Below are 267,860 nucleotides of genomic sequence, written 5' to 3'. Positions count from 1 at the left end.
TCCAGGCAGACAGCAGTTTAGGCCACGCAGCCACTTTGTGGCAAGGTCCCTACTGAGAGCCTGTTTGTGGCTCTCCCAGTTCTTAACAGACTCTCCCTGAGATCTAGATTCCAGGAGAATGACAAGGTCTGTTTTCAGTTCCACAAAGAGGATTATAGAACTCAGCATGGCAGCAGACTCAAGGACATGAGTGGCAACACCACCCCCACACCCCAGCCTATAATCACTGCACCTCAGCTGGATGCACTCCTCCTCCTTACTTCCTCCTTGTCTGCAGGCTCAAACATTTCTCTGGCCTTCTTCTCACATTCATCTTGGCATTTGTCTCTTCGAACTCAGTGTCCAACTATTGCTCCTGTTCTTCCGCTGAGCCTTCTGCAGAGTTCCGTCATCAAGAGAATTCGTTATTGCTGTCTTTCCTCTGAATGTCTCTTGTTAATTGTCTGGGAGCTGGGAATGGCAATGGATGAATACAACCTGCAATCTTATGGCTCTCTCAAAGGGTGTTTTTGATCTTCTCCTTCCCTAGGCTACACTCCTCAGGCTACCCATACCCAAGGCTCTTCAGTGCTTAGAACAAGGCATGTCCTCTTGGTTCTTCCCTGATACCTTGAGTACTGAGGTACCACTTCATCCTCTGCTCTCCATCCTTTCAGAGCCTCCTATTGTCAAGCCAAATGTGATGCTGGGTTTCTGCCAACCCAGCACTCAGGAGTGAAGGTAGGAGAAGCAGGGGTCCAGGATTATTCTGGGCTAAGTTTGAGGCTAGCTGGGGCTATGTGAGACCCTAACCCAAAACAAACAAACAAAGACTTGTTGTCTCAAAATCCAGGCCATTAGTCCAGGTTACTACTCAATGTCCTCTCATCTCTTTCAACGCTGTGAAAGTCTTGCTCCACTTCCCCTCAAATGTATCTGAACAGATGGACCAAGATTTCCTCTCTGTCTTCTGTTCCCTCAACATTCTTGGAGACATGAACCTTCAGCCTGGCTTCCTACAAGGGTTATCACATTCAAATTGTAGCCTTTCTCATGACCTCAGGCTCCCAAATCAGTCCTAGTCTTGATCCTACTCAGACATCTATGGTAACTTGGACACAACAGTGGCAACCTCAGACACTTATTAACACTCACAAATGCTTAGCACAAGTAGCTGGTAAACAAAGCTGGCTTGTTACATGGATAAAAGAAAGCAAGCAATGGTGCCGATTAACCTGCTGGAATTCTTAGTGCTTGTTGAGGCAGGACAGAAAGACATGGGGAACCATGGGAACACGGGAAGGAAAAGAGGCCCTCAGCCTTGAGTCTGGTTAAAGTCTGTCCCCAGCTGAGCAGCAAGAACCTGCTCATCACCATTTGCTTTTTGGCTGGCTAAATGGTAGCATTTAAGGCTGCCAGTAAGGGGACACTATCCCATCTCTGTAGAGACATTTTATGTCACGAGAAAGGCCTCATTTTTCCCCCCAAGATATTCTCTGTGCATCTCAAACAAGACTATTATAAACTGTTTGCCATGAAGATACCTTCCTGCATCCCTTAGTGCTAGAGAGTTGTCTGTTCAACTGAAGTCGTGTCAGCTGTCCCTCAGACCTGTGATCTCACCCCACTTCCTTACCAACTCCACCGAAATGGAATATATGGCTATCTTAAAGACAATGAGCTGCAATGATCTCTTAAAAAAATACAAACCCATTGCCTCTGCCGTGTCTTATTGTAGTAGAAATTAATGGACTGGCCTGACACTGCTTGTATTCTAATGCTAACTTGGGGTCCTCGGGCTGGTTGCCCCAGAGATGACAGAGGCCAACTAGACACTAGCTAAGTGATCCTGCCCCTAGTAATTGTGATTAGAAAGATGCCAACAGCCAATAGCTGGGCAGAAGAGAAATAGATGTGGTTGAGGTTTTATGGGCTTGGGTTAGAGAGGACCACAAAAAAAGAAGAGGCAGGAGAGGAGAAAGAAAAAGCAGTCACGGGTTAAGAGAGAGACAAGTGTGGCCCCGGGGGCTGCCCAATTGAAGCTAAGAGAAGCCCAGATAGAACAGTAAGTAATAGCTCAGGGTTATCGATAGATAGGAAAATAGATTCTAACGACATGGAGGGTAGGCAGCTGCCCAGCTCTTGTGCTGCTTATGGCTTGTTGTAATTACAAAGGCCGTGGGTGTGTTTTTCATCCGGGAACTCAATAACCAAGTCAAGGTGGAAACCCAGGTCAGGATTTAAATAATTTTTACTATATCTTATTTTCTTCCCAAACATCTTCTTTCCCTTAACTCTTATGCTTAAAATCTAATTTTTAAAAAGCCTTTCTTTTTTGCATGTGTGTGTATGTGCATGTAGAGGCAAGGAGTCAGAGTAGGGTCCTTTCCCTCTCCAGTCACTCCCCATCTTATCTGAGTCAGGGTCTCTCACTAGAGTTGGAACTTGCTGATTCAGCTAGACAGGCTAGATAGCAAGTTTCAGGGATGCTCCTGCCTCCCTATCCTCAACACCGGGATACAGGCATACCACCACACCCAGGTTTCTATGTGGGTGCCGGGGATCTGAACTCTAATGACTTTACCAACTTAGCCATCTCCCCCACCTCTTCCTCAGTTGTCTTTTGATAAACCCCAATTCTACTTCCTACTTACGTGCCCTGAAATTCTTTCTTGTGTCGAAGCTGAAGGTTGGCCAAGTCTAGGTAGGTCACTAAAAAAAATTAAAGGAACTCTAGGTTACTGAAGGCAACAGACAGTCTGTCTTTATTGCAGGAACACTTCTGAGATGCCTCACTTACTACATGCCCAGGAAAGAGAGTTTCAGGATAGAGTTTGTGTACATAGGCTGGTTGATGGTTGAAACTTCAGCGATGTTTGAACATGTTTCAACATGCAGTTGAATGTTGCCGTTCCAGAGTTGATGTGTCTATCATAAGAAGCTTTTTTATTAAAAGCATTTTAAAGTGCCACATCCTGCAGATCTCTGAACTATTGGAGGACCACCCATCTATCTAAAATATATCTGAGCAGACAAACTGCTTCTTTCTAGTTACTTACTTTGAAAATATACATAGGAGACTTAATAAGGCTTGTTCCTATGATTAATTGTATCAGTTCTTCTAGATAAATATTATTATGAACCTGAGTAGCTCTTAGGAGTTTATAAATCTTGATTAAAGACAAAGAATCTAGATAAATATACCTTATTTATCAAACATGCATTATTAGTTAGTTATCTAAATTTTCTGGTAGCTTGGTGTTGAGCAATTAGCAAAGACCTGAGTTGTTAGACATACATATTAAATTTGCTTTTGTTAATCTGAGTAGATCTTCATAACAATTTATCCTAGGTGGTCTCTAGCACCCTAATAAGCCAGTCCTTGCCCCTCTGTGTTAGACTTAATATCTGCTACTAGCAGACCTAAATTCTGACAGATAAAAAGCTTTTGGAATGTACTAACTCAACAAAACCCTAGTTCTCCACCAATAAAAGGGCCAAGAGTGTTGAAGACTCATTCCCCAACTTCCTGTAACTTGTCTCTCTGAGGTTCTGTCAATGTATTTCAAAACTACCTTAATTTTCAACTTTCTTAGTTCTGTTACCATAAAACTCCATGAAACTGCTTCCATGTTGGGCCCTGCATTTGAGGAGACCTAAACATATGTTCTCAGCTCATGTCCACTCAAATTTTGTCCAGAATAAAACATGTCTGTTATTCCTTTGATGTGAGAGCTGTTTCTTTTGACAACACAAAAACCCAATCTATTAGACTGGTGTTTATGGTTTTTTTTTTTTTTTTTCAAATCTACACATTATATGTTTGCAATCCTCTCTCTCTCTCTCTCTCTCTCTCTCTCTCTCTCTCTCTCTCTCTCTGTGTGTGTGTGTGTGTGTGTGTGTGTGTATGTGTGTGTGTGTGTGTGTGTGTGTGTGTGTGTGTGTGTGTGTGTGTGTGTGTAAAAGCCCAAGGTTCCTTACTCGGCTCCATCCATCTTAGTAACACCAAGCATATGTGAGCACTGCCAGGATGAGTCCAAATGTAGAGATCAGAGACTGAGAAGCAGCCAGAGCATAGACATGGAGCTGTCTGGTTTGGTAGTGCCATGACAGGGAAGGAGAACAGCCTTGCTATTTGTCCTGCAGCTCTGAGACACTGAGGGCTCAGGACTTGCCATTGGGTTTGTTGATAAGGATATCACTGGTGACCTTGATAGAGATTTCAGTGGAGCTCTGGGGACAAAGGACTAAAAAGGCTGTAACAGGCAATGGTTTGCTACAGAGGAGGACGTAGATCAGGTGGCAAACTCAGTGAAACAGAGGTTCGCGAAGATGGGGTTAGTCGTACAGGAACAGGAAGCTAAGACAACACAGTAGAAATGGGAAGCTGGACACCAGGGGGAGGGCCTTGCTGTAGAACAGCCTGTGCAGAAAGAGGCAACACAAGCTACTCTGGCTGTGAGCCCAAAGCAGGCACCATTCCTCTCTAAACACAAGAGGGTGGGGCACGGGCAGAGCAGGGAGGGGAGCAGCCCTATTTGGGTAGTTATTGAATTCTTGGTAAACAAGCATCAAAGTGTTCAGCTGAGAATGAGGATTTGCTCTCTCTCTCTCTCTCTCTCTCTTTCTTCTCTCTCTCTCCCTCTCTCTCTCTCTCTCTCTCTCTCTCTCTCTCTCTCTCTCTCTCTCTCTCTCTCTCTCGGCCACAGAGGCCTGTGCAGCTCAGCTCTACCTCCTGCAAATAAAACAGGAATTTGTAAACCAATATTCTTCCTTATTTCTGCCCCTTCAACAAACAACTCCCATGCTTACTCAGAATTAGGTTTGAGTTGTGGCCAAGCTCCGTCCCTCTCCCTCCCTCTCTTCTTCCTCTCTCTGCCCCCTCCTTCCCTCCTTCCTCCAGGTTCCTCTACCCTGCTGTCCAACTATCCCTTTGACTTTAAGCAACCTCTTTTATGCTTATACACTAAGCCAGTTCTCTTAAAGGAAAGTGTCTCACTCTCCTTAAGGTCCCATCATGTTGTCTCTGATATAATGTTCTTTCTCTCTTAACCATGCCCTTGGTCCTGTGACTGTCTCCCTGACTAAACCTTATCCTGAGTGGTAGTCTGCCACTCTCTCCTTCCATACCTGAGATGCACGTCTGAAAATCTAAAGCCAAACATCCAGCCCAGCTGCAAAAATAAAGTGGACAGCTGGGTGGTGGGAGCTCATGCCAGCAGAGGCAAGTGGATCTCTGAGTTCAAGGCCAGAAGCTTTGTCTACAAAGCGAGTTCCAGGACAGGCAGGTTTACACAGAGAAACCCTGTCTCTGAAACAAACAAAACCAAACAGAATACAGTGGATTGAAAGCTGGGTTCAGCCACAGTCAAAAGTTCAGTATGTCTGAGCAAATGAATAGCAAAGTGTATATAAGGAGTTAGATGCTTATGGGGATGCAGGGGGTTGGTGATCTGAGCTGAGCAGGGAGAGGTGAGATGTGATAAGTAGAAAGATAGTCAATGGTGATCCCAGCAGAGATGGAGGTGGTGCTTTCAAAGTGAGCCTGAAAAGCTGACATCCTTACAGACAGGAGAGCTAGACTCGCTGGGTAGAGGGGAGCTGTCTGTATCTATGCTCAAGATTCTGAAGGTCATCTTTTATTTTATTTTATTTTATTTTTACAAGACTTCTAAATTACTACTCATATGCCCATAGATTAATGCTGGTCAGAGAAGCTTCTTTTTGCATTGGTCAGGAACTGCAGAGACCTGTAACTGCCCTAGGGGCTAAGGATAAGTGATTGTTGAATCTCAACCACAATGGGACATCTGTATTACTCCCTCCATGGCAAGGAGAACATGGAGGTGCAGATAGACTGTAAAATAAAGGGAAAAAAAAGTCCTGATTCCAGACATAACTTGATCTTTGCACTCTTGAACTCACACAAGGGGGGATTATTTATACAAGGTTTATATGGAAGGGGGTGTGTGGGCCCTACTCCTCCATGCAGTTAATGATTGGTGGGGAAGGGAGATACGGTTTCTTTAGTGGGATAGTTTCTTCTTTGAAAGAAGAAACCCATTGGATCATGAGGGCTGAGGGGGTAGGTAACTAGCTAGTAATAAGAGAGGGACAAGACAGTATCAGGGGGTAAATATGACCAAAATACATCATATTTGTGTAAAAGATGAGACCCACTTTGCATAATTAAAATATATTAACAGAAAATAAAAGACCAAAGTAAAAAGATTCCATAAGTCCAAACAACTGAACTTTGTGGTTATAGAGAGTTAAAATGCTGTAGATCAAATTATCTCAAGCTTCTGGACAGTGGTGGTGCACATCGTTATTCTAGTACTTGGGAGGCAGAGGCAGGCACATCTCTGAGTTCAAGGTCAGCCTGGTCTACAAAATGAGTTCCAGGACAGACAGGGCTGCACAGAGAAACCCTGTCTCGGGAAAGAAAAAACAAAAAAAACAAAACAAAACAAAACAAAAATTATCTCAGGCTATGTTTTGTTTCTTTGAAAACCGTTTGTTGCCCAGCTCTATATCTGTTCTAATATCCACAGGGCCATCAAAAACTTTAAAATATATTCTTATACACACTAGCTTCCACCAGTGTGAACGATAAGAATGGGGCTGGGGAGAACACTCCGTGGATTAAGTTCTTGCTACACAGTCTGACCATCTGAGCTCAGATCCCAGAACCTAAATGAAAGCTGATGCACTTGTGCGGGTGTCTGTGATCCCAGGAAAGGAGAGAGGGAGGGAGGGAGGGAGGGAGGGAGGGAGGGAGGGAGGGAGGGAGGGAAGGAGGGAGGGAGGGAGAGACAGAGACAGAGAAAGGAGAGTAAGAAATATCAGCAAATAGCATCTGAGGCCTATACCAGAGAATCCCTCGCTCTGTGGTAACCAGCTTATCTAATGTTTCTACCGATGTACTTTAAAAAGTGCCTCAATGTTTCATTTAATTTAGTTTGTTTCTATAGAAAAATTTTGTTCTTTCTTCTATCTTCTTCTCCTCCCCTCTTCCCCTCTTTCCCTCCTATCTTTCCTCCTCCCCTCCTCTCTACCTTCCCTCTTCTCCTCCTTTCTTCTTTCATTTCTTGATTCTGGAGAGGTGCTCAGTGGTTAAAAGCACTATTGCTCTTGCAGAGGACCCAAGTTCAGTTTCCAGCACCTACATGGTGGCTCATGGCCATCCATAATTCCAGTTCCAGGTCTGACATCCTCTTCTGACCTCTGTGGACACAAGGCTCGCATCCGGCGCACACACATACATGCAGGCACAAAACTTTTACACAAAATAAAAAAAAAAATAGAACATTGAAAAAACTGTTAGCACATTGGAACACAGTTTTTGAGACGACCTAAATCTGGGCCCTAGTTACTCATAATTGACTCTATAATAAAGGTGAAAGTGGATGTTTCATTTTTTTCTGCATTGGCAAATAAAAAAACTGTTTACGTTTTGGAGGTATACGGATATAGTTCCTATGATGAGGTTGAATGCAGGAATCTGGCTCTGTACACAATAGACATGTTTGTAACTATTTCCCCATAACTAAAACATTTCCTCCTGGAAGAAGGTTTGGGAGGGTTGAAGACGCAGGAAGCTCATAAAACTCACAAGGCTCAGAATGTTCAGAAATTTACCCATAAAGGTCCCCAGGCTTTAAGAGCGAAGAGACCTACTGTGAAGAGAAAATGCCTTCTCTCTACAAAAGAGCAGATGTCAGGAGCACTGTGAGTCTCTTAGATTTACAGACAAGATGGTTCCAGAGCAGTCTCAAATGGAAGCTCAAGGGTTATGCAAGGTAGTTTTATGTCAACTTGACATATCTAGAATCATTTTGCATAAGGGATTCTCAATTGAGAAAATGCTTCCAGTATACTCATGTTGTAAAAGCTCACTGCCGCTGGTGCCACCCCTGGGCAGCTGGCCCAGACTGTTATAAGAAAGCAGACTAAGTAAGCCACAAGGGGCAAGCAAAAACAGTATTCCTCCATGGCTTCTACTCTGATCCATGCTTCCAGGGTCCTCCCTAAGTTCCTGCCATGACTTCCCTCAATGACTGTAGTCTTCAAGAAATGAACCTCTCCTCCACAAGTTCCTTTTGCTCTTGTTTTAGCACAGCAATAGAAACTCTAACACAAGGTCAATTAGAGTTTAAATGAAAAACACACCAGGGTAGGCAAGCTGTAAATCTCAGCAGCCCAGAGAAGGAGAATGAGGAAAGGAAGGGGAGGGGCATGCGGATTGAGGTAATGGCACATGGAGGTCACCCACAGGGTTTCAAGCAGGTGCTAAAGAAATAGGAAAGCCTGGAGTGTTAGGGAAAGCATGCTTAGAAAAGAGATAGGAAGAGAAAGAGAAGGGTTGTTTTTCTGAGCAACCCAGAAAAGAAGATAACATTACAAAACGCTATGGCTGTACTCTGTAAGCAAATGAGCGACAGGCTAGGAATTCTGGAAAGGAAGAATACATCATTTCATTAAAGGAGCAATTATTCTACCAATCTCTTTGACATAGTTTTAGGTGGGCCCACTTTCCTAGGGGTGGTCCCTTCCTGAGCAGTGGTTCCTTGGCCAAGATTGACGAACCCAACTGAAATGGTAGGTCTCCAACCAGCTCAGAGAATCTGTTCTCTTGACCAAAGCATTTTCCCTTAATGGGCCGTGATCGCTTCTCAAACGTTGGGAAGTAGCTTTGGTTATTGTCACCCATACTGGAGTGGGCCTTTTGGTGATGTAGCGCCTTTGAATTACTCTTGTGCCTGTAGATAATGTCAATAAACTCATTGGTTCCTCAAGCTAGACTTGAGTGGAATTTCATTTGTCAATAGTGTCCTGTCTGGGGTGACCACACTTCCTCAGAACAAATCATTTGAGACGTACCCATCAATTTCATGTGATCCCACCTATGAGATTGGTCCTGTGGAAATTATTAAAATGTACAGAAGTGTATTAAGTAAAAATGGGGGGGGGAGTAGCACAGCAAGACCCCATCAGGTGGTAATTTGCTACACTGAAAGGAACCTTGTTGAGTCAAGTAATTATACTCAAGTACTTACTATTCAGTAACGGGTTTGCCAATTGCCCAAATTGTTAAAGGGACCGGATCACAATCATGTCCTAAAAAGACTCCATTTCCCAATACTTAAACGAACCCACTTTTTTGGTGTATGAGAGTGTGTGTAATGTGCACGTGTGGTATGCGTGTGATATATATGCATGTGCGTGCAGGTGTGTATACCTGTGAGTATACGTGTGGAAGCCAGAGGAAGATGCCCAGTGTCCTAATCTAACAGTGCCCACTTCATTCCCTTGAGTCAGGATCTCTCACTGAATCTGGAAGTAAGCTGGCAGCCAGCAAGCTCCAGCATCCTGCTAGCTTTGCTCCCCAACAGCAGTGGGGTTATAGGTGTGCTTTTTTACAAAGGTGCTGGAGATTTGAACTCAGGCCTTCATGTATATATAGCAAGAGTTCTTACTGCAGAGCCATCTCCTCAGTCCTAAACCCACATCTCATACTTACTTTTATTACAATATTAACTCTCGTTAATTATTCAAAGCAGCAGGTTTTCCTGGGTATTCCCAGAAGCATATAATCTCAGCCCTCCTCCATTCTCCCTGTCCCAAAACCTCTCCCCAACTCCCTTTGTACTGTCTCTTCTACTTTTACATCTTTTTAAAGAGACTCTTACTACATCTTAAAGAAGACCAGACATTTTCACTTTCCTTTGGGATTTGGATCCTCCAGTCCTACAAAGTGTGCCAGGATATAAGACCCATGAAGGAAATCTGATACGGGTTAGACAAACATTAAAAGAAATTGATTGTCAAAGATGAAGTCTTGCACACAGTGTTTGTGTTTTAGGCAATCCTGCTCCCAGGGTTGGTTCAGGAGCAAGGTTATAAGTAAAAATCTCGGGTTTCTGGATGAGCCCTTTTAGCTCACGTAAGGCCAGGGTTTCTTCTTTATCAGGCAGTCATAATCCTTCCAACACAGACCATGACTAGTGAATGAAAGCAATGTCCTCCCATGTAGGTGATACTTTCCACGGGACCAAAGGCAAAGGCTTTTGGAATTATAGGAACCAGGAAAAGGGCCTGGAGGTAGAACAGTATTCCTATGGCAAGCCTAGACCTTAGGGGTCTTTATACTTTTAAGTATGCATGAGGATGACACCGAACTCTGTGTCATCCTCATGCATGTTCATGGGCTGTCACTTCAGATGCCAGCCATCCTACAAACAGTTCAGAGGCTGATTTGGATTCTTAGCCCCACTTGGGAGACGCTGACATTGAGACTTGACAGATGAAGTGGCCTAGCTTGTGGGCATGGGACCAGGGGGCTGTGGCTGGGTGTGGTTACGGGCTTGTGAAGGCTTTCCATTCCCCTGGCATGGCTCCTGCTGCTGGAGGCGGGCAGTGTTTCTGATTCTGTTGTTTCTTCCTACCTGTGGTGTGCCAGACCTTGTCTTTTGTGGTTGCCAGGAATGAAAGGCAGACCTTTGATTCCCAAGCCTCCGGAGCTTGGTGACGGAAGGCTGTGCGGAGTGTGTTCAGATTCCTATCTTAGTAGGTCAGAGTTCCAAAGGAAAGTAGGGGAAAGGGCAGAGTCTGAGAAAGCTTCCAGAAGAAAAACAATCTGCTCTTAGTGTTTTTGGAGTGTGTTTCCACTTTTGGATGCCTCCTCTCACCTGTGGTCTGCAACCTCAGAAGGACAGAAGGAACAGGTGCTAAGAAGTCACATGTGGGAAGGACTCAATATTTCTACTGTGGGAGAGGGGAGACCTGAATAGAAGAGACACAGTTGCCCAGGATTCTCATGAAACAAACTGGGTGCTATGTACCAGCCTTTCTCTGGCATCTATTGTCAAGCCTCCATCTTTGCAATCCTTTAAATGGGTTGAAAAGGAAAATAAAAACATCTGTTCTTACAGTCACTTTATGTTACTAGCAAGCAAAGCGTCACAACACATTCATCTGCATGTTGCTTTCTTGCTTCTCTGGCTTTGCATTCTTGGAAATCTATTGATAGATAATGATCACAGTATTTGTCCTACTTGTTATAATAACTTATATTTGCACTGTATCTGATCATGTCAAAACTTTTCTGCATGGCTATACAAAAAACTGTCATAGGCTGTTGGATGCTTCCTCTCACATTAACCTGGAAAGTACTACAGAAAAGGGAAAAGTGTGAATTTTAACAGTATGTATTTGAAAAATCCAACAGAAATCCTTGAGGGGTCTGAAGGGTACAGAGAGGGCTGGGCACATCAGTGGAGGTGGGGCTGGAGTTTAGGGGGAGATCAGCTGGGGGCAACAAGAGAAGTCTTGTCAAAATTGTCAAAACTCAGCTGGTAAGAAGAATTCCAGACAGACCAACCGTAGCTTGACAAGGGCCTCCATCTCTATTCCCCAAGGCTGGCCTAACAGTATTCTCTCCTAGTGCTGTGTTGCCCAGGAGCATTGTGGGAACCCCCAGTCAGAGGTGGATCCTAAATTCAGCAGGCAGAGATTGCAGATGGGCTTGTACAGGGTCTACTGCTCTCTATGGTGTGCTCAGCCTTGACTCTCACCTTAAATATGCCCTAAAGGGCATTGACCACGCTGGCCATTAAAGCTTCCAACACAGAGCACCAGACAGAGCAGGCAGTACCCCTGGAAAGCCAAGCTCACCCATTAAAATAGCAACATGCCCAACATGTACGAGGCAGATGATGCAAGCAAGAATTTAGACTGGTCACTATATGTGCATGTAAGACAAAAAGAACTTTCACTGAAAAGAAATCCTAAACATACAGACATAACATTGATATAAATACACTATATGAGGAATATTAGAACATGAACACAATCAAAATAATTATAAGGAATATTTGAGTGGGGAATTTTGAAAGTAAGACTAATAGGCAGGGTGTGGTGGCACAAGCCTGTTATCCCAGTATGTGGGAGATGGAGACAGAGGATCACGAATTATGGGCAGCATCAGCTATACTCTGACTTAACTGCATCCCTCTCCAACCACAAAATCCAGTAGGAAAAGGTAAAAAAGGGAAAACACTTTTTTATAATGTTGAAAATACATTTCCAAGATGCTAGAAAAATAAATGTATAAATATCAATAATATCTGAATAATGGGTAGCCTCATAAGAGTAATGTTGAAATAATTAATGAAATTTTATTTTTGAGGAAATCAGTCCTTCAATAATAATTCCAGTTACTCAAAGCAAGGGAAACTAGGAGAGGGATCCAATATCAACTCAAAGAAACTGAGGAAGTCTTTATATTTATAGACATTAGAGGTTAGGGGGTCTCTGAGCTTTTAGCAGTTTATTGAAGGACCTAGGTAAGCTATAGGGTATGGCTTATCCCCTCTATGGGGCAGCCTCTGTGAGTTACTTCACAGAACATGAGTTAGAAGGAGGTGAGGTCCAAGGGATGTATGGGTATCAACTTCCACTCTGTCGGGAGAGGACTTTTAGCAGAAAGCGGCTATCATCTTTGCAGCCATCTGGAGCCATATACCCTGATAAGAGACTTGTTTTTCAACAGCCTACAACAGCTGAAGCACACTCTGATAACATCTTGTTTATCCCACATAGCTTGTTTTGCTGTTTAGTGACCCCAGCTGCATGGTGCATGTGGTAAAATGTCTTTACCTGTGTTCTCCTGCTTGTGCTTATAAATACCCAGGATTTTCTTGCAAGGAAGACAATGGGAGAGAGTAAACAAGACTTGATTACACACCCTGTTTTGTCTGTATTCTTTGCGTCTCTTTCCCTTCTTCCCCCCACTCTCTCTCTTGCTAGACCCTGACCCTCAGACCGGAGCAGCAGAGCAGTCCGGGACATTTTGGCCCCCAAGCTTGGGGCAGCTCCGGCTGGGACACCGCTCTGGCTACTTCCTGCTGAAATTGGAGTATCTTGGGGGCTAATGTCAAGTGTCTCCCCCTCTTCATCCTGTGTTAATTGGCCAGTTGGTGATCCTTGAGTCAGAGGCTGGTATCTGTCTGTATATCTTTATGTACCAAGAAGATGTTATTCATGTTAGTCTGTTGGCATGCTGGATGGGTCTAGATGAATCAAGCTACAGTTCAACTAGAAAGGGGTTATTTTTAAATAGGAATTTGAGCATCTACCTGTAAGTAGCATCAGCTGAAGGGTAATGCACCAAGAGGTGTCCTCTGGAATGGGACCAAGAGTCAAACTAATGTCTGGTTTAATTAAGTGTAGGTGTCTGCTTGCAGTCCAGTAGATGGGTTTAGCCTAGAAAGATGAACAGAGATAAGTTAGTGGAAGTGGAGGTGATAAAGAGGTCCAGGTGGAGTCCTTACCACAGAGGTGGAAGGAATTTAAGATTTTTAAATAAACTGAGTCCTGGGTGGATGGACCAAAATAAAAGTAAAGGAAATCAAGATGAAATCAGAAACTCCTCTAAACAATGTGTCACCTGTATCTCATTTAATTCTTATTTGGCTTGAAAGATGCTGCCTGGACTTCTTTCACTATCTCTTAGCTTCCAGATTCTTGTTTTTCCAAGACGCTGATCGGGTAGGAGCCTGGGAAGGGGGAGACAAAACCCTAGGAGCAGTAGGAAGAGTCCAATAAAAAAGAGGTGTTAGCAGAATCTAAACAATAGGGTAACAGTCTTAGGGGCAACCAGAGCCCATCAGTAGACAAAGCCAGAGAGATCACCAAAACCCAGTAATAGAGCACAGCCCAAGGACCACCGGACCCCTGGCAGTAGGACAAAGGCCAAGTCAGGAATTGGTAGGGTGCAAAATGGCTAGAAAGAGCCCCTGAGGCGGTCTAGATAAGACTGACCCCCATGGGCACATATGTTTGAATGTTTGGCTCTTAGTTGGTAGGCTGAGTTTAGGAAGAATATGAAAATACAGCCTTATTGGAGGAGGTGTGTCAATGGGAATGCGTTTTGATGTTTCAAAAGCCCACTCTAGGCCCAGCCCAATTCTCTGCCTCCATCTTGCCAGTAAGACATACACCCTCAACTCCTGCTCTGGTGCTTCCTGTCTGCCTGAGACCTCACTCCCCACCATTGACCATCCCTCTGAAACTATAAGCAAGTTCCCACCCCCTATCCCCAGTACATGCTTTCTTCTATGAGCTGCTTTGGTCATGGTGTCTCTTCACAGCAATAGAATAGTAACTAAGACAAAAGTAACTTCTCAAAAGAAAAAAAAAACCAAGTCAGTTTTCACACCCAAATTCACACCGAATATTTTATATAAGGAAAGTTCTTTCCAGGTTTGGCAGAGAGATACACTGAAACCCATTTCAGGTTATCAGCCCTTTAATAACACTAGACTCTTACAATGGCTGGGGGATGGGACTGGGGAAGGAAATACAGAGCAACCAAAGTACAATGTTTGTCTGCTAAAGATAATTCATCTAGAGGTTGGCAAGATGGCTCAGGAGGTGAAGGTGTTTGAGGTCAAGTCTATGAGTTCAATTCTAGGAAAGAGAGACCCTTCTCCCTCAGGTTGTCATCTGACTTTCACCCTAGAGTTATGGAATGCAAGTATACATACACACACATAAACACATACACCACACAACACACAGCACACCACATGCACACCACACATTCACACACACACACCACCACCACAAACCACACACACATCACACCACACACACACACCATACACACACATATTCACACACAAACACACACACACACCACCACACATATTCACACACCACACCATATACACACCACCACTACTACACACAGATACACACACACACCACACCACATGCACACACACACACAGAGTATACCATACACATGATAGCCGCCCCCCACCACCACCACAGTAACAAACTAAATAAACGGTTTTTTTTTTTTAACTTTAATTCGATGCATTAGTGTGAAAAAAAATCAGACACAAAATTCAGGGGAACTGTATCACATCATGGTAATACTGGGATCAACCAGACATTGAAATAATAAGGCTGGGGCAGGAGAGTGGGAAGTTCCAAGCTTTTCTGCACTACATAGAAAGTTCAAAGCCAGCCTGGGCAACTCGCTGAGACCCTCTCTCAGAGAGAAGAGGCAAGGCTGAGAAAATAGCTCCTTGGTTGAGTATTTGCTTAACACACATAGGCTTCCCAGCTCAGCTCCAGAACCCTCCCCCAAACACACAAACAACAAATACACTCAGGTTCTCAAAGGTCTGTGAAGGAAACAGAATTGGAAAGAAACTAAAAGAAACCAAGAGCACGCAGTGTGAGGCACAGGAAACACACAGGTGATCAAATACTTCAGAAAATGTTTTGTTGATTGAGCAAAGTTTCCAGAGACAGCTCAATTTCTAAAACTCAACAGTATTTTTCTACATTAGCACTAGCCCATGAGAAAATCTAAACAACAGCAAGAAAATAGTAACTGCAAGTAAGTTGAATGAGGCAACATAAGACTTGTGTAGAAAATGTTTGTAAATTTGAACGTAGCTTTTTCCCCTCTCTCTGAAATCAGGCTGTGTTTGGTTACAGCGACACAGATCTAGAGGAAAAGTCAACATGGAAGCCTTTGGACAGACTGCACAGGCCTTGTTCACATGTACACTCTAGCCAGTGCTGGTCCAGGACTTTGGACTCCCACTCCTGTGAAAATTCTAGTATCTGCAAACTATTAGTAAATACCTGGCTTAATAAGGACTCTGGCCAGCAAATGTAAATTCCTGCCCAAAGAATTTCTTAATGGTTCTTCTTTTAAGGATGAAACTCATCTCAGAAAAATAGAAATAAAGAGTCTATGATATAGGGCTTAGTCAGTAAAGGTGCCTGCCACCAAGCCTCAAGACCTGAGTTCTAGGCCATGCTCCACTTGGTGGAAGAAGGGAACGGCCTCCCACAAGCTGTCCTTTGGCCACCAAACATGTGCTTTTGTGCAAACACACACACACACACACATATACACACACATACACTGGGGGTAAGAGAAGGAGATGGAGAGAAACAGGAAGACATCTTGGGAGCTGACTCTAAGCAGAAAGCGGCTATCAACTTTGCAGCCATCTGGAACCATATACCCTGATAGAGACTTGTTTTTCAACAGCCTACAACAGCTGAGCACACTCTGACAAATATCTTGTTTATCCCACATAGCTTGTTTTGCTGTTTAGTGACCCCAGCTGCATGGTGCACGTGGTAAAATGTTTTCACCTGTGTTCTCCTGCTTGTGCTTATAAATACCCAGGATTTTCTTGTAATAGAGTGAATGGGGAAATAAAGGAGTAACCAGACTTGACCATACACCTGGTCTTGTCTCCATTCTTCGAGTCTCTTGCCCCTCCATCCCCACTCTCTCTCTCTTGACCAGAGCACTTAGCCCCAAAGCATGGGACAGTGTGGACAGCAACATAGTAGCCCCAAAGCTCGGGGCAGTGCGGTCCTCAACAAAGACAAAGAGAATGCAAATTTTTTTTTTAAAAAACTGTGCAAATAAGCAAATAGAAGACATCATTACTCAGTCACAGTCATGATCAATTCATTTATATAAATAGTTTCTTAATAGAGCTCCAGTGTTGAAAAGACATACCAGCAAAGCCTGATGCTCAAGGCACCTGGAGCAGGTAGAAAATGTGTGACTTCGGGGCATCCATTTCTCTTAGGGAGGGGTTTTCCTATCCTACCTAAAAGACACTTTTTCCTCACTTGTTTGCGCACTACCAAGTTAGTTACTCACTGTGTGTCTGTGTGCTTTCCCTTATCTAAGCAAGGCCACCCATGCCACACAGCTCTCCTCACCCTTCCGGAGTATTCATCCCAGCCCCCGCTTCCTGGGACATCTAGAACAGATCAACTCAAGGCGGAACCACCTTCCCCACTGGCCTGTAGTCCAACTCCATGTTTTCCCACATTTACATAGTAGCTCTTCAAACAGAGCAGCTCCACCCACCACCCGTCCTGCTGCAGAGCTAGGGTGAGGCTTGTTAGGGACACTCCTACCTCCTCCTCTCCCACACTGTCAACAGATACAATCCCAACGCCTGTTGTACAGATGTCAGCATGAAGAGCTACTTCTGTCTGCAAAAACCATCTGCCAGTTTGTTCAGGCAGTGGCCTTAGATGGGAGAAAGGAAAAATAGAGAATGGAAAAGAAGAAACAGAGAAAGAAAAGGAAGAAGAGATAGAGGGAAGGACTGGAGAAATTACCTATGTGTGCATATTCCCTATGTCATCTCAGCCAATTTCTTTCACTTCCCTAATCCATAATATTAGAAGGTTAAATGAGATACACTTCTGTTTGCTTGTTTGAGGACAAAGTATGTAGTCTCTGCTGGTTTCAAACTCATACTCCTCCTGTCTCAGCTTTCCAAGTGCTGAGATTATTGGGTGTGGGACACCATTTTGGACACTTTCAGAAAATTCATCAGCCCTCCCATTTCTCTCTCCTTTGACTTCTAGAAGTGATCACTATAGTTGGAACCATCTGCTCCAATGGCTGCCAGCACAACTGGCTTAGATGTGATCATTTAAACTTAATAACTACTTGAGAAGTATCCAATCAATGTTAGTAGTTACAATGACTAATTTTCGGAATAAGCTTGGTGGAGCTACTGAACACCCAGATATTTGGTAAGATGTTCTGGATATTTCTGTGAGAGTATTTCCAGCTAAATTTAACACTTAAATCAATAGACTAAATAATGCTAAAGAGGGTGGACCTCATCTAATCAGTTAAAAGTCCAAATAAACAGAAACAAGGAGCCTCCCACAAGTAAGAAAGATGGGAGGCCTCCTGCCTGGGGAACCATTGGAGCATCAGCCTCTATTCTGGCCTCATACTGAACAGTCAGCAACTCCTGGGTGTCCAGCCTGCCAGCCTTTGGACTGGAATCATGTCATTAGTCTCCTGGTTCTCAGGAGTTTGGACTAGAGCTTTACCCTGGCTCCCTTGAATCTTATGCTTCCCACTCACAGATCTGAGTACTTATTAGTGTCCATAATCATGTAAACTAATGTGAGAGATCACATACATGTGCAGACATGCCTACACACGTGCCCAACTCTGTTTTTCTAAAAAGCCTTGACTAATGAGGTTATTTATAATTTAATTGTAATTTGTATTCCTTTTCAAAATGATATTCTCCAAAATAATAATATTCAAGATACCTTTACTCTTTTTGTTTAATCCTGTCCTGTGGAACATTGTTTTGTTTGCAAAACAAGAAACTGATATGAAATTTGAGAAGTGTTGAGAGGCCATGAGTTCTGGAGCTTTCTTTACTTCAAGAGGCAGCTATAGACAAGTAACTTCTCCCCACCCCCCACCCCCCACTCCCACCCCTTAAGGTCAAGGTTTTACACCAGTTTATACGTTTTTATTATTATTGCTTTCCTATTCAATAAGTTAAACAGTGACCAGAAAGGTAGGGGAACATTGGAGGTATATAGAACAGGGCAAAAGTTCAATAGGTTGAAAGAAGAAGCCTGTGGGACCCCAGTAACTAGCGGCTAAGTGAAGCACTTTCCATAAAAGTTAGCGGAAGACCTTTCCTCTAACAGGAAGAGACCTCAGCCATGGCCAAGGACATCTCTGGATCTCTTTACTGCTCCACAAAAGTGTTTACTATGGTTTGCATACACAGCCCGAGGAACCAGGTCGAGTCTTATACACCATCTAGTCAGCAGCTTCTTGAGAGGCAGTAGTGACAGTTTTTGAATTCCTGATCCCCATATAAAAATGGTTCAAGGATAGTCAAAAGCTCATGAGTACTGGCAATAAAATGAAGTCGTGGCTTTTGCCTTTGATCTCCCAAATCCAAGAGGGCGAGATCACGCAGCAGATAGAACATACACGTTGGCCTCTGAGAGTAAGGAAGCAGAGGACAGGAGGGTTGGGAGGAGGCTCTGAGCATAGAAAACCCCTAAACCATCTGCCAGAACCTTGGGAGGGCTGGCAGGCCGACCCAGGAGCAATAGCTAACCCTGAAAGCTGTGTTAACCACCAGTGCTAGTAAGTGTGAGCTCCACGCCCTGGGGCTGGAACAGCACAATCACTCAGGTACTTTTTATACTTTAACAACCTGATTGGTAGCATTCACTGGTTTTGTGGTATAAACACCCTCATCAGAGTCAGCTGCAGGTATCAACATGAGCATATAACTGGGAAGAGCTCTATATGACTCTTGCAAGTGGGAGCTGGAGTGGGAAGAGCCATGGCCACTTTCCAGGCCTGGCTGAACACTGAGTCCCAAGTGCTGAGAGAAGAACCTAAACAGAGCTGAATAAGGACAAAGCAGATACAGGGAAGGCCAAATAAATAAATAAATAAATAAAAATTTAAAAATTCTTCCTTTCCTGGGGAATAGAACAGAACCAGGGAATTCCGGACAACACTGGTGAGTTTCTGAACACTGAGGAAACAAGAGGAAGGTACTGTGCAAAACTAGCATGGCTACTTCAAACCAAATCACCTTCTGATAACCAGGAAAGCCAAGGAAGCTTTTGAAAGAGTTAAAAAGTTTTAAACCGTCCACAGATGGAGCCAAGAGTGCAGATCAGCTTGTTCTGCGCTCTGGGTCTCGGGAAATTAGCTAGCCACAAGACAAATTAGATAAGATTTGGAGCCAGGAGTCCAGAGCTAGGAGTTCAGGTCAGCGTGTTCGTACACTCTGGATTCAAGGAACTGGACTGACCACAAAATAAATTGAATAGAGTTTGATTCTTAAAAGAAGAAAGGCTTGTATATTTCCCCATGACCATTTCTTGAACCTGTCACGGAAGCTGAACACTGGACAGGTGCTTTCTATTGATACTTAATCATGATTTCCACCTCATCTCCCCTGGGTTGTGGTTTTGCCTTTTAAAAACTCTACTCTTTTCTGATTCGGGGTCATACTTCATTGCTTGCCTCTGCGTAGGACAGGCTAGAAGTGCAACCTCAACGTGTTGATCGAAATATACCTCTTGCTGTTGCATCGAGTTCGGTGTCTTGTGAGTTACTGCGGTGGCTGTAATTCCCGAGGGTTGAGAGGGAGGGAGTTCCTCCCCTTCTGGTGGAACTTACACTTTCACTGAAATAAGTGACAAAAAATATTGTGGTAAAATCCTGTAAAATGTTACTGTAAGAAGTCATGCTGGTAAGAATTACTAGAAACAGAAACAAAGCCAAGAAGACATGCATACCTTGGGCCATCTATTCTGGTACACTCCCGACTACCTACAGTGAGTTAAAACAGTCTAATGCTAACTATGATGCTCACCATGCCTTCCTCCTTCCACCCAGTCAAGAACTCCTGCTCCTTCCTCACTTCCTCCCAGTTGCTACATGGGGCAAGTGGCCTGTGCTAGCAGACAGAAGAACTGATAAGGTTGAGCAGGCCCAAACTTCAGGGAGTCTCAGAACTGAAGACGGCAGGCATGGAGCCAGCTCCCTGCCAAACTACCTGCTCTAGCACATGCGCCCCACTGAGAGGACCATGACAATTGATCACATAGCATAATAACATGGAGTTCTCCGTGCTCAGAGGTATAGAGATGGACCCTGAGTGTTTAGCCAATGAGCTTTCCTTCTTGGGCATTCCTTCCTGCAAAAGGTACATCCGCCATCAAATAGTTTGGACAAGAAGGACCATCTCCTTCATCAAGGGCTACAGACCACCGAAAGGGAAGGCCTTTGTCATAAAGAACAGCACCTAAGACTCTTCCAGCTCTTCCTCGATCTCAGCACTGGGAACCAAACCCAGATTCCAAAGCTCCCCCTCCCAGGCTCTGCCTTCCCCTTCCTGCCTAGCATGTAAACACCCTGAGGGGAAGCACCAATCTACAGACACCGTCCCCCCCTTCCCCCCACCCTCTCCCAACTCCCAGTAGTACCCAGTGACTCCAGGGTTCCAAGGAAACTGGGAACCACAGCATCCGTCCCAGCCCCTGTTGTTTCACACCTAGGAAACACAGGCTTGGGACCCCTATCACCGACTGTGTGCTGCCTCATAACGCTCAATTATCTAGTCTCTTTATGGCTCACATGAGAGCTGATAAATCATTAACAAATGATGTTTCTGTGATGAATTTTAGCTTCTGTGATGAATTTTAGCTTCACAGTTTCTTTTCCCAGTGCTTTTTTTTTTTCCTAAATATTATTGTATTTATTTTATATGAGTACATTGTAGCTCTCTTGAGCCACAGCAGAAGAGGGCACTCAATCCTCCTACAGATGGTTATGAGCCACCATGTGGTTGCTGGGAATTGAACTCAGGACCTCTGGAAGAGCAGTCAGTGCTCTTAACCGCTGAGCCATCTCGCCAGCCCTCCTGATGCTTTTCTCCAGCACATGTTTCATCCTCTTCCATTTCTAGATTCTTTTTAACAAAAACGAATATACGGTTTTAAAATACTTGGGCAGGATATGGGGAGGAGATTGTTGACTGAAGAAGCTTTAGCAGCCTGTTCCTTTGGTAGTAAATTGAATTCTATACAGACTAGAAAGACAGGGTGTGCATGGTTTAGGATGTGTAGGAAGCAGAGACCCTTTGGGAAGTGAGATGGTGGCAGGTTGTTGCTTTGCCATTTGTCCAAGAATAAAGTGGGCAGACACTGAAGTGAGAACAGTGGGTCCAACTTTCTAAAAAATATTTTTATAAAATAATATATATTATTTTATAAAATAATGTCTCATTTGCTGTTGGGAGCCGAGTTTAGCAGAAAGCAGCTAGATCAACTTTGCAACCATCTGGAACCATATACCCTGATAGAGACTTGTTTTTCAAAAGCCTACAACAGCTAAAGCACACTCTGATAAATATATTGTTTATCCCACATAGCTTGTTTTGCTGTTTAGTGACCCCAGCTGCATGGTGCACGTGGTAAAGTGTTTTCACCTGTGTTCCCCTGCTTGTGCTTATAAATACCCCAGACTTCCTTTCAATAAACAAGACGGGACGAGACTTAAGACCTGACCATACACCCTGTCTTGTCTCCATTCTTCGAGTCTCTTGCCCCTCCATCCCCACTCTCTCTCTTGACCAGAGCACTTAGCCCCAAAGCGTGGGGCAGTGTGGACAGCAACATAGTAGCCCCAAAGTGTGGGGCAGTGCAGTTCTCAACAATTTGCTTTCTCTTAAATTCATGACCTCTGTTTGTGCTTTTTAACTTTTATTTTACATGTGAGTGTTTTGCCTGGATGTGTATATGTATCACGTGAATCCTGCTTCTTGAGGTGCTCAGAAGGGGGAGTCAGATCCCTTGGAACTAAAATTATGGATGGTTGTGAGCTACCATGTGGGTGCTGGGGATTGAACCTGGGTCCTCTGCAAGAGCAACAAGTGCTCTTAACTGCTGAGCCATCTCTGCATCCTGCACCTTGACATCTATTTTTTTAATTGTTGATATAAGCCCGGCAGTGGTGGCACACGCCTTTAATCCCAGCACTTGGGAGGCAGAGGCAAGCAGATTTCTGAGTTTGAGGCCAGCCTGGTCTACAGGGTGAGTTCCAGGACAGCCAGGGCTACACAGAGAAACCCTGTCTCAAAAAACCAAAAAATAAAAAATAAAAAAATATATATATATCAACAATTTTTTATATCAATAATTTTTATATCATATATATCAATATATATATGTTGATATATATTCCTAAATTATTCATAAATATTATTCATAAATAGAGCCTGCTCAGTCTATATAGTAGTATTTGTATGTATGTGATTTCAGGGCTGACCACTTTGTATTAGATAACCATTGGGGGGGGGTGCTCTTCCCAAAATCAAAGTCTATTTCTCCATTTCCTAGCTTTTGTGAATAGAGCAGCTGTAGTATCAATATTTTAATAAATCCTGGTACAGGGTTGCTTCCTGACTCAATGGTTTATGTTCCTGAATGAAAGATACACACGCACACAGCCTTTATACTGAATATGCCTTGTGCAGCACCATAGCTGGGCAACTGCTTAGCCTCCATGTTGTTAAAATCTACCTCCCACCGATCATTCCAAGTAACTACTTACTAATTTCTATGTTCCATCTTGGCTGCTCCTGACCCAATTGAGTAGCCCTCTGGGCTGAGCTCTCCTGGCCCCTTTACATGGTACCTCTGCCTCTCTGTCCTGCACTCTTCTCCAGCATGGCTTCTCTCCTTCCCTCCTCTCTCCTTCTCTCCTCTTTTCGTTTCTTTCCTTCTCTCCTTCCCTCTCCCCCTTCCTTCCTCCCTCTCCCCCTCTCTTCTCTTCTCTCTCTCTCTCCCTCCCTCCCTCCCTCTCCCTCTCCCTTCCTCTCCCTCTCCCCACTCCTCTCTCTCTCTCTCTCTCTCTCTCTCTCCCCCTCCCTCCCTCCCTCCCTCCCTCTCCCTCTCTCTCCCTTCCTCTCCCTCTCCCCACTCCTCTCTCTCTCTCTCTCTCTCTCTCTTTCTCTTTCTCTCTCCCACTCCCTCCCTCCCTCCCTCCCTCTCCCTCTCTCTCCCTTCCTCTCCCTCTCCCCACTCCTCTCTCTCTCTCTCTCTCTCTCTCTCTCTCTCTCTCTCTCTCTCTCTCTCCCTAGCCCAGGAAACCTAAAATCTTGCCCTTTTTTTCTTCTCCTCATCTATTGGCTGCTGGCATCTTTATTTACCAATCAGAACTAACTGGGGACAGGTTTCCAGGAGCTATGTGCAACAGACCCTCTCATGCAAACAGTTTTGGGGGACCTGATTAGCATTAGAATACAAGCAGCTACACATAGCAATGAACTTGTACGAGGAGGTATCTGTGGGGTGGAATGTCCAGTCCTCTGGGTAAATGCCTAGGAGTGATATAGGAGAGTCACAAGGTAGATTTACTTTGAGCCCTTTAAGGGAGCTCCACACTGATTTCCAGATTGGCTGTCCCAGTTTGCAGTCCCAACAGTTGGTGAGGAGTCCTTTCCCCCACACTGCCTCCAGAGTTTGTTGTCAGTTGCTTGCTGGTCTTTGCCATTCTTCTCAGGCAACGTGAAATCTCAAAGTTATTTTGATTTGCATTTCCCTATTTGCCAGGGACAATAAACATTTTTTGAGATATTTTCTTAGACATTTTTATTTCTTCTGAGAACTCTCTGTTTAGATTTTAAGCCCAATTTTCAAATGGATCGTTTGCTTTTTGACTTTATTTCTGAGGTTGTTTTTTGTTTGTTTGTTTTTGCATATTCTAGACATCAATCCTCCATCAGAGGCACAGCTGGCACGTTTCCATTCAGCAGCCTTCCTCGTCACTAACTGACTATATCTTTAGCTGTGCAGCAGATTTTTAGTCTTCTGAAGTCCCATTGTCAGTTGTTGAGAAGGCCCAAACTCTTGGTGTCAGCCAGATGCCACCCAAGAGATGTCATTATGAATGTCCTAGCACTAGATCCTTAATGGGCCTCGGGGATGCCAATCAAAGACAGTCTTCTGAATGTGAGGATATTTTCCCTCCCCTATCAAAGGTTAAGGGCCAATATGCCACCTCCCCTATCTAATAAATCTTTTATGGAAATCTTTTAATCTTCCTCACCTGGTGAAACTTGTTTACACAAAGGCCCTGTTGCATTCTCAGAACTTGATGGCCTGGAGTGGCTGGCCTCCTCCCCTTCCCTTTCCAGTGATTCTTTTAAAACTAGCTGATCTTGAAAGACTGCCCTCAGACACAAGCCAAGAGGGAAAAGACACAGCAGCTATCTGTGTTAGAACAAAAACTAACTGAACCCCCCTGCCCCGCTGTGCCTGCTAGCTCACATTGGGTCATGGTGCATTCTTTTTACAAAAAGAAACTGTTCTGCCAAGTTACTCTCACTTTGCTCATATGTTTCTTTGTGCAATACCAAGAATATCTGTTCCTAACATGGAGAACAGACTGGGACAGCAGACTGCCAACCACCTGTCTTAGAGAACAGGGACAAGTAGCTTTGCCCTGAGGCAGGAAGGAGTCCTCTGATGGGAACCGTGGGCCTCTGGCAGCTCTTGGACACAGGAATGGTGGTTGTTCCCAAGACAGAAATGAATTTTCTGCCTTAAGTGGGAGCAGCACGTCTAAGAAATGGAGGCAGGGCCCACTGCCTCTCTCTGGGGCTGGACCTCTTGCAGGTCCTAAGGATAGAAGAAGTCTTCCCTGTCCGAGAAAAGCCAAATAGGCTTTTATCCAACAAGATGGAGAGGATGTGCACAGGTTTATACTATAAAGTGGTTCTCAACCTTTCTAATGCTGTGACCCTTTAATACGGTTCTTCATGGTATGGTGACCCCAGCCATAGAATTGTTTTTGTTGCTAGTTCATAACTGTAATTTTGCTACTGTTATGAATCATAATGTAAATCTCTGTGTTTTCTGATGGTCTTAGGCAACTCCTGTGAAAAGATCATTCAAACCCCCAAAAGAGTCATACCCACAAGGTTGAGAAATGCTGGTTTATAAAGACCTACGCAGGCCCTGCTTGACTGGGTGTATGCAAATAAGGTAAAGATAAAGACCAATCAGGAGACAGCCTGTCAGCATGGGAAGGAAAGCAAAAGCTCACCAGAACCAGAGCAAGTTCTCAATCAGGGCCACTTCTTTGGCCCCTTTTCCTCCTTCCTCAGCCTTGAGGAGGAAGAGAGGACCAGAAAAAGTAAGAGTGAAGACCCCCATACTCGGGAGACCCTTCCTCAAGTCTCAGGAAATCACAAGGGATTCCACATCCTCTCCGGCACCTAGATGAACCTCCAAACGTCTCTGGGGGTGTGGCAGCTAGTGACTCTCCAGCACATCTGCTGATCACTCATTTATCTCCTCTCGAGACAGAAATGGTTTACTGCCCCTCACGAGACAGAAACAGCTGCCAGTCCAAACCAAAAGTGCACTTTTCAGAAACCAAATAATTCAGACAGACAGGCACAAACAACTTAGAAACCAAATAACTTAAACAAACCTAGACAAAACAGCACACAAGAAATTAGACAATTAGACGATTTAGACAACCCAGCACATGAAAAACCAGAAACCAGGCAATTTAGACAAAAGGTCACACAACAACCGGACAGAAAACTGTGGTGTCCCTTCACCTCCCAGTGTGGTTTTTGGATTAGGGTGGTCACAAATCCTAGACGAGCCCCCAAATGAAGACCCCCATACTCAGGAGACCCTTCCTCAAGTCTCAGGAAATCACGACCACAAGAAACCATACCTGGATGCAATCCGCAGAGGCTTTATTAGGGAAGTTGGCCCGTGGTCAAACCACAAGCTCTCTCTCTCAAGAGCAAGGTTTGGCCTTGAGTGACCGGTTAAGGGGTCTTTTAAAGAGGAAAACTGCAAACCAGGGGAGTGAGGAGGGGGTGAGGATACATAACATAAGAATAGCGAAACATTCCAGAGAAACCCACCCTGAAAGGTTACAAAATATTTCTCACTTCCTCCAGTCACAGCCCCGCCTAGATGGCTTGTATTTTTTATGGTCAGGAATGTGTCTTCCTGCTTCGCCCCCCCCCCCAGGTGGGCCTGCTGCCTGAGGCTTGAGGAATGTAATCTAGCAAGTGCCCTCTGATTCAGGGGCAATGTCCTTCACCCGGAATGTGCCCTAGGGTAGTGAAGGCCTGAAATCTTATTTTCAGTTCCGCGTTCTGGAATCTGCACTTTTCCTGCTCAGGTCTAAGGCAAAAAATCTACACATATTTCATAAAATGGCCTTTATAATTTTTCACTCTACAAGAGCACAGTCCCATCCTCCACTCCCCCTCCCACCTCCACCCCCACAGACTCCTACAAGCATCTAAGTCCCTATTGTTCTCTCAGGTTCAGCCATCCCACAGGTGCCCCTTTACACTTCCTCCTGCATGCTCTCAGCCTTTGAGGTACCAGACATTGAGTCCTGAGATAAGAACGACTTTCATTCCTCAAGACACATATGCAGTGTTTGTATCTTGTAGCATAAAAAGCATTGAGCTGTTTCCTAACTGTGTTCCTATGTGCCTTAGTCTTACAACACAAACAGGCTCTCCTCATGAGCTCCCCAAAGGGAAGGTCCTGACATCTTACTCTTTCCATTATGCCATACCATCCTAATTCCTTCAATGTAAGCTCTAGTATATGGCAGAGGGGGGGTCAAGCCAGTCTAACATAATAGAATCTGCTTCAATTGGGGCCTACCAGGTCTTGCCATTCATCCTGTAAGTCACATACCCCAGGGGATCAATCATGGACAGTATTCTATACTTATTAACTGAACTCTTGCCTTAACTGCCAAGGCCTCAGACTCAGGGTCTGGGCCAGCTGTTTCCCTGGATTGTGAACCATCATCCCTAGGACAGGGGTAAGTGCCTGTGAGTTCCTGGAACCACATCTCAGTTGATAAAATCTTTAATGTCTCTATTCTTTGATGCAAACAAAGGTGCAGACTTGGTGTGAAGATATTGCTCCAAGATTTGGATATATGTGTGGCTTCATTTGTAGCCTACACACCTCATTAAAAAGTTAAAGAGATTTTATTAGACTCAATGCCCTTTCCAGATTCCCTCCACAGGCAATTACCCTCTTGTCTCTCTTTATATATGGGGCAGGGGGACACACATATTTCCCCTGCATGTATGTCTGTGTACCATGTGCTTGCAGTGTCCCCCAACCCTGGCCAGAAAAGGGTATGAGATCCCTTAGACCTGGAGTTAGCACTGTGAACCACCATGTGCAGACTGGGAATTGAACCCAGGTCCTCTGGCAGAGCAACCAGTGCTTTTAACTGCTGAGCTGTCTCTCCAGCTCCAGAACTCCTTAGTTTTCATGTCTGCTGTTAGTGTACAAAGCCCTCAGCTCCTTACTTCTCATGTGGTACTGTGAGGGTCCTGTATTGTGGATATTACAAAAGTTTTGAGGGGCTTAAACTCAAATTGCCCACAGTTTGTAACTAATACTATTTTTTTGCAGCCACTCCCCAATCTCATTTCCCTCTTCCTGCCACTCTGCAAGTGTTTTTCACACCAATGTAGTCCTCTAACTTTCCTAGAACCCTGCACTCAGGCCGTGTGCACACACACCACACACATAGTGAAGTGTTTTAAAGTATGGAGGACACTTTAAGGGTAATCCCCAGTGACTCATGCCCTTCAAGTAGTCCCGGTGAGGATGGAACTTGGGGCTTAGTTCTATCCAGAAGATGCAGCTGAAGTAATGAGTAGTCAGTCCTATGGTTTGTGCCTGCAGACAACAGGGAGTGTTTGTGCCTGCAGACTACAGGGAGTTTCTCCTGTTGGTTGGGAAGAAGCAGATTGTCCCATTTGAGGCGCCTGTGAAAGGCACACAGCAGGTGGCCTCCAGGAACCAGGATAGGACTCTAGAAACAGGGACCTCAATCCTGCAACCATAAGGAAATGAATTCTGGCAATTGATGCTGAGAACTCAGACCTGCTGACACTGCCTTTGTAACCTATGGGCCTCCAGCTAAGCTATGTGCCTCTTGGCCCACAGAAACTAAGATAACAAACCTCTGGTGCTTGTAGCACACAGGTTTGGGATATTTTAATGTAGCAATAGAGACTAACTACACCCTTCATGGAACCTTTTCATTTGGGGTTCATGTTCGTGCATGTTCACATGTATGATGGAGTGGAGGCCAGAGAACAATCTCAGGTGTCATTCTTCAGGTGATTCACTCCCCCTTTAAAAAAAACCAAGTCACCACCCACTCTTAGAACCATGCCAAAGCAGGCTAAGCTGGATGTCCAGTAAAACCCAGGGAACTACTTGTCTCCATTTGCCCAGAGCTGGGATTACAAATAGGCCATTACACCCAGCTTTTAAAAATGTGGATTCTGATAATCAAATTCAAGTCCTGGGCAAGCACTTTACACAGCTCCTCTGTGGGATGGTTCTGGGTTTTGGTTTTGTTAATTTTTTTTAGATTAATATTTTATTGCCTTACATATGTATGTCTGTGCACCATGTACATTCAGTGCCTACGGGAACCAGAAGAGAACAAGTAGGATAGGCTCCCAGGTGTTCAGTGAGCATAGGTGCCACCATTATTAACATCTCTCTACAAATGGTTTCTGGGAAGCTTGATTTAGCAGAACCAGGCTTCTCCAGTGTCAGGACTAGGTCGAGGTTCTTTGCATGCTGTTCTGGGCTCACTTCAAATGTCTGTCGGGCTATAACTTAGCATGTAAAGTTTCTTCTTCTCAAACACATCACTGTCCCTACCCCCTCCCTCTCCCCCTCCTCCACTGTGAGACTATAGTTGCAGCACTCAGCACTTTCCTGGGCTTGTTTCCTGGGCTTCCTACAGCTGCAGACAGTCCGGAAGAGAACCCCACCAGCCTGGTGTTCTGATATTTGCTTTATCTAACAGTTCAGCCCTCAGTCCAATCAGAGTTCACGGGTTTATTCCCAAGAGGAATGGTGGGGACAGTTCTTCATGCTGGTGGCACCTTAAGCTGAATGGAGCTTTCCCTGACACCCAGCTGTCAACAGGCATGCTTTGACAACCCAGGCTGGTACTCAGGACCCACAATGAGGATTTGTCTTTGAAGACATTCAGATGAAGTTTGGATCATAATAACTGCCTCTATTGTCTTTCCTCTCCCACCTCCTCTTCTTTCTCTTCTTCTTTGAGACAAGGTGTCAGTGTGTAAACCTCGGCCTGCTTGGAATGCCTATTCAGACCAAGTTGGCCTCAAACGCACTGAGATCCACTTGCTTTTGCCTTCCAAGTGCTAGGATCAAAGTGTTAGACACCACCATGGCCAGGCCAAAAAACAAAACAAAACAAAATTTAGATTTTATTATTTAATATTTGGTGACAAGGAAGGACTGAATGCAGGTAATGGATACCTGAGTCTTGAAAACAGATACAAAGATGATTTTCCCCCTAGTTTTAGCTTTGTTATGGATTTGTCTCTCTCTGTGTGTGCATGTGCGTTGGACAAGTACATAAAAATATATTTGGTTTTAAAAATATAAAATCCAATGTCAAGCTCCAGTTTCAGAATGGCTTTTCTAACTGTATAGAGGTTAGTTGAGTCTTTGGGTCTAGTTAATTTTGATGTTTGATGCTTTTTATGTACAAGTTTTATATATATATATATATATATATATATATATATATATAGTAAGTTTTAATAAATAAATGTATTCTTTGACAATTTCATATATATGAATATATTTATATTCATATATATATATATTTGTTTTCCCATACACGCACCCCATTCTCTCTTTTATCCAACTCTCACAAGTCCTACTTTCATGGCGAACTAAGTTTAGTTAGGATTGCTTGTGTGAACAGAGGTGTGAGGTTGCCTACCGCAGAACAGACAACAGACATCTTAGCAGCGAGAAGAAAACCAGCTCCCCTTTCCCAGCAGCCGCTTAACTCCGCTGCCCCTCAGCTAGGAGTGCCCCATAAGCCCTTCCTCAATAAACTCTATTTTCTTGCTCCATCTCACAGTGAAAGTCCGAAAACTCCCGGTAAAGTTCCATTGCCCTGCGCTGAATAATCTTGCAAACCACTTTGATTCTGCCCCTCTTAAGACCAACAACCCTTCCAGAACAACCCTTTTCAGTTTAGTCTCATCACAGACAACAGCGGCTTGCTCAGGATGCCTATGTCCGCCTCCACAAAAAAGAATGTCAGGTCAAGGTTGCGGTGAAGCTCTTCGATCCCACAGACCCCTCAGACCCCTCCCATGCTCAAAGGTTCCCGGAAGCACAGCCATGCTGCTGCAGCTTCCCTGGGCTTTGCAGCATCAACCACGAGTTGATTTAATACCTGGCCACAATCTCATCAAATGTATTCAACGGTATTTTAACACACTCCTCTTTTTTCTATTTGTTTGTTTATGTCTATTTTGCTCGCCTCATGTTTTCTAGTGGGTAGCCAGTGTCACTGCTCTGTAGCTTCAGATACGACTGACCTACCTGTGTCCTGTGACAGCTTTGGTAACACAGACCCTCAGGAATTTTAATCAAGCTGCAAAGCTTTCTGTTAAATCCGGGATAATACTCAGTGACAATATAATTACAGCAGCCATTGCAGTCTGTTCTTGGTTGAGCAGACATGGCTCTAGCTCTAGTTATCTAGGGACACATGTCGCTGTGCTCCCAGCTTAAATACCTGCCCACAATGCCATTACATTAATTCAATGATTTTAAGACAGTCTTTTGTTTGTTTGTTTCTATTTTGCAAATGGGAAAACAGCCTCAGAGAGATCGGGCAAGCTGTTCAAAGCCACACCACGATTAGGCAGCAGGTCTGGGATTGGAAATATGTTTGACAGCAAGATTCATGCACTTTTTTTTTCTTGTCTATCTGTATCGTTCAAAACAAAAAAGGATGTTCTCAGTGTTGCACAAAGGAGCATGCAAGCAAAGAGAAAGTAGCTGGGCAAGGCCGGAAGCGAGCAAGCACATGGAGCAGGGGGTTCTCTTAGTTTTAATTGTAAGGCAGGCGGCTTTGTCGTTCTGCCCTGGCTCTGACATCACGGTCATTGCAGATAGATTAGTTTTAAAAGGATTGGTGCAAAGGAAATGAAGACGGGGGAAGGGGCAGGCTCCAGAGTCTCAAGATCGGCAACTGGGCCTTTGTGTAAACAAAAGTTTTACCAGGTGAGGGAGATTAAAGTCGGGGGAGATTTATGGAATGTTTGTCTTGCCTGACTAATTACCTTTGATAGGGGGCGGAAAAATCTCACAATGTGAAAGTAAACATACAGACTGCTTTACCAGCCTAATCACACCTCCACTACTGGGCTGGACTTTTGTGGCAGTGCCTAGAGCTGGACAACTGGATGCAGAAAGGGAGGTGATTCTGCTCATGTTTTCAGAGGTTTCTGTCCATCAAGGCAGGAAGGGTGTGGCAGAGAACAGTCAGGAGTTAGCTCAAGAAGGCCGGTGCTGGCCAGCTCTCTCCTTCTTCCTCTGTATTTCCATTAGGGTCCCCAGCCTGTGGGATTATGCCACCCACCTGCAAGGCCTATCTTCCCCTGACTTCTCTCTGGACTCACCCTCACAGACTTAGCCAGAGGTGTGCTCAGCTAAACCTTCTGTGCCTCACTCTATCCAATCAAGTTGAGAAACACCCATCCATCCCTGTTGCTTCTCAAGTAATGCCTTGAGATTTTCTAAGCTTTGTTCTGAGTCTGTGACAAAATTCAGTGGTATATTTGCTTCAGTGGTATATACCAGTTATGAGTAAGAGGGAGCCAGTGCAGGCCTGCTTCATAGGTGTTCTGGTCCTGAGTAGAGCCCAGTGCAGCTGCAGGGCTCTCAGAGGATGAAGGCCCCATGATGGGTTGGATGAAGTAGAGTTAGCTGGCACTTGAGCCAGAGTCCCTGTTGAACTCCCAAAGAATCTGGACAACTGCCAGACATTCTAGGCCCCTTCTGCAAGCCTGCTTTAGCTTTGGCAAACCTACATATTCTGTTAAGTCAAAATTATGTGAGTTTGATGACTTTTTAGAACTGAGTTTATTTCTATTTATTACATCATTTTTCCTGGTGTACACATAAAGGATGTAATCCTGATTTGGTATGATTTGCCTGAACTCAAATAGTATGTAAATGCAAAGAGTGTTTTATTCTGCAGTCTCCCATTACCAGAATAGAGAGACACCCAAGTGAGCTTGCAGGCCTGAATTAAAGCACATTAGAGAGAGTTTTACAGAGACAAGTTGAAGAAACAGAGGTGAAGGCAAAATGAGCCAGAAAATTAAAGCACATTTCCAGAGTTAGTTTGAAGCCAAGCAGAGCAATACACGAGAGGCCTAAAGAGAAGCCAGGTTGAATCAGTCAGCTTGGAGAGGAGTTTGAGCCAGAACAGCTGAGTTGAATCGGTCAGCCAGGGTTCAGAAGGAATAGGAATGGATGAGCTTATTCAACAGCAAGTCTCAGAGGCTGAAAACATTCTAGGTCTAGATAAGATTGTACAGGGGCCAGAAGCTTCTAGGAGTAGGCCTAGGTTAGCAGATTGAGGCAGTGAGTCTCCAGACAGCAATTACAACAGGAGAATAAAAGTTAATTTTATGTTCTTTGTTTGGGTAGTGGAGCACAGAGTGGACACAATGCATTTGACTGAGTGAGGAGTAATTTTTCTAATTTTCCCTTCTTGTTTGCTTAAGAAATTCCTCTTGGGATGTTTACTTGCTATTTAGTTATTTAATCATTGCTTTGTTGTGCTTTTGCTTTTTGAGACAGGGTCTCACACTGTGGCTCTGGCTTACCTGGAACCTGCAATGTAGATCAGACAGGTATCAAATTCATAGAGATCCTCTTTCTTCTGCCTCCTTTGATGCTGGGATCAAAAGCATGCACCACTACACGCAGCTGTCATATATGTGTTAATACCTTTTACTGTTGTTACGCCTACTCATAAGTGTGTGAGGATTCCATTTTAATTACTAATGTACACCCCAGTGAAAATGTATGTTACATCTATATCACACCTTTCTGGATTACCCAATTCTAGACCAATTAGACATTGTTAAATTCTAAACTCAGGGTAGTGTGTGTGTGAGCACACGATGAAACCAAGAAACCAGACCACTCCATGAGTGGGAAGAAGATTTATTGTAAATATGAAGCATCTGCAGGGCTATCTCCCTGTGGTAGAGAATAGCCAGAGGCACTGGGGGGTGGGGGGGAGTCCAAGGCAGCTATGGCTGCCACTCAGGGACATGGAGGGTAACAAAAAGGCAGAGGAGAACCCTGGCAGTTATAAAGAGAACAGGAAGTTACAGGGAGGGACATGCGTAAGCCAGAATGGCTTGGGCACTAGCATGGCTTGGGCACTAGCATGGGGTTTTGAGTATGTGCTAATAGGGAGTCAGAGGTAGGGAAGATGAGGGAAGTGACTCTTCCTGGCAGCAGAAATCGGTTCCACAGGTTCCTGAGGGATGCTGATATATCACATCCTTCTGTTTCAGTGGTGCTTAGCGATTTGGAGTTTGGGATGGAAGAGATAGGGAGATGGTTGAATTGACAGAGTGCTTGCTACTCGAACATTAGAACCTGAGTTCAGATCCCAGGCATGGCCATGAGTGCAGTCGTCCCAGCACTGAGGAGGCAGAAGCAGGAGACTTGCTAAAGCATATCGGCTATCCCCTCTAGCCAAATCCACCAGCTCTAGGCTCAGTGGAGACCCTGCATCAGAAAATGAGGTGGTGAGTGATTGAAGACGGTCTCTGACATTGGCCTCTGGCCTCCACACGTGCATACACATGGATACACTTACAAAACAAATAAATAAATGTAACAGTTAAAAATATCGACATGGCCAGGTGGTGGTGGCACACGCCTTTAATCCCAGCACTTGGGAGGCAGAGGCAGGCGGATTTCTGAGTTCGAGGCTAGCCTGGTCTACAGAGTGAGTTCCAGGACAGCCAGGGCTACACAGAGAAACCCTGTCTCGAAAAACCAAATATATATATATATATCGACATGGAGCAATCAGTCAGCAGGCTATTAACTATATTAGCTATTCTGTAATGATGTATTCCAGAACCTAAAGAGACTCTAATTCTAATCCACTCACAAATTTAGCTTCTGCCTACAATTCCCTTTTGTCAGAACTTTGTCCCTAAATCTACCTTTCCAGCAGCCTGCATGGGGCCCTCAGGCTGGACGACAGGATATTGATCTTGGTCATAAATTCTACTTTTGAGGCCTGTTTACACACCTATATTTGTCTGTCCCCTGACTGCAGACAGCCTGGTCTGCTTTCCACCAGGACACATGACCCATCACTACTGTGCACATCCTTCTGTTTTTACTCTCTCTCTCTCTCTCTCTCTCTCTCTCTTTCTCTCTCTCTCTCTCTCTCTCTCTCTCTCAGATGTCCTAATGACCTCAGAGGCTGACCCTTACTTAGGGAACTACATGATCCAGATACAAGTTGAACAAAAGAGTGAGTTGTTCATTCTAGGGTTACCAGCTTGTCCCCATGGACAAAGGGCAGCACACCTACTTTGTTTGGCTCATACTTAGTTGAAAGAAATGAATTTGAATGCTGAAGTCCTAATTTCCCTGCCTCGGATCACTTCACTTACCCACATTGAACTAGGCTTGAATCGTTAGTTGAAAGGTCTCATCATGTAAAGTCTGGAAGACAAGCATACATTGAGATAACGAACAGTTAAAATGGCAATGAGACTTGAGCAGAGGCCTTGTGCTCTAGAAGCTCAGAGCAAGTGGTACAGGAAAGGCTCCTGGGGAAGGGAGTCACCTCACCGGAAACGGTCAACAACTAATGAGAGAGTTCTATGCTTGAGATGGTGGTTGAGGAGATGGCTTGGTAATTGAGAGAGCATACTGCTCTTGCAGAGGACTCAAGGCTGCTTTCAACACCCAAGTCAGGCTGCTTACAACTGCCTTTTACTCTTGCTCCAGAGATCTGACACCCTCTTCTGGATTTTGCAAGCACCTGCAGCTACATGTGCACAGAAACATACATACACAGATCATTTTTTAAAAAGAAAAATAGACCTAGAGATCTTCCTGCCTCTGTGCCATGCAGTTTAGGTAGGCAGGGGACACACAGAGTCTTGCCTGTCACCATGCTACACTGTGCAGGTGAGTACAGAACACCTAGGGGCCTGCCAGCTGCATGGACTACCCACACGGAAGCCACTACAATGTGTAAGTATGTGGTGAACAGATGGGAGAGAAAGAGAAGCAGAACAGTTTGAGCATTGTGAAGAGGTGGAACTGGAGATGCGAGCTGTAGGGAGAAATAACCTGTTGTGAGTAGCCTGCCCTGCCACCTGAAGCCATGGTGAATTCCCAGTCTGTGCTGCTGCTGCAGATCATGTCAGGGTCCATGCCATGCAACAGCAGAGGTCTGTGTTGGTGTCTGTGGCTCCTATTACCACTAAAGATCATGCAGACTTCCAGGAACCCACCTGGAACCACATAGACGTCCAAGAGCTGTGCAGAGCTGGCCCCACCCCTCACTGGCTGCCAAACTCTAGAAAGCAGGTCCTGCACCTTGCCTGAGCAGCACAGTAGAGCTGGCCCTGGTTTGCCTGTGTTGAGGGTGGGGGGTAAGCCTATCCAAGGTCGTGAGTGTGAGAGAGCTGGCCCCACCACTCCTCTGAGGTGAGGCGGTATGGGTTCAAGGGGGATGCTCTTCCCCTGTCTCGTCTCTTGCCACCTGCAACAGAGAGAGCTGACCCTGGGGTCATAGGGGCCTGAGAGTGAAAGACCCCCAAGAGGGGAGACCCTCACTCAAGTCTTGGGATGTCACGGCCACCCAATAATTCACAAGACACCGATCTAGATGCAACCAGCAAGAGGTATATTTCGGGATCAACCGGCTGATGGTCAATCCATAACTCACCCAGGAGCAGAGGAATTGACCCAGCGGCCCGGGAGAGGGGGACTTTTAAAGGGTAAAACCACAAACCAAGGGAACATCAAAAATGCAATCTCCTTCAACCATTCATCTTGTGGTCAGCTAGTTCCTGGAACCACCCAGATGACTTGTATCTTTCCTTGCATCATTCACCTTGTGGAATGTGTCTCCATGCTTTGAGCCTTCCCCACCCGCAGGTGGGTTCTCTTCCCTGAGGTCTGAGGAATGTTAGTCAGCCTCTCCCTTCCTCTCCTAAATGTTAATCCACCAAGTGTCCTCTGACTCAGGAATAATGTACTCCTCCCGGAATGCAGAATGTATCCCGGGGCAGTGAATTCCAAGACCTAAAAATCTCACATTTAGTTCTGCTTTCTTTGTGGAACTAGTGAACTAGCTGGCCTATATTTTTGGCTGAGGTTTAGGGGTCATAAAAACTTTTCATAAGTTTTCTATATCTTTCAAGAGCTGGCCCAGCCCCTCATCAACTGCAGCAGTTGGGAGAGTGGGCCCTGCACCTCAACTGAGCAGCAGAGTAGAGCTGGCTTTACTGGTGTGGGTGCAGATGAGCTGCCCCAAAAGTGTAAGAAGAGGAGAGATGATCCTGCTCCCTGCCAGCTACAGCATTGAGTGGAGCTAGCCTGAGCAGTGCTGAGAGTATCCTGGGTGTGCACGTGTGGAAAAGCTGGTGGGCTATCCAGCTCCACTACCACCCAGGCCCAGATCCAGAACTTTGAGTTGGTTTACCCCAAAATCTACCTCATATAGGAATTGCTAGAGCATGTGAAGGGCCTGGAGCTGCAGGATCTCCATGACACAGGGCAACAAGAGGACATCTGAGAGGAGACCTGGTGAGGATCCAGTGTTGATAGTGCAGCAGAAGCCAGAGGCCTTGGACCAGACCAATGACTCATTACAGCGAATGTTTGCAAGTAAAGAAGTGTGGACAAAAGGGTGTGCTGTGGGACACACTGTGACACACTATAGCTTCCATGAGGAGGTATTTTCTATGCTTTGCTTTGTTATTGTTTTTAACTTTTGTTCTTTATTTTCTTTTTGCAGGGAAGTTGCAAGGACCGAGGGTAGCTATGAAGGGATTGGAGAGGTGTGGTTGTCTGGATCTTTGATTCTGAGCTGTAGTAAGTGGTAGATCTCCGTCATGGTGGAAAGTGATAGAGAAGCAGATTGCCCATTTCATGGTGGCCAGAAGCAGAGGGTGGGGATGAGGGACAAGACTTACAAAGGCATTCCATCAGGGACCTACTTCCAGTTACCTCTCACTATCCCATATTGCTGTCAAGTATCAAGGGATTTACCCTTCATGACCTGATTATCTCTCAGATGTTAAATCTACCAGCTGAGAACCAGACCGTTTAACACATGAGCCTTTGATGAGATATTTCCTATCAAAACCATAGAACAGAACATCTGGGTCTCACACTTTGTTATGAAAAGCAAGCTCTTTCCAGCGAGCATGAGTTAAGAGTTTGCTTTGCCACATGCTCTTGACATGATGTTCTGCCTTGTGACAGGCCCAGCAACTGGACCAAGTGACCACAGACCAAAGCCAGGAACCAAATCAAATCTGTCTGCATTTCAAGTTGGTTTTCTTGGGTATTTTTGTCACATCAACAGAATGCTAGCACACAGCATTTTCTTCATCATTTTGTGTCTGGACCATCTCTTAGGAGCTAGGCTCACGCACAGAAGACCACTCTCTGAAGACCAAGACTTCTCCTGCTTCTGTCTTTCCACACTCTTTAGAGGCCGTTAGATTATAATTTGCCACAGTATTTGAACAGTTATGACAGCTCATGGGACTTCCATAGAATTAACCAGATCCCATTCCTCACTTTTCGCATATCTGAACTTGATCCTCGAATCCCTGAGAAAAGATGACAGCTAGCCTGGAGAAGAGCATTGGTTCTTGGTACTCAGCATGTATTTCTAGAATTTGTGGAACGGCATGCCTACATGAGTTCCTAAGAATTACTGAAATTTTGTATGCATAAGAGCAGGTCAGCCCAGTTCTAGAGTCAACTGTGGACCAGTCTCCCTTCTAACCAATTTGTTCATGCGGAAGGATGCCCATCATATGTGCCCAAGGGCATGCCGGTTCCTGGTATTGCAGCAATTTCAGGGAGGGTGCTTTGCTGTCATTTCACAAACACTGTCCCAAAATGGCGGTGACTCCCCTCACAGAACTAATTCAAACCCATTTTAAGAGCTTTTCACATATTTATAGAATATAGTTTTACCAGTTACTGTCTGAATTTTTGTTTTGTTCCTCTCTCATTTGCTATCATGGGGAAATAAATGAATTAGGAGGGAAAGTGGGCCCGGGTTCTTCTCTAGAAACAATAAGGCCTTCTCTTATGTCTGTGACTTCTTAACAGTCTAGGTCTCAGTGCAGCGATGCAGGCTCTGCTGCTTAGGTTCTGTGTGACTCCCGTCAGCCGGCATTCTCAACTTAGCTACCATCTCTACCCAGGAACCTCATGTTTTTACTTCCCGGGCAGTGATCTGTCCAGATCCCTCTTTAGACTGGGTGGTTGGCATTTCAGTGAAAATGACCTTCTGTATCTGCCTGGCACCTGCTCTGCTGTCTCACTATTGCAGTTTATTTAGCGGTGGACGGGTCTCAGCAGAGCAATACATTATTGCTGATGCTTTCCTCTTGGAGAACAAAAAGGAGGGTTCCATTCGTTACCCCTTTCCTCACTAAGCCTTCCTTTAATTTCCCTTCAGCCAGCCCCCAGATGGCTCTGGGTATAAAGGAGCATCCTCGGAACAGGGCAGCAAACTGTGTTCACTGCTTGGCCATGTCACAAGGATAAAGCAAGTGACCATCCACCTAATCTGACTGCATGGCCATGCCCCAAAGATTTACTTGGTAGGCACTCTCCCTTCTGATAGGTATAGTCAGGATCACACCAAAGTAGTCCTTCTTAACAGCCAGCAAGTCCTATTTACTTCTCCTAATGCCATGCAGACTCCTGATCTGGGGGATGGGGATGCATATGTTTTATGCTGTGATTACCTCCTTATTATTGGAGCAAGCATGCTATAAGGAATCCCAAACTCTGAGCACAGAGAACTGAGCAAGGTCACTGAGCTTGTTGGTGGCAGAGAAGAGGCAACCAGGTCAGTCCGCTGTACCATTTGTGACTGTCAACTCCCACCATAGGTACAGAAGAACTCATAATTAAGTGTCATCCACTCACTCGACCTTGCTCTGGGCCTGGTAGGCACACCATCGTCTCTTCTGCTCAACCCAAGTGCTGCCGAGGACACAGGAGGCGGGGATCCATCCATTTCAGACAAGCAGGGACTGACTGGTGGACGGAGGAACAACAAGAAGTAAGGGGATGTATGTGGACGACAGAGGGAGGTCAGAGGTTATGGAGGCTAAAGGAGACAGAAGTTCACTCATGGCTGTTTCTTGGCTCCAAAACTTTACTGGTTTGACAGAGATGCAGTGGTCAAGAAAGCATTTTTAGCATTCTTTAAGACAATGAGAGGGAAGAAAAGTACCAGAAAGGACTGTAGAGTGAACACTGAGACCAGAAGCCATTGTCCCACCATACTAAGCTCTGAGACAGAAAGCTACTGTCCCACCATGCTAATCTCTGAGATCAGAAGCTACTGCCTCACCATGCTACTCTCTGAAACCGGGAGTCACTGTCCCACCATGCTAAACTCTGAGACCGAAGCCACTGTCCCACTATGCTAATTAAGGCTGGATAGTCAGTGGACTGGAGGCTTCATCAATGTTTGCTGCTGTGTTTACTCTCTGCAATAATGATTAGATCAGCCACCAGGTGCGAGGGAAGCGGAGAGTCCGTGCAAGGCTGGTAGATGCTTGTGCGAGGCTGGTAGATGCTTGTGCAAGGCTGGGAGATGCTTGATTCTCTCTATGGCCTGTACTTGCACAGGAAGTGTTGGCGTTCAACACATCCATTTTTGTTCCAAGTTAAAAATTCTGTAAGAAAATAAACAGACATTTAAACCAAGCTAGTTCAGTACTGAGCTTATCAGAATTATCTGTATGTGGGTTTTATTTGTTTGTTTGAGTCCTGGGCAAGGGCTAACGGTAATTATTTCATGTTTCAACATGGGTAGGATATGATATTGTTTAGTCCAGATGTCCAGCAATTGCTAGCTGCCTACCTGTCTAGATGCTGCTCTGAAGGTATTTTTTAGATATTGTTGACACTCAAATCAACAGACATTGAGTAAAGCAGAGTGTTCTACATTGTGTGGGTGGGTCTCAACTAATATGTCAAAGGCCTTAAGAGAAAGGGTCTCCTAAGCCAGAAAATGCTGCCTCTGATTGCTTTGGACTCAATCTTTCCACATCAACTCTTGCAGTCATCTCCAGCAGCACCCCTGCCCATCTCTCTCCGTCCCTCATTTCTTGTTCTCCTGGGATCCCTGACTAACACAAACAAGTATTTTTTCACATAATTGCAGACTGTAGAAGCTCCACTCTGATACCCCTCAGAAGGAAGCAGCAAAGGCTACCCTGTGTGTGTGGTGTTTAATTTATAAGTGTTTTTTAAGACTTGTTTCTTATTTTTATTTATGTGTATGTGTGTACGCATGCATGCGTGTGTGTGTGTGTGTGTGTGTTGTGTGTGTGTGCATATGTGTGGGTGCCTCTGTGTGTGTGTGTCAGTATGCACACGTGTGGGTGCCTATGTAGGCCAGAAGAGGGCATCACGTGCCTGGAGCTGGAGTTACAGGAGGTTGTGAACTGCCTCTTGTGGGTGCTGGATAATTACTATACTGACTAGTTTTATGTCACCTAAACAAGTGGCAGCAGTTGTCAACCTGTGAGACTCGAATGACCCTTTCACAGGAGTCACCTAAGACAGTCAGAAAATACAGTCATTCACATTACGATTCATAACAGTAGCAAAATTAGTTATGAAGTGACAACAAAGTAATTTTATGGTTGGAGAGTCACCACAAGATGAGGAACCACAGTGAAGGATCACAGCATGAGGAAGGCTGAGAGTCACTGTGCTAGAGTCATCAGAGGGGAAGGGACCTCAGTTGAAAAAATGTCTCCATAAGATTGGTCTGGAACTCAGGCTGACCTGACTTGACATGCTGCTGTGTAGGGTCCTTTGGTACATCTACTGAATCCAAAAAAGATATGGAAGGACAGCTTCAAGTGACCAGGAGCAGCTTACCCATGGGTGAGTATCCATTCTAATCTCTTACTGCTTGCCTTCCTCCCACAGCACCAGAGGGGGAATGTGCTGGGAATGGAGGCTGAGGGCACAGCAAACCCAGGCAGTGAGCTCAGCCTATACACAAAGGCACTGGGAGAATATTAAGAGGGTAGAGATTCTGTTCTCTCCCTGAGGCACAGAGAAAGAAGAAGTGTGTGCCAGGTCAGATAGCTCTGTAAGATGAAGATGCTGTATTTCTACAAGGTCATTCAGGACGGAGCTCCTGCCCTAGACCCCCAAGCCAGCCTGAACATAACTTTTCTTCTTTCTTTCATTCTTTTTTTCTTGCAGCACTGAAGGTTGAGCCCAGGCCCCCACCTATACTAGCCAAGTGCTCAATTGCCGAGCTATAGTCCCAGCTCTTGTCTTACTTTTTATTACAAAACAGGGTCTCATTACATTGTCCAGACTAGCCTTAAAGTCACTCAGTAGTTCAGGCTGGTCTTGAACTTGATGTACCTCCTGCCTTTGCCTTCTAAGCATTGTGATTACAGTTCTATTCTAATAAAAAAATCCCAAAGAGAAATAGTGGGTCACAAAACAGATTGTGGTGTAGAGTGAAGGAATGACAAAGGGACACAAGGAGCAAAATACTGGGAAGTTCTTCCTAAAAAGAAAGCAAACAGGAATGGGTCATACAACAGAGAATGAGTTCATGTCTGGCTGTGCATAGGTAAAATCCATCTACAGATATAAAATAGCACCAGTGGGGCTTGTGAAGATTTTCCCTTTAAACTTACCCATCACTAGCTTGTCACTAGCCTTGTTCCTTCCTCTGGGGTTTTTACTTAATTACCTAATTTTATGTTCTCCTCCTGCCCCCAACCCCATGTGTGTGGCTGACCTTCCAGCACCTCCACCTCCCATCTTCCTGTAGAAGTTCTGGGATTACACACACACACACACACACACACACACACACACACACACACTACCTTGTCCAGCTTTATGTAGGTTCTGGGATTCAAACTCAGCTCTTCATGCCTGCACATCAAGCACATTACCATGTGCATTCTCCCCAGCCCCCATCTTTGGGTTTCTTAGTGTCTGCAGCCTGTGTTCTGGCTGCTGTGAGCTGAAGTGAAACAAGAGAGAAGGCATGAACTAAAAAGATTCAGGCTCCCAGTTCTCACAGACTGGCTACAGGCTCCTACAGGGCGGGATTCTGCTGACAGGAAAGGACTGAAGAGCCTTCGTCCACTGAGAAGCCCTGAACCATGAGGATAAGATGAACATAGGGAAACATCTGGTCAACCTCCTTCTTGAAGCTAGATGGGCTAAAAGGCAGATGTGGAATGTCCCATACTAAAAGTCTTAGAGTTCCTGGAATGTGTTCTTTTGGAATGTTCTTCAGTTGATCTTTGGAGCTTTGAGTCTCTCTTCTAACCCAGTTTCTACTACACTGAAAAACCTAGTGCCCACATTTCCTTTGGTGATAGGCTTCTCATTGCTTCCTAGAGTAACTTATTGTGGGTTTGGATAGTGCTAACTAGTCACAGTTTCCCTTTAACTTGAGTTGGCAGCCTTGTTTTAGTAGCTTGTACCTATCTATGGATTTACCTGTGTTCTGGCTAACTTGCTTTACATAGCAGCAGTGTGGGATTTGCTGGCCTAAGAGATTCCCTTCTTCAGATGTTTGCCTCTGATGGCCTTTGTCATAGTGTGTCCCCTCATGCTTCTCTCCATTGTTGTTGAAAAGTTTCCTCACTGGTATATTGATTCAGCAGAGACTGTGGAGCAGGTACAGAGGAATGAGGGTTGACAGACTGTGTTGAGGTCACTGTCCTGTAGGGCAGTGTTGTTGGGTGAAAGGGGGTTGGGAAGGAGGACAGGGTCAGCCCATTTGTTCCTAATAGGTTAAAGTATAGAGTTGAAGCTTGGACAAAGGGAAGGTGTTCAGGGAACTTACTATCCTTGGGGTTCATCTCAGTGCAGTGCCCAGCTTCACTCTTTGTCCTGGGACTCCAGGGTCTGTACAGGTTTGCAGACCCATCAATCCACTGCCATAACTGCTTCTGCAACAACAGGAAATGGGGAAATGTGCAGCTCAGCCAGCTCACTGCCCACAGCCATGCTGCTCCCTCAGCCCAGTGAAATGGGGTATCACGGGGGCAAAGTATAGAAACGTATGAAGAACCAAAATCAGGAAAGTCACTCCCCCATTCAGTGATGGAGGAAATCACTAATATTTTAGTATATTTACTTCTGATGGAAATATGGTTATCAATGCACTAAAAATACTGTTCTGCTGGGCATTGGTGGTGCACGCCTTTAATCCCAGCACTTGGAAGGCAGAGGCAGGCAGATTTCTGAGTTCGAGGCCAGCCTGGTCTACAGAGTGAGTTTCAGGACAGCCAGGGCTACACAGAGAAACCCTGTCTTGAAAAAACAGAAAAAAAAATACTGTGTTCTTTAAGATATATAGTCATCTTTCATGTTGTTTTCTAAGGTCTCCTTACCATAGAACGTACCACAGTCTACCTTAACAATCTCCTATCTTACCATAGGATGTACCACAATCTACCTTAACAATCTCCTATTGGCTACCAAATATTCTTTCTCATTTCCAATTACTATGTAAAAACACTGTTAGGACTAATTTTCTTGAGAATAACTCTGTGTTCTCAAAATTATTTCCTTATAATATATTCCAGAAGCGGAGTGAACGGGTCAAAGGACATCACTGTTTCGCAGTTACCAATGCCCTCTGACAAAGTACATTCCAAGCACTGTCCACTTGTACAAACTTACATCCTCACTGGCTGGGTGCAAGGACAATTTCTCCATAACATCAAGATATTATTCATTGTATAAATGAGATTGTTGACAACCTAAGTCAAATTATATCGTTTTAGTTTTCATGTCTTTGATTATTAGAGATAGGGTACACATTTATAACATTCGTTTGTCATTTATGTCTCACGTGTCTACACATGTAAAAAGAAGATCAAACAAAAATATCTCACAAAAATAGATGTAAATATATAGCTTGTCTCTGAATGAAGGGGTTTGATTGACAACAAAGTAAATAAATAAAAAATGAAAAAAAATTGTCCAGGTGTGGTGGCACATGCCATTAATTCTAGCACCAGGGAGGCAGGAGCAAGAAAATCTCTGTGAGTCTGAGGCCAGCCTGTTCTGTATGGGGAGTTCCAGGTCAGCCAAAGCTACGTAATGAGACTCTGTCTCAAAACGTGGAGGATTTGGAGGATCTGGAGAAACAACTCAGCTGTTAGAAGTTCTTGCTGCTTTTACTGAGAACCCGGGCTTGGTTCCCAGCACCCACATGGCAGCTCTCAACTGTGTTACCCAAGTTCCAGGGTACCTGATGGCTTCTTCTGGCTTCCCCAGGTACCAGGCACATACATAATTGCAGACACACACACATACATAGAAAATAAAAATGTAAAAATATTTTTGAAATAAAAATCGTGAAAGTCAAATAAACACTATTTAAAGCAAATAAATGAATAACAGTATATATATATATACACACACATAGTGTGTGTGTGTGTGTGTGTGTGTGTGTGTGTGTGTGTGTGTATCATGAGATGAGCTGATGGAGAGGACAAAACAAGGATCTAGAGGCAAGAATTAAGAACGATGAAAAAAGTGGCAGAGTCTAAGGAAAAGGTCAGCTGAAAGTGTTTCCCTTTAATCAAGACCTAATGGCAGTAAATTAATCTGAACCTTCTAGAATATTGGCTTGCATGCTTTCTCTCTTGTCTCTGTCTTTCTCTTTTTTGAGAGAACTTTAGAAAATGATAATTTTGTGTCTGAATGATCCAGGATGACCAGAGCTAAATAGTTCCATAAAATGGAGCTATTTAATTATGTCTTCCACTGAGGGCAAGAATGGGGTCCCTGGCCTTCAGCTTGGCTTTTATCATTGGAGGTGCTTGGCTGAGGGGCCTTGTGTCCTGTTTGTAGGCCAGGAGGCTATTTCTCATGAATAGGTTATCATCCTAGGCTTCCCAAGAGGCTCTGTGAGCCAAACCTGGGGTTACCTTCTGTGGGTCATGCAGGCCAATCCACACAGGCAGGTTTCTCTGATAGCCAGTTATGTACTTTGATATGATGCTGGCTTCCTTTTGATTCAAGACAGTTGCCAGGTGGGATCCATTTCCATATGACTGACACTCCAGCTGCAAGGAGAGGTCCCATTAATGATGCCATGAGCATACAGCTCTCTCCTTGGATCCCTGGTATGCCAAGCAGGATGGATCTATCCCCCAACTCCAGAAACTGGGATCTAAAACCCACAGGTGATTCTGTCACTATAGAAGACAGGAGGCCACAATGTTGGCTCTCAGAAGAAGAGGCAGCTCATAGAAGATTTAGGGCCAAAGGGTCCCAGTGGCCTTCACAAGTCACTTCATCTCTCTGAAGCACACTTTCCTCATAATTACAGAATCCAGTGTTTCTCCATCTCCCTCTTGTCTTCCTGCTCTCTCCTCTCACTCTCTTTCCTCCTTCCCCCAGTTATTCAGGACCCCACTCAATGAGACATTTTGTTCTTTGGATTATCTCTGCTACGTCTCTTGACCTACTCAAAGGGAAATCATTTTTGCTTAAACTGCGATGACATTTTCTGCTTTGATGTCACAGCCACACATCCTCTCACACTTCTCTTGATTGTTGAGGGAAAGCATCCCTATGTAGACAAGGCTGACCCCAAAGGACTCATGACCACCCTGCCTCAGCTCCCAAGAGCTAGGATTGTAGGCATGCTCCCTGCCCTGGGCCCTGTCCTCTCACAGTTCTGGAGGTCATAGAACACAGCTGAATAACTCATTAGCTGTCACCTAGTGGGTTCTTCATCCTTGTTTTGAGTCACAGACAGGAATCTTGAGACTGCTAGGGGCCTGGACCATGCCACATTGTATCTATATGCATCAATCAGTCACAAGCTAGAGAGACAGCAGCATCGATCTTTTACTTACTTGGACTGGATATTTGGATATATCTTAGCATAGCTGGAAGGAATAAAATTCAGGCGTGTGTGGGTTGGGTCAAGTGAGGCCACCTCTTTTTTCTATTTCTTTGCATTTCACCTGGTACCCTGGAGACCTGTTTCAGATGTTTGCACATCACTCTGGCAAGTATCACAGGGGAATTCAGTTATTCTTTGCATAAGAACTTCACCTCTTCCTGCTCTTTTGATCTGCTTATTTATAGCTTTCTGGAAGTCATGGCTACTCCCTATTCACTCTATGTTCATGCAGCCTACTGAAGGTCTGAACACAGTACCTACATCGTCAATGATCACAAAACCAAAGGGGCTGAGCGTATCCCTCTTCTCTTCAACCATGAGGCTTCTCCTGAATGTCCAGGAAAAACTCTTAAATTTAAGTTAAATAATCCGGGGCTCTAGGTGGCCCCTTTCTCTAAAAGAAACCAATAGCCCAACCTTCTTACCTCCGCATGAGACCAGTTTCTTAGCTTCCGGAAGTACCCATAACAGTGGGACCTATAGTAAAACCATCCAGAAGCACAGCTGGGTCTCAAGATATCTGTACAGAAACAAGAGGCAGTAACAGACTGTGATGCCAAAACATGTCAGTGGCCTGATGAGACAGTTTTTAGATCTAGAACACCTTGAGTAAAGGGAAGAGTCTCTCTCGGAAGGACCCTGCCGAGCTGCTTAAATGAGTGCTGTGTAGAGCTAAGGACCTGGGTAAGTTGATGGAAGAGTGCCTGCCATGCATGCAGAAAGCCCTGGTTTGACTACTAACACTGTTCATGTCTGAGAGCCTAACTCAGATGAAGAAGAAGAAGAAGAAGAAGAAGAAGAAGAAGAAGAAGAAGAAGAAGAAGAAGAAGAAGAAGAAGAAGAAGAAGAAGAAGAATCAGTAATTGAAAGCCATCCTTGGCTACATTGTGAGTTTGAGGACAGCCTGGGCTACATGAGATTCTGTCTCAAAACATACACACACAAAGGGGTGGGCAGAGACAGAGAGAAACAGAAAGACAGAGATAGATACAGGAGAGAGATAAAGACATGGAAAGAGAGAGACAGACAAACAGACAGACAGATAGAGACAGATAATACAAAATAAAACCAAAACCTTTATTATTATTCTTCTCCCAGTCTTCATCAAAGGACCTTTTGCCAGGACGGCTATTTACTGGGAAAGGGGGCCTCAAGCTTTCTGGGACTGCTAAACTCTCTGAACCAAAAGGAATTTTAAGAAACCCAAATATCACTGTAGCCTAGCTGTCAAAGAAGGAATTAAGGATGTCTTATAGCCATTGGAGTTTGGGCTCTGTGTGCCCTGAGGCCTAAATGCTCACCAATGGCTTCCATTTCACTAGATCAGGGTGTGTAACTTCAGTGGACACACTCAAGCAGCTGGTAGAACAACACGGCCGGGCTTTGTTGAGTAGACAGAGACATAAGCAGGGAGTTGGAAGCATTATTAGGAGAAAGAGCCATTTTGGAAGGGGAAGGGACAAACTGCAACTTAGCAGAATGTAACCATGGGTGGGTTGTGCATCAATAGTGAGGAGAGGGACTTTTTATATTTTTATATTTTAGAGAAAAGAAGTGAACTAGGCAGAGGCATGGGGGCAGGAATGTGTCAGGTGTGTGCAGAAATAGCAAGCCCTTAAGTTTGCATTGAGTATAAAGGATCTGTAAGACAAGCATGGCCAACAGGAACAAGAAAGGCTTTGTGGCAAAAGAGGCTGTGACTCAGAAAGGCTGCAATTTCTTACCGGTCAGCTGGCAAATACCTCTGCCACTGGAGTTGGAAATTGATAAAGAAGAGGCAAGGAGAAGTGAAGAGGAGTTGACGGCCAAGGAGTGACCAGGCTGGCAGTCTGAGCCTTGTGACAACGTGGCTGCACACCTACACTCTAGACCAGTGCAAAGGTCTTCCACAGTGACGTGCACAGACTAGCACCTTTTAAGTGTGTTGATCTTTTCCCAGTCAGATGACTGTACAGCACTCTTTACTGCAGAACACCCTTGGTTCTGTTTCATCTGCTCCCTATAAATCCCCAGGACCTTCACACTGATTTCAGATAGACTCCCTGTTACTTAGTGTTCTCTCTCCTATCTATCTATCTATCTATCTATCTATCTATCTATCATCTATCTATCTTATATTTTTTCCCTTCTCTCTCTTTCTCCCTTCTTCCCCCTCAGTTTCCCCCTCTCTCCATCTCTCTCTGCCCCCCCCTTCCTTTTTTCCCCCTTTGAGACAAGAACTCATGCAGCCCAGACTGGCCTTGAATTTACAAAGTAGCTGAGGATGACTTTGAACTTCTGACTCTCCTGCCTGCACCTTCCTAGAGATGATATTACAGGCATTGCTGTCATTCTCGGTTTTACAAACTAGTGGGAGGTCAAAGCCAGGGTTTCATGCATGCTAAGCACACCATCTACCAACTAAGTCTTGCTGCCAGCTCCTTAGCACTGAGGCACTTTCTCAGCTTGGTCTCCTTGCCCTCTCTAGCTGCATCCTCTCAGGCACCAGCCTTAGCTGATTTGGAACACTTTGCTTCTTACGAGTTCCAAAGCATGTAATTTCTGATTTGGAATTACGATGCAATTTAGATCCATTGCCTGTGTGATTGGATCTTTGAGTGAAGGATAATCACTAACTGAGCTAAGAAATGAAAGGAGAGTATATTGATTATCTTTTTCTCATAGCTGTGACCAGATACCTGACAAATGCAACTGGAGGAGAAAGGGGTTTATTTGGTTTGTAGCTTGAGGGGATTGGATCCTTTAAAGCAGGAAGGGTCAGGCAGCAGGAACATGAGGTAGCGTTGGTTATATGGTCTGTCTCCAGTCAGCAACCACAATCAGATAGATATTGACACTCAACTCATTTTTTCTTTTTATTCGACCCAAGATCCCAGCCCATGGGACGTTGCTCTGCCTTTTCAATTCGCCTATCTCTTCTGCTTTTCTCCGTGCCTTTGTGCGCCACTTTTGCCACTCCTCCTCAGTTTTTTCCTCCCCTCTGATTTTCTCTATTGTTCTTTCTCACCTCAACCTTGCATTATTGCAGCTATCGACATGCGCCCCCTGGTGGGAACAGTTAGAAATTCTTCCAACTGAGGCCATGCGCTGTGATGCTTCACATTTACCCAGCATTCCTTGGTACCAGGTCCTGCTCTGGACAGTTTACTAATACTCTAGAGCCCACCCTCACCCCCATTAAGTAGTCCCTGATATTACCACCACGTCCCAGATGAGGGAACGAGGCAGAAAGAAGTTGTTGTGCCTCACACTCTCACGGCAAATAAGAAAAAGATCTGACCTAGGCAATGTGGCTCTGAGTTGGGGCTCCAGCCGGCTTAGTCATACTCAGGCTATGTTTAAAAAACAAAAACCAAAACCTGCAAGCCACTCATATTTATTCAGGCTGTCCTACTTAATAGCCAGACTGTCTCAGACAGATAGGAATGGGTACCCGTGGTATAGACAAGGACCCGTGGTATAGACAAAGACCTACTGAGGCCACGAGACAGGAGTGGAGTGGGACCTGTGAGGAATCACTGCGTTCTCAGAAGCCTAGGATCTTTCACATCTCTACCAAAGGTGTCAAGGCTTCTCGTTGCTGCACATGGGGTGACAAGAAGGGACAGGTCCTAGCACCCAAGCTCTCCACCTCTGTGGTCTTTCTACTCTCCTAACCTCATATAACTCTGGCTTCTTGTCTACTACTTGTAAACTAATGCACATTTTCCCCCCACAGGGTTGCTTGGAGGGCTAGTGGGATAATGCATGCCTAATGCAAACACGTGGTCAGCACACCGACCAACACATAGTAGTTGTTGACTAAATGACAGCTGGTTAGAACTATAACTTTCTTGTGTGATACTGGGGAGTGGCCTGGTGTATGGTGGAAAAGTCCTGCCACAGAGCGGTAGATCTACAGGCTATCCCTGTGCTTTTTTTTTCTTTTTAAAACCCGAGATGGAGCCTGTTTAAGCTTCCAAGATTGGCCTTGAACTCCGTGTAGCCCAGGCAGGTCTGGACTCTAAGGTCATGATGCACTGTTCTGAGTAGCCAGGATTCCAGGCACGCAGCCCCAGACACAGTTAGAATCATAGCTATGAGAAACCAGCATCATTATCACAATAACAAGGTGGAGTAATTCCTAAAATATTAGCCAAAGCAGTTTCCATTGTCTCTAGATGTTTCTCTGTTTCTCTCCATTGAGCCCCAGGCAGCCACAGACCAGGGCAAGGAGCCAATGTGCAGACAACAGAGCTATGATCTTGGCCATCAGCCTCCATTGAAAGAAAACAAAAAAGCAGTTTCTGAGCTCTCCACATCTACTTTAAATGTAAAATTAGATTTTTCTTCCATAAGCTTTTGTGAAAAGAATATATGGGATCTGTCTTAAGCATAGTTCTCAGGAATGCAGCAATAAACAAGAAGGGTTCCTACAGCTGAGAGGAAGACCCGCCTGGGAAGAGCGTGGAAGGGCCCCTGCTGTATGTTTTGGCTCTATTCTCCTCCTGGGGAGAGGCCCAAAGAGATTAGTGAAGTCCTGGGAAGGGGTTGGAGAGTCTTATCTCATTCTCCAGAATATAGCCAGGGTCAGTGTCAGGCCCTTAAGGGAAGTTAGAGGTCAGGGCAGCCCCAAGCAGCATACAGACAGGGCTGTGAGGCAGCAGAGACTGGGGGCAGCTTCCAGTGTTCTCTACACTCTTGCAGGGTGCAGAGACAGTGGTTGAATTCCCTGGATCCCGGAGAGAGAACTGGTGGCTGAGGTAGGTGTGGGGTTAGGGACAGAGTATCATACAAGGCCATGTGGAGGGTAGGCTATGGCAAGGACCACAGCCTTCAACCAATGCCCCCAAAGCTCCATCTCTCTCCATGCTTCCTTACGGTAATTCACCCCCTTGGCAAAGCCCATTTGAGAACTTTTAGGCCTCAGGGGATCTTTTAGTGACCTCTTCTCTCAACAGAACTAATGCTCAAACAAGCAACGCTTGTTGCTTGGAGGTCCTGCCACCTCCAACTCCCAGTGAGGCTACGTGGTACTGTGGGAGATGACCAAGCCTGGGAGCTGGACTTCAGTGTGACTTTTGGCAAGACTGTCATTCTCTGCCCTTGCTTTACTTAGATTCAGCAGAGCATTTACATCAGAGGGCCCCACATTTCATCTCTTCTCATTCCAGATAGTCCGTGGTGATTTTTCTCAGCACACTCAAACTTTCCTCGTCCTGCTTTCTCTGCTGCAGATTCCATGGTGTCACTGGCATGCTCCCTGCTCTTCTGCTTGGCCTATGAGGGTACAATAGCCATCTCTGCAACTAGCTTTGCAGGTCCCTGGTAAACAGGACTTTGTAATATGCTCAAATAAGAGAATAGTGCATAAATGTTTGGACATTTTGATTAAAGCTACGAGCTACAGACAGCCTGTCCGGTTCTTCAAAGAGGCTCTCCATCACTCACAACTTTATTCTGCAATCCTTGATTGTGTGGGTTCCAGCTGTCTCAGACTGGCTCTTGTCTGACAGTCACGTGATTTTGCATTCTCATCTTGATATTTTTTCCTGGAATGCCTGAGCCGGTGAGTGGATGGTATACTGTATGTGCTGTGTACTGACTGCCTGTGGCTGCCTTCCAATACCTGACTGAACTTACCGCTCAGGACTCCGGGGCCAGCCACCCAGCTCAGCAGTAAGAGCAGCCGCAAGCCTTTGGAAGCCATCTTCCTCTTTCAGTGGAGATGATACTTTGATTTCAAGGCCCTCAGAGCCCGTTCCAGGTTTTTTCTTCTTTTTCCCTTTTTTCCTTCTGGATTCTCCTGGATCTGCAATTTGGAGCAGTGGGAAGGATGCTGGAATTTAACTACCACATCAAAATATTTTCAGGTAGATTAGCATTTTACAATGAAGATAATATCATTTACTGTGGGGATTACAGACATTATGAGATTTTATTTTTCCCTGCAAGCCCTTCTGGACCAATGCCAGAGTCCTAAAAGGACAGGGGCAGAAGTGCTGGGCAGCTGGAGAGTTCCTGAACTACCCAGACTTCCCGAGTTATCTCCAGGACAGTCAGCAGAGGGCGAGCTGGGTACATTTCGTCACAGGGGATAATAGGTCTTTCCAAGTCCAGTAAATGAAATAAAGTGGTTCCAACATTGTGATTTTTTTTTTTTTAACGTTGAAGGTAAACAGATGGCCTCAATACAGTTACAGATAAGAAAGCGTGGGGTTTACAGGGACTGGGAGTCATTTGCTCATGTCACTCAGAACACTAGATCTGACTCTTAAACCTTGTTTATATCACTTAAAACAAAGAAAAGGAAAAAAAAAAGAAGAAGAAGCTTTGCTAGTCTCCCTTTTCTTTATCAAAAAACTTAAAACATCAGCCCAGACCAGGATATATGAAGTGATCCATCTCCCAGAGACAAGCAGTTTGGGGCAAGAGCCTGCAGACAGCTTCCTAGGTCCTGGTGTATAGTCTTACACAAACCAAATCACAGGCCACTTCTCAGACACAGACCGGCTGCAGAGAGCATTCTCGCAGCCATGGCTCTTTGTCTGGTTTCTCTTCCATTTGGTGTGAACTCCTCACGTGTTCTGCTGCACTCACAGAGTAAGCCCGCTGTCTTCTGGAAGGCTTGTTCCCCACTCCTGCTGAAATGCAAGACTGTCGCCCTCTCATCCCATGATTCTTAAGTGTGTCAAAAAGTGCTATTTACTCAGTATTTAAAAATAAATGTTTGCCCCTTCCTAAAAGCTACCAGTGAGGTGGAGCATAAGCGATATAATTGTTATCTACTTACAAATAATTTAAATTAACATTTCTTTTGTGACTTAGCAGTTTATAGCTTCGTACATTTTCCTATTTGTTGGGTTCTTTTCTTTGTGATGACTTGTGAGTCTGTTTTTGTGTATTTATACCTCCCAGCGAAGTTACTAACAGTGTGTCTCAGTTCATATTTCTCTCTCATTTATGTTTTATTTTCATTCTGAAGGGAGACAGGCAACACTTGTAGAGAGCCAACATGACCCCCAAAAGCTCCACTTCGTTTTGCTTCCTCGAACTAGTCCCTGCCCCTTTGCCAACAAGGGCTGAGCTCTGGCCTCGCTGGATCTTAGCGGCCTCTTCACAGAAGTGATGTTCAGGTTTTAAAAATACCTTTGTCCTATGCGTGAGCTCCTTTATAATGTTTGCAATTTCTATGAGAAACAGTAGCCACCACTGTGGGGTAAGGTTAGCATAGTCACCCGCTCACCCTTCCATCTTAACTCTGCTTTCCTACAATTCTAAGCAATAGTTGATTTCAAAAAAAAAAAAAAAAATGACAAATGACATTGAATTCTTATTTAACAATATTTTATGATAAAAAATAAATAATAAAATCTCAAATAATTGATGGCTTAGGAGGGCTGATGCAACTAAAGTGGAAACTTCTGGAAACTCTGATCTGCAGCCCTGTGAGCACTTGGGTATGTTATTCACAGAGGGAGCACCCCTTCTTTTTGTTTGCTTTTTATTATTTTTAAATTATCACATGAACCTTGACTATTTATTTATTTATTTATTTATTTATTTTTATTTCTGATGACTACTCCTTTCTAAAGTACCCTGGGATTTCAAAGTCACAAAACCCTTTAAGATGCAAATGGTGGAACCCAACTGTTGGCCTGACTGATTGGATGAACAGAGGTCAGCATTGCTTCCCTTACTCTAAATGAATCTTAGACACCTGGTGAGACTCTCACATCTCATTTGACCTCCACAATCAGACTGCACTGCAGTGTCAGTAACAGAACAGTTTTGCAGACAAACAAACTGACATCCATTGCGAGAGATTCTGTAACCGTCCGTAAGTTTCCCAGCGACCACGGAACCCACCACTGCTGGCCGACAAAGCCAACTAACTCTTTTTCAATAGAGCAGAAAGAAAATACACAACCCAAGGGCTGAGCAAAGGGCTCGGAGGGTAAAGGGGCTCGCTGTGCAAGCCTGGTGACCTGAGTTCCATCCCTGGGACCCCTGCAAACATTGACTCCACAAAGCTCGCCACGCACGCACGCACGCACGCACGCACGCAAGGGCACATACCCACACAATTAATATTGATGATTTTTGTAAAAAATAAACAATTTAAATCAAACATTACTGTAACAAACTCCCCAGCAGGAGCGACGGAGCTGTGACTTGTCGGTTCTGACCCACTGGGTAGCTAGCAGAGAATAACAGGTGTTCACAGAAAGCCCTCTGTCCCTGCTACGGGGAAGATTACCTGTTTGGAACCAATACTCCGAGAGCCCTGCCTTCTTCAGCTCGAGTGGCCCCAGGTGAGATTCCTGCAGCTCTTATACCTTCTTGCCTCAAGATGTAAGGACCTGTTGAAGTCATGAAGCAATAGTATTGTTTGCCAGTAATTAACCTTATCTATAGTTTAAAAAAAAAACTGTTCAGGTGATAATTTAGAATGGACACACATTGAGCTTTGTCAAAGCAAGAGCAGAACCCCTCCCTGTGTGCAAACGAAATCTTCTTTTATGTCCACGTTATTAAAATTCACAGTATCCTGTAGTCTGCAAACTGCCATTTGCTGTCCCATCTCTTCACTTAACTGTGTTTGGTTCTGTTTCCTCTACTTTTCATCTCTTTGTGTTGTAGATGACCTCTATCGTCCTTTCCTCTCTGGAAAGATGTTAGATTTCTATCCTTGCAGAAAAGATTTGACTTTAGGTCACAACAGATGGCCACATAGACTTGTCCCCGAAGTGCTCATCCCCACCTCCCAGCATGCACCAAGGTCCTTAGAATCCTCCCATTTGTCTTTCTCCTGTGGAACTGAAGGTACTGAAATCATATTTTAACATGGGCAAATTCAGGCAAAATAGCTTACAATGATAGAATAGTTTATAGCAAATTCTTAGATCATCAAATGAGATGCTAACCAAAGTCCTATGGACAACACAGCACAGGCATCTCCCATTGCAGTTAAGAAGCCCGGTGTTGGGGACTAGATCACTGGCTCAGAACAAGAACACCTGGCTGCTCTTCCAGAGACCCGGATCAATGCTTACCACCCATGCCATGCATCTTACAAACATCTGTAACTCCAGTTCCAGAGGACCTGACACCTCTGGTCTCCACAAGGCATCTGCACACACCCAGGCATAAACACACATACCAACACATAATAAAAATAATTTTTTAAAAAGCCTTTTAAAAAGGAAAGAAAAGAAAAGAAATCTAATACCAAGACAGCAGTAGCCTGCCCGGTTCTCAAGGCTTGTCAGTGGTATACAGAGAACCCTGGCCTCAGTCTAATCTAGGTTTGTTTGCTGAACTTACAGTCATTTTGAAAAACGAGCTATTTAGAAGGGATGTCAAGGCTTGTTTGTCTGTGTAGAAGGAAAGGGATTGATTTGTGTTGTGGGCGTCGGACATTGCTCATTGCACATTATAGAAATGGCTCTGTAAGGTCCCTTGTGTCTGAAAGTGGCCATGTGAATGCTCAGATCTTATTCTAGAGAAGTGCTGTGGCTGGTGTGGTTAACTAGGGAAGTCAGGGCTCCTCGCTCCAAGCCTAGTGTTGTTTTCTAGATGCTACTTGGTCTCTGTCATTGGATATTTCCCACCTAATGCATAAATTCATGCTAGGACCTGAGAAACCAATGCTTTCTCAGTTTGCTTCCTCTGGAACCACAGACCCTCCGATGATACTCAAGAGAGAGGCAGGTGGACTGGCTCCCAGCAGTGGCTGATTGAGTTCTGTTCCTCACTCACTATAAAGTACTGGGGATGTGTTGATCCTCTTGGAGTCTCATATACAGTCTCCTAATCTGTATATGAAGGAGGGTATCACTACCTAGTTTGCTACACAGCACCTTTTCCCTTTAGAACGATGGATAGGAAAGTCACTACGATAGAGAACACAGATACCAACTCAGAGCCTTCCATGGCCCAAAGACCTGATCCAGAAGGAACACAGAAAAGATTTTGCATAATGTTGTGAGTAGGTAGACCTTCTCCATGCCAGACTATCTTGACCCTGCTCTGACCTCTGTGCCATTGTTCCAAGACTTCAGACGACAGAAGGATTGTCAGAATAGATGAGACTGTGTGTAGACTATGAGAGGTCTCTCAGCAGAGCCTCCATTGCTCTGCACCAAACAAAGGCACTGATAGAAGCCACATACAAGGCTGAGACATAAAAGTAAAAGGAAACCTCACCTAACACGGAGGCTGGCACAGAGGCTGGCACACATAGGATCCCAGAACTCAGGACTAAGGCTGACAAAAAACTGCGACTTTACAGATAGGCTCCATAATAAGTCCTTCGGTTAGCCTCAGCTACGAGTGAGTTCTAGTGCAGCCTGAGCTGCATGAGGCTCTGCTTCAAAACCAGAGAATATAAGGGGTCAGAAAGATGCCTGGATTTAAAAGCTTCATTGACTACCAAGAAATTGTGATATATAAGAAACACTGCTGATAGATGCATCAGTCATGAAATTCAGAAAGTGCGAAACCTAAAATATGCAAATCAGTCACAATTACTTATCAAGAATCAAGGGTCAGAGTGGAGTGCTGGAGAGACTTCTTGGCTATTAAAGGCACTGACTGCTCTTATGCAGGACCTGGGTTCAGTTCCCAGCACTCACAGAGAGAGTCACAACTGCCTGTAACTTTGGGGCCAGGACATCTGATCCTTCTGCTAGTCTCTTTGTGCACTTCACACATGTGGTACATAAACACACATGCAGGCAAAACACCCATGCACATAGAGTAAACTAATAAAATTTAATAGAGAGAGGAAAAATTAGTCTTTCCCAAGAATGAAGCCCTAGTTGGTTATCGGATACCAAATGGTCAGCCATGATTACCTGTTACTTGTATGTAACAAACAAGTAACACTAGATAGACCAATCGGGTTGTGCACACACACACACACACACACACACACACACTAGCAATCTCAACTAAAAAAAGAAGAGTCCATGATTCAAGAGAGCATAAGGGAAGGTATATGAGGGTACTGGAGGATGGAAAGGGCAGCGGGGAAAATGATGTCATTCTATTGTGGTGATTTGAATATGCTTGGCCCATGGGAAGTGGCACTATTAGGAAGTGTGGCCTTGTTGGAGGAAGTGCATCACTGTAGGGGCAGGCTTTGAGTCCTATGCTTAAGCTCCACCCGGGGCAGAAGAGACCTCCCTCCTGGCTGTATGCAGAAGACAGTCTCCTCCTGGCTTCCTTTGGATCAAGATTAAGAACTTTGACTCCTCCAGCACAAAGTCATCCCACACAATGCAATGTTTCTCACCATGATGATAATGGACTGAACCTTTAAAACTATACGGCAGCTCCCATTAAATGTTTGCCTTTATAAGAGTTGCCTTGGTCATTGTGTCTCTTCACAGCAATCAAACCCTAAGACATCCATTTTAATTTAAGAAAATAAGAGAATAAAATAAGTAACAAAAAAGAAAAGAATATAAGAGTAGCACCAATATGGAGTAACAGTTTAAGAAAGTGGCCAGGCAGTCATAAGGGTAAAAACAAGATGTTGACATTTAGATTATAAGAACTTCAAAGGAATCCATAGAATTGTTGAAATTACTGTTAAAGTATGTCTTTAGAAAAACAACAACAAAACTAATCCATAAGCAAAGACTTTGCTATGCTAAAGGAATAAGTGTTGAGTGTAATTACTAATTACTAATGAGTAATTATAATGACATTTGGAAAGATCTGCAGTACTTTATTTTCAATACAAACAGAAGTACCAGGCAGCATCCACCGAGGTCAAAGAGAGTTCACATGAGGATGAACTCTGTCAGGGTTTACTGTTGATTAAATTTAGACTTTATTAGAAAACAATCATTTAAAAGCTGTAGCTGTGGGTAAAGTGGTGGCTTCACACCATGAGCTCAGACCACCTAAAAAGCTGGGTGTGGCACCAGCTGCCTTTAATCCCAGAGGGAGGTGAAGGCAGGTGGATCTCAGGGGCTCACTGGCCAGCTAGGGCTCTCAGAAAAATCAGGTGGAGAGTCATTCAGAACAACAGCTGATCTGGATCTCTGATTTCCACATCAGCACGTCACACACACACACACACACACACACACACACACACACACACCTACACCAGCCATGCCCATCACATGCACACAAATATTTGAGTGTATGTATTCTCGGAACTCTTGATAATAAAACTCTGAAGTTACACTTCTCATGAAAATTAAGTTGATGGAACTGGAGAGGTGACTCAGCCTTTAAGAGCACTGTCCCTAGAAACTGGAAACAACCTAGATGTCCCTCAACTGAAGAATAGACAAAGAAAATATAGTTCAATTACACAATGGAATGTTACTTAGTCATTAAAAACAATGACATCTTAAATTTGTAGACAAATGGGTGGAACTGGGAAAGATCATCCTGAGTGAGGTAACTCAGACCCAGAAAGACAAGCACGGTATGTCCTCACTTACAAGTGGATATTAGTCATAAAGTACAGGATAACCATGCCACAATCCACAGACCCAAAGGAGCTAAGTCACCAAGGGGAGATGCTTGAATCTCACTCAGAAGGGGAAATAGATATGGGGAGTGGATGGAGGAAGGGAACTGGGTGGGGGAGGGATGGGGATAGGAACGGGAGGGATGAGGTGGGGGGAGGATGAAGGGAGGGAGAGAGTACTGGGAGAGATGACTGGACTGGGAGGGTGTGCATCTCCGGGATGAGTGAGAAACCTAGGACAATGGAAGCTACCAGTTATCTATGAGGGTGACCCCAGCTAAGACTCTTAGCATGGGAGGAGTATGAAACCTAAACTGGCCAACTCCTGTAACCAGGAAAGACTTACAACGGAGGGATTGTGACAGCAACTCAGCAACAAAACCTTAGACCCACAATTTGTCCTGCCTACAAGATATGCAGGGATAAAAGATGGAGCAGAATTTGAGGGAAGGGCCAACCAGTGACTGGCCCAGCATGAGATCCAAGCCTTGAGAGGGAGCCCACCAGACATTATTAATGATATTCCGCTATACTTTCAGACAGGAGCCTAGCATAACTCATCCGAGAAGCTTCACCCAGCAACTGATGGAAACTGATGCAGAGACCCACAACCAAACATTAAGTGAAGTTTAGGGAATCCTGTGGACCAGGGAGAAGGACAGATTTAAGAAGCCAGAGGGGTCAAGATCATCACAAGAAAACATACGGAATCAACTAACCTGTGCCCGTGGAGGCTCATAGGACTGAACGGCCAACCAGGGAGCACACATGGCACAGACCCAGACCCTCTGCACATATGTAACAGTTGTGAATCTTGGTCTTCATGTGGAGCCCCTGACAGCAGGAGCAGGGGCTGTCTCTGACTCCGTGGCCTGCTTTTGGATTCCTTTCCCTTGACTGGACTGCCTTGTGTAGCCTCAGTAGGAGAGGATGTGCCTAGTCTTACTGCAACTTGACAAACAGCCAAAGCTGTTTGGTATCCACAGGAAGAGAAGGAGGGAGGGAGGGAGGGAGGGAGGGAGGGAGGGAGGGAGGGGAGAGAGACAGAGACAGAGACAGAGACAGAGACAGAGAGATCTAGCACTGGCTGCTCTTGAAGAGAACCTGGGTTTGATTCCCAATATCCACATGGAGGTTCACAACTATCCATGGCACCAGTTCCAGGGGATTTGACACTACACCTCTGACCTATGAAAGCAGCATGCACACACATGGTACACATACATACATACATACATACATACATACATACATACATACATAGTTGCAGGCAAAACACTCACATATAAAATAGTTTTCTTAATGAAAAGAAAATTTAAGGAAAAGAGGATGAGCACCCTTGAGCCCCACATTCACCCAGACTTTTGTCATCAGTGAACACACCCTCTGCATCTCAGCCCCTCTGGTATTCCTGTTTCCTACAGTGGCACACTGATCCGTCAATACCACATGTCCATGGTAGGCCACAAGCGGCCAGGCCAGCTTCAGGCCTTTCCTGTCTGCAACACCATTCTTCTCTTTCCTTCCTTGTTCATGTTTATACATGAACTACTTAGTTAACTCAATAAACATTGAACGTGGCCAAGTGGAAGGGTCTGGGTGTGTAGATGTAGGCACCTGTGAAAGGGGACAGGAAGATGCGTCTATGTGCATGAATGCACACTCGGAGACCAGAGGCCAATCTCAGGAGTCATTTCTTAGGAGCTGTCCACCCATGCCACCAAATCTGTGGGGATCAAATGCAGGTCTTCATGCTTGTACAACAAGCTCTCTACCAACCAAGCTGCCTCCCCAGCCCCGGCTACTGTTTCCTTTTGGAAGTTGTTCCTATTGTCTACTCTGACAGGGCCAAGCCTCCTGACATGGCTCACAGGCCCGTGCTTGTGTTTCATGTGTCTCTGTCTGTCTGTTTCCTTGGTGCATTTCACGATGAGGACTCATACCTCTCTCATCTGTAAGAGACCATTCTCAGCAAAAAGTATGGACTAATGGGACCAGCCACCCCTGAAAGAGCCCTTCTTGCAATTCAACCACTTGCCAAAGTCAGGGCCCACTCACTCACCTTTTATTAAGTGATACTCACAGAGAAAGATGTCACTTAATGTCACTTTAGGGAAGGTCCCCCGGAAGGCCTCTGGAACTTTTTTTGTATTTGTTTTTTTGGTTTTTCGAGACACGGTTTCTCTGTGTAGCCCTGGCTGTCCTGGAACTCACTCTGTAGACCAGGCTGGCCTCGAACTCAGAAATCCACCTGCCTCTGCCTCCCAAGTGCTGGGTTTAAAGGCGTGCGCCACCACTGCCTGGCACGCATGTTTGTTTCCTCTTTAGGGAAAACTTACACTTGAAACCCACTGGAAGCCACTTACCTCTGCCAATGTCATGATTCAATCTGGCTTCCCCAAAGTCTCCTTAAACAGAAAGACACTCATTGTTACGTCACTATCACGAGGGTGCACTTCTGAAAAGAGCTGGCTGATTTAATTGTGCTTTGGTGGGCGAGGGCTGAGCTCCAGGGCAGAACACTTGCTGAGCATGTGTGAGAGCCCAGTTCAATTGCCAACACCAAACAACATCCTCCTTCACCACCTCCCCTCCTCCTCCACCTCTTCTTCTTTTTCTCCTCCTCCTCTTCCTCCTCCTCCTCTTCTTCTTCCTCCTCTTCTTCTTCCTCCTCTTCTTCCTCCTCCTCCTCTTCTTTTTCTCCTTCTCCTTCTCTTCTCCTCTCTTCTCCTCTCTTCTCCTCTCTTCTCCTCTCTTCTCTCTCTTCTCCTCTCTTCTCTCTTCTCCTCTCTTCTCTCTCTTCTCCTCTCCTCCTCCTCCTCCTTCCTCTTCTTCTTCTTCTTCTTCCTCTTCTTCTTCTTCCTCTTCTTCTTCCTCTTCTTCTTCCTCTTCTTCTTCCTCTTCTTCTTCTTCTTCTTCTTCCTCTTCTTCTTCCTCTTCTTCTTCTTCTTCTTCTTCTTCTTCTTCTTCTTCTTCTTCTTCTTCTTCTTCTTCTTCTTCTTCTTCTTCTTCTTCTTCTTCTTCTTCTTCTTCTTCTTCTGTGACAGGTTCTCATGCATCCCAAGCTCCCAAGATGGCCTCAAATTCAATTTGTAGCCAAGGATTATCTTGAACCCCTGATTCTTCTGTCTCCATTGCCCAGGTGCTGGAATCACAGGTACTCGACACCATGTCTGGTTTTATGCAGTTTGAACCCACGGCCTCGCATATGCTAGGCAAGTACTCTACCAACTAAGCTACATCACTAGCCCATGAAACTTCAGTTTTAATAGCTATGTGTCTCTAGGGCTACTGCATTGAAGAGGACAGACCAAGAGGGTGGTAGGCAGGTTTTTTTTGTTTGTTTGTTTGTTTTTTCCTGTAAAGTAAAACAAAAAAGTTTTTCTGTTCATGGGGAAGATCAGAGATGAAGACACGATTCAAGATACGTCCTGAGGACTTGCAGGAACTGTGGAGAGGTTTGGGGTAAAGCTGTTGAACTTGGATTTGAGCTGAATTTAGTTATATCTCCATGCAGCAGAGTCTGACAGCTAGGTTACACCATGCTGAGGAACCTGTCACCTGCGGGTGGTGGAAAGCTTGCGCCATGCCTGAAGTGTGATTTTTCTGATTCTATTCTCTCTGGCTGACTTTGGAATGGCCATGACCTCTTTGTCTTCTAGTTTGCACCATCAGCAACCTCCCATTTTGAGTCCGATAGTGCCTTTTATTTCTTCATTCAAAGTCAAGGATAAACTGTACCCAGCTTTGGAGTGACAGGGACTCACTTGTCCCTACTCCTAACTACTGAACTATTTCTGTTTTACTGACTGCCCCGCTAGAACCATTTCTGAAACGTCTTTGTTGTTGTGATTTACATGTAAGCATTAGATTAGCAAGGAGAACGATAGCCAGACAGAGGCAATGACGCAGGCAGCACACCACCATGCCAATGAGAGAAAGCAGTCAGAGAATGTCACATTTTAGGAGAATTAAAAAAATGAAACCGGGTGGAAAGATTTGTAAATCTGAAGTGCCCATATGAAGGAAAGGGGAGTCTTAATTCTTTTCCAACTCTAAATCCTAAGGAAACAGCATGAACATTTGTTGCTGTTGTTGTGTTTTGTTTGTTTTCTCAAGACAGAGTTCTATTTGTAGCCCTGGCTGTCCTGGAACCCGATTTGTAGGCCAGGCTGGCCTTGAATTCAGAGACCTGCCTGCCTCTATCTCAGAAATTAAGAATGTGTGCCAACACCGCCCGGCTTACTCATTACTTTTTAAACAATTATTACATTCAGGCTGGAGATCTAGCTCAGTCTGTAGATTGCTTGCCTGGCATGCACAGGGCCCTGGATTTAATCCTCAGCATGGTGCAGGTGTAGAGTAATCATGGTGGGGTATGCTGGAGACTCAAGTACCTCGAGACAGGGGCAGCAAGATCAGAAGTTCAAGGTTAACGTTGGATACATAGAGAGTTTGAAGCCCACCTGGGCTCCATGAGACCCTGTCTCAAAACAGAATAAAACAATTGTTCCCCCCCACACCTTAATAGGGTGCAAATTTTTTATGGCTTTAGACTTTACTCTTTTATATTTGACAGAGATATTGAACATGAACATCTACGCAAGCAAGATGTGTGACACCCATCTATCGACTGATGTTAAAGCAAATCCTACCACCAGGAGAGAGGAAATGAGTCACCGTGAGAGTATTTATTAACTTTTACAGCCAGCCTGCAGAAGACCACAGGAGTCCTACCCCCTCACTCTGCTCCCAAGTAAGGGTCAGATCCCTGCCATTTCCCAGGCAGTCTGCTACTTACCTTCATGGAAAGCTCTACCAGTCAGAAAGCATCAGGAGACTTGTGCAAGAGGCACAGCAGAGAACCCGTCGCCATGATGGAAGCCGAAAGGCTTCCTCAGCTCTGACCTGATCACCTGCTAAACCAAACTTCCTTTCTAATAGCAGATCTCAGAGGGGATGTGAATTACCATCTACGGACCTGTGGCCTGAACACCGCATCTCTTCCCAACCACATCTTTATTGTTGGTTTGGCTCTTAGGTATACGCTGGACCACTCCCAACATACAGAGATGCCTGGGCACAACACGCGGAGTGCCCACAAAACCCGCTTGCTAGCTTCCAGGTTCTGTATTTTTATTGAAAGGACTTTTATCTTACAAATGTACACTTTACATATGTGTAGAAACAGCTGTGAAAAGACTGTCATAAAAGAAAGAATCGCAGTGCATTTCAATATGTTTTTAAATAATGAAACTGGGGTGGAAAGTCCTAAAACTGGAGAGTGACATGCAGCTTAATGTTTACGTAAATCACTCTTTCTTTGCAGTGAGTTTAAAACAGGTGGGATAGGGAGGGAAAGAAAGCCAGAAACCTGGGGAGGTAAGGAAGGGGGGGAGGTGAGGGGGTAGGGGTGAGGAGCAGGAGGGTGGTCAGTGGGGGGGTGAGGTGGGAGGTGAGGGAGTAGGGGAATGGGGGGTAGGGGGCTTAGGGGTTAGGGAGTAAGGAGTGGGGGCTGGGGCAGTGGGGATATGGAATATGAGGGTGAAGGGGTGGGGGCAAGGGGGGTGAGGAGGCAGGGGATGGGGAGTGGGAGATTTATACATCATTTTCACTATTTTTCCCCGTCTCCGCTTTCTCATACCTGCTTCACAATTTCTGTCACAGCCCCAGGGGCCTGGTGACAGGGGGAGCATTACTCTGCTTTTATTGCATTTTTATATATGATTTCACAGTATCATGTTGATTGAAAATCATGATGATATACAAAGGGCCGGCTGCATCTGGATCTCTCTGTGCTGCTAGTGGTGCATACGTTAAACATGCAGATCATATTTGCAGTTCCCAGCCAGCTCCAGATGGGAAGAACTCCCACTCCCGTGTGAATAATTATGTGTTCTTAGAAGATGGCCAAGAGTAGATTTTCCCTCTGTAATTAGGAGACAGAAAAACAAAATGAAATTATCTGTTTCCTACACATCTCACCAGGCTGCTGGGAAAGCCAATCAGGAAGATGTTTACGAACGCCATCTTCATCAGGCATAAACTACTCTGTAAATGCTATGTCTATATAATAAATTATGATGCTGAATGAAATGCATCATGACTTGGGCTTTTCGTTTCTTGAGCATTAAAATGGAAGAGTTTGTACGTTCAGATTCTTCTGTTTGTTTCTTGTTTCTTGTTTCTACCTCCAGTCTTTGATCATGGGCACCGGCCCTTGGAACCTTGTCCCTTGGCTTCCGGGCTCTAGGTGTGTCCTCCACAGCCCACCTGTTATGGTGCGTTGGGCCTGTGATCGATGGGAGATTATTTAGTCTGGGATCAAGCAGGGCTGTGCCCCAGCACCGAATGTCCAGGATGTCTTTCCTGTTTCTTGGCTTCACTGGCTTGCCATAAGGCTGGATTAGGTATCTGTAAACATCTTTAATGGCCGGATTATGTGAGAACTACCCAGTACCTGCTCTTTCTTGGAGAAGACCAGGGGCATAACCTGTGACACTTCTCTCTCTCTTCTCTTTTTATTTCTTCTTGAATTCTGATGGCTTTGGAATTCCTTGCTGCCCTACACCTTCTTATTCCTTTTCAGCTTTTTTTTTTTAAGTAATTTTCTTTATATTTCAAATATCCCCCTGTGTCTTATCTGTCCTTCGGTGTGCTTAGATGAAGATGTGGTTTCTGTGGCTGCTAAAGTCCTTCTGCTTGTTTTCCTGTGCATCTAAAATATTTTATTACGTTTGGTCTCCATCAAGACAGAGAACATTTTCTTGCTCTGGAACATTTCTTGCTCTTCCCTGTCGGCACCCCCACCAAAGCTACAATTATCTTATTTTTATCACTAGAAAGTAGGGTTTTGTTTGTTTGTTTTGTTTTGTTTTGTTTTGTTTTTTGAGCCAGGGTTTCTCTGTATAGCCTCGGGCTGTCTTGGAACTCACTCTGTAGACCAGGCTGGCCTAGAACTCAGAAATCCGCCTGCCTCTGCCTCCCAAGTGCTGGGATTAAAGGCGTGTGCCACCACTGCCCGGTGAAAAGTAGTTTTTCTACTTTTTGAATTTTATATAAATAAAATGATAGAATGTTTACTGTTTTATACCTGGATCATTCACTCAATGTGATTTATTTAGCTCATCTTAATACAGGTGTTTCCTCTTTTATATTATCCATGTAATTCATTACATGGATACAGTACAGCTTATGTGTTGTTGTTACTGTTGATTCTTATTTGATGGATAAATGGGGGGGTATTAAAAGGAGGACATGACTGATCTAAGTATAGTGGAGGAGAAATTGATTGTAGATAAGAGGAAGAAAACAGCCAGAGGCAGAGACAGAGAGAGAGACATCTGGGAGAGTTCAGAATGAATATGGCCAGACTGAGCCGGGCCATGTGAGCAGAGCATGTGAGGGAGAGGGGAGAGTCTGGAGACTAAGAAGCCAGGAGGCCAAGAGACCAAAGGGAGACAAAAGGCACCAAAAGGGTAAAAAGGACCACATTGTCCAAACAGCTGGATTATATAGGGAATAGCAGCTGAGGGAAAAGCAAGCCCAACCCCTGTACTGAAGAGTTCAGAGTAGAGGATGGGGTATGCCAGCCAGGAGCCTGTGACAGGTAGGACTGAGGGTATTGGGAGAACCTGGCAGCCAGAGTCTGCTTTGATATGTTAATGAACATCTCAGCTGTTTGTCCCAGGTTTGAGACCCAAACAATGTACAGTTCCTGTATTTCTGGTTTCTGACTAAAACTGCTGTGAATTGTCTTTTAGAAGCTTTTGATAGACGTTATTTTCCTTTTGTGTACAGTAGGATTTTTTTCCTATGGAATACAGGTATAGAAAATGACAAATTTGTATTATAGAACATTTTAACAATTTTCCATACCCACCAGCAATGCCAAAGGGCTGAGAATCATCCCCCATCTCCCCGACCCTGAATGTCGTGTGTGTGTGTGTGTGTGTGTGTGTGCGTGTGCGTGTGCATGTGTGTGTGCATGTGCGTGTATGTGTGTGTGTGTATGTGTGTGTGTGTTCCAGCTTCAGCAACACTTGACTTATGTACATTTCTGATGCTTCTTGTGGTGATTCCAAAATTAATATGTTTGTTTCATAAATTAAAATCTGCCCAACTTTCAACAGAGGTACCACCCAAAATGGCATAAAATATTTGAAAATCAAGGGTCTGGTGAGAGATTAATATTTGACATACACAGCTAGATAAGTCCTAAAACTCAACAAAACATACTCCCCATGTGGAAGGAATAATGTCACCCAATGTGTATGGTGAGATAGCCATACAATACAGAAGTGATATCTTCACCTTTGGCACTATTCACAGGAGATAAGATTTGGAAGCAACCCAAGAGCCCATCAGTGAATGAAAAGATAAAGGAAGCAAGGTATTTAATTAATGAGACAATGTCGCTCAATGTCCATGGGAATTTCATTCCTGGGCTCCACCCCAAATCTTGTGGAAGCACATGTTAGAGAGGTCTGCTCTTCCTCCCTAGAAGAAACAGTCTCAGGTCCCTTCAAGACCACACTCCCAATGACTTAGCATTCTTCTAGAAACTGCTTCTCACAAAGGAGCCACTACCTCCTAGTCACAAAACACACAGGTGAACAAGTCTGTAGATAGGGGTTTTCAGGGGAAATTAGTATCCAAATGATAACACCATATATTCCAGCAGTTTACTTCTGGGTAGATACATGGAAGAGCAAAAGCCAAGCATGGTGGATCATGTCCAGTACCCCAGGACTTGGAAGGAAGGCTAAGCCAGGAGGATTGATTGCCTTGGCTACATACTGAGTTCCAGGCCAGACTTAAGGAGGAAGTAAGACCTCAAAAATAAACAAAGTTAAAATCAAGAGATCAAAGAGATACTTGTTGATTCATTCTCCTATATATTATTCACAATAGATGAAACATCTAGTAACAGATTCAAGTGTCTAGCAACACGTGAGTAGATAAACAGAATATAATGTGTCCATACATTGGGATATTATTCAGTCTTTCAAAGGAAAAACCCTCTGTAATACAGGCATGAATGAGTCTGGGAGCCACTGCAGTAAATGAAATAAACGACTCACAGATAAAACTGTGTAATTTCACTTACTCGAGGTAATTTAGAGACAGAAAATAAAGCTGATAGTTTGCAGTGAACAAGGTGAGGGAGGGAATTCCAAAGGATCGTGTTTCTGTTTTATGGGATGAATGGTGTATGGAGATAGATGCTTTTGTGTTACATATATGTTTAACAACACCAAATTGTATGTTTAAGACAATTAAGATGGTAAATTTTGTGCTTATATCTATTTAATTTGGAGGAAGATTACGCAAATTAAATTTCCCAGCCTTTCCAGTAGCCCATTCTGGGCCTCAGGTTCTTCATCCTTAGAAGAATGAGGCAGGAGTGGATGGTTTCTGAGGTCATGTCTAACTTAACAGACTTTGAAGGAAGCAGGGGAGTGCAGGTGTGGTTCATAAGTGTGGGACTAGAAAATGGGTTCTTACCATTGACTAAGTACAGGCATAGGAGATGGGCTCTTACCACTGATGGGTGCAAGCATAGGAGATAGATTCTTACTATTGATTGGGTACAAGCATAGGAGATGGATTCTTATTATTTACTGGGTGCAGGCATAGGAGATGGGTTCTTACCACTGATGGGTGCAGGCATAGGAGATGGGTTCTTACCACTAATGGGTGCAGGCATAGGAGATGGGTTCTTACCACTGATCGGTGCAGGCATAGGAGATGGGTTCTTACCACTGATGAATGCAGGCAAAGAAGATGGGTTTTTACTACTGATAGATGCTGACATAGGAGATGGGTTCTTACCACTGACAGGTGCTGGAATATGAGATGGGTTTTACCTCTGATGGGTGAAGGAGTAGGATAGAGGTTCTTACTGATGCTTCTGATGCAGGAGCCTCTACTATTCACCTAATAAAGTAAAAAAAAAAACTAATTGCATATCCCTGGACAGTTTCACTTCTACTTTTATACACAAGCACGACTCCATATGTACATGTACGACTTCATGTATCTATAGAAAAATCTAGGAACCACACATGAGAGATAACAGGATATTTGTCTTTCTGGGGTTGGCTTAGTTCACTGAATGTGATTATCTCTGGTTGTATTCATTTCTCTGCAAACAACACAAGTTTACTCTTCTTCATGCCTGAAAAAGATCCAGTGTGTATAGAGATACCATATCTTCCTTCTCATTCCTTTGTTGTCGGACATCGAGGATGGTACCCTCATTTAGCTGTGATTTGGACAGTGATGCAATAAACGATGATGTGTAAAGATCTCTCTGATATGTCGACGTAGATTCCGAGGCATCTGGTAGACCTATTTTACATTCCAAAGGAAGCTAATCCGTATTAGCTCCCACAGTGGCAGCATCCCTTCCAGCAGTGGACAGGGGCTCCTTTTGGTCCACAGCCTTTCCATCTTCGGTAATGCCTTCTTAACAACTGTCTAAACATTAGATTTTTAGAAGTAGATGCTTTCAGAAGCATCAGGTTTCTTCCTGCACCCACAGAAGCTGGGGACAGAGTGAACTTTACTCCCTAGGGTCTAGTCAAGTCCTGCTAGGGTGAAACACGAAGCCAGTTTTCATGTGGAGGTTGTACTTGGAGTAACAGAGTTGCTAAATGAAGGCCTGGGTAAATTCTAAGCCACCAGGACCTCAGGCTCCCTTTGATTTATGAGCAAGCCCTTCCCCCAAAGTCCCCACAAAAGCACCCAGTTTGTTCTGCTCCCTAACTTCTTCGGGACAAACAGTAAAGATAAGAAAGAGATTGTGATCATTCACCTTCAAGCCTAGGAGATATTTATGTCCCTCTGGGTTCTCAGGCCTCTTAATTTTGAAGTTCGAAACATGGCTTATCTCTTAAATAAATAGTAGATAAATTTTCTTTTAAAAATAGGAAATGAACACTAGCAGTTTATTTTAAGAGATGGATTTATAGGTTTTTTTTTTTTTTTTTTTTTTGCTTTCATACATGTCTAATTATTAAATAAAAGGTCAACCCACAAATGGATTTTTTTTTTTTTTTTTTTGGTTTATTTGTCTGAGACAGGATCTCATGTATCACAGGTTGGCCTGGAACTCATTATGTAGTGAAGGATGGGTGACTTTTGACTCTCAATCTTTCTTACTTATCTGCTGTATGTAGTGCTGAGGATGGAACCTAGACCAGGTAAGGAGAGGTCCAGGCTGGAAGGAAGAGGTTCCTGGGACATCACTTGACAGCTGTAACAGATATGGTCCTTGATCAGAGGCTTCAGAAGTGTGGTCTTTTTATGATGGGTCATATGTACCGGCCGGCTGTCTTAGCTGTGGTAGACTTATGCTGTCCTAGAAGGTATACTTCCACAGAGCTGGAAAGTCAAAGTTGAGGAAAGTCCTACATGAAGATGTGGCAGGAATGACTGACTGTGGGGTACAGAAATACTGGCATTGTGACCCCAGGACAGGGAGGCTCTTTGCTCGGCTTCAACACGTGCCATATGGAAAGGGGTTGGTCTGTGTTTATTGAATACACTAGGGGAGGATGATGAGGATCAGTGTGTTTGCAAACTAGCCTCCCAAGAACCATTCTTGTCACCACACACACAACGCCCCATACCCCGACACCCCTACACCCCCACACCTCCCCACTCCAAGGCAGAGTTTTGCTGGATAGCCCTAATGGCCTCAAACTTTCAATTCTCCTACATGGGTCTCCCAAGCACTAAGATAAAAGGTATGTACAACCATGCTGAGCTCCACAGACTCCAAGAGCTCCCTTCATGTAATGGCCTGTATGAGCTGGAACAGTTATATGTAAAAATTGGGAACTGTGATGTGTGTAGTCTCACCAAGAAAGGAAGCAGGCAGATGTTGCTGTCATGACCCATCCTGATACCTAGAGATGGAGGCTAGAAAAAGTCTCCCTGACCTCAGAGCCTGTCATGTCTCACCAGCTTCTACAATTTGCAAATTTATGACAAAGGATGGTTTTATTCTGGCTGAGCTGCTCTACGGAAAAGTCCTTGGTGTGACTGGTAGGTGTAGATGTAGGTTCTCCAGATGTTTACAATGTCTCATTTTAAAAAATAATTTATTTCTTCCTCTTCTATGTGAATTGGTGTTTTTCCTGCACGTATGTCTGTGTGAGGGTGTTGGGTCTTCTGGAGCTGGAGGTACAGACAATTCTGAGCTGCCATGTTGGTGCTTGGACTTGAACCTGGGTCTTCTGGTAGAATAGCCACTGCTCTTAACCACTGAGCCATCTTTCCAGTCCCACAGTGTCTCATGGTTACCTGCTTTTTTCAACACAAAGCAAAACTGAAGGAGTAGTCAGATGGTTTTAGTTGTACATCCAAACCTGGAATCTTTATGAACACTCCATCTCTCTGCTAATCACAGTCTGCAGGAAGCCACCTGCCAATCCATCCAGCAATCCAATTTAGTTTCATGATGTATTTCAAAATACGTTAAAGACGTCAGTAATATTCCTTCTAAATACTCCAGCATTCCCACCCTCTACCAAACCAGCATTTCTAGGCTTTTTGACCTCACACACAACGAAATGCATAAATCAGTCACAGTCACTCGTTGAGACTTGACAAATGCATACATGCCTGAGGACCGAGTATTAGGAAGCTGTAGCACATCACTCTGAAAAATGTCTTGTCTCCTACATCCTCTGGCAGTTCCTACTCTATATCCAGAACATATCTATGATTTTTCACTGCCATTTTATTGCCTTTAATCCAGGATTTCTGCCAATGCAATTAAAGAACACGTTAAGGAGTAAGTACGGCTTATTTCACTTGTGGAATATTCTTAACGTTCACCCAAAGCAAACAAAAATGGTTGGGTTTTTTAAGAGTCTCCCAGCCTCTGTGTGTGTGTGTGTGTGTGTGTGTGTGTGTGTGTGTGTGTGCGTGCGTGTGTGCACGTGTGTGCACGAGCCCTTGGACCTGAGAAGAGGGTATTGGGTTATTCCCCTGTGGCTGCAGTTACAGGCAGTGAGCTGCCCAACATGGTAGAAAATACACTTGCATCCTTTGCAAGAGCAATAGATGCTCTTAACTGCCTAGCCATCCTCTTCACTCCAGTGTAGCTCGCGTATCAGGAGCAGAGCCATCTCTTGATTCCAATGCTACTTTATGTATCAGGTTTTGCTACTTTTTAACCCCACCGAAACAAGTGCATCATAGATTATTAGCTCATTCTCCCATTAAGAGATACTTGAATGCTTTCAGATTTTGTTCCTATGGATAGCAAATTCGTGTACAAATTATTTTGTGAGCAATTGTTCCCATTTCTGTTGGGTTAATGCTTTGAAATGAAGGAATCATATAAAGGAGAGTAGTTGGTTTTATAAAAATTCAGCCATGTATTTTCCCAACGTGTTCAAAGATTGTATAATCTCATCATTATTGTCTGAAGGAAGAGAAGGTTCTCACTGCTTCCAAAGGGCCTCTCTGCACATGTGCGTTTGTTCTAACTAAAGATGGAGGTGACTGTGATACAGGGGACCCTCTCCCTACCACCACTGCCACAACCTTGGGATTCCGGAAGGATTTTAATTGTGTAAGGAATGGGTGAGATGATGCTCAGGCACAGCAGACCTTGGTGGTAGGGTCACAAGGGCCACAAGGGTCACAAGGGTGTGCTTTGTTGAAGAGTCCTGGCACCTTTGCCGAAGGGGCAAATGCATCTTCTGTCTTTACCTTTGAAGCAATGGCTAGCCAATATCTCCTGTGGAGAAAGCCAAGCCTTGGTACAAATTAGTAGCTAGAAATGGAGAGAGAATGCCATAAAGAAGAAAGTTGGCATTAAATTTGAGGTCAATGTATAGAGTCAAATATGTATATTTAAATGTTCATTTATTACTTATCTCTTAGAATGATGATGTCTTTTGCTTTCAAAGAGCAACCTATCTTTCCGTGTGTGTGTGTGTGTGTGTGTGTGTGTGTGTGTGTGTGTGTGTGTTGGGGGTACATGCATGTGAACTGTATACATGTGAAAATCAGAGCACTTATAGGAGTCACTTCTCTCCTTCCACAATGGGGTGGGGGATTGAACTCAGACTGTCAGATTTGACAGCAAGCATTCTTGTCTGAAAAGATCTCATCAGCCTCACTATGTTGCCCAGCCTGGTCTCAAAGTCCTGGGCTCTAGTGATACTCTTGCCCTAGTCTTCTGCCTAGCTAGGACTCCAGGCATATGCCACCATGCCAAGCCTCAAAGCAGCTTTTAGATAAGGGTTTATTGTCATCCTTTAATGAGTTAGGCTTAAAGTTAATCCTCCTTATGGTGTTATTACGAAGTCTTGCGTCCTCCATGTTCTCTTCCCGATAGCATCATTTGTAAATACACACTTGTTGCCTGTGACCTCCCTTTATGTACTTACCACATGGTCAAACATTAGGCCAGGAAACAGATGGCCTCAGAATAGGTCCAGTGTTTATGAGCATAGCAACCCAAGAGTCTCTTATCTGAAACAGCCCTAGGAATGTAGGAGCTGGTAGACAAAGGTTGTACAGATGGTTTAGGCTGCTTTAGGGTATGTGCTTCCATTAGCAAACTCACTGAAAGGAAACCAGAGTTACAGAATATCCAAGCCAAAAGATAACTTGGAGGTAATCGAGAACTTTCTCATAAGGGAGTCGGTAGAGCTGAATCCAGGATGGGTGTGACTGCAGCACCCCAAGATGCTGACAGGTTGTTACAGTTAGGGTTTTAGTTACCATGGGAGAGAAATATACATGAACCAGCTCAAACTTAAGTGACTTAGTTAAAAGGAAGAAGAGTTGTTCTCAATTGCTCTTCTAGACCCAAACCGGCAGTCTTATCCTGAGCGCTGAAACAGAACACCAGCAGCGCCCTCCTTCCCCCATGGCCATATGTATTGTGGATCCACAAACTATCCCCCACAACCCTCCTAACTCCACCTGTCACTGTATCTCAGCCCTCAACTCCAGCAAGCACCTCCTGCTCAACCGCAGGCCACGCCAACCAGAAAACCAGGTAGGCTGCCCACAGACCTTCTCCTTTCTCTCCATTCCTCCAGACACAATTACTCAGTCCCACCCCTAGTGCTGCAACAGACCACCAGCTGTGGCTTTCCTTCCCTTCTGCTCACATCTCCTGTGGCTCTAACAGACCACCCCCTTCTAACCTACCCCCCCCCACTCATCACTATACCCCAGCCTGCAACACCAGCAGGCATTCCCTGTGACCACACCAGCTGAGCAAACCAGTAAAATAGACAACACACAGCATCCAGAGACGAAACAAAAACCAAGAAACAAAAACACCTAGCCACCAAAGACAAACCCAGACATCAGCAGTATTTTCCCACCCAAAGAGACTAGGATGTCGGGGTGAAGGCTCCGTGTAGACAGAGGCTCGGCTTCTCCATGTTCAATGAGCTGTGAGGATGCTGTCCTCAGCAACCTTGCTGTCCTCAGTCTCTGTGTGGGAAAGTACTCTGCAAACAACTGAAGGAGAAATGTGGACACCAACCCAGCCATAAAACCTTTGACCTACAATGTGTCCTGCCTAAAATACATGCTAGGGCAATGGTGGCACTGTTATGAAATATGGTGCAGCAGCGGTGGTTTATTGGGGAAAGGGAGGGGAGGGGGGACCTGGAGAAGGGGTAGGGGCAGAAAGAGCAGAGCTGTGGGGCAGAGAAGGAAAAAAAAGAGAGAAAAAGAGAGGCCAGCTGGGGACAGATGGGAACACACACACACACACACAGAGAGAGAGAGAGAGAGAGAGAGAGAGAGAGAGAGAGAGAGAGAGAGAGAGAGAGAGAGAAATCCTCTTAGTCCCCTAGCACCCGGGCAGGCAATGGCAGCAGGTGATGATGTAACACATTGCTAGGTTGGGAGGAGCCTAGTGGAATTGTCTGTAAGCCAACAGGCACAGAACTTATTGGAGTAGCCAGCTAATGTCTGATTTGACTTAAGGCCACTCCATCAACTACCAGACACTACATAGCCCAGAGAACTAGGGTAAAAAACCAAACTTAACTGATCTTTAAAAAAAATCAGTAAAATGATTCCTTCGGATACTCTGCTATACCCATAAATCTGTGTTTTATGCAGTCATCATCAGAGAGACTTCCGCTGGAAGCAGATGGGAAGAGATGCGGAAACCCACAGCCAGGTATAACATGGGGAGACTCCATCAAATCTCTCTCCTCGTTGCTCAGGGAGTCCTGCAGAAGAGGAGGTGAAAAGACTGTGAGAGTCAGAGAGGGTGGAGGACACCAGAACAAGACCCTCTGAATCAACTGCAGCTCTTATAACCTCACAGAGACTGCAGCTCTTATAACCTCACAGAGACTGAAGCAGCAAGCATATAACCTCAAGAGACTGAAGGCCTACATGGGTCTGCACCAGGTCCTCTGTGTATTTATCATAGCTAATAGCTTAGTATTTTTATGGGACTCAACAATGAGAACAAGTGGGTCTCTGACTGTATTGCCTGCTCTTGGGACTTTTTCTCATCTGGTGGGTTGCTGTGTCTAGCTCCAATATGAAAGTTTTGTTTCATCTTATTATATTTAATTTTGTCATGTTTGGTGCTTTCTCTTAGAAGCCTGTTCTTTTCTAATGAGAGACAGAAAGGGGGTTGATCTGGAGAGGAGGGTTGGGGGTGGGAAGGAACTGGGAGGAGTAGAGGGAGGGTAAACCCTAATCAAGATATAGTGTATGAGAAAAGAATCTATTTTTCAATAAAAAAGCCTCCTTTATATCAAATTACAATGTTTCTCTTACAAATAAATATTGTTTGGGAGTTAGTGAAAAAACAAACCAGCAGATAATACCTCACAAATACCAATCCATTAGGATCCGTTTAATCTGAAAGGAAAACTTATTATCAGAGTTCAGTACAAGGAAAATTCTCAGTTCCCAAGGCCTTGTAGACAGTCTAGGGAAGGTAAGCGAGCCCATTAATTACTACAGTGACCACCATCCAGCACTGCTTTGACCAGCTTCCTTCCTCAGACGAGCAGCTGACCCAGCTCCTCTCATAGCTGAGAAAGACTGACTTTGGGTTTCCCGTTCAGACCAAAATAAAGGCTAACTGTTGAGAATCTGTTTAAAGGAACTGCTTTAGTATGGTTTATGTCAAATAGTCATTACTGTTGTCCAAGCACCATGGATCTCTTTACTGTGTGCAGGGCAAGATCAGTTGCTCTGTCTTCTCAACAGTTACCTACAATCCAACCAGAAAATGTGATGAGAAAGATCTCACAGGATATCATAAGTCTAAAAAAAAAATCGCCTCATCTGTTAAAACAAGAAGTTTTATTTATCTGTGTAAAATTAAAAAATGGCCTGTGTTAGTTTACCCAGAGATTCTAGAACAAGGTAACAGAACACCAGATGGGGCAATAGAGAGATTACCTTGCCTTACAACATGAAAACCACTGACTTCTTTTAGCCCAATCCTTTTTGTTCACTTGCTTATTTTCAATGTATCTGATATACAAACTAAATTTTAATGTACATATTAGTGGGATATTATATACTAGTGTGACAAATCCATGCTTCATTAAATGTCTGAATCAATCAAGTTAAACATAAACATCTTTAAAAAAGAAGACTAGGAGGAAAAGAGGAAGAAGAGAAGGAGGAAGAGGAGGAGGAGGAAGGGTAGGAAAAGGAGGAAGGGGAAAAGGAAGAGGAGGTGAAAAAAGGAGGAAAAGGAGGAGAACAGGGAAGAGGAGGAAGAGGAAGAGGAGGAGGAAAAGGAGGAGGAGGAGGAGGAAGATGAAGAGGAGGGGAGGAGGAAGAGGAGGAGGAAGAGTAAGAGGAGGAGGAAGAGGAGGAGGAGAAGGAAGAGGAGGAGGAAGAGGAAGAGGAGGAGGAAGAGGAGGAGGAGAAGGAAGAGGAGGAGGAAGAGGAAGAGAAGGAGGAGGAGGAAGAGGAGGAGGAGGAAGAGGAGGAGGAAGAGGAAGAGGAGGAGGAAGAGGAGGAGGAGGAAGAGGAGGATGAGGAAGAGGAGGATGAGGAAGAAGAGGAGGAGGAGGAAGAAGAGGAGGAGGAGGAAGAGGAGGATGAGGAGGAAGAGGAGGAGGAGGAAGAGGAGGAGGAGGAAGAGGAGGAGGAGGAGGAGGAAGAGGAGGAGGAGGAGGAAGAGGAGGAGGAGGAGGAGGAGGAAGAGGAAGAGGAGGAGGAGGAAGAAGAGGAGGAAGAGGAAAATAACCCGTGGAAACCAAGTGTGGCTGGAGCTTGGCTGAGGAAATGAACAGATGTGTGTAGTTAACACAGCCAATGGCTTCAGGCTGCATGCCTGTGGCTCCAGCCAGACATTTCCTCTTAGCTCAGCATTCTCAGGATATTCAACACACACTTGAGCCTGACTGCTCTACCTCAATACTACTTGACAAGTCTAATCCATGCAGTTCCTTCTTCCCGAGAATCCACCCTGCTACCTCTCTCATTGCTCCAGCACTGTCCTGTGGTAGCTGACTCCTTCCATCCCCTCAGCAGCCCCTCTCCCACAGTCCTGGGTCTCAGCAGATCTCCTTATCACCATTTCTGTCTTTGTCCCTTTGGATCAGACTTGGGAAGGTCCCGAGACATCCCTTTTCACCATGACAGTAAGACATACACTCATACACTGCTGCTGAGTTATAGAACCCAGACTCAAATGGATACATCTAGAAAACACAACACACCCAAAGCTTAGAGTGCTTGGGGGAGCATCAAGAAAGTGATGGGAAAGAACGCAAGTGCTGAGAGATGGAGAGAGAGAGACGATACAAAAGTGTGTCTTCTAGATATGACACGGCCCTACAGCTGTGCTCACAACATTGGTCCATATCAATATTTCCTCATGGATGGAGGAGGAATTCTCAAAGCCCCACACCTCCTGGGGGAACTAGAGACAATTAACAGTTGTTGGGAAAGAAGATGTAATTTTCTTCAGTGCTATAGCCACCGACAAGTTGTTATTTATCTGGTAATTAAATCCGTACTTAGGCTCATGCAAACAACCCCAACCAAACTCAGTGGGCCAAGAACAAAGTTACATTACAGCAGGCGGGTGCCACTTGGGAAGACGGGACTCAGTGGGAGGGAGTGGGCATGGAGAGAGGAGAGAGCAACGAGGAAGAGATGACTCAAATTTATTACATGTGTATGAGATTGCCAAAGAATAAATAGGAAGAGAGGAAGGAAGGGAAGAAGGAAGAAATGGAAATAGAAGGGGGGAGAAGAGACAAAGAGGGAGAGAAGGAAGGAGGGAAGAAGAGAGGGAAGGAGGGAGGAAAGTAGGGAGGGAGAAAGAAAGGAGAGAGGGAAGAAATGGAGGGAGAAAGGAAAGGAGGGAGAGAAGGGGAGAGAGAGGGAAGAAGGAAGAAAGAAATAGAGGGGGAGAGGGAGAGGAGGGGTGCATGGGAGATGCCACTGCAGATTTGCATTCCCCAAGGCAGTGAGAATGAGGGGCTGGTAGAGGACAAACCGACAATGGCAGTTAGCTTTTAGAGTGGACAGAGGTGGGTTATGTACATGGAGAAGGGACCCTGGTGGTGACTAACCCCAGGCTCTCTGGGGATGGAATAGGAGAGAAGTGTAATCATCACAAAGGTGCTGGCTTTGTGACATTTCTTTTGGCTCTCTATGAGTGGCTTTCTTAGTGGAGACTTGGTTTCTGAGGAAGATGGAGCCCTGAAAAGCTGTCACATGTGTGCCATGAATCTTCCTCCAGGCCTTTCCCAGAAGCATGTGGAGCCATGCTCTGGGTGACTAATTAGTTGAGACATACTCAGTCCTTCTGGGGCTTGTGAGATTCTGGCTCTGAGTAAGGCTAACATGTGGGTCTCTGAGGTAGCCATGGAAACGCACCACTGGCATCTCCAGCTGCAGGAAGCCAACCGGACAAGCCAACAACGGCTATGCTCTGGATCCAGCATTCCCGGTATTTGCTCAAAGGGCTGGTGCTATAGCTCGGCAGCACATTGTTTGTTTAGCCTGTGCAGAGCCTGAATTCAACCCCCATCGCTGTTAGGAAAACAAGACAGAGTAAAACAAAACACAAAATCGCTCAGCTGACATTTTCCCAGATTCTGCGCTGGCCCACGAAGAAGAACGCCTCGTTAATTCTCCCCACAGGCACCACACTGAGTTATGTAGTCTTCCTGCTGAAGCTCTGGCTTTTCTTTCTCCACAGTTTGTTTTCTTTCTGACTGCCAATGCATTTACACAGAAGAAGAGAACCAACCCTTGTAGTTCTAAGAGTCTGTCTTTCCCTGAACCCCGGGGTATGATACAGAGACCACAAAGTCACAGTGTAGATCGCCTAGTTTTCTGTTGCTGCATACCGAAGCACCACAAATAGTAGAGGTTTAAAGCAAAACCAGTTTGCCCTCCCACAGTTCCCACAGGCCAGAAGGTCAGGCATGAGTTAGCTGGGTCTTCTGACCCAGGCTTTACAAACTGAAAGCAGGCATCAGGCAAGTTTTCTTCCTTCTCTAGGGAAGAACTCACTCCCAGTCTTTTTAGGTTGTCAAATGAGTTTAGTCCTTGCAACTGTGGGACTGAGATCACACTGTCTGTCTATCTGTCTATCTGCCTGCCTGCCTGCCTGCCTGCCTGCCTGCCTGCCTGCCTGCCTGCCTGCCTGCCTGCAGTGGACTTCTTTCAACTCCTCCTGGGCTCTGTCTTTATGCTAGATGTATGGCTTCTCTGTCCCACAAAGGTGAACCCTCCTAGCACAGAAACCCTCTCTGCCTCATGTCTTTCTCCAGGAAAAGTTCTGTCTCTCTTAAGAGGTATTTTCATTAGGTCCATTGATTTGGAATCCTAATCAACATCATGAAATCTTGTTTTATATGAAATTTAGAGGAATCCCTGGTATGAGATCTCATCACTGGCTCTGTCCCAACTCAAGGACATTATATAAGGTTAAAGATTACTAGGCATCATCTTAGGGTTTTGCCTATCACAATGTTATGAAAATAAAGAGGCTGGAGAGATGGCTCAGTAGTTAAGAGTGCTTGCTGTTCTAGAGGACCAAGGTTCACATCCCAGCACCCACATCGGGTGGCTCACAGCAGTCTGCCACTCCAGCTGCAGGGGATCTGATCCTTCAGTCCTACAGGAGCACTTCCCTCACGTGCACATACCAATGCACAGGCACATAAACCTACATAGAATTAAAACTAATCTAAACAAATCTTTCCCTGAAAAAAGTTTAAACAAAGAAGGGTGACAGATCTTTGCTCTTTCAGAATAAATAATATCAAGTTAACCCTCCTTCCATACATGATTATAACATTTTTAGATGATGGAGGAAACTCTACAAGCTTCTGAGGGATACACAAGTTGTGAGGGAAGCGGCTCCCAGCCTAATTCTTTCCTGGGGACAGAGCACAAGGACAATGATGGGCTCAGGACCAAGCTCTCAGCAAAAAGGAGATTTGGGGATAAGGGGTAAAGGCGATGGAAGGCATAGAGATGGAAGACAAGGAAGAAAGGAAGAGAACAAAGGAGAGGGAGAAAGGGAGCAAGGTGGGGGAGGAGTATTTGTTTCAGAGTGGGACAGAGAACTGGCTCTGGATAAAGACAGACATGGTCTGTAGGTAAATCCTAGTTTATAAAGGAAAATAGGAAACTCCATGTTAGGATGGGTGTTTAATTTTGACTGGGCATGTTAATTAGATGAGCCAAAGGGAAATTTTGATTGCTGAACTTCAATACTTTGATAACTGAACCGTGGGTAGTCAGTCTCAGGGGTGGAAGTGGCCAAATAAGGGACTGAACCTCGGCAGTTATCTTTAGAAATGTAATCTGCATCCGGGAGCTGACCCTGTGCCACAGCTCTCTGCACCCCAATTCCACCCGGGCATAACTTGTCTCCCAGGAGTGCTAACACACCTAGGCTCACAGGCTCACAGGAGGGACAAGCTTCAGTCAGAGATAGCAAGACCAGATAGCTAACACCAGAGATAACCAGATGTCGAGAGACAAGCACAAGAACAAAAGCAACAGAAAACAAGGCTACTTGGCATCATTAGAACCCAGTTCTCCCACCACAGAAAGCCCTGGATAACCCAAAACACCTAAAAATCAAGATTCTGATCTAAAATTACATCTCATGATAATGATAAAGGACTTAAAGAAGGACATAAATACTCTCTGAAAGAAACACAGGAGAACACAGGTAAATAGGTAGATGCCCTTAAAGAGGAAACACAAAAATCCTTAAAGAATTACAGGAGAACACAACCAAACATATGATGAAATTGAACAAAACCATCCAGGATCTAAAAATGGAAATAGAAACAATAGAGAAATAACAAAGGGAGACAACCCTGGAGATAGAAAACCTAGGAAAGAGATCAGGAGTCACAGATGCAAGCATCACCAACGGAATACAGGAGCCAGAAGAGAGAATCTCAGGGGCAGAAAGGTACCCTTGAAAACATTAACACAACAGTCAAAGAAATTTGCAAAATGCAAAATGCTCCTAACCCAAAATATCAAGGAAATCCAGGACACAATGAGAAGACCAAACCTAAGGATAATAGGTATAGATAAGAGTGAAGATTCCCAACTCAAAGGACCAGCAAACATCTTTAACAAAATTATAGAAGAAAACTTCCCTGACCTAAAGAAAGAGATGCCCGTGAACCTACAAGAAGCCTACAGAACCCCAAATAGATTGGACCAGAAAAGAAATTCCTCCAGTCATATAATAATCAAGACACCAAATCCACAGAACAAAGAATGAATATTGAAAACGGTAAGAGGAAAAGGTCAAGTAATATATAAAGGCAGACCTATCAGAATTATACCAGACTTCTCAACAGAGACCCTAAAAGACAGAAGATCTTGGGCAGATGTCATACAGATCCTAAGAGAACAAAAATGCCAGCCCAGGCTACTATACCCAGCAAAACTCTCAATTACCACAGATAGAGAAACCAAGATATTCCAGGACAGGAATGTAATCAGACAGGTTTTTTTAAGCAAGGCAGAGGGAATGGGGGAGGGACAAAGCCCACCCAAGCCATGCTAGCCATGCTTGATCTGGCCAGAGTCCCTTCACTGTGACTCATCAACAGCACAATGAACTGTAGTTCAAGTTGAGTATAGCAATCCCACTTAACCAAAGTAGGACTCTGAGATCAAGACCACTGAAGCAGCTGGACCATCCAGGGGTGATCCCCCAAAACAAAGAGCCAGCTACACACGCACACACACACGCACACACACATGCACACACACATGTACGTACACACACACACACACACACACACACACACACACACACATGGCTCCAGAAGTCCTAAAAAGCTAGCTGACTGAACAGAGAATAGATAACAAAGGAGAGACTGTCTCTAGAGCAGCCCTGCTGAAGCCTAAAAGCAACGCTGGCAATTGCACAGGGGAGCAGCTGCACTGTGAGTCCTAACCAATGTGAGTGTCTTGAGAATACTGTGGGCATCTCCACTGGTCACTGCAAGAAAGTGTAAGCCAGTCTACACAACTCCAAAGTGATCACAGAGTAACTCAACTGTCCACTAGAACAAAATCAGTTTACAAACTTGACGGCATAATGAATTAATCTCAGAACAAAAAAAACTTAAGATGTTCTACTAGGACCTGTACATTCTTCAAACACATACAGAATATTCATAAAGATAGAGCATGTTTGGTGAGCCATAAAATAAGTCTCAATAAAATGCTGAATTACTAATTATGTTTGCTGACCATAAAACTATATTAGAATTAATAACAACAAGGCATGTGAAATAACCAAATATTTGAAATTTGAATAATATCCTGTTAAATAACATGAGTCAAAGGAAAAAAGGAAAAAAAAAAAAAACCAAAAAACAAAGCAAAACAAAACCTGGAAAATGCTTTAAGCATATGGACAATAAAAAAAAAATACTGCATAGGGAAGTTGACAGGATGAACAATTCAACAGGCATTCCATGGGAAATACACAACTTCGTAGGACTGGAAAAGGCAGTCCTAAAAACAACCCTCTTAACTTCTAACCTGGACAAGCAACTTGAACTGAAAGGAACTAGAACAATATAAATCCCAAGGAGTCAGTCAAATAATGGAAAATCCAAGCCAAAATCTGTCTTAAAAATTTGACAGCTATCCAGCAAGGCTAACTGAGAAGAGTGAGAGAAAATATAGACATTATTTTTAAATTTGTATTCATTATCAGTGTGTGTGTTTGTGTGTTTATGAGAGAGAGAGAGAGGTGGAGGAGAGAGAGGGTGAGTGAGGGAGAAGGTGGGTGTGGGAGAGGGTGAGTGTGGGAGAGAAAGGGATGAGTGTGGGAGAGAGGGAGTGAGTGTGGAGACAGAGAGAGGGCTGAGTAGGGGCGGAGGGGATGTCAGAAGGATTCCTGCAGCTCTCTGGACAGCTAGTCTTGCTGACTCTGTGAGCTCCAGGTTAGTTCTGCAAAGATTACGATGGAGAAGGACAGAGGAAGACATCTGAGTTCAGCCTCTGATTTTCAATGCCATGCACACTTGTGCATACACACACACAGGCATACACACATACACACACACACTCATACATGTGTGTGTGTGCACAACACATGTAATAAGTCTCTGCATTATCTCTGTTCCATTAATATCATAAAACTGTTCCTAACCAGCCTCGCATTATACACCTTCCCAGCAGTTTGATGTACTCTGGCAAACTCCTGCCCTGAAATAATTACTACCTGGTCAAGATCCAGACAGTTACAACATCCAGAAATTTCCTCCAGCCTTGGCAGACAAATTCTTCACCTAAGCTAGCTGCTATAATTAGAGATTAACTTTACCTGTTTTAAAATGTCATCTAAATTGGATTGTTTGTCACATATTTTTTGCTGTCTGTCACCTTTGTTCCACGTGGCCTTTGGAGATTCTGCAATGTTATTAGTAACATCATGTGTTTATTCTTTCTGTGGCTGAGTGCTGTGCTCAAATCTACACTGGGCAATGCAGCTCTGAGCTCTTGGGTGTGCTTTCTTTTAGATCTGTTTTTCTGCCTCTTCAGTATCCCCAGTGGATCACACAATCAACTTTTGTAAGCAACTTCCAACCCGTTTTCTCAAACAACTGTAGTACTTAGCCCTCTCCAACAACTAACTGTGATGTACGTGGTCTGAACTCTCTCAACACCTAGTGGTGTCAGTGTTTAATTTTGGTTACAGATAGATGTGAACTAAGATCTCTCCATGGTGGTGTTCACTTTTGTCTTCCTGACCACTGACCGCCCTGAGCATCTGTTATGCATCAGTGCAAGGAATGCATTATTACTGACATACCTTCCTTTGTCTAGTATTGAAGTGTTTGCTGTGTTTTGGAGTTACCATCCCTGTTATGGTAACCTCTGTGTTAGATTTTGCATGGTCATGAGTCCTTTGTCATATATCTAGATTGTAAATACTGTTGGTGGTTTGCTTTTCATTTTTGTGAAAGAATATTGCAAACAGCCAAAAAAATTGTATGTCCTGTTGCTTACCTTGTCCTTTTGGTGTTTTCTCTTAATAATTTGGTGTGTGTATGTGTGTGTGTGTGTGTGTGTGTGTGTGTGTGTGTGTGTAACAGGAAATCACTACTCTTAAGGTCCTAGGACTTTCTTCACATTTTTTTTCCACTAGACTTTAGGGTTTTGGTTTTTATACATATCTCTGCGTGCACACACGTGTGCATGCCAGAGTCAAGGTTGGGAGTCTTCCTCAGTCTTACCCATCTTATCTTTTATGACAGGATATTTCATAGAATCTGGACCAATTTGGTTGGCCTGATTGTTCAACAATCACCAGGGAACCATCTGTTCAAACCTCCACCAACCTCAGCTCCCCGTGTGTGCAAGGCATGAACTTTTCCCTTCATACAGCTTTTATATTTAAGACAGAAAAGAGTGGGCCATTTAAAAGTTAGCTTAATGGGGGCTGGAGAGATGGCTCAGTGGTCAAGAGCACTGGCTGCTCTTCCAGAGGTCCTGAGTTCAATTCCCAGCAACCACATGGTGGCTCACAATCATCTGTAATGGGATCTGATGCCCTCTTCTGTCTTGCAGGTGTATATGCACACAGAGCACTCATACACAAGAAGTACATAAATAAATAATTTTTTTCAAGACAGGGTTTCTCTGTGTAGCCCTGGCTGTCCTGGAACTCACTCTGTAGACCAGGCTAGCCTTGAACTCAGAGATCCGCCTGCCTCTGCCTCTGCTTCCCAAGTGCTAGGATTAAAGGCGTGCGCCACCACTGCCCAGCTAATAAATTTTTTAAGTTAGTTTAATTGTTATCCTTCTAAAGATTTAAGAAATGATGTCACTAGTCCAACAGCAATTGGCTACTATAAAAAGACAAAATCAAATGCAAAAAAAAAAAAAAAAAAAAAAAAAAAAAAAAAGCCACTAAAAAAAAACTTCACGCGTGGTGGTAAAGTTTGATGGTTGAGTACTTCGTAGCATGCACAAGGCCTTGGGTTTAATCCTCCACACTACGAAGGTAATACAAGTTAAAAGAACAACAGGCGTGTGGAACCAAGTACTAACCATCAGAACCTTTGCTGAATACCTACTGTGTGTGTTTGCAGAATCTTTACTATGTTCTGTTCCCAATGCTGGACAACTGGTGGTTCATTTTCGTTTTGTAATAATCTTTGAAAAATGTACTGCTATCACCTGAGGCATGAAAATGCTAAATAACTTCCCTACCTCACACTCCTAGCCATGGTGGGACCTGGCTGTCAAAACAGGTCTGAGCCATAGAGCAATAACTTAAGAGATGAAGAACAAAAACAGAGCAGCATCGGCTATGAAAGGGTAAGAAGACAAAGGGGAAGAAAGCTAGAGGCACGGGGCTCCTGATGGGGTTCTAGAGGGAAAGACAGTGGAAGAACACAGGCAATTTAAAAATTAACATAACAATTAGGAAGGAAGTCTGGTTTGTCTACAGATATAAAGAATCTATTAAAAACCACACACACACACACACACACACACACTAGGGGGGAGGGAGAGAGAGAGAGTGAGAGAGAGGCTTATCTTGATGAAAATGTATAATTTTAAAGTGTGGAGAGCGAGGGAAAAAGGAGAATTCTATCAACAGAAATTCAAACAGGAATGAACACTGGGGATGTAAGAGGAGAGCTGGAAAGCAGGGAGCAGGAACCCAGTCCAGGGTACAGCTAGCTGTGGCTCACCCCACACCGAGGTAGTGTTAAGGAGTCTTCAAGTAAAAGAAGCACGGAGTAAAGTGTGCTGGTCATCTCTACAAAAGTCACAGGCAATGGCAAAGAAAGTTGGAAGGCACTGGGGAGAATGTAAACAATGGACTGTGAGAGAGCCGCTGCTCCCCGGCCTTTTCCACGCCCCAAGAGCACCCCTTTAGGATCTGAGATGGCATGGGTCCCATAGATGGCACATGTATCTCTGGAAGAGAGGGGAAGCACGGTGCCTTTTCTCTTCTCTCATAGTCAATTCAGAATACTTTACCTGCAGTTTCTGAAATCATACATGAGGATTTCCCCCCACATTTAACTAATCAGTTCTCCAGTGGACCCAGTTGTTGCCCTCAGTTTTGATTTAGTTCTGACAGCACTGGGCTCAACATTTGAAAGCTTGGTTTATGAAGCTCCCTGCCCCCCTTCTCCCTATGTCAAGTGCAAACAAAAGCTGGTACCTCAGCTTCTGACCTACGCTTACATCTGGGATTCCTACAACCCGCTCCTTGGCTTTGATTAAATTACTAGAGCAGAACTCAGGAAACCACCCTATCTTTATTGGTTTATTGGGCTATTAATAAAGGATATGACATAGGAAGCCAAGCCAGATGAAAGCCAACAGAGGATGAGGTATGGGGAGGGGCCTGTGGAGCTTCTGTACCATCTTCTCCATGTGCACCCACCTCCAGGATGTTCCACACGTTCAACTTTCTAGAAGTTCACACAAACTCTGCCCTTTGAGGTTTTATGGTGGCTTCATTATGCAGCCTTGATTGATTAAGTAATTGGCTATCCATGATCAACCAATTTTTCCATCTTTTATCACAGTCATAAGTTCCTTATCAGATATCCATGTTGTAGGTGGGGCATGAGGTCTTATACTCAAGCTTTGATCTCCTTGGAGAACACAGCCCATTCTGAGATTTTTTTTTTTTTTTTGACCTAGCTACCAACCACCTTAGTATCACACAAAAGAAACTCACTGTCATAGAAGAGATCTGAAGGATTTGGGAAAGTTGTTTTCTCAGGAAAAGTGGCTTTGGCTATAGAGATGGCTCAGATGTTAAGAGTACTGGCTGTTCTTCAGAGCACCCAGGTACCAGCACACACGGCAGCTCACAGTTATCTATAACTCCAGTTCTAGGGGATTGGATGACCATTTGATGGCCTCCCTCAGCACTAGGCATGTGCATGGTGCACAGACATATGTGCAGGCAAAACACCTGTGCACACACACAGAAAGAGAGTGTATTATCTTTGCAGAAGACCCGAGTTCGATTCCAAGTACCCACACCAGGTGTCTCACAAATCTGCAACTGCAGATTTGACGCCTCTAGATCTCAGGGACACCAACAGTCACATGAACACGTCTACACAAAGACCTACACACATGTACAAAATTAAAAATAACAAAACAAATATTTTATGAAAAAGGAAGGGGATGAAGACCAAATGAGCACTGGTCTAGCACTGTCTGAGAACACAGATATACTGGCTGCAACACACAGACACACACAAGACCTGAAGGACCTGGAGCCAGGAGGACCTGGACTAAGAACAATCCTCACCTCAGCATCCCAGTTTCCCAACACAGAGTCAGTCCTCTCTTGGGAACAGAAGAGTCTATAGAAGGCAATGAAAATAGTGGAAGCTTTCCTGGGAATCCACCAGCAAAGAAGGGCTAATATGCTTGTTCACCTAGTGGTGTGGTATAAATAAAGACCTGTATATCAAAGGCTTGGTTCTCAGTTTGTGGTACTATCTCTTAGGGAGTTAGGGCCACTTATAAGAGGTGAAGCCTAGCAGAAGGTTTTCTGGTCCCTGAGCTGTGCCTCTGAATGGGTTACTGGAACTTGTGTTTGCCATGTTTGGGCTATGAGAATATTTTCATCATGTGTTCTCACTATAATGTTTTGCTTCATAACAAGCCTAAAGCAGTGTCCAGTGGATCCTGGGCTGAGACCTCTGAGACTGTGAACCAAAATAGAACTTTCTCTTTTAAGGGTGATTCTCTCTGTTTCTGGTTTGGCTCTTTGTTCACTTCTGTTTTTTAGAGTAACAGAAAGCTAACAAACAGGCAGAGACACCCCATCTGAACTACTGGAGATGTTTACTTTCAAAAGAGTGCTATAACCTAAAGACCACTGAGTAGTTTATCCAAGCAGAGAGCTTCTAGAAAAGGAATAATAAATACAGCATTCACAGGGCCCTTAAATGTTAACATACTCAGGAGCCCACATTCTAGTTTAAAAACCTTGATCCTGACTTTCAAACAAGCAGTACCAAAGTAGAACCTGACAATACGGAGAGCAGACATGCAGTGTGCTCCTTCATGGTTTCTGCTTCGAGCTCTTCCCGCCTTAACTTCCCTCACTGATACACTGTGACCTGAAAGTGTAATCAACCCTTTATGCCTCTAAGTTGTTACTGGTCAGGGTGTTTTTATCACAGCAACAGAAAAGAATTATAACCATCTGATTCTAATAGAATTTAGAAATGGCTTCATCTCATCCTGGGAGTCCAGATGACCAGAGACCTCCGATGCTCTCTTAGCGTCAGGACTATTGTTATGATGAAACACCATGACCAAAACAAGTTGGGGAAGAAAAGGCTTATTTGGCTTACACTTCCACATCACTGGTCATCATTGAAGGAAGTCAGGGCAGGGACTAAAAGTGGTCAGGCACCCAGAGGCAGGAGCTGATGCAGAGGCCATGGAGGGATCCTGTTTACTGATTTGCTTGTCATGACTTGCTAGGCCTGCTTTCTTATAGAACCCAGGCCATCCAGCCCAGGGGTAGTCCTTCCTGACTTCTAGCTTAGTATCTTTCTGTCTCTTCTTCTGGGTTGGTTCCTGAACATTGGGGAAGAAAGTCATGTAGACGTCCCATTTGTGGCTGGGCATCCCACTGACATGCACTCTCTACACTTTGATTACCTGAGAGTTTCTACCTTAATCACTATCTGCTGCACTATAAAAGCCCAAATCTATCAGTACTGGGATATGAATTTAGAGAGGAGTTTGATAGTATCCCAATTTACCAGAATATCAGCAGTAATGTCACCCTGTGGGCTCCACAGCCATAGGTTTTTGGCCAGATTTACAGTACTAGACTGGAGTTTCCTCCCATGGAGTTGGCCTCCAACACAACCAGAAAGTGTGGGCTACACCTCAAACACTCGTGACACTATTGCGCCTGTGGGCATAGCTTGCCTTGCCCAGCGTTATTCCAAGTCAGAGGGTCACAGCTGAGTGAAACTGGAGATCATTTTTTCTCCCAGCAGCCTCCAAAGTGCCTTCCAGTGTGATGAAAGCTAACCAATAGGGAGGACAAGATTTCTTCATGTCCTGTGAAAAGGAGAAGGGGAATAATAGAGATGGAGGTTTTTAGGTGGGGAAAGAGGTGACCATAGAGCAAACAGAGGGCTGTGAGGAGGAATAACACATAGGAAGAAAAGTCCATACAAAACCTATTATAATAACATATATACACATATGATATATATATATACACATATGATATATATATATACACATATGATATATATACACATATTATGTGTGTGTGTGTGTGTGTGTGTGTGTGTGTGTGTATCTCCAGTGGTTTGAATAAGAATGGTCCCATATGTTTAAATGATTAGAGTTCCCTGTTGATGAAACTATTTGGTAAGGATTAAGAGGTGTGATTTTATTGGAGGAGGTGTATCAGTTGAGGCAGGCTTTGAAGTTTCAAAAGCCCATGCCATTTCTAATTACTTCTCCCTCCCATCCCTCTTTTTCTTTATCTGCCTCCTGCTTGAAGAACACATGTAAACTCTTAACTACTACTCCAATGCCATGCCTGCTTGTCTGCTGCCTTGCTTCCTGCCATGATGGTCATGGACTTTTACCCTTGGCAACCATGAGCCCCAACTGTTTACTTTTATAAGTTGCCTTGGTCATGGTGTTTTTTCACAGCAATGGAAAAGTAACTAAGACACACACACACACACCTATTATAAGATATATATATATATCTTATATATCGTATATATCTTATAATATATATCTGATATATCGTATATATCTTATAATAGGTGTGTGTCTTATATCATATATATAGCTTATATATAAGATATATATGATATATATCTTATAATATTACTTATATTTATATAAAATTGATGTTGCCATACACAGGGAATAATGCTGCTTCAAGAACCTACAGTTTGCCAAAATAAAAGTACAGTACCAAGCATAGGATACAACTACATTGAGTAACCGATTAGAAGTATTTAGAGACTCCTCAAATAGTACAAACCATTTTATTGCCCTAGAGTTTGTATGTCCCTAGAATTTGATAAGACTATTGCTGAAGACACGGCCCATTTTGTTCATAGAACTTGAATCTTCTTTCTTTCTTTTTTTTTTTAAATGTTTTAAAAATTTGTATTTTATGTCTATGAGTATTTTTCTCTGCATGTATATATGTGCATCCTGTGAGTTCCTGGGGCCTGCAAGAGTCAGAAGAGGGCATTGGTTTCTCTGAAGCTGGAGTTACAGGTGATTGTGAGCTGCTCTAAGGGTGCTAGGAACTGAACTTCCGTCCTCTGCGAGTTAGCAAATGCTCTTAACTGCTGTGCAGATCTTAGTTTGTGCTCGTTTGTTTTTGCTTTGTTTAGTTTTGTTTATTGGTTTATTTGTTTGTTTTAATCTAAGCAGCTAGGGTCTCTGGGGGTACAAATGTATGCAGGATATGAAAATAGAAGAAATAGAAAGGCCATTATAAAGGGGGAGAAAGGGGTTAAAGGAGGGGAATGGGGAACAAGAGAAGGTGACAGAGTCTGGCTGTCAGGAAAGAAGGGAGAGGGAGGGGCCATCAAGAAAGGGAGGGAGGCGGAGAAAACAAATCATTATTTACTTGTATGCTTACCAGAAAGTTATTTTAAAATACACTAAAATTAAAGAAAATGAAATATAAGCCAGAAGGGAAGTGTTTAAAAAGGCCCTATATTCTCCAGTATCAAAGGAAGAACAGAGTCACAGTGTAAATATCAGGCAAACACGGCTTCTGAAATTAAAATTTGCCTCTGTGTGATAGAGGGTAACAAAAGACAGTTTATGTCTAAGAGAGTGGGGGGTATAGTTCAGTGGAAGGACATTTGCTTAGGAAACACGTGTAAGGTCGTGGGTTTGATCTCCAGCACAGTGTACACACACACACACACACACACACACACACACACACACACACACACGCACGCACGCACGCGCGCGCGCGCACACACATGCACAGAGAGAGGAACTGAGATTCTATTTCCAAGAGAGTAACAGAATAGGAGTAGCAGGAGCCACATGGCCGTTGACAGGGAACCAGAGGAGCACAACAGTCTATACAATGAGACCTGGAAAACAGCCTGTGTCTTCCAGTCCAGAGAGGTGAAGCCATGGTCGCCAGCTATTAAACAAACCTAACCGCAAAGGACAAGCTCCCAGTTGTGGCACACTTAAATCGAGTGTGGGGACTCAAAATGATAGTTACTCCTCCCAATACTGCAGGCTCTCTCACACATCAGAGTGCTACAGCCAGTCACCTTGAGGCAGAAACTATTGTCTGAGACTGAGTTTCTCTGAGGACCTGAAAACAAGAGACAATCACAAGTCAGGGAACCTGGGGGTACCCGGTCACAAGGTTTGTGCAGGAACCCCCTGACTGCATCACACCAGCAGAGGGAGTATAAGAGAAAACAGGCAATATGTGTCTTTTTATGTCTGGCTTCGTTTTGTTTATTTTTCAAGTTTCATTTTCCTCGTGAATGCTATCATTTCACCGCACATGTGGACCACTTCTTCCCCCCCCCCACCCCCCCGCCCCGTCCCCGGTTGGTTCTGTGTCTTGGCCACAGAAAACCAATAGGAGCTGATGTATAGGTATCTCTTTAGAACACTGACTTAGGAGCCTTTGGGAATATTCTCAGGAGAGGTCTAGTGGGGTCACGTGGTAGTTTTTCAGGTTTTTAAGAACACACCCATGGACAAGCACAGTGGTTACGCTGCTTTACTTTCTGGCAGTGAGTGAAGGTCTTGTCCCTCATCATTGCTGGCCTTTGTTGCCGCTGATTGTCTTGATGGCAGCCATTCTGACCAGGATGAGATGGAATATCAAATCAGTTTTAAAGTCCCCCCCCCCTTCCTGGTAACTAACTAAATACACAGTATATATATATATATATATATATATATATATATATATATATACTGTATTTATTCCTGTGGGAATAGCATTTTCAATTCATTAGTCTATTTACCAACTAGATGGTCTGAATTTGGGTATTAAATTGGGGTAGGATCTTTATGGTTCTAGGTATTAATTTCCTGTCAAGCGAGATCTGCCTAGGGCTGCAGACACTACCCAGAAGTCATTGCTTCAAAGTCAACCACTTACAAAGCCTTACGGCACAGAGCAGAAATGTAAAATCACAAAAATGCAAGATGTTTCATCAACAAGATTGTTAGTGTGCTAATTGATCAGTGGATACAGTTGATCTTATTGCCAAAAGAAACAAAACAAACATACTGCTTATAACTCCATCTGTCATTTCTCAGTCAGAATTTAATGGGCAGGAGGATTGCCATGAGTTCTAAGCCAGCCTGATTACATAGCAAATACCAGGTCAGCCAGGACTACATGCAACAGTACATCAATACACTCTAATAACTGTGTGCATGTGTACTTAAATCACGCTTTCTGTGTCCTCTCTTCCTACAGCCACAGGCGAAGTCTCTCTCAGCAGTTGTAGTCTTCTGATTACCGCTTCCCCCGTTCATGTTGGTGATTCAGAAATGGTCAGACCAACGCCAAGCTGTATACACAAGTTTCTCGTTCAAATTCTGTGAAGGCAGTATTAGGATCTCTGGGTTCAGGGTTCATTTTAGGGCCAGAAAACTTTTCAGTGCCTTGACAAACACAATCAGAACCCTGATTCAGGGCTTTGATTCCCATTGCTGCCTGACAAAAATCATTTGTGTCACAAACCCCCAAATCTATGAGCTCTAAAGAATTTTATACCTGGCATTGCTGTGACCATTTGCTTCTCCTGTGAGACAAAAAGTATTGGGCTGAAGAGATGGCTCAGTAATTCAGAGAGCTTGCTGCTCTTCCAGAGGACCTGAATTCAGCTCCCACCTCCCACTTTAGGCAGCTCACAACTACCTGTAAATAGTTTCCATGGAATCCAAAGGCTTCTACTGGCCTCCAAGGACAACCTTCTGTAATATCACACACACACACACACACACACACACACACACACACACACACACACAATTAAAATAAGTACTCTTATAGAGAGAGAAAATGAAGCATAGAAAAGTAGATCAATCTGAATCAATCGATGGTATGAGGAAACAAACCAATCTGAACCAGTCGATGTTAGCACCAGAACTGAGATGCATAAGGACTGATTCAGGATACCACATTGCTTTTGGAATGAAATCTGTCCGGTAATATCCTATATTCATATTCCTGTATATTCTCTGATGAACTTTCTGATTTCCAGAACCTAACTCCTACGCCAACGTGCAGGCCATGACTGAGCCTGAACCTACAGTGTTTGATTTCCTTGAACTAGTTTCCTTCTTCATCACTGTTTACACCAGAAAATGTCTTTCATTTTACTTAGTTCTGTTTTGAAACTTTGAAGATAATTGTGACTCTTTTTCTCATACATTCTCTGCACTTCTCTATTGAAGAATTTTAATCCAGCAATATGGCTGCTCTGGAAAGAGATCACACCCAAAGACCTTCTAGGTCTATGGAATCTGACCAGAAGGCAGACGCACTCTAGATTACAGGATGATCTGGCTAGAATATAGACATGCCCTTAGAACATACCTTAATCCCTAACAATGAAGGTAAAGTTAGTTTATAGAAAAAAAAGCATGTGTTTGAAAGTAATGTCTAGTTGAGGAGGAGACAAAGTGACAAATCAGAGAAAGATTTCAGAGTGAGTCAGAGAAACGATATGCCCAACTCTAAGGAGAACAGACAGGAAAGAGAGGATACTTAAGAGAGCAGTGGGGCAGGAAGGGTGAGAGAGTTTGTTTTACAGAGACAAGCTAACAGGTGAAGACAGAAGGAACCAGAGAATGAGAATGAGCCAGAAGATTAGAACAGATCGCCAGAGTTAGTTTGGGTTAGAACAGCTGAGTTGAACCAGCCAATCAGAGTTCAGAAAGAGCTAGAAAGGGTGAGTTTATTCAGCAGTAAGCTTCCAATGTGGCAATTCCATCTGGCAAATAAAAGTTACTTTTACCAAAACCTTTAAGAATCTATCTAATAGGCTGGAGAGATGGCTCAGTGGTTAAGAGCACTGACTGCTCTTCCAGAGGTCCTGAGTTCAATTCCCAGCAACCATATGGTGGCTTACAGCCATCTGTAGTGGGATCTGATGACCTCTTCTGGTGTGTCTGAAAACAGTTACCGTGTACTCATATAATACATAAATAATTTTTTTAAAAAAGAATTTAATACTAATGTCTAGTCTATTTCAAATTATGGGTGACATCTGTATGGTAGTAAAAACTTCAGGGTCTTTAAAAAACAGAAAGAAACTAGAGACTAACTCCTATTGAAAATTATTTCAGACCCTTTCACCTGTTTATAGTCCTTCCCACAGAAAGAGAAAACTTCACATGTACATGTGGCCCTGGACCTATGTTTAGGTTAATACCACATGAGGAGTGATCTTTTAAGGGCAAACCTGTGAGAGGCAGCTGCTGTGCTATGGGAAAGTTCCAGGTAATGACTTCAGTACTCAGTGTTCCTGATATCAGAAGAGAGATATCTGATGTCATCACAAAATCTATTCTTGCTGCCCCACACTTTTATTTATTTATTTATTTATTTATTTATTTATTTATTTATTTATTTTTGGAAGTGCCTTCTTATCTGAGATAATGGAAACAGCAGAGTTGAGGCTCTGAGGAAAGTGAAGACACTTTAAATCCCCTTTTCAGAAAGAATGCTTACCTGGGTGTTGTGGCACATTCCTTTAATCCCAACACTCAGGAGGCAGAAGCAGGGGGATCTCTGTGAGTTCAAGACCAGGCTGATCTATACCAGAGTGCCAGGGCTCTGTTACACAGAGAAACTTTGTCTTGAAAAACCACACACACACACATGTACACATTTATTTCCAGAAATGTTTTGAGAGGACCATAAGATTTCAGAGCAGGTTAGTTAGTCAAGTTCTGTCCCTTCAGGGAGCCAGTTCCCAAAGACAGGACAGGTAGACATTTATCCTAAAGCTCAATTTTCAACAATAAGACCATAAAACACATAAAGAAACAGGAAGAAATGCTCCATTCAGAGAACCAAATTCAAGCTGTGAAAACCAGCCCTGAAGAGACCCAGATCCCTGGTTTACTGTAGATGTCAGTAAGCTAAAAGACTGCACAAAAACCTAAATGCAATTAGTAAAATGGACTGCAAACCAAATGAGAACACAGATGTGTGTGTGTGTGTGTGTGTGTGTGTGTGTGTGTGTGTGTGTGTGCGCGCGCGCGCGCGCGCTTTAAATACACACAGTGGCCCCTAAAGTCTGTGTAGAAGGCTCGGTCCCTAGAATGGTAACCAGACCTACTGCAAGGTGCTTAGGCCGTGGGAAGCTGTGTCTTTGAAGGGGCTGCTGCTGATACAGTGGAGTCTGCAGTTCAGGATGTGAGTGGTTTGCTACAAAATCCATTTCCGGGCTAGGTATAAGAGAGTCGTGTTGGAACAGCACCGAGCGCTAAAAATGACTGCCAAAAGCCTAGCTAGATGAGTAAATGAGTTTATCAAGAGTTACTCACAAGTAGAGAGCAACTGCAGGGGTGGGAAGGGGGTACTGCATTCATCCACAGTCACTACCACTCTGCCTACCTTCCAACAGGCTGTTTGGTAAGGCTCTCTGCTGCAGAATGAATGCAAATCTGGGCATAGGGCGCCACCTATTGTTACCACGTCTGCAGCCGCTAGGCTCACCCAACTTGGGAAATGAGCAGCCCATCCTCACTCACAGTTAGACCACCAAGAATGGTCTTATTTTATTTACTGCAGTTCGGCATGCCAAAGTGGACTGGAAACTCTTTGCAAAAAGAACTTATTCTGGCTATGCTTTGGGGGAGTCTCAACACTCACTACCTTTGCTCTGACATTGGTCCCTAGTGATGCTATCTGGCACCCTCACAGGAGACCCAAAGTGAAGGTGCTTCTTCATCCTGGACTGGAACTTGCAGAAACATAAGCTAAGTTATCTGTTTCTCTACATTGTGTCAAGCATTTCATTGTAAGAGAAAGGCAACTAATCTATGCACACAGGCATGGGCAAATATGAATAGAGAAGTGAGGTGTAATTTACTGTACTGAAAAATTCAATTACCAGGTTAAAAATTAACTAGATGGTTGTTGTATTAATCTAGTTTACATTGCTATAGCAAAAATAACCAAAGATGGGCACTTACAAAGAAAGGAGGTTTGTTTGCCTCATAATTTTAAAGGATGGAAGCCCAAGCGTGAAAAAGCTCCAGTGATATACCCCCTGACTGCACCACCACACAGAAGATGGCGTCACCCAGGAAGGATAAAGAAACGGGAAATAGTAGACCCTGAAACAGGAAGCCTGTGTACAAAGAAGGGCCTTCAATGACTACTGCTGAGTCTCATCTCATAAAAGTCTCTGTGCCTCTTCCATATCATGCCCAAGACAGAATTGAAGTGGAAATCTCTGGCTTCTTTGTAGACTCAGTTGTGTCACATGATGTTTTTCTGGAAACTGTTGTATAAGAGGATATTTTCCTGAGAACAGACAGGTGATTTTTTTCTGAAAGCTGCCTGGGGAAAAGGCATATGATGTTTGGCTAGAGTGGACACTTGAGAGGATGCATGATGTTTAGGAAGGATAGAAGTATAACCCAACAGACATTGGACAATGCTGTGGCATTGGTTCACCTTGCAACTCTTTGCTGGTCTTTATTGAGCTTTGCTGACACTGGTCTTCACTGATGACACTGTGTGGTATTGGTTCACCTTGCCTTCTTTGGTGATCATCGTTTGTTGTGACTTAGTATGAACTGAACTGCTGATACCCTGACAACAAAGATTGGAATTGCCCCCGAAGAATTATTTCTAAACAGGTCTACTTCCCCCATGTTCTAAGAAACTTTCTTTTCCATTACCTCTGGTGGGTGGTAGGCTAAAAGGAGGTTGAAGCATTTAAGAACCCTTACTAAAGTAGTTTTGAAAAATCTAGGCCTACACAGAACCCTAGCACATTCACCTTTCAAAGGACAACCCACGCCCAAGCCATAGTGTTTTTCTCTAGCCCTTCGGGTCCATCTCTCAATGAAAATACGTTTACTTTATCATCTTAGGCCCAAAGCTTTGCAGAATCACTCAAGAATCCCCATCTAAAATTGTCTGAGACATGATGCAAACTCAGATGTGAGTGGTTGTAAAAATAAAAACCAAATATCTGCCTCTATGATTCAGGGGTGGGGCAGAGATACAATAAACATTCATGTCTCAGGGGAGAAATAGGGAGGGAAAGGGGAGAAGATGGTCCAGAGCAAGACAGAATCCCAGCAGGAAAGCATTAAAATTTAAGCCCAAAGCCCTGTGTTCTGTGTATATGGGAATAGAGTGGACCCCATGCCTTAGGCCTTGCTGCTTACACTGTTGCTCTCTTTGACTGCATTCTGACATTGGTGGCTTTCCCAAATATATGTAGCTGGCCATTCTGCCTTTCTGAGCTACCCAAATATGGTCCATTCTTATAGCTTCACTCAATATTGAAAGGTCTCTGCAGGGATTCCTACCATGAAGCACACTTCTGCCTGCCCATTCAGTCTTTGAGTTGAAACCTCAGTGAAAGCCACCATGAACCCACAACTCTTGCATTCTGTATACCAAGAAGACCTTCACCATATGCCTGCATGTCAGATGTCTGTGTGAGCTATACCCCAGTCTGCTTGAACAGTGGTCAGAATGGCCACAGAGCCCTTTCCCCACTGAAGACAGAGGGATAGGTTCCAATGCAGATCAAAGTAGAGTTCTAGGGCCTTCTTTGAAACCATTCCAGCCTACCAGAGCTCCAGGCCTGTTATGGAAGCAGTAGCCTCAGAGATTCTAAAATACCCTCAGATCTCCTTCCTGCTGTCCTGGCACAAAGCAACTGGTGCCCTTTGTTCATGCCAGTCTCCTTAGAAGACAGGCACTCTGCCATGCTGCTTTGTTTTCTCACACACACTTTTCTGTTTTCCTTGGCTAGCCTGAGATTTTTCCAAAGCTTTTTGCTATGCTCCCCTTTGCTCTCAAGTCATGCTAAATTCAGCCAAAACCATCCACAGCCCGTTGCATAATGTTGTTTTGGAATTTCTGCCAGCAGAAACCTTAGTCCATCACGTCAGTTCAGCTTTCTATGGAGTGGTGAGGGCACAATCACTACTTCTTTGTGGTGGTATAATGAGGGGGCCATTTTCTCCAAAGAATTCATATTCCTAATAGCATTTATATTCCCAAGACCGGTTTCTTAGTCCTCCCTGGAGTTACCTGCCAGGGCTTGGCATTGTAAGAGTCTCGGTCTTTTGTTTGCTCCACCAGATTTCTCTAACATTTCCCAGCTGCCAATTGCAAAACCAATTACAGACAGAACACTGAGGAACCAGGGAATAGTATGAGACCAGAGAACACAAGGAATCAGGGAATAGTGTAGAACCAGAGAGTGCTGAGTAAGCAGGTCTCTGACTCCAAGAGCCCCAGAGATTCCCAAGAAGACCGAGGTTGCAGAGAGCAATGGCTCCCAATCTCTCCTCTGTTATACACTTCCCCATGGAACCCAGAAGAGCCAGAAGGATCTCAGAATGTCAGCTTTCAACTCAACCCACCTGGGACAGCAACTCAGCCTATAAGTAGTCTTGTTGTCTCTTATTTTACCTTCTACTTGTACACATGTGTCTCACAGTGGTTCGACTTTTGTTTGTCTATTGCTCAGTTGGGTTTTGTGTCTTTCCACTCAGTGCCCAGTAAGGTATTATTTATTCTCTCTAGCCGCCCCTCCGTCATATGTCCCTCCTCTTCTAATGCCATTTTATCTTTCTTTTACCCTCATCTCCTCCTTCTTTTGCTTCTTAAACATAACCTCCCACAGCTCCAGCAGTCTCTAAGATCTGCAGAGCCGAACAGTATCCTATCTCTCCCCTTAGCTACTTTACCTACTTTGATTTTAAAATTTTTTTCCACAAGGCTATCTAATGATTAATCCTTATCTGTACTCACGTCACTGCTAATCCTATGAAGTAAAATCCAAGAATATTTCATACCATCCTGTTTTTTTTTTTAACTCTTCTACAGTTCTTTTAAATTTTTACTATTTTAAATGTGTGTGTATACAGAGGCCAAATACCCCTGGAACTTGACTTACCGGCAATTGTGAGCCACCTGATATAGGTGCTGGGAATCAAATTCAGGTCCTCTTAAAGAGCAATACATGCTCTTAATCACCAAGCCATCTCTCTAGCTTTCTCCAACAGCTTTTGAAACCCAAGGGGCTACTGTTATTAAATGGTTAGTTACTCCAGGTGCCTAGTGTTAGTGTCAGATGACTGTGGTAGCGGTCCCAGTTAAAATTCTACTCAGTAATACAGAACCTAGAGCAGGTGCCCAGGGCTCTGGGTCTGAATAACTGTCTTCTGAACTATACACGCAACACTACTACATACAAGTCCCACATGAACATTATAAATATTTCAACAGAAAGACTGTAACTGACAAAAACTTAAGCCAGCCCAGCACATACTGCTCTTCAGGAACTAGTAAAAAAAGAAGACAGGAAGTTAAGCGGGTAGGAACTAGGAAAAGGGGCCAATCTAGGAGGAGCTCTGGGAGAAGTGAATATGATCAAAACACCTACAATATTCTCAAAAAATTATTAAAAGTGCATTTTTAAAACACCTCAAAATAAAAACAAGCCAAGAAAAGAAGTAACATGAGATGTGTAAATCCCAATGAAATAATATCATAAATATGAAAAAACAAGACAGCATATTCCTTCAAAAACTATTAATCCTATAGCAGTGGTACCTAACAGGAGTGAATTTGAGGTACATCAATTCCCAATTTTCTGAGAATCAGCCATATTGATTTTCAAAAAATGGCTGTACAACTTTGCATTCCCACCAGCAATGGAGGAAGGAGAGGTCCCCTTGCTCCACATCCTCACCAGCATGTGCTGTCACTTGAGGTTTTGATCTTAGCATTCTGATGGGTGTAAGATGGAATCGCTGAGTTTTGATTTGCATTTCTCAGATGGCTAAGAATGCTGAACATGTCTTTAGCCTTTCTGGGCCATTTGAGATTCCTCTGTTGAGAACTCTGTTTAGTACTCTATTTTTAAAATTGGATTATTTGATTTGTTGATATCTAGTTTCTTGAATTCTTTATGTATTTCAGATATTAGCCCTTTGTTAGATGGAGATGATTCCTGGTATTTTCTTGATTTTATAGTGATTTTTTGTTGATTTGCTTTCTGTTGTATTTGGTTATTACTCCAGCATAATTTGTTCCTTCCTGTGGCCTCATAGATTTGTTTTTCTCTTTAGTTTAATTTGTAGGGTTAGTTCAAGAATTGTCTGGAGAGCTAGCTTAAAGGACATGAATTCCTTTAGTCTATTTTGTCATGAAAAATTCAGATTTTTCAGGAGTGCTCTGAGGTTGCTAGTATGAGATCTCTCCTTTTCTTTATGAAGGGCACTTAGTGCTATGAACTTTCCTCTTAGTACAGTCTTTATGTGTTCCATAAGTTGTCCATTCATTCTCATTAAATTCTAGAAAACTTCTAGAGCTTTAGTTTTGTGCAGGATGAAAGATCTATTCGCTACAAAAAAAAAAAAAATCTATTCGCATTCTTCTACATGCTGACATCCAGTTAGACCAGTATCATTTGTTAAAGATGCTTTCTCTTTTCCATTGAATAGTTTTGGCTTCTTTATCAAAAATCAGGTGTCCATAGGTATGTGGATTTACATCTGAGCTTTGATTCCATTGACCAACCTGCCTGTTTTTATGCCAATATCATATGATTGTGTTAGTATAGCTCTGTAATAAAGCTTGAAATCAGGAATGATGATAACTCTGGAAGTTCTTTTATTGTACAGGATTATTTTAGCTATCCAGGGTTTTTCATTTTTCCATATAAAGTTGAGTATTGTTCTTTCAAGGTCTGTAAAGAAGTGTGTTGGAATGTTGATATGAATTTCTTTGAATCTGTAGGTTGCTCTTGATAAGATGGACATTTTTACTGTGATCCGTAAGCATGGAAGATCATTCCATCTTCTGATATCTTCTTCAATCCTTTTCTTCAAAGACTCAAAATTCTTATTATATAGGTTTTTTACCTTGGTTAAATTTACCCCAAGATATTTTATATTATTTGTGGCTGTTGTAAATGGTGTTGTTTTCTTGATGTCTTTCTCAACCCATTGTCATTTGTATATAAGATGGCTACTAATTTGTTTTCCTTTTTGTGTGTGTGTGTGTTAATCTTATTTCCAACCACTTTGTTGAAGGTGCTTACCAGCTACAGTGCTCTGATAGAATTTTGGGGGTTGCTTGTGTATACTATCATATCATATGTAAATAATGATACTTTGACTTCTTTCTTTCTATTTTGTATCCCTTTGCTCTCCTTTAATTGCTCCAAATAGAACTTTAAGTATGATACTCAGTACATGTGGAGAGAGTGGACAGCCATGTCTTGTTCCTGATTTTAGTGGAATTGTTTCTCTCCATTTAATTTGATGCTGGCTATTGGCTTGCTATAAATTACCTTTATTATATTTAGTTATATCCCTTGTATTCCTAATCTGAGACTTTGAACATAAAGGGATGTTAGACTTTATCAAAGTCATTTTAAGCATCTAATAAGATCATCATGAGCCAGGCGGTGGTGGTGCACGCCTTTAATCCCAGCACTTGGGAGGCAGAGGCAGGCGGATTTCTGAGTTCGAGGCCAGCCTGGTCTACAGGGTGAGTTCTAGGACAGCCAGGGCTACACAGAGAAACCCTGTCTCGAAAAACAAAAAACAAACAAACAAAAAAACAAGAAAAAAAAAGATCATCATGTGGTTTACTTTCTTTCCGTTTGTTTATATGGTGGATTACATTGACAGATTTTTCATTATGTTGAACCACCTGCATTTGTGGGATGAAGCCTACTTGATCATGGTAGATGATTTTTTGATGTGTTCTTGGATTTGGTTTTTGAGTACTTTTGTATTGATGTGCATGAGGGAACTTGGTCTGTAATTCTCTTCATTATTGAGTTTTTGTATAGATTGGGTGTCAGAGTAACTGTGATCTCATAAAATAAATTCATCAATGTTTCTTCCATTTCTATTTTGTGAAATAATTTGAGGAGTATTGGCATTAGCTCTTCTTTGAAAATCTAGTAGAATTCTGTGATAAAACTGTCTGGCCCTGGACTTTTATTCATTAGGATACTATTTCTATTTCCTTTGGGGTTATATTTAAATTGTTTATTTAATCTTGATTTAACTTTGGTAAGTGGTATCTTTTGAGAAGACAATCCATTTCTTTTAGATTTGTGTAAGTTAAATGATTGTTATATTCTGTATAAATTAATTAGTGCTGGAAATTAATATGGCAGCAATTATTCCTTAACCTACTTTCCCCCCAAATAACCACACAAAGACCTTTTAATATTTCAAAGCCTTTGGCCTTAGCCAAGTCAACTCTCAACTAGCTCATGGAAGTTAACCTGACTACCTAGCCCCATCCAGACATTCCAGTCTCATAGTCACATCCATCTCCTCTGATGTCACCTGGTGAAAACCCTTCCTTCTTCCTCTCAGAGTTCCTTTCTCTTCCCAGAAAGTTCTACCTTCCATTTTCTGCCCAGCTAATTGGCCATCAGAGAATACCTTAGGTAGGGGAGGAAGGACAGAGGCCCAGTTTTACACAGTGTACCCCAATAGATTTTGTGACGGACAGGTTTTGAAGTATGAGCTAATCCCCAACTTGGTGTCTGTTTTTATGTACTCCTTTTCCATTTCTGATTTAGAAATAAGCTTAAAGTCACCAGAGCTGAGCAGATCTCAACTGTCCCTGTGGTGACCCCCAAGATATCATTTACCAGGTTCTGGCTGGGCTGCTCTGGCTCCATCAGGCCAGCCCTCGTGGCCATGCATTCATAATCCATGCTACCCATAGCAACCTTTTCTTTTTTAAAAAATAATTATTTATTTTATGTGCATGAGTACACTGCAGCTGTCTTCAGATACACCAAAAAAGAGCATTGAATCTCATTACAGATGGTTGTGAGCCACCTTGTGGTTGCTGGGAATTGAACTCAGGACTTCTGAAAGAACAGTCAGTGCCATTAGCCACTGAGCCATCTCTCCAACCCCAAGAACCTCCTTCTTCTTCCTTCTTTCTTTCCTTCCTTCCTTCCTTCCTCCCTCCCTCCCTCCCTTCCTTCCTTTCTTCCTTCCTTCCTTCCCACTCTCCTCATGGTTCCTGCCTGAGACCAGAAGTCCAAGGAACTTTTGCTTCACCCTCCTCTCTTCTGCCCAGCTGGGGCTGTAGACATCTTTATTAACCAATCAGGGATAACTTGGGGGCAGGGCAAGTTTATATAGCATCATTTGGTGTATGGATCTCATCATTTGGTGAGGATCTGGGGGAGTAGTATTTAGGGGACCAGTATTTAGCATTTGAATACATAGCAGCATCAGACCAATCCCCCTACAGGAAGACATTAAAAAATTGAAAGGCATCCCACACTCACGGTTTGGAAAGAATTGATTCTGTGAAAATGGTTACCTTGCAAAAGCAATCTACAGAGTCAATTCAATCCCAATAAAAATACCACTGACATTCTTCACAGAATAAAAAAATTAAAACAAAACAAACAAACAAACAAAACCTTAAAATTCTTATGAAACAAAGAGACCACAGACAGCCAAAGAAATTCTGAACAAAAAGTATATCACCAAGGCCATGACCATACCTAATTTCAAGTTATACTACGGAGCAATAGTAACACAGAAAGCATGGTGCTGGCACAAAACCAGTCACAGATCAATGGAATAGAATGGTGTGCCCTACAACTACACACACCTGGGTTTTGACAAAGATGACCAAAAGATACATAGAGAAAATAAAACATCTTCAACAAATGGTACTGTGAAAACCAGAAATCTACACGCAGAAGAATGAAGCTAAACCTAAACTCTGTTCAGGTCTAACATAGACCTCAAACTCTGAAACATCCAGAGCAGTCAGTGGTTTTCAACCTATGGGCTGTGACTCCCCAAAAAGATGATTGGAAAACATAGATATTTGTATTACAAATCATAACAGTAGCAAATTTACAGTTACAAAGTAGCAACAAAAATAATCTTATGGTTGGAAATCACCACAACATGAGAAACTACATTAAAAGGTCACAGCATTACCTAGGTTGAGAACTGCTGATCTAAAGAAAAAAGTAGAAAGTACACTTTAAGATATAGATAAGAACTTCCTAAACAGGATTTCAATCACTTAGGAAATAAGGCCAGTAATTACCAGATGGAATCTCATGAAATTTAACAACCACAAAACTTTTATAGAGCAAAGGAAGTTGTTAAATTGACAAACACGCTATAGGATGGGAGAAAATCTTTGCCAGCTATAAATCTGATGGAGGATTAATATCTAGAATGTACAAAGAACACAAGAGAATAAACATCACACACACACACACACACACAATCAGTTTTATAAAAAAAAATGGGCCACGAAAACTAACACAGAACTCTTAAAATCATAAATACAGATGACTAATAATCAGTTAAATAAATGTAGACAGGGTATAGTGGTGCATACACACCTTTAATCCTGGCACATGGGAAACAGAGGCAGGTGGATATCTGTGAGTGCAAGCCCAGCCTGGTCATATAGAGAGTCCCAGGCCAGCAATGACTACATAGAAAGGTCTTGTCTTCCAAAAAAATGTTTTCAAACTTGTCATTATTAAAGAAAATAATATAAAGTTAGAAGAAAGTGTGTTAGAAGAATGGGGGAATATGAGAGAGCAAATGGGGGCTAATTGTGATCATATTTCATTGTATACATGTATGGGGGCTAAGTGTGATCATATTTCATTGTATACATGTATGGGGGCTAAGTGTGATCATATTTCATTGTATACATGTATGGGGGCTAAGTGTGATCATATTTCATTGTATACATGTATGGGGGCTAAGTGTGATCATATTTCATTGTATACATGTATGGGGCTAAGTGTGATCATATTTCATTGTATACATATATGGGGGCTAAGTGTGATCATATTTCATTGTATACATGTATGGGGGCTAAGTGTGATCATATTTCATTGTATACATGTATGAACTTAGCAAAAATAAAAATCAACTTAATTGACCATCCAAGAAATACAAATTAAAATTTATTTGATATTCCATCTCACCCCAGTCAGAGTGGTGATTGTCCAGAAAACAAACAACAAGAAATGCTGGGAAGGATGTGGGGAAAAAGGACCACATATCCACATTGGAGGTGGGCAGACTTGTACAACTATGGACATCAGAGTGGGCGTTTTCCAAAAAGCTAGAACTAGAACTACCATAGTGCCCAAGTATGCCAGTCCTGAGCATCCATCCACAGGACAGAGATACCTGTTATCCATGATGACTGCTGCTCTACTCACAAACATTAGGAAATGCAATCAGCCTAGATACCCATCAGTTGACGAATGGATAATAAAGATATGGTATCTAGACACAATGAAATTGTATTCAGTTGCAAATAAAAACGAAATTAAAAATATTGCAAGAAGATGGATGGAACTGAAAAAATATTATACTAAGTGAAGAAACCCAGGCCCAGAAAACATAAATGCTTCATGTTCTTCCGCAATCGTAAATCCTAATTTTTTTTTAGAAGACTGTTTCATTTAGAAGAGGGCTTCTCAACATGTGGGTCACGACTCCTTTAGAGGTTGCAGATCCTACATACCAGATACTTACAGTACAATTCACAACAGCTGCAAAATTACAGTTTCAAAATAGCAGCAAAATAATCTCATGGTTGGGGTCACCACAACAGGGGGCACTGTATTAGAGGGTTGGGGCGTGAGGAAGGCTGAGAATTGCTGGCTTAGAGCATCTGCAGCACCTAGGAAACTAGAAAAGGCCATGGGGTGAAGGAGAAATAAGACCTTAAGGTCTGAGGGGTTAGCAGTGCACATGGAGATAAAGGGAAATGTGTGTGTGTGTATGTGTGTGTGTGTGTGTGTGTGTGAGAGAGAGAGAGAGAGAGAGAGAGAGAGAGAGAGAGAGAGAGAGAGAGAGAGAGAAGAGAGAGAGAAGAGAGAGAAGAGAGAGAGATTGGTACTGGACTTGACTACTGAGATTAGCTGCTATGCTCAGTCAAGTTTATATAGCCTGTAACAAAGCTTAGCATTGTGTTTTCTGAAGGAGCCCAGGGTTGTACAGAAGCACTGGAGCTTCTGTTCTCTTCTTACATGGACCCTGGGTTCTAACATTAGCTCATGCCTGGTTAAGGCATTTACTGAGCCAGTGTGAATTCCAACCAGAAAGGTGTTCATACTGAGTCCTGACAGTTTGCTTTGTTTTGTACACTTCAAGTGCAGTACTTTTGGGTGACTTCCAGGTAGCCAGCACTTGGGATTTGCAACTTTTAGAAGAGTACAGGATGAAAAAGTTATTACTTATTATTATTTCCAAATAAATGCCTTTTAAAAAAATTCACACAGTGTATAGGCAATAAAGTGGACTTGACTTTAGAAAGTCATACTGTATCTTTTACTGTTACATCATTCTGCACCATCACAGCATCTAGATGTAAAAAAGACTGCATGGAATGCCTTGACCCAATTAGAAAGGTGCTCAGTACAACCTCAGTACCATGGCCTTTGAAGACTCCACCATTGTTTATCCATCTTCAGCATCATATTTGAAATAAAACAATAGTAAGAAACCAAAGAAAAACAAATACATTAATTCATAAAGAATATAAACAATTATAAATACATATGTATCAAGCAGACAGAATGAGGAGAAATGAATTAACTTTATACCAATAACGACAAGCTCCAATACTATGCTTTCAACAATGGACACAATACCCATATAGAGTATCACAAGAAAACACAGGACTAAGGCAACATTACAGACTTACAAGCCTCAACAAACATACACAAAATGCCCCATTCAACAAGGTTAGAAAACTAATTTGAGATGGATATTCTCTAAGAGAACCTGTATGTTCTGCCACAGAACAAGTCTTAACAGATTTTAAATGATTGGACTAACATGACATTTGTTTTACAGACCTCAGCCATTCTGTCGGGTGTAAGATGGGATCTCAGAGTCATTTCCATTTGCATTTTCCTGATGGCTAATGTGAAACATTTCTTTGTTTTTTTTCAGCCATTTGAGTTTCCTCTTTTGAGAATTCTGTTTAGATATGTGCCCCATTTTTAATTGGGTTAGTCCTCTATTGCACGTGGAGTTGAGAATCTTTTCCCATTTTGTAGGCTGCTGCTTTGTCCAATTGACAAAGTCCTTTGCTTTACAGAAGGTTTCAGATCCATGAGGTCCCATGTGTTAATTGTTGATCTTGTGCCTGCACTATTGGTGTTCGGAAAGTCTTCTGTGCCAATGAGTTCAAGGCTATCCTCCATGCTCTCTTCTGTCAGGTTCAGTGTATCTGGTTTTATGTTGAGGCCTTTGATCTACAAGGACTTGAGTTTTGTGCAGGGTGATAGATATGGATTGGTTTACATTCTACATGCAGACATCCAGTTTGACCGACATCATTTGTTGAAGGTGCTCTCTTTTTTCCCATGTGTATTTCTGTCTTCTTTATCAGAAATCAGACTTCCATCTGGATCTTTAATTCAATTTCATGAATCAACATGACTGTCTTTATGCCAGTTCTACACTTTTTATTACTATAGCTTGAAGTACAACTTGAAACCAGGGATGGTGAGAACTCCAGCAGTCTTTTATTATTCAGACTTGTTTTAGATATCCTGTTTTTGTGGTTTTATTTTTGGTGTGTGTGTGTGTGTGTGTGTGTGTGTGTGTGTGTCCATATAAAAATAAAAATTAATTTTTCAAAAGTCTCTGAAGAACTGCTTTGGAATCTTGATGAGAATTACACTGAATTCATAGATTGCTTTTGGTAAGATGGCCATTTTCTCTGTTAATCCTACAGATCCATGAGCATGGGAGATCTTTCCATCTTCTCATATCTTCTTGAGTTTCTTTCTTCAGTGATTTTTAGTTTTTAATCATGTGATTCTTTCTCTCAGTTGGTTAGAGTTACCCCCCAGGAAATTTTATATTATTTGATGCCACTGTGAAAGGTGTTGTTTCTCTGATTTCTTTCTCAGTTCATTTGTCATTTGAATATAGGAAGGTTAATGATTTTTGTGAGTTAATATTATATCCAACTACTTTGCTGAAAGTGTTTACTCCTGGTGGAATTTTTAGTGTCACTTATATAGACTATGATATCATATGCAAATAAAGAGACATTGGCTTCTTCCTTTATACTGTTTATCCCCTTGGCTTCCGTTGGTGGTCTGCTTGCTCTAGCTAGGTCTTCAAGTACTATAATGAATATGTATAGAGAGAGGGATCAGCCTTGACTCGTTCCTGGTTTTAGTGGAATTGCTTTTAGTTTCTCTCCATTTAAGTTAATGTTGGCTAGGAGCTTTCTGTAAACTGTCTTTATTATGTTGATGTATGTCTCTTGTATCCCTGATCTCTCCAGGACTTTTATCATGAAGGGGTATTGAATTTTGTCAAAGATCTTTTCTGCATCAAATGAGATGATCATGTAGTTTTTTATAAAAGACTTTATTTATGTATGTGAGTATACTGTCACTGTCTTCAGACACACCAGAAGAGGGACTTGGATCCAATTACAGATGGTTGTGAGCCACCATGTGGTTGCAGGGAATTGAACTCAGGACCTCTGGAAGAACAGTCAGTGCTCTTAACCACTGAGCCATCTCTCCAGCCCCAATCATGTAGTTTTTATCTTTCAGTTTGTTTATATTGTGAATTATATTTATTGATTGATTTACAGATGTTGATCCATCCCTGCAACTGTGGAATGAAGCCTACTTGATCATTGTGGCTGATCTTTTTGATGTGGTCCTGGATTCAGTTTACAAGCATTTTATTGGGTATTTTTGCATCTATGTTCATGAGGGAAATTGGTATGTAATCATCTTTCTTCTCATGCTGGCAATGACATGTAGTAAGGGGAATACTCACCCATTGCTGGTGGAAGTACAAGCTGGTAGAACCACTATGGAAACTGGTAAGGCAATTCCTCAGAAAGATGGGAATCGATCTATTTCAAGACCCAATTATACCACTCTTGGGCATATACCCAAAGGACACACCATCCTATCACAAAGACACCTGGTTAACCATTTCAATGCTCTTCTATGCATAATAGCCAGAAACTTGAAACAACCTAGATGTCCCTCAACAGAAGAATGGATAAAGAAAATGGGATACATTTACACAATGGAGTGTTACTCAGCCATTTTAAAAAAACAAAATTATGAAATTTGCAGACAAATGATGAAACTAGGAAAAAAGTCATCCTGAGTGAGGTATCCCAGTACCAGAAAGACAAATATAGTATATATTCACTTATATGTGGATATTAGCTGTTAAGTCAATGATAACCAAGCCACAATGCATACAACCACAGAGGGCAGGTATAAGTAAGTGATTAGAGGGTACAGATAGATCTTGTTTGTTAGGATAGGAAAATAGAATAGATAATTATGGGTAGATGGATGGACAAGTAAAATTTTAGGATCAAGTGGAGAGAGGAAGGATGGAGAGACAGTTAAAATTAAGGGGCACTTGAAAGGTGGTATGGAAACTTAACATAGTAGAAGCTTCCTAAAACATATACACATATGAAGGTGTTCTATGTGAACTTGCCAAGTAATGGGGAAAACAGAATATTGACCATCTCTTGTTAGCAAATAAAGCTTCCTATGCTAGGACTGGGTTATGTCTAATTGAGCTGTTGGCCAAAGGGATCCCATGGAAATCCCCAAACAACCCAGGCTGTTACCAAAACAATAAGTTGCTCTCCACAAACTAACAGCAATTCCCCATTGATGAAGACACCCACCCAGCTTATGAACATGGAAAAGTTGAACTGGTATCTACTTAGGGCCTTCACCACTACATACTAGTGCCTTTGGTACAGGAAGGCACTCTTCTCCCTACCAAAAGAGAAACATAAACACCAAGCCACCCACACCCCTTTGATCTACACTGGTGTCCTGCCTGCAAGATATGCTAGAGCGATATTGGCACAAAGCTTGTGGGAGTGACCAACCATTGTCTACCTGATCTGACTTAAGGCCCACTCCTCAAGACCGAATTCATACCAAACACTGCTTGGATTACATAGCCCAGGGATCTAGAGTAAAACCAAAATCTACTGGACAAAAAAAAAAAAAAAAAAAAAAAAAAAAAAAAAAAAAAAAAAAAAAAAAAAAGTCGCAATAAAATGACTCCTAATGATATCTTGCTATATTCGTAGATCATTGCCTTCCTCAGCCATCACTAGGGAAGCTTCCTCCTGCAGCAGATATGAACAAATACAGAGACCCAAAGCCAGACACTAAGTAGAGAGAGACCTTGGAAACTCATCCCCAAACGGCATACCTCACATCCCTCCCCTCAGAGCTCAGGAAACCCTACAGAAGAGGAGGCAGAAAGAGTATAAAGGTGACAGGGGATGAGGATGCCAAGAAAATAAGATGCTGTAAATCAACATGAACAAAGCTCATATGAAGTCACGGAGACTGAAGCAGCAAGCACAGGGCCTGCATGCACAGGTCTGCACCAGGTCCTCTGCATTATGTCTTCCAGTGTAGTGTTTTTATGAGTTATGTTTCCTGAGTGTGTGAATGAGTTGGTCTCTGATTCTTGTCCCTTCTCTTGGGCTTTTTTCCTTCTGCTGGTTTGTCTTGTCCAACTTTGATATGATAGATTTTGTTTTATCTTACTATAGTTTTATTTTGTTATTATCTCTTAGAAGGCTGTTCTTTTCTAATGAGAAAATGAATCCAGATGGTAGGGGAGATGGGGAGGAACTGGAAGGAGTAGAGGGAGGGGAAACTGTAATCAGGTTATATTATGTGAGGGAAAAAAATCTACTTTCAATAAAAGGGGAAAAAAAGAAAAGAAATCACATGGAATGAAGCTAGAAATCAGCAGTAGAAGGAAAACTGGAAAATTCCCATGTTTAAAGAGTGAATTACAAGGACACTTAAAAAGTATCTTGACATAAATAAAAATGTAAACACCAGGGGTCAAATTTAATAACACAGGAACTAGAGAGGTGGCTAAGGGGTTAAAACTACAAGCTGCTCTTGCAGAGGACCCAGGCTCAACTAATTCCCAGCATCCACATGGCAGCTCACAACCATCTGCAATTTCAGTTCCAGGGAATCTGATACCATCTTTTACCTACCCCTTCATGGGCACCAGATATGAATGTGGTTCACAGACATTTATGTACGCAAAACATTCATACACATAAAAAAATTAAAAACCTAATATATTAATATACCATAATAGTCCCAATAGGGAAATTTTAGTTATAAACACACTGAATGAAAGAAAATCTTTTTTCTTTTTTTAAAAAAATAAATTAGTTATATATTCACTTTAAATCCTAATATCACCCCCCCCCAAAGAAAATCTTAAATAAACTCATCTTAAGGTAATAGAAACAAAATAAACTAAGCCATAGTCATAGATAAAAGGCACAATAAAGATGTAAGCAGAGGCCAGTGAACAATAGAAAACAGGAAGTCAGTAGACAGAGGTCAATGAAATCATTATTTGGTTCTTAGTAAACACCAAATAAACAAAACAATGAAAACCTGAGCAAGGGATTTTAACATATATTCATAGTGAAAACACACAAATAGCCAGCCAATAAATGTATAAAACGATGTTCACCATTCCTAATCATCAGGAGATAGGTAAATCAAAGTTGTAACAGGGTAGTACCTCCGAAGCATAGAAAAGCTATTACTAAGAGTCAGAAATTTCCTGTGATGAGAATGGGCAGAAATTGGAACCCTTGAAGAGATGCCTCTGTAGCTCAAGGGCAGAAATTAGAACCCTTGGAGAGATGCCTCTGTAGTTCAAGCATTTTCCATGCCAGCATCAGGACCTGAATTTAGAGCCACAGACACTACCTTAAAACTGGGCTGAGTAGCACTCTTATGGCGAGATGGAAAAGAAAGGCAGGAGACATCTGGAAACTTGCAGGCCAGCTAGCTTGCATATGTAGCAGTGAAGAAGAGAGATAGTCTCAGACAAGGTGGAAGGGTAAACCCAAAGTTGTCTTCTAACCTCCACACATGCACCATGGCTCTACAGTCACATGTGCGTATGTGATGTGTGAATGTGTACACACGTCTGTCTGTCTGTCTATCTGTCTGTCTGTCTGTCTGTACGTATGTATGTATGTACAGAGAGGGGGTTTTAAAAAGAAAGGAACTGGAACTCCTAGACAATGCTAGCCAGAATGTGAAAAGGTACTCACACACAGCAAGAAAAGTAAGGCAGCACAAAAAATAATAATTAAAAATATAAATATCATAAGATCTAACACTTCCACTTTCTGACATATTCCCCCAAAGAATTGAAAACACACACATAGAAAAACGTTTCTGCATCAAGGCTGTTTTTAGCAGCATTACTCAGAATAGAAGAAAGGCAGAAGCAACTAGAGTTGAATGGTGAAAGAAATACAAATCTTAACAATAGGATTGTGTAAGCAAGACCTGCACAATGACACCACCAGCTAACATGCCAAAGGGAAGAGAGAAATCTCACAGGGCTCCACCCCCTAGATGAAGAGCTAGGCAATCAATGGCTGCTAAGAGAGGGAGGATCAGTTTGCTCTAGTGCTGAGCCCCTGATAGGTTAGCCATTCCAAAGTGGTCAGCCTCAACAGGAGTGCATACAAGCAATACTAAATGAAGTCAGTATGCTCAGCTCAGGGCTTATGGATTGAAGACAAAGTTAAGGAATGCAGGTGGGTTAGATGTAAACACAGTACTTGTAAATTTCTTTCTTTCTTTCTTTCTTTTTTAAAATAAGACTTTAGAATTTAAAAACTTTACAACATAACAGACAGCCAATTTACAAAAGAAAACACAGCATATAGACACCTTGAGATGTCATCCAGTCTGATAAAGGAAGAGAATTGTGACACATGGTTGAATCAAAACTATTGAGACTGGACAATCTCTGAAGTAAAAGGGTTTCTTGAACCATCACTGATGTTTGCTAGAAATGGTCCAGGGCCTGGGGTACATTTCTGTAACTGCCAGCAACTGAGTTACAAAGCAATTAGAAAAATGTCTTTCATGCCTATAAGCCAAGAACATTTGGATAGCAAATGTTTGGAGAAGGAAGGTTTCTCTCTTGTCAACATGCTACAATACAGATAGACTCTAAAGGCACTATGCTCAGTGAAGCCAGTCACAAAAAAGAAAAACACCACATAAATGTACTTCTATGAGGGATTTAGTTCACTAAGTCTAACAGACTGAAAGCAGACTATGGGGGACGGTGAGAAAATGGGGCTTGGTTTAGTGGATACACAGTATTACTCGTGTAAGATGAAGAGGGTCTTGCTGGGTGTAGAAAGGCACACCTTTAATCTCTTAGTCAGGAGACAGAGCAGGCCGATCACTATGGGTTGGAGGCTAGCCTGGTCTACAGAAAGACAGTCTGGTCTACAGAAAGAGTCCTTGGCCAATGAGAGCGACATACTGAGGCTCTATCTCAAAAAAGAGTCCCATAGAACATTTGTATAACAAAATATACTAGTTACCACAAAATGCACATAAAAATGGTTAACATGGTATACACACACACACACACACACACACACACACACATTTATTCATTCACTGGAAAGTTAAAATCCCATTTCCTAATGTACTAATAACGTTAAGATTTCTCAGTAAGTCATCTCTAAACTTATCTGAATTATATGTGTCTGTAGTCCCCGCCCCTGGTAATCCTGTTTGTATTACTATAGAAGCCTATGTATGTCCTTTAACATTGCTGTGACTTGGTTTCTATTGAAAAATAAGTATCAGGGATGGAGCGGTGACTCAGCAGTTAAGAACACTTGTTGCTTTTGAAGAGAATCTGAGTTCAGCTCCCAGCACCCATAGGGTGGTTTGGCTCATAACCATGCATAAATCCAGCAATAGAGGACCAATGCCCTCTTTTTGGGTATTTCTATGATGAGTATCAATGCATGCATGTAATATACATACATGCACACATACATTAAAGCCAGCACTCACATACATGGGAGAGGATGCACTTAGTCCTGCTGCGACTTGATGTGCCAGGGTGGGTTAGTACCCATGGGAGGGGGGCTTCCCCTTCTTCTCAGAGAAGGGAAGGGGGTAACTGGGGGAAGGAATATGTGAGGATGGAACTGGGAGGAGAGGAGGGAGGGAGTTGCAATTGGGATGTAAAGTGAATAAATAAATAAATGAAAAATATCTAAAAAAATCATTTAAAAATTCCCACAACAGAGTCATTTTGAACAGGAGATACAATAATGCAGTGAAAAGTCTTGGCACCTAGTGGACTCTCAGTAATGTTGTCTATCATTATCAGTACCCACCTATGATTCATTATCCTTATATTTTAGGACATCGCATGGCTGGCCAGGTAGGTTTATTATATGTTTAAAATTGTGATCATCACAAAACTAGTTATTTACATTCTTTTCTCTAAGTGAAAACAAACCCAAAGTAGTTTAGGTAGATGGCGAGCCTTCGCTGTGTCTGCCCTGTTTCTGCCTTTGCTGTGGCTTTGGCACCGTGGACTGGGGCAGGGTGCAGGAGGCTGCGGCACTGCTGCAACAGGAACAACAGGAAGATCCAGCCTAAAGCAGGATGCAACCGCTTGGGCTGGCCCAAGGATGGAGGTGGAATGAGCCTCTCCCTGGTCATACATGTGGCAATGACTCCTTGGAAATGACTCCTGTCGCACTGTCACAGAGGAAAGATTAGAGACATGAAGGATAGTGGGGGTGGGGTGGAGGGTAAAAGGCATTCTTCAGTTTCTGAATTTGTACTTAGGAGTGCAACAAACCCAGAGCTACTCAAAAAGACCTTCCTGTGAAACAGACACACTGTCCTAGTTAGCTTTCTGTTGCTATGATAAACACCATATCACGACCCAAACCAATCTGGGAAGGAGAGGACTTATTTCAGCTTCCACTATACAGTCCATCACGAAGGGAAATCAAGGCAAGAACTCAAGGTAGGAACCTAAAACACCGTGGAGGAGCGCTGCTCACTGGCTCCTCCTTAGGACTTGCTCAGTTTGCTTTTTCATACCATCCAGGACCACCAGCAGAGGGGTGGCACCACCCACACTGGGCTGGGTCCTTCCACAGCAATCACGAATCAAGAAAATGCTCTCCAGACTTACATACAGGCCAATCTGACTGAGACATTTTCTCAGTAGAGGTTCCCTCTTCACAGAAGACTTCAGCTTCTGTCTAGTTGTCACACAAAACAAAACTACCTCAAACCATGCAGCAAACATTAATTTTTGTTAACAGCCATGCTAAGAGACTGCTGAGGGCCGACAGTTTCTATAGGCTATACAGAATGCAGGTGTTGTGACAGTTCAGGACAGTGGACCCATCAGTGCTCACCCTAAACACCACATCAGAAATACAAGGCAGCAGACAGAGCTGTCTGTACCCACCGGAAGAGACATGACAGGAAGTCTCTTGGAGGGATCAACCCTTGTAACTTGTATTTGTTTAACTTAAAAAATGTTTTATCACCAAGTATCCTGAAGCAGGTGCACAGGTGCATGCAGCAAGTGCAGATACTAGCACCAAAGAAGATGAGCTTCCTTCATCAGGATATTAAGACAGGGCTATACCCTGAACACCACAGTTGTCCTCTGACACAAACGGCACTCGAACTATTAGCCATCATTTCAGGTAACACAACGCTGGATCCCAAACTGAAGGGAAAATGAATCCTGGGAGGAAATTTCACTGATTTGTTTCCAAACAATAATATCATTTATTTTTGCTGATTTGAAATATATGGGAAATTTGTGTGACATCATTCTGGGAAAAGAATAAAGAGTCATTTGAATAAATGATGAACTTGCTAAATGACCAATGTATTAGATGACAGGATGGCTGGTCATGTTTGTGACCTGACATTGTTTGTTTTAGATAGAGTCTTGACTGTTTTTGTTTTGGTTTTGCTTTTTTTTTTAAACATTTGAATCATCTTTTATATTTTAATGGCCTTAAAAGGGTGGCTTAACAAAAGATAGTGTAAGTAAATTATATTACTATTAGGAAGGAATTTATGGTACAGATTTAACCACATTCTGTTGTACTCTGCTCCTGGGGAGTTTTTATAGTTTTGTTTTTGAGAAGGAAGCCTAAGAATTACATCAGGGATCAGCAGAGGAACCTCAAATTATTGTTGTAACCCAGCTTTATAGCACTGATTAGATACTTGAATATGGATCCCAAGCAAGACCTGTGTATTGTTGGGGTGCACTGTGTGTAGGGTTTTTCTGTATATCCAACCATCTATACCAGCAGAGAGCTGAGAACTGTTCTTGTGGTTCATCCCCTGCCTCATACTTCATAACCATTCACCTCCCTCACTTGTCCATTGGCTTAATAAGGAGCGGGTGGGTAACAGCTGGGCAGGAAGGGGAAGACGGGACTTCTGAGCTGAGAAAAGGTCTCTGGGAGAAAAACATTAGAAATAGGGATTCACCAGCAGGACACAGAGGTGACCGGATGGGAGCAGACGCAGAGAGGTAACTAGGCACGTGGCAGATTGTGGGCTAGAATAGTCACATCAATTTAGACTGAGCTAGCTCAGAGTCTGCCCAGCTAAAGGCCTAAGCCATCATAAAAATTAATAAGTCTCTGTGTCGTCCTTTAACTGAAGGATCCAGAAAGTCCCACTACAATGTATTGCAGCTAGTAGGACTCTAACATGAGCCATGAAAGCAAAACTGCCACTCAAGGTGCCAAAGTAACCCCTGTGTGAATACAAAACAAAGGGATTATTTTTCCATTCATTCGTTAGTGTATTTACTTTACATCCTGATCACAATTCCCCTTCCCTCCTCGCCTCTCAGTCCCTCCCTCTCACCTCTTCTTCCCCTAAGTCTCAGCTGTTTTTTTTTCCCGGCGATAACGAAACCAATTTTTCATCAGCTGCCCCAAACACACAAGGATCATGGAGCCGATGAATAAAATAGTGCGCAACAGATACAGAGGGTCAAACGATGCTTCTGCTCTGGGTCCAGGAGGCCCACTGTCAATGCTTCCCCCGTATCCTACCTCCTCACAGAATGGGGGTTTCCAGCCATACTTGCAATGGCAATTCTTTCTATTGTTGCAAACACCTCGGCTATTGCACTTGCTAGGCAAACAGTCGAAATTCAGGGTGGTGTAGCTAACACAAGTCCTGTTAAGACACACCTGGTTACTACCACAGGAGGTACCATCATTAACGTCACCTATGTCAGGTACCCCATGGGGTATCATGGTTCCATGATAGCTTGTGCCCCAGCAAATAAGATTATCTCTCCTCAGATAGGTGGACAGTAGAAGGGTGTGATCTGGATGTTTGGGGAGGGTTTTAACATTTGTACACTGTAGCCTGCCACAGAGTGTGTTGCCTCTGTGACACCTTGTATATCTAGTAGCATTTACAATGCCACAGTTCCCAGATGGGTCACCTAACATGTTAACTGCATCGTAACACTGAGGAGGAGCCTCCTTGGCTCTACGTCCAAAAATGGTCCGGCACTGCATGAACCTGGATCTGCATCCCTTATGGAAACAAAAGCCTCTGTATCTGCACGGAGTCCCATCCTGCTTGTAATGGTCATCTGGACAGGAACCTGAGGTCCCATCACAGTACTCTGCGAGGTCGCATTCGTTCACTTCCTTCCTACACACATATCCCGATGGAAGGAAGTTACACTTATGACAGCAAAGGCCACTGGAACAGTTGACACCTTCTTTCCATTTACAGTCTGGCCCACAGCACAGGTCCTGTTTGCAGTCTTCTTCAGAGCCACAGTCACATTCCTCTTGGTTTTCCACAATTTTATTTCCACATCTCTCTACTATATGCAGCTTTGGAAAGTCAGATAGACAATAGGACATTTTATAAGATGCGTGTAAAAAATACTGATGGTAACTACAGTTACTAAACCCTGTACGTCCTGTCCCCATGACGCAGCTCTTTCTACCCCTGCACTGACAGAATTCCTCATCATGGTGCATCCCCACACAGTGGCCCATTTCATGAGCAGTCCAAGTAGCAGGTCCAAGGATATTAACATTGAGGAAGCTGCTTGCTGATCCAGCGTGGTATTCTTCACATGCTCTTCCCCAGGACCATGCAGTAGCATCTGAATATTTTCTCGCAACATATAAATGTACCCAGTCTGAGGGAAGCCGGTGATGCAGTGAGGCTCTCTTGTAAAGTACGAATTGACCTAAAACTTGAGATAATTCAGGATAATAAAGACGGATTCTGTTATAATGGGTCCAGACTTCAAGTGCTTTCAGCTGAATCTTCAAGCTGACATCCTGAAAGTAAGTGTCTGCAATTGAAGCCAAAAGAATGGCGTCATCCACCATTCTAGACATATTGCTACCGGTAAACACAAATCTACTCCAGTCAAAGACCATGACCAGTTCCAAGTATCTTTGGTGCTTGTAGGAGTCATGGAAGTTCTTTATCCGAGCCATTTCCTCTTCCTCTGCTGTTTGCCCACCTGTTTCTTCATCAACCACACCACAAGTCTCATTGCTAAAGTTGTCGTCAGTTACAAGATACACTACATGTTCAAAACTGGAAGAGGCCCTGAGGGGCTCAATTTGGTAGTATCTGGAGTCGATGCTCAAGACGCCTCGCAGACCCCCCATGCATGTACTCAGAGTAGATTCGGATTCCTGAGAGCCTTCCACAGAGCCCACATAATTACACTGGTCTGGTATATGTGGGTAATCCTCTACCAGACTGCCCTCTTGGGTGAAGGAGAAAACTGGCAGATGTCTGGGTAACAGTAACTTCTTGGGCCGCAGGTGAATGACATGCTCCTTGCCTTCTATCTGTAAGAGGTATGACAAAGAACTGTTTATATCCCGTGCCCCTTTCCTAAAGCTTAGTACTTTGGGAATGGTGATTTCATATGAGTCAAAGCCCCAGTCAGGGTCAAATAGTAGGTCTTCGCCCATAGCCTCAAGAAAAAGCATCACCAGAAACAGCCAGCGGTGTTGGGGGAGGGAGGCCCACACTGACCTCATGATCTGTTTATCCGCGCTTGGTTGGTTCTGGACTCGGGAGTTGCAGGAGCAACTCAAGCCTCTGGTTTGTGCATCAGATTTCCATGGGACTCCATTCTAAGCGCAGGAACCCCAGGCACACCGCTCCCATAGCAAGCTTTTCTGGGAAAACCGGACTCTCCGGGCATAGATGGCGGGTTTTCCGCAGGCGCGCCCCTACCCAACGCATCCAGTTCGTTTTCCTCCCCCACCCCCAACCTCTACCCCGGCTGTGAATTAAGCTCGCGCCTAAGAATAGAGGGAAATGAGCTCGAGAACAATAGAATGAAGAGCGTGTCCCAAGCTTGCTCTGAATATACAGGATGCCGAGGGGTGGCTGTAGAGTCAGAAATGGAGAAAGAATAGGGAAATTGCTCAGAAGACAGTTCACTATGGAGTCTGTCTACAGGAGAACAGAAAAAAAAAAATCACACGCTTTGCCTGGTGGTTGTGGCACATGCCTTTAATCCCAGAACTCCGGGAGGGTGGGGTGGGGGGCTGGTGACGGGGGGGGGGGGGGGGGGGGGGCTGGGGGATTGGGGGGGCAGAGGCCCTGGGATCTCTGTGAATTCGAGGCCAGGCTGGTCTCCAGAGTGAGTTCCAGGACTACAAAGAGAAATTCTGTCTCAAACAAACAACAACAACAACAACAAAAAACCCATCACCACCAAAACAAAAACAAAAAAACAAAATACGTTTTATAGCGCCTCCATCACCTCGCTGTTAAGTGTGCCCCATTTCTCTAGTGGGTCTCTCCAAAAAGCCGAAAACACACCGGACAGTCCCAGATTCTGTACCCCACCCTTTTGCCCCAGACTCTTCCAGCTGCTGGCTTTTCAAAGCTCTACCACCAAACTAGAAAACAATTGTTTTTGCCTCTTTTGCTGTGCATTGAGAATTTACACGATGGTGTTACCATGCACAATAAACACTTGTTGGCTTCAGGAGAAATCCAGGAATACTCTGAGAAAGGTAGACAGTGGGTTATAATTGTAGTAGGAATATGTACAGGGGACAGATGACACGTCACTGGTGAAGAAAAATGTCTTCCGTTTGGAAGCCAGAAGGGCTTAACATCCAGAGACAACCCCAGAGGAATGACATAAGGCCTGAAGACAAGACAAGCATTTTCAGGTTTAGTCTTAGGAAATTCAGTCGGGCTGCTTCCCACGGAAGTGTAGTTAGGGAGCTCTTGATGGTCTAGACCTGTTGTCTGTGGGCAGAAGTCATGGTCCTGGGCTGAGAAAGAAAGGGAGGGAGAAGAGCACAGCACTTAGGGAGGGGTGAAGGCATCAGGAGTACTTTCCCTGAATGAAAGAGGAGAGCGAGCATTAAAAAGGCTGTTGCCATACTTAGGTGTGGCAGCTTCCCAGCCCCTCCCCACTCCAGGCTGGACCTGAAACTGGCTTGGTCTTGTGCAGGCAACCACAGCTGCTCTGCACTCATAATTCTGGTGATCCCATCATGCCTAGAGGATGCTGTTTCACTTTGGCTCTTACTATTTTTTCACCCTCTTCCTTGATGGCCTCTGAGCCTTGTAGGGTGGTGTGGGGCATGACAGCTGCCTCTGTGGCTGAGCAGTCCATATACTCTTAGTTAGTCACTTTGGCCAGTTGTGAGGTTTTGGTTCGTGTGTGTGTGTGTGTGTGTGTGTGTGTGTGTGTGTATGTGTGTGCACGCACACAAGCACACATGTGTACTAGTCACCTTTTTTTTTTTTTCATTTTAACTTCTTAAAATTCATTTTATTCATTTACATTTCAAATGATATCCCCCTTCTCCGATAGAATTTAAAATGTGGTCAGGTACGTGGACATCCTAGGGTAACATAACTTGGGCTAGGTCTATCCCAGTACCACCGGCATGGTGCTCCATGGGACTGTGGGGGAAGCAGACAGGGAGACCAAATAAGAGACCTCAGGAAACCTAGGATGTATGGTCAGGCTGAAAGAAGAGGCTTGTGATGGTCTGAGAATTGGGTTTGGAAAAGGAAGAGCAGGCTGAAGGGGAGCTGAGCAGAGTTCCAGGAACCCTGAATTTAGCCAAATGAAGGCTCTGGTAACGGTGTGAGCTGGTTCAGGAAAGGGCTCCAGCATGCTCCCTGAGCTCAGCCTCTGGCATGAGAGTGAGGAGGTGGCAAAGGGAACCCAGGAGACAGGAGAGAGCCTGTGTCTCCTCTACTGTGAAAGCCCTGCAGAACACTGTAAGGAATGCAAGCAACGGCAGCAGACACGGAGCAGCTGAGGAAAGGCTGCACTATCCCCTAACCGTAGAGATAGTACATTTTAAGGCACTACATCTGTCTCTCTCTTTCAGAGACAGAGTCTTGCTATGTAACTATGCTCAAAGTATAGTAAGGCCTCAAGTCTGTGGGTTCCCTGGGGAGTACAGACATTTGCCACCACATCTGGCAAGATATTGGAACTCTTGAGACATGGGGCCTAGTTGGAGGAAGTTGCATCACCCAGGGTGTGCCCTTCAAGGGGATATAGGGATGCTGGCCTCTTCCTTTTTGCTTCCTAGCTTTGAGGTAACAGCTTCTCATACTCTTTGCTGTAATGTTGTTTTAGTCCTGACCTAAAAGATACAGGCCAAGTGACCAGGGTATGTCAAACTCAGAAGTCAAAATAAACCCTTGCCTTTATAACGGATTATTTTAGGCATTTCCCCACAAATATGACAAAGGGGGCAGAAGGTACTTTGGAGAGGCAGTAGCTCTACTAATGACAGCTTTACAGTCACACACATATCTCAAACATGTATGTACACATGTAATAGACATGAGTGTATATATAGACGTATTAAATATGCACAGCAATTTATATGTGGCTCATATCTCATTAGAGTGCCTATTGTTTATTTTTGCACTTGTAATATTTAGTACAATATAAATGGTACATAAATACAATGTTAGGACATAATGATGAAAATGTATCAGTTCAGTTCAATGGCCATCCCCACCCCTACCTCCCTGCCCTTCCTCTCCACGGTGTTTCTGCTCCTGGTAAGTCTCCCTCCCCTTTCCTTATTTTACCTGTTCTATTGCCTTCTCTACCCTGTTCTCTGAAGCCCTTTTTAGAAAGTGACTTAAATCTAGAAAATAGTACATGTTGTTCATTTTATTGCAAGAGTGTCTCTTCCCAATGAACAATACATACTACAAATAATTTTTTAGATTTACTCCGATGACCCCAACAGGTGCGTGGTATTCTAACAGTATGCACTACTCTCTGACTTGACAATTTCCCATGTGCCACAGTTATGCTAGTCAAAAACTTCACATTTATGTTGTTTTAAAGCTTTCCTGTATTACGCTAGTGAGCATGAACAAATATGTACTTTACAACACTTAAGGTGTGTATTTATACACACATTTTTGCCCCTTGAAACTATTTCCAAAGTATTAGATTGCTAGAATTTAAGTGAGTAGATCAAAGAAAGTGAAAGTGTTCATACTGACTAATGTTATTGACTCACCCTTAAAAATGGTGTTCTTTACAAACTGAGAGCCACACTGTGCACTTGGATTTTACATATTAGAATTAAGACCCTCTAACTAGCAGCATGTGCCAGTAGCTGTCACCTGAGAGCCATTCTCCACATTGTATAATAGCTAAAATTTTCACTAGAAGAAGCTTGAGGACCTGACTTTCAACCCCCAGCATCCATGTTGAAAGCTGGCACAGTTGTATATCCCTGTAACCCTAGCATTGAGGGGTGGGGCATTGAGGGGTGGGGCATTGAGGGCAGATTCCAAGAGCTTGCAGGTCAGGCAGCCTAGCTGAAATGGTTCAGTAAGAAGCCCTGCCTCAAGGCAAATAAGGTGGCAGGGAAAGATAGGAAGACGCCTACTATCCTGCTTTGCCCTCCATAGGCACTTACACACATATACCACACACACAAACACACACACACACACACACACACACACACACAATTAAAAAGAAAACACCCTGGGAACCTGGCACTTGGGAATGCACTTGAAATAGTACAGGAAGAGTTTTGTTTATGGAGCTATTAGAACCAACAAGGAAAAAGTCTCACTCTTAAAATTCTTTCCAGGTCTGTCTTCTGATAAAGCTTAGCAGAGTGCCAGCAAAAAAAAAAAAAAAAAAAAAAAAAAAGTTTAATAGATTTTTTTTAAAAAAAAAAAAAAAAAAGTGTGCTGTGCATGTCTCTGCGTGCACGTGCAACATGTACCATTGTGTACAAAGGCCAGAAGCTGGCACTGGGTGAACTCTATCACTCCACCTATTTCTCTGACATAGGCTCTCTCCCTAAACCTCAGACTGGTGTGTTCTCAGGTAGGCCCAGAGGACTAGCAAGCCCTGAGCTCCTGTCTCCACCCTTTCAAACTTAGAATTACAGGCACGTGCTGGCTCGTGGGTACTGGGATCCAGATCTGGGCCTCATGATTGTGTAGCAAGTGCTCTTGACCGCTGAGCCATCTCTCCAGACGCCCCTCTGCTTTTGAAACTGGGTCTCGTCGTGTAACCCAAAGTAGTCTCAAACTCATGATTCCTGATCCTTAATCTTCTCTTCTCAGAATATCCACAGATAACTCCAAATGTTTGCTGAGCCACAATCAGCCTTCCTACCCAACACAGTCCTCACCCCACAGCTGTAATGTCTTCACATTTCTTGTGTTCACTCTCTGCAGTGGAGACAAATGTCAATGGCTGGAGTGTGATTTAATGGTTATAACTATGTAAGTGTATATAACCAACTATTGTCTATTCTTTTTGTTTTCCTTAACACAGTTAAGCACCACTTCAAGATCTTGTTGCGTACATGGAACAGCTGGAACCTGTGTTTAACCTCTTTGATTACTCTTTCATCACTGAGCATAGCATTTGTTTTAGATGGTAGCTGATACCTTATTTTGTGATGTTTCCTGGCATAATTTATTTCAGGTTTTTTATGAATATATAATTTGATCAGCACATTCTTGATTTCCCAGCAGTGACTGTGAGTTTTCTTGATGTGGCAGCATCTATTGATACACTTAAAAATGTTATTTTGTTATGAGTGCTTTGCCTACATGTATGTGTGTAAAGGGTCCCCATAGTCTACAAGAGGGCATTAGATCCCTTGGAACTGGAGTTTCAGAGCACTGTGGATGCTGGATTCTAATCCAGTTCCTCTGGAAGAACAAGTGATCCTAACCACCAAGCATCTCTTCAGTCCTATCAATCCACTTCTTTGCCGATGTTTCCTTAGGAGATGGAATGATAAAATACTCACTTGTGCCAGTTTGGGTTTTTATTATCTGACACAAGCTAAAGTCATCAGAGAAGAAACTTAGTTGAAAAAAATTCTCCCATCGAATTGTCCTGTAGGCAAGTTTATAGGTCATTTCCTGGATTGATGACAATTGAATTGAGAGGACCCAACTCACTGTGGATGGTGCTACCATGGTAAGCCAAAAAGATCAAGCCAGTCAGCAGTTTGCCCATGTCCTCTGCTTCAGTTTCTACTTGCAGGTTCCTCTCCTCCCTCCCTTCTTGAGCTGTAAGCAGAAATACATACTTTCCTCCTCAACTTGCTTTTGATTATGGAGTTTACCACGGATAAAAAGCAAAGCAGGTCGTCACCACTGTAGTTTTAGTTTGGTAACAGCTGCTTTCTATGTTTGTATCTATAAGTAAGTCTATAATTTTCTTCACTTGATGTTTTTCTTTATGGCACGCATGTGGCCAGAGGACACACATGGGGTCAGAGGACAACTTGAGGAGTTGGTTCTCTTTGTCTTACCATGTGGGTCCCTGGAACAGAACTCAGATCGTCAGTATTGGCAGCAAGCAAGTTCACCAACTGAGCCATTTCATCTTTACTTTATAGGGCTTGAAGAATTTCCATTATCTATCCTGCTGCTGGATTGTCTCCAGGTTGTGCCATCACAGCTAAGGAAACCCAGTAGCAGGCCTGGAGAAGCAGTTCCATTAGAATTATCAACACAGAAACACTTTTACTTTGTTTCCTGGACTAACACATCAGTAACAGGTCAGCAGTGGAAGTTTCCCAAGAACTGGTTGCACAAGTATGGTTGAGGGAGACCTGTGCCTTGAGATACACCCTTCTTCCCATTCAAACTCTGACCCAGGACTCTGAGCCATCTCTCAGGGTGGGGTGAGACCTGCATGGGTCATGGTGTGCCTTGATGGGAAACCTGTACGAGGTAGCTTTCCTTCCAGGTTCCAGTAACTCCTTTGGCTTCCATTCCTTTGAACTAAAGATTAATAGACTGGTCAGTGCTACTCAGGGGTCTCTGCAGTCCAGCTTGTGCTTCTAACACTCATGCATCCACTCCCTCATTGAGACATGGTCGTATGTAACCCTAGCCAATCGTGAACTCTATATAGTTGAAGATGATCTTAAAATTTGGCATCCTCCTGACTTCATTCCCAAGTGCTGGGAATACTGTCTCCTGTTAGTATACATTGTTAAGTATTCTATACCAAAAGAAACAATGTATTCTTTCTCTATTTATCTCTCATCCTCTCCATGGCAGAGGCATGTGCTAGAGGCAGTGGCCACCTCACAGATCCCAGGTACCCCACATCCTGTTAAGTGTGCTGGTATTATAGGAGACTGTTCTATTTTATTCATCGCTTTCTGACAAGAGCCAGTCCCCGGCTCTTGGCTGAGAGGGTTGACTGAGGGAGAAAATTTATTCCCTTTCCTTCCACAATTGCTGGCCAGTATCCGGTCCTACTGTTCTACAGCAGTGACAGCTGAGGGCAAGGCTGCAAGGCTTCCAGGTGCAAGGGTAGGAGATCAATAGACAGTGACCTTCAGCTTAGCTCCATGGGAGGAAGTGTCCTCCAAGCAAGATATGGTACCACAGAAGTCTCTAAGAAGCAACTCCAGCTCCAGAACAGCCTGTGGGGCATCCCTCTGAGGCTCTTATTAATTTTCTCCATCCATAAAACCACACATCCAACATAAAACCCACATGGAGGCCAACATGTCTCATGTACAATTATAAAACTTGAGGACTAACTGATATGTGCTAATGAACCATGAAGTCCTGACTCTTTCTTAACCAAAGCATCTCCCAAGATCTGAAATCAAGTCATTTCAGGAAAAAAAAAAAAAACAAAACCCAAACTGTTATTTTTTTATAATTATGCACACATGATTTAGAAGTGTCTATAAAACAAGAGGATATGAAAATAAACTAGATGGTAAGGTTGCGATGAGACTGCTGGCATCGCATTGAGCCACCCCAGGGACTCACTGATTGCCTCTCTACATAAATGTACTTGCTAGCAAATCTATACCCTGATAGTACTGTATAATCCCACTGTTTAGTCTATCCTGTACACGGCCACACAAACCAGCAGTAAATCTATACCCTGATAGTACTGTATAATCCCACTGTTTAGTCTATCCTGTACACGGCCACACAAACCAGCAGTGCTCAGGTAAGTGACCCAGTAAGTGTTTTCTATCCAATTCTTGCCCCAGCACACACTCCCCACTTCCGTGGGAGGTGCTTGGTCCCAAGCAGCTGTCTGTTGGTCGCATGCTATGATCAGGGTGTGGTGGAATGGCTCCATATTATAGTATTTCTGAATGGATGAAAACTTTTCCCTCAGAAGCATTTGTGATCAAACTAGACAAGAAAATGAAAGAACCCCAATACTGGGCTTAAGATTCAGGATGAGGAAGATTTAAGATTCAGGATGAGGAAGTGTCTCTTACCAACTGTGACATCATGAGGCCATCACTTTGACACCAGGGCACCAGCGATGGAGAAGGGCAGATTAGGACATCACTGAGCTTTGACATGGAACCTTTTTTATTTTGTGATAAAAATGTTTTCATATAAATTTCATCTTAAACTACTTTCAGAATGAAACTTTAAAAAGTAAAAACATTGTGCATATTCCTTCCTGTATTTAGTCAGGAACATGCAGTCATTTTCTGGTTACTGAGTTTCTCATACAAACAGATATAATGTCATTTTTTAGGGAAATGTACACAAGGAAGTTGCCATAGTACCAAAACAATTAAGGGTGGGGGCCTCAGGACATAAACACGTGTCCTTTCAAACAGTCCTCGTACATTCAACACACTGGTTAAAGTTCAGGTCCTGAAATCACACTCGAACAGAACGTTACACCTTTGGTTCTTCTCTATGCAAGACTTCAAGTGGCCAGTATAACAATACAACCAACTTGTGTTGACGGCTTTCACTAAAATCTTTAACTCAGTCTTTCTTTCCTTCAATCCCCCCACCAATGCATAAGTCAGAAAATGATGCTTAAGACAAAAAAGAACAAATTAAAAAAAAAAAATCCTCAAAGGCAGGCGGGAGTCAAAGGAAGAATTCATAGGAATAAAAAGTCCAAAACATGGATCTGGGATCTGTGTAGAAAATAAAGGGTGTGCCCCATACAGCCGTAGCCTCTGATTCAGATCCCAGGAGAAAGGAATTACCCTTCCCTCTTCCCTTTCCTAGACACTACACAGTCAGGAATTCTAACATCTAAGGGACTGATCAGACGTTTGCTTGGCAGTGTTGCCTTCTTCATCTCTGTAACCTGTTTTCTGTAATGGCAGTTTTCACATCCCTCCTCCCAAACCCAAAGGATCCTCTTTGAGGGCTCCTTGAAGGAGACACAGCAAGTTTGTTCTTCTTTGTGTCTGGGGGAGGAGCAGTGACCACAGACCCAGCGGCTGGATTCCTGGCTGTTGTTTGCAGGCAGTGGCTCTAGAGCTTTAGGGCAGAGAGGTTCACACACAGGTTCTCTTTATCTGGGACTAACTGATGGGTACATGGGGGAGACAGTCAACATTTAGGGCAATAAAATATCTATATTCCATGAAAGGGGCTGGTAAGATGATGTTACCACATGAGAATAAAGTCAAACGACCAACTTTAATCTGCCATAGACCAGGACAAAACAAATTATTTTTCTAGATTCAATGAACTTGGATGGGACTAAAATCCTCAGTTGTTTATAGACTGCCATGGTAACAGATACACGGAGTTACTAAGGTCATAAACTGATAAATGAGTGAAGGGGCACTTATTTCAACTATCACAGGGATAAAGACTATTATTAAAACAACAACAAAACCCCTAAAACAACAAATAAACACCCCCCAGGTGATCCACCTAATAATATACACAAATGCTCCAGCAGAACTCATGTTCCTGTGTCATGGGCGTCATGGCAACAGGAAGCAGTGATTGATGGCATGGCCATAGGGCCAATTATCAGCTGACTGGGGGGAAGATGGAGAAAACTATCATCCTAGATTTACAACAGACAAAAAACTGTTTCTGCTCTTGAGAGTCTGAGAAGCCACTGAGACCACAATACAGGAAGCAGGTCTGGATGAGGTACAATCTTAATCTGAACACGAGGACAATGAGGAGCCATCATCATCTGAAGGGAACTCTAGGGAAGGAGTGTGCTCAGGAGACTGTCCATTCTCCACGTCTTCACTGAGAACCTACTGTGTGCACCAATCACTCAGATCACACAGTGTGGAGGGAAATTGATAAATTGGCTTCTGATCTGAAAGGAAAGTGGTTCTAAGGAAGTTGGCAGTTAACAGGGTCCCCTGTGCCCTAGGCAAGTTCTGTCCTAAATGGCAAGGGTAAACGGAGAGTCATTTTCTTCTGCTGCCATCTATGGGGGCAGTGCAGCAGCCAAGAGTACCTTCATCTGCTGGACCAATGAGTCCTAAGATTGGGGACAAACGCGCTTCACAGTGGCAGCCAATGGAGGGCCTGGAGGTGGGTGATTGCTTCTTGAGCAAATTAGCTTATTTCTTAGACATTCCAACATTCACCCACTTTTCCTACTTTACAACAAAATGAGAGGAATATCACAGTACCTAAGCCTCACAGAGTACAATTGTATATGGACTAGGACAACCAACAGAACGACAGCTCATACCCTTCCCCCATGAGTGTATATGGGCCCAGATGCAGGGGCAGAAATTAAGGTGCAGGTTCAGAAGGAGGCTTCTATTCCCCAAATAGTTTGCTTTCTCTTTCCTTCTAGAAATGAGACGTGAAGACCGCAGTGTGTGCATTTTCCATAGAAGCCCACTTCAGAGGCCAGGGCTGGTGAGCCTCCTTGGGTGCTGGGAATGTGGGAACAGGAGGCTAAAGTTGTTTCCCAACTTTTTCAGGAATGATTAAGAGCACAAAAGTCTTGCCTATGACACACTGACGGGGATCAACCACAGACAGGTGCAGAGAGGAAAGCACCAAGTGACGTCAAGGCCATTTCCAGGGCTGAGACGATCAGATAAGTCAGCCTGTCCAGAGTCCCAGGACACATTCTCAGTCCACTCTAGAGCACTATCTCCACATGCGGTCAGAAGCCGCCAGGGCTTACAATGCTGTTCAAGCTGCAAGAAGGTCTGGGTGATAAAAGGCACCCATGGTATTCTCCAAATAAGAAGAGAGCGAGGCGTCTCAAGGCTTGTATTTGTCTTGTACCTTCACGAACTTACAGGATGGGCACAGGTCAGCAGGAGCTGAGTCCTCCCCTGTAACTGCACAGATACTCAGTGAAGATGAAAGTAATGCTTCTCATGCTTGTCTCAAGTTCGGAGCATCTTCTCTCCTGCCTCCAGACGCTGGTTACAGAGGTTTCTTCATTTCTCTTTAGGTAACCTTCACTTGTCCCTCAGCAGTATGTGTGATAGGCACTTCCATCTCTACAACTGAGGCAGACACTTCATGCATAAACCTGCATGTTGCTGTTTGGTGGCTCGGACATGTGTGTTCCAGGTCCCCGCTGACCCCCTCCACCACCTCCAGGAGTTGGGCTGGTGGTCACATCTGACCAGTCAGATGCAGAGTGTGGTGAAGAGCTTGACCATTGGTCAGGAGACTCTGGGGACGGTGTCAGGTATGGGTGCTCACCCTGGAGGTGACCACCATGACTGGGGGTTCGCTCAGCAGCATTTGAGGAGGCGTAGCTGTGTTGGGAAGGGGGTGTGGGGTACTTGCCCACAGAGGCTGGGAAAGGATGATAGGTTGGCACAATGGTCTGAGCTACCTGCCCCTCCTGCTGGGGCATCATGGTAGGTGGGAAAGCCACACTGGGCAAACGGGCCATCTCTGGGATCTGGTACATAGAGGGCAAGGGGCCTGCAACAGCTGGAGGGCAGCTGGACTGTGTCTGGGGTGCTCCAGCTGCCTGGGCAATGCTGCCTTTTGGGATGAGCTGGAAAGTCACAATGGGAGGTAAGGGCTCCCGCTGGGTAGAGATGTGCTTCCCTTCTGGAGGTCTGCCCTGGGGAGCTGCTATGCCAGGGTGGGCTCCCTCTGCAGGAGCCAGGACCATGCCAAACATTTCATTGTACTGGGTCTCATTCATCTCCACACGGTTCATCCAGTCTGCCGGGACAGGAACTGGATGTAACCTGCCCAAGCTTCCTGCACTGCCACTACCTGGGGGGACAATGTGGTGGTGGGATAGCAGCTGGCTGACTGAGGGTAGCACGGTGCTGGCTCCAGGAGCCAAAGGCTGCATTTCATGAAGGTTGGAGAAAGACAGTGCATGCTGTGCATGCACTGGGGCAGCTGGGGCGGCAGCAGCCAGCAGAGGCGTGGGCGAGGCCTGCAAGACTCCAGGGGATGTGATCATGGGAGAGGATGTAGCATCAGAAACATATGTGTGAGGAGACTCGAGCGAATCAACAGGGGATAAAGTCACTGAGCTCTCGGACAGCTGGACCTTCTCGTTCAGACACTTCTTCCTCCTACTACCCTTGACATCCTTGGCTTCCTTGGCAAGGTTAGGCAGGCTCGTGGGCATGGTGCTCTTGGCGTTGGGCCGTCTAGCCTTCTTACCCATTGGGGTGTGCTTCAGACTGAGGAAAGGCCTGTTGGGCCCACAGAGGACAGGTGAGAGAGCAGAAGTCAAGACAGTCCCCGGAGGGCTGGGAGTCACGTTATACTCATCCAGGAGGCGAACAATGTCATGGTGCATACGGTCCCGAGCCACATCCCGGGGAAGTCGGTCCATGTGGTCTGTGATGTCCCGGTTGGCAAAATGGTCTAACAGGATTTTGGCTGCTTCATAACTTCCCTCTCGGGCAGCAAGAAACAAAGGTGTCTCTTCCTGAAGAAAGACCAGAGAACACATTTTAACACTCAGAGAACACAGAAATGGTCCTAACTTTACTCTGCTATACTCTTTTTTAGCACTTTTTCTAAGTGCTTCTTCTATGAAATACCATGAAGAGACAGTATCTCTTCCTACATTTTGTGTATCTTTGACTTCCAGAGAGATCGCCTCTCTCCCAAAGAACTCACTCTGCTCCCAGGAGCATCATCTTCTTAGACAGGGATCAGTGACATGAAGCAGGCCTCAGAGCCAGAGCTTCACTTAAGAGAGATAGATGGGCTTGCCAACATGAAGTGCTGAGAGGAAATTGGGTTGCCAATAAGAAAGAATGGAGGGAAACCAAAGAATACAAAGAATTCAGAACATGAGAGAGAGAAAAAGAGAGAGAGAGAGAGAGAGAGAGAGAGACAGACACAGACACAGAGATAGGGTGAGACTTGATGAAAAGAAGTAAAACAAAGGAAAGTAGTAAGTGCAAGAGGCATGAAGAAGGGACCACAACAGGAGGGGCCACAACAGGAGGGGCCACAACAGGAGGGGCCACAACAGGAGGGACCACAACAGAAGGGGCCACAACAGGCAGCTCAAACACAAGTGTACCTCAGTGTCCAAGAGCAGAGAAACAAACCACTGCACAGAGAGAAGGAAGAACATGAGAAACAGTGGTGAGCACATCCCAGAGTGTTGAAGGAGAAAGTCAGGGAGGGGTGTGCCAAGTGATTTCTAGGACAGGAAGATGAGCACCAGACAACCAGAGGCTGCCTCCTAACAAGCCCCGCATCCTCCCTCAGGGTCTCTAGACCCGGCTCCCCCAACAAGTTTCCCCAGGTGGCCTCCTAATGAGACTCTGCTGGGATGGCACTCAGAGCCTAAGCTAAGAGCTGTACCTTATTGTCCTGCATATCTCGGTTGGCCCCATTCTTCAACAGCAAAAGAGTCGCCTCCACATTATTGACAGCAGCTGCCCAGTGGAGGGCAGATTTTCCTGCGGGGGAAACATTTTATAAGTACAGCACTAAGGAAAGTGCTGTGGTTGTTGTTTGTTTTTGTTTATTTTCCAGGAAACCCTGAACTCCCTGGAGAGCAGCAGGAAGTCAGTGGCCAAGGGAGGCCACAGAAAGCACACTTGTATTTTTCTTTCTTTGTGTTCTCAGACTATTTCAACACAAGCTGGGAATCTCTAGGTAACAGGATCCCTGGTGTTCATGCCCTCCACACGCCCAAGCTTCACATACTGAGGAAACATTATGCTATATGCCAACTTCATATTTAGGATATCTCATAATGCCCAGTGAATCCACTCCCATAGTAAGAGTGGTTATGGCTAGGATTCCACAGGCAGACTTTTCAAGAACATTCTTTGAGGTCTAAGAACTCTCATACTGACAAAACTAAAACCAGAAACCCTTCTCATCTTAATGTGGGACTACTATCGCCTCAGTTCTGGGAGCCCCGCACACTGAAGGGAAAGAATAAAGGACTCTCCATTTCAGATCCGAGAAAAGTCCTCTCAGGGGCGGGTAGCAATTCTCTTGCTTAGAGACACGCTCTGCAGACTGAGCCAAGTCCTTGTCCCTACCATGGTCGTCCACTGCATTCACATCTGCTTGGCAATTGATCAGCTCTGCCACCATTCCTTCCACAGCCAGGCGGGCAGCCAGAATCAGGGGGGTAGTACCATCGTTCATTCTGGCATCTAAATCAGTTACTCGGTTGCGGATCAGAATCTAGAAGAGAAGCAGAGAAAAGTTTCCCTTAGATGAAGAAAAAGAACAAAACAAGAGCATTCAAACTGAGGTGTCCCTGGGGGCGTGTTATCTTTATGCCCTAGAAGCTATAATGGCCAATCATGGCCTTGTTGGAGGAGGTATGTCACAGGGACGTGCTTTGAGGTTTGAAAAAGACTTGCAGCACTCCCGCAGCTCTCCACCTCCTTTGTGGTTCAAGATGTGAGCTCTCAGCTGTCCTACCCCCATGTCTTCACTCCACCATCATGGACTCTGAATCTCTGGAGGCACAGGCTCCATTAAACTCTTTCTATTATAAGTTGCCTTGGACATGGTATTTTACAACAGATAGGAAAGTAACCAAGACATGCCTTACCCACTGAGCTACCTCATCCTTCATACTCAAACCAACTCTTGGCTCTTACCTGGAAGACACCTTGGGCATCTGCTGCGACCGCAGCGTGAAGAGGACAGCGGCCCATGTTGTCCTGGGCATTGGCATCTGCACCGGCGTCCAGGAGGCGTTTGGCAGCATCAGCTCTTGAATAGCGGGCTGCAAGGTGCAGGGCCATCTCACCAGTGCGGTCTGTCTGTGCCTGAAGGCTGGCACCTTGGTAGACCAAATCTGTGATGATGTTAGCAGAAGAGTCCTCGGCATCCTCATCTTCATCACTCAGGTCAGAGCTGCCTCCTCGGAGGGAAGCCAGCATCAGTGGAGTACACCCATCTGTAGGAAGGGAATGTTCCAAACACATTCAAATTAACCCATTACTGCAACAGTTCTGCTGTCCCCATCATGCTACAGGATGCTTCAGACTCTCCACTCTGTAACTCTGACAGGTTTTACATGATAATGCCAGGTATGGGAAGAATGTAGGAAAGCAGCTGCCTTCGGCCCTGAGGCTCTTCCTTAAACTGATAAGCTTCTCTGCTTGGGTTTAAGTGGAATTATGACAGCTCAAAGCACATAGAATTTTAAATAGACAATGTACATACATGTGTGCCTGTAGGACAGGAACTACAGTAGTTTCCCATGTTCTGCTGAGGGATACTGTGGTGGTCCAAATAAGAATGGCAGAGTCAGACACTTGAATGCTTAGTTAACAGGGAGGGACAGTATTTGAGAAGGATTAGGTGTGCTCTTGTTGGAGGAAGTGTGTCACTAGGGGGTGAATTTTGAGGTTTCAATATCCCACGCTAGGCTTTGTTTGTCTATCCGTCTCCGTCCGTCCCTCTGTCCGTCTTCTGTCTGTCTGTCTGTCTTTTTCTCTTTGGTCACAGTGTTTCTTCACAACAGCAGACCAGTGACTAAGACAGATACTATTTTTCTATTGTTCTAAAATCCAACTTTTATTAATTAGCCTGCTTTCCTTCAATATCTGTATACAAAGCACTGCAAAATCCTTCCCTTTCTTTGAAATCTGCATTTTAAATTGAAAACAAATTAAGGATTTATTTAATGAGTATGAATGTTTTGCCTACGTGTATTTCTGAACCATGTGCAGGCTAGAAAATGGTGTTGGATCCTCTAGAACTGAGGTAGTAAGTCACCAAATGGGTGCTGGGAACTGAAACCAGGTCTTCTGTAAGAGCAGCACATGCTCTTAACCACTGAGCCCTCTCTCTAGCCCATAATTTAAAAAATACTTAAATATTTATTTATTTTATTGTATGTGTATGATATGGGCACATATGCCTTAGCACATAAATGACCGGTATGGTATGTGTATATGAGCACATGTGCATGTGTGTGCATGCACACATGTGCCATAACACACATGTGGAGGCCAGAGGACAACTTTGTCCAACTTTGACATGGACTCTGAGGCTTGAACTCAGGTGGTCAGGCTTTCATGGCACATACTTTTACCCACTAAGCAACCAATGTCATTGTCTCCAGGTTCATAATTTCTGCACGACTATATTTCTCACCCATTCATTTCCTCGAGTTTACTTAGTGTGTGGCATTGGCAGGGGCAGCTGGCCAGGTGGAGAAACACTGAACAAGCACACAGAACTATGGAGGGTAAGACCCGCTACTGACCTGGGCCTCGGACATTCACGTCCAGCACAGCCACCTCCTGCTCCGCCTGAGGAGGAGTGAGCGCCAGGGATGGAGTCCGGCGGATGTCTGCAGCTTCAAGGTGCTGCTGTGTCCAGGGGCGTCGATCGATGGGGTCATCTTCAGGTAGCAAAGCCTCATCCTCAGCCTGGAGAGGGAAAGTAGTTTTCTCTTATTAACCTGAGCCCTCCAGAAGCTGCTGACAAGGCTGAGGAGTGCGCCTATGATGGTCTCCTCCATCTTGTTTGACTCCTATTTGCTCTTCAAATGAAATGAGATTTTAATCTTGTTGACCTTAAAAAGTGGTTCCCTTTTCTCAGCTGACCGTGTGGTATGTCTACCTGGTACTGTATCACCAGCCGACCATATGTTATCTTTCTTTCTTTAAAAGAACTTAAATTTAGTGTGAAAAACAATGTGTTCTTACAAACATATCATTGTACCTTGCTGATGCACTCACCTCACACCCCTTTCCTGTCCTCCCTCTAAACAGTCCCCTTATGTGTACTGGTTATGTCCTATCTGTCTCCACTAGTTAAATATAGACTCTGTACATGAGAGAAAGCACATACTATTTTATGTTTCTTTAAACTGGAAGGCTCCTGAGAAGGGGAATAAGCCCTGTTCAAGGTTGTCTGCCTGCACTTAGGACAGTACTCAGAGTGAGCACTGAGGAGAGGATGAGGAGAAATCGGCATCTGTCCTTTACTTAACTCTTTATCTGTAGTAGGAGATAGGGAAGAGGTACTCTAGCAACTCAGAGAGGAAAGAGCTATTATTGTTGTTACTATTGTTATTGCTATTTTATAGACAGGAAATATTAAATACAAGGAGGTTTAAGTAACAACAATCAAGTAGTCTGACTAGAGCAATGGTTTTTGTTGCTTTTACTGCTTTCACTTTTTGGAGATTATAATTACACCATTTCTCCCTTCTCTCTCCTCTCTCCAAGTCCTCCCATACACCCCTCCTTGCTCTCTTTCACATCCAGGTTGATTTTATTATTAATTGTTGTTAAATGCGTATATATCCCTAAATACAACCTGCTCATATACCTGTATATGTTTTCAGGGTGACTAAAGCAATATGTTTTCATTTGGTTATTTTATTTGGTTTTTAGAGGTAGCTCAGGCTGGCCTTAAACTTGGATTCCCTTGACTCAGCCTCTAGAATGCTGGTTTTAAGCAATGTTCTTAACTGTCATGCTCAGTGACCTCCCCAGAAGTTAATGGTCTTGGCTTTCTTTACTGGATAACTCCATCTCTTCTTACAGAAGAGCCAAAGAGATATCCATAAATGGAACTGTGAACACCCATACCACCAGTCCTGACTCAGTAAATATAAGCGTGACACCTGAGCCAGAAGGCAGGCTTGATTTACTACTTTAAGAGGCTTCTTGAAGAACATACATGAGCAACAAAGACTGTCAGTGCTCTATGGGCTTCTGCTATTCATGGGGCTCTGGGAAAACCAATGTCTGGGAACGATACAAACCGAGAATGTGATCACATGACTGCTAGCTATAAGGCTTGCCTGGGACAGCTTACCTTGGCTTTCTTTGGCTGGGGTCCTTCATCATCAACCCAATGTTCACTTGTCCCAGAACCAATCAGGTTAGCCTCTGACACTTGCACTGAGAGATTTCTGACGATATTCAGGGGAGAGACAAGAGCAGAGGTTATGGCTGAGCAGACACAGTGGCTTTCTGTACATTACCAGCACACTCCCATGCATCCTCTGACTTGGTCCAACAGGATAGGATGCACAGCACTTTTTCAAAATAAGTTTCTATGTCTATGTGTATCTGAGCATATGAGTTCAGGCGTCCATAGATCCCACTGCAGCTGGAATTACTGTAATGTAGCTGTAAGCCACACAACGTGGGTGCTGGGAACTAACCCAGGTTAGTTTGTGTTCTTGACGATGGAAGTATTCCTCCAGCCCCTTTAATTCCATTATGCACTCACAGCACATGAGGAAGTCAGTTCCGTCCTTCCACCATGTGGGCACTGGGGATCAAACTTAAGTCAGCAGGCTTGGTGGGGGCACTTTCACCTGCTGAGCCTGCACACCACCCCCATGGGTAATGTTCAATGTGACATTTCTGAGAATTCATCCTTTCTCTTCTCACTAAGAGACTATGTCAGAAGTTTTCTCCCACTCAGATGCTGAATGAGTGTTGCTGCAACACGTGTGCACCCAAAGAGGCAGCCATGCTCACACACTTGGACGAGCCACTGGGAGCTGTGGTCATGGTGACTAAAGGTGGAGTTTAGAATCTAAAATTATGATTCAGTAATATGCCCTTCTGTTCCTCTCTGCTTATCCCTGTGAATAGTGGCTTATTGTAAAATCCTCTTACTTCAGCCCCACGGCATCCTGTCCCACAGGTTCACGGCGCTTGTGATTGCTAGAGTCTCGGCGAAGGGTGAACCCTTCAGGCAGCCAGAGGAAGCCATGCTTGCGCTTTCGTTTTGCCATGATGACCCCCAGCAGGATGATGAACAGGATAATGACGACAGCAACCGCAAGCAGATAGAGAAGCGGAGCGCTTCCTGGAACATCCAATTCACCTGAAAGTTCAGAGATAGGGACAATGATTAGAAACAACAACTTCTTCCTACCAGCGAGGGTGAGCCCAGTAAGGTCCCTTCGCAGCCCCCCTTCAACACTAATGCCACTCACTGACAACAGACACCAGAGGGTAGGACAAGGTCCCTTGGATGGCATGAGAAGCCAAGAGAGCAGCTGCAGCATCGGTGTTCTTGAAGCACTGGTCTGAATCTTGAACACACTGTCGGTTGTCAATTTCCAGAAATACCTTAGAGCTAAGAGGGAGAATGGGAGGAAGAAATGAAGGGTCAGGTCTGGCGGCTCAGTCAGAAAGGCTCATGGTCCGCCCTTCCCTCTTTCACCATCAAGCTTTCCACCTTTGGGAGAAAGAACTCAGAAAGTAGGATGTTTCAAATGCTGAACACAGACTCCTGCCTGGGAGGGCTCACGACCTGTAGTCCAGCTGACATACACCTCTGGCTGGGTGACACATAACAAGTAGCCAGGGAAGCGGTCCTGCTGGGGAAGGAGGTCCTAGTGGTCCCCCAGCCCTGCCTGCTCAGTGCTGCTTGGTCCTCACTCATTCTATCTTGGCAAGGAAAAGGCTGAAAGTTACAGGCCATCAACACACAGTGGGACGTGAACAACAGACCCACCCAACGAGGGCCTTGAAAACGAGGCAATACTGAATCCAAAAGACGCATTATGTATATAGGTTCTCGGCAACTCTGGAGAAACATTACAAATTCCAGATTTGAGAAGTACCTGTATCTTCCTTGCTTAGCTGATCTTTAGAACCCTTCAATCAGGCAGATCTTTGTCCTTACATAGGATAAAGAGGCTAAGATGTGGGATTGAAATGAGGGGGCTCTCTATTTAAGCTTTTCATTTTGATGGGCTGCATATCTGTACCATGAATCAAAGTGCCCAGCTTTATGAATTCGCTTGGAAACACTGGTTCTTTAGGAAGTTCTAGGTTCAGAAACACAAACCTACCCTATCATCTCCTGCTCCGGCTCATCAGGAAGAGACCTGCGTGCCATGTTCTGCTTCTTCATGGGAGCTGACTTCTCCCCATAGTAGGGGTACACCATGAGGGCGCCCTGAGAGTCTTGTTTAATGCGTAAGTTGGTGTGAAGCAGGGTGCCCAGGGCCCGCAAGAAGCTTCGAGAATCCTGCAGCAGCTGTTCAGGGGGCAGGAGCACCACAATGACCAGGGTGCCCTCCGCCAGGTTCTCAGGCTGGTCCGCAGCACAGTCCAGCCCATCCCAGCCACACTCCTCGCTGTTGCATCCCTGATCACAGTGATTGTCTTTGAAGTGGTCTGCACAGTATTTGTCATACCTAGTCAGGAGAGAGGAGGAGGGCATCAGAACACATGGAGCCTCAGCTTCCATTCAGAATGACTGGACTTTCCTACCCATCTTTTCTGGTTCATTTTCAGCATCCCAATGTCTAGAAAAACTTCTCATAAATCATGTACCCTAACACCATGGGCTATCCAGCTATGTCACTCAACATTACTCCATGCCTCTGGAATGGGGAAGAATGTCATACTCATCATCCTGCACGTGTTTAGCAGGCCCTACTCAGCCAATCATACTACGAGGGCAGAATTTTGCATAAGAATGCATATCTGAAGCCAAGGTCAACGTGGCTCGCACTTCCCTCTCCTTCACTGACTCGGTAAGAGAAAGGTGTACTAGAAGTAGACGGAGTCCAAGCTTGGCCAGATCTCCAGCTATGTAAGTGCTAGTCAGAGGAGTGTGCCAAGATGATCTGGTTCTTTCTCTTTCCAGAGTATGACAATTACAGACGGTAAGGGGCAGGGAGATGTTCATACAGGATCTGAGATCTAACTCATTTACCCTCGTTCAAATGCCAAGAAAAACCGGGGTGTGGTGGTACATGCCTATAATGCACTCGGGAAGGCAGAAGGACGAGGATCAGGAGTTTAAACTCAGGAGTTTAGGGCCAGAATGTGCCTCATGGGACCCTGCCTCAACAACACACACACACACACACACACACACACACACACATACACACACACACACACACACACCACACACACCACACACACACAATGTTGTGTATATACACAACTACCGCTGAAATGTCAGGCAAAAGAATGAGAACTCCAAAGGTCCTTTTGAGGCATAAGTGGTTCTCTCTCTTGCAGTTAAGTGCACTGATTAGTAGGAAAGTTATTGTGTGGACTGTGTCAGCAACACTGAGGACCGGAGAGCTAAGAGGCCTGAGCTCATCCCTGGGCTCATGCTTCCTAATTAGATGAAAAAAACTAGTCTTAAGGAAAGAAATTCACAAAGAGACAGTGGTACAGACCTTTCCATCCATCCTGCAGCAGGCTAGGCTGGAGGCTGCCTGAGAGTGGCAACGCCACTTCCAAGGTTATTTCCCCCACGGTCGCAAGAGCAGCATGTGAGAAGGCAGAGATAGGCAGAGAGAGGGGATGTTATGCAGTGAGCAGTCCCGGCCCTCTGTCAGCAAGGGAAAACGGGGCAGCGTGCGAAGGGACAAGGCTGGCACCATCTGAGAGACAGAGGCGTCTTGGGCCAAAGCACTGGAGTGGTTAGGAGCAAGAAGAGGAGACTGAGTGTGTTAGTGACAGCCCCCTTCAGCCTCCGAAGGTCGTGGGCTCTTACTTGCAGGTCTTGCTATTCCTCTGGCATTCAAAGTTGTCAAACAGGCACTCTGCAGTGTTACACAGTTCATCACACTGGTTGTTGATGTACTCCCAGCAGCGAAGCGAGGAGGTGCAGTTGGCCCAGGGGTCCTCCATAGTGAGGGAGCAGTCACCTCCATCCCACTGGCAGGCGTGACTGTTACAGGCCTCATCACAGATGCCGTCCCGAGCCTTGTCAGCACAGTACTGACTCTGACAGGTAGCAGGAGGGGTGCTGGTGGGGGCTGTGTAGAGCTCACAGTGGCTGCCCCAGAATGGCGGAGAGCAGCGGCAAGAGTAATAAGGAGGTTGGCGCTGAGGATAGCAGGTGCCTCCATGCTGGCAGGGGTTACTGGCGCAGCCTGACTCGCAGTCCTTGGGGTTCGGGCAGAAGCAGCGGGGCCCGGAGGCGGTGTGCACACACTGCTCCCCTCTCCTGCACTTCACTTGGCCACAGCTGCTCTGGCATCTTGCCCCGGAGAACCCCTGTAAGACATGGCAAGGAAGTGAAGATGGCAGGTGGACTTCAGAGCTCGCCCATGTCCCCTACACTGCTAGGGAGATAAATACTGGTCATGGGTAATAGTCACCCGTGTTCTAGAAATGACCTCTTCAAGTCAGCCAACGGGTAAGGGCTGATGGCTCACGGGATGAATGTGGCAAGCTGTCACTTTAAAAGGTCCTTACTAGACAGGTGTCCTCTAAGTATCACCCCACACAGGACTCTCTCTGTAAGGGAACTTCTGGCCTTTGGCACTGGCAAAGGCATCTGCACAGCAAAACCTAAATCAAGCTTCCTTCTGGTTTGAGAAGCGCTTCCTTGCCGTTGCTAAAGAACAGAAGCAGAGTGGCGCTTACCTAGCAGGGCAGGGAGGCAGCCACAGCACCAGGGCAAGGCTGGGAAGCCAGGGGTGCTGGCCTCATTTCAAGGGGACAGCAGACCACTTGTGGCTCCCCCTTATGCTCTGAAGGCTGACAGGCTTGACTGAGAAGCTTAGTTGCTGAGAATGCCGGGACAACTAAACATAGGGAAGGCCCAGACCACCTTCACGGCACTGCCACCCTAGCATCCTCCTTGGGGGGCATGAAAACATTGGCTCAAGCTCAGCTCCATAGAGCATATGGAAGCGGGTGCATCTCTTACATCAGCAGCAGGCCACTTACTGGGGGACAACGACAAATGAAGCCATCAGGCATGTTGCTAGCCACAGCACAAGTCCCTCCGTTCAGGCAAGGCTTCTGGGGACACACATCCAGGAAGGTTTCACAGTGACGGCCTTAGGAGAGAACATAGCAGCAGTTTGAAAAGGTCTGACTGTTCACTCAGAGACGCTAAACACGGCCTAAGGGATGGGAACCAGCCTTAGAGGCAGCAAGAGGCGGGCAGGTCAGTTCTAAGCCTACAGAATAGCGAGAGGACACTCTGTGGACCTCAACACAAAGGGCCCATCTCTGCTCAGACCAGTTTCTCAAGTGTCTTGCCAAGATAGCAAGCACATAAGAACTATCAACCCCAGACCGACCCCCAAAATGACAGGCAGAAAGTGACACAAATTCCACTAAAAACAAAAACTAAAATCCCCTCAAAGGAAGGTTATACCTTGGCTTTAGTGCATGTCTCATTTGTTAATATTGTTAGCAGCATTTGTTCAGCTACCTCACAGAAGCAGCGACATTAGGCCAATGCATGCACCCAACCAGGGACTGATGGTTTTGAGAGAATTTTCATCTTTTCTTGGCTACTCTGCCTTGTGTGGATTGACCAAACTGCTTTAAAACACATCTGACTTTGCCCAGAGCTCATCTCCTCTAAATCCAGTTCTAAGGCAGAGGACACCTGCGGGCTGCTTCTCTCTGATAAACTAAACAGGTGGTTGGACTCATAGAAGGGAGTATGGGATGTGCTGAATACTACCACAGTCACTGCAGTGTGAGTGTGCTGACTGCTATGGAGTCACTGCAGTGTGAGTGTGCTGACTGCTACTGCAGTCACTGCAGTGTGAGTGTGCTGACTGCTACCGCAGTCACTGCAGTGTGAGTGTGCTGAATACTACCGAGTCACTGCAGTGTGAGTGTGCTGACTGCTATGGAGTCACTGCAGTGTGAGTGTGCTGACTGCTACCACAGTCACTGCAGTGTGGGTGTGCTGAATGCTACCGCAGTCACTGCAGTGTGAGTATGCTGAATGCTACCGCAGTCACTGCAGTGTGAGTGTGCTGAATGCTACTGAGTCACTGCAGTGTGAGTGTGCTGACTGCTACCGAGTCACTGCAGTGTGGGTGTGCTGAATGCTACCGCAGTCACTGCAGTGTGGGTGTGTTGACTGCTACCGAGTCACTGCAGTGTGGGTGTGCTGAATGCTACTGCAGTCACTGCAGTGTGGGTGTGCTGAATACTACTGCAGTCACTGCAGTGTGAGTGTGCTGAATGCTACCATAGTCACTGCAGTGTGAGTGTGCTGAATGCTACCGCAGTCACTGCAGTGTGAGTATGCTGAATGCTACCGCAGTCACTGCAGTGTGAGTGTGCTGACTGCTACCGAGTCACTGCAGTGTGGGTGTGCTGAATGCTACTGCAGTCACTGCAGTGTGAGTGTGCTGACTGCTACCGAGTCACTGCAGTGTGGGTGTGCTGAATGCTACTGCAGTCACTGCAGTGTGAGTGTGCTGAATGCTACTGCAGTCACTGCAGTGTGAGTGTGCTGAATACTACCGAGTCACTGCAGTGTGAGTGTGCTGAATGCTACTGCAGTCACTGCAGTGTGAGTGTGCTGACTGCTACCGAGTCACTGCAGTGTGAGTGTGCTGACTGCTACCGAGTCACTGCAGTGTGGGTGTGCTGAATACTACTGCAGTCACTGCAGTGTGAGTGTGCTGAATGCTACTGAGTCACTGCAGTGTGAGTGTGCTGAATGCTACCGAGTCACTGCAGTGTGAGTGTGCTGACTGCTACCGAGTCACTGCAGTGTGGGTGTGCTGAATGCTACCGCAGTCACTGCAGTGTGGGTGTGCTGAATGCTACCGCAGTCACTGCAGTGTGGGTGTGCTGAATGCTACTGCAGTCACTGCAGTGTGAGTGTGCTGAATGCTACGGAGTCACTGCAGTGTGAGTGTGCTGAATGCTACCGAGTCACTGCAGTGTGAGTGTGCTGACTGCTACCGAGTCACTGCAGTGTGGGTGTGCTGAATGCTACCGCAGTCACTGCAGTGTGGGTGTGCTGAATACTACCGAGTCACTGCAGTGTGAGTGTGCTGACTGCTATGGAGTCACTGCAGTGTGAGTGTGCTGACTGCTACCGAGTCACTGCAGTGTGGGTGTGCTGACTGCTACCGAGTCACTGCAGTGTGGGTGTGCTGAATGCTACTGCAGTCACTGCAGTGTGGGTGTGCTGACTGCTATGGAGTCACTGCAGTGTGGGTGTGCTGAATACTACCGCAGTCACTGCAGTGTGAGTGTGCTGACTGCTACCGCAGTCACTGCAGTGTGAGTGTGCTGACTGCTACTGCAGTCACTGCAGTGTGAGTGTGCTGACTGCTACCGAGTCACTGCAGTGTGAGTGTGCTGACTGCTACCGAGTCACTGCAGTGTGGGTGTGCTGAATACTACTGCAGTCACTGCAGTGTGAGTGTGCTGAATGCTACTGAGTCACTGCAGTGTGAGTGTGCTGAATGCTACCGAGTCACTGCAGTGTGAGTGTGCTGACTGCTACCGAGTCACTGCAGTGTGGGTGTGCTGAATGCTACCGCAGTCACTGCAGTGTGGGTGTGCTGAATGCTACCGCAGTCACTGCAGTGTGGGTGTGCTGAATACTACTGCAGTCACTGCAGTGTGAGTGTGCTGAATGCTACTGAGTCACTGCAGTGTGAGTGTGCTGAATGCTACCGAGTCACTGCAGTGTGAGTGTGCTGACTGCTACCGAGTCACTGCAGTGTGGGTGTGCTGAATGCTACCGCAGTCACTGCAGTGTGGGTGTGCTGACTGCTACCGAGTCACTGCAGTGTGAGTGTGCTGAATACTACCGAGTCACTGCAGTGTGAGTGTGCTGAATGCTATGGAGTCACTGCAGTGTGAGTGTGCTGACTGCTACCGAGTCACTGCAGTGTGGGTGTGCTGACTGCTACCGAGTCACTGCAGTGTGGGTGTGCTGAATGCTACTGCAGTCACTGCAGTGTGGGTGTGCTGACTGCTATGGAGTCACTGCAGTGTGGGTGTGCTGAATACTACCGCAGTCACTGCAGTGTGAGTGTGCTGACTGCTACCGCAGTCACTGCAGTGTGAGTGTGCTGACTGCTACCACAGTCACTGCAGTGTGAGTGTGCTGACTGCTACCACAGTCACTGCAGTGTGAGTGTGCTGAATACTACCGCAGTCACTGCAGTGTGGGTGTGCTGAATGCTACCGCAGTCACTGCAGTGTGGGTGTGCTGAATGCTACCGAGTCACTGCAGTGTGAGTGTGCTGAATGCTACCGCAGTCACTGCAGTGTGGGTGTGCTGACTGCTACCGAGTCACTGCAGTGTGAGTGTGCTGAATACTACCGCAGTCACTGCAGTGTGAGTGTGCTGAATGCTACCGCAGTCACTGCAGTGTGAGTGTGCTGAATACTACCGCAGTCACTGCAGTGTGGGTGTGCTGAATACTACTGCAGTCACTGCAGTGTGAGTGTGCTGAATGCTACCGAGTCACTGCAGTGTGAGTGTGCTGAATACTACCGCAGTCACTGCAGTGTGGGTGTGCTGACTGCTACCGAGTCACTGCAGTGTGAGTGTGCTGAATGCTACCGCAGTCACTGCAGTGTGGGTGTGCTGACTGCTACCGAGTCACTGCAGTGTGAGTGTGCTGAATGCTACTGCAGTCACTGCAGTGTGAGTGTGCTGAATGCTACCGCAGTCACTGCAGTGTGGGTGTGCTGACTGCTACCGAGTCACTGCAGTGTGAGTGTGCTGAATGCTACTGCAGTCACTGCAGTGTGAGTGTGCTGACTGCTACCGAGTCACTGCAGTGTGAGTGTGCTGAATGCTACCGAGTCACTGCAGTGTGAGTGTGCTGAATACTACCGAGTCACTGCAGTGTGAGTGTGCTGAATACTACCGAGTCACTGCAGTGTGAGTGTGCTGAATGCTACTGCAGTCACTGCAGTGTGAGTGTGCTGACTGCTACCGAGTCACTGCAGTGTGAGTGTGCTGAATACTACCGCAGTCACTGCAGTGTGAGTGTGCTGAATGCTACCGCAGTCACTGCAGTGTGAGTCACTGCAGTGTGAGTGTGCTGAATGCTACCGCAGTCACTGTAGTGGGGGTGTGCTGAATGCTACCGCAGTCACTGCAGTGTGAGTCACTGCAGTGTGAGTGTGCTGAATGCTACTGCAGTCACTGTAGTGGGGGTGTGCTGAATGCTACCGCAGTCACTGCAGTGGGGGTGTGCTGAATGTTACTGCACAGTAGGCTTAATATGATAAAGATGGCAGATTTTATGACTTTAACTTATCTCAATTGAAAAATGTTAATTTTGCCCTCTACCCCAACAGATTATTTTTCATATTCTTGCCACAGCATGATATACCATATACCACAAAAGAGTCTCTAAAACAAAGGCAAAGATGAGCCTAGTCATGATGCCCATGGTGCAAAGACTTAAGGACACCTGGGCGCTGGGTCCTTGACCTAAGCTGGTCTTGGCTTGCTGTAGGAGGTCAGACATTCCCATATAGACCACGGTTTGTTTACTCAAGCCTCCTGCACATCAGACTAGCAAGCGTTGAGAGGCTCTCACCTGTGAAGGCACTGCGGCAGACACACTGGTAGTTATTTTTGAGCTGAATGCAGTCTAGGCTGCCCTCGGAGCTACAAGGGTTGGACAGGCATTCATTGATGTCCCCCTCACACCGCTCCCCAGCAAAGCCAGGTAAACAGCGACAACTGTAGCCTCCAATCCGGTCCACGCACTGGCCATCATTAAGGCAGTGGGGGCCCCCAGCACAGTCATCAATATTTTCTTCACAAAGCAGGCCTATGAGAGAGAAAAAAGACAGAATTATGAAAATCGATTGAACCCACCATTAGCAAGGGATAAATGCCCTTGTGGTCTTTAAAGATTAACTAGATTATATTCCTCAATCTACAGTGGGGCCTTTCAAACTGGGCAAGGCAAAGAATACTCTTAGTCTACGCCAGCTGCGTGCAGTTCATGCAGCTTTCTGGTGAGCAACATAAGAGAAAGTTGCTCCCGAGGCTCCACTTCTTCTTCACTCGATCCAGAGCAGCAGGGACAACTGTCCCATCTCAAGGGCATGGAGAGCTAAAGCTTAGGATACTCTGTGAGTTTTCCATCATTTATCAACTCCAATCAAAATATGAACACAGTTCAAAACAGAACATACTCTAGTGTAAATATATATATATATATTGTATATGTAAATATATATATATATATGTGTATATATATATATATATACACACACACACATATATGCGCTATGTTGGGATTTTGGGCAACAGTATTTTATGTTTTGTAAACAATGATTTTTTTTTCTTTAAAAGAGGATAGGTGCACTAATATTTTTTATTTAAAACAACAACAATAATAGAAATATCTTGCTAAGAATTTGAAGATTATTCTAGCTAAATATGCACTGAAGATATAAACCATCTAATTAAAATAACTGTGAACATGTTTAGAAACAACAAAATCAGTGACTATTCCACAAAATAATCTGAAAAGGTTAAAAACTAAAATCCTATATCCTCATCACTTACACTTTGGTATACTTTAAGAGAAGCAAGACATAAAAAGGGAAGGAGACACACATGCACCTCACTGTCACTAGCAGCTTCAAAAGGCACATGGCCGAGAACATCAGAACCAGATGTGAGGCCTCACAGGCAAGTGCTCTGAAGGACAGACAGAGGAGATGTGAACAGATGGAAAACATACCTTATCTTCACAATAAAGGCATAGTCACTGTATTATATATAAATGTAATATAATCTCAAAAAGATATCAGCAACATTTTTTAATGAAAAACTGACTCAAAAATGATATAGAAAAACCAAATCACAGCTAGGAAAGCATGAGTCCTTCATGGCTGAAAGTTTCTAATGAATTAATGGATAGGACAACAGCAACAACTGGGGGTGGGGTGCCTGCATCAACACCCAAATACACACAGGAGCTTAGAATTTGATAAAAGTTCTATCTCAAGTCACTGTAGAAAACACCAACCATCCAGTCACATGAGAAAGCTACTTCAGGATGCTAGTTCAGGATAAAAACACAGGAGAATGCCTTTATAAATCTTGAAGCATGGAGAATAAAACCAACTACCACTCAGATGCAAGCAGCCATAAAAAGATGGATAAATTTAACATGATTAGAATAATCTACGTAAAAAAAATCACTACAGAGACATCCGAAAGATTCTGACCTCAGAATAAGATTACATCTGAAAGATTACAACCTCAGTAAATATCCACATCACATAGCAAAGACAAACAACTTCTGAACAGAGTAAGGAAGGCTAGACAGTATATTATAACAGGGAAAGAGGGTAGGGATAAATCTCGGAGGGTCAACAGTAACTTGTAACTATGCTAGATGCTGAATTGTATAGAGAGAAAGGTGGCTCCCTGCGACCAGTACTGCCACTTAAATGACAACTCGGTATTGTAGCCTGGCAGACTCTATTTCTGAAAATGCATTCTGTAACATGTACTTATATGTGTGCTTTAAAAAAAAAAAAAACAACAACAACAACCCAATGTCTATCACTAGAAGACTAGTTAAGCACATTGTTGTCATAAAGGGGAATTCTGAAGCTATGAGAAAACACTGAAGTTCCCTATTTTGATATGAAAATATTCCAATTAAGTAAAAAGGTCAAGAGAAAACAGCATCTTTGATACATCTTCAGAGTTAATGTAGGGAATAAAAACTATCTTTGTATTTGGCTCCTACACACATAATACAATTTTGAAAGATAACCTTTTAACTCCTCTAGAGTCACAAAGAGACTGCAGTGTGGAGAAGGAGAGTGTGGTGTTGGGGTGGGTACACTGGGAGGGAGTGTGTCTTTACTGCATGTCTTTCTATGCATGTGTGGACATATTTATCCCTGTCCACATGACATATCACCTTATCTACTGACAGATTAGATTAAACTGGGAACCAGAAAGTAGAAACAAACAAAGGCAGTCCGTGTTTTCCCAGTCTCACAGGATACTTGATATTTGGTGTCATGAGTACAATAAGCATAAAGCGTCCATGTGGACGAAACTATCAGTAATACATAGCTTATCAAGAGAGTGTGACCTCATTCTTAGGCTGATGCAAACAGCAGGATGACAGAAGTGTTCCAGGAAGCCTGTGCACTGGGGAGCAGGAGGTGTGAGCATGCAACATCTAAGGCCTGGGAGTACAGTGCTGAGAACAAGCGCAGGACTAACTCTCACTGCACTGTGAGAGAACTCCAGAGTCTCTGGGAGCAGTCACAGACGAACAGGATAGATAGACAGCCAGAGAGGAAAAGTCACAACAGATATACACTGTTTCAGGCATCTGGAAAGATCATGCATACAAGGTATACTCCAACAAACATACCGGGAGAGAGCCACACTCTATAACAGACCATTAAGAGGCAATCTTGGAAGTACTGCAAAGGAGAGCCAAGTATCATGAGAGACCATCAGTAAGACTAAGTTCTCGGTGAAGATCACAGCAGTAACATCAGTAACATCAGTGAGAAGACACATCTGAGGAGCTGGCTCAGAAACAGTCAACAAATCAACAGATACAGTACATCATTATTCTAAGCTACCACAAAGAAGTATTCAGGCGCTGGGCAGTGGCACACGCCTTTAATCCCAGCACTCAGGAGGCAGAGGTAGGTGGATCTCTGTGTTTGAGGCCAGCCTGGTCTACAGAAGGAATTCCAGAAGAGCCAGGGATACACAGAGAAATCCTGTCTCAATACAACAAGAACAACAACAACAACAAAAACAAAAAACAAAAAACAAAAAAAAAACAAAGAAAGAAAAGAAGAAAGGAGGAAGAGGAGAAGAAAGAAGAAGAGAAGAAGGGGAGAAAGAAAGAGAGAATGATTTAGAAAAGACAAAATCTCATTGTCTTAGGAGACCTTCCACTCTGGGACTGGATGCGTCTATCTGGCAGTATCTGGTACAGTACAAAACCCATGTCCTCTCCCAGGCTCTCAGCCTCCAAAGGCCATGGAAAAACACTAGTGAGTGGTCCTGACGCACACCACTAGAGATGCGATGTGTCACTTCCACACTGAGTGAAAGCCCCTGAACATCCCTGTACATTTCTCCCCTTTCTGGTGGCAGCCTTGGAGGATACAGACCAAAAGCACAGAGAAAGGCAGCAACCCAACACCTGTGAAAGTCTGAGTGCCAAAACAGCAAACAAAAAACCCTAACAAAACCACTATTGTGTTATCTGAGACTTGATATATATAATTAGCTACCACCAGAATTGTAGCTTGTCCTAAGCAATGCCATTATTTAAAGGCATTAACCACCCAGGCATGGTAGTACATGCCTATAGTGAATCTGAGGCTGGAGCTACTTGGGATTCTGTGGACAGGAGAGAGGTGAGGGGAGAGGTAAGAAGAGAGAGGAGGGATAAAGAGAGGAAAAGCGGGAGAAGGGGAGAAGGCAAGAGAGAGGGGATGAGAGGGGGAGGGAGGGAAAAAGGGGAGGGAAAGACAGGGAGAGGAAGAGGGAGAGGGACTTGGGGGAGAAGGAAAGAGGGATGGGAACAAATGGAAAAGGAAAGAGAGGGAGTTGGGGGTAGGGACTGGAGAGAGAAAGAGGGAGAGAGATGGAGGGGAAGGGGGGAGGGAAAAGAGGAGAGGAGGTATAGAAAGGGAGAGGGGAAGAGGGAGAGAATAGAAGAGAGAGGGAGACAAAGAGAGATGGAGTCTGGGAGAGAAGGAGAGAACAGACTGGGGGGGGGGATATGAATATGAACCTCCAAAAGGAGAAGACGGAGAATCAATTTGGTTCTTACCTTATACATTTACATTTACTACTCAAAAATGCCCTGTCATAAAAGATGGATGGATGGATGGAAGGAAGGAAGGAAGGAAGGAAGGAAGGAAGGAAGGAAGGAAGGAAGGAAAAGGAAGGAAGGAAGGAAGGAAGGAAGGAAGGAAGGAAGGAAGGAAAAGGAAGGAAGGAAGGAAGGAAGGAAGGAAGGAAGGAAAAGGAAGGAAGGAAAGAAGGAAGGAAGGAAGGAAGGAAGGAAAGGGAAGGAAGGAAGGAAGGAAGGAAGGAAGGAAGGAAGGAAGGAAGGAAGGAAGGAAGGATGGATGGATACAAAGGAATATACTAGTAAGAAAGCATCTGGAACTGAGTCCGACTCTTTCTACCATGGAATTTCCTATTTTTAGACTAGGAACCAACCCTCCTTCCCATGTAATGAATTTTAAAACAGTTGCAGACTAGTCCTCAGCTCTCCCTTCCCTAATACTCATTCTGCACTGTGTACCTACTAATGGAGTATTTTCTGCCTTAATTTAGCCAAATTTGATCTCTAGGAAGAAAAGTTTTCCGAATGCACTGGCATAAAAGTCTACGTGAACACACAGCCTTCTCTGAGGGTCCTTCTGTTTGACTGCTGCCTGAACTTATGACTGCTAACTTTGCCATTGCTCACAGGCTACACAGAACCTTCAGCACCAGATGCCCCTAACAGGCTATGCTCTCTCCAGAGGACAGTCTGGAGCAAGTGGCAATCCCCAGAGCACACTGATGGGTCTACCGCCCACAGTCCATCCAAGGGTGCAGGTGCAGGACAGCAGCCAAACACACCGCATAGATTCCATCGCTCTGTGGACACAAGACTTGGCTAGCTTAGACAATTAAAGAGCAGGCCTATATGGATCCGCTTCCTTTACGAGGCTGCTGGTTGATTTCACTTGAAGCACCAAAAAACCCTGTTATCCATTCTGCATTCTGTTTCCTAGAACATAAGCTAAGAAACAACCAAACCTGAACCGAAGCTGGCAGGAGATCAGAGACGAGAGAGAGAGAGAGAGAGAGAGACAGAGACAGAGAGACAGACAGAGAGAGAGAGAGAGAGAGAGAGAGAGAGATTATGAAGAGGTAAGTGGCTACAACGAAGGCAGTCTTCTTTAAATTGTCTCAGTTTTTAAGAATTGTTTTAGCACTAAGAGTGGATGTCCAGCTGAGCAAGCGGCCTTGGTGGGAAGAGGAAAGCAGACTGCATACCCCGAGTGCCCGGCGGGCAGGAGCACTTGAAGTGGTTCACAAGGTCGATGCAGGTGCCTCCGTTCTGGCAGGGCTGGTTCTGGCACTCATCCACTTCATACTCACAGTTGACACCCTGATACCCTGGAACACACTGCCAGGAAAAAAGGACATGGAGAATGGGGTTACTGCTGGAGACGACCACAGGGCCAAGGAGAGGTCAGGTCACCATGACCTTGCTTTCCACCCCAGTAAGCAACTGTGTATCTATCCTCTGTAACCACTGCATTCTCTGCTACTTCCTTGTGCAGGGTCATGTTTACCTGTTTCTCTTACAGCCCCATGCCCCCGCCCCAAGCTTCTTTAAAGGAAAGTGAGACTATGTTCTGAGGGTCATTTCCACGAGATCTCCCCAAGCGAAACTTCTGGGTAAGGATTTCCTCATCCGTGTACTGCGCACCCCTTCACACGTGATAAGCAGCTCAAGGCTCAAACAGCATGTGTGTGCAGTGGTAAAGACGCTGTGCCCACTGCACGACTGTGTGAAGGGGCAAACCATGAGGCTGAAGGCAGTAGGTAATCAGGGGGTGGGGCGATGGAGGGTGGAGGGGACAAAGGGGAGGGACGGGGGAGGGTGGGGTCGAGGGTGGGGGTGGAGATGGAGGAATTGGAAGAAACAAGACTTGATAAGAAAATAGACAACTGTGGGCGAAGTTTCATTTAGGCACCGCTATGCCAACAGTGCCTGCAGAGGAAGTTCCTCACAGCACAAGAAGACAGAGAGGGGGGAGAAGCAACTTTGAAAGAAGGGATACCACAGAGGGAGCTTAACACTGTGTGTGGTGACATTCAGTGACCCAGCAACAACAGTCTTCGGTGAGCAAGTTCCCTGATCTTACCTAAGATACACTCACTGTGTGCCATTTTGCAGCTGCACCAGGCAGGCAACGTTACATGGCTACAGTTCTGCTCATTTGGGCTATTTTAAAAAAACTCAGATGTGTAGAAGTTTGAATTCAGCAGCGGAAGGCTTTTGGACTAACAATCACGGCCTGCTCTGAGAGTGTCCTGCTCCGAGATAAACAACAGAGGCAGCGGGAGAGAGATCTTCTGTTGTTGCTTGGTGGTCTGGTGGGTTTCAGGTTCCCATTCTGGTGTTTGGTTAACATCCGGCTCTAACTTCTATCAGCCCAGATATTGAAAAGTGACGCGTACTTAAGCATTACACACAGTAACGCTAAGCACGGTGCTGTGGTACAACAGTTGAGGCCACATTTTCTTGTCTGTTTGTTTGAGAGAATTACTCATTGGCCAATAAACTCTGTTGCTCTTCAGGAAGCACAGAGACTATTGTGCTAGGTGAGCCTGCAGGATGCTAACATAGAGAGCAAGCCAGTTTGGTCCAGACTCTATGAAGACATCTTACCAGAGCTACGGGAAAGCATGGCTGAAAATAAAAACACTGGCTGCTAAACACGCTGATAAGGACGGGCAGACATTTATACTCTGTAGGACACAAATGGCTGAACTCAGTAACCAGTGTTTTTAACACTGGCACCGTCTCTTCGGAGCCCTCTGAGCCCGGCCATCTTCTCACCTCACATCTGTACCCTCCGATGAAGTCATTGCAGGTGGCACCGTGCTGGCACGGATTGGATGCACACTCGTCAAGCTGCTCCTCACAGTAGCTCCCTGTGTAGCCCAGGGGGCACTGGCAGTGATGGGTGTTGCCAGCATTGATACAGACACCTGAGTGCTGGCACAAGTGTTCAACAGGTACTCCTGGGACACCAGGTGAAGAGAGAAGTGTCAGAAAGAGCATGACACATGGCAGGTTCAACCCAAAAGCAAGTGAGCCCGGCTGGTAGCTGCTCTGGGATTTTCTTCACCTGTTCTTCATTTACTCACCTTTCTCTTTGGGATCTCTAAATGTTCCTCTAGCCTTTCTTCAGACCCTTGTCCCTTCAGTACTGTGCCCTAAGATGCCAGCATGTATGTCAGACCCTGATGCTTAGGGGTGGAGCTCACCTTTCTGCAAGGCTGCCGCCTTACAGGACACGTTGAGCACATCACAGTAAGCACCATCCCATCCAGGTGGACACAAGCAATGGGGCCTTGCCTTTTCCTGAACACAAGTTCCTTTGTTTTTACATGGAGAGCGACTGCAGAGGTTCACCAGGGTCTGAAGTAGAGGCAAGGGTGTGCATGCATTAAAATCCAGATACCAGAAGTGAAGTCTCTAAGTTACAGTGCGTCACGAGATGTCAAAGGAAAAGACTGGTTTTAAAAAGAAAGGGATGCCTTCACTGAAGACACTGGGCTCACTGTCCTAGACACACACTGTCACTTTATAGCCTCGTGTGTCTGGCTGTTGTCATTTTAAAAGCCCTTGCCCCAGGAACCTAACAACTCTAGAGGCTCAGTAAGCTGTTATCCCCAGAGCATTAGACATGACTGTGTGAGCATACGTGACCTCCCTGCAAGGCTGGCAAGGGCTGCTGTTTGGGCCCATGCTTCCTATGCTAACACTGCAGGACCTCATGCACCTTGACCAGCCCTGCCTATGGGGAAGATGGGTGAACGATCCAATTCAGAAGCTTAAATGGTCTTAAACCTTATTTCCAACCCCAGGCTCATGAATAACGTGAGGCAGAGAGGGGAGCTGCCTTCCTGACACAGACTGCTGCTGGCTGAAAAACAGTCAGTGAGGGTGGGACAAGACCAAGCAGCTTCATGTGGAGGTGGCTGCTTCTGGGTCCAATGTCATCAAACGCCTTCTGTAATTAGTCACTTATTCATGAGCTCTCTGAGTTCTGTTACTCTTAGAGAAGACATATAACTGTATAAACACCGACGACGTGAAGCAGCATAAATTACCATTTGTATGTGACTTAGAAAGTTTAGAAACTATCCTTTCTGGGGATAAGATGGAGGCTGTTTCTCCTTCATGAATTGAAAGTTAGTTTCCTGTGAGGACTCCTTCCATCCTGATTATATTCGGATTTATATTGACATATTTGAGTTTTAAAGGTATATAGTTTGGTTATGGCTATGTTATAACACTGCCAAACATTACCCTGTTAGCTATACCTGGTATTTACTGATTTGATTTTGATTGCTCTGTCCTGTGCTTGAATATGAAATGACCTCAGAGGCTCATGTGTTGAGGGCTCGGTTCTCAATGATGGTTATTTTTGAACAATTCTGAGAACTAGAGGAAATGTCAGATGGAAAAGCGGCTCACTGTGTACATGTATGTTTGGGGGAGCTACATCTTGTTCTTGGCTTTCCCTGTCTCACCTGTCTGTCTCTGCTCCACTCTTCCCTTGTCTTCCCCCCTCCCCTCCTCCTTTTCCCTCTCTGCTTCAGGCTACCATGAGAAGAGTCTTAGACCAGCTCTGTCACTACACACTTACCCTTGTCTCAGGCCCATAAACAAAAGCAGCCAGTGAAGCCTAAAATCTCTAAAACCACAAACCCAAACAAACCTCCTATTAAGTTGTTTTTGTTGTTGTTGTTGTTTTAGGTTAGCAATGAAAAGCTAACAACCATTCTTCCTGCACATCCTGTGAAAGGTATGTGCGTACTCACTGTCAGTCAGTTTCCTCTCAGTAAGCCTCTTCAAACAACCAGAAGCTTGTTAGCCCATATGGCATTGCTGGTATCACCAGTCTGGACTCTTCTAGCTATCAAAAAGGGACCACCTTTTGGAATGGTTCATCCTGCCTGGAAACTAGACAGGGTCCTCGTCTACTGTGAGGAGCCGGGTGAGCGGGAGGGAAGCTGATTACCTGACAGTTTTTCCCGGTGTAGCCCAAGGGACAGATGCATCGGTAGGTACCCAGGCCATCGACACACGTCCCCCCATTCAGGCATGGGTTAGAGCTGCACTCATTGATATCATGGAGGCAGAAGGGCCCAGTGAAACCCACGGGGCACAAGCAAGAGAAAGAGTTGATTCCATCGACACACGTGCCGCCGTTGAAGCAGGAGCTGAGGAGCAATTGAGAGACAACGTCAGCTATGTGAGCTGCTGAGGCGCAGCTGCTGCTGCAGAGTCTGGCCGCTGAAATCTACGATGTGACTAGATAAACACCCCTGAGACCCCAATGCCTATGCCCAGTAAGTTTTAAAGTCTTCTAAACTACACTGTGGAGTCAGAGATTACAGAATCAACTTCTTTTCCAATATCCATCTTAGGAGCATTTAAATGTTAGATCTGCCTAGACTCCTGAAGAGAGTTGTTTTTCATAACATTTTATCATTAAATCAAATGGCCTTACATGGAAAGTCCTAAATAGCTTTTCACCCTAGATTTCTTTATGAAAGAGAATAAACACATTGCTAAAATAATAAAAAGAAATCAAACAAATCTTCTAAAAATTACTTAGACTATGGTAACAGACCTACAAAGAAAGAAATCTTACATCTGGAACAAAGAGGCGGGAGAACAGAACAGAATTGATGGCTCTTCTGCTCTACAGCAAGAACTAAGTGATGGTCTATCCCACTAAAGCCTTTCAGCCTCTGACCTTTGACCTTCCAATTACATGTTTTTCAGACACTGAGCAATGAGAGAGGACTGTGGAAAGGGTCTCAAGTGGAGCTCATCCTTGCCCTATAATCCTGGCATTGTGCTGCGATGTTACCTCCCCTCTCCCCCCCTCCTGTGAGCTGCAGTGATGTTATCTCCCCTCTCTCCCCCTCCTGTGAGCTGCAGTGATGTTATCTCCCCTCTCCCCCCCTCCTGTGAGCTGCAGTGATGTTATCTCCCCTCTCTCCCCCTCCTGTGAGCTGCAGTGATGTTACCTCCCCTCTCTCCCCCTCCTGTGAGCTGCAGTGATGTTACCTCCCCTCTCCCCCCCTCCTGTGAGCTGCAGTGATGTTACCTCCCCTCTCCCCCCCTCCTGTGAGCTGCAGTGATGTTACTTCCCCTCTCCCCCCCTCCTGTGAGCTGCAGTGATGTTACTTCCCCTCTCCCCCCCTCCTGTGAGCTGCAGTGATGTTACCTCCCCTCTCTCCCCCTCCTGTGAGCTATTGGTGCTCAGGTCCACCCTGCTCACCTCTCAGTGCACTCGTCAATGTTGTTTTCACAGTGGACTCCATGGAAGCCTGCAGGGCATGTGCAGGTGTAACTGTTGACATAGTCAGAGCAGGTGCCCCCATTCTTGCAGGGCTCGCTCAGACACTCATTCATGTCTGTCTGGCACTTATCCCCTATGAAGCCGGGAAGGCACTGGCAGGAGAAGGTATTCACTTTGTCCACACAGGAGCCTCCGTTCTGGCAGGGGTCTGACACAGGACAAAAGAAGTGGGACTCAGGACAGCAGAACTGTGAAGGTGAATGACCCAGGCCAAGCCACACCCTTAAGAAACACATTCCAGCTTCCATATTTGACCCCTTTACATTTATCCTGACATGAACCCTAGCATGAAAAATGAATTCAGCTAACATTTGCCTGAGTTTTTTTTTTTAAATCTGTTTGAAAATCAAGATCAATCTAATCTATATTAACACCATTTTATAACTAATAGTCATAACGCTTGCATTGGTCCTCTTCATATATATAAATCAATCATGTGGCTTAACACATACAATATTGGAAATATTGATGAGTATTTTCAAAAGATGTTTGTGGAGGCTGAGGTAGCAGGTTATATGTTCCAAGAACGCTGTGTATAAATCAATTGCCCTCCTGTACTTCTCTCTCACTTTATTCTTTTTTTTAAAAATCACTTCAGTCCTAGTAATGTCAGCAAGTTCTGAGTTATAATCATAGCAAAACCTCGAACAATCTAATGACAAAGGGGTTAAAGCAAGAAAACCATGACATAGCTGCTGGCATGCAGGGTGTTAAATTACAATGGCAGAAACCACCACAAATATGAAATGAAAATTTAAGCAATGAATTGAAAGGTCAAGTGGTCACTGCCTTATCAGAGAGTCATTTAACACACCCCAAAACATGTCCAAGAAGAAGAGTCAAGCTTGGTGGTTCACACTGTAATCCAGCATTTAGATGGTAAGGCCAGCATGGGCTGCATGGGGACTCCCAGGGCAGCCTGAGCTAGGAGAGCAAGGAAACGAATTCTAGCCAAACAGATTCTTCTCCGACAGAGAAGGGATAAATGATCACTACCAGATTCAAGAAGGAAAATTAGCATACATCTCATAGCTATTCAGGGTGAAATAAGACTTATTATTAATGGACCTATGCCAAAAAATTGAAAATAAGTCAGTTAGGTAATGTGCCATGCAGGTTTCTCTGTTGTTTTGTTTTGTGTACTCAACATAAACCACAGTCATCTGAGAAAATGCCACCATCAGATTTTCCTGTAGGTAAGTCTGTGTTGGCATTTTCTTTATTAATGAATAACGTGGGAGGACCCCAGCCCACTGTGGTTCCTGGGTTCTATGATTAGGCAGGCTGAGCAGAGGAGCTGATCCTGGTGGTGGTAATGCAGGTGAACCATCCCTGAGGATGTGGATGTGAGCATGATGCCCTACCTCCTGACCCCCCAGCCACCTGCATTTAGTCAGGAGAGCTTGCAGAGGGCATGAGAATGGGAGAGCTAGCCCTGTCCCCTCAGTGGCTGTAGCATTTGGGGGAGCATACCCTGCACTTTGCTTGGGCAGCACAGTGGAGCTGAATGCAGAGAGGAGAGGTGATCCCGCCTCCTGCAGATAGAGACATTGGTGGCCCAGCCAAAGTAGTGAAGAGCTAGCCCTGGTGATGTGAATAAGGGAGAGCCTATAGGCTGACCAGCTCAGCTACCACCCAGGCCCAGATCCAGGGCTCTGAGTAGGCCTACCCCAAAATCTATATCATCTGTGAACGGCAGGGACACAAAAATGAGCCATTTCTGCGGATTCAAAGCTGCAGGATCTCCATGACACTGCACAACAGGTTAACCAGGAGGAGTCCAGGTGAGGATCCAATTTATAATACTCATGCACAATACATACGAAAACATGAATGAACCTCATGCCTCTACTTGGGTCACATCCCAAGATGTGAGTATTCCGAAACCGAGAGGCCTGGAATGGGTGAGCATCAGATGCTCAGCACGCAGGCTCAGCAGCTCCATGTGCACAGCCAGCGTGGGGGCCATTTGGCAACAAGACAGAAGACTCTAGTGGTGATAACGACATGAACCAGCCTGAACTATTACTCTGACAAGAGCATGCCTATATAGCTGCTTCTATGTAAACCGGTTCAGGTATTAATTTATCTATGGTGGCAGAGGCAGGTCTGTGGTGGCCGGGGACAAGGAGGTAGAACAGACGGTGAAGCCTCAGAGGGACTTTTAGAGGAACATTCACCATGGTTGAGGTTTTCACTATCATTTTGCCAGAACTGGATGAATTGTACCATTAAAGATACTTGCAGTTTTTGTATGGTTGCTGCCTTTCAAAATTCCATGCTCTCACAAAGCTACCACGATGCTGTCCCTCATCTGTCAGCATTTAAAGTGCTGCAGAGAGAAAGACAGATTCTACTACTGTGATTTCTAAAGACAGTAGCTTCAGAAGGAAGACATACTAGAGTATGGGACAGTGATGTCTGTAAGGAGCTCACTGGGACTGTGAGCTTTCTCTCCCTGAGGACCCTGGGGCAGGTGTACTCACTGGCGAGGCAATCATTGATGTCCTCCTCACAGTCCATACCACTGAAGCCAGGAGGACACTCACACATGTAGCTGCCCTGAGTATTATGGCAGATGCCATGGTTCATACACGGCTTGGAGACACACTCATCAATGTCAACTGTACATCGGTGACCTATAAAGAAAGAGTAATAAATAGCCAAGCTTTGGAAGAAAGTTCCCACAGAAATCAAGGCAGGGTGTAAGCTTAGATGGGTGTGAGTTTCAGTGCACCATGAACTTAGGGTGTTTTGATGCAAGAGGTCCTAGACAGACCTTTATGTCCCTGAGAAACTCCTCCCAATTGATACTCATAGCTTGAAATTCTTGGGTTGGAGGCCTCAGCTACTTGAGGACTATAAAGATGGAATCTGGGACGGTCTTATGAGCCCTTCCAGCTACTAGCTCCTTCCAAAGATTACAGGCTTCAGCAGCCTATGGCCTCCCATACCATCTGAGGGCCCGACTGCTTTATTTCAAGTGCAGAATGCAACCAGCATCATTACCTTGCCAGCCAGGAGCACACAAGCAGGTGAAGCTCTCAAAATTGGGTGCCTCTTTACAAACACCAGCATTCTCACATGGGTTTGGGGAACAGGGAGCCAACACTGTTTGACAATTCTTGCCTGGAAAACAAGTGACAGTCTGTGATAAAAAAATCAATCAAGGAAAAGAGGGCATCCTGATGCAAACCTAGGAGTGCTCAGAACCCCAGGCGACAGCAGCAGCCAAGAAGTTCTAGCTCAGTGGTGTGCCATGGCACTTTAGTACAGTTCCTCATACTGTGGTGACCCCAACCATAAATTTGTATTGCTACTTCATAACTATAATTTTGCTAGTGTTATGAATTATAATGTAAATATCTGATGTGCAGGGTATCTGCACATGACCTACGGGTTGAGAACCACTGCTGTAGAATCTGAGAGACACCTGCTCCTTCCACTATTGGCCCAACGCAGCTAACCTGGTGACCTCAGGAAGCTCTTTCATCTCTCTGAACTGTCCTTAGCGTGTCCTCCGGGAGGATTTCTGTGGACTAAGTGGGATGTGCACTCTAAGTCCCATCCAGCACTGGATGAACCCTCAACCTCTCTCTCTGCTGGCTGCTTCCTCCACTGTTACCACTGGGGCCAGCTCTATACATTGTACGTCTGCATCTCAGTTGCCAGCTAGTCTCTACGGCTGTCAGTGGGATGCTCACATCTGCCTGCCAATGAATGTTTCCTGCCTTAGAATACTGAATTCAAACTTAGAGAAAAATTAAAAGAAGTAAAAATAATTTCACTAAAAAGAGGATCAAGGTATGTTTTAAAATCACATTAGTTTTCAGAAGGTGAATTGTAGATTCAGTGCTTAATTCTTAGGATCAGTGGCAAGTGCCTTTACCCATTGAGGGGTTTTACAGACTATTCAATTGTTTCTGAAGTCAAGTTACAGCAAAGTCAACTTTAAAAGTCATCCTAAAAAAAAAAAAATTTGTATTCAGAAAGAAAAAAACAGTACCATAAAATTTTTCCACAATATTGTGTTAAGATGTCAAAAGAATGAACAACACTGGGCCAAGTAGGCACCCAGTTCTTAACATATATAACTTTAAAACCCCAAACAGGATTGTTTTGATTTGCATTTCCCTGATGACTAAGGATGCTGAACACTTCTTTAGGTGCTTCTCAGCCATCCAAGTTTCCTCAATTGAGAATTCTTTGTTTAGTTCTGTACCCCATTTTTTAATAGGGTTATTTGATTATCTAGAGTCTAATTTCTTCAGTTCTTTGTATGCCTTGGATATTAGGCCTCTAACAGATGTAGGACTGGTAAAGATCTTTTCCCAATCTGTTGGTTGCTGACTTGTCCTATTGATGGTGTCCTTTGCTAGAATCTGACTTTAGACTACAACAAAGAAGTAATCTCAGGCAGGAATCTAAATATTAGACTAGAACAAAGAAGCAATTTCAGACAAGAATCTAAATTTTAGGCTAGAACAAGGAAGTAGGCTTCAGACATGAAAATGACCTTGGGCTAGGATAGGGAAGTAGGCTCAGATACTTTGGTTATCCTGATAAGCCCTTAGAAACAGTGAGTGTTCACGTGACTGGGTTTAATGCCTTGCTTTTCTCTTTGACTATTTGTGTTTATTGTATTGCTTGCTCCTTGACTATTTGCATCTATTGTATTGCTAGACCTTCAATCTAGAACTGACCTTAATACATGCATGTAATCAAAGTGGTATAAGAGCATGAAGGAAGAGTGGGTATAGGATAGGGAGTTCTAGGGAGGGAAATGGGGAAAGGGGATGACATCTGTATTGTAAATAAATAAAATATCCAATTAAAAAAAAAACCCAAACAGTAAAACAAAGAGCTTTGGGGTGTAAGTCAGTGGTAGGGCCCTTGAGGGTAATTCACAATAGCATGGGTCACTCAAAGACTATGTCATCTAAACATTCACCCCCAACACAGGCAGTGACTCAGGAGAGCTGCACCCCTGAAACTCACCGAACAACTTAACAGGAGAGGGGGGAGGGGTGACTGCAGTAGGGATGAGAGAATAATACATAAAAAATAAAAACAACAATAACAAAAACAAAATATTACTAAGGAGACACAAGGCCCTGGGATCATTCCCTAGCACCAGAAAAACAAACAAACAAAAAACCAAACACTAAAAAGCATAAAGAAAGAAAACTGTTTCCTGCCACCATGTTTCCTCAAAGCTCAAGATGTAGACTCGGAGACCATGAGTGACACTAAACTGAGTTCTCAGAGCAGCGTCACTGACCCAAGTCACAGACCTCGAGTGTTTGCACTGCCTGGCACAGGGTACACACACCCTCCAGCCATGCCGGCGTACCCACCTGTGTAAGGCAACATGCAGTGGCAAGTGTAGCCGCTAATGTCATCAAAGCAGGTTCCTTGGTTCAGACACGGGTTTGAGGCACACTCGTCTATATTCACCTGGCAGTTGTAGCCTGGAGGAGGGGAAAACACTGAAACTGTCAGCCTCAGTTACTGACCAGCTCTCCTAGTGGCCGATGACAATTAGATGTCGTGGAAATGACACTCATGTCTTTGGGTCATGGGAGCACCTGCTCATTCATTTTAGTTCGGGGTCTCTGATACAGTCAGTCAATGGTTGGTCAAAACTGTGAAGGGAGTGCCTGATTCAGGCCTAATGTTCCTCCTTGTATAACTGGATTCTCCAAAATGAACTGAGAACTCACTATGCTGAAAAGCTTGCTGCTCTACCTAAACACGGGCCCTTTAAAGGGAAGTTTCTGGTCAGAAAATGTGCAAACTCATGAAGAAAACCCCTCAAGTGTGCCCACTCTTCCACCCTTGTAGTCTCTGCTATCAGTAAGCTATGTCCTAAAGCCTTAAAAATAGTTCTCCCATTTCAAGGCAGAAAATTTATTCCCACTAAAAGATTTAAAAAAAAAAAAAAAAAGTAAGGAAGAATAGGACTAAGGCAGGACCAGAATCCGTCCATCTTTGCACCTCCAATGTGGCCCAACAAGACCCTTAAAGATGGAGAAGCCAGAGCACTGTGAGCAAAAGGGAGCAGGGAGACAGAAGCCAGGCCTCAAAGGTGCTCACAGCTCACTGAATAAACAGGTTTTGATTTTATATTCTCATTTTCCATGTGATCACTGATAAGTAAGTTACAGTGAGATTAAAAAAAGTGCTTTTGAATCTACAAGTTTCTTGGCAAATGTAATATATCAGAACATTAGTGTCTGACATACAGGGTTCCTAAATCTGTCTGGTATCATCTGGGTATCTTTTCTCTGAAATACTTGGTATCTGTGCTAGACAGTTATATTATTGTGATACACACTAAAGCCATCTGACAGACGGCACCTCAATACAGAAAATGCCTATAAGATCTGGCTGTGGGGAAGCCCACAGAGCATTTCTTAATTAGTGATTGATTGCAGATGGCCCAGCCATTGTGCTGGTAGTCCTGGGGTCTATATGTAAGCAGGCTGAAGAAGCCATGTAAGGCAAGGCAGTAAGCAGCACCCGCCATGGCCGATACATCAGCTCCTGCCCCTGGGTTTCTGCCCTGTGTGAGTTCCTGCCCCACCTTCCTTCAGTGATGAATAGTGATGTGGAAGTGTAAGCCAAATAAACCCTTTCCTCCCCAACTCATGATGTTTCATCTGTTTAGGATTTTTTAGGGGTAGGATAGTGAGGACTCACAAATAAATAACAAGCTACTTGAAGTATATCATTGTGTCTCTCTCCAATTATCCTTCTACACACACCGAGAGTGACTTAATCTAGGCTGTTAGAGTAATAATGTACATGAAATAAAGTTTCACAAACTTTCACTTAGTGCTGATGTTCAAAGTTCCCGATTTTGAAAGACTCCACATTTAGAGTCAGGATGTTCAACCTGTAATCAAAATGAGTAGTTCGAAAACACACCGAAGTGTCAAATAGCCCAACACGGGGAAACTGATTGTAAAATAGTTCTGAGACATGTTCCAACAGAACACAGGAAACTAAGTGTCCAGAATAGCTCCTGTGTAAGAATTTGCTGGACCGGTTCTGAGCACAGCACAGGGTCCAGTGCCGATAAGTATAACACTCTCAACACTTCCATGAAGCTATCTGATCTATTATAGAATCAGGCCTTGGCCAACAAGCTTACAATTAGACACTAGGACTTAGGTTGTCAGCTGGCAGGTACCTTTACCCATAGAGCCATCTTGCCAGCTCCTAAGTGGAGTCTTAACTGCTCATCTTAAGTATTACTGTGCCAACAGTTTACCTCTCTGGTAGGCTGAAGGTAGAAAGATACCTACTCGTGTTTTTATTCCCCACATGTCTCAGAAATACTAACTGCTCAGCATGTTTACTGTATTAGTAAACTACATCAACAAAAACAAATGGAAACCAGGATATGGACCAGTGTACAACAAGGGAAGACAAACAGTAGGTATAACAAGCCGGGTCTTCATTTCACCTTTGAACCCTTTCTTGCATGTACACCTGTAGCCATTCACCAGGTTATTACAGGTTCCTTCATTCTGGCATGGGTTAGAAAGACACTCATTTTTGTCCACTTCGCAGTTGACACCAACCCAGCCTGCATCGCAGAGGCATTTATAGCTGCAAGAAGACAGAAGTGTTACTATGCGGTCCAAAGGTACAAGTGAGCCATAAGAGATACATAAGAGATAGGTGAAAGCCAGTTCCATCCTTTCTTTTCTTTTGTCTGATATTTTGAGGACAGGGTCTTACTCTGTTGCCCAGGCTGATCTAGAACTCTCTATGTGGTCTAGGCTCACCTCAAACTCATGGTAATCCTCCTGCTTAAGCTTCCCTAGTACAAAGATTACAGGCATTAGCTCATTTCTACTTTCCTATGGATCTATATTGGAATCACTGTCACATGGGAAGAGTCATGAATCCATATAGTATGTTCAGTTTGAAGACCTACATGGTGCTCCCCTGGATCACTAGGAAGCTGGTGAATTGCAACACAAGCAATGGCTTGTCAAGTATACTGGGGCAATCTGAAGGAAGCATTAACATGAACAAAGCTCAGAATCTCTAGTACAAACTAGACATCAGAAAAGAAGCCACTCAAGCCTTCTGAGGATTGACTGGAGTCTTACAGGTCAGGCACGCTTTCTTCAGACCAAAGCCCTGCCTCAGAAACCGTGGTGTTGAACAAGAAAAGCTAAAAAGCTGAAGATACCTGAAATACATATAATATCTGACTTGAACATCATTAGGACTTAAATGTAATATCAGATCAGTCAGAGAAGGGGAGCTGGGCAGTGGAGGAAGGATGGAGAGAGAGAGTGGAGGAGGGGAGAGCTGTGGAGAGCTGCTTTGAAGATCATCATGTTCTGGATCAGAAATCTAGGTTAAACCATTAAGAAAACAAACTTATCTAACACATTCTCCATTCTTTTAGGTTTGAGACATGACCATGGTCATGCTGTCTTATGACAAGAGGATACGGCCTCTCATAGTGTCTAAGACATTCTTGTTCTAAAATTATCACATGCCACACAATTCTGAGGGTCTGCAGGGGCAAATGCATTATCATAGGCTCCAGGACAGAACAGGAGCAGGCTGTGCTAAAGTGTGTGGGGTGTCAGTCTAGAACACTCCTCAGATCTCAATCCTGTAATATAAAACATAATTGCTAGATGCATGAATTCCTGGACCTTCACATGGGGTCCTCGTTGATTACTTATGTAAAGGAGACAGTCCTTATTTCTCAAGTAAGTTCTCAGTCCAAGAAAATGGGCCAGCTTCTATGGACAGAGCAGTTATTTGAAAGACTTTGACACAGACCATTAAAACCTTTACCTAAATATCAGGTCAAGTTCCCAACTGACAGATTCAAGCTATCATGTTAGTGTTTCCCTCAGTTGGTTTTAAAAGCCAACTGGCCAATGAGCGGCTACTGGCTAGCAGATGGCAGCTACTCACCCACTGAGACCTCCCGTACAGTTTCCGTGGATGCAGGGATTGCTCAAGCACTCGTTCACCTGGGAGTAGCAGCTGGGATGATGTGGTCCCTCGGGGCATATACACCGGAAACCATTCACATCGTTGATGCACGTCGCACCCTTGCGACAGGGGTTGGAGGCACACTCGTCAATGTCAATGTTGCACCTCTGCCCTGTAGAGGGGGTCAGGGGCCGTGTTACTCAAACTTGAATTCTCAAGGAGCAGGGTGAGAAGGATGAGATGCATGTGCAGACACTCTCCATGGAGGCAGGCTGTAAGGTTCAAGGACTAACAGGGAGAAGCACGTCACACCATGCAAGGAAGGCTCAAGGAGCACTTGCAGTTAATCAGGAAGGGAAGCTACTAATGACAGCAGATCGAAGCTGCAGCTCTCAGGTAGACTGCACCTAGCTTAGGACTTCAGAACTTCACAAGCACTAAGGAGAACATCAGATGTCACCAGAGACGGCTGCCCCCCTGGCTCTGCTGTGTGTGCAAGCAGAGCTCTACCTAACATGTGTTCTGCGCTTTTCCTCAGTCAAGGTTTTACATTTCCATCTCTGGTTAATGGCAATTAGCTGGGATATGAACGGACTGCTGGCTTAATGTTAAACTGATTAAAAAATAGCTACTCTGGTTTCATTCTTAGAACAGGGCTAACCCACTTTCTTCCTTTGTCAGTAGTCTGTAAGCCAGCATTTACTGCCCTCCAATAATTGAGAAAACACTTCAGTGACTCCCAGTCTAGACCAGTGGTTTTCAAACTTTAATGTACAAATGTCTCTTTGAAATGTGGTTTCTAGGGCTGGAGAGATGGTCCAGAGGTTAAGAATGTTGACTGCTCATACCGAGGACCAGAGTTCAGTTCCCAGCACCCATGTTAGATGGCTCTCAAGTGCGTATAAATCTAGCTCAGGAAATCCAATGTCTACTTCTGGCCTTCATAGGCACCAACAATAAATAAATAAGTAAATAAAATGATTTTTAAAAACATTGACAATTTCTAGGCCCCACTGCCAAAGACTGTGCTGGCTCAGGCCTAACAACCACACTTCATATGCTTTCTGTGGCTCAGACACTAGAGCTCTAAAAATATAGGTGCTGGCAGGACATGAAGTTGAAGTGGACATGGTCTTGCCAGAACACACCCACGACTGAATTTTGAAGGCCTGTCTGCTATAGCCTTCATCATCATTGCCTTATGCTGCATACAATGCTAAGGACTAAGCATACAAATGTCTTTTTATATTTCCAAAAGTTGAGAATTAACATTCCAAAATGCTTCAAAATTAAACTTTTTCCTATAGCATTGGGAGTGAAATCTAACAACTATTATGAAGGAATTTATGAACTTCAAGAACAGTGTTCTAAATCAGGTTTGAAGGTCTTTTTTTTTTTTCAATTAATTTAAGAAAGAGTAACACTATATTTATTTAGTTCAAAAAGTTCCAAATAAAAGACACATGCCCTTTAAAGTAAGGTATTAGCAGGCTAACAGCCTCCCATGCACGGTGAACCATCTTTGGCGGCTCCTGTGGTGAAGACCCACAGTCTGGGATAGCTTCTATTTTCCTCTGTATGTTTTGCCTCAGTCTTCCAAGTGTTCAGCATGAGCTACTCTGTGTGTGTGTGTGTGTGCGTGCGTGTGAGTGTGTGTATGTGTGTATGTGTGTCTGTCTGTCTGTCTGTCTGTCTACAAGCACTTCTCCACAGAGCTACATCCCCAGCCCCTTATTTGCCTTTAAACAATTTTCAAGATAAAGTTTTCAGCTGTTTTGCTGTGTGTTGGCACCACCCCTACTCCTGCAGTCCATGAGTAGGCTGGCAGCTACTTCTGTAGTATTCTGCTGTCACAGTGTCCACTGGGTAGCAGAAACAGCTAGTAGCAGCTCTGCACCTTGTGGGGTGCAGCGATGATCAACATGAGAATTACTGCGTCTTTCTTACTATTTACAGTAAATTACTCAGTGTATAATGGATGACAGCATGCTGCAGTGTGGACCACGGGGTCTAGGCAGGATAGCAGTAGTCTATTCACTTGCCAACATGTCCTGAGAATTTCTTCTGCGATAACTACAGCCAAAGGATGAGAAAGAGGGTCTGTGCCCCAGGAGGAGTGCATGCACTCTCTATAGCTCGCTGGCTTATCAAGGTCCATCTCTGCAGCCATACTTGTTAACTGAGGACTGAACAACTCCATTTATGGATGGTTAGGAGAATTTAGGAAGACAGTAGATCTGGGGGAGGCTGGGCTTTTTGTTTGTTTTGGGGAGACTGTTTTTGGTTTGTTCGTTTTACTTTTTGGGTTTTGTTGTTCTTGTTGTTGGTTTGGATTTTGGTAGTTGGGATTGAACCCAGAGCCTCATGCATGCTGGGCAAGCCTCATGCATGCTGGGCAGGCCTCATGCATGCTGGGCAGGCACTCTACTGTGGCACTTTATCTCTTAGCTCAGTTTTTGTTGTTTGCTTTTGTTACTTTTCATTTTGAAGCAAGCTCTCACTAAGTTACCCAGCTGACTTGAATTCAGTCCATGGTCCAGGCAGACCTTGGACTTGTGACCATCCTTGCATGAGCTTCCAGAACAGCTAGGATTATGGGAGTCTGCCACCAGGCCTGTAATCCAAACACCACCAAGGGCTTTGGAAAACAGAAAGGCGGTTATAGGATCACATGATGCTTGACTTTCTCCCACCTAATCAGAGTATCTAGGGATCATGGGAGAACAGAGAACAGCCTTAAAAAGAGAAAAGACAAGGGCCTCTCTCGGATCTTCTAAAGTGCCTATGAAAATGGCAGGGGGAATGATTAAAATGAAATAGAAGAAAAAAACCCCAAATACCTCACAGTTATGGATCATGACTCTTGGACATTTCCAGCAACAGATTTACAAAACAGCCTCTTGGACCAGAAAACAGTTCCCAAGAAGAGGGCACCACCCAGCAACCAAAACATTCCATCTCTCGGTTATGTAGTTTCACGCTACACCTTATGTTTATTTTAGAGTATTTTTAGCCTATGTGCCCTCTCTTTGACCCTGCTGATTTGCTGAATGTTAAAAACAGACAGAATATGATTCATCGACATTTAAAAAACTAAGTCTGGTGAGAAGTCTTAAATAAATCCCAAAGGAAACCATAACATGCACCCCCTTGGCCATGCAATGGGAATGAGCCTGGGCTCTGGGGTCAGATGCCTGGGGCAGACCCCTGATAGCAGGGCACTGAGAACATCACCCTGCCTCTCTGCTCTCTGCCCTCTCCTCAATACCACAAGAACAGTAGCAGCTGTGCCAACTAAGTGAGATGGGGCAAGCATCTTGGTTCTTAGCTCAAAATAAGCTGTTCATACAAATTAGGCATTCTCTTTCTGTTTCCCTTAACTATACTGCACTTCAACAGGTCTGTACATTTAGTTAGCTCCCATGTATCTGGGTGAACGGCTTTCAGGAGGCCCAAATTCACCAGACTACCTCAGTGGGTTGGGGCATGAAACCTTCACCACACTGACTTCTTAGTCACCAGGAAGACCTGAGGTCCACCAAAGCCACAAATGTTCCTGGCATGTCATACCACTGGCATAGAGAAACTGAGTACCTAACACTCTCTTCACCTGGCTCTGGCTGTCCTTAGGCTTTGCCAAAAGCTCTGAAGTGGGCTGCTCACCTGGGAAGCGGGTAACCATATGGCAGTAACTAAAGGGTAATATTATATCTGTCTGCGCATGTGTGGTAATGTCCAGGAAGAGCAGAATACATAGTGTATCCTAACAATGGGACCTTTACCATAATTAGCTGCCAGTGAGGACCCAGGCTTCCTCTGGAGCATGTACAATAATTTTTCCAGAACATAAATAACAAAGTTAATATTAACAAGGAAAAGGAAGAAGAGAGGATGTATGGACTGTACTTCACCCATGGGCACATGTGCAAACCCTCTAGCGGGTCATACCTAAGAAAGAGCCACAATGCAGTATTATTTTCATCTACTTTCTTTTCATGGGCAAAAAGATCTTGCTCACTGTAGCCAAACTATTTGGTGGACTCCTCAGATTATGCCCTCCCCAAACAGGCTCCCAGAAGAGGCACGACCCCAGGATAAGCAGTCAGTGTTTTCATGCATGTTTACCTTGGGCACAGCTTTACAGAAGGCACTGGCCACTGCCTGGAGGGAAACAAAGGTGGCTTTGGAGGCATTAACTCCAGCACAGTGATGGAAAGTTACAGTCTGCTAGGAATTCTCAGGTAGCAAGAAACACATGACCTGAAACGCTAAATGAAAGGCTGTGTTTCCACTTAGGAAAGATCTGGAAACAGAAAACTGGCTCAGAGAAGTACAGAAGCAGACTGCAAACCTTCCAGAGACAATGAGAAACAGGAAACAGGTGAAAAAGTGATTTTCACTTAGGGCCCCCTTCCCAGCTCTACAGGGTTAACAGAGGCCCCTCCAAAGGCAAGGAGCATTACCTGTGAAGCCCGGAGAGCACACGCAACTGTAACGATTGATGCCATCCACACAGGCTCCATGCATACAAGGGTTGCTGGCACAGTCATCAAAATTAATTTCACAATTAAGACCTATAAAGAGACCCAGAGAAAGGATTCTGTGTTACCACAAGAATGTCAGCACTTCCGCCTATGATGCTACACAGTCAGAAGTCTGAAGGGAATCCAGGCCATCCGAACAGAACAAAGCAAAGCTTCACCAAGTACACTCCACAGAATCCAGGACTGAGAAGCCAAGAGGACTGGATTACTCATACTTAGCCATGATTTGTCCCTTCTACTCTGTTGTCATGGAAATGGCACAAAGGCAATATAGGCAAAACTGTCAGCATCTCAGCCAGAATCCAGGCTGCAGGCCCCAACCAGATGGACACCTATCTACACACCCATAGCCAAACAAACATGTGCCCGTTTCATGGCTTTGGTGAAGACATTAAAATCTGTCGCTGTGTAACTTGTTAACTCTCAGCCCTCAGGTTGAAAGAGCATCAGAGCAGCCACAGCCTGAGCCGTGAGCTGAGACAGCAGCATGCTATACTTCTAGAATCCTGTTTTAACTAAAACTAAACAGGAAACTACATTGCATTTTAAATGTGCATTTAAGAAAGCTTTGTGGGTCCTACAAACTATATATATATATATATATTGTGGTATAAACAGTATAGAAGTAAAAATTCATGTAAGAATATAAACAGGTAAAACTCCTAGACCAAATGCCACCATTTGATTCATTCACCAACTGTACTATCTGTAAGTGATGAAATATTTGTCAATAATTACCACCTCCATGCTAGTTCCAGAACGTCATGCAGCCTTCCTATGTTGATGAGGCTAACCTCAATGACTATTAGTGAGAGGCAAGCTTTCATATACCTGTACACAAGGGTGGGCCTTCTAGCCTTCGGCCTCCAGTCCATGAAACCCTAGCATGCCAGCACAGCTCTAGTCCCTGGGGTCCTGGTTCCGTTGAGCTGCCCATACACAGCTACACTGACAGAGCAGCCCTCTGGGACCTCAGGTCTGCAGCTCTCGTGCTTGTGTCATCCTCTCCCAAGGTCTGGGGTCCTACTGTTTCTTAGAGCCCACAAGAGGCTTCTATACTGTTGCTGAATTGTCTGCTTTTCTGTTTTTTTTTTTTTTTCTTCCTTTATGCTAGATCAAGCCATTTTAGATTACTTGAAACTCAAGAGAACTAATTACCTCAAGAGTTTAAAGGACAGAGGAGAGCAGATCCTAAAGTGACAGGGTCTGTCTCCCTTTGAGCATCCAGACAGTGGCAACCACAGGAATGGCTAGCAAGCTGTCATGATCCCTTCCAAAGACCAAACTACCAACAGAGACTGCACGGTGCCTGGACCAGAGACCGGTAACCAGCTATCCACAATGACTCCAAATGGACTTTCCAGCCAGGCCCCCAGCACACGCCAGCTCCTTCCACTAAAAACAGGCCAGCTAATCTGTATGTTGCCTGCAGCTCTTTGCTCTAACTCTTCAAACAGCTGCAGCAATGGCCTGGCCTTCCTCTACAAGCTGCCTGCTGCAAACCATGAATATTAACTTCTTGCCTCTATCCATGAAGGAAAGGTTACCTGATACACTCTGGCACAAGGATATAATCCCAGAGGAAAATAAGTTCTTGCCAACCCACCACTTGCCAGGTTTCCAGCATGTTTGTTACAGCGAGGGAGACAGCAAGCCTAACACAGCCCCTCCATTCTAAAGGGCCCTATTCAACTGCTTGTAAATCTCTCACTTTTCCTTCGTACTGCAATTTCTCATGTCTGGGGACCAGCCCGGAAGCAAATTGCTTTTGGAAGGTTTCACAAAGCTCTATTCAGCCCTTTGAGGGCGTTATCTAAATGTGGGGAGGGGGCCCACATTCTCAGCTGTGAAGGCATGGGATGTTTTTCGTATGCTTGAGCAATTCAAAAAGGACTTTGTTTTCAAACTTGGCATGTGTGAGGCCCTGGATGAAGACCAGGACCTTTGACAGGTTTGAAGAAATGGATTTGAAGGAACACAATAAAATCAGGGCAGCTACCCTCTCCCTACCTCTGCCGCCTCCATAGGCTGACTTCCGTAAGTCCAGGAGGAGTCCCCAACAAATCACCCCCATGTATCAGCGGGTCCTCTGCTCAAAAAGGCTCACACTGGTTAATCTTCCACTAAGACACTTCCCTTTGATCTCTCACAGTAGCTGTGTCCAAGATCGTTCCTCTCACAGGTAAAATGGAATTCAGGGCAATCTGTGAAACGCAGCTGCCCAGTGAAATAGCTCCAGAACTCCTGGTTGGAGAGCACAGGCACTCATCTAGCAAGCAGCCTCCCTGCAGGCTCAGGTGGCCTGTGAGGAGCTCTAGGCGGTCTACTTTGCAACTACCAAGGTCTTACCTTTGCCTGAAATTCCTGAGGCCCCGCCAGACACAGAGCAGGAAGAAAGCTGTCACTTTAGGCCCTGGATGGAGGGACAGAGGGAAGGGGGTTGGGAGGGGGAGACTGTTCTACCTGATGTGCCCGGTTGGCAGTTGCACTGGTAGCCATTCACCAGGTCAATGCAGCGCCCATCGTTCAAGCAAGGGCTGCTGTAGCATTCGTCAATCTGGTCACTACAGATGGCTCCCATGTACCCAGGGTTGCAGATGCAGGTGTAGGAGTCAATCCCATCCTGGCACTGACCATGGTGGCAAGGATCTGGGTCACAGTTGTCGATGTTCTCGTCACACAACATGCCAGTGAAACCTGCAGAAGGGATTTTAGGGAGGTGCCTTTGAAACCAGGAAGCATGCTGAGTCTACCCCCAAAGGCAGCTTTGCACAGCTACCCTGCTCATCCCACATCTGGAGCAATTTTCACAGCTGGCCTTGAGCAGTGGCTTTGTCTGTCTGATTTAGATTTTGAGCTTGGAGACCCATGCTCACAGATTCTTGGTGGAGTTTGAAGAACTAAAATACCCCCCGGGCCTGAGTCTGGGGTCCGCTGTTCTCTTCTCAGCCACATTGCTTCCTGGCCTTCCTCCTTGCATGCTGCCTCTGAATACCTTTCCTCCCAATCCAACACACAGGCACTGACTATGGGTTTCGCGTATTCTATTTTACAAATCTGAGTCTGGAGAACAGAGATGGAGTCTCAGAGCCCTTCCAAGAGTGTTATGCTACTAATTTCTAAATAAATATTCATTTAATAAGATGAATGTTCCACTTATGACCCTCTGAGAGTCGGTGAGATAAGTAAGCGTCCCACAGCAGAGGTATAACTTCATCCCTGTCCCACCTCTTCCTAAAAGGCTCCAGGAGGTCTTTCCTCCCTTTAAATTTATTTTTAATTTATTATGTTTTAAGTGGGTGGTATGGGTGTGTGTACATGCCATGGCACCCATGTGGACGTCAGGGGACAGCTTTTGGGAGTAGGTTCCCTCCTTGCTCCATGAAGTCTGGGAGTAGAATCATGTTTTCGGGCTTGTGTGGCAGGTGTTGGTACCCACTGAACATCTCGACAGCCCTCCTGTCCTTAAACATGAGACCTCGGACTTAACCTCGCTGCTGTGAAGGCCTGCTCCACAGAAGCAGGCTGGGAAGCGTCTGGAGCATCTCCAACAGGAGGCAATCATCCCTGAGAGGAAAAGAGCTCCCAGAGTCCACACCTACAACAGACATCAGCTCTGCATCACTGTGGGAACTAAGTGAGCTCTCCTGAGACCTGAGAGAAATCAGAGGCACAATGCCCATGCACTAAGAACCTGTTTCTAACTCATGCTCTGACTCTACTCATGACTTTGTTTGTTTGTCTCCCTGCCTAAATGCATGCATGTGAACCATGTGTGCGTCTGGTGCCCACAGAGGCCAGCAGAGGGTGTCATATTCTCTGAGACTGAAGTCACAGATGGTTGTGACCTGCTATGTGGGTGCTGGGAACCAAACCCAGGAGCAAACGTTCTTGTTCCAGCCCTCTCTCTAGCCATCCCCGTGGCTTCTATCTTAAATAGTCAAAAAAAGGAAGAAGTTTCTTTTCTTAATAATTTGAGACCTTCTCCACATTGATGGCCTACGCTTCAGCACAGCAAGTGTGATGTAGTCACTTGGCTTAATGAAACCCACTCCCAAGTGAGAAATATGTTCTAAGACCCAGAAATGTGTTATCAGCTTGACCAAAGCTTCTCAGAATATAGAATCAAATCATGAGGTGGTTCGAACCTTCCTAGAGAGAGCTCTCTCTTGTCAGTCACAGCCAACTCTCAAGGACATCTATATTTGTACCGCCTAAAGGCTTGGCTCAGGAGACAACAGAAAGGCCCTGTAGAGAGCCTCAATGAGGAGCAGCTTTCTTCTAGAATTCTCCTCTTCCCAAGGAACCAGGGAAGCCAGCTAGAAGCTCACTGCTACCCAAATCCTTTCCATAAACACACAGCCACCAGCTGAACATGTGGGCAGAACTACTGTGTGGTGAAATGAGGCAGGGCTGCAGGTGGGGACTGGAAGAGCAGCAGGAAGTCTGCAGCAAAAGCTCTAGCATAAGCCTGGCCATTAGGGGGAGGGCAGCTCCCTTTATGCTCTACCACTGAGGAGATAGTGGAAGACAGTCGCCCTGCTGACAGAGGGACCTCCAAGGGACAGGAGTGTGCTGGCCCTTACCTGTGGCACACTGGCACTCATAGCCGTTCGGGTGGTCGATGCACTTGGCCCCGTTCAGGCAGGGAGTGCTGGAGCAGTCATCAATGTCAATCTGACACACGGGTCCTGTGAAGCCTGGAAGAGGCACCGAGGAGACACATGTCAGAGACTGACCCATCTTCCTTTACTGAGCCAGTGGGTTGAAACACTGGCAGAGCATATGCCATGAGGTCACCAACACAAAGCTTGGAGGTCACAGGCACTGGGGTTCTACCCCTGATTCTTGGGTCCGTCTCCAGGGGAAGCAAGAGGAACTGAGCCACTATTAAAAGATGGAGTCTCAAACCAGTAACTTTATCCCCAGACTAAAAGGATCTTCTCTCTGGAGAGTAAGTAAAAAAGCCACTGTCCACGGCAGTCGGCTGGCATGCCTTCAACATCAGCAGAGGCAGAGGACCTTGGAAAAAATCTGATGTATGTTGCTGGCCTGGACTTACTGCAATAAATGTCTTGGGATTTAGGAATATGATTCATGAGGAAAAAATAAAATCCTGTGCTTCTGTGAGGTGTGAGCACTCTGAAATACACACACAGACAGGGAGGTCAGAGGCCATTTGAGAACAGACTTGGACTTCAGGCCACAAAAGACTTGGAAGACATACTGGCTGAAACAGTTCCCCACCTCAGCATCCATAAAGTCTCTTCCCAAGTAGCCATTTTAATGACTTCCTCATGCTCAGCCCACACGCATTCACTCCCCTCCCCCGCCCCCGTGGTCAGCTGGCTTGGTGTTTTGGAAGAACACAGGGGCAGGTGGCGGGCACTTACCAGGGGGACACAGACACTGGAAACGATTGACTTTGTCCACACACTGCCCATTGTTTACACACGGGTTGCTCTGGCATTCATTCACCTCCAGTTCACAATGCACACCTTTGAAACCTGCACAAATGGACCACACATGCAGTTCAGACAGAATAAAGGGGCATTCCAGCCACGAAAGCACACATGTGCAGAGATAGCTAAAGCCCCTGTAAGCATGAGCAGTTCTTCAAAGTCTTCACTATGATAGAGTAGTCTCTGTAGTGAACAAAACATAGATGCTGTAAGACACTTTTGCCAGGGCAAAAGATGGGGCAGGATGGTATGAAGTGAAATCCCCTCCCAGGCTCACGTGCCTGTACACCCAGGCCCCTGTGAGAGAGGGGCCTAGCTGGTAAGACTAGCAATGGGACTTTAAGAGAACAGTCAGCTTTGCTTTTGTTTCTGTTATTTCTGCTCCCCAACCCACCAAAATATGAGGAGCTGCCGCCACACACCCTGCCCCCATGTCTTCCCCTGCCACGATGGACTGACTTGCCTGTGGGACTTTAATTGGTTCTGTCAGGTATGTCACCACAGCGACAAGAAAAGTAATCAATGCAAGGGTATACCCCAGGACACAGCATGTAAACAAAGTCTCCCCACATTCTGGCCAACTTCTATTTTCTGGACATCCCCACTCTCTTCCTAAGACCAACTGAAGTGGTGCAACTTGGGGTGCAGGTCAGGATTAGGAGGAGCTTCTTCCGAGGCTAGAGTGCTGGCTTCCATTAAACAGAACAGCTAACCTGTGCTGTCACTCATCCTGCCTTTGTCCACTGAGGAGTCACCCCAGGACACAACTGAGCTAGGGTCTCATTCTGGGTAAGCAGCTGGTGCCTGCATTAAGTGTGGCTAACGTCTAATTCTGTAAGTATGATGGGATGGCCCATCAACCCTTCAGAGCACCAGGACACTCAATGTTTAGAGGGTTCTAGTGGGAAATGGCTCCTGAGGCTTCCCACTGTGTGAAGCTGGAGCTTGACACGGTGGTCTTGTTTGATTTGGTCTGCTTTGCTCTGACTATCCCAGTTTTCTTTTACTTTCTCTGAATCATGGGTCTTGCAGGGGGTTCCGGACTCAACTCTGCTCAATCAGAAAGGGAACCACATGGTGGCACAGTGCACGGAGTCAGCACAACTAACCAGCCTACTTACCTGGCATGCACAGACAGGTGAAACCTCCGATCTTATCCAGGCAGGTGGCATCGTTCTGGCAGGGGTCTGAATGACACTCATTGATGTCCATCTCACAGCGAGGCCCTGCGTATCCCTTCAGACACTCACAGTGGAAGGCACCATCTGTGTTCACACACTTTCCTGCATGCTCACAAGGGTTACTGTTGGCTGTAATACATAAGAACCAGTTATCATGACCAAGCGCTTGCCAAAGTTTCCACAAATGTGGGATAACAGAGAGCGGTGTGAAATCTGCAACACAAGGGCCTCACTTTAAACACGATCACTCTGTTTTCAGGTTTACTCACTAATTTATAAGAAGAAATAACAAGCATGATCTCCAATTTTGTGCTGTTTTTTTAAACTCTCACTGAGGTAGGACTTTATATTAATTTTATTTATTTATTTTTAGCTATGTGTATGTCTGAAGCCAGAAGATGATGTCATATTCCCTGGAGCTGGAGTTGCAAGGAATTGTGAGCTGCCTGATGTGGGTCCTGGGAATTGAACTTGGATCCTCTGCAAACATAGTACATAATTAACAGCTGAACCATCATCCCAGCTCAGGAGCTTCTATTAAGAATCAAGTCTAGATCTGCCATTGCATTTAATTCCCAGAATGAATGTACAGGAAAGGTTGATTGTAAATTATGTTCGTAGAACAGGAAAAAGAAATCAAGGTTTGGGTGTAACAGCTGCTAATGTACAGAACACTCCTGCTGCAACCCTTGCTGAGCTGACACACCTCAAGTCCAGAAAAGATGCCAGGCACTCACCCATAGCACACTCATCCACGTCTTCTGTGCAGTCAGCGCCCTTGTAGCCCTGTGGGCAGGTGCAAATGTACTGCCCATTCAGGGGGTTGGTATCACACAGCGCCCCCTTGTGACAAGGGTTGCTGATACAGGCATCATCCAGATGACAAAGGAGACCTGTCTCAGGATACAACAAGAGAACACACACACAAAATCTCTCTTAGAGAAATGCCTTTTCTTCATCAAAAAGCAGGAGAACCAAACTTAATATTAAGATCTGGAGGCAACATTCTGTTCATGTGATCCTACACTAGGGACATGCCACAGTCCCCAGCTGCTGATGACAACCGGGGTGCAGGCGAGAGCTCTGTGCTAGACTCTCAGGGCAGGGAGTGTATTTGTGGAGGAATACAGAAAAATGGAGATATCTGGCGGAGAGTACCAGCATTAGCAAACAAAAAATAGCAGATGTCGAGTTAAATCTGAGTTTCTGATAACTGTTCATGTAAGTATGCTTCCAGTGTTTTATCCAGCATCCCCTTCTCCAATGTCACCGTTCCCTAATGCCACAGGCTCACTGGCATCTTACTAGTCTCTTACTGAGCATCACCTGTCTAGTCTCCTGCACCCCAGGAATCACACCAGAACATTCCTGGATCAGGTGTCAGGGGAAGGGGGATGGGGATCCGACAAGTCCCAGGCATGAGGAAGTGAAGGAGGGAGGAGGCATTACTATTAGGCTTCTGGCTCTCCAGAGTTCTGGTGGGAACCGGATTTTCCAGTCTGCAATTGGCCAAGGCTTCTTCCACAAAGCTAGAGGTGTGGCTTTGGGAAAGGCAGAAACACAGGATGTCTCAAGACTGCCAGGCATGGGTTTGCTTCTTCTAATGGGTTTGCCTGCAGTGCTCAGCTACTCCTAAAACTAGATGCTGTCCAGAAAAACAAAGTGACCTGTGCCCTCTAAAGAGTTCTTCCTAAAAGACTCCTAAAGGCACACAGGTGGAAACGCCCTCTTCTGAATAAATGGGTATTTCATTTAAACTGTCTCTCCAAGTCCACGGATTGGTCATCTATCTGGAGTTCTGAGGTGCTTCTCTGGCCAGAGTCTTGAGGAATTCTACTGGAGCCGAATGTCTAGGAAAGATGACTAGCCCTTCACTACCAGACTGCATTCCAGAATGGCCCTGTGTGATTCCCGCCTCAGACTGCAAAAACACAGGTGCCACATGGACAAGAAGGCCAGAGTGTGCATACTCCGGCCTCCTCCGCTCCCATTTCGGTCCTTCTATTGGCCTTACCTGCCTTTCCCTCCGGACACAGGCAGGAGAAGGAGGCCACACGGTCAATGCAGGTGGACCCTGGTGTGCAAGAGGCAAAGGCACAGTCATCGATGTTCTCGCTGCAGTCATCCCCGCTCCAGCCGTTCACACACACGCAGCCGTAGCCTCCGTTACGGTTGGTGCAGGTGCCTCCATTCTGACAAGCATTGGGCTGTAGCAGACACTCATCCACATCTTCTGTGCAGAACTGCCCTTTTGGAGGAAAGATGCTGGGTTAGGACCCTTAGGTCATAAATAACCTAACAGCCCTTCATTGGGCTGCCCAAGGCTGGTGTAAATGGTACCCATAGCAATCTGTGTCCTCTTAGGAAATTTAAGGTGACCCTGAGTTATCCAAATGACACTTATCAGAACAGAAATGGCTTTTCTAAAAGCTCTGACAACATGAAAACTTATTCAGCTAGCCAAGTAAAAAGCAAACTCTGTAGGTGCCTTGTCTTAGCTAAATTCTCGGGCCAAGGACTAGAAAAGCAGGGCTGGGAAGGTTGCTCAGTAATTCAGAGAACTCACTGGCCACTCTTGTGAGAGACTAGGGTTTGATTCCCAGCACCCACAGAGAAGCTTCACAACTGTGTAGAACTCCAGTTCCAGGGGATCTGATGCCCTCTTCTGGCCTCTGAGGGCTTACATGTGGTGCACAGACATACATGCAAGCAAAGCGTACATATAAAAAGAAAGGAAAGAAGGAAGGAAGGAGGAAGGGAAGAAAGGAAGGCGGAAAGAAGGGAGGGTGGAAAGAAAGCAGGCAGGCAGGCAATTAAAAGTGAATAGAGAAAGGAGAGACATGGATGGTGTTCGTGTCAATGTCCTGGCTGTGACACTGTGCAGACATCTCACATAACAAAGACCTGTAGGAAAGGGTCCTGGGTATCTCTCATTAATTCACACAAAATAGAGACCATAAGGTTTTAAAAGTTAGGATAAGCAAGGATAAACAAAAGCCTCGGTTAAGTGTAGATATGAAAGAAAAGGCCAAGACAAATAAAAATGGAGCACAGTGTCTCACCCCAGGGGCACAGTCCACCCAAGTGTCTCACCCTGAGGGGCACAGTTCACCCAAGAGTCTCAGCCCGAGGGGGCACAGTCTACTCAATGCAACAGGAGCTGAATGAGGCCCACTGTGCTGTCTGACAGAGCACTGAAGGCCCACTGCTGGGCATGTGCTCCTACAGATGTGCTGAGTGCCAGCTACCATGGGGACTGAACTGGTGGAAGGGATACTGGGCAGAATAAGGGAATGTTTTGTATTCCTTACAACAAGGACTTCATGATCCACAAAAGCAGGTTAGTCTCAGGACACCTGGATTAGAAAATAAATTAATAAACTGGACTTCTTGTAACTATTTTAAAACCAGGTTTTGCTTCAAAGACTACTAAAATTAGATTATCTAAATTCTCTAGTCCATAGCAAATTCTAAAGCCAAACAACAAAAAGTCATTCATTTCCCCCTTTGTAAATAAATAAATAAATAAATAAACCCCCTAATGATCAATTGAAGGGGGCATTCTGATTAGGAATCTACTTATGAAAAAAATAAAAGGCACAAAATGCTTGAATTTTAAAAATACTAAATCCAGCTGGTCCTGGTGGCACACACCTTTATTCCCACCACTTGGGAGGCAGAGGCAGGCAGATTTCTGTGAGTTTGAAGCCAGCCTGGTCCACAAAGCAAGCCCAAGACAGCCAGGGCTATTACACAGAGAAACCCTGTCTCCAAAGCTAATTTATTAATTCGGGCTACTATAGAACCAATATAACTGTCACACTTGCTTAGTGACATATTCCTCTCCTGCTACCTCATGGCAAACAATCTGCCTGGGGCCTCTTGTGCCTCTGCAGCGTAGGTCATTACCTTGCCTGAGAGAGTGGATGTGGATGTTTGGGGTCCCTCCTAAGAGACCTTCTTGCTCCTCCCTTTGCTTCATTTGCAGGGCCTCTGAGAGAGCACCTATGACCTCACATGATCTGGCCCTACTGCTGGATGCAGGATGGGCATCAGATCCAAGTTCCATCACTGTGTCTCTTTCTATTACTGGACTGAAAACACCATGCCACAGGATAGCCTGGCTAAGGTAGCTGGTTTGCAGGGAAAGTGGTAAGGAGAAAGTGTAGAATGGAGTATAATACCATCATGGCACTGGGACTGCTGGCTCCTGTAGCCCCTGAGTCAGCAAACTGTGAGCCCATCCAGCAGCACACAGTTCTGAGTAGGCTGTCTATGTGCCAAAAGGTTCTTGATCTGAAAAGAAGTTCTACCGATTGTTAACAAAAGTATCAATGACTCTAGACAGACTAATTGAGAAGAGGAGGGAGTAAGGGAGCCAACAAGTAAAAGAGAAAAGCAATGAATGAATGAATGAATGAATGCTGGGGTGAATGAATGATGGGGTGGATGAATGATGGAGTGAATGAATGAGGTGGTAAGTGAAGTGGTGAAAGACCGAATAACTGAATGACTAAGGAAGGGAAGGAGGAAGTGATGAGGGAGGGGAAAGGAGTAAAGATGGAAGGTGTACAGAAAGAAGGGAGGAGGAGGCGAGTAAAGGGGAGAACGAGAGAGCAACAGAGTGAAGGGGGAAGAGCTGGGAGTGCAAACACCCACCCCAGGACAGATGATGTCATTCGTATGAAATACTTGCTCCCTTATGCTTCTAGCAAAAATGCTACTTCAAAGACTGACAGCTGTGTTATTAGGACTGAGGCGGGGCTGAGAAATAAATACATGACCACGAAGTAGGTAAAGAGCTGTAAACTGGGTAATTGCTGAGTCTAGCATTACACTTACACCAACGCAGAAGGCTGTGCTGCCCCTGAACCACGCTGACATGTGGAATGCGAGCATGGTCCGTGTCACCATTCTTTAGTGAGGCCCTGAGATAAATCTGGGTATGAGACATTGCTGTGTTTAAAAATATATTTTATATGTACTAACATACGAGAGACTGGGTAAGAAAGAAAAAGTAAGTAAAATAATATTTCCTTGGCAAAGAAACCTGACACTCCTGGGAAACGATAGTAATAGCTGGATTGTCTACAATGAAGCAGACATTGTGAGCTGTCACCAAAACCATGTCATTTATAACTGAACAACAGACAGGCTCAGGAGTCACTGGCAGGCAACGGGTGCGGGAAAGCTGGGATTGTGACTGGCCCACCTTTCACTAAACTCACCACAGACTCACGGCGTGAGTCCGACTGACCATATCAGGTCAGCTCTACAATGCTGCATCTTCTAAGGGCACAGGCAAGGGAGGGGTGGGGAAGGACTGAGATGGGACGGTGGGGGACGTGAAGACCATGAGTCACTCTGCTGGATTAGGGGAAACTTACAGCTGCAGAGCACTGCCTGAAATGGAAAAATGCTTGAGGGGTGGGCAGCTACTGCTTCTTCAACGAGACTCTATCTATCTGTTCATTTGCTACTGCTAGTTAGACATGAAATCTAGACATCTAAGGGCACACCAGCTTAGAAGTGATTTTTTTGCAAACCAGATCACTTTTCTCTTAGGTTGTAGAATAAGAACCTCCTAGACTCCTTTCTGATTTTTTTTTCCCTCTCCCTCATACAATTCACCAAGCTCTATGATCAAAGATGCTGAAAACGGTAGCCTGGAGAGTTACTATGTACAATCCCTGACTCTCATAGAATACTATACTTCATGTCCACATCTGCTTTGAGCAAGAGAAGACCCAGGCAGAAGCCCGCAGTGAGAGAAAGAGGCTCAGCAGCTTCCCAAGCTCAGGGAGTGCTGTCACCAAAACCTTCGCCTCCGTGCTAACACCAACCCGGACCCTTCCCCTCCCTTCCCACCCCCACCCCCCGCCCTTTGTGGCAGTACTGGGGATCGAACCCAGAGCCTTGCACATGCTAAGGCAAATGCTCTCCCTCTCAGCTCCAGCTTGGGCCCTGCCCCCAGTTCCTAAATTCCAGTGAGAAGGCCCAGCTGTCTGAGAGCAGCAGAGCAGAGGGTCCTGAGAGATTAGGATGGGTACATCCTGGCACTTGGAGCACTGGGTAATGCTCTCAGGTCATTTGGCTTTTCCCACTCCCCACAGCAACAAAGCGCTCGCCTCTGTGGGAGGAAGGAGGCTTACTCCAGAAGGAAGACACAACACAGGCAGGTTCAGAAGACAGCAAATGAATGCAGTGTACTTTCCCACTGGGGACTTAAAAGGCTGGAGATGGTTTAAGACTTCAAACTTGAATATGAACTCTGGACCTGATGTAATAGGTAAAGAACAGTTGGGGGAAGACATGATTGACAGTAAACGTTAATCACTTGTGAATACAGGTGGGACAAGGACAAGTGACACTTAGCAGGAAGAGAGGGAAAACACTAAGTCATGAGCTACCTAGCAAATCAAAGTGTACAATGGGAAGGGAGACTTGTGTTGTTGCCCGACCCCAGTCTTGGCAACACTGTCATATGGGTCAACACAAACCACGCTGTGAATTCCCCAAGTAGACTGCAGAGTTCAGTGAGGCAAGTCTTCGGAGCACAATAATCACCTCGCAGTCATTTTCACTTGGAGATGCTGCAGACTGCCACCACTTAACCTTGGGACCAGAGCAATGGGTTGTTCAGGCTGTCTACACCTCCCTCAGGCAAAGGAAAAGAGTAGGCCTTGTCTTTCTAACATAGCCACAATAGGCCCAGATCCATCTGGTTTGAGCCATCACACTCACCAGTCTGCAGCTGGTGGATACTCTAAACACTGACACCAGCTGAAGCTACTGAAAACGTTCTGACTTGTCCCAGTACAGACATCTTCTTCCAGCAGCTTGTCAAATGCTGGTTTTTTCCTATGGCAGGGCTCTGCATAGTCTATGTTCTCTACACCTTCCGATTCACAGGGTTAGCTAATGACCATCCCTCAGACTCTGCTTGTGACTCAACCATATCTCCACATGCCCATCTCCCGGTGACTCGCCACTGCCAATATTCCATCATCTGTCCTGGCACCTGGCAAAGCTGAACTTTATCCCACCAGCTCTCATCTCTCCTCCCATTAGACCACAGGCTCCACAAGGAGAGGGTCTGGATCTACCATCTACTTCAGAATGTATGCCAGATGCACTTAAGGTTGGTGGAAAACCAGACTTTAGGCAGCAACACATCCGATTATGCCCTAGAGGAGGAGGAGGGCCAGTATGCTAACCTGCCCAACTGAGAAGAGCCCTTACAGAAGAACGAGAAACACAAATTCAAAGTGGAAATATGTGCTTAAAAGGTTGGGACTGTCAGACTGCTACAGAACTTAACTTCCAGAATGGGAAAGGAATCTGAGCTGACTACTGAGGGAAGGAAGGATTGAGAGGCTCAGAAGAGGCTCAGAAGAGAGCTCAGGGTGCTTCAAGTAAAGACTCCATCAGTAAATAAGGCCCTCTACTGGTTTTGCAGGAGTTGGGCCATCTTAATGCTCTAGCCAAATGAGCCATGGCCCAGTAAACACAGACACCATCTAGCAGCTGTAACAGGCCAGGGTTCAGGGAACTCACTATACTTCTCAAGGCACCACACAAAAACTACCACTCTCACTTGGAGTTACAAGATGAGGGAAAGGGAGGCCACTGAGGGAAACAGAGAACTTCCTGCTCAGCCCTGTGCTCTGAAGATGCCCCCCACCCCCACCCCGACCACCATGTGTGAACTTCAAGGTCTGCAGGGAATATTTCATCACATCAGCAGGAACATTAAGAATCAATGCACATTTTGACAACAATCCCCACACAAGAAGCATAAAGTTTTGTTCGACTGTCCCTGACCCTGCTCCCTTCCCTTCTATGGTAAATTCAAGACAATGTCACCTCTGACACACCCTTCCAGCCCACAGTCACTAAGCACTTGAGTTCTAGAGTTTCTATCTTCAGGCCACAGAGAGCATTTCTCCAGCTTTAGTCTACAGACTCTCTCTATGCAGACTCTAGTTTATTTCTCAAGTTAAAGAGCAGAGCAACAGCTAGGCTGCTGTACAGGCCTGGAGGACTCACAGTGGTTGAACTAGTTGTCTACAGTGTGCACGCACACTGTGGAAGCCCAAGCAACTGATCCCTGAAAGGGTGGGAGTGGCTAAGGTATGGAGGGAGAAGGAAAGTTCACAGAGCTAATGTCACACCACTGACTCCTTCAGAACTCCTCAAAACCCTGTTTCCTGCATCGCGACCTACGCCATTTTCTAGAGAGCTTCCAGAATAAATCTTAACATATAAACTGGATAGAGCCACTTGTTTCTCTGAGGCCTCTGATGGCATCTCTGGTGGGATACGATCCTGGCACTTGTCATGTTTTTTGCACCAGCTCCTCCACTTCTTTGTCCATGCCTCAAAGTGGTCGCAGTCCTTCACCCTGACACCAGGACACATGGTTCCCTGTACCTGGGGACATTCTTACCCTGCCCTCCCCACATAACTCTTACTCAGAGTCTACATCTGAAATGTCATCTTCCCCTAGAGACCTTTTCTGCCTAAACAAAATTAGTTTTTCCCATGAACAGACCTCCTCACACCCTCTACTAATCCTATAAGGTAGTCCCCACAGATCAGATTTTATACATAGTCAGATTACTACTTCTCACTATTGTTTTCTTCAGGACTGTAAATAGTATAGAGAAATGATGACAGTCTACCTCTTTGCTGAATCCCCACAGCTCAGCACAAAGCCCAGCTAACAATATCCAGGAATGTTTATTTATTAAGTGATTTATCTGTTGTCTCTTATTATCATAATCTCAATAGAGCCTTACTTTTCCAGCAGCATCAGAGGGTGTCTATTCTGTCCATTTCCCAGAGTCCCCTCTTTCCCCTAACTCCACCCACAGTCAGCTCAGTAACTCCTCATCCAAGTCCCTTGCCCTGTTTGCTAAATAGCATCTCAGTGTGAAACCAAGTTCCCCATGCCTCGGTCCTAATCTACTTCACTAGATCCAAGAGCAATCCAGAGCAATCCGTGTTGTGATAACAATTTTCTTCTTAACTGAAGCCTACCCCATCCCTAAAGACATCTTCCAAGACAGCGGCCTCCTGCAGTCAGTCCTCCTTGGAGCACTGCCATCTGTGTAAGGGTGCACGGTCCGATCTCTCAATTGCTGACCTCCAACAGTAAAATGAATGCATTAAATTATTCCTAGGTGCCAGACATCTCTATAAGTTCTTTCCATTTACTGCCAAACATCATCTTTCCAAGTGGTGAGCTCAATTTACAAAAGTTCTCAACAAAGAATCCAGGGGGAAATGGCGTCAGAAGCCACCAGAGAATCTAATGTCCCTATTCATTCATTGCCTCAACACTACACACACACACACACACACACACACACACACACACACACACACACACTGTGCCGTGCCTGGACTATTTGTACTGGGATTATCCATGAACAAAGCAGCCCTGGTTTCGACCCTGTAGACGTTTAGACAAATAGTGGGTATCCCACACAAACAAGGATAATACAGGGTGTCAAGTATTTTAATGGGTACCTGTTGCCTCAGGAGAACAGAGAGCTAGAGAACAGAACTGGGAAGTGAGAGCCTGAGACACATGGGCAGGGCAAGTTGCCTACAAGTTTATATGTGGCTGAAGGAAGGAGTGGAGAATACTTTTGGCAGAATGATGTGGTGTGCACAGGTTTGAATGAAAAGGGAACATGGCTCATTTGGAGCAATGAAAAGGAAGGGGTGCAGCTGAATTACAAGACATGCATGGCTAGTGGGGAGATGCAGCGAGAGCAGGTTCTGTGCAGCACTCTGAAACTCCATCTGAAAACAAGGACTCTCCACCAAAGCATTTAGCAAAGAAACAGCACATTCTATTTGTGTTTCAGAAAGCCTGCCCTGCTACAGAAAGAATGGTCTGAACTCCACCTCACCCTTCCAGGTCAACAGCAAGTTAAAGCACAGAGGAGTCGCAGGCCACTGTGGCCACTATAGCAACACGAGTCTGTGGTGCATCTGGGGCAAACTCCGGATGCAACAGTACCAAAGCACAGCTGGGCTCGGCCTCTGTAGAGAGCTGAGCCAGAGCTGAGCCAGAGCTGGCATTCAGGAAGCTAACCCCTGGCACAGAGGCTTCTCCAGAGAGGAAAGTGGTGCCAAGCTTCAATCTCCCTGCTGGAAGGCCCATGTGTTGGCTCCATCCCCACTTCTTTAGGCTCCTCACTTCTAAGCCAATTGACATAGGAGAGCCCTCACCTCCCAGGGAGGTTCAGGGTGAGGGATCCCAACAGCCCAGAATTTCTCTATTTACAGACAGGCAGTTACTCTGTGCAGAATGAGTAGTGTGGAAAACCCCAACATGGGGCTATTAAAGGCTCTGCAATATAAAGCATGGATGTGTGCCACATACGATTAGATAAAGAGCACACTGTAAAAACACTCACTGCCAGGAACTAGGACACTGAGAAAGAATTGGTTCTCTGCTCTCAAGACACTGACAAACTCGGGTTCTAAAACAACACAGAACAGCACGGTCAGTGTAAGGGGCTGAGAAGCAGCAGAGACAGGAAGGATGAAGAGAATTGTGTCACAAGAAAACAAGAATGCACCGCAAATAAAACTCAGGGTCATAGACTGTGAAAGACAGAACAGAAGACAAGAAACTATAAACTGGGGTTATAAGGGGAGAGTTTGAGATGTTCTCATAAGATGCAAAGGAAAAGGAAGGCAGGCTGAAATAGCAGGGAGAGGAGCTGCGCTCTGTGGGAGGAAGGATGACCTTTAAGAGCTTACAGAGAGAACAGCGAGGACAGCAATGCTGACCATCAGAGAGGAAGAAACGTGTCTGATGCTACAGCCCACCCAGGACTCAGCACCAGAAGCAAAGGAGGCATGCCTAAAATCTCAGCTTAAATTGGAGACCCAAGAATTCTATACCAGCAAAATGCTTTTGTACATGAAGACAACTGAGCCAAGAGCTTCCAGCTCCCAATGGCTCCCAGAGTGCACCACTGAAAACGTCACATGACTCACAGTTACTTGACTGGAAACTCAGCCAAAATGAAGAAGCCACATGCACGAGAGGGCTGTAGTACAACTGACTAGTTGCACCAAAGTTGTACTCACAGCCCAAGACATTAAGAAGATGCGCTAAGATTTCAAAAGCCCTAACTATACTATAAAGGGAATTTTAAAAACCCAGATTACAAATGGAAAACCCACAGAGGACAGGAAAGGTGAATCAGAGCCAGGAGACACTCTCACCCCTGCAAGAGCTGCTCCATCAAAAAGACACTCAATGAAGATAAGGGAAAAGTGAGACTCCTGCATCCTGTTGACAGGAATGCCTATCAGTATGGAAGCTACTCACAGTTTGAAAACAAAACAGGCTGGAGAGATAGCTCAGCACTTAAGAGCACTGGCTGTTCTTCCAGAGGAACTGTGTTCAAATGCACCCACACAGTGACTCACAACCACCTGTAACTCTAGTTCCAAGGTGTCCAATGCTTTCTTTTGGCCTCCATGGGCACTGCATGCACATGGAACATACACATACATACAAGCAAATCACCTGTGCACATAACAAGTAAAGAAAAAAATGGAACTACCATATGATCCAGCAATCCCATGTGGCGAAATGAAACCAGTATATCACGGAGACATCTGTTTCCATGTTTACTGAAGTGCTGTTCACAACAGTCAAGAGATAGAGACAATAGAAGTTTCTATCAACTGACAATGCATACAAAAATGTGGTATGTGCACATCACAGACTATGATTCAGTCATGTAAAGAATGCACATGATCAGGGCTGGAGAGACAGCAGTTGTTAAGCTTACACATTGGTCTTCCAGAGCACCTGAGTTCAGGTCCCAGCACCCACATCAGGCAGCTCACACCACTTGTAGCTCCAGCAACATGAGTATCATACACCCCTGGACTCTGTAGGCACCTGCCCTCATGTGCACATACACTCATGTGCACATGCCCACATGCAAAATACATCCCATCATTTTTTTTTAAAGGAATCTAATTTTATCACTCTTGACTCTCCCGGCTATCATTCATCCAGGAGCTATCAATTAGTAAAAATGGTCCCAGATGTGCTACATACTATAGGACCAGCGATCTACCAGGTCAGCTGAACCTATAAGCCAGGGGGAGCAAACAGAGTACCACAGAGGCTACAGCAGAGGCAGGCAGAGACAAGCAGGTGAAGCCTTCTCATGGGATAGCCTGTGACTCAGTGGTGCCTTAGACAAAGCTCTCTTCAAGTCTCTTCCCTCTCCCTTTTTTAGCTTCCTTCTCTGCATCAACTTCCTCTTCCAGTTCTTCAATGTGAATGCTTGTCACAGTTAAGGCTTCAGTCTTGTTTTCCTCACTGGACATAGCTTGCCACAGAAACTTAACGGATTCTCACAGACACTCATTGCCCCAGCAAAAAACTAAACCAAACCGAAGGACTGTAGATCTGAGGCTCTAGACCTGCCTCTTCCCACCTCTATCTCCTTCTATCTGCCTCTATTCTTCTATTCTGGCTTCCTGCTAATGTTTTCTGAAAACTTACTTCAATGTCAACATCATTTCTACCCTACTTTCCTCTCTGCCACGAGCCCCACACTGTCCTATGAGAGTCAAAGCATAGGTCTGCTTTCTCAGTGCTCACTGGGTATGTTAATTCTAACCCACATCACACCTCTTTCTGAATCTGTCTCATTCGTGCCTTCCATCCCTTATTGTGATTACATGTAGCGTTTCTCCTTCTTTTGACAAAGCCTACAAGGTAGGAGTTTTTACTCTGTGCTCTCTATAGACTCTCAGAGTGCCCTGTTCAGTGGGCATCTGCTCCTTAGCATCCTCACTGCCATTCCATAGGGCTTACCACCCTGGAACACACCTCTGGCCTATAGTGAGGCCCAACCTAGATATGAAGCCATGGGCAGGAGGCCTTCCTGGCCTAGCCTGTGCCTTCACAGCTGTTTCCACCCACATGGCCTCCTATCAGCTTTAAGGGGGCCTCTAGGATATGGAAGCTTCAGGTGATCACAGGGGTGACCTGTCCAACTGACAGGAAAGCAAAACTGGGGGTGGGAAGGCAGCAGCAGGTGGGCTGGAGACCAAGTTCTAACAATTGGTGGACAGCAAGAAGCTGAAATGTGAGCGGTGTTTTCCCATCTACGCATACTGAGTATCTTAGCCTAAGAGATGATTGGTTCCCACTCCATCCCATAGCCTTACACACACACACACACACACACACACACACACACACACACACACAAATGGGGGGGGGTTGTACAGCGCTTCCAGGTCAACTCACCAAGCAGAGGCTTGACCAAAGCAGAACCATCCCATTCAGCATCCAATCATCAGCACACAAACTGTTTCCAAACCCTGGAGCTCATGGCCCAAGCTCATGGCTTGTGACCTCTGGCACAAGCACTCATAAACTCAGGCCAGATGTTCTTTTTGAAACCAGAGCAAGAGTAATCATAACCCACTCTGAAGGCTCACTGCGTGTATTATAAAGGAGAGCGAAGAGAAGATGTGGTCTGTTTTATTTGACTCAAGTCTACCTAACTTTCATTGTTTGCCTCTGCCTCGTGTCCCAAAGCACTATTCCAAGCCCAAGCTGAAATTACATTTCTGGATTAATAATGAGAGCAGGAAAATCAATCACATCTGCCCTGGGAATGAACCCCAAACCAAAAGCAGCCACACAGAGGAATTTGTGAGTTGAGCTTAGAGTCAACTTTAATTCTGAAGGAAATGAACCTTTAAGAAGAAAATTCAAATAACCATCTATGTAGACAAAACATTAATCTACACTGCCCTAATAAATTTGGGGATTTTAAAGTTCTTCCCCTCCATGGACATTTGCCAGAGCAGAGCTGCCCTGATAAGATGCAGGAGGCCAAGGCTGCATAATAAAGGCAACTGTGCTGAGCCAGGCCCTCACTGCACTTTCCCACCTAAGGAATATCTGCATATTTACTTTCTCCACCAGGATTGAGTCAACCTTCCTCCAACACACCTGAGCAGAGCTGGCTAGTCCTGGAGGCTTATAGATTGGAAAAAAAAAAACTCACTAGAGACTGAAGATGAAAGCTACAACAGCTCCACCCATCCCCTGGGGAGGAGCTACCACTGAACAAGGTCAGAACAAGGCTGGCATGCTCACTATGGGGTACCCAGAGGCAAAGTTGCTCTGGGCCTAGGCAGAGGAGCCAGCAGCAGCAGCAGCACCTCTCGCACTAAGACACAGAGAGAGGCACACGTGTGATTCTAAAACCTGGAAGAGCCACTGGGAAAAAAAAGGTAAAATTAACCCTTGGCATATTTTCTTAAATTCAATATAACTAAAAAATTGTAACTTAATCTCTAAACATTCCCAAACAGAATATTTTACCATTTTCATACCAACATCCTCAGAGATCAGAAATTGTGTGGCAATTACAACACACCTGAATTCAGACATGTCACATTTCAGATGCTCCCTGGCATAGGACGAGCAGCTACCACATCAAACGGCTCCAGAGTGTTCATCATAACTGATGCTGCTGAAGACACAAAGGCTCCAAGACCCACTGCTGCACTCTGACTGTCAAGACCCCACAGAGTTCTGTTCACCTGGAAATCTAGAGCCATGAAGGGCGGAGTTTCCGGCTCGCCCACTTACAGAGCAAAACTGCCCTGCTCCTGCTGTCCTCACTAAGGGCAGTGCAGACTCCCGACTCCCCACTTAGTGCAAACCCATGCTAGTTGCTTCTTCCAGATAATCTTGCCCATCCTCTCAGGACGGCCTAGAAACCTCATTTCCTCTCCCACTAGTCCGGTACAACCCTCCTTGTATCAAACGCTGGCCAAGCAGCCCATCCTTCAACTACAGCCGGGAGCCGCCTGGGAATTATGAACAGTTGTAGCAGGCTCTTAGGTACAGGCAGAGAGACAGCACACTGACAGTGAACCCTTCACACAGTGTGAACTTCTAACCTCAGAGTTACCGGTGAAGTTCCCAAGAAGGGAAAACAAATCACAAATTCCTAAAATAATAACATTAGAAACTGAACTTTTGAGCATTAAAGGGACCTCAGTGGTCTTTATCCTTAAAAGATAAAAAAATAAAAGGCACCTCACAGAACCTACCTGATACAGAAAAAGAGACCACAGATTTGAAACTCAATAAGCCTACACTAAAACACCAACCCAATCACTATTTATTTGCTAAGGACAGATAATTTAATTCTCTTAAGTATGCATTGTGCATCATCATCTAAAAAGAAGGATACTCAATAGGTTATACCCCTAATAGAAAATATGCAATGAACACATTAAGATGTGAACACATCTAACTCCTGAGTCGAAGCTCTGCTCATTCCTGCTGATTATGTAGAGCTCAGAGCTCTAACAGCAATGAAAACAGGGCTCCTGGGAAACAAAACTACCTCTGTATTCTCAGCACCGGCAGAAGCCAGCCATTAAATGCAGCTACACATAGCGGCTCAATTCCTGCAACTTCACCTCTCCACCACAGCAAGCACCTAATAGGCCTGTATAGATGTGGAACACATCCCAGTGAAAGGAGCCAGAGGAGAGCAGGAGCTCTGCCTGGAGAGAGGGAGAAGGCTTCCTGGGAGGAGAGCACCTGAGTCAGGCAGAGAGAGGAACAGAGGGGAGACCTGAGAAAGGGGAAGTAGAGGACCGGATGTGGAAATGCCCTTGTGCAGACAGGACTGTTGGGCAGACTTGCTGGGGTGAGAAGACCTGATGGATGCATGTGGAGAACACTGAAAACGCAACAGACACAAGGTGTGGCACTTCTCACAGCCAAGGAAGAGCTTGGATTTCATCTAAGAATGAGCACAACCTTGTTGTTGGAAATCAAAGAACTGGTGTGAGTAAAGGAGGAGACAAACCAGAGGCTGAGGGTCATTGCATGACAGTGATCAGAAGAAATAAACACTGCCTGGGGAAACTTCTCTATTACCTCCACTGCCCTTTCTACAGGCACAAGGAACCTAGAGAACGACACTCTGAAGAGAAGACTGCCATTGCAGGAAGGCACTCACTGGACACGGGGGTTAAATGCTGATTCTCGGAGAACCCTTCCCTAACATGGCATTTCCAGAACCAAGGTTAGAGCAGACAGCCTGGTGTAACATCAGAGGAAGAGTCAGTTATAAAGTTACAACGCCAGTTACTGAGCCCTGGCAACAGGACCCTAATGCCCAGGGACAGAGGTTAGAACAGAGCCAAGGTCAACAAGCATTCGTCCCAACCCTGTACACGACATCTTCAGAAAGACAGGATCTAATATTAGCAGTGACTGTTTCTCACATAAGTAACTTCCTGACAGTTTTAAAGATGGAAGAGAAAATGGTTTCTGAAAAATCTGCTATAGGAATGGTAAAAGCTAGAGGGAAGAAAACCTGACAGGGGTGTTAGGAATAACGTCCCGGGAACAGGACAGCATGAAAAAACTACGTAAGTCCAACTCTAGACTTGTGGGAAAGAGCTGAAAAGAACAGGGATTAGAAGTAGAATTACAGGCTCTTCTAGAAAACAATCACAGCACTAAGTTTTAAATCCTCTTTAGAATTTCCTATCCATGGCCTATAGTACTGAGGCACTCTAAATAATTATACATTTCAGATAAGGGAAAGCAGTTCAGAGACCCAGAGCCCTGGCTGCTTCCTGCAGGAGATAGTTCAGGTTTCTCACTCCTCCCTCTTCTGCATTAAGCCAATCAACGTCTCTCAAAGCACGGTCAGTTTAGACCATTGAGATTGTGCAGAGAAGAAAGGCTCCTGTTGCACAAGCCTAACGTTCAGAGTTCAATCCCCAGGACCCATATGGTGGAGAGTGAGTATAAAGACACAACTAGGATGTGTCCTCTGACTTCCAGATGATGCTATGACATATGCACCACACACACACACACACACACACACACAAGTACGTGTACACAAATATATAGAAAGGTGATGGCCAGGACTGGACGGAGTCCCGCTACATAGCTCTGGATGCCCTGGAACACGCTCTGTAGACCAGCTGGCTCAAACTCACAAAGATCTCTGCCTCTGGCCCCAAGTGCTGGGATTAAAAGTGTGCAGCACCATGCTGGACATAATTAATATTTTAAAGACTCTCATTCAGCTCTTCGTTTTTTAAGCAGTTTCTATTTATCTCTACATCAGTCATAGATAAACAGGTCAACATGAACAAAATCCAAAGCCAAATGTCTGCATAAGATCACTTACTTTTCAAAAAGTGGGTTATAACCCTAATACAAGAAACTTCAAAAAGGCTGCAGATTTAAACAAAACTGATCTACTCATGTCAGTGGTAGGAAAAACACTTTAAATCACTGTGCAAAATGAATACATACTAAAAAGGAGGAAGACATAGTAGAAATGATGTCGCTGAGAGTCCCTGCCCACTGCCCCGGCAATGAGATAGGACAGATGTCTGTCCAAGATAAACCACAAGCTCTGGGTTCTTACGGTATGCACAGTTTGTTGTGCATTAAAGTATAATATTTTTCCCCTCTTAAATACCTATTGAGCATGTTCTGTGTCCAGACCACAGGTCGACAGATGCTAAGCTCTGCTCTCCAACCCAGAACAGTGCTTGTCCCAACTCTGAGCTCAGAGCTCTTGCCCAGTGGTGCCTGTAAACACACACTTCAGAGTGGGCACGGAATCACAGGAGAGCCCCACCAAAGGCCTGGGAATGGGAGCCAGGCTCCACTCACTGATAGCTAAGCACCCTGTGGTATCATGAACATGATACCCACTTTCATCTGCCACGTGCCCTGCACCTACCGGTCCACTGAGGGGGGCAGCGGCAGTTGTAAGTATTGACACCATCCACACAGACCCCTCCATTCTGACACTTGTGGTTAGGGCAGTCATCGATATTCCGCTCACAGGTGCTGCCTTCGAAACCTGGTCAGAGAAGAACAAAAGACAATGAGAATCTCATAGCACCATGTTCTGCTGTCACTAGCAGGACACAGTCACAGGACAGACCTGCTTCACAATTTCAGTACAAAACCCAGCAGCTGCTGAACAAGAAATACCCAGTCCTCTACTCCTTGGCCTTAAGCACAGCTAGACAATGAAAGTGACTCATCACGCCTCTTGCATTCATAGGTACCCCACATTTATTTCTGTGACATAAAATCAGAGAAGACAAATGTATACTTGGACAACTATTAACTGGCTCCAAACACCAGGGTACTGGATTTTCCGCAGCTCCTTTCTAGATTCCTAAAAAGAACAGCTCAATCAATCAATGATTAATGAATTCAGTCTTTGGGGCTGCACATATAGCTTGATGGTAGAGTGCCTATCTAGATGACACAGGCCCCAGGCCCACAGAAAAAGGACAGAGAGACATTGGAGGGAAGAGAGAGGAAGCTGGGAATGAGAAGGAGGTGGGGGAAGAAAGAGACGGAGAGAGAGAAACTGGACATTTCTGTGAAGCGAAAGGAGGAGCACTGGAGCTAAAGGAGGAGCACTGAAGCTAAAGGAGGAGCACTGGAGCTATAGGAGTAGCACTGGAGTTAAAGGAGGAGCACTGAAACTAAAGGAGGAGCACTGGAGCTAAAGGAGGAGCACTGGAGCTAAAGGAGGAGCACTGGAGTTAAAGGAGGAGCACTGAAACTAAAGGAGGAGCACTGGAGCTAAAGGAGGAGCACTGGAGCTAAAGGAGGAGCACTGGAGCTAAAGGAGGAGCACTGGAGCTAAAGGAGGAGCACTGGAGCTAAAGGAGGAGCACTGGAGCTAAAGGAGGAGCACTGGAGCTAAAGGAGGAGCACTGGAGCTAAAGGAGGAGCACTGAAGCTAAAGGAGGAGCACTGGAGCTAAAGGAGGAGCACTGGAGTTAAAGAATGCAAGTAAGGAGGGACAGCAGGCTGGGGACATGCAGGGAAAGTCAACCAGGGACACGTAAGGGAGGTAGGTTGGGGGTACATAGGCGAGGAGATCAACCAAATGAAAAAAACAAAAGGAACCCATGCTTTCACATGCTAATTTTAAAAAGGAATGAAAATACTGCAAGGACTTAAATTTTACCTAACTCAAAAAAAAAATATTTTAATGAACAAATAAATTGGAGAACAGAGCTGTAACAAGATTTAAGTCTCTCTCTCTCTCTCTCTCTCTCTCTCTCTCTCTCTCTTCTTGGACAACAGGTTAGAGGATTCCAAAACTACGTGGGTGGGAGGACACAGGAGAGACACTGAACTTGAGGTAGGAAGAGCAGAGCTGAGTCCCAGCGCCCCCACCTGAAGCTGTTCAATGCACAGCATTAACTCTGAGTCAGCAGTCAGCCTGCCTTTCTGGACTGGTAAGTGCCACATCGGGAATAAAGTCCTCCATGGTAACACAGGCTTTGGGAGAGGTGGCATTGGTAGTGACTAGAACTGCCAGGAAGTTCCAAACTTCCTGTCCCTCTCCACATGAAGCCACATTGCTTGTCTTCCACAGGTTTGTAACCCTAGAATACTACGCCTCACCCCACCTGCCTCTGTCATTGTCACTGAGCTTCTTTCCTTCCTTGTGTGACTAAACCTCTGAACTAAGGAAGAGAAGCTTTATCAGTTCTAAGAAGAGTGGCCAGTGAGGACATGCCTGAGCCCCGTGTGATGGAACACTTGGATTCCCCAAAATATCTCTTACAGCTTTTCTCATCCAAAACACTCACTGTGTTTTACACTAGATCCTGGGGTACCACAGAGTGATAGGCAGAAGCCCTGCTTTTGGGGTACAGACTTCAATCACGCCTTGCTCTGTTTTTTTCCTCACCACAAGCTACTATGGACTCTACATCCAATTTGCTGTGCTGAACCATGACTGGTTATCAGACTATATGACAGTCATATAAATGAGTTTAAATCAAGTAGACAAACCTAGAAATCGCCTTATAGAAAATAGAAATAATTAAAAGTTGTGGAAGCATATAGTTACAATTTTAAAAGTTGTACTTCTGTTTCTGTCTATCACATGAGAGTCTCACACATGGGCCAGTGCACAGGAAGGCGCAGAACTGATGAAGCTCGTCCCTACGCAAGGACAACGGGAGGCTTCTGACCTCACCTCTGACATGCAGCCGCTGGAAATGAGAGCTTAGGGCCATGTTCCTGAGTCGGGGATCTTCCTGAAGCCATTTTTCAACAAGGTTCAACTTAGGCTTTTAATGTTGGGCAAGAGCTGGCCTACCACTACGAGAACTTGTGTAGCCTGCTGATGTTAAGGAACTCTGAAGGTCACGGTCTTGGATAGACTTTTTGTCAGTTTGACACAAGCTAGAGCTATATATAGGACTAGGACCTTAATTGAGAAGACGCGTCCATGAGATTGGCGTGTAAGCATGTCTGCGGGGCATTCTCTGGATTAACAATTTGGTGTGGGAGGGCCCAGGTCACTGGTGAAGGTGACATACTTACACTGGCAAAAAGCTCCCAGGTAGAGACCCATAGAACAGAATGTGGAGTCAAAATGTCACCCACCTGAGAAACACACGATGGCAAGACTGCAGGATAGACTACCAGGCAGCAAGAAAAGGAAAGGCTTGTCAATACATTCTACCCTATTGTAGAGCATCAAAGTCACACTGAGTGAATAGGGCCAGACTGCCCACACGGTATGTGTTTTCATCTATATAAAATGTCCACAGTAGGCAAAGTCCATCAGCAGTTGCCAAGCACTGGAGGGAGTTAGGAAGAACGGGTGGCAGCCAGTGTGTGGATCTTCTGCAGTGTGAGAACGTTACAAAATTGACTGTGAAGATGATGACACAAATCTGTAAGTCTAGTAAGAGCCACAGAACTGTACATCTATAAGAGGAAACTGTATGGTGTGTAAATCATCTCTCAATAAACCTGTTAGTCTATGGGAAGGTTCTTAAACCTTATGAGCTCACACTATTCTGCATCAAGGGGATTAGAGCATCCGCTAGAGATCATCTCCTTTAAGCCTCTTATATTATAAATGCGGAGAGCTGAGGGAACTGGCCTGGGCTCACTAGCCCAGACTTGCATGGCTAGTGAGCAGCACCCAGGAGGGGCCTGGGCACTACCCAGTATCAGTCAGTTTGTTGTATGAGAGCCCAGAGCTTCCCTTCAACAACCTGAAAAACAGATCTTATAGGTCAAAAGTCCCCAGATCTGAGCAAACTCAAGCCTCATTAATTCCTCTCCCAAGTAAGACATGATTGACACTTTTAAAACAGAGATGCGGAGACAAATAGTCACATTAAAATAACTAAAGATCTAGAACTCTTTCTGAAAAGGGCTAACAAAGTCTTGAAAGAAGCTGTCCATCCACAAGTAGGGATGGGACAGTAAGTTACAGCCACCATTTCTTTAAATTGCTTCAAGTCTGTAGGAGGAGTAACACACAGATCAGATGCAGGAGCAGGTGGATGCATCAGTCACAAAAGGACTCGCATGGCCACCACAGCCGAAAGCCAACTCCAGTCCTTAAAAGGCCAAAAGGAGAAAACTCAAGTCAGAAGGGCCATTTTAAGACCGTGCCTTCAAGAAACTGTGGGTCACTCTGCTGAACAACATTCGCAGTGAGGGATACATCCTCCCAGGCAGAGAGCAGCCCTCTCAGGAGAGTTGGTGTCTTCCTGTCTTCGGGCCCTTTCAAAGACAGTGGAGGGGCAGCTGGGAGAAGAAGAGAAGCAATGGGCTGACACTCAGGTCAGACTGGGAGACTTCAGGAACAACAGAAAGAAGGGGATGTGGAGCTGGACAAAAGCCAGAAGAGGTGCCATTTTTTTTTCCTGGAGTGGTATCTCACAAAGGCGAAGCTGTGGGGTATGATCAGAACGGGCAAGAGAAAAGCCTGTGCTCCTGGGTGTGGAATGATAGAGGGAACCACTGCTGGCTGTACTTCTGCTCTGCAACAACAGACCACAGAGAAGACACACAAGTGTGAGGGCTTCACTCTGTCAGGGAGATGATATATACCCAGCATGCACAGCAAACAGGCCCTTGCACCTTTACAAGAAGAAGCTTTCACTGACAGCAGTGAGCATTTCGAGAAGTCACTGTATAGAGAGAAAAGGAAAAGAAAGCCAGTACCTTCCAGTACCTGCTCCAATTTTGAACATTTCTCTCAATGTTGCACAAACCGAATCACTTTTGTGGTGTGAATTCCTTCCTCCTGGGTCCTGCAGTGTGCAGTCAACACCGTAACTACAGTGCTCTTTGCAGGAAAAAAAAAAAAAACTGCACCTTAACCATACAGACAGAATCACTAACTTATGTGCTTCTCTCTGACTTTCAGAACTGAAAACACTCAAAATCACTTCTATTCAGTATTGGAGTATCCTTGGACAAAAGCAGCCAAACCTGAGATGCAGGGTTCCAGACAGGGAATGAGATCAGCTACACCCACCATCCTGACAGGATTCCACACTCAGTCAGCCAGGCAAGTGTCTGTGGGCTTGTTCCATAGGAGCCCTGTTTTCAGGTATTTGGGACAGTGATCAATAAACAAAAACAAGGATCCTGACCTTCAGTCGAGCTTAAAAACAACAAGCAATAACCAACAGGCATAATGAAGGAAATAACAGAGTACAAATTATACAGTAGAATTCTTAAGTGTAACAGAAAAAGAAAACAAAGACTTAGGCCAGGGCCAGTAATTGAGGGTCTGGAGGGGATAGCTATAATTTTAAATAGAGTGGTCAGAGTACGATTAGAAGTGCGAAGACCTGCACTGTAGCAGGAAACAGCAATGCAGGGGATGCAGGAGACCTTGTGCCCCGTTGACTCAGTTTCCCCACAGTGACAACTGAAATGACAAATTCCATCAGGCTGGGGGTGCTAACACATAGAGATTCCTATTCTAGCAGCCTCTCAATCCCTGTCCAGAACAGGGGCGAGGATGGGTGAGTGACAAGGGAACTACAGTAAGAAAGAACTGTGACCATTCTCCAGGGAAACTTGAGAGAGCACTGCCCAGACCTCTCCTGGGATGGAAGAGAGCATGAGGTCTTCCACACTCTGGATAAGCCTACTTGCTCACAGTGCTGTGCACCACCCACTCCTTCTATACATACAGAAGGCAGTCCTCTGTCCCAGATTACGTGATCCCAAAAGGCAAGCACTAGTCTGATGAATTACGCCCCCTGCGCTGTGTGCCATACACCTGGGCTAATGCAAAACAAACACCAATGGCTTATAATGGAAGTGTCTTCTTTTCCTCTTAAGTAAACTACTTTTAATTTTAATCCAAACTGCTCAAAACATTTAATGAGATGTCAAACACTGCAAAGTGGCCTCAGAAGCACATGAGCAGTGTGACAACCAACCAGGTATACCGGGCGCAAGCTTAGGAAATGACCTGCTTGGGTTCCAGGGGCCTGCTTCTACAGGTAGTATCAGCTGTGCAACTCTCAGTAAGTGACTTACCATGCCAAATGCTAGATATTTCCCCTGAGAAAACTCAAAAAATACCTATCTGCAAAGTAGTAGAGATGTGTGCACACACACACACACTCATACACACAAACATCTACACATGCACACACATGCATACACACATGCACCCCAAGCACAGCACGAAATACAGCCAACCCTCCTTACTCCGCCACTGCAGCCCTGGCAGTCCACTGGCTGCGGAATCCCTGGTTATTTCCTTTCTCAAGGAGGAGCTGCTATTCTCATTTGACAAGCCTTTCCTGGACTCTCTCAGAATTCCCTGAGGTGCTTTATCTTGCCTGGCGGATAACAATGCAGAACAATGCAGGCGAATAATCACTCTCCCAGCTAAAGACTTCCTTTATTGACCTCTTTAACTTCCTGTCAATATCTTGCTGCCAAACCAGCGTCCTGTTCTAGGCAATTATTAAAAGCAGTTTTCTTGAAACTGAAAAAGGCACACGGCTCCAGCCATAAATCACACTAACTTCAATTATGAGCCACTTGGACCATTACATTAGATTATTAGAATGTTTGCAATATTAAAATATCTACAAAGGAAGTTGTTTATATTTCTATTTCTGTTTTTAGGTCCTAAAATGCAAACAAATCCGAGTGCAAAGAAAGATATCTTAGTCTTTCCTTCTACATGATAATATAGGTGATAATAATTCTTACTAAACATTTATTTAGCTTCAAGAATGATAGTGTTATCTATTCCTGATTGAAAGAGAAACTAAAGCAGTATGGTTAAATAAATGTACTTCCTTATGTCTTGGCTAAGTGGCTGGCTTGACTTCAGGCTCTGACATGCTGTTCTCTGTGGCATGGGCACAGCAGTCAGTCAGTAAAGTTTTACCAAATTAAACCAACAAACTGGGTCTACAGCAGTGGTTCTCAACCTGCAGGTCGCAACCCCTTTGTGGTCACCTTGCACATCAGATATTCACATAAAGGTTCATAACAGTAGCAAAGTTACAGGTATGAAGAAGCAATGAAATAATGCTATGGCTGGGGGTCACTGTAAGATGAGGAACTTCCCTAAAGGTTGCAGCACTAGGAAGGTCGAGAAGCATTGCTCCAAAGAGAGGGCTTCGTGGTTAAGAGCCCTTGCTGGTCTTGGTGAGGATCCAGGTTCAGTTCCCAGCACCCACTTGGTGGCTCACAAGTACCTGTAACCTCCTTGGCCACTAGGCACACATGTGGTGTACAGACATACATGTAGTCAAAGCACTCTTAAACATAAAATAAATAAATCAAAAAAGTTTCAAATAAATTGTCATTTGGTTTCATACTAAGGATTGACCTATGACCTTTAAGCTCCTAAAGATGAAACACACAAGCCCATTATATGTGAGCCATATTCTCAACACAGGAATCTAGGATTCCCACTCAAAGAGTGGCTGAACAACTTCTTTTTGAGGCAATCCTGCTTATTTCACACATTACACACACCCCACACACAGTTTTCTCTTTTGTTTTTGTGCTAAGGGCATTTGTATAAAAACAGAATCTTCGTTGCTTAGTAATTCATCTGCTCCAGCTGCTTGTGCTCTGTTCCCAATCAAAATTCTTGCTTTTCAGCATCCTCATTACTTTTATATGGAGTGTACTTTTATATGGAGTGAAGTGAGCTAGCCAGGCTTGTTCCTTTCTCCCTCTAAGGATCACCAGGCTCTTGGCCCCCAAACGCAACTCCTCTGTGCTTCAGAGTTGGGTTGTGTGTGTACCTAGGGCCCTGAGCAGTCAAGAGAATGGCAGTGTTGTGTCTTGATTAGTTTCTCCCAGATGTCAATCAGCCTGTCAGAAAACACCTTGGTTAACAAAAGAGCTTCTTTCAAGTCTCCAGCTCAAAGGTGGGAAGGGCCACCCCCACATCAAGGTAAAAGGGTCAACCCCTATGTTCAGGTAGGAAGAACTACCCTCTCCCCAAGTCAAGGAGGGGACACAGGAGAAATAACCATTCTGCTGGGGGCAGAAGCATAAGAGTGCTGATTCTCCCATCCCTGTCTTGGTGTCACTTTGGATAGTGTTTACTACACACACACACACACACACACACACACACACACACACACACACAAACACATATGTATGGTTCTCACAGTCTTCCCCACTCCAGATCTGCCTGGCCCTTTCTTGGAGCTGTTTCTCCAAAAGGGACAATAAACAATTTCCTAAGCAGTTGTCGTCATAAACTCTTGACATGTTAAATTACCCCCTGCTCTATTTATGGACCACAGTGAGCCCATAAAACCCCTCCCTCACTGGCAACCCACCCCACACAAAGCTCTCACTTCCCCTTTCCCCTGATTTTTCCTAAAAGAGGTTCTGAGCCTCTCACACCCTCTACCGTCATCCTAAGGTTGGTTTGTCCCCACTCCCGAGAGCTGAGAGTTCCTCACCTGGCAGGCAGTTGCATTCAAAAGTGAAGTCACCAGTCTGACGGCAGGTACCTCCATTGACACAGGGCGAGGGTGCACAGGGCACATAAGGGCTATCACAGTGCTGGCCCGTGAAGCCCTGGGGGCACTGGCATCTGTAAGAACCAGGAAGGTTGAGGCAGGTGCCACCATGTTGGCAGCGTCCTGGAATGTCACACTCATTGATATCAGCTTCACACTTCTGGCCTGTGATGCCTGCAGGACATCTGCAGGAGAACTGGCTGGCCACAGAGGTACAGGTGCTTCCATTTTCGCAGGGATGAGACAGACAGGCATCTGTCCACTGACACTGTTTCCCTAAAGGAAGGGTAACAGAAGTCAGTACCACTCACCCACTCAGCAGCTCCCTCTCCCAGCCTGAGAACGACAACCTGCTTACATGGAGACCCCTAGACTTTAGATTCCACAGAGCATATCTGAAGATCTTCAGATAAACGGTGTTTTTCAGAAGCTCTTTGAACCTTAAGGTGAGACTCAAAGACTCAGGGGACAGGGCACATGAGGGGACTGAGTGTTGGCTACATGAAGCTGGCAGGATTCTATCAGTCCTGCGGCCCAGGGTCTGGATCCACCTGCTCTCCTGGCTCCCAGTCATTGATGAAGCTGCTCCTCAGCTGGGAACACCCCCTCTTTTTCCTGCTAGATTCCCCCTTATGTTGATAACTCTGCCCAACAGCTGCCACCTCTTCAAACCATCCTTGATGGCCACCCTAATGAATGCTATCTCCTCCCACCCGTGCCAGCCACCACAGCAGCAAGGCTGGGTCTCCACACAGACTCTCAGTCATGTCTGGTGAAGAAGAAAACATGGAGTTTCCACACTATATGGTTACTGAGTTGAGCTCTTCAGTGACAGAAACAATCAACATTACATTTTTCTTCAAATACAACAGATGACACCTGATTTCCTGAGTACTCTGCTCATTTGCAGATTTATAGAACTGTTGGTTTAGAGTCTCCATCAGGGACCAAAATGACAAACAATTCTCCTTTTTTCAGTAAGTTAAAGGGAGAAGAGTTTGAGAAACTAGAAAAGCCAGTTCCTGAGTGTCTAAGCAAATAGTTCAAGATATCTATCCTTTTTTCTTTCTCCTCCTCTGTCCCTTCAAACTCTCCAAAGGTAGAGGACACACTGCCTGTTCATCTTACAAATTAAAAGATTCTCAGTGCATCAATATAAACAATGTTTTAGAATGTTATTCTTGAATTGTTTTCTTTCTATACTATAAAAAGGATCTCACATATTTTATGTCCTCTTAATCATATTTTAAACCTTTTACTTGTTTAAAATAGCCAACATTTTTCTATTAACAGATTAAGTGTCCCTGAGCCTTTCCCCATATTCTTGTATTATAACGCTAAATGTACACTGGCGTTGGGGGGCCCTGATGTGGGAGTTTGAATGAGCAATATCCCTCACAGGCTCAGGTATCTAAACAGCTGGCAGTGCTGTCTGGGAGGTTACAGAATTGTTAGGAGAAGGAACCCCTACTGCAGGAAGCACAGAGATGAGGGCAGGCTGTGGTTAAAAACTGATCAGCCAACTTTCTGACTGAGCACAGCCCGCCCCCCAAGCCTTCCTAGCTACTATATAACTACTATGTATCCTTCCTCTAGAAGGGTAGGAGAAAATAAACTCTTCTCCGAGTTGCTTTGATCACCGTGTTCCATAACAGCAGTGAGAAGTAGCTAACACAGGGTGAGGCACTAAGGACTAAACGTGCACAGTACAGCTCGCTGTGGAGACCGGATCCATTACCTGTGAAGCCGACTTGGCAGGTGCACTCATAGGTGTCCCGGCTGAGCATGTGGCAGGTGCCCCCATTCTGACAGGGGCGGGACACAAAGCAGGGGTGAGAGGTCGAGTATTGGCATTCCTCTCCAGTGAACCCTGGAGCACATCGGCAGGTGGCTTTCCCCAACATGGCCTGTGTCACACAAGTACCACCATTCTGACAACGGTTTTTCTCACAGGGGTCTCGATGTTGACAATATTCTCCCAAGAAGCCCTCTGGACATCTGTATTAAAAAAAAAAAAAAAAAGATTCCATGATAAACACCTGATTTCTTGTGAGACCAAAGACCAGAAAATGATGTGGTACATGCAAGAAAATATTCAAGTTTGAACAAAGGTAAAGGTATAGCCTGCATACTCCTGACTGCAGAAGAAGCGGTGCTCAGAGAACTTACTATATCCCTAAGTCCCTGTGAGTCCTGGCAAGTAACAATACCAGGTGGGTGGCCCAGTAGGGTCTGCTAACAGCCAGTCCACATGACCCTTCCTCAAAGGTAAAATACACCCACCATATCTGTCTACCAGCAACTGTGTAGAGCAGGGAAATAAATAATTCAAGAATAACACTCTAGCTGAGCATAATGCAACCCCAGGATTTGGAAGGGGAAAGCAGAGGGTCAGGGGTTCAAGTTCATCCTAGGCTACATACTGAAATCAAGGCCAGCCAGGATTGCATGAGATCCTGCTTCAAATTAACTCTTTCCCATATTTTCCAATTAGACCCTTGAGAAGTCATTCCTCTTAGACACACAGCCACCCCAAACCACGCATGTCACTTATAGAAATGTTCTCTAAACAGCCTCGGAAAGGATGGGGACTCTACTTTCAATGGAAAAGTTTTTAATCAGGACCACTAACGACTATGCAAAAAGAACACAAAGACTGTGCTTCTAATGTGTGCTGTTTGGCTGGAACCCCAGATACCTAAGTGACCTATTTGTCAATTTTACTTTTTGGAGGACAGGAAAGTGACATAGAAGCCATTCCACTACTACCTAAAGCATCTTTAAACCAAACTAAACCTTCACCCTCAAAACCCAGCTTCTGTCATGTCTTCTTTGGTGACTGGAAGCACTGAATTCCTTTCTGCTTTTACCAAGCACACCAAAGATGACACCTTATTAGCCATTAGGTTTTTGAGAACATGAGGAAGACATGAAACCAGGGAACTAAGACAACATGCTCAGAATTGCATAGTAGCTATAATGACTGGTGGAGAAAAGAGCTGGTAAACAGGGACAGTGTGGTGATGTAATCAGCTAAGGCCTCCGCCCCTTCCCAGAACTGAACATGGTAGTGTGGCCCACGGGGGGAGGGGTGAGCAGACAGGACTCTTGAGCTTCTTCATCAGTAAGTCACTCTCCAGACAGGCAGGTTTCACAGTGATGAAACCAAAAGACTGGCTGAGGACAGTGAGTGCCCTTCAGAAGGGCAGAGGACTTGTCAAGAGTCCATGTGTCAGGACTGAGAGATGGCTCAGTGGTTAAGAGCATTCTGTCCTTGCAGAGGACCTGAGTTTGGCTCCCAGCACCCACATCAGGCAGCTCTCAAGTGCCTGTAACTACAGCTCCAGGAGAATCTGATGCTTCTGGCTTCCCTGCACTCACATGCACATACCCACACACAGATACAGACATACAGTGAAAAATAAAACAGTTAATTTTAAGATGAGTCCAGGCTTTGGGCTGACTGTTTCTCCTCACTGATATCTTAAATAGTTAAAAGGGCTACTTACACCATGGGGTTGTGTGAGAACCAGGCAAACTCAAGTGTGTTAAAAAAAATTTATATATATATATATATATATATATATATATATATATATATATAGCATTAACATGCTCAGTAAATAAAAACCATTTTTCTCTCCATGCTTGCTGAGGAAAATATGATGCCTTATCCAAATCACAGCTTGCTTTGACAATAGGCTGTGAAGCTTTGCTGGATTTCTTTTTTCTTAAATAGAGGCACTGAGAACACCAGTGTGGCGGGGCTAAAATTAACCCTGCGAAGGATTATTAAAAGCACTTGCAGCTTATTCAAGAGCTGTGTTGTGGAAGATGCTAAGAAACTGTATCCCACCTCCCACTCACTACAACAGGCCTCCGGGCACTAGGCCTGCTGATCCTCCAGGGTGGGAACCACGCACCGTGTGAATAATGGTGTGTCTGTAAACCCGGGTGGGCTCTGCCCAGCTCTGCTCCTCAACTGTTACGCCACCCCCAGCGCTGCCATGTGGCATCGCCTGAGAAAATGCAAACCCATTTAAATGTCACCATCATGAACATACAATGAGAACAAGGTCCTCGGGAAAACAGAAATGGGTCAACAGGAAAGTTCTGGGACCTCCGAGACGCATTTCTGAATTCTCCGTTTCTAGGGTTCAATCCAAATAGTCATTCCCTACCAAGTATAGAAAATAAGTTTTAACTAAGTAGATTGTGTTTGAGAAGCTGGCCACAGTGGGAAAAAAAGCAAGGAATGCCTTAGAGGTCTGGTGTGGCCCATTTCTGTATGGCCTATAAACCATGAATGGTCTTTACATTTGTAGATGCTTGAAAAACTTAAAAAATCATATTTTGTGGCACTTGGAAAATACATAAATTCCCATTTCCTCATCCATAAATAGTCACGTTGGCGCACTGCCAGGCTTGCTCATTTGCAGATGGCCATGGCTGCCACAACAACAGAGTAGAATATTTGCAGGGAGACCACATGGCCCACAAAAATATTTAGTCCCTGGAACTTTGCAGAAGTTTGCCAATTCCTCAGTAGAGAAGACATGGAGCCTATTAATAGCATCTAACATGCTTATTAATCATGACATTAATGATGATGAAGAATACTCTACTAGTTTAGTACAAAAAATATTAAACTCATTCATTAACTGTTAGAGCAAACACTTAGCAAATACTGACTGTGTGCCAGGCGTTTTTTTCTAGTAGTCATGGGTACATATAGGTTCAGCATCCAAGGACTCAACCAACCATAGGTCAAAACTGTCTGGGTGGGAGCACTATGGCATCTGCACTAGCAATGTTCAGCTGGCTTTGCTATTCCCTGAATATATATTGTGACAGCTATTTACACAGCATGAACATTATAGTAAGCATTAAAGGTAATGTGCAGATGGTTTAATGTGGGAGTTTATGCAAAGGCTGAATAAAAACTACCATGTGACTTTATCCAAAGGCTTTGTGGGATTCCTGGAGCCAATGCCCAGCTGATGTGAGGAATGACGGTGCTGGCAAAGCCTCCGTGCTCATGGATGTAGTTCTAGCAGAGGGCAAAAGCAAGGACGGAAAAGATGCATTACAAATCAGGAAGGGATGTAGGGATGGACCGATGTCTCAGCAGCTAAGAGCACAGGCTGCACTTATTACGGCCCTGGGTTATGTCCTAGCACCCACATAGTGGCTCACAACCACTGTAACTCCAGTTCCAGGGACCCAGCACCATCTGGGGAAAGAGATAATTCAACCTTCAATAGGAAAACCTGAGGGTAAAGTGTGTGACGTAAAGGGACACAGGACACGGAGCACCAAGCACCAAAGCTCTGGGGTGGAAGCATCCCTAGCTTACTCAGGGAACAACAAGGGACCCTGTATTGTCACACCTAAGGGTGTAAGGAGGAACAAAGGGGGGCTGTGAGCTGGCAAGGACATGGAACCCTTAGTCCCTGTGCAGTTAGGGTTCTCCGCTGAGTCCTTGGGAGGATACAGAGCAGCAAGGCCTCTAAAGCCCACAGCCAGAACACTCCTCCCCCCATATGAAACTAGACTTACTTATAGGTGAAGACCCGATTTTCTACTTAAAATGTCCTGGGCTTACTATTCCTCTGTGTCTTTGCATTTACCTTAAAATATATGCAGATCTCTTCTAACCTCCGGTTTCAACTAAGTCCCTCCTCCCTTTCTACAAAAAGCATATCCATATACAAATTAGCGTCTCAGACTCAGTGTGGTGCAGACAGACAGTCCTCTCTCTTTCCATCCACTCCTCAGTTCTCAGAACTCAGCTTACAACCCAGCAGGCTCCACAATCACCTCTGAGAGTGTGGACTTGGTCAGGCTTAGCTGACATTTCTCTGCTCACTGTTAGGAAGCCCCCATCCCCACTGGAAGCTCTGCAGGTCACCATCTGGAATATGACCATGCCTCCCAAAGCCTGGCAAAGTTAGTCTACCTTTTTCCTCTTCCATCATGGCCATTTTCAATTCAAGTCTGGGCCACACTGCTCTCTCTCTACTATATATTTAGTATTTATCCTTGTTACAATGATTAAAACACAACAGACTCCAAAGGACACCGCTGTAAGGCACCGCTTCAGCTTTCTAAGCCGTTTACCTATCATGCCATGTCCTGCCAATGACTTAAAGACAAACATTAGGAAAAGATCATTCTCCCATTAAACTTTCAGGTCTTCCAATTTTCTAGGGGTCATAATTCAACCTCCCTTTTATCTAATCCCTTTAAGTTATATATAATTGCTGTATCTGACAAGTCTGTTAACCGAATTCCTGTAACGCTTATCACCCCTGTTCACAGTTTCCCTCTTGATAGCAGTTCTGATCATCTTTAAAGCCTCAGGCCAAACATCTTGTTGCTGGCTCTTTTCCCACCTCCACGCATCCCTGAATAGCAGAAGCTTAAGGCACTGTAAGGCGATGTCTATCGAATGGCATAAGCATTTCTAAAATATTCCTAAGAGGCAGTAACCAGCCCCTGCTTGCACCAACACGCACCAATGGCAGGCCTTCACTACCACATTTACTGCAGTTACAGTACTGTGCTTCGTTTGCTGGCCCCGATGCTGAGCCTGTACCCCAGAACCAGCCGCCTGGACCGCAGATCTGGTTCACATGGAATCTGAGGCCCAGCACCGGCCCTCGATCTTGTGACACAGACTCAGTGTGAGTGCCCGCCCTCACAGGTCTTCACATCATCACAACACTGAGAACACAATGCAGCAAATGGTAAATGTTGTGTATTTGATACATAAAATTACTGGCTTGCTGCATCAACAGTCTTTGGTTTTTCCACTATAAGATACATCTTTTTCTAAAATTCTGCCACACACACACATACACACAACAGACCACACCCCACAGTAACTGAAAGCATATGTTCACACTAACATTCTTCATATAAAAAAATATGTTCATATGTTCATACCAGCATGATATAATAGCTGAAGGTAGAAACAGCCCAAATACCCATCATCTGAGGAGAAATAAAAGGTATTATATCCACACAATAAAATATTATTGTCCATGAAAAGGGATAGACTCCTGACACATTCTACAACATAGACTCTTAGAAATATTATGCTAAGTAAAAGATGGCAGAACCAGACAGCTACAGGTGTTCTTAGAGATGAACACAGAAGGCAGACCCACAGACACAGGCAGATGCTTGCTGCCTGGTCTGCACAGATGCTTGCTGCCTGGTCCCCATGGCTACATCCATTACCTATTTCTTAAAAGTCTACTGTTAATGACACAAAAGCCCCTACTGTTCATTTCACATGCACATAGTAGAATAGAGTGAAGGCAGGAAAGAGAAAAGCAGTAGAAAAGATTCCATCCGAAAGGATTCCTTTACAGCCCACCCCCACCCCCCAAACAGCCAGCCAGACCCTGCCTCTCACAGGCCCAGTAGCATGGATTCCTGACATGGAGCATCGACACGAATGGTAGTCCCACCTATCGTCTATCTGCAGTGACTACAGCACAGGCTGTCTCCCCAGTAATACGGAGCAGAAAAATTTCCCAAGTGAATAACCACCCATCGAGAGAAAAGCCAAAAGCAGTGAGCAGCCCTGTCAGCTCCAAAATGGGTGAAGTCTGAGGAGGAAATAAACCTCTCTTCCAACTAAACACCAGGGCTTGCTCACCCCACTTTCCCCACAGAGTGTTCCCGCAGCAGGGCGAGCCCAAATTGTGGCCAGGCTGCACTGCAACCCTTTTGTTTTTGTTTTTAGGAGTTTTATTTTTATTTTTGGTGGGGATTTGGTCATTAAAAACAACAACAAAGCAAAGCCCCACCACACACAAGAGGGAGGGGTGTTCTTCACACAACAGCAATTTCAAAATCATGAGTTTTCAAAAAACTGTGCAGAATGTGGAATGGAGGGGAAAATGTCTCCTGTGGGCTGATCGAAGTGCAGCTGCTCCTCATTAAAGCTCCTCTGGACTCCCTCTGGGCTGGTTTCCAGCAGAAAATTCTTTAAACAGAACTCAGCTTTCAGCCCACTTTCTTCTTGCTCTGGGCCTCTCAGCCCTCCACTCTGCAGAGGCAGCCAGCCTCCGCTGAGCTCAGGAGGGGGACCAGTCATTAAGGTAAATAGGGGTGGGGGCTAACAGAACCCACAAACCAAATTAAACACTGGTCAGTAACAAAGGCCTATAGTTTGAAGGGCCCCAAATCGGTCTGTTCTTTCCTGTGACCATGATGCCAGCCAGGTTTCCTGCCATCACCACCCACCCCTACCCTGTTCCCATTCCCCTAGATAAAAGTAATTGCTAACAGGCCAAGCTAGGGTAACCAGTGAAAGTTCCTATTTAACTTTCAATTCCCAAAGCCAGGCTGAAAACATCTAGGTGCCCCAAAGCATGCAGACCCCAGTCTAAATGCCCCTGTTGCACTCAACAGTCCAGGCCACAGGGTAACCTCATTTCAAGAACTTCAGCCCCACAGGTCACTAGACCATCGACCTCTTAATTCTGTGACTCTGTGCAAAGGTAACTCACTGGGTTGTGCTCACCACTGACTATTTCGTTGTTGTTGTTGTTGCTTGATGTTTTGTTTTATTTTAAGCACAGACTTCAGTTAACTTCCTGGTAATAGGAGATGAAAGTTGCTTTCTCATATGCATTTTCCCACAATCCCCACTCCCACTCACTCCCCACTGCTACTTCCAAAAAAGAAAGGGAAATAAAGAAAAAAGAGAAGGAAGCAGTATACCTCACTCAGTGAGAAGGGGAAGTGCTGGTGTGCAGAGTGGAGCCCCAAACAGGCTGTTTGTGGTAAAACATGCTTTCTAGAGCCTTCTTGGTTTGATGTAAAGGAAACAAAGACCAGTATATAATCAACCCTACACATATACATTCTCTCTGTCTCTCTCTCTCTCTCTCTCTCTCTCCCCCTCTCCCTCTCCCTCTCCCTCTCCCTCTCTCTTTCACACACACACACACACACACACACACACACACACACACATATACACTCACATCTGACACACAAAGACTACCAAACACTGCAAGGCAGGCAGGCGTTTTTCCTACTATGTAAATCTGCTTCCTGGACAGCACATTTCTGCCTTTCTGGTACAAGTATTTCAGAAAATGTTAATCTTGATTCCCACATTAGCTGAATGCTTCCAAATTAAAAGTTTCCCACAGGAAAAAACCCAACAAGGGAGCTGGGAGGCCAGGCTTGTCTTCTGCAGCCCCACCTCGCTTGGTTCACAGGTGTTCAGGTTTTTCCACCCTCTCATCTGAATAAAGCAATAAGCACACTGATTTTAACACATGCAAACTGAAGAGACTGAAGAGGCATAGCCTCAGACCCGCTCATTCACAGCAAGGCGACCCTCTGTCAAAGGCTGGGATAGGGAGCTGAGGCGATGAGAAGACATGCTTTATTTACATGGGAACTTTGTGAGTGCCCTTATCTTCCAGCTGAGAGTCTAAGCTCTTTTATCAGAATCCCAGACGGAGCTGAGTGCCCAGGCTCTTCAGCAGCCTTGAACGATGGAACTGGAACACAGAGAAAGTGTGGAGGCTTGTATCCTTACTGTAGTAGAAAGTGGTTTTTCCTATGTCTTTCTGTACATAATCAGTCCTTTACCATGTGGCCTGGACCCTAAAAAAATATTTGAATGTGACTAAAACACCACAAACAAGCTCTCATCACATGGGTTCACAAAAAGCACCCTTCACCATTACAGAAAAGCCATCTGACAGAAGATGCCTGTTCTAAGCATTGTGCTATGGAAGCACACAAGGATCCGTAATCCTGACAGGCATTCCTTACACCACTAAGTAGTATCTGGTCCACATTTGAATGTATACAAGATGCTGCTATGATTAACCTAACAGTCTATTTGGGTGACTTTTATATTACTGCTGATGGAGTCAGACCTTGCTTGCTATGAAAGCCTCAAGCACTGTGCACTATTCCCAAGCTCTGGGAAGATTCCTGGATTCCTAGTAGACTTTGGTCTGGTAAATTGTCTTGAAACAACTGTCTCAATGTAGCTTTCCTTCATGCACTGTACTTTCTCTGTACTCAGCTTCCTCCAGCTCAAAGAACATGATACAATCCAAGATGCCTCATGCCAGACCTTCGTACACATCAGTAACAGAGCCCCACAGTCTCCACCCTCTGTCACAACCATGCCCTAAAACTCCTTCAAGTCTCCCTAAACGTTACTTCCTGCTGGGCAGCCCCATCCACGTATAAGCACACTTGGGAGGCTCAGGCAGGAAGACCCTGTCCTTACCCCCCAAAAGAACGAGGGGAGGAAGGGAACTACAGAAAGAAGAAAGGGGATGGAGAGACAAAGGGAAAGAGAAGGTTTGGAAGGGACATCCCCACTTTATGTTCCCATAAATCTGACACAGCACATTAACCTTTACTACAATTATTTATCTTCTCTAATAGACAAGAATTATTCTCTACCCTATGTGCCAAGCTCAGTGACTAGCATATGGAAGTCATTCAGCTGCTCAGCACTCACATTCTTAACAGATGCCAAAGGGCAAGATGCAAGGGTCCACATAATCTTTACAACTTCAAGACTCCAGACTTCAATTACACTGGAAGTTTAGGACCATTGGGTTGAGCTATTTACCTAAAGGATCTTTAAGCTAATTAAGATTCTTGATACACAGAGTAGCTACCTCTTAACCTTCATAAACCCAAGACTATTCAAAGCTGTCCTACCCCATATGGATAGATTTCTTTAAATCACATTTTCCTAAAAAATATATATTAAGTTACTCAGCTCTCATAGTGTATATCTGCTGTACACAAACCCTCTGACTCTTATACAGCAGAGATTACAGTGCCAGTGTAAGAGGCTCACACTGCATTGCTGTGCTCAGAAGCAGATACCAGCCCACACCAGCTCTGCTAGGCTTACCTGCACACCTCTTAAGACACTTTTATGAGCAAACATGATTATTAAAACTACCACTGTCACAACACCCGACCCCAAAACTTGTCCACACAAAAAATAACTTTTGTGGCATTTATACCAACTAACATTTATTACTCTGATGGTAATGAGAACAACGATTTGCCAAAGACAAGTGTGTGATGTTCATCATTCATTTTGAATGATGTCCCTCATTAATTCAGTAGAAACCCTGGCTGTAACTGGCACCTCAGCTAGAGATGGCACTGACCAAAAGTGGGCAGCAGAGGGATCAAGGATAGTTCACTGCTGTGACCTCAGCTCCTGCTCCTCTGCTCCAAGAACTTCACTGCACACTAAAACAAGAACAAATACCAGAAACAGTGGCTCCTCTGGCATCTGCCACTTCTGGGAAAGCAGGAAGCTTTCCAGTGGCTCCTGTGCCCTAGGGTGGGCTGGCACACTCTTGCCCTCAGGAGAATCTACCATCTATGTTTGGATCATCAGCTCAGGAACTATCACTGGTGGCATTTTAAATGGGCATAAAGTGACACAGAATTGTCACCTTGACTCTTGACCTAAAAGATGTGCTATCTAGCATTTTACGGAAGTCTGCTGACACTTGCTCTGAGGGCAGGACACCACTGACATCGTAAAAACAAAAAGGATTACAATTTAGGTGAACTCTTGTTCACTACAAATAAAGCCATTTCTGCTAGAAATAATATAAAGTTGGTAGAGCCCTTGAGTCCCATGTGTGAGGCCCTGGGTTTAACTCCCAAGACGAGAGCAGAAGAGAGAGGAGAAAAAAAAAAAAAAAAAAAAAAAACAGAGTTATAGAAACCAGGCCACTTGAGAAGCAGTTATTATGAAGTATGTTTAATTTCAGAAAGACAGCCCACTACCACACCATCTATCTAGAAGAAACTGAAGACAAAGGTTGGGAGCATAGCTCAGGGGTAGAGCATTTGACAAGGTAAGACTCCAGATTGGTTGCCAACACTAAAATAAATAAATAAATACCTAAAACAATGGACATCTGCAAAACAACTATGATTCCTAACCCTAATGTGGAATCTATTGACCACTATGCCTCTCAAAAACAGGACCATAGCCTAATGGGGAGGGAGAGAGATCAATTACTGGGAGTAAAAATTAGCTGAGATTTTTATAGTGGTCTGTGGTCTTTCATACTACAGAAACTAAACATCCAACAGACATGCGGTCAGAACTTACAACTCAACTGTACCAAAGCAAAGGCATGTAGAATCGTTTTTAGGGACTGTGGCGACAAGCACAGCAAAGCCTGAGCTGAGGCAGCCCAGGCTGAATCTGTGCTTCCAGACGGACCCCAAGTACAATCTCCCGAGTGTAAGCAAAGCCAGTCTACAGCAGAAACTGCGACACACGCCACAACTCACATTCTATACCATTTCTGGAGAGGTGCTTCACTGACTAGACATGTGGGCAAAGCCACTACAGATGGACCTACACCCCCCTCGGCACTTCCCAGTAGTCATCAAGACAGTTCTACCAGAGACTCTGAGGGCATGGGTGCATTTACAAGTGTATACACACACAATCCAGGTCTGTCACATATAAAATATATATGTGTAAATGTATATAACTATGTGTGTCTTAACAATTGTGAGTTTTTGTCTATCTGAATAAATATTAAAGTGTAATTAGCACACAGTTTTTAAAATGTCTTGCCCAGGGCTTCAAGACGGCCACAGATCTTTCTGTGCCCACAGCCCTTTCCTCTAGACTAGTCTTGGCTCTGCTGCTATATATGTAATCTTGAACAAATCACTTTACCTGTCTGATCCTTCATCTTCTTTGTATTAAAAATAACATGCTTGGCTCTGGACAGATGGCTCAGGGGTTATGAGCACTTTCTGCTATTGCAGAGGAGCAGAGTTCAGTTCCCAGAAGTCACCTGGCAAGTCACAATCCTCTGTAACTCCACCTCTGGGGAATCCTGTGCCCTCTCTGGCCTTCCAGGAGCTCCAAGCATACATGTGAAGTATATTCACACATGCAGGCAAAGCACTCTGACACATATCATAAAAATAAACAAACCTTTTCTAAAAGTAAGATGCTGAACCAAACAATCTCCAACAGTCACTTTAAAATTGTACAGGTCCCCTCGGTTCTGTTCACAGCCCTAGAGTTCCAGGGACACACGCCTCACCGAGAACTATGATCTCCACATTGTTTGGATTCACCAAACTTTAAAAAATTAAAATCCCTATTCTTTCAAACTGCTCCACAAAAGCTCAGATTTTTTGTTTTTAAGTTCTGCTTCCATAATAATACTTATGTTTACCCACATCAGTTCTTAAAGGGTTGCTACCATGAAGAGAAAAAAAAAGATAAGATGTCAAGCTTTCCTAATGGGGTCAAGAGAAATAACTCAATCCCTGTCTGTATTTTAGTCAGTCATGTAATACAGAGTAATTCACTTCTTCAGCACAGAATGACACGAAGTCTCAAGCCTTACAGGTAAGTTACAGGAAGCATTTTAATGGCTGACATGTGTGTGAGAAAGAGTGGTCTGGGAAAAATACCTCACAGGGAATCAACCCTTAGGTAAATCTTCGGAGGACCTTTCCCCAGAACTCATTTTCAGGCAATCCTTCAACTCAACATGATGGCCTCTCCTGCTCTCTCCCTAGCTCACAATAATGTTGTCATTTAACTCTTATAAAATCTGAGGAGCCAGGTGTGGTCGTACAAGCCTTTAATCCCAGCAGACGCAGAGACAGGTGGATCTCTTTGAGTTCAAATCCCGCTTAATCTACACAGCAAATTCCAGGAAGGGCTATGGAGAGAGACCTTGTCTCTAAAACAAAACACCACCAAGAACAACTTAGAAGGGCTACATAAAGTTCACCACTGAGCTGTGCGTAGAGACATCTTACGAACGCCGACAGTCAGTGTCAGTCTTTGCCTGGAAGGAAATGAGTCACCTTTCATTAGTAATCAAGGGCTGTCCAGTTTTAAGGAGTGACCTAGACATTCACAGGCATGAGTTTCAGTAATAAGAGACTGAGAGTCAGACACCACAAATATTATATACAAATAGGACCATGGCAGAAAAATTAGAGTCAAGGAGGTCCTTTGGGTACTGCTCAGAATGACTAAGGTTTCAAAGGGGCAAGCTGTCCAGTAAAAAAATTCCTCAAGGAGATGTGCCTGACTTACACAAGCACCAGGGTTTCACAATTTTAAAGGGCCAGGCGGTTGAGGGACAAAGGCACTGCCAAGGTTTAGGCAAGAAAATCATAACCACTGTCAAATGTTTTCCACACAGAGCAGGCAGCCTGGTCTATTCTGGATAATTGGGGGTTTGGATATGTACTATATAATTAGAGGAAACAGGCAGTAAAGGACATGAGCTAATTTGGGGTAACCAAAGACTTGGCTAACAGATATCCACTCACTCCAGACCCCTAAGATGAACTGAACCTCGCCAATGGGATGCTGGACAAGACTATGAGATACCTGGTCTCTCGGCTAACAGAGGGAAATGTGCAGCCTGTGCAGAGCATCCAGGTGCTGTCTCTGCTCTTGTTTCACTCCCTCTACCCAAACCCATTCTTTTTCTTGGCTTTAGAGACTCCTGAACTCTGAGTTTCTTGCCTAATGCAGCCACAAGCTACCTGGCTACTCTGTCTAGCAACATGATGAGTCAGAAAGTCCAGGGAAGGAAGGTAATTGCTGCCAGCTGCCCTCTCTTCCTGTGCCTGGGCCGTTTCCCCAGCCTCATGCTGTGCATTCCACCTCTACACATTCATTTGCTGAAAGGATGTTTGTCCAAACCACGCAGTTGTCGCTTGAAACTCGACTGATCCACACACTGGTTCAGTGAAACATTACATGAACTAGAATTTAGACAGAAAAAGCAACCAACAAGGAGACATATTTGGGGCTTTTCGGTCTATTCACAAGACCCAGCACAGAAAGGCCTGAGAAGCCTCTGGCATGTGTGGAGGCAGTCCTCCGAGTCCCTGCCATCCTATGGGGGACATGGGGTGTTCATATTTGAATAAAACAGTCTGTGCTTGCCTTGTGTAACAGGGATACTGAGAAGTACAGTCAAGCAGAGGAAGTACCTCTGTGGAACAGGAGACTGGAATTAAATAAGGGCTTCTGGTACCACTTAGATTCCAAGGCAGGCGATGTTCTCATGAACTTTCTCTTCCTACAGGAGGGGAAGTGGGCAGAAGGATTCGATTCTGCAGTCATTGAGCAATGCCAGCCATCACCACTGTCCTTGCCTTCACTCCTCTTTCCTACAGTCCTTCTCACAGAGACCATGTGGACTATTTCTGAAAGGAGCATATTAATCAGAAGCTACAGCATCAGAAGGGGAAGTCTGATGTTCCTGTCCAAGGACCTTAGACCCAGATGACTGCCTGTGTTTTCAGGGAGGTCACTAACAGAAGATAAATAAAATCCAGAAAGTGTAGTGAAATTGAAGAGAAATATTAATTTACCTTGCATTTCGGTTGGCTATAGAACTCAAATTATACAAACATGGAAACAACACACTCTTCTATACATGTGCACATGTATGCACACTCATTCATGGATATGTGTGCATGCAACAAAGAGGAGACCCGGAGTCTTTACTGGGAATTCCAACTCCTGAGCACCGAGGAAAGGGTCCATCATTCCACATATCTATGCTATTTTATCAAAAATAAGCTTGGAAATCTCGATATATTTCCAGTCAGATACAGGCAAAACTAAAATGAAGAATTTACTTAAGCTTCTCTAGAAACAGAAATATTTCTCATTCTGCTTCCCAGGGGAGAGAAGTGGGGTGGGAGGGCTTCCACATGACGTGACGGTGCTGACAAGCTACAATTGAACAATGAGCAACTTCACACAGGATTATGGTTAACCTGGAGGCTGTGTTCAGAGAAGCTGAGCTAAGTTCCAATCTATTAATGCCAGCTTTGTGATCCAAAATTAATTGATTTAATTTATTGGCAGCTACCCAAGACAGGCAGAGGGATTCAGGCAGAGCCTACGGATGGCCTTCTACTTCCCTGTCAAACAACATTTATTGTTTCAGCCTAAAGCATAAAGAGGATTTGGAAAACACACAGGGACTCCCTTACCACGTGCTGATAAGAAACTAGTGGTCAGAACTCTAATGGAAGACTCTTCTGACACACTCAGCTTAAAGGGCTCTGGAAGGACCACGTGAATAAGACTTGAATGGCAGTTAGACAAGGTACAGACTGATGGACAGACACACCTACGTGCATGGGTAATTCATGTGCAAACACCAAGTGCCATGTTTAACAAGTGATTCTGTACTGGCAGCAACATCCCAGAAGCCACTGGGCTTCACCCATTTCGGTATCACAGCTATATAAAACTGTTTTGGACCTGCTAGTCCCCAATGAGGAAATGGGGAGGTTCAAGGGGTTTTATTTGTTTTCTCTACTGAAAAGCTCAGTCACAAACAATATTTTCCATACCTCCCCCCATTCCACTGCCTTTTTCTTATATTTCATCTGCATAATGTCAAAAGGCACTAGCAGAGGCTCATCCATGTAGCCTTGACTAGCTACATGGTTAAGTGAGATGTTGAGGACTACCTAAAACCTTTCAAATCAGGCAGTAAAAGGCCAGGAAATAGGCACAGCAGATAAAGGTGCTTGCTGCCAAGCCTAACAACCTGAGTTCAAGCCCTGGGATCCACACAATGGGAAAGAACCGGCTCCTACAAGTTGTGCTCTGACCTCAACACGCACATCACAGCACATGCATGCCCACACATAAAAATAAATAAGTAAATAAATAAAAGAATTGTAATTAATAAAGGCAGAGAGTTAATCATATTCTAGTAATCATATATTGTCAAGTGTTTCACATTTCCTTTTGGGGAGGTCTGGTTTGAGCATTCAGTTTGCTATGCAGTTTGGTCCTGTATTATTGATAGGTAAACTGAGGCAAATGACAGCACATTTTCCAAGAGCTCATCTCGAATCAGTTAAAAAAGAAAGTTTTAAGATCGTGGGCAAATTATCCAAACTCTCTGAGAAGTTAACATGCATTTCATATAAACAGGGGAACTGATGGCAGAGCTTGGTCCAGAACAAGTCAGCTAGCACTGTAGCCGTTACATTGCCAAAGATCTGATTGCTAGCAGGAAGTAGGCTCAGACTCGAGTCTATCTAGCATAGAAATCTATGTTCGCTGCATGTTACCAGACGGGACTCTTCCAAGACTTAATCCACTCACAAGCACCAGGCTGAGCCACACTGGAGCCTGAGGCAAAGGCAATAATGGGTATTGCTAATCTCCTCATTTGGAATGTTGGCGTTTTTTAGCATTTTTTGCATTACCTTTGATATTTTGTACTATGACATCCCTGACTTCCACCTGAGGCTGTGGCTCTCCCCACTCACCACAGCCCCGGCTCACTCTGAACAGACCATACTAGATTCAGTTATTTCCTGCCTGGCTTTATTTCCCACCTGACCTCACAACAGCCCTGCAGGGCTGCTTAGGAGTGTTTTAAGTCATCCAGTGAACTGGTAATGGCTGGATGACTTTCCAAAGAAGAATGAAGTAATATAACAATATCAATTAATTGCAACTACTACCACAGACTCGAGCGGCATATTTGGAGTTGCCTGTGGTACACACAGGCAGACTGCAATAAGTCACTCTTTGTTTTTTTTTTTGTTTTGTTTTGTTTTTAAGATGTGTTTATTTTTACTTTATGTGTGGGGGTGTTTTGCTCCTATGTGTCTGTGTACCACCTGCAAGCCTGGTGACCTCAGAGGACAGAGATGGCTTCAGGTTCCCTAGAGCTGGAGTTACATGCAGATGGTTGTGAGCCACCATGTGGGTGCTTGAAACCAAACCTGGGTCCTCTGTAAAAGCAGCATGTACTTTTAACCACTGAGCCATCACTCTGTCTGCACAATAAGTAACTCTCGAGTTAAGCATTCATCACCACTCTAAGAAAAAGAGAAGAAACCCTACCCCGTGAAAGGTTTTGAATAAGTCAAAGATATAATTCTTCACTTAACATCTGAAAGACTCTAAAAAGAGGGTGTAAAAAAAAAAAAAATGAAGACACTACAGAGGTATGGCTGGCTCTGCTATCGCCTTCCAGAGAACCTATGCATACATGATGCTCTGATAAGTAGGGCACCCAACATGAAGGAACGGGGCTGGCAGGGCCAGCTTGGCAGGAAAGCAAGCAAGCAGTTGGCCAGTGGACAGTCCACTCCATGGCTCTGATTGTCATCTCCCCTTCACAGCAGTGCATGCACTCAGGAGAAGGTGATGAAAGGGACTACCCTTGAGCTGGCCTCGATGGCACACACCCTTCTGAGACCACCACCACACACAAGCACTAGGCTAGGTCCTCCACTGAGAGCTGAGTTCTGGGGGAGTCCAGCTCCTCTGATCTCCGCTACGATACCTAACTGTGCTAAGAGGACAATGAAGGCAACCCGCCCAGTTCTCTTGGATGGATTTCAGATGCCTGGACCACCAACATCACTCCTAATCCTGGCAAAGAAAATACTTAGTTGCTAATGTTTACTGCAGCTAGCAACAAGGTTTAGATAAAATGTGACACAGCTTGCATTTTATAACATTTTACATCCATCATCATGCACTTAAAAATGTAATTTTAGATACAAACTAGAGGTTCCCAGGAGCAAGCACCCATCCTCAGGGACCTCTGCAACTGTGTGGCTTTCCATGTGCCTTTCCCTCCCTCTTCCAATCCTGTGCTAGGCACCTCATCCATGGCAGGCGATGGCGAAGGACCCTTCGGATTCCGATCTGCACCCTTACGAATAACAGACAATCACACCAGAGCAACTTCCTTGTTCATAACAACTATAAAGTCAGGATGAAATATTAAAGGCACTAGAGAAAACTCCAAGGAACACAGGACTTGAGAGGCACAGAAGCAAACAATGAGAACCCACACTAAGCTGCTTTCCCTCTGCAAGCTGCTCCACAGAAGAATGCAGCACTACAGAAGAAAGCAACTAACAGAGACAAGGCAGAGGCACCAGGAGCCATGGAGATAAATGGAATTTGAAAGGCAAAACCTTAGAAAAGACGAAGACCTGGGAGGAGGAGCTCAAAGTCTGAACACAACTCTGTGTAAATACTTCTTCAATAGCTTCTGACTGTGCAGAAGATGAGACTATGAGACCCAACAGGAAGAGTTGTATGTCTGCTAAGACTGGACAGGCAGTTAGTTCCTCCTTAGAATTCAAGTCTGCCATAGAGGGGCTTGATAAAAACAGCCCAGGCCTGGTCAGTCCCTCACACTCCACAGCAGTCCTCTGAAGGGTCACATGTTGGCTATGTAGGCCACCTCTCAGCACTAAGGGTAAAACAGAAGCAAATCTACCTACCATAGCCTTAATGGGATCACAGTGATCCATCTAGGACAGAACATTCCCACTCCCACAAAGCTCCATTGGGATAAACACTCCAAATGCAGCATCCAGTGTCTGGGCAGACATTTAAAAGAATGAAGGAAAGCAAAACTGAGCCCCCAGTCAGAACAAAGAGCAGCGGGCAGAAGCGTAACCACTGGCACCCCAGACAGTATGTGACAGAGGATAAATACGTCCTCACAGTAAACATCGTGAACTGGGTAACTCATGACCTCACCTACACCCAGCATCCTAGCAAACATGAGCTGCCCATGATTTTTAATCAAAATGGGATTTGAGGTGGTTTAGACTTGAAAGCTTGGAACAAACAACTCGAAAGTGATTAATTACATCCAAACTTAATTATATATTTACACCTCCCAGTAGGACAGGGAGAGAATAAAATGTCTTAACTTTCAGTAGTGAGAGGACTTTATTAAGAGCTGACAGCAACTATTTAGCAGCAGTAATTGAGTTTTATGCAAGATTGCACAGGTTCCCCTTGCCTGGCATCACAATCTGACACAGTCCTCGGGCTCATCACAGTGAGAAGGGGAAAAAAGAAAAAAAAAAAAAAACCACACATTTGAGCTGTGCACAAAACCCATCTTTGAAAGTACTTTATCCGCATCTGTCAATGTGATCTTATCAAGGGTTTCTATAATTTCTATAAACAATCATTAGGTTTTTGGCTGAATCAGCAGCATAATGCCACCTTAACAGGTTCTGGGATACCTTCCACTCTAAAACAGTTTTCTCCCACTTCCCACCCCACCCCCTACAAAAGGAACTTGGCTTCAACTCTATTTCCTTAATCCACTAAACAACCTCAGGAGGGAAAAAAAAGACAATCACATGCCCTGCGTGTAAAGACAATCACAGGCCCTGCATGTCTGTGTGATCTTCATAATCCTCTAAGTGTTGGAATACTTACGCACTATGCTGTGAAAATATTTACTGAACAAACTGGAATACCTTGTCTCTCGGGCCGGGGTGGTGAAGGGATGCTGACAAGGGCCGTGAGTGCACACCATTGTTACTTAAAATGAGGCTGAGGCGCCAGAGAGCTGAGGGCAGCACCTAGAGCAGTGTGTTCAGCCTCTGCCACGGCTCCCCTCCTCTGTGGTCAATCACACCCCACCCCCACCCCCCTTCCTGAGGATACTGACATTTTAGTGAGGAGAGCATTCTTCCTGGTCTTCTTGCTGGTCTCCCAAAAGGATGGCTCTGCCAACTTTCTCCCTTACTCCTCCCTTTCCAAACTTACTTCCTTTGCTGTGGGTCCCTGGCTGGCCTGAAATTCGCTAGGTCCATCAGGTTGATCTTGAACCCACAGAGATCGGCCTTACTATACCTGCCAAGTGCTGGGACAAAAGGTGTTCACCACAGCTAGTCCCCGGCTGACGCCAGCATGGTTTCTCCCTGAAGCTGGGTGTAACCATGCCTCCCTGGTCATGCTTCAAGTCTGAGGCTAGTAACTGCCTCTCCCTAAAAGTGAACTTTATTTAGTGTCCTCTCCAGGGCTCAGACACTGTTCTCCCTTGAAGCCTCTTCTCTCACAGCAGACCATATACAGACCAGCATTTCTAAACTATGTGAAACTCTCCCTGCATAAGTCATTAAGTCCAATTACATCCAACTAGCTTGCCTCTCCGACAGGCCAATGTTACACAAAGCAAGTAAAATTCCCAGGGGAAAATCTATCTTGTTAAGATAAACAGATAAGAGACATGGAAATGATGGTATGTGCTGAACTCTGTGTGTATGGACCTTTTTATTCAAGGAGTGTGTGTGGCTGTTTCCTCCCAACTGAAACATGGATTCTGCAAAGGTAGGAGGGAGCTGATAAGATGCAGCTAATGAAACTCACAAGGAATAAGAAGCTTGGAACCCAGAGGATTTGCAAAGCCTTGCTCCAGGGTTACAAAAATAACCAACAGCTGGTGGGGAGAGCAGGCTCACCTCCTCCTGCAAGTTGTGTGAGTTTGTGTGAGTCTCTAGATTTTGCCACTGTGTTGGTGGGCTTTTCAGTGTGGCAGGCATCTGGCCTTTGAGTTACCTGTGCTCCAATAAGGAATTCCAATGGACTAGCTAGACTTAGGTGGCATCAGTTCTTGGTTCCATTTTCAGTGCCCCACTGGAGGTGAATAGGTATCTGTTGACAGCTCCCTAGAACAGCTGTTCTCAGCCTATGGGTGTGACCCCTTTGGGGTCAAACAACCCTTTCATAGCGGGTCGCCTAAGGCCATTGGAAAACACAGATTATGATTTCTAACTAACAAAATTACAACTATGAACTAATTTTATGGTGGAGGTCATTACACATGGGAACTGTATTAAAGGGCCACACTATTAGGAAGGCTGAGATCCACTGTTGTTGAAGAAGGCACAGGACAGAACACTTTTCTACAGTCCCTGAATAGCAGGCACCATGCTAAGTATTAGCGATACAAAAAGCCCAGAGTCAGAGCACCTGAGCCTTTCTTCTAAGAAGAGGCTCTAGGTGATCACACTGTGCCAGTTAAGACCATCAGAGAACTAAGTATTAGAACGGAGTAAGCAACCACACAGCAGCCACTGCAGAGTCTGGTGGCCAGTAGAGGTACGGAACTCCCTCCCTTAGTCTTCCATGTGGAAGACAGTACACCACGGGGGGTGGGGGGGGGATTTCCTGGCTAAAAACCAAGTGAGTAGCCACAATCAGTTATATACACTTTCATTTCCGATGCTATCTTAATTCCAAGCCAAACAAACTAATGTTAACTGTCATCACAGTTTAAATATTTTCACTTTGTTGAAGAAAATTGTTTCTGACAATCATTCTGAAAATCTTATGACATTAAAGAATGTAGATGCTAAGGTTAGAATCTAAGAGGAGTGGTCACAAGGACACAAGAAAAAGGGCCAGCGATTTCCTAATCCCACATCTTATTTCCCTGGTGTAAAGAGAATGGATATACCTTAGCACTAAAATTTCTGAGGAAAAAAAACAAAACAAAAAAACAAAACAAAAAAACCATATGCCATCAGTAAGAAATGTAGCTTGGCTTGGTGATGCACACCTTTAATCCAAGGACTCTGAGTGGAAGCAGGCATATCTCTGTGAGTTCAAGGCCAGCCAGGTCTACAAAGAGAATTCTAGGCAGCCAAGACTACATAATGGGACCCTGTCTTAAAAATAAAAAAACAAACACATTAAAGAAATGGGGAAAAAACCGTGTATGAAATTATCTCACAGCTTGTCTCAAATGAAAAAAATTAGGCTAGACTAGATAGTTGAAAAAACAGAAAAGAAGTGGTCTTGAATCAAGAGGTACCTCAAGTTTCCAGGTCCAATCCCCTCCCCAGCCATGTGGCTCACCCACAGACCGGCCCTACCTCCATTCTACCAGCTCAGATGCACCTTGCTCCACAGTCTCATCAGAACCAGACTTTTTAAACAAGGGGATTAAAGTTTTCCAATGACTACTTTACATTCACTTAGAGTGGATATCTACTTGGTGTGACTTAAAAACATGATCCTATTTGAGGGAGAAAAGATTCTAAAGCTGTGTCTTATATGTTTATATATCTTATATATCTCATATATATTTATATGAAAAAATAAAAGAAAAAGTACTCAATAGATATTAAGTAGCCACTCACTAAAACCCTTTCACAATGATAAAGATAATGACAGGATAGTAACATACTCTTCCTCAACCATTATCTAACAACCAGTCTGTCCTCCATCCTTACCACCCACAAAACTACATCAGAAGATCTAGGAACCAGCAAGAGTTCACAGAAGCATTGAAAAGAAGAAGAAGCCTGAGCACACCTTGCCCAGAACCTACTGTCAGAGAAAATGATGTGTGAAAGAACTTACCGGCAGTAGCCTGTGCCATTGTGGTAGGTAACACACGTCCCTTCATTTACACAGGGCTCTTGACCACCTCGACACTGCAAAGCTGAAACAAAAGACAAACTGGAATCAGAAATCAGGCACCAGTCACAGCCCTTAGACAGATGAGTAGGATCCAAAGAGAAAGCCTGTCCCCATCACAGCACCTCTGCACAGCTCTGAGACTCCTCACCGACTTGTCAGTGTTTGGCTCCCAGGTCACAGGACCACAGTTCACCTCACAGCCCCGTCTCCTGGTCTTGTGTGTCCTTCTCTGTGTGTCGGTATGTCTGCCAGACACATGTCCCAGAGACAGTGAGGTCATGAAAGCTGTACCAACCATAACAGGCCACGATTCTTTTAGGACTTTGACACTTCAGAAAAGCACACAAGAGTGCGTTGTTGACTGCTTAAGATCAGAATGAACAGCAGTTTGAGTGAACAGCGGTTGGCCATAAGGAGGAGCTCCCTGGCTTCAGGTTAAGTTTTAGTAAAATAGGCCACCTTAGTAAGCAGTCAACAGCACCAACATCCACCCACAGGACACAGAGGAGGAGAAACCAAGTCCGTGGAGAAAGGATTACCATGGCCTCTCGTTTCAAGGGCTCACACAAAAGCAAGGAGAAGGTGGTCACTAGAGACGGTGAGAGAGGGGGCTAAAGTAAACTAAGTAGAAACTGACTTTATAGTCACAGAGACACAGAAGCCCCTGGAGAGACAAGGAAAAGACTTTACCAGGAAAGGCTCCCCAAAGCAGACGACTCAGCATGGGTGGGAGAATGGCCACACCCCAAAACTTTCACTGATTTCAGTCAGGAAAGGAGGATGTCTACCCAGCTCAGGTGCTTCCAGCATCTGAATGTTTAGCTTTTAGAACTGGAATTCTCACCACCAAAGAGACGTCAAGACTCCTAAGGACTACTAGAAAGTCAAGACAGAACCTAACATTCAAGATGTTCATAACCCTCTTAGAAGTGTTTATTTATCAGGCACTGTACATACAGGAACTAATTCTGCCTTGACAACAACCCTGAGAAATGGTTCGTTTTATCACACCCTATTCCACAACTGAAGAAGCAGCATAGGCAAGCAGTCTGTGAGATCATCACACCAGTGAGCCAGAGCCAGACACAAAACTGACTTGGGGTGACCAGGCCCAGAGACTGTGCTCTTAAACCCAGAGACCAGCTACTTCCCACTGCCATGGCTGGGTGGATGTTATTATGACCACGTGCTGGAAAGTGAGGGCCAAAGAGGTTAAGTGGCTTCCTCATGAGATATCAGATCCTATCTGGTGGCAGCATTGAGCCTGAGAGCCAGGCCTCTCACTAAGCCAGGCCTATCTCTGTGACAGCTGTTGGCACCACAGAAGCACTCACTGGGCTGTGCACTGCACAGGCGGACTCTGAAAGAGGACATCTTCTCATCCACGGCCCACTTCCCTGCAAGGCGTAAGCGTTCCCTCTTCCCACACTGATAAGTTCCAATGCAACTACCATAATTAAAATAGTAATGTCAGGTTATTTCCTCCATAATGCAGCACTTAAACTGATGTTTTCATCCTCTTTAGACACTTTTATTAGCTCTCCTCTGGTTGCCTTTTCCTTTCTCTTATTTAAAAAAGGAAAACAGCTCAGGAAGGGACTGTTCCACAGGCACAAAGCAAGTTCCAGCTCAGCCCCCAACAAAAATCCAACAATTAAATCCATCATGAGTCCTGCCTCCTGTAGCTGACCCAAGTGCAGTGAGTCTCTCCTGTTCCTGCTGTATAACCTCAGGCAAGACAGCCTCATTGGCTCCATTCCCTACCTGTGAACTAATCTAGGTTAACCACCCCCTGAGTCTCCTATAATCCAGCAGTGAGTGGTGCTTCATAAAAGAGGCTGCCCAGGCTCAGATGGAGAGTGAGCTTGCTAGGCAAGCGTGGAGAGCTGAGATTAATCCCCAGCACCCACATGGAGCCAGGCATGGCTGTGCACGCCTGTGAGCTCAACTTGAAGAGGGGGATGGAAGCAGATCCCAAGAGCTTACTGCATGGCCAGGCTAATCCCCAAAGCGAGTTTCAGCTCAGATTAAGACTCTGTCTCAAGACAGTGAGAGAAAAAGAAGCAGAGGGAGGCAGCTCCCCTCTGACCCTGACATGTGCACACAGGGTCACTCACCTTCACACTCAAAACACATACCATGCACAAACACATAAACATTATACCACACACACAATAGTAATGTATAAGGAATACACCAAGTTTTAAGAAGTGCATAAAAATATGCAGTATACAAGGAGAAATTTATCCAGGAAAGTGTAAGGACCCAGCCACCCATGACTCAGCCATGGGCAGGGAAAGAAAAAAATCATAGCCTGTTCCTATTAAGTGTCCCAGCAAATCATTACAGTGACAGATTCATAGAATACAAACAACCTAGAGTCAATATGTGACAATCAATCTAGCAAATAACTTTACAGCCTTCCTTTAGAGAACCAATCCAAGTCACTGACCAACAAAAAGAGGTGGGCTCCCCAGGCTAATAATTAATGCCACTTGGCTGGTTTGTAGGATTCTGCTACCTTGAACCTTTAACATTTCCCCGGCCACAGTTTTCAAACTTCAGGATGCATCAGAGGCACCTGTTAAATCAGTACTTGGACTGGCTCTCTAGCACCAACAGTTCCCAGGTGATGCTGGGGAGGGCTGAGGTCTGAGGAGCCCCACATGAGGACAAAACAAATACCCTGGGACTTGAATGTCCAACTTAAGAAGTCTCCTCAATCATCCAATCCAAACACCAAAGAATTTAGATAATCTAGGTGGTAGCAATTTGCATAAACAGAGGAGACAGAGAGAGAGAGAGAAAGGGAGAGAGGGGGAGAGAAAGGGAGAGAGGAAGGAAGGAAGTTGGAGAGAGAGAGAGACAGAGAGAGAGAGAGAGAGAGAGACAGAGAGAGAGAGAGAGAGACAGAGAGAGACAGAGAGAGAGAGAACTTGAGACTCGTGACTTTATTCTCAGGCTATTTCTAAGTGAATACGTGATTATGTATCATATAAGGAATGAAAGGGTTGGTAAACCAGACCAGTTCAGGAGAGATTGGGAGAGACTGTGATCTCACCTCAAGATTCAATGGTCTCACTTTCCAGGCAAACACTTCAGTTTAACAACTTAAATACAAATATGAAGACAGCTCACATGTGTCAGAAAGTGACACCTTCAATCGAATCAAAGAATGGATGTAGCCTGAGACACCAGCCCAACTTTTCTTCTCAAACGGCACACAGTAGCAGAGTAAGATCAATCTTTCATACTGTAGTATGTATTTCTGAACATGCACCCCACAGAAAAAGCAAATACAAGAAACTGTCACTTGGCAGTGTGGCACAAAATGTAGAAGAAAGCTTCTAGTATTTTTCTTTTTTTGGAGTTTTGAGACAGTGTCTCACTGTAGCTCTGAAACTCACTTGTAGAGCAGAGATCCATCTACTTCAGTCTCCTGAGTGCTGGGATGAAGGTGGGCGCCACCACCCTCAGCTGAAACCTATTCAGAACATGGCATATCTGCAAAGTATGCAGATGCAGGCCCTGATGTCAGGGACACTGTAGTAAACAAAGAAAGAGATCCTGTCTCACAAACTCTGCTTCTTTAGGGGAAAACAGACAACAACAAAAACAAACAAACAAACAAACAAAATGTAAATAAAGTCACTTTAGACAGTGGTATATTCTAGAAAAAAAAAAAATAAAACTAAGCAATAAGATACAAACAATTCACAAGTCTTCAGATAGAGGAAAGAAAGTCCCACTTGAGAGCAGTGGTCACCCAGGCACAGGAAACTAACATACTTTTGGGGATTGAGATCAGAATTAAATAGTCACAGGAGAAAGGCCATGGAGACCAAAGTCACCAAAGGCCTGGTTAGGTCACAGCTGCTCCTTCAAGTGGGAGGGAACGGACTGCCCTGTTTAAGCAACTCAACTTCAAAGGAAAATGCCACAATTTAATACAGAGTGTGATATCAATAAATGGAATTAGTTTCTCCCAGTTGCCATCACCAGCACTCTAATAAAACACACAAGCCACGCAGAGCTTACTGCTCTCCTCTTAAAAGGGCAATAAAAAGAAATGATTCACTAAATGTACAGCCAGTACTACACACGAGCAGGAGGGCCACTCCATCCACAAGCACGGCCCTCAACCAGCAATGCCTGGAGATCAACCAACCAGGAATAAACCAGTCTCAGGACACACCATCCTTGCAGCCTATGAGGAAGGGACAGATGGAATAGAGAGAAAGTGACCTAGCCAAATGACTCTAGAAAAATACAAACACAGTAAAAATCACCTTTATTAGATGCCTTCAGTATTCCCTCTTAACACTCACTGTCAAAACCTCTCTATAAAGAACCATGACAACAGCACAGACCCTCGCAGCCATTCAGTCCAGACGAGGCATCATAGTTATTCATGTTTATTAGCCTCCACTGTATACAAACACTGTAGACAGCAAGTGTCATTGATCTTTACCAGGTCCAATGCACCAGGAATTTATCTTCGTAAAGACAGACTGAAGGTATCCAGGCTCGATGGATTCCTCATCACAATTTTCTAGGCTTTCCAGAGCTTTTTGGGCCGTGCCAGCTATGTATCACAAGCTTAAAAGCCTCCCTTTGTTTTAAGAATCTCGAACATGAGTAATTAAGTCTGGTACCCCAGACGGTGTAATCTGAGCAGCCTTCAGTGTGTTTCACTCCTTGCTCTGACAAGCGATGTTTTAAATTGGCATCACTTGTTGCTTTGTAGCCTCTTCAAATAAGCCTCTGTCTGTTGTCTGACTCACATGACTCTTTTCATAGCCTGCTCCTTCTGCCTGCAGCGTGCATCCACTGCTCCGTTGGACGATGGCTGCAGAGCCTGAAGTACAAGAGTGACACAGGGGCTTCTTTTCTCCCTCCAACATTTATGCAAATTTCAAGTAGCAGAATTTGAGAGCTGAAGTCTGGGTTGCTGGCTGGGATTTGGCTGTGTCCCTCTGTTGCTTCTGGCACAGGGCCTCTGGAAGGAGTGCCGTCCAGTGAACACAACCATGTTTTCTGAAATGACTGCTTGCATTACTACCCAAAATAGGAGAGCTAAGGGCAGCCGGAGACAGCAGGGGTTTGCAGTGACTCTCACAGCACCCTTCAATTTCAAACAACAAAGCTTCCACTTTGGTTTTTATTCCATTTTTTTTTTAGAGGCGGCTGGGGGAATGGGGTGTCAGCTATGAAAAAAATGCAAACAAACAGAAGCGCAGAAGCTCTGAGTCCCAAGTGTCACATTTAAACAGAAGCAAAGTGTGAGTAGTTGTCTCCCTCCTGAAATCAGTCTTGGTTAAAAGGAAAGGAAAAAAGCAACAAAGGAGACATTGATTTTTATATTCCCAGTAATGTGTCAAGGATCTCTGCACTCTTCACAGATCTAAAATATGCTGATTCCTGATCCAGACAGAGCAGCTAGAGGCTTCACAGTCCCGCTGAGTTCCCAAAAGTGAAACCTGCTGTGGTTTGGGAAACTAGAAGCAACAGTGTTTTTCACTCTGGCCCAGACTGGCCTGAAGCTGACGTGATTGATCCAGGCTGCCCTTGAACTCCTGGAGACCCTCCTGCCTGACTCTCAGATGCTGGAATTAGAGGTGAGTCACCATGCCCAGCATCAAAGATTTTTATTTTATAAAGAAATACATTTCTATAAAATATTAATCCTTGATTCTAAAAACTGAAATCATCAATGTGCTATGTAATGCCAGAGCTTACTATACAGCGTTTTTTCTTCTTCTTCCTCTGCTTTTCTCTCATCAGGATTATAGAAAAAAATAAACCTCAATTGTGAGCTAAAGCAAATGAGTTCAACAGGTAAATTCCACCCCTTGTGTCTTAGAGATTACACTATAGACAACACGGGGTTTGAAAACCCACAGAAGAATCAGAACATGACCAGTCTTCTAATGGCACCTCTGCATGCTGTCCCTCCAGGCAGCACTGTACAATGTCACTCCTCCCCAGCTTGTTAAGTCCTACTTGCATTCTGAATCAGGAGCACAGCCTTCCTAACAAGGTGGCTTCATCCTCATTTGCTTGATGTTGCTCCCACTATGGTTTGGGCAGATACATTCTCACCCTCACGGCTAGGAAAGTTCTTGAAAGACATTGGTGTTGACTAGAAGAGATGGCTCATCTCCGTGTGCATGAACCATGGAAGGTGCATGCTCACCAACATTCAACAAACTAAATAGCTAAGGCATAAACCTACTAACACACTCAACCATCAGCTCTCATCGCTTCCATTTTACTGAGCATGCAAACACCCAAATGAGACTCTAATACAGATTTTACTTCTGTCAGGATAAGATGTAAAATAAACAGAGGAAGACAGTAGACACATCCTGGCCTTTAAAAGAATAAAAGTTTGATAAAGTAGAATTGTACATTTCTAATCTCTGCAAAACTAGAACACCTTTCCACATTTCTGTCTTAAAATATGCGTGAGCTGGGGCTGGAGAGAGGACAAAGTGTCTGAGAGTCCTGGACCCACATGGCGCCCTCCTCTGGCTTTGGTGAGCACCTGCACTCATGTGCACATGGCACACGCACATTTAACTAAAGTAAGTCTTTAAAATAAAGTAAAATTTGTGTGTATAACAATATTCCCTCTGACCCAACCCCTGAGCACCTTTATCCATGTGTATCAAGGAGGGGAGACTGACTGAAGAAGCTGAACAGAAGCAAAATCATCTACAACTAACCAACAAATGCAAAAACAAACAAACACCTCCAAAGTAAAATTTCCAGGAACCTTGAGTGAGGAGATGCATTTGTCCTCTCAGGTGAGCACTTTTGCTCCTGGCACAGGCATTGGTCAGTAGGCACCAGTATGGTTCTAAGAAGCCCCAATGTATTTCCTCAGCATGGACATCCATCTGGGGAAGAAAATGACACTAAGCAAGACAGACACAGGGCTCACAAGCCCACAGAGCTCAGTGTGCTAAAGCCTCAGGTAGAGAAAGAAGACCCATCCACAGGCTCAAGGGACCAGCTTTCCAGCTGTTCCGTTGTACTGTCTATATCTGTCCTTTTATCAAGACAAATTTTGCCTGCCACCAGTTTCCTGTGCTTTTAGTAAGCCCTCCCTATTAAAAGATTTTTTTTAAGTATCTTAAGTACAACTTAAAATTTTTAAACCCCGTAATTTTAAATAGAAGCTTTTAAGTACCCTTCCTGGAAAAAATTATAAATGTATATAATTTTCTCGCTACTCTCCCCCCAAAAGAAGCAAAATGTCCACTTAGCTTAAATTTTTTAGTGCTTTTAAATGAAAAAGACAATGTCTAGTGTTTGTTCATCCAGAGGTAGATTTTTAAAAGTCTAAGACACAAAGTTATATTAAAAAAGAAAAAAAAAACCCTGTGATTGTTGAATGCTATCACAAAATATCATGGCAACTTCCCAAAACCAAGCAGGGAAAATCCAGAGACTAGTCTCAGATTTCCTGACCAGCGTCCATCCTCATGGCCTTTTTCAAAAACACTCTTGTGTGGTGGGAACAGAGGCTGGGCAGGAGTCACAGGACCACCGCAGCCGCTGTGCAAATGGTGAGCCCAGAGTCCAGCAATGTGTTCTGAAGTGTGAAAGTACTGCATAGCACAGTAGCTATACAGTCATGTGGATCCCCGATGCTCTACACCTACAGTGCTGAATGAACCCCGCTCACCTGTGCATGGTATTCAAGCCCAGCATTCCTGCATAATCACTGAGAATTGTCTAGATCCAAGAACCTCAAAAGGTCCTAAATCCCTGGCCTACATCTGACACTCCAGATCAGCACAGAGACTTGCAATGAGAAAAGTAAATGTGGAGGATGCACATCACCCAGGGGCCAAATCCAGGGACCAGAGGGGCCAGCCGGAAAATACCCAGTCTGTAGAACAGATGAAGATGATGCAAGGGACACAGCCCAGCCCTTCCATCCCTTGTCTTACTTCTCAGTTCTTCTCATGTGTTTTCTCACACAGAAATTCACTTGTATCAGCATGGGGGCAACAAAGAAGCAGACAATGCTGATGGCAGCCATTAATTCCACCACATTGATTCCACCTTTGCCAAACCCCAGGTCTCCAAAAAAGTCAACTCAGAAACCCAAAGGGTTATGATGCCCTTGATAAAGTTCCCCTCAGGTCTAGAGAGGCCAAGAAGTGTCTTTGTGCCACCTTCAGTCTGGTGGTCTCAGAAAGGCCACCAGCGACAGTGCAAACTCTAAATTACTAAATTAAGACTTGAGGGTAATTTCTGTGGGAGGTGCTACCCCCTCCATCCCCCACTCCTCATAAACAAGTCCTAATTTCCCTCAAGGATCCAGAAGAGTGAATGCACAGCCTATGCCCATTCATCTTCCCTGTCATTCCTTCTGTCCGGAGCCAGAGAGAGTTCCAGAAGCTTGTGGGTTCTAGAGCTAAGGCAATGCAAGCCGTATCTGCTTCACCTACATCACTCAGCTCAGCTGTGAGGATAGGCACACACACAATCAATGCTTGGGAATTGGCTCCAAAGCCGAACTGCCCAAGGAATGGAGAGACTAGTAATTTTCTATCTCCCACCAAGAGAATGATAAACAAGGCCTTAATTGCCCACAAAGCACAAGGAAAACCTGCAAAATGATAGTCTTTTATAGCCTTTTATAAGGACACAGAGACCTGGTGGAGAGACACTTTAATCTCTCTTGTTTATCACTCTTAAAATTCTCTCCTCCAGAACAGTTCACCCACTGGGGACATAGGAGTGAGAGGCCTGATGAACAGGAGGGATTGAAGAGGGAGTTTACCAGTTATACCAGTTGGTGCCCAGGGCTGGGACCTGCCTTACCACCACCTCATCTTGTTACCAGGATCAAATCCTTTGGAAAAACCAGTACTGGTGCAAGTAAGCCTAGGTTCAAGGAAAGGGACAAAGGAGTCAGTGGTGGGGTTTGGTGTAGTGCCAGAAAGGAAACAACCACCCCTTCCCCAACGCACAGTTACTTCACGGACAAAATTAAAACCAGGGCACTGTAATCACTTTGGCTCTCTGCCCAAATATGTCTACATGGAAAGTCTCAAATACTCTAGTTTTTATAGTTTAAAAAAAAAAAATCTAAACAAATATCTAGCTCCTGCCTGCCCCTGCAATGTGATCTGGCTTTTGAACTGCTAAATTTATAATTTAGGCACGATTATGATTTTTGAGCACAGTGAGCTTCAGCCCAGCTCATGCATCTGAGTAAAGAATCCCAAACCTGCTACTGGTGTCCTCATGGAGGAACTCTGAGGACATGAATTTCAGAAACTAGCTAGCTGCATCCCAAGCCACATAGCTAGTGGGTCAAAGGCACCCACTCCAACCACAGATGAAGCTGGCATTGACTGAGCACCAAGGAGCAACACACACCACAGACAGCAGCACTGTACAGGGCATATTTAAGACTGACAGCCCAGCTCCTCATGGACAGGGACTCTCGCCTGATTTACACCTCCACCCAGGTCTATAAATATTTGGTGGCCAAGAAGTAAACCAGAGAACTAGTAATAACTCTCCCTGTGTGACTGGACAGGACCAACTGTCCAAAGACATGGATGGCTACAGTAAAGTCCCAGCCAGCTAGGTGTTTTCATACAAATGATATCTTTTAATCCCTGCAACCCGGCAAGGCATACAAAATGATATTAGCACTACTTTGCAAAAGAGGAAAGAATTTTAAAAATAAGAGAGTTGCCTATAGCCATATAGATGGAGAATCTAAGCCAAGGCGAGAATGCAGTCTTTTAAGTTTGATTTGCTTTGTTTTTTTAATCTACTGATCCTATATTAGGTACAAAACAATAACAAAAAACCTTGCATCATCCCATCAGCAACCTACAACAGTCTCATCCAATAGACAGCCACGTGCATATTAGCCATGCACACGAAAACACTTCTGCCAAAGCCCACATGCTTGTGAAAGCAGGACTGAGCGCCTACGACAGGAGAGGCTGCAGTGCTGTTCCAGACCTGCCCTGGACAGCCATGCCCTAAGAAGAGACACACATGCACCACCATCACCGACCTCCACAGCAATCCCACTCTGGAAAGCACATCGACGCTGGGAAACAAAACAAAGCAATGTACTTTATGGAGTTAAAAGTGGCAGGGGAGAGGCTGAAGTTGATGCTAATCAGACTGCAGCTAGACAGCATTTCCTCCCAATAACAAAACAGCATCAGGAAGGAAGAGAACATTCAGGAGTTCGAGCAGGAACTCAGGGACGACTCTTACAGAGCCTAGTGACAGGGAGCAGTCACCCTCACTGGGTCAAATAATTCATGGTTCAAACAGTTAGATATAAATACATCCAAAATAAAAAGCACATCTGCAAACAAAGCTAATGAAGACTGAACTACTCAACAGGAAAAAGCGTGGCCTGCTCCTCAGAGGGTGGGTAAATGACTGATGCGGTAAATCAAAAGGCCATAGAGCCAGGGTATTTCTTCATCTGTTCAGCTCCTGTTCAGTTAAAAGACTCAACAACGACAGCAAAGAGAGCCGGCTTACTTCCCAGGCCGGAACTGAGCTGTCCTAGCGCATGCTCCAGTGCTGCCAACCCCACGAAGCCTCAGCTCCTCCTTCCCACAAGGCCCAGACCCCAGACTCTAGTCTTCCAAAGGCAAAAGTATATTACATTTCTATATGTTGTCCCCAAAGTGTCACCTTGTTTCATGTTTGCACTACTTTAAAACTGTTCAAAATAGGAGCTGGGGAGATGTCACAGCACTTAAGAGGACTAGTTGATCTTCCAGAGGAGCCGAGTTTGATTCCCAACATGTGCATGGTGGCTCACAACCATCTGTAACTCCATTATGAAACACTTTCTGGACCTCCGCAGTCAGAGAATGCACGCAGTGCAGACATACAGGCAAGCAAAAACACCCATACACATAAAAAATAATAATTTTTAAAACTTTACTAAATAGTGTTAAGGGGCTGGAGAGATGGCTCAGCAGTTCAGAGTACTGGCTGCTCTTCCAGAGGACACAGGTTCAATTCCCAGCACCCACATGGCAGTTCACAACTGTCTATAACTCTAGTCCTAGGAGATCTGATGCCACCTTTTGGCCTCTATGGGCACTGCACTGAACATACATGTTGCATCATGCACGCGGGTAAAACATCAGTACACATATAGTTTCCTTAATGAAAAAAGTTAATTAAAAGCTGTCAAAAGACATTACTTTTCTACTTTCTTAGTGGTACTTTTTAAATATTTTACTTCTGTGTGTATGTGTTTGAGTGTAGGTTTGTACATGTGAGTACTGCCGTCTAAATAGCAGTACTCATGAGGGCTAGAAACTGGCATCAGATGCCCTGGCAATGAAGTTACAGGCGGTTGTGAGAGCCAGTTGTAGCTGCTTAGACTAGAAGCTCTGGTCCTCTGAAAGAGCAGCACATGCCACTAGTCAGGGAGGGAACTGTCTCTCCTGCCCATCATTAAGGATCTCAGACACCATGTAGCAAACCAGGACTTTAGATTGATAGGTGAATTAAAATGAAGTTTTAAACTATAGTACCTTTGTGGGTATGAGTGTGGGTGCATGTGTGTGGGTGCGTGCGTGTAGGTGCGTGCGTGCGTGCGTGTGCGTGTGCGTGTGTGTGTATTTGTACTCTATAAATATTCTACCAAATTCAAGAATCCAATGACAAAAATATGAGGAAAATAAAAACAGTTTAAAAAAGTATCATAGCACAGAATCGCGCGGGGGGGGGGGGGGAGGGGGACAATCAAGAAAAAACACAAACGGTGCCTTCTTATTGTGCAGCCAAGCCCCGTGTCAGAAAAACAGCTGTCTTTACTCAGCTGGAGGAAAACCACAGCGCCGGACCGCTCTCAGTGTGCTGTCCTAGGCTAGGACCCTGTTCACTCAGCCTCGGCAGCACACAGCCTAACTTGTTTTCCCAGTGATATTAATAAGCTAAATGGCCCTAACACTGAACTGATTGGCATGTCTAGAGATGAAGAAATGCCCGAAATGTCTACTTACACAGCATCATGTCCGTGAGTCTGTCTGCTTCTACCTTACAGCCAGCCAGTTCCACTCCGCTTTTTATATCTCAAATGGCTGGCGACCTGAAAACTCTTCCAATACCAAAATGATCTTTTGTTGCACCTGCTTGGTGTCCCATGGCCTCTGCTGACCCCACGGAGCTGGGCTCCCAAACTCTAAAATGCATTTTTTTTCCTCAAGTGTCTATTTTTCTTATGCCCTGCTCTACTTTGGTACCGCAAAAAGGCCCACAGAAAATCTACAACCATTGCACGATGCTAGTAGCCTTCAGTAGGGCCCTCAGATGATGTATGGCCCATTTTATTACTCTGTCACTTCTAGCTTACTCTCAAGGAGGCTGGGGTTTTTTTCTATAAACATTTACCAAGCTCTAACTCTGGATCATGAGCCAGGCTAGTCACCACCATACAAAGGGAAGACTTAATCACAACAAACACCAACCCAGACTGTCACAGGAGAGCTGTCAGTTCTCCTTTTCCAAAATCAAAAGCAGTATTCTTGCAACAACAGATTCACCTTAATTCACGTACACATTCTGGCCTCATCTTTTCCACCGCAAAAATAAAGGCTCTCAACGCATGCCGCGATTCACAGAAGCCGCTTTGCAGAGGGGCGTTAGAGACACTGGGAGGAAAAGATGATTTGTCTAACGAAAGAGCCAACGGCTTTGGCATTAACTCTTCAGTTTGCCTTCTGGATCAGTGGTCTGCAAAATGAAGTGTGTGCATCCTGGAAGTGTAGGTGGGGGAGGTGCGAGACCCTCCACTGGGGCACTGGAGGAGACGGTACAACAGTCTGAAAACGCATGATTAAGCTTTACTAAGTGTGTGCACACACTGGTAGGCAGGCTCAAAAGAATGTTTTTCTTGGGGTATACTGTTTTAAAGTTTTTCCCCCCACACTCCACACAGTAGGATATGCATGCCTTTCAGAGGACACAGCAGGCCAGGAAAATGCAGAGACAAACTGGGCTCACCTTACTGGCATCTCTATTAGACCCACTGTCACCCAGCTAATGAAGCAAGTGGTATATAGTACAGCAAAAGAACAAGGAGGGAGCACATGCCAGGTAAGCCAGGCTATGAGGAAGACAGCTCCGACCTCAGCAGAAACAAAAGAAGGAACTGATGAAGGCGTACAGAAACGTGAGCTTGCTGGTTGGCCGCCCTTCTCACTCCAAACAGCTATGACCACTCTGCCAAAATAATTAGCAATTACATGAGTTAGCATAGAAACGTCATGTACAGCCTGCACTGTTCATTTATGCTATCACGTTCATCCCATCATCCATGCTAGAATTCCCTGGAGAAATGTTCTGTCTTTATCTGTAAACGGTGGGACTCCATGGCCGAATTTTCACCTACTCAGAGCGGCCTGAGGGTCAACTTCCCTTTTCCAGCTCTGTCGACATCCCTAAAGCTTCCCCACCACCATTTCCCATCACGCGGAAGATAAGCCTTGACTCCCAGGCACACCCAGCTCAGTCAAGGGAACAGCTCGGTGAAGAAGGTAGGTGACCGGGTATTATGTGGTCACTATCTCCAAGCTCGTCAAAAGTTAGTTTTTCTAAGGCCTAAATGTCACAATCTGTTAACACCAATCCTCACAGCCTGTGGATCCACAGCTAAGGAAGCTGCAGCTTGCTGACACTTTACAGTAAGCTAGGGTAAAAATATACCTTATATCCACATATACATATATACACACCCCAAACAAGACTTATCATGATTGTGGTGCCTTCTCTTTATTCCATTCTTTTCCTACAATATGCTGTTTGACACCTACCAAACTAGCTCCACACACAATTAATAGGTGCACACAACCCACAGGTTAAAAACACTGGGCTGAACCTGAACCTGCAGTCAAAAGTAGCATGGCCAATAGCTGGACTTGTAATCTTGGATGACTTACGTACTTTTTCTTTTCTTTCTTATATATATGTGTGTGTGTGTGTGTGTGTGTGTGTGTGTGTGTGTGTGTATACACACATATATATGTATATGTTTTTTTCTGTGTATGGGTGTTTGTTTTATCTGCATGCACATCTATGCACCACAAGCAAGCAATACCCAAGGAGGCCAAAAGAGGGCGTCAGATCTCCTAGAACTGGAGTTATAGTCAGTTGTAAGCCGACATATGGGTGCTGGGAATTGAACCCAGGACCTCAGAAAGAGCAGCCAATGCTCTAAACTTCTGAGCCACCTCTCCAGCCCCAAGTTATGACCTTTTCAAAATTCATCATCTTTTAAATTCTGATTAAAACACTGAGGTTTTTCTAAGGATTAAATGCATCATCAGCTACATACACTGTGTCTAGCAGGGAGGCCATTGTTACTAAGAGCAGAGATTCTAAACAAAAGCCCAAGAGAAAAGAGCAGGCTTACCTGTATACAGCACTAACTAGCAGGAACAAGTCACCGGTGACCTATGCTCACTGCAGCCTGCCCCACACATGGTGGTTTTTAACATTTTCTTCAAAAAATCCCCAGCAATTCAGTGCCCGGCAAAACTCCTCAACAAAATACCAGATACGGGCCAGTTGTTTTTATCTAGTGTATACCCTGGGCTCACATTGTCCTTACCTGGACTTCTGGAAACTAGACTCGGGGTGCTTCCTCATATTCTACAGCAGTTCTCAGAGGGCAAACAAGCCCACAGTCACTGCCTGCATAACACTCTTAGTCCCAGCTACAACAACACTGCTCCGACCCCCTTTGTCTGACCATTTGTCAAAACAATTAGACCTCATTAAGCATCTGTGTTGTACAAAGAGACATAGTCCAAAAACAAGGCACATAAACTTTAAAACACCAAAGCTACAGTTGGCAACACAGTGCTAAGTCAGAGATCATACACCACATGGGTCCTCCTCTCACAGAAGAGATCATACACCACATGGTCCTCCTCTCACAGAAGAGATCATACACCACATGGGCCCTCCTCTCACAGAAAGCCTCGGAGAAGCTCAGTATTTTCTATGAAACTCCATATTTCCCATCCTAGTCAGAAGCCCTGCAGTGCCATTAGACACCAACAGAAACATGGTTCAGGGACAGTAAGATGACTTTTATGATAAGGCAACAGTGTATCCTCTTCCCACAGAGGAAGTGAATCCTAGCAGACTTTCCTAAAGTCAAGGGTACATCTTCTAAAAGAAGATTCCACAGTTTTGCCAATAAAGTAACAATCCAGTTCTACAAAGAGGAACAGACAGGGGTCCTGGCTTTGTTGTCCCTAACTCAGCCTGATACCTATAGAGCAAGTTGGCCTGAGATCTCACAGGTGCCTGCCTCAGTATATACAAACACATGGCCCAGTCTCTATAAAAGGTACCAATGCTCCTGTAAGTGTGGACAAACTAGTACAGGTTATGTCCTCACATGCAAATTATCCCTGTGAACTGGTGCCTTCCCTCCTACTCACGGTGACCCAAATGCATTGCATTAGAAAATTGCCTTCAGGTGACTTAATAACAGTTGTGACAAAAGCATAAACTAGAAAGAGTGAATACCTTCACACAAATAAAGCTCCTCATGTCATCAAAGGCTTACACATGACAAAGAAATTCAATTTGAGAAGATGGCCTACAATATTTTGATCCTTTCTGTTTTAGAAAGAGCAGCATATGTATATGTGTGCGTGTGTGTGTGTGTGTGTGTGTGTGTGTGTATTCCTTTTGTTTCTTGTTTTCATATTTATTCATACAAATACATATATATTTCATATATATAGATATATTTGAAAAACAAGAAACAAAATGAATTCTTTCAAAACCTCTCAAAAAAGAATGTTTAAAGAGAAGTTTGGGAGGAAGAAGGTGGGAAAGGCTATTCTCTTCAGAGCTGACTTAACCTTTGGTAGAGCTACCCTGTCTTTTCACGTGGCCCTGAAGAAATAGCTAAGCCATTATCGCTGTTCATAATGACCAGCAGATGCGGATGAGATGATTGCACATCACCAGTTCTCAGACTCCAGGCTTGTGTAATTGGGTGTGTCAATCTATGTCACTCCACAGATGGTTATTAAGCGAGCTACAACTTCCCTAAATCTATCTTTCAGGAGGCTCAAGCAGCTATTCTCTGCCAACTGAGAAGAGACGCAGAGATAAACATCTTTTTTGAAAACAACAGTTCCAAAGTCTATTGTTCCTCCCTACACACACACACACACACACACCCCTACTAGGGATGCCTAATTTCTAATTTAGATATCCAAATCTTCAAATTTAAAACTTCACCCCTACATGGAATATAACACAGGTACTAATTTATGCTCCGTCTCTCTCCCTCATACACACACATTCTCTTTTTCTCTCTCTCTCTCTCTCTCTCTCTCTCTCTCTCTCTCTCTCTCTCTCTCTCTCTCTCTCTCTCATCCTGCTACATAGCCTAGGTGGCCTTGAACCCACAATCTTCCTGCCTCGGCCTCCCGAGTACTAGAATTGTGTGCAGCCACATCTAGAGTTCTCCAGTTTCCTATGATAAGATTTCATAAATGTTAGAAAGCCATCTTTGCTCAGAAGCAACCCTGCTATCTCAGAGTTCTAGGGATTACAGCACCAGAGGCCCAGCTGTCACCTTCTTCCTATAGAACAGAGTGCAGAGCCATCCTGGAACAGCTAGGTGACAGCAGCCTCCACAGAGGCACTCCAATGACCACAGGCCAAGACAAGCATCCAGTTAGACTGCTGCGGAAGTCAGAATGATGGTCCTTTGGTGTTGTGTGAGTGCTCACACATCAAACTTTTAACTAGCCCCTCACGTCTGTGACCACTAGAGCATTTTAAGAGGGTTTTCTTGAATAAAGGTACACACACCATGGATGTAGGCAAGGGCTTTCATATCACCATTACCTCAGGACTGAGCCGTCCCCAGAAGCACAGTACGAGTGCATGGGTTTCCTCTCTCCTGAACATCTAGCAGCTAACATTTCGCCAGCACACCGTTCCTCCCGAACTCCATCACTGAGCACTCCCACAGAATATGAACTCATACTTCCTTGTGGCTGTAGATGTAAAATCACCATTAACAAAACATGCTCTATTTCCTCGTTTTGATGAAAAGAAGAAACCTGAAGTGCACTTGTATAAGTGACAGTGCACTGTGGACACACCCGGTGCATGCGCAACATGGGCTCTATTTACAGTTATATGATTAAGGAAAGAAGCACTGCCAGATAGAGCTTAAATCACACTAAGGAGTGGCTCCTGCTGTGTACTCTAGACAAACCTTAGGTAACTTTGCGGCTGGCGGGTTGAGAGTGTGTGTGTGTGTTTGTGTGTGTGTGTGTGTGTGTGTGTACCCATGATGCATGTGTAACAGCATACATGTAGAGGTCAGAGGGCAACTTTCAGAAATTGATTCTTTTTTTTTTTTTTTTTTTACCATGTGAGTTCCAGAGATCAAATAACTACAGGCTGCCAGGCTTGGCAGCAAGTACCTTTATCTACTGAGCCAGCTTGGTGGCCTTTGTTTTGAGGTTTGAGATAGGGTCTCACTTTGTATAGCCCAGGCTGACTTGGAAGTTACTATATAGTACAGGCTAGCCTTGAACTAATGGCAACCATCCTTCCTCAGCCTACTGAGTACTGGAACTGCTGGAGGGCACAACCACGAGCAGTTTAAGCTTAGGGAACTTAGGGATGGTTGCTCTAGCACCATGGAAAGAAAGCAAGCTTGACATATGAAGGCTGGGTGACAGACGAGGAGAGAAGAGCCTGAAGCTGAGTGAGCAGACACAGGCCCAGTGGGGCAGCTTAGCTGTGTAGGTGTCACCTCCTGTCAGCTTCACCTTAGATCCATCCTGCTTAGGTGGGACAGGGACAGGTGACTGGAGTGACACATGGACATCCCAGCTTCAGGGAGGCTGACAGAGCATTCTGGGGAAAGAACTGTGAAGTCTAACCAACAGAGACAGTCGGACGGAAGAGAAGCTTTCCATGCCATGGGGAACAGACCAGATTGAGGGATGCTGTGAAGGAAACATGTGGTATAAAAAGACGAGCTGCCATACACGTAAGAATGTGGGGTCCAGGCCTGGCTTTGTCAGACACTAACTACGTGATTTAAGATTTCCCTGAAGCTACCTGAGATTCATTATTCTCATCTGTGGTAGAGTTAATTTGAGGCTCAAATAAAATAGGGGTTTAGGATAAACTGGGAAACATTATTTAATATAATTGTTTCATTAGAATAAAAATCCCAGTCTATGAAGCAGTCTACGAAGCAAAAAAAAAAAAAAAAAGTCCTCCCCATCTTAGGCCAGAAATGATAAATGGCTACATGATTTAAATCAGGAAAGCCCCTTCCCCAGCCCACATGGCACGAACATGTACAACATTAGGTGATGTAACATCAACCACTTCTAAAAACAGCTTCCTCACAGTTCCACTGCTGTCTCAACCACACTCAGGATTCAGAGGCAGGAGCAGGGACCAAGCCTGCTACCCGATCCCAATCCTCCAGCCTTCTCTGGCACAAGCTTCAGGGGAGACCACATCACATGCCTGTTAGACAAGCTCCCCAGTGTTGAAAAACGATGGCTTCTGGCACCTGAAACCTGATTTCCATGGACTTGGGGGTTAAAGACAGAAATAAGCCAACCAAGTAGCTTGGCACTGGCAGAGTTCCGCAGCTTCACTCTGAAATCCTGAACAGTACTTTTCTACGAATCAATGGCTTCTGAGGTGAGAGGAGCAAGAGGCTGCACACTATGAACAAAACCACTGCAAACAAGAGTATTAGACAGTAAAGCTTTTAGCCTGCCTTCTGGGTAATCCGGAATCTTGCCTTGGTAGTGCAGCAGATCTTAACAGGAGTCACTAAAACAAACAGGTCCTGGGGAGGAAATCCCCAGTGTAGAATTACCACACACCTAATGATATTTAAAGTTCGGGGACCCTCTCCTTTGGGTGCCTACTTTGTGCCCATAGCCATGCAGGCATAATTAAATGTCTCTAGTCCTTAAAAGCACTCTAGAGGTTAGTTATTACTATTATTCCAACTACACAAATGAGGGGCCTGAGGCCTAAAGACTTCAATGGCTTCTCTAATATTCCCAGCTGATAAGAACCAAAACCAAGTCTATCTTCCAAAACCAAGAGAGAAGCTACAGAGACAATCTAAGCATCCAGGAAGTGCATCTAAGCCATCCTAACGGCTGCTGAGAAATGACCAGTGCTGACTGCCGCTGACCAGTCTGCATGCTGCTCTCCATCATTCCCCTGTTACTGTTCAACTGGTGGTGAACACAGCAAATCCTCATGTACTGAGAAGACTCACATGCTTGCATGCCCAGGGCAAGGCCTGTGCTGCAAAGCAGAAAGGGTGCTCTGGGATTCCCTCTGGTGTCAAACAGTCTTCTCACAAACATTAGTGCAAATGGCCACTAATTCTCAGTGTCAGAGGAGAAAAGTTCATGGAAAAGGCAAGGCCTCTTTGTTTTTGGCCTGGAGCGACAGGTGCAGAATGCCATACACAATTCAAACTTCCTGGTCAGGTCAGGTTGGAATGGGTAGTTTTGGTTTCTGGTGAAGACAGGTTAGTACTGGGTAGTTTTAGTAGCAGGCTGTGTCCACTGTTGAGAGACTGAAGAATTCCAATCCGTTTTACACATCTCTTTTTGAGGGACCCAGTAAGAAGACAACTGCACAGTCCAGAGAAAGCTATTTGTAACCAAAAAGCCTGCCAGAAAACATTTCTGAACACAAATAGGACTCCAGGCTACCTTTTTCAATCTTTCTAAACTTTTTCTTATTACAAAAAAGAAAAATATAAAAGCTATAATATTCATTCCTGGTCCCAATCTACTGAAGTTTCTTTGGGAAAGGTCAAGGTAAAACATGGAAAAGAACCACTAAACAAAAATGTTGGCATTACTATCAATATAAATTTATCCTTCCTAGTTAGAAAAATTCAGAAGGAACTAGAATTCTTTTAAGTGGGGTGAAATTTTAATAACTTCCATAATATAGTGCAGGTATTCATTCGGAGTGAAGATACTGCTGAAAAGAACCAAGTGTCAATTCAGTACACAAATTATTAAACTCAAAGCTAAGTCATCAGGGGGACTACAGGATCCCACCAGACTCCCCTTCAGTTGGGGGTCAGCTTTCCAGCCAGGCCAGTAGGGCTCAGCTGCTGCTGACCCACAGGCTAGGAGGGTCACATGCATGGCCATTCCCTGGCCTTTCTGTGACCAGGAATCACAATGCTTACTCTGACTGAAAGCAATGAGTGCCGTCTTCCCAAGCATCTGCCACCTCAGATGCCCTCAGAACATGGAAATGACTGGCATAAGCTCCATGACAACAGAGGTGTCTGTCTGGTTTACTTTATGAACAAGAAGACACGTCCTAGGTCAGCTTTCACACAAACACCGCAGTTTCTCCAGAGTGTCCTCATATATATCTAGGTTATATCCAGATGTCCCTCCCCTTAGTATGGCCTTCTCAGAAAGTAGCTTCAACTGCTTTTGTAGGAAGATCCAAATTATATGAAACATAATTGAAGTGTTTTAGGGATATCTTAAGTTAAAATGAACACACAACATTTTCTGTCATTGTGTGCTTACCAATAATTATAAATATCTCGAGACTATAAAAGAAGCCTTTCATACTCCCACAATGGAAAAACAAAAGTCTTAAAAATAATTACAGAGGGAGCAGAAGGGAGTGGTAGGTAGAAGGTGGCTTATAAAATCTGCAAAGTAGAATCTGAAATTTTGTCTTAAAACAAAACAAAACAAAACAAAAAACCTAACAACCATTTGTCCAAAGCTGCCAAGACTTGAGATAAGCAAGCTGTCATGGGAAACGAATGTTAACGTACATCTGACACAGCAGTCTCCCAGTCCTGGCTCACCCAACTCAGAGTCATTAGTCACATCAGCCGCCGCCCCCCCCCCCCCCCCCCCCGGTTACCCTCACCATGGCAAAGAAGTCCAAAGGGACAAGCCGAGCCCCAGGAAACACATTCTTTGCTTCAGAAACGGCTTCAAGATGGCTACCCCTCTGCCCTCCCCACATCCTTCCTACTCCCGTCATTGCTGTTGGCTCTGAAATTAACCCTCAGACCTCAAAACCCAGATAGTCAACACACTGACACACCTCTGAAGAGCAAGCACAGAGGAAAAAAAAACAAAAACAAAACCCACCTGACCAGGAATCAGGAGCCTGAATCCTGGGCCTGGCCTTAGACTGGCGCCTAGCCCTTTGACAGACACTCTGTTTCTAGAGGCCTCAGTTTCTCCATCTTTAAACTAGGTATGGAGTAGAAGGATAGCTCCCAGCCTGAGAACCTCTAATAACCTCTGTAAGTGTGATGAGAGATGTGGCACATTTGTATTATTTTGCAATGTCCAACAGAGATAATGAATCGAGTATCCCAGCCTTATTAATATCCCTCACCGTGGCACTAAATGGCAAACAGTAACATCTGTCATATCACAAGAAGTCTAGAGTAAGTATGAACCTTGGGGCTGGAGAGACAGCTCAATGTGTAAGAGCACTTACTGCTCTTCCTGAAGAAGCGAGTTCAGTTCCCAGCATGCACTTCAGGTACATAACCACCTATAACTCCAAAAGGATCTGACACCCTCTTCTGACCTCTAAAGTCATCCACATACAGAGACACACACAAATAAAACATAAAAATTGAGGTTAAAAAAATAAAGAGTTTTGAACTAAGATCAACACCTTGGGGGGAAAAATGGTAACACATAACATGTTGCCTGACATAACATATAAACACAATGCCCCAGTACCCAAAACTTCTTCAAGTTGGACTTATACCCTGTGAAGGGAACAGACTTCAATGTGATGCTCTTCAACACTCCCCAAGTCAGAAGAAACCAGGAAACAGCCCCCAACCTGCAACGCTGAAAAGTTCCTGGTTCTTCACAGAGGACTGCAGTCAGTCCTTCACACTTGATTCCAGAAGATGGCTGGAGCATTCCACTCTGTGGGAACAAACAGGCTGTCCACACCATGACCTAAAGGAACACCACTGCCAAGTCCTTACCACACTCACTTTGCTCCAGACACTGTCCTGTGAACCTAACACAGACTGTTTAATGTTCACAACAAGCTCCCAAATCACATACCACTACTGTCCTCATCACACAGACAGCAAAATGAAGGCACAAAGAATTTAAGAAATCTGTTCTAAGACAAAAGTTAATAAGCTGGGAGCCACACCTGTTGGTGTCTCCACCTTCTCCCCACAAAGCTGATAACTTCCTCTCAAAGGCTTAACACATGCTGGAATGTCCTGAGGAGAGCCAGAGTCTGGGTGCTTCTAAGCACAGTCCTCCTGAGACAGCTCAGAGCTGAGACCCATGCTGACCTAACAGAAACTCTGCCAATCTCCCTGGATTCTATTTGCCTGTCCTGGCAGTGGAGCAGCTAAGAGGAGGCCAGGGCTACAGCTGCACCTGTTAGCTGACACATCCATCCCAGTCTTACTGAAGAGAAAAAACAAAGGGTTCCTAAGAGGCTGGCTCTTCAAAACAGAAGATTCTGTGATTTAATGTTTAGCTATTCCTACCATAAAATGTGTGTGCAATGTTTTTGAACACGGAAGAATACTGGGATCAAACCTATTTATGAATCTAAACTAAGCCAACTACTAATTGCCGCACCTTGAGCCTCAGTCCCCCCCATCTGTCTTCCAGGGAAGCCATGAAGTATGCATCCACACAGTAGCTACAGAGGGAGGCCCTGGTAAGGCTCTGGATGCAGCCTGATGCCTCCATAACTTAACATTCTAAGCTCCAAACTCCTTAAGCTACAGTGCAAGTGAAGTGTTTACCCCAAAGGACGGTCATGTGAGTGCAATGAGGAACTATACTTCGGCCATGGAGGGACGATGCTCACAGAGTAAAAGTGCAACAGACCTTTTTGGGAAGGAAATGAACATTAAAAAAAAAAAAAAAAAAAAAAGCAATCAAAATGTTCGTTTAAGTGACTGCCATGCCCTCGGATCATCTAGGAAGAAACAACAGGATACAGTGCAAAGCCACCTGACCCCTTGGTGCTGGGCTCCAGCAAAGGTCTGTGGGGATTAAAGGAACATCTCCTGTGAGCCATTCTTTGAACTGCACAGGGCAGTTGGAGGTTGTCTTACTTTATAAAAATAATGTTTATGTTAATTACATTGGCTGGTCATTCCAGTGCTGGAAAAACTGAGGCAGAGGAATGTTAAGCCACAGCAGGAAGGTCGGCGTCTCCAAACACAGGGTGGAGACAAGGACTAGGCCAAAATAAATTCAGGCCAGGACAAAGCTGAAAACTAACACATCTTAAGGAGAAAAGTGGAGACCAGCCGATTCAATCCACAGCCTCACCTGCTGGCTGAGCCGGGCAGCAGGGAATCGGGCGTAATAATTCCCTATTTCCTCCCGACCACAGAATTGGACTTCAGGGTGAGAAAGAAATTCACTATCAAATCTCTTTGCCTGTCCATAAATTAATTATGTGGAAGGGGCACAAAAACAATGACCAGTTGTCACAAATTAGAGTCCTAGCTTGGCTGGCATTCTCCTAACCAGCTCATTAAAAAGAAAGAAAGAAAGAAAGAAAGAAAGAAAGAAAGAAAGAAAGAAAGAAAGAAAGAAAGAAAGGGAGTTGCAGTCCTTCAGAGAGTTTCCTTCTTTGGTTGGTCAGAAATGTCCTCATTCCCCAGGTCTCCTCATGCTAAATATGGTAATTGCTGGCAAACAACCAGCCCAGCAAATTCCAATGATACTTAAGCATTCATACAGCCTGAAATTACTCTGCAGCAAACACTTGGGACCGGCAAGGCTTCAGCACAGAGCCGTTCAGCTGAGCACTCCATGTCAAAAGCAGTGGGGCGTCTTAGGAACACACAAGCTTGCAAAAAGCAATCTATTCCTCTTTATTGCAACATTCTTCTGCAACAACACTGATCGCTTCCCCGCTGTGCACTCGGCTCTGCACCCGGCAAGTGGGAGGTTGGAGTGAGAAATGGAAGAAACAGGTGGTGTCCACAGGGTGCCAAACAACAGGTTGCTTCAGGCCAATCCATCCCACAACGAATCAATTTGGTGAGGGTAGAGAGGAGGGAGTCTCAGTCACCCTGTTGTCTGCCTGACCACAGTCCAGGCCCACCAGTTAGGTCCCATAGTCAGAATTTGCAGCGAATGAGGATGCTGGTTTTGCCTTTCAGAGTGGTATATGCTCCATACTTCTGCACAGTCCAGAAGACAGGACAGCGATAGAACAACATACCATTTGCCTCCAAGGTCTTTTCTTAAACAGTATTATAGTAAATGTATGTTTCCTTGATGCATATAACTTACAAGTTGTTATGGGATAAAGTCAGATCCAAATTTTAAAGCACCAAGCCAGGCAACAGTAGTGCATACTTGTAATCCCCTCTAGGGAGACTGAGGCAGGAAGATCAAGAGTTCAACGCTAGCCTCCTCTTCCTAGTGAGTTTGAGGCCAGCCTGGGCTACATGCGACTCAAAAAAAAAAAAAAAAAAAAAAAAAAAAAAAAGACCAGAACTAAACAACTACATGCAAAGATGAAATTTAAAGTAGCTATAGAAAATACTACTTAATATATGTATTTTTTAAAACTGGCCAAGATCAAGGTAAGATGGAATACACCTTTAATCTCAGCAGACCCAAGGCAGATCACTGAGTTCTATGCTCAAAAGGATGAAAAACAATTACCTTATCAAAGGACATTTCTTATACCAAACTTGGTATTGTGTATGGTTTTCTGGTTTGCTGATTTTGGGTCTTTATGTTGAAATGAGCAAGGCAGAGACAGTGAGCAGGGTTTTGTTTGGTTGACTGCCTTTGGTGCTGGACATTGAACCCAGAGCCTCATGCATGTTACCCATGGACTCCACCACACCCACCCCAGCCTGTATGTATGTACTGTAAATTGCCAGGCATACTGTAATATTTTTTAAGCAGATTAAGTACCAACGCCTTTAATAGTTAAAGTTCAGATATATTAAAAAATTCATGGGTAAAAGACACAGTTGAGTAAACAAAGAAACATAAAGGAAGAAGAGGCATTATAAGAATTCACTGAGTTGGTTTTTGTTTTTTCTTGTTTGGTTGTTTTTTTGTTTTTTTGTTTTTTTTTTCCTACACTGCTCTAATAAAAGAGGCAACAAGAGATGAGGTAGGATTCACCATTTGCTAGGTGATAGAGAATTATTTAAATGAAACCCAGTGCTGGCAATAGCTGGCAGCACTGATGATCGCTGGCAGCGCTGGCAGCCTCATATTCTGTTAATGAAATGACAGGGTCCAACTCTATAAAAAGCAACACAACTGTGTAGCTTAAAAGCTTCTGGATTTCGGTAGAAAACAAGTGATTTTTTTTTTTTTAAGATTTGTTTTTATTTTATGTGTATGGGTGCTGTGCCTCCGTGTGTGTCCGCACAGCATGTGTGTGCAGGGCCCACAGAGGTCATAAGAAGGTACTGAAGCCCTTAGAACTGGAGCTAGAGATGGCTGTGAGCACCCTGAGGTGGGTGCTGGGACTCTGCAAGAGCAGCCGGTACTCTGAACCCCTGAGCACCCCTACAAAAATATTCATTACAGTATTCTTTATGACACCTGGAAACTAAGGGTGGATTTCCACAAAAATGAAGACTAGTGGACCCTTAAGACAGTGTAGTATGTAGCCTTTTAAGCCATATTCTTAAAGGATACTTACATATGGAGGAAATGTTCATACTATTTTTAGTGGTACAGGAGATGATAAAACTATATGTCTGTTAAAATCCCAATTAAAGTTTTATAATAGACACTGAGCATGGAAAAATACTGTAAAGTATCAAAATGTTAACCACAAGTTTGGCTTAGAAACGATGTGATTATTGGAGAGGCTGATTGTCTCTCATTTTTAGATACCACTCTCTTAGATTTAGAAATCACTGGAATCCCAAAGAGCAAAGCTTCCTCCGGTGTGCAGATGATTCTTATCTGTACATGGGATGGGAGGGGGGAAGGTTGAATCCAACCAAATTTGCAGTCAAGAGAGAAGTCAAAACATATGAGCACATCCATTCCTTAGAGTATTATTTAATTACTGGAATCAAGTGTATGAAAACATTTTAAACAGAAAACTGCTTATATAGTAAATGTATGTAACTTTTAAAATGTATAGTATAGTGACTTTCAAATGTATAGAAGCTTTTAAAATCTAAGAGTGGAAAAAAGACATAACAAAATACATACATGAACACCAAAACATTAACAGAGATGAAGTGCTATTATTCTGATTGCTCACACATACCTGAAGAATTCTAAACACAACTGCTTTTAAAAAATCACATATACACACAAAATCTTGTAAAGGTGCCAGGGAAAATCAACACAGTATAAATAGGAGTTAATTATGTGTAAACATAAGGAATAATTCTGTTGCTATGTAAACCTACCTGAATGAAACTGTTACAATGTTTGTTTTTAGTTACAACCATTTTCCTTAAGGCTTAGGAAATGTGTCCCAAGGACTATAAGCGAGAACTGTAAGTGGCTGCTTGCCTTATTTTGGGAGGACAGGGGATCTTCTTATATAGCCTAGCTGCACTGTCCTTACAGCAATCTTCCTGCCTCAGTTTCCAGCATTCTAGAATTAGGTAAGCACACCCCACCCAGCTGCTGCTGACATAATGACAAAACCTTGGGCTAGGCACACCATATGAGCTTTTTTTCCTTTAAATCCTTATAAAGATTTGGAAGTGTCTTAAATGTTGCAAGAGAATAAATATCTAAAGATAAATGTCTGCCACTTAAAGAAAAGCCAGCAAATGAACAGCCAGCCATGTTCACTGCAAAGAAAAACATATAAAAATGAATAAGCAAGACAGCTTGTCCTGAAACCTCAATGAGACTTGCTATTTTCCAAACAAATGGATCCAAGAGCCCAGAAACACACCAGCACCTTACCACTTTCCCTCTGCAGGAGTTAACTCATCTACACCACCTAAGTAGACAGCATTCCATTATTCTTACTGGGTCACTTACTGAGTCCAACAGACAAGATTTCTCCTGCTAGGTAATGCTTGTGACCTAAACACTATCCAGAACACTCTCACAGAGAGGAAGGGGAGAGAGGGGAGGGAGGAGAACACAAAATGAAAAGGAAGCAAACCACACAATTTAAAAATACACCTGCTTCTGAAAAAGGATGTAGACCTTAGAACACAACCACAGCTGTGGGTTCAACACCTTATCTGGCAAGCAAGGCTGCATTTAAAGGGGGTGCTATTTGTTAAATGAAGACGTATTATTAAGGAGACAATATCTGACTCCAATCAAAATATTCTCATCGTGTTTTCCAGGCCTCACAAAACACACATACTTTCTTCATATGAATAAACATGTCTATGAAGTGGGAGAGTTACTCTTATCCCAGAAACAGGTTCTGCAACAACACACACCCAACCAGTCTTTGTGAGGCAATGAGTCCACTCTGGCACGATGTCGGTCTGATATATTCAGAGAGCCCAGAATTACTATTCAGTTGCCAACAACCTGTAGAAGGAACGAAGGAACTGACGTGGAAATCAGAAACCTCCGCAGGCAGGCCTCCAGGGAACTGGACTTCAGTCCACTGGAAGATGGACCCAGGTCCTCCACGCCTGGCAGAAAAGTCACCCAGTCAGCCAAGGTGAAAGCAGAGGACAGTGGAATGACCACCCCCACAACCACCAGGACCTTGCTCCATCTCTCCGGGTACCACATAAGTGTTTGAGGAGCTGGCAGAACAGGGTTTTGCCAAGACAAGTAAAACAGGGTAAGGGCTATGTCAGCGTGATTAATCAATGCCACCTGCAACAGTGACTCTGGGTGTGTCCACACCACACGCTCCCCATGCCTTCGATGAGAAGGTCTTTCAGACACTGCCATTAAGAACTGGATCTTCCAAGGAAGACAGTTTCCACCCTAACATGTCCTGTAACAAGCCTGCCATGCAGGACTGAGGACACAGTGATCTCTCACCACAAACCCATGAATAGCCACCACAACGTCTGCCAATTTTATATTCACACCCCCTCACCAGACAAGAGGGTCTTTGTCTTTTTACCAAATCAATTATTTTTTTCTATGTTACAACAGAAATAAGAAAATAGCAGACTGTGCAGAATAGCAGCGAAGCCCCCCTGAGTGGGGTAAGCTGGGGCTGCTGTTCTCTCCTAGGTGCTCCCCGAACCCCACTGTTCTTAGTTAGCCAGACTGCAGGAAACTGCTTTCAAAGAATGTGATAAATGGCCAGATGGCTTTCAAACTACACTGTCTACCTCATCTCAGTGATGTTATCAGTCCTGGGGGCAGGATCCTAACTTCCACTCTGGGTACCATTCCCACATACCTAAAGACTATATTTCCCTGTACTGCTTGCCCCAAGATGCCAAGGGAAACACCAATTAAGCCTGACGACACACCCAAGGCCCTAACATAGCACTACTCTTAGGGCCCAAAGTCTTCAGAAGATTCTACATTAATGTCCCTGCACCCCTTAAACTGCAGGCTGATTTGATGGCTGAGCTGGTGAGTTGGTCTTCCAGTAGGTCTGAGGGCCTGGGTCGCTCTTCTAATGCATTGGAGCCCAGTCCCCAAGGGTCCTGCTGGCAACAAAGCAGTCACTCACCAAACGTAACAATAAAAAGTGAATGTGATCATTGCTTTGCTCACTCCAGCTCCCACAACCCCGTTTTCTCTGCTTCACCCTCTTTCTCTGCTACACCCTTTTGAAGGCCACAATGTTAACTGGCAAACGGGTAATAATCCCTTGAAAAAGGAAAGGGACAGCAAACCTCCTGCTGCTGCCAGAGAACACTGTGCAGCCTGACCCACAGGAGCCCAGAGGCCAGCTGACTCCTTCTAAAGCCACTTCCTTCTTTCCATCAAAGGCGGTAACATGAAGAGCCATGTAACAGAACAATCCTGGGCCCTTCCTGCAGAACATGCTGTGCAGGGGACCTTCAACTCTCGCATCATTCTCCTTTTCCCTCCATGCACTAGGTTAGAGTATCCCAACCCACCCCAAGTCAGTATCGCCACCCAAATGATGGCTCATTCCTCTAATCACATGATTAGAAAGCTGAGGTCTACAGATCACTCTAAGTTCAAGGCCAGCCTGAAATACAGTAAGTTCTGGTCAATCTGGGCTAGAGAGTTATATATAAGACACCTCTCTCAAAAAATCAGGACAGCCTGAAATAAGTTGTCTTTATCTCTCTTCGTGCTCTTGTACTCAAGGGGAAAGCTGCCAGCAGCTCTGCGTTCATAGGTTAACAAAGCAGATATCCTCGGAGGAAGAAGCATCAATCACTTGGGCTAAAGACAGCACAGCCTGTGAAATCTGTGCATTCTGGATCTCAGTAACACTGATGGAGGGAGGGAGACTGCCTTTAAAGACACACATTATGCATATGTCAGTCCTAAAACATAGACTTCACAGGCTGGCTCTTTAAAAAAGCAAGACAACGTTATTAGCCTTGTAGTGGCAGCAGAGCAATGGCCTCCTTTTCAAGCTATCACTGAGGAATATACAGCTATGTTTATGCATACACTTGTGTGAGTGTAAGTTATGTGTGTCAGTGCCCATGGAAGCCAGAAATGGGCATCAGAAACCCCTAGAACTGGCAGTTAGGAGGCATCTGACACAGGTGCTGGGAATAGAATTCGTGACCTTGGAAGAACAGCAAGCACTCAATCCTGAGCCATCTCTCCAGCACCATCTAGCCTACTTTTTGGGAAAGGATCTTTCTCTGAACCGATAAAGTTCATTGTTTCGTCCAGACTAACTGGCTGGTAAACCCCAGGATCCTCCTGTCTCTGCCCTCAACTAAGGAATTACAAATAAACTCTACCACAGCTGCTTATTATGTGGGTGCTGGGGATCCACCCCAGGCACTCTTGCTTGTAACAGGTACTCTAGACACTGAGCCATCTCACCGCCCCTAACTAGAATGTACAAATTCCCAGACTCCCTCTAGATCCACTGAGTCACACTACCCAGGACAATCGTGTTCTTTTCATACGAGGAGCTGGGGAAAGTGCTGGACAAGTTCTTTCCTTCTTCATGGCCTATCTGGGCAGGGAGGTATGAAGACGTAGAGCTAAGGCAGTTCACCTGAACAGCCTTCCCAGACAGAAGAACATAATATTCTTCACAAGTTCCACTCCTTTTATGGACAAGTGGGTGTCACTTCAGTGAAGGGTACATAACCAGCTCTTTTTGACTTGTCACCCACACAAAGCTCAGGACTCTGAGGACAAAATCCAGAGATGATACAAATGAGTGGAAATCAAGAAGGGAGAAACTTGGTACATATAAGGACTAGAGGAGGTCTAAGAATTACCGCCCTGCCTCTTGACAGGAGACACAAGTGCACTGCCCCTTTGCCAGGAAGAGACCAGATCTAGCATGGACAGATAGAAGCACCAGAGAGCTTTAAAGTCCCCATAAGCATGTACAACAAAGAGGTAAATGTGACTAACGCTTTAAGTAAAACCAGGGGAGGGGTTAGCACAAAGCCAGGTGAGACATCATGGTGCACACTATACACCAGCACTCCAGAGGTTGACACAAGGGGAACAAGGGTCCAAACCCAGCCCTGTCTCAAAAGGCACCAGGTAGTATAAGTCTACAGACACACGGAGCGAGCCACAGGAGTTCAACCAAGACTTTCTGCTCAGGTAGCTCTGCACACTGGACACATGCTGTGAACGTTCTGTAGGGCAGAAAAAGGTTGTATGTGTAGCAGAGCATCTCTCTACAAGAAGCAGGATCTGTGCGTCAGAGACCAATCACGGTTGTCTCAAATAGTAATTCAGCATGTCTTATCTGGGGGAGTGGGTATTTGTTGTAACTGTTGTTGTTTAGTACAATTTGGTTTGGTAGTGACATTCCAGAAAAATATATATGCTACTAAGAGTATAATGCTATTAGTCTGGTACAGGATTGCAATATCAAGTTTAAGATGAAAAGGCTCAAAAATATCAAAACAAAGCAGACTACAAAGAAAATACACTATTCCAAAAATGATCCCAAGCTGTCCCCCAATTGAATGACTTCTATAATAAATGTGAACAAAATCACAGTGAGTGGTAACCTGTGACCACCACACAGGGAGCAGGTCAGGTAAGAGTGGATGCCATACCCTCAGAGTGAGATTCCAAACCCAAAATGACCTTTTCAACAGCACGAATGATCAGAAAAGAAAAAAGAGAAACATACACATACGTACATACACATACGTGTACACACACACACAGAGAAAGAGAAAGAGAGAGAGAGAGAGAGAGTCAAAATGGCAAGTTAAATAAAACATCTGGGAAGGGGAAATTTTTGGCTTCCCCCCAGATGTAAGGTAAGCAAAGACTCTAGAAAATTCCATTTAACAGGCATCCAGGAGGACCACAGTGGCATACAATGAAAAAGGACTGAAAGATACTTGTTCAAATGAGCACGTCTTTACAGGGTGCCAATGAGGTGCCAAGTCCAGGGTAGAGATGTGGGCACTGGAACAGATACATGGAGAGGCACAATTCTTTCCCTGGAGCATACACCAACAGCAAGTGCTTGAAGATGTGTTTCTGTGTACATAAATCCATCTGTACATGAGATAGACACAGTATAGACAGTACACAAGGCCCTGCAGGGACCTGAGACCTTAAAGAAAGAAATTCTAGTCCCAACTCTGTAACCAGCCCCGTGATCGGTGACAAAGTCCATGAGAAAGTGGACTACCAAAACATGGGCTCCCCTGCAAGGTCACCAAATCAATTAATAACAGGGCTGGAGGAGACTTGTGGTTCCCGGCTTAGTAGTCTGTCCCAAATACTATGCGTACAGTGGACTGGCGCAGAGGGAAAATGCCAGACGGGGTCTTTCTTGGTTTCAAGACATGTTTGGAAAGCAAGAAAAGACAGGAGCAGGAGAACCCAGAAAGTCCAGGAGGAGAGGGGGACAGATCAATGAGACATCCAGACAGACATCAAGAAAGTTAGATACGGACTGTAAATACAGCACAAGAATGCATTCCCATCCAACCATGCCTTAGAAGGTACACACACACACACACACACACATATCTGGAAAAATGTATAAAGAATCCAAAATTTATATGTATGTATGATATGAATCCGTGACCGAGGGGGAGAGGGTGTGATGTCACTCATACATGAAGTCTTTTTAGAAGCAGTTATGCACAAGAAAGAACCAACCAGTCTACCGCTTTCATGTTAGCAATTTCTGAATTCCTTGAGTCGGAAGAGTTAACTGCTGGAGCGGCTGGTTAAAGCCAGGCTCAATGTGGAAAGCATTAAAGTCTAAAAGGTGAGATCTCATATACCTCTTAAAGGCAGATAAAGTGCAATTAATCTGTGATTGTCGCACCCGATCACTTTGTTGGAATCTTTTGTAAGTCTTTTTTTTTTTTTTTTAAATGACAAATTCTCCAGCCTCCTGTGTCAGAACACTGGGTGCTGAGTGCAGGATACAAAGCTCTCTTCCACCACAATGGAAGGTGCAGGGAGGACAGTCACCAGGAGTGGAAGAGTGGGAACTAGATCAATGCAAATTTTGTGGGCAAAATAAAATTTCTGTGGGTGTGATATTTTTAAAATGTATTGTAAGGTTTCTCTCAAGCATCCAGGCATATCCCACTGCACTTAGACATTCTTTAAAGATCCTGAAATCAGTGACAGCCCCAGTGAGGCAAGGCTGCCCCTCGGGGCAATACAAATCCACAGAGGAGGCAGAAAAGAGATGCCAACAAAATACCAGTACATATTTTTCAAACATCATAAAACGAGAGATTCTGCAACCGATCACTCCCCCTCCCTCCAAGAAAAAAAAATGGGAAATAGTTATAGGGTGAATTTCATCTCCACCCTAAAGGAAAAAACTTGCTCTTTCATGGTAAGAATTTAACTAAGAAAGTGTCTAGGTGGCGGTAACAGCAGGAGTCACTCCCACTGCAGAGCCACAGGAAAGCCAGAAGTAAGGGGTGGTCCAGAGAGCTGTTCAGAAGCTCACACAGATGGGTTGACAGCTCCTTGCCTTAGGAAGCAGTGATGTTCAAATTAACAACTGGCTACAAGCCAAACATGGGAACACACAAAAGTTAGGGTGGGAGAGTTATAATTGGTACCTTGGCAAATACACCATAATAGATTAGGAAGCTTCCCTGCTAGACCCTGGGAAGATTTAAGATTTGCAACAACAAGGAGCTCTTTAATCTCTTTCATGAGAATAGTTTAGCATCTAAAGAACACCTGTCCAAAACCCAAAATACCTAAATTTGAGCCAGCTGGACTAACACTCAATTTGACATACACACACACACACTACCCCTCTGCCCCCATGGCCGGCAGGAGCAGAAGTAGGGGCATCAGTTCAATGCACTGGGATTCAACACGAAGGAAAGCCCATGTACAAACCTCATCCCATTTCTGTTGCCAGTGACTTGTGAGTCACTTTACAGCCTATGTATTAGTCCCCAAAGTACTCAAGAAAAAAAAAAAAGTTAGGCTTTTAATCCTCTTTCATAAGGGAAAAGACACAGATCATGACGACTAAAGTTATTTACTATGTAAAACAAGTCATGGGGGACCAAGCACTGTAATCCTCAGAAAAAAAAAAAAAATCACACTAATTATACACCTCTTTACCCTAAATCTACACTTAGGGGGCTAACAGCTTCACTCAAAGAAAAAGGGCAAGCAAAAATGCCATCGTTGAGTTTTTAGGAAATTTAGGAAACTGTTCATCCTTGAACAGCCTCCTGGTCCACTTCTGAAAACCTGCGGACCCAGCAACGTAAGACATTCGAACTTTCCAAAAAGGATCTGGTTGGTGCTGAACCACCCAGTACTGTTTGCAGGTGATAAATAACCGAGTCCCTCCTCAAAGCATCTGCGATTGGCATGTCAGCTGCCTGTTACAATGAACAAAGACCGTATTTTTCTGAAACTCATCCTTTCTCTGGGGAAAAAAATAAATGTCCTAGGGTTTTTCTGGTAAAAGTTAACTGTTCTTGAGTAAAGGAGGACCCTACCAGTTCAACAAATATGTACAAGACATACCCCCACTGGAAGCACAGACTTCATTCAGAAAGACCAAACCGCTGCCCCTGCCCTGAAACAACTTTTCTGAACATCATTTAAGCGCTATGGGTTTAATATACATTCTTTTAATTAATCCTATTAGCTGGGTAATTTCATCCCCATTTTATTGGTGAGTTAATACAGCAGATTTGAATCCGGGATTACAAAGCTGGGCTCCAACGCCTAAATTCTTTCCATACAACATTCCAAAGAAACGTAAAATCTAAAGATGTGGGTGGAGTGGGTAAAGTATGATTCGATTTCCTTTCCTGGCTCCCATCGTGTTAGCGAGGGGGCACGGAATATCCCACCATAACGAGCCTTTCTAAGCAAGCACTTTGGATCAACCAACGTCTCCACTTTTTCTCGCCTGCCCCTGCCCCTGCCCCTGCCCCTGCCCCTGCCCCACCCCCAACGGTGTCAAAAGAGCAGCAAGCTGCTGCCAGGTTGGAGGAGTTGGGGATCGTCACACCACATTCCTGGGGCTGGACGCACACTGGAACCGCAGCACAGCTCCGCGCCTCGGAAAGAATAACAGCAGTTGAGATTTTCAATCATGTGGCTCAGCACGCTGCCACACCAGTTCCCCCACTGCTGCCTTCACCTCTCCAAGACCTAAGCCCCACGCCCAACTCCTCCTCCGGACAGACCGACCGATCCGGGTGTCAAAAGCTGGGAACGCCTCAAGCCCCCGCCGCCCTCCCGACCACACTCGCACTTCTGCCCGCGAGCTGCCCTCCCGGGACCCCGCTAACACGGAACCCGAGACGCTACAAGTTGCCAAGACTCCAGGCCCGGACGAGGCAGTTAGGAAGGCGCAGCCTCCGGAGCGCAGAGGCAGAGGGATGGTCTCCGGGGCGCCCGGTACTCACCGTGCGCGGGGCCCGCGCCGCACAGCCAGAACCACAGCAGCGCCCGCAGCGCGGCTGAACGCAGAGCGGGCATCTTCGCGGCCGCAGCCAGAGCAGATCCGCATGGGGAGCGGGTCCCGACCAGGAGCCCGGCTCTCGCGTGCTCTACCCTGCCCCCGCGGCTCGCAGAGTCCTGGAACTCCCGCTGCGCCGCCCCTGCACTACGCGCAGCCAGGCCGCCGCCCGAAGTTTGGCTGAAAGTTTCTGGCTGAGCCTCGCGGCTGGGCCGCCCGCGTGTCCTTCCGCCTCGGCCTCCTCCCACCGCGAGGCTCCGCCCCCGTCGCCGCCGCGCGCCCAGGGGTTTCCCGCAGAAAGAAGCGCCGGCCCGCTGCGCGCGGAGGGATCTGAGCGAGCAGCACACGGTATTTGGCCCACCCGTCCTCCTGGCCCGCCCCGCTGAGCTGAGAGAGGGGGCGGCTGAAGCGCCCAACATCAAACGCAGGGTTTGCTTGGGTCCTGAACTTGTAGAGAGAGGCAGACCTTATGCTCCACACACCCACACACTCCTTGGCTTGTTAGAAGAATGAGGGAGAGCAGAAACGGGACTGTCAACGGAAGGCAGGGGGCAAAGGCTCCAAAGTTCTCTTAAGAGGACATTCCTTAAGATGCTCTGGGCATTTTGTTCGTTCATCCATCCATCCACCCACCCATCTTTGATTCTTTTAGTGAACTTCGTGTAGCAAGGTGCTTCTTGGGACACTGGAATCATCCACTCTAGGGTCTAGAAGAATTTAGGAGAGGCTTTGAAGTGACAGGCACAGTGACAGCAGGAGCCTGAAACTCTAATCAAAGGTGTAGAAAATGGTAAGAAGGACCAGGAATACTCTTTATAACCTATTAATAGCTGCGAGTTAAGAGTAGCTTAAATGCCCCACCCTTGGGGACTAGATGAATAATGCATAATTATAAGTGAAGTGCAATACAACTGAAAATACCATCTTCATATGCGTCAACCACAAAACCAAAACGATGATGAAAACACAAATTGCAGAGCGAGACTAAGAATACCACTTACATATAAATGTTTCATAGTTACATAAATGTACATAGTTTTTTAAAGACAGATAAGGCTAATACCCTAACAGTAGTTATTTCCAAAGTGAGAGAGTGGAGAGTGTGATCTAGCCTGGGTATAAGTGCGTTTGTAGAATAAATGAAATTGGCATCTACAAGGGATTGCATGAGCCACACAGGACTGTTTGTATTTCTGTCTTAACTACACTGGGAAGTCTTTACAGCCAAGGACCATAGACTTCACCACCAGCGCCTATCACCCAGTAGATGGTGACCTAGAATGCAAAATACCACTCTGCAAGTGCAAATGAGTGTGAAGATTAAAACTGCATTTTAACAAGTGCTATAGGGACTGGAGAAATGGCTCAGTGGGTAAGATTGCTTGCTGCACAAGCACAAGGACATGAGTTCAAATCCCCCACACTCACATTAAAAGCCAGGTTTGACTACGCCCATGCCTAAAACAGCTGTAGGGGGTGGAGTTAAATGAATCTCTGGGGCTAACTAGCTGGTAGCCCAATTCCAGGTTCAATAAGAAACACCCCCCTTCTCAAGAGAATAAGGTAGAGAGTGATAGAACAGGATATCTGATGTCCTCTGACCTCTACACACATGTATATATACATATACAGCATATGTCACACATATACTATATACTATATATCATATACCACACACATATAATACACCATACAAACATACAGCATATATCACACACATATACCTTATACCAAATACATATAATAACACGCTATACAATATGCTTCATACAGATAAGTACTTACTATTACTGCAAACAGTCACATTGGGATCCTAGAAGCTCTTTTCAAAAACAGCATAATTGAGGACTAGAGAGCTAGCTCAGTGGTTAAGAGCATTTGCTGCTCTTGGAGAGAACCTGGGTTCAATCCCCAGTACCCACATCCCACATGGTGCTTCACAACTGTCTGCAACTCCAGTTCTAAGGGATCTAATTCCCTGTCCTGGGCTCCACAGGCACCAGGCATGCACATGATATACAGAGATACACGCAGCCAAAGCTCCCATACACATTAAATAAAACCAAATTTAAATTTAAAAATAGCATAGTTAGCAAAAATCACTATGCGATTTCTGCTTGTGCCGTGTGTTTAAAGAAAAGTAATAACATTAACTTCCACTTGTTCACCCATGGTTTTCACCAGTCTACTCATCCACTCGACTCACTTAAGAGGGTAAATCGTGAGTTGCTGATACAATTTTTAAATTGACCTTCAAAGATCAGATTTCTCACAACCAACATGTATACAAAAGAAAGCAAAGCTGCTCACCCCAGAAGGGCAGCTCCAGAAACGACTGTAGATGTGTTCCTCGGGGTGACAGCCATAAAGACAGTTACTTTCAGGGCTGGGGAAGACAGTTCAGTGGGTTCAACCTGAATTTGCTCTCCCCTGCCTTAAAAGGCAGAGGGTTGGGGGAAATGGCTTAGTGGTTAAGAGTCTGCTCTTCCAGAGGACTGGAGTTTAGTTCCCAGCACCCATGTCAAGTGGCCCATGACCTCGTATAACTCCAGTTCCAGGAGATCTAACAGTTCTGGCTTCATGGGCACCCACATATGTACACAATCCCCACCATACACACACATACATACAATCTTCACTAAATTTTGCTCGTCCCCCCAAAAAGCCAAGCATACTAATGTGTGCTTCTAATCCTGGCATCAGGGAAGCAGAGACTAGATGGTCCTTGGAGCTTGTTGACAACCAATCTAACATAATTGATGAGCTGTAGGCCAATGAAGGAGCTTGTCTCAAAAGAGGTGATGGCATTCCTGATGATAATACCCACGTTTAACTTCTAGCTTCTACACACATGCACATATATGCATGCATACCCACAAATACATGTGTACCCATCTGTGTTGTGTGTATGAGTGTGTATGTGTGTGTGTGCACACGCACATTAAAGAATACAAAGTATTACATGATATGTAACTCCCGTTGAATTGCTGGATTGTTAAACTCATTGCATGTGTATTCTAGTAAGCACGAGATAAATAATGTAGAAATATAAATGAAGGAAGGAATTAGAAGGGACAGGTAAAAAGCATTATAATCCAGCCAAGAGTATTATGGGTTCAGCCTGGAATTAGTCAGGGAACGCAAAATGAATTACATATTCTAACCAGCCTGTATAAAAGACACAAACTCCTGGTATTTTATTTACAAGCTGTAATCCTAGATCGGGCAAGTTTGGGGATATTGTAATTTACGTTCCAGCCACATGTCCCTTGTCACTTGCTGTTTTATTCTCACCTGGGTTATTCTCAGGGCCCATTTCTTCTGGCCTTGTTGTGCTCATGATCCATCCAGCCTCGAGGTGACCTCCTCCTCCCTCCCTCTTGTCCTTTTTCCTTCCCCTGGTCTTTCCTGAAAGCTCTCACTGGGTCATCAAGTCCCATCAGGTTGTCTCTCTGTCTGCCCAATCACAGGCTGTGGCCTTTTATTAACCAGTTAACTTGAAATTGGGGAGCAAGGTTTAACTAGTAAAGGCTGGTATATGTGAGAATTCTCCTGTTTGGGGGCAGATCTTAGGGTATAGAATATAGTATTTGTATATACAGCACCAGACCAACTACCGTCAAGGGAAATCTTCAGGAAGGGGCCAATAAGTAAACTAAGAATCGGAGGATCAAATGATCAAACAGATGGACTAATGAGGTGGGCAGCGACTTCTCACGTTTAGAGGCTTACATCTGCCACAGGGACAGGGCAGTGTCTGTGAAAGCAGATAATCAAAAAGATCAGCGTTTGCCTAAGAAATAGGGAGACAGCAACCTAAACAAGAGCTGTGGGAGTCCTGGACAGATGGGCGTGGCTTCTGGGATTAACACCTGCTTAACTGGGAAAGCAACAGTAACATCAAGGAATCAGCAATGGCCTCAATGGGGCAGGAAGACATCATTCCCAGATAAAGGCTAGCAAAAGGAAAAGAAAGGCAGTTCGATAGAGGACATAAGTAGGCAAGATATCAGCACAGCTCCAAGGGGAAACTGTGTTCAGAACTTGCAGCAGTTGTCTGCCTTTTGGGAGAGCTGGGTGTAGCCTGGCTGATTCAGAAGTGTGCCCTTGCACCCTTGCAATTGATCTCTTCCCTGGGTGAAGCCTAAATGTCACTGTCTGCCTCTGCTTTCCTGCTGCCAGGGTGGCTTGCAGTAGCATCTCAAAAGGCTCCAACCTGCCTGCAAAGCTGAGCTCCAGATATACTGAGCATTGTAACTAAACTGGAGCTCACTCTTCTCCTAAGGACACAGCTCCTCATTAGAGCAAAGCCTCCTTCTAAACCAGACTGGCAGGGACACACTGGGGAAGTCCTATAACCAGTCAGAGCACCTGCAAATCCCTGGTGAACCACAGCTTCACTGGTGCAAGAAAAAATGAGATCTCACAGACCTTCATCTGAAAACACACTCTGCCGTAGAACCCTGTCACAATTCACACTCCATTAGTACAGAAATATGAACAAGGGCTATCAATGGCTTTGATTATACTCAAAACTTAAAACATGCAGATATGTCCTTTTTAATTAAAACCCACACATAAAATTTCCTTCAAGAGTAAGAACAGAAGCAAGTGCTTGCCTGCTATCCAGTCAGTCCTCTCAGAACCAATAGGTCATAAAGCGCTCAAGGGCCCCCCTGGAACCGACAGTTACAGACAGTTGTGACTATCTCATTTATCTATTTTGTCCTGGTTTCTAGCACATTTATATACAGAGGCACTCAATAATATATGATAAGGAGGGGTTGTGTGTTTGACAAGGTTTGGTTTATTCAGGTTTGGTTTGAGTTTTTCTTCTGAGACAGGCTAGCCGTAAACATGCTGTGTCAAGGAGAATGACTTTGAACTTCTGATCCTTCTGCCTTTCTCCACCTATCAAGTGCTGGGATTACAAATGTGCCACCACAGCCAGCTAAGCACAATGCCTTTTCCCTTCTCCAGAAGCCATTGAGCACGTGTGTGTGTGTGTGTGTGTGTGTGTGTGTGTGTGTGTATGAGGTGTATGTGTATATGTGTGTGTGTTTTGTATATGAGAGGTACGTGTGTATGTTTTGTATGAGCATGTGTGTATGTATGTTTGTGATGAGGTGTGTGTGTATGTGTGTGTATGTATGAGGTGTGTGTGTATATGTGTGTTTTTTGTAGATGAGAGGTATGTGTGTATGTTTTGTATGAGCATGTGTGTGTGTATGTTTGTGTATGAGGTGTGTGTGTGTGTGTGTGTGTGTGTGATAAGTGATTATGTTAGAAGGGAAACAAGTTGGGGAGCAGGTATGAGACTGTATCTTGGAGCATCCCAGGCAGAGTCAGTCAGATACTATACATCCTGAGGTAGAGTCTCAGTAGGGACCAGACCTGAGCTGACCTACATGACATATCTCATCATCTATCACAGGGATCTAAAGATGAGGGACGAGATGTTAGTGGAAGCAGAAATTACAAGAGGGATTTCTTTTAATCACGCCTTCTATTTAGAAAGCACTTTATACTTACACCAAGCACTTTAAGGTGTATTATCTCTCTCAATCCTCAAAGCAGCCGTGGGAAACAAACAGACCAGCCATTACCATCAGCATTTCAGAGATGAAAAGAAAAGTAGAAGATAAAGTGTCTTGTCCAAGGTTAAGTAAGTAATTAATGACAGAGCTAAGACAAAATCCCTTGGTTTTGACTACATATTCAGTTTTATTGCATGGGGCACAACAGGACAAGTATTTTTTGAGATACTTCTCAGTGCAGGGACCTGCAGGCATAGAGCACCAGCCTCTTACCACCCACTGCAAGCTGACCCACTGCAACCAAGACACTTGAACAAGTATGTCAACTCTTGTATTTATTTTAAAGCCATTTTGAGAGCTGGCACTCTGTAGAGCACAGCCTTGACTCTGGGGCAATACAAATATAAATAAGCCCCAGGCCCCTCTTCTCTATGGAGGTCACAGACTCACACCACAGCTACAACAGTGATAAGGTGCTGGGCCCTTAGAACATACTCAGCACTGAAATGAATTTCAAGAACACCTGCATTTTCAAGTCCTTGTCCTGAACAATATGAATCAAGGTGGCCAGCACAACTAGTTGAAAACAATTTGAAGACAGGAGCCATCTCTAATTTATTTCTTCTTCAGGTTTGTAGTCCCACAGAAATGGATTTTGTTTTTGCTCTCCAACAAAGTTCTCAGTAAAGATCCCCATTTCCAGGCCTATAATCCCAGCA

The 267,860-nt window shown here is 44.7% G+C and overlaps 3 protein-coding genes across 3 annotated transcripts; all 3 read right to left on the bottom strand.

Moving 5' to 3' along the window:
- Nucleotides 1-39,676: 39,676 nt before the first annotated feature.
- Reg4 (regenerating family member 4) lies at nucleotides 39,677-54,807 on the bottom strand. The gene is made up of 6 exons (XM_034499373.2): nucleotides 54,711-54,807; nucleotides 52,094-52,262; nucleotides 46,897-46,991; nucleotides 45,486-45,623; nucleotides 43,388-43,493; nucleotides 39,677-40,220 (listed from the first exon to the last, which is right to left on the bottom strand). Exons 2-6 carry the CDS (start codon nucleotides 52,158-52,160, stop codon nucleotides 40,153-40,155), a joined length of 474 nt encoding a protein of 157 aa, XP_034355264.1. The 5' UTR covers nucleotides 52,161-52,262; nucleotides 54,711-54,807; the 3' UTR covers nucleotides 39,677-40,152.
- A 61,944-nt stretch (nucleotides 54,808-116,751) lies between these two features.
- On the bottom strand, nucleotides 116,752-119,861 carry Adam30 (ADAM metallopeptidase domain 30). Its single transcript, XM_034501272.2, has one exon. It carries the CDS (start codon nucleotides 119,659-119,661, stop codon nucleotides 117,499-117,501), a length of 2,163 nt encoding a protein of 720 aa, XP_034357163.1. The 5' UTR covers nucleotides 119,662-119,861; the 3' UTR covers nucleotides 116,752-117,498.
- A 7,604-nt stretch (nucleotides 119,862-127,465) lies between these two features.
- Notch2 (notch receptor 2) lies at nucleotides 127,466-262,038 on the bottom strand. Its single transcript, XM_034499834.2, has 34 exons — nucleotides 261,552-262,038; nucleotides 226,460-226,541; nucleotides 204,977-205,236; nucleotides 203,179-203,514; nucleotides 195,159-195,281; nucleotides 179,360-179,593; nucleotides 178,083-178,238; nucleotides 177,286-177,474; nucleotides 176,096-176,209; nucleotides 175,289-175,402; nucleotides 173,166-173,399; nucleotides 170,622-170,732; nucleotides 166,138-166,330; nucleotides 164,654-164,799; nucleotides 162,540-162,653; nucleotides 160,192-160,311; nucleotides 159,669-159,821; nucleotides 157,102-157,330; nucleotides 155,830-156,031; nucleotides 154,067-154,220; nucleotides 153,636-153,820; nucleotides 152,060-152,192; nucleotides 146,586-146,822; nucleotides 141,979-142,091; nucleotides 140,795-141,300; nucleotides 139,125-139,472; nucleotides 138,261-138,403; nucleotides 137,938-138,148; nucleotides 137,123-137,219; nucleotides 135,558-135,723; nucleotides 133,939-134,240; nucleotides 133,366-133,513; nucleotides 132,674-132,771; nucleotides 127,466-131,780 (listed from the first exon to the last, which is right to left on the bottom strand). The coding sequence occupies exons 1-34, from the start codon at nucleotides 262,021-262,023 to the stop codon at nucleotides 130,389-130,391; spliced, it is 7,815 nt and encodes a 2,604-aa protein (XP_034355725.2). The 5' UTR covers nucleotides 262,024-262,038; the 3' UTR covers nucleotides 127,466-130,388.
- Between the last annotated feature and the right edge of the window lie 5,822 nt (nucleotides 262,039-267,860).

This window comes from Arvicanthis niloticus, chromosome 4 (assembly GCF_011762505.2).
Source record: "Arvicanthis niloticus isolate mArvNil1 chromosome 4, mArvNil1.pat.X, whole genome shotgun sequence".
Lineage (NCBI taxonomy): Eukaryota > Metazoa > Chordata > Mammalia > Rodentia > Muridae > Arvicanthis > Arvicanthis niloticus.
The sequence above is the reverse complement of the archived record's forward strand: the minus strand, read 5'-3'. Positions and strand labels throughout refer to the sequence as shown.

Coding starts and splice junctions, on each gene's coding strand:
- Reg4 (XM_034499373.2), bottom strand. CDS start 52,160: ATGGCTTCCAAAGGCTTGCGGCTGCTCTTACTGCTGAGCTGGGTGGCT. Junction 43,494..45,485: donor GCCTGCATGACCCACAGAAG/GTAACCCCAGGT, acceptor CTGTTGTTGCAG/AAGCAGTTATGGCAGTGGAT. Junction 40,221..43,387: donor TGAGATGAACCCCAAGGATA/GTAAGTTCCCTG, acceptor ATTTTCTTACAG/AATTTTTAACTTGGAACAAA.
- Notch2 (XM_034499834.2), bottom strand. CDS start 262,023: ATGTTGGGCGCTTCAGCCGCCCCCTCTCTCAGCTCAGCGGGGCGGGCC. Junction 156,032..157,101: donor ATTGACGAGTGCACTGAGAG/GTGAGCAGGGTG, acceptor ATTGCTCCTCAG/CTCCTGCTTCAACGGCGGCA. Junction 135,724..137,122: donor CCCAGCCAAAGAAAGCCAAG/GTAAGCTGTCCC, acceptor TTCCCTCTCCAG/GCTGAGGATGAGGCTTTGCT.
- Adam30 (XM_034501272.2), bottom strand. CDS start 119,661: ATGAGGTCAGTGTGGGCCTCCCTCCCCCAACACCGCTGGCTGTTTCTG.